Below are 235,177 nucleotides of genomic sequence, written 5' to 3' on the forward strand. Positions count from 1 at the left end.
ATTTATGTTTTGTATTTTAGGGCAACTAAAAGAAATAAAAGTACTGACTTTTCTCTGACGCAACTAAAGTGTAGGGTTTTTTTTGTCTATTTCTAGTATCAGTTAAATAAAAAAGAAAAACACAGCAATGTGTTTTTCAGCAATGTGAAATTGTTAATATTAAAGTGCTTTTCAGTAGACTTAACACGGCTGAAAAAAGATGCAGGGGCATCTCACTCTTCCAAACCTTTTATTTAATATGCATCAACTCCTAATGAGAAGTTCGTGCATATTAGATAAAGATCACGAGCTCGTCTTTTTCTTAAATCCCAACCTTTAACTGTTTTTTATGTTCCCCGAGTCAGACTGTTGCGGGTGATAGCTTTGCATTTTAAAGCAGCATTTAAAATTATTCACTGTGCAAGTAAAGTTCAAGGAGAATTAAGCAACCAAGAAATTTTGTAGTAGGATGGGGAAAAAACACTCAGTGCAGCAATATATCCTATCACATTCTCTTGTGACATGTTATATACAAACTGTTTGTTTTTGTATATACATCACCAAAATGACCAACTGACTGTAAAGAAGAAACTCAAATAACATGGGAAAACATTTCACTAAGCTAATTAAGCTGGCACATTATTGGAATTATACTTATTATTATTATTATTGGAATAACATTGATAATCCATATACACACTGATGGAATGTAATGAATAAATCCACAAGTTTTGCTTTTTTGGCCTTTGTAGTGTTGTGCTTATTTCTTGTATTGTACAAGTATCATGATGTAACCAAAATCAATCAAAAATTGAGGCTTGAAAATACATCATGAGATTTGGAGAATATTTGGTCACTTTGTTACAAATACCTTGTCAGTACCGAATTTGACCCTTTTACCTTTTGCATAGTTTCAACAAGGTGCTGGAAACATTCCTCAGAGATTTCGGCCCATATTGACATATTGGCATCACACAGTTGCACATCCATGATATAAATCCCCTGTTTCATCACATCAAAAAATGGGTACACTGTCATAAAGGGATGGGCATATTCAGCCACAATAAGCCTGTTTGGCTCTGGTATTTAAACAATCCAGCCTCAGTTTCCTGCTGTTAGCTGACTGGAGAGGTCTTCTGCTGTCTGTTGACCATCTGCTTCGTGAATGGATGTGTTGTATATATTTAGAGATGTTCTTCTGCACACGGTCTCGCTATTTTCCTGTGATCTCTCACATCAACCAGGCATTTTCTGTTGCTCACTAGATGTTTTCTCCTTTTCAGACCATTCTCTGTAAACATTTGAGATGGCTATGTGGGAAAATTCTGGTAGATCTAAACTTTCTGAAACACTCAGACTAGCACCAACCAACAGCCATGCCATGTTCAAAGTCACGTAAACCCAATTTCTTTCCTGTTCTGATGCTCAGTTTGAACTTCAGCAGGTTGTGCCTAAAAGCATCGAGCTGCAGTCATATGACTGGCTGATTAGACGTTTGCCTTGAGGAGGAGTTGAATGTGTGCGCCTCACAAACTGGCCAGTGAGTGTATCGTGATAGTATCGTATCTTGTGCTCCCTTAATTCAAACATCTATCAAACAGACATGATTGTGTGGACTGGTGGGGTATAAGCGGACCTAGATTGCCTAAAAAGCACCCTTTTGTAGCTCACTTAAGTGACACATACGTCTTTCCCGTCACTACTGACAACCCAGTGAGCCTGCAAACATGTTCAGCTCTCTTCAGATGCCAAGGCAAAAGTGAGCTGCTGCTGATGGCTGTAAAGACTTGTCTTTTTACAAGTCATCTCCTTTTTTTCCCCTAAATCGTCAGAGCATCTTACACTGCGACATGTGACAAATAGGCCTCTTGCATGCATTCAGCAATGTACTCACATAATATCACACAATGTTTGTCCCACAGAGCTTCTTTTTTGTGCTTTACCAGATTTTAAAATGTGTAATGCTTAGTGTGTGTTAGTGGGGGGAAAGGCAGCCATGTATCCATAAGAAAAATGTCATTAACACATTACTGCCAAACATTTTGCTCTTACAAAGACACCAAGAGTCTGCTATCTCTCAGTGAATTACTAAAGCTAATTGCCCCTAATTAGAAAGCCTTGATTAAGGTGCAGCTTTTGATTCAGGAGGAAGCCAGCAGTGATGATCCCCTGAGTTTCTCGCCATTCTAATTTTTCATTTTAGTATTCGTCATTTCTTCCTGCAAAAATAAAGGGGCTTTATGCATGAAGGCAAGTCATTTGTCCATGATTACAATTTTTCTGGATGGCTGTGTGGATTGCAACTCAGCGACCTCTCACATGAATTGTCTCTATCTTTATTCGTTTTCTAGAAAAATCCTCCAAGATGGCATTTTTGTAAGATTTTTTTAAGGGTTTCCATCCTTTTGTTAAACATGAGAGCAGCAGACCTTTAAAATCCAAATGTGAGAGGACACAGCGTATGGGTTTTTACTGTTGGGTGTCAGGTTTGCTCACTGTCCACACCTTAATGTTCATAAATAAGACACCACAGCCGTTTCTGTGTTATCCTTATGGCAGTGATACATTGTTTTAATTTACAGAGCGGTGACAAGATTTGAAAAATGCTTTTAATTTTCCGCCACAATTATGACATTCTTTAGTTCTCCTTTCAGACGTACAGCAGCGTTCAGCCAGAAGCACGTCAGACTCAACTTTTCATTCCCCTCAAAACACCATAAAGTATTAAACATCGACTATTTTAGAGCAGCCTGCTATGGATATGCTATAATTAGATTCCTATGCTTGAAAGGCCTGCAGGGTGTTGATCATTGTTATTTTATGAGGCATGTTTTTCTCGCCAGTTTTAAAATTACCATTTTCTGCTAGCAGCCAAACAGGGACCCACAAAATTTTTTATAAGCATAAAAATGCCTTTATTTGAGCACCAATCACCCGAGGACTATATTACTACTATATTACTCTTTTATTGTTTAATTACAGTAAGGAGAAAGGAAAATCATTTTCTTTCTGTTTTTCATGCTGAAGCATCATTTTGTAAAATTCACACATGCTTTTATACATGTTCCCTTTATGATGACCTAGAAATCAGGGTATTTTTTATAAAGAGAAGATTGACATGGAAGAATCAAAAAGCAACTGTCTCTTTACAAAAACTGGGTGATTGCACCCTCTGGTGGTAACCATACATATATATATGTAACGCCTAAAATTATTGCTTAGATTAGACAGATTAGACAGACAGACAAACGGGCGCATGCCAAGGTCAGATTCCACTGAGCATAAGATTCAGCTAAAACCTTTAACGCTGCTGTCATTCAGCACAAGAATGAATTCGGCACACTTACAACTTTGTACATGGTGGCTTTGGTGTGGTAGACAAACAAAAGATTAAACTGCATTAACCTGTGATGAAATTGTCAGTCTTTCCCAGTTGGACTTTCAGCTCAGTGAATATTAAGAGCTTTTAAAACTTGCTCATGTAGAAAACTGACTATTACTCAAAGGATTACCAGAACAAGCTATAAACACGTCAAAATATATTCACACTTAAAGCCAATCACCAAAGAAACACACAGCTGGAGAGAATTTTAAAAAATTATTTATAATATGATACAAGGATATTTTGTGCAAGAGGTTGTTGGTGCTGTAAAACCTGTACATTATGAACAAAAGCATTTAAAATTTAAGAGAAACCTGAAAGCAGAGCATGGCTGCTGGGCCACGATTGTGTCAAATGGCTAACTGTCAAGAGACGAGCTGTATTATACAAACAGTTTCCCCCTGCATACAATGGCTGTATAGGATTAGATTACATATTTATATAAAGTGCAGAAGAAATAAACACTTACAGTGAAAGCCTGAAGTGCTTTATGACTGAGTATAAACCCACCACCGCATGCGGAAAGCCCTGTCATCATGTGACCGGGTGGTCGGGCAAAAACGACCTAAAGACTTGCAGGGCAGTAATCACAAACTGTTCGCCATAGTTCAGCGGCAGAATATGCTGTATACTGTAATACAAAATGTTTTAATAGATTATCTATCTGTGCAATATACTGAATATTAAAAATATCACTATGAACAGTTTGAAAAAGTTATCTGAAATTCCCCCTTTTGTCTTTTTTTTTTTTGACTGAAGCATAGCACCACAGGCTCTCATGTTTTCCCACCACTAGATATGAAATAACCTGAAATTCATTCTTATTTCAGAGGAATAAGACCATTTTTGACATTAAAGATATAAGAAAATATATGCACTGTTAGTGACTAGATTAAATGCTTTGTATATATATCTCATAACTCTGTTTTGTCACTATAATGTTTCATGGTTATAAAAAGCAAGTGAATTCAGCATCACAGTCGAGTCTCAAGAATACAGGAGAGCAAAGAGGCATCAAGCGGTCCATCAGACTCTGTCCAGCACCTCTCCATGCCAAAACAACAGCAGCCAGGGACGTGGGTAGATTATCTAGGTCTGCTGGGAACCCTGTGCAAAGACAACAGGAGTTGTAGATACACAGCAGACTGGAACCATGTTTAAAACCATAAAAATGCAATGTCAGTGTGCAATGTGGAATCGATTGTGAAATAGAAATCGGTGCGTGATATCTGATTTTGGTCCTTACCGAGTTGGTTCTTTTACGTTTCCAACAGTCTGGATTGAGCCTTTTCTGCTCTTCGGCCAGGGCCTTGGCCTCCATGGTGTACATCCTCCTCTCCTCGTTCTTCATCTTCTTCCACTTGTCACCCAGAATGACACTAATGGCTCTGGAGCGAAAGGTTAGAGACAAATCGAGATTCAGTTTTTCAGATTTTTGACATGCCAGAATGTGTCTTTGTTTTCCTTTTAACACCGTCCCGTTTGCTCCTTTTGTCCAGGATATAGAAAAGCGGCCCGCATGCGTTTGATTAAGAAGTGAAACTAAATGTCTTTAGAAAAAAAATGTAATTTAATTTAATCTAAACACTGTCAGCTGTCAGTGTTAAATCTGTGACAGAGTTTTAGAGTGGAACCCCAAGGTGTAGATTAGCCTCATCTACATCTAATGTTTCATGTCCACTCTAACTTTTGACCTAAGAAAATAAAAACAGCTACACTTGGTTTTACTATTGCTTTTTTAACAATTAAAGCTGGTAAGCCATCTGTGGGTGGAGAATAAAGCCTTAATTATAATGTGCTGGGAGACGTGTGTCTTCATACAGGGGTTGGGTTCCTAAATGAGAATAGAGTTTTAGTCCTTCTGGTTTACTACGACTTGTTTACAGCTTGTCTACATATCAGAAATTCTAACCCACCACTGAATGAACAGCTTCTCTATCAGAAGCATGACCCACAGTGGCTCTGCTGTTTTGTTTTGTTTAGTTTTTTTGTTTGTTTGTTTTGGGGGGAAAGTTTGGGTTTCTTGGAGTGTTATTTTATCCTTGCTGTCAGGGCTACAGTGGCCAATAAGGAATTATCTTTGTGTTCAACTACAAGGCTTCATTCACTAGATCATGGACTTTTCATGCGTTGCTTTGGGCTTGTCAGCTCTAGCTTGAAGCATTTAGCAACCTCTAACACAAAAATAATAGTTTTCATATTAAGTCAATTCACACTTTTCTAGCTCTGCAGTCATTCTCTATCAGCAAATTAGCAGTTTTCTATTCTGAAAAACATATTAAAGTGGGACAAACAGTCAAGTATCATCAAGAACAATGAGCTGAAAGATCAGGAACCAGAGGAAGTTGGCGTGGGAAGGGAGACACAAAGCGACCATAAAGCTGTGGGCATTTTGAATCATGTGAAACTGTTCCACATGTTCCTCCGTTGACCTGGGGTTACAATAACCCATTTGGCAAACAGGCCAAAGGGATACATTTTGATCCAAGGTCACAGAAAAATTCAAACTAAAGGTCTGATAAAAATTAAATAATTAAAAAAATCTAACCAAAGAACATCTAACCATGACAGGGGGTTGGTTTATCAAGTCACTTAATGCTCACCTATGACTCATTCAAGCATTTAAAAAAAAAAAAAAAAAAAAAAAAAGGAAACACCTTACTCCAGGGGTGAATCAGTGTCATGTCGACATACAGACAACTTAGCATAGAACCAATTTTAAATTGGTAATAGCAACCTCAAAAAACTTGTAAACTGGAGAAGCGGAAGACAAAAAATTGTCATGAATAAAAAAAAAATTTAAAAAAATCCATCTTGAGCAAATGAAGAATATCTGAAAGTCATGTCCCTGAAAAAAGTGCATCAAAGCTCTGGCTGTTAAGTTAATCCATCTATTGCTCAATGAAACCTCATCAGAAGTTATCTCAATTGCGCTCAAGAGTCCATTATTAAGGAAGGGAAACAAGGAGGAAAGGCTGAGGTATGCCAAATCAGAAGTAGAAGTAAAGTGAAAATCAGTGAGAACAGGTCTGATGGATCCAAATGTAAAAGTTCAGGTTCAAATCATCGTCAATATGCACAGAGGAGGTAAAACGTAGAGTGTCTACAGCCACCTTTAAAGTATGGTGGAGGCTCTGTCATGGTTTGGTGCTGCATTTTAGCCATTGCTATTGGAGAGCCTGTCAAAACTGATAAAATTATGAAAGGTAATGACAGATTTTGATCACAATAGAACACGAACAGTCATGGTTTGGGCTCCCCAGAGCTCTGACCTCAACATTGTTGAAGCAGTGTGTGATCATCTTGAAAGAAAACAAAACAAAAAAAAACATGCAACATCCAAAAAAAGAGCCTTGAATGTCCTTCAAGAAGCCTGGAGAACTATTCTTAAAGAAATGACCAAAAAAAAAAAAAAAAAGAGTTCAGTCTGTATTGAAAAATAAAGATGTTGATACCAAATATTGGCTTTCAGCCTTGTTAGAATTGTACAGACTGAGTCTTTGCCTTACATAATCTATAGATTTCCAACTATGTTTGCACGTTTCATTAAATTATTGCACTTTTTTCATATTTTCCTAGCAAAATATAGAAAAATTTGTGGTGGCACAAGACTTATACACAGTGCTGTAACTGGGAATATCTGTAAGTATATTGTATTTCAGTGACATTTGCACACCTGTTGTCCTTTCCAGGATACATCTGTGTGTACTCCACCCTGTACTTCTTGGCAAAGAGCATGAAGGCATTCATTGGCCGCTTGCATTTCGTAGGTGTGGCACCACTGGCTATCCCTGAGTTGTGGCTCCTGTTCGATTTGCTACTGGAGGAGTGAGGGGAGCTGGAGCGCTCGAGTTTATCACAGTCTGGACTGACAGCACCCCCACTGGACAAGGAGGCCCTCCGTTGACGAGCCATGCTGCTCAGAACATACACCGCTGAGGAATCTAGTGGGGTAAAGTCATAGCTGCAGGAGACAGAAAGGAAGGATTCAATTAACCAATCAATAACCTGAACCTTCTTCTGGTGTGTGGCACAAACAGTATTTCTAAACAGCCAGGTTTCATGTGAAAATATTTACAACTACTTTGACTTATCATGTATCCAAGTGAATGTGAAACGACTGCAAAAAAATTAGATGACCATCTAAAGAGCATACCTTCTGAAAGTGTCAAAGACGACTGAGTCATCACAGTTAATGGCATCTGGGTGGTTTGGCGGCAGGCACACATCACCCAGCTGCATCTCATAGCAAGGGATCCCATGGTGCACCACAGTAAGGCTTGGATAAAAGGAAGACCACCCTGAAACAGGATATTATATATTAGTTTGATCCTAAAGGTGTTTACTGAAATGCAAAAACTAAATAGATTGGATTCAGCAAATTGTTTAAGTGGAAGATTCTAACAGCAAAGATCAATCTAAAAGGAAAGAACATGTGTTTTTGTACCTTTGTTTTTGACAAAAAAGGGGTGATCCAATCGGCATTCAGCTGTTAGCAGGCCTTCATCTTGTGAGCCCGGGTCAAAGGTCAATTTCAGAACTGCCTGCCCAAAGGATAATGTCTCCTCGTGGTTCACCAGTTTAAGCCCATCAGAGCCATATCTCTGTAAAGGAAACATAAATGCAGATAAGAAATGTTTCTATTAACTGGAAAAACGTGCATGACAAATTCACTACCAGAGAAGAATTAGTGCAGATACAAATCAGTGTCCAACTGCTTAAAGACTCAGTACGCGAGACACCTACAGTGCTTAATGTAATAGACCACCTGTGATTAATTTTTTTTTTTTAATTAAAAAAAAATTTAAAAACCAAATATTTTTAGAAAATCTGTCAAAAACTAAAAATAACTGAATTCATGTTTTTATACCCAAACTTCAGCCACCACTGGAGAATTTAGAAATTACTCAAGCGTAATATTTGACCACTAAAGCTCATTTTTCTGTTCGGGAATGCAGTTAAATTTATTTTAATTAACAAATAATAATTTGCTTTAATATTATTTTCCCTTTTGCAAAACCGGAAATTTGAAAATTTGTGGATTAAAGACACTAAATTGATTAAAAAGTTTGTACACACTGGTGGATCAACCATTACAGAAACATAAAAGATCATTTTAGTTATTACCAATACTGTTAATTTAGGACAGCTGTGGCATAAACCTTACTTGGGTGATAGTCTAATAAATTAGTTAATTACTTTACACCAACACACACATATATATATAAAAACGACCATTGCTGAAAATCATTTGAGACTCATTTGTGCACACAGTTACTCAAATTTACTGTCAGTCACTTTCTATAAAGTACAAAGTAAACTACATATTATAAAGTACCTTATACAAGTGTCCACAATGATTTACTCATCTAGTCAGATTATCAGAATTTTTAAGACATACTAAAGGCACCATACGTTGCCATACCTTGAAAGAGGATGAGGATGGAGGCATGCTTTCATCATCTGAGTCATCATCCGAATCCCCGAGTTCATCAGCTTCCTGCCACTCCACATTTGGACCTCGATGGAAGCGCAGACGAGTCCCTGAATAGCAACAGAACAATGAAGCATGACAAATTAGCATAAGTGTGCTGATGTTGCAGAGAGGATGCTAGAAACTGGATGCAATGCTGCTGTTTGGACACCAGAGGTAAGAACTGGTCTTCTTTGCAATTTGTGCTAATCCTAGTGGAAGAAAATGTTAACAAAATCATCCTGAATGAATCTCTAGTTGTCCTCAGCACATTTTGAAGGATTTTCCTGCCTTCATCAAGTGATGACATTTGAAAAAAAAAAAGTGAATTTTGCATTCATGTTTAAATATCAAGCAAACACTATGAGGAATTTTCAAGAGAATTGTTTCAAGTACTTCAAACATTCACCATTAACTCCAACATGTGTGACTGAATTGACTTCTAGGTGTGTGTGTGTGTGTGTATGCACTGATGGATGCATATGGTCATGTATTCTTATTTATGCACCTTTTAGGAAACAATGCCAGGCTGTGGAGGGCCAAGAGTGAGACCATGCCATGTCTTCATCATCAGAAAACGATGATGACATTGAGAAAACCCCAGACTCTGATTCACTGCTGGCCTGTTTTTGATAATTAAGAAAGAAAAATTACAATCATATCAGCATTGAGACAGGTTGAAAATCCATGCTGAGTCTGTCAGAATGAATGATTATCAGGTTTTTGAGGGAAAATGTTAGACATGAAAGGTTACCCTGACACGCCTGCGCTCCCTGAGGTGGCCTCTGGACGGGTTGGGTGCACTACTGGCTAACGGGGGCCGGGCATAGGAATGTAAACTATTGCTGTTGCCAAAGATGTGAACTGGAGATGATCTGAAAAACAGTGATAATGTCACAAACATCAGTAGTTAGTTTGTTATGCAAGTAGATATATTTGTCACACACTCAAATGCACTTATATGCAGCTTTATGTGATTCTTTTGTAATTAAAACAGATTTTGCTCAGTCTTGGTCGTAATGTTGCATGCCCCAACTGCAGTTAAAAATCTGCACATTTTAGGGGCTATTTTTGCTGTTGTTCAGCTAAACTGCTACTCTTAATCTTGTGAAATTACCCCCAGGTGTACTGGGGTGTACTGTTACTACATGTGTAAAGGCGTCTCTGTGTTTACATCACACATGCAGGCATTCCTTAAACATCTACAAACCTTTTGTGTAGGGCGTCCTTCAGTAGAGGGCTCTGAGGACTGGTGGCTATGTTGGCCAACTCGGCAAGCCAGTTGGTGCTAGGAGAGCAGCTGAGCTCCTGGTGAGACACTGCTCCAACTTGAAATAACCTCGGAGACCTCTGGTCCTCCTCCACCTCCTGCAGCTCTGGCATGTCGTCTAAGGAGATAATTCAGTACTTTTCATACGCATATCTGAAGGGTTCGGTTTGCTTAACTGCAGACTGCACATTCTTTTTGGCTAGTTTTACCATACTCCATGTGGCACCCAGGAGAGGAAGGCAGGTCCTCATTACACTTGAGCGGATCGAACGACTCGTCCATTTTCAAGATGTTCGGTTTCCTCTTTTTCAAAATAAAAAACGGGCTACTGTCCAGCTTACTCAGCATCCATCGTCATACTCTGACACATCATCTGGTTTTGGGCAAAACCAAAAGACAAAGTTAGAGCTAAAATGGAGCTACTGCTGACATCTGAATCAGGGCTGTGCAATAACCAGTTGCACTTGAAGCCCTTGAGGCAACTGTTGTTGTAATTTTGCACTATATATAAATATATAAATAAAATTGAGCTCCGTTGAATTGAAATGAACTAAATCAAAATAAAGTCTTTGCAGTTATAAAGTTGTATGTATGTCTGCGTTTGTTTGTTTTTTATTGTAATATGGTTTGAAAGAATAATCAACTGAAAGAAAAACATGACTATAACACCCATGAGCTATCAAAGATCATCACCACAGCAAAACAAAAACACCACAGTTAGTACTGAATCATTGCATATCACGTATGACATCAATATTACGGAAAAGGCACAAAGCCTTTGGGGACTCCTTTGTCTCTGAATCGACACAGCAAACCTCTGTGAATAGTCATGTGACTCCCTGCGTGGAGGCCTTGTTTATAAACTTAAAAGGGTTTGACGCATGCGTACCAGAGCTCATTCATTCATAACTGCGCAGCGAAAGCGAAAAATACCAGAAATTCGTCTTAAAAAGTGTCTTACCGACGGTGGAAAACATCGATTTTGAAAACAAAAGTATGTGAGTGTCAATGACAAAGTAAAATATATCATTCTTATTGGGAATTTATATTGTGTTAATCGACAAACAATGTATGGAAAATCGTTAAAATATAAAGGTGACCGTGACTTCCTGAATTTAACACATTTAAATGAAAAACTGACGAACACTAACGGTCTGCCAACCGATCAAAGGCCGCAGGTTCGGAGACACCGTTGTTTCGACTTCGTAAGCAAGGATACACGAACAACATAATGCCGTTCAGAAAACGCTTCAACAGTCTTATATTGTCGAAAAAGACGGTTGGAGACTCGGCCTGCTCTTTCTCCAACATTTAAATGCAGCAGTACTTTCCTTCGCTCAAACCTCGAAGCTCTGGGGTCTAACACTGTAAACAAAAGAATGTCAACAAGTTGAGGCATGACGCAACATCTTTGCCCCGTTCAAAATGAATGACACGAAAACCTATAGAAGCCTTTTGACGGCATTTTCACACTATTCAAAGCATATTCTACTAATTTGAAGACTTGTTTTAATACAAACAACTGCTGTCGGATGGGTTTCTTGCAACAAAAACAACGAGCGTCACAACGGAGAAAAAAAAGCCCCACTGTCGATCTCAATCTTCCAGTCGACGTCAAATTAACGCGTGACAACCTCGCTTAAACATTATACAATAATTGCAAAGACACGAGTCTCACGTGGACCGAGTTAAAAATTACTTTCAACCGTTTATTTCTTCGAAAAAACTCACCAACTTCCCACTTACCAGAGCTGTCGACATCAAGTAACTCTGTGGCATTCACTCGAGGGGAGGGATTGAATGGCTCCAGAGGAAGCTCCCCATTGGTGCGCAACAACGTCAACAAGAGGAATTCGGATATTCTATTGGTTGATATGTTTGAGAAAAATAGGAGAGGTGTCCCCTAGTTTGTTGTTTATCCTCTCATTGGATAAAAGTACACGCCTGTTACTAGCCAGTAACAGCTGATTGGCAATAACAGGAACAATACATGACTATTTTTTTATCTGCAGTGTTGCAGTTACAGCAAGAATCACATGGACACATCGTTTTAAAGATTCAATTCTCTTTTTCGTAACGAAATAATCTCGTAGAAGATATGGGGACTGCCATGAAGAATGAGTGGGTCAGTAAGAAACTGACTCTTTCATTCTTTTAACAAATACTAACCGGAAGCACAAATACAAAAAAAAAATTCTTTATTGACATGAAAAGTGAAACATACAGTACTTTTAGCCAGTATTGTGGTTATGCCTTCAAAAATGACCAGTCCTACGAGGAAGGGTGGGGGATAAAATCTGCATGTTTAACCAGTTAAACCATGTAAGCTGCAGACAAAATACAGAAGACCTCAGTTACTTTAAAAAGAGAGAAGTAGTAAGAGAGAGGACCCACTTTAGATTCCTGTTGAGCGTAAAACTGTAGAAGTTGTTGGCAGAGGTAGACAGCAAATATGGATGTCATAATAATGTATGTTTCACCTATGCAAAAACAGTATTACCTAAATTTTACATTGAAACACAGAAAAATGAGTTGCCTTAAGATGTTGCCTGTAATGACTACTGTCTTGTTGGGCAACTTATGAAGTTTAAAGTGGGCCTATTATAATAACAGTAAATACTCAGTTTTAAAATTATACAGCAATGTGTTGTGTGTTGTTACAAAACTATCAGCTATCTCTCTGAACTTTGCTTTTTTGAAAAAAGAAAGAGCATAGTACTCGGCTAACGGCCACAAACACTTAGCAACAGTGATACGTGGTTTATGAGCATGTATTCCAGGGACTCCATCTTATGCTAAACAGGAATGTATTTTTGTAGAAATTTTAGGATACTGCCAAGTTTTTTTGTTTTTTCATAATCAAAATGTCAAAGATTTTATCCTTTACAAACCGTTTACCCTTTCTCAGGTTTGGGCCCTTTTGTACATGTGACGTTTGCTCGCACTTATCCAGTAAGAAATCAGCTTTGGCTTTTGACTTTGACACGCAATGTTTAGAAATTTACAAACGATATATATAATATTGTACGTGTGGCTATAACACTGTGGAGAAAATGTGAAAGTTAAAAAAAAAAATGCTCAAATTACAAACAAGTAATGCACCCGACACCGACAAGTAAAATGCACACTTACATTTTTTTTTTTTTTTTTGTAAGGTGAGTGTTGTGGAAAATGTAATTTAAACAAGCTTTAAGCAACTCTGCTTTGGCTTTACTTTTCGGCCATAACCTTCCGACAACGTGTGTTTTATATATCTGACGCTCAAATGGTTTATGTAGGTGGATATTCACATTTCTTGTAAGAAAATCTGTTTAAGTGGTTACAAGCCTTTTTCCATCCACCCATTTACAGTCCACTGCAGTCGCTTCATGCAGTCTGTTGCTCAATTTCAGGGCTACTTCCAAACAGGGTCACCAGCTGCTCCTCATAGTTAGCAATGTTTCTCTTCATGATGTCCATGCATGGGCCTAGCAATCTCTCAAAGGCTTGAACATCCATGACTGATAAAGAAGAAAACAGATACAGTCAGGACTTGGAGGTGAATTTGAAAAGGATGGTACAAAATAATATGTGTTTTACTGGGAGATGTGCATCTGTGGCGCGATATATTAACGAACGAGCACAAAACTGCACAAAATTTACCCAAGCATTTGACACTCCCCACAGCATAGGCAGATGCAGCTCTGGGTTTGTTTGTGACGAGAGCAAGCTCCCCAAAATACTGGCCCCTGGAGCATGTAGCGATGTCCACCTCCTCTTCTTCTTGGTCTGTTTTTGTCTAGCAGAGAAAAAGAAATGCGTACTCTAAGTTTCCAGAGATTTTTTTTTTAAATCAGAGGCTTGTCTAAAGGGTGGCGGTGCAAACTTACCCGACTTCTCTTCATAGTGATTCTAACCTGGCCAGATTCGACAATGTAGAAGCAATCCGCTAAATCACCCTATGACAAAAAGCAACACAGCAATTGCAAAGGAGCACAAAAACATGTAGAATTTTTTTTTTTTTTAAATGTCCAATAAAAGCAGATTGTACGAAGACATTATTCACCTGAGCAATGATCTGCTGCGAGTCGCTGTACACCCTGGTGGATAGCACGTCAACTACCTTCATTCTCTCTGACATCTGTGCATGAAACATATTTGGTTTGCAAATGTTTTACTGTAAATATGTAGTACACTGTGTAAATGCTGGAGGACAATGTTAATCTTGACCTCTAAAGATGTAAGCAGGGGTAGAGTTTCAATGAATGCCTCATACAGCTTCCTCTTCTTGGCATTGTTTTTCACTATGATCCTCCTGAATGTCAGACGATCCTGAAACAGATTTAAAATAAGGCTTCATTAAACACAATTTCTGATGACACTGACCCTGGGGTTAGACAAAAATTAACAATTCACACATTATAAAATATTATTCATAATAGTGCTATACAGTAATAAAAATAATAATAAACATAATGATGAAAAATCCCCAACCAAGAAGTCCAGACTGATCTCATGTTGTGTTGTGTGCAGTGCTGACGTGGGACAGTTTCCAAATTCGTTATACTATTGCACCTGGTATGACTGTGCAATGACAATAAAGAGTTATCTTATCTATCTTTTGTTTGTTCATCAAATAGCTCACATAAAACAATAGTGTGCACTTATAGTTTGAATTTAAGAAAAGAAACAGCATCATCCATGTGTCATTATGTGAATGAAATGAATGAAAGGACACCAAGCCTGAACACAAAGAAAGGAAAAATATCACAGACAGCATGGTCAACAAAGCTTGCAGTAACATACTGTGCTGCAGGAAACATATGTGACTGCAGAGGGCGCCCTATAGCTGACAAACCTTTTTCCCCTCACCCAAAGGCGCAAGCAAGGCTGGAACCTCATGGTTTAAAGGTTGCTAAAGTTGGACCCACTTCAAGTTCATATCCTATCGCTTGTTTACAAAATGAACAAGGGCCATAAATAAAGGTTCGACTGTTTGACTGGATGCATTTTTTGGCAGCACTCTTCCTCCTTGACCTAAACCAATTGGTGGTCAAAAGGAGCTTCCTGTTTGAGATTAGAGACTCAAATAAAAACAACCTACAAGTCCTCAGGTCAGCACAGGACATGGCAGAAACCTACCCAGCTGCACTGAGAGGACTTAACTGAGACGTTACCCGCAGTTCAGCGATGGCTCTCATAGTCACTAATAAACAGCAGCTTCTCAGAAACAAGTCAGACTGCGACTGGATACTTAACTGGATGTTTTGCCAGTTTTCCTTAAGTAAAATAGCATCCATGCTGAAATGTAACAATAAAACGAACAGAGCCTGGAGGTAAAACAGCTGCTTTCGCCTTAATTTGTGTTCACCTAATGATGGTTTCCACACCGTCGCAGATAAACTCCCCGTTTACTTAAATCATGACAGCTGACAGCACAGCATGCTAGAAAAACCCGATTAAGGATCCAACTGTGCCATTGCAGGGGGGTGCGGTGTAATGGTTTACTCACTAGGCACCAAAGGGCTCCAGGTGAAGTGGCGATTATTGTGGCCGCCCTGGGGGTGTTGTACATCAGCGCCAGTTCTCCAAAGCTGCCTCGGTTGTCATAGCAGCCCACCAACTTTTCCGTGCCATCAACCTTCACGAAAATGTTAAACGTGCCACTGAATGGAAAGACAGCGGGGAAAAAATATCTTCAGTTAGCACAAAACAATGATTTCAGCAATTATTTAGCAACTGTGTTCACTTTTTCAAGTTAAATAACCAACTATGATGCGATTTGAAATTCACGAGTAAGTTAAACCCACTTTTCGATAACGTAGAAGTTGTCCCCATCATCATCTTGATCAATGATATGTTCCCCTTCCGTGCAGAACTTCTCGAACATGGCATCCAGCACCTGAGACATCTCTTCCTGTCATGGGGGTGGGGACAGCAGTCAGACAGTGAAAGAATCGTGCAGAATGCACTCAGAGTTTGTTTTCGAGCTTCCAAAACAAATAAATAAATAACTATCTCTAAAAAAAATTAGGCACGGTGTACTGGGCATGCAGCAAAAAAAAAAAAAGAAGAAATTTACTGGCCTTGGGCCATGTTTCCCTTTGTTTAATTTAGGATATGGCAGGGCACAAACCAGAGAAGAGCTTATGGAATAATCCACTCACTGGATCCAAATTCTTGAACAGAAGAATGTCCCTACATGCTTCCTGTAGTCTCTGTCTCTGCTCGTCAGTTTTGGGGTGAGTGACCTAAAACATAAATCACGAATCACACTTATAACCTCTGAACAGTTAAACCAGTTGTGTAAAAACAATAATCACTGGATGGATGCAGTTTACCCTTGGCTCTTTATCCTCATCATCTTCATCAGGATTGAATGCTTCAGCACACACTACATGACACAAACACACGAATCACATTTACATTTCTCTTATTGATGAGCAGCAGTTATTTTGTCCATATAGTGTTTTCGACTCTGGGGCAGTTTTCTTGTTATTAGCGACAGTAGATGTCAAAGGTGTTTGTAAATAGAATTGTTAATTGATCCCTTATTAATTGCTTGTTTCTTCCCGTCCGCGAATTATAATGCTGAAGTATACCAGCGTCTCTAGGGTCTCTGAGAGCTCACTTCCAGTGGAACTGTCTACCAGGTCTTTATTTGAAAAAGCTTCACTTTTTCTTTAAATGAACTTTTAGATGAATAACGACACCTTACATAACATCTGAAAAACAAATGTTCATCTTCAGGTGGCCCACGGCACAGACTTCATCCCAGTCAAACAAAAAAGGCAAATTCCAGGGATGATTCAGGACCAGTTCAGGCAATAAATCTTTCAATAAAAACAACTTTTCTCATCTTGAGTACAGGAATATGCGGTGATGGATGACAGCACTCTTACCACATTTCCTTCCTATATGTTAACAGAAAGATGGGGTAGTGGTATAAAAAACTTTCAACTTGACACAGGCTAACGTGGAATATGGTAAGTGACCAGCTTAATGTTAACTTAATTGAATCTGTTTTCATTTCATGTGCAAGATTTACGGTTTGCTAAGTAAAAGATGTTCGTTCCCCGTCTGAAGTGATAAGAGGTAAGGTAAATACCCAAGTTATTAATAAATAATTCTTTCCATTCAGAAAGGCAAACCAAGCAGCTATCCAAACACAACTAAGTTATGTGAAGCCACAACTTTACTATTGCTACATTACTCACTGACGGGTTCGAGACAAAGTGGCTTCACAAGCTGTAACAAATCAACACTATTACAATAAGTGGAAGACGGTAACAAAAGACAGATGGAAAAATACTTAAGTATCACTTGTACTGAAACCAATCTGACGCAGCCTCGCTAGTCATGTGTCACAGAAGGCTTTATTTAATGTTTTCAGCTCAGACACTGTCCAGAGTTTCCCTCCTTGACACAACAGGAAGATGGTAACTCACCTGATGCTCTTCGGATGAATCTGTTTATCACAGGGGCTGGAGAAAAGAAAAAGAAAGATATATATCTGGTTTTTTGTTTTTTTTTTTAAAAAAGCATGTTAGATTTCACCATAAAAGATATCCATCCATCACAAACTGTTATTGCTAGGAAGGTTTGAGGCCGTTGTATTTCGACATCTACAGCACAAGTGGAGCATTCTCATTAGGGTCTATATTCATCTGAGTAAAAGCTGAATGGGGGACAGCTGCTTTGAAGTGGATTTTAGCCTTTGAATCAAATTTAAATGAGAAAAACAGTGCCAAGCTACTACACAATAGGTCAGTATGAAATATACATTAGATAGGTCTCGTCCATTAATGGCCTGCCAGCCAGTGATGACCGGGGAATCTCATTGAAATATGGGAGGCATTAATGGTGGTTGGTTGGTTGGGGGGAGAACAACAATGACCCAAAACACAGACATTTAACAACTGCATGCGAGGCATTTCTCCTTATGTAACCATTGCAGCCAGTCTTGCAGAAGCCACCACTCATTGGGATGCTGTGTCAGAGCTCTGGGTTGCTTCTGGCTGCACCTCATTACACTCTGGCAGCAGTCACTGTGTTAAATACTTCAGGAAATGTAGGCCTGTCGACAGCACATTGTGTACTGCCTGCATCTATATAACAGCTGAAGCTATAGGCCTTTATATTTTACAAGCTTTGTCTTTTTTTTTTTGGGTACATATGAAGGGGAGGCCCACCGGGCCTGCACCTGAGACAGAAAACATTTAAACGGTCCAGATGTTTTTATGACTATCATAATTATTTATAAAGCAAAAGAAGCCGCAGTCTGCAGGTGCTATTCTCTGAGCAGAAACGTGAAGAGCATAACACGTTCGTGAACCAGCATTGAGCCTCGGTGACCATATATGGCAAATGACAGAGCCGTTGTAAATGTATGGCGGCAGCATCAGCGCGCTCGATGTGGATTTTCATTCTCTCCCACGGCCATCCATCCATCCATACATGCTCACAATTCAAAGCAAAGCATCTCGAGTCAAGTTCAGCATCCCCCCATGACAGAAACACGCACGGTGAATGTGTTAGCCCACCTATGAATTCCTCGTCATCGTCGTCGTCCTCCTCTCCGTTTTCCGAATCGATCTGCATGGCTTCGTCAATGAAATTGACCGCTTTCCCAAGTCTCGGGGCCGAATTTTGGTCATTGCCAAATGAGGCCTCTTTGGTCTCGTTCTCCTTAAGCTGGGTGAAATACTGTAGCGCAAACTCGAGCAAGTCCCTGGGCTGATTCCTCAACACTTCCACGGTAAAGCTCTGTAACAGCTCCGTCAGTCCTTCAGGAATTTCTATACTCATTCCTGTTATCAGTCTATGGATGTGGACAAAACCGGTTTGCTGCGAATTTCAGTGATTCAAAAGCACCCAGATCAGGTTTTCTTCCCGTCGTGTTTTTTGGTTGGCTTTTTTTTAAAAGATGCCGAAATCAGCAGACGGGTGTGTAGTCAGACCACCCGCTCAGCAAGCCCTCCACAGCGGATCCTCTCTTTTTCTTGAATGAAAATGGCTCTGGATTTTTGGTCCGAACATCTTCTGCTGCTTCTGGCTAGGAAACCCACGCATGTGACCCAGGAATCCATGGCAACCACCTATCCAGAGATTGCGTATGAGCAGCAGCGGCGCAGAAACTGCAGTCAGTCGCAAAATACAAATGATGGGAAAGAGAAGCCCTGGGGAAGGCTCTTTCAGTCATAGATCGATTTTTCACTAACAGAGATTAGATCAAATATCCTGCGGTCTGGCATGTATGTTTGCCGTGGTTGTTCGCTCATACTTACCCTAAACGATTAAAAATATGATTAAATAAGAAGGGCAACATCGCATATTATTTAAAAAGAAAAAAAAAAACAACAACAGCAGACATAGCAAGGCTAAAGACAAAAAAATACTGCCATGCAATGATAAACACTGAATCTGAGGGAAATGTACTATTTTTTGTTTATTTGTTTGTTTTGCCCCGTGATATCACGGACTTGTGTAGCTGAACATTTAGTACATTAGAAAAACGGCTCAGACAAAGAAAAAATAAGTCTAGGTCTCAAACTAAAGGCCATTAATCATAGACTTCATATGGGCATCTATCAAGAGATGAACTAATGATGCTCTTCTGTGGGTCACAATATGACTGAGCCACAAAAATGTATATCCATAATATGAGTTCAAATTTGGTTGACACTTTCTCATACCAGAAACATTTGTAGGAGTGACATGAGTTCACAAGCCTGCAAAACTACATTCTGTCAAACAGCTAATCCAAAGAGATTAGCAGAACAAGGGGAAGTAGAGCAAAACAAGGGGATAAGGGTTAAACTGGAATGCAGAGCAAGTGGGAAGTCTGCCCACTTGCTGAGGTTGGGTGACCTCAGGTGAGTAGTCATGGCATGTGGTGGCACTACTACTACAGTGTGAGAAATCCCCCCCAAAAAATCCCTTCTCATATTGTGTTGGAATTTCAAGGCTTCCAGCAGAGAGAAGGTTAGTTTGAGGGAACCACTTGAGGAAACAGATAATAATTGTGCTAAAGGAGCACAGCTATTATCTGCCATGGTTATCATTCCACTGTGGCTCCACTATGACACCCCTCCCCCTGCTGTGGCCCATATCTGTCACCCTTTATTAAGAAAGGCGCAGCATTTTCTCACTCCAGCGAATGGGAGCATGTCGATGGAGTGACCTGTAATGCTCCACTGCTGCAGTTTAGCTGTTAGCTTTCAAACTCACTATTTCAGACCACTGTGAACTATAAGACCCCCCCCCCCCCCACACACACACACACACACACACCTGAATACAGCACAACGCCATCATTTCATACTGTAAGAGTCAGCTGCACAAACACACACACTGTGCGTCAGCCCTGTTCACTGAACCATAGATCCTGAAGACTGTTTCTACTTTAAGCTTCACAACAGACCAGTGGAGCTTGCATTGGTGTAATTGTTAACTACACTTAAACAGCGAATATATATATATATATAAAGAAGAGAAAAGAACACATAACTTCTAGATACTCTTCATCAGACGTAGATTGTCTTTTTTAGGCCTGCAATTTTTTCTTTTGTTCTTCACTGGCATTCTTGCACGTGTATTTAAACTGAAGAAATGGGGGGAAACATGTGTTTTTGCAATACTTAAATAATACTTGCCAAGTGAAGTGGGGCGATATCAGCTTCGAAAGGGCTCCGTGTTTTTATTCTTTGGCTTTAACTCAAAAATGTAAAGCTGAAACCTCTTAAGTCAATTTAATGACGTAATGATTGAGTACGTCCTTCTTTAATTCATTGGCTGCTAGAACCCATTTTGAATGTATTAGTGCCACCTACTGGACATCCCACTACATTACAATGTATTGTTAAACTAGAATACAGTTGATGTTGCTTCCTGTTTCAAGTGCCATTAAGTTGCCGTCTTTCCTGAGTGTGTTGGAACAAATGTATTCCTTGGGTATTACTAAGGGTAAAATAAGCTTACTGTGTAAAATTAGATAATTAATTCAGTGGTGAAGCTGTTCCACATCCTTGTGGGTTTCATTGGTGCTTTCCTGTAAACCTTGACAAGCCTGTGGTCTGCATGTTTAGGTCATTGTAACAGATTCTGAGATAAACCCACACAAGTAGATTTTATTAGATTTAGCATTTAGTGTACAATATTAATATAGTCAAAATCACTATATCCAACGATTAAGGCTAGGCACCTAGTTCTGCTCACTTTCAGTAAATTAAGAAAGAAAGAAAGAAAGAAAGAAAGAAGGCATGGCTCAATGAAGACATCCTGTACCAGATGCATCAGTCTTCATGACATCTTACCAGTAAGCCATCTCCCTGGGGTTGCTGTAGAGAAACCACAGGGGTGTCACCCTCAGTGCACTTTTTTTTTTTTTAAATGCATCCTTCCTCATTAAATTTGCATAAATGTGTAACCGAAAAGAACAGTAAAGTATCCTAAATGTAGAACAGCTCATGTCACCATGACTCTTTAATAAGAATAATAATAAGAATCACTTTATTTATCCCGAGGGAAATTCTTTTGTCATGTACATGCTCAAAGCAGCAGGAGAGACAGAGGAACAGATGAATAAGATATAAAATATATACAATAAGAATAGTAGTATACAGTAATATACCGGTACAGTAGGATAGTGCAAGACATAGTATCAAATAACTCTAACGAAGTAATATATATAACTATAACCTGGAGAATAAATAACAACTATCAGTGCAGGCGATTCTAGAAAGTGGCAGTATTGTGCAATAGAATAAAGGGAGTAGCAGCGTATGATGGAGGGATGAAACAAATATTCAATAAGGTACTGTTGGATAATATTGCATGGTCTGAAAGGTAACACAATAACGCTGGTAATAGTCTCAGGAAAATCACCTACAGAATGAGGAAGAGTTATACAGTCTTATTGCCACCGGCAGAGATGGGTAAAGTAATCCCATTACTTTTTTCAAGTAACAAGTAAAGTAAGGGATTACTATTGCAAAAACGGTAATTAGATTACCGTTACTTTCCCGTAGGAACACTGCGTTACTAAAACCGTGATTTTTTTTGCGAGAACGTCTCACGACATTGGTGACAACAGCTGTGTGCAGATCAACAATGGATAATATATAGAGCTCGGGAGAGAGTATGAGCATGCCGTGTTTAAAGCATGGAAGTACTGACCTTACTTTGAGTTTGATTCCATAAAAAGTGACAAAAACATTAGTGTCCATTGTGCGTGGGAAGAAAACTTCTTTTTACACCGAAGAAAAACCCCTAAACTTCTGAGCAAGCACCGAGTGTGCTATGACATAATGGGAAACTCACAGAGAAACTAGCGGATTCTTCCACTGACCGCTGCGGCACACCGGCACCAGGGTAAACCTCCGCCTACACCACTCCTGATTTACAGGTGAAAATAGAGCAAAAGGACCGCTAGTCTTTGATGTTATTTATTTTCTGCTGTGTTTTACTTGCATCTATTTGAAAGAGTGAGTGTAAACACAAAACATATTTTATTTTATGTGCTGGAATGTGTAGAAAATAGGTTTAAATATTAAACAAATTTCTTCCAGTCAGAGAATGTTGCATATAATTAAATTTTTGCTTGATGCATAAAGTTAAAAGATTAAAACTAATAAAACAAGTTTTAAAAGGGGACCTTTCCATTTGATTACATTTTGTATGATGGATTATGTAGAAAAAGTAGAATTGGGCTGAAAGATCTATCACTTTATCACCTATTCAGGTTGTAAATCGTGTTTTTAAAAAGTAACTAAGTAACTAAGTAATTAATTACTTTTGAAAATAAGTAATCAGTAAAGTAACGGGATTACTTTTTTGGGGAAGTAATCAGTAATTAGTTACTGATTACTTTTTTTTTTTTCTTCTTTTCAGCTTCTTATCACCCTTTGCAATGCAAACCCAGTTATTTGCTACCAGCCTCCCTTCATTTGTGTCTCTTTTTGGGTTTATCAGTACAGCATATGAAGAGGGACGTTTTTAGTTGTTTTAGCCATTTTAACTCTGTTTAACTCCTTTAAAAAAAAAAAAATGAAATCAACCACATTTACCCTTTTATGTATTTCTCTTTTCTTTTTTTTTTTATTGATTGATTGATAATACTTTATTTATCCAGAGGGAAATTGTTTTAAAGGCTGCCAGATTGTTTCCTCTGTACTGCCAGCAGGTGATGGTAAAACACGCTCAAACACTACAGGTCTGTTAGTAAAAACTCATTTTCTTTGAGACGTGATGCTTTGCTCCTCGGCATCGTTTGGTTCAGTTGAATTGAATATATTGTGCATTTAGTTTTTTCATACCTCTTTGACCCGTCTTTCCAATGTTATGTTTGTGTATTCTATGTATGGTCAGAAGGGGTGCTCATGATGGCGCCAGATCATCTGGCAGCCTTTAAAACTGATTACTTTTTTCAAGTAACTTGACCAACACTGGCCACCGGTACAAAGGATTTACTGTGGCGGTCAGTTCTGCATTTCGGGGCAATGAGTCTTTTGCTGCGTTTGCTCTGATGGTCCATCATGGGGGCGTGCATGGGGTGACAGGGGTTGTCCATGATAGAAAGCTTTTTTTTTTTTTTTTTTTAAGCATTCTCCTCTCAGACACATCCAGGTTCTCAAGTCTGACACCCAGGACAGAGCCAGCTTTTTTTAATCAGTTTGTTCAGCCTGTTGGCATCAGCTGTCTTCACCCCACTTCCCCAGCACACTGCTGCAAAGAACATGACGCTTTCCAACACCGAGTGATAGAACATGGTCAGCATTTTCCTACCAACATTGAAGGACCCGAGTCGCCTCAGTAGAAAAAGCCGACTCTGCCCTTTTTTGAAGATAGCATTGGCGTGCTTGGTGCAGTCCAGTTTACAGGCCAAGTGTACCCCCAGGTACCGGTAGTCCTCAATGATCTCCACATCAGCCCCTCTGATGGTGACAGGGTTAGGAGCCTGCTTCCTAAAGTCCATAATCAGTTCTTTTTTCTTTGTGATGTTAAGTTGTAGGTGGTTTAGCTCACACCACTCGACAAAGCTCTCCACCACACTCTTGTACTCCTCCTGTCCATCCCTGATTCAGCCCACAATGGCAGAGTCATCTGAGAATTTCTGCAGATGACATGACTGAGACTTGTACCTGAAGTCAGATGTGTAGAGGGTGAAGAGGAAGGGTGATAGGACAGTCCCCTGCGGAGCCCCTGTGCTGTTCAGGATGTTATCTGAGCGGCAGCTCTTTAGTCAGACATGCTGTGGTCGACTTGTTAAATAGTCCGTAACCCAACCTACCAGTGGGGCGTCCACCTGCATTTCCATGAGCTTATTTACATAGTTTCAGTCTGAAAACAAACTGTAAAAAGTGTCATGGCACCCTATGCATGAGTAGATGTATTACACTGTAAGCTACAGCCAGACTGTACTTTTGATATGTTGGGATTAAGATGACTTAAAAAAAAAAAAAAAAAAAAAGAAAAAGAAAATAGCAGCCAAGACCTGTCTGAAAGCAACTCTTTCAGTTTTGAATAAAACACCAGAAACGATGCAAGTATTTTTCCACGAAACATTTATTTGATCAATAGACAGGATCACATCTTTCCATAAACAGGTCAGTTAAATATTAACAAATTTACAGTCATGAGGAATGTAATACAAAAGAAACAAAAACAAATATTCGCTTTAAAAAACCCCAACCCAGGGACCCCACCCAAAATAATGTGACCACGGTGGCACTGAAACAGAGACTTAAGTCCATTTTCCAGCTCCACTGTTACACGCTCTTCCCTTCAGTGCTTCACAGTTCATCCTTGTCTTTTGTCTGCAAGCATTATTAGAGAAAGGTCAGAAGAGTAAACCACTTCAACATCTAGATTCTTAATTTTACATTGTCCTCAAGCAAGAGTGTGTGAAGTCTTCTTACCGTTTCTTCGTCATCATCCTCATCCACAGTCTCCTCTTTATCTTCAGAGTCATCTTCTGCTGGTTCTTCAGGCTCCTCCTCAGGTTCTTCTTCAATCTATAAAAGAGCCATGATTATTAAACATATCCTACAGTCTTAAAAATCACTGCACAAATACTTAACATTTTACAAAGAAGATTTAAAAAGCAGAGACAAGACTAAACTCAAAAAGGCTCACTGCTGGAAGAGGAATCATTAGTTCAGACACCAAGACATCTGCTATGCAAATTAGTATACCATACAAGAGCTGCAGTGACTTGCCTGTTCATCTAGTGGTACATTCAAGCTGAGTCGGAGCATGCGCTCTATTCTGTCTCCATAAGCTTTTGTATCAGCGAGCTGGTATCCTGAGCGCAGTGTGGCTGTCTCAAACAGAACCACAGCCAGATCTGATGCAGTCTGGTCCTCAGCATCAGTCTGGGGGGTGTGAGGAAAAGAAACTGTTCAACTAAGTGCTCTGATTGGTCCATTTTAAGTTTATTCATGTAATGAACTACATTTACTAAGTAATTTGATGGTAATCTTAGTAAAGGACCATTACTATAGTACAGATAGACAAAAATGACAGTGGTTAAACTCACATTGACTCTATTAAGCAACTGCTTGACAAGAGGATGTTTGGGGTTGAGTTCTAGTGTTTTCTTCTGGCTGGCGTAATAACTGGAAAGATTAAATGGAAATACAGATTTAGAACAAAGCAATAGCAGTGGGAGTAATAAATGCAAAGATGAGCCCAGGATTAACACTCACTTTGTGGAAATGTCCTTTCCTGTCTGGTAGGCCTGTGCCTTCATGATCCTCTCCATGTTCCCTGACCAGCCGTACTGGCTGGCAACCAAGGCGCAGGGTGAGTTGGTTAGCCTCTGAGAGAGAACAGCCTTCTCAATCTGTTGGGGAATAAAAAGCAATGCATTAAATGTTGCAGACATAAATGAGCAGGTAGAGCCAAAATTAACTGCTTCTACAGCTGGCGCTCATGCCCCATTCTTTTAATGTCACAGAATTACCTTGTCCTTTAGAGCTTTGTCCTTCAGCCAAGTTGTGAGAGGTTCGAACTCCTTCTCCAGGGCCTCCCTCTTCTCCTTGGTCTTTTCACTCTCGTCAAATTTGACACCTTCCTTGGCCACGTTCTGGAAGCGTTTTCCATCAAACTCTGGCAGTGCCTGGATGCAGTACTCATCCACAGGCTCTGTCAGGTAGATGACCTCATAGCCCTTCTTCAGCAGCTTCTCAACAAAGGGAGAAGACTCAGCCTGTAGTGGATGGAAGAACAAGAGACATGAGAATTTCAGCTTGTGTAGGATAGTTTACACTTCTTTCTCCTGACCAAAAAACCCACAGTCACTCACCTCTTTCCTGCTGGTGCCAGCCATGAAATAGATCTTATCCTGCTTCTCTTTCATGCGCTCCACATACTGTTCCAGGCTGGCCAGGTCTGTTTCACTGTTGGAGGTCTGGAAGCGCAGCAGCTTAGCGAGACGGGTCCTGTTGGAGTGATCCTCGATCACACCCAGCTTGATGTTGGTGCCAAACTCCTTCCAGAACTTATCGTTGTACTGTTCCTCTGCAATCTTCTTAATCATGTCCAGAGTCTTACGGACCAACTTCTTGCGGATAACCTGAAAAAGACAAAGTAGGTAATGACCATTTCATACTGCATTAAATCTAGCGTTAGTTATTCAGAATCTTTAATTTATGGTTTCATTTAACCATGTTCTAGTGGCCCCCTGTTATTCCTGAAAGCACTTTATGATTTGCACTACATAAAAATTGCTTTGTTGCTTCATTATCCATTTTAATCAAAGGCTTCATTGGTTAATGATGACTAAATGATGGAATGGGAAGCGAACAGGGCTGCATGTTGAGCTCACCTTGAGCAGTTTGTGCTGCTGCAGAGTTTCTCTGGACACATTCAGAGGAAGGTCGTCAGAGTCGACCTAACAAAATAAAGTTTCCCTTAATCACAGTGCAGGTGATAATGTAGAGACCAAGCACATAACATTAGCATGAGACCAAATAAGAGTTAAAAATAACTCACCACTCCCTTGACGAAGTTCAGGTACTTGGGCATCATGTCATTGAAGTCGTCTGTGATGAAAACTCTCCTGACAAACAGCTGCGAATGGAAGGCATTTACTTTGAAACTCAGTTTTTGGGGAATTGCTGAAAAAGTTGAATAAATCTGATACTAAATATTGCTTAGAGTACACACCTTGATGTAATCGTTCTTCTTGGAGCCATACTCGTCAAACAGCCCACGGGGAGCTGAAGTGGGCACAAACAGGATGGACTTAAAAGTGACCTCACCCTCAGCTGTGAAGTGGATGTGAGCCATAGGGTCATCATTGTCCTGTTGGAAGATGGGTAAAGTTTATAAAAATCAGACATTAGTATACCAGCCTATAGAGCCGGTTTGATAAAGTATGTGTGCCTACCTTTGAGAAGGTCTTGTAGAAAGCCTTGTACTCATCTTCCTCAACCTCCTTAGCAGGCCTCTGCCAGATGGGCTTGATATCATTCATCAGTTCCCAGTCCCACACAGTCTTCTCAACCTACACATCACACAATTATATAACTTTTGAAAAATATACATTTTAGATCAGACATTTTCACAGACTTCTTTCTGAGTAAAATAGTCCATAAATCTTAATGACTCAATGGGACTTTAACCCACCATAAAAACTGTTAATGATCACACTCACACAGTCTCAACCACCATTTCTTCATTAACATACCTTCTTTGTTTTTGGTTTGTCTTTGTCTTCTTCTTCCTCCTCTACTTCAGCCTCATCTTCAGAAGCCTCTTTCTCTGGTTCCTCTGCTGCCTCAGCATCTTCATCAATGGGCTCTTCAACCGTCTCAGTCTTGAATGTTAAAAGAAATTATGCAACCGTTTGTTCATTTCCATATTTGTCTGTTTCAGTCTGGAATTAAGTCTGACTCAGTGTTGAAGGAAATGACAAAGTAGTCACCTTGCTGGCCCACACATAGATGGGGAAGTTGATGAACTGAGAGTATTTCTTGACAAGGTTCTTGATGGTCTCCAGCTCCAGGTAGTCTGAGGCCTCCTCCTTTAGGACAAGTCTGCAATTAGACAAAGACGAGATTAAATGTAAAATTCCAGGCTTTAACATTTCAGACTCATGTAGCAGCATGAAAATACTCTGCAGTTCTTCTTCAATAGAGGCTGTACATTAACAACACAGACATTAACTACGATTTCATAAGCTTTGACAAATAAAATGAGCCACGCATTGAAATTAATTTCACAAGAGCTGTTTAAAAAGATCAAGAAACCAAAGTCTGGTGTGGGCAAATGTTAGCACATAAATAACATACGTGATGGTGGTTCCTCTACCCAGTGTGTCCCCACGGGGGTCCTCAATGACAGAGAACTGATTTGAGTCAGACTCCCAGATGTGCTGTGTGTCATTGTTGTGCTTGGATGTCACAATGACCTTGTCAGCAACAAGGAAGGCAGAGTAGAAACCGACACCAAACTGTCCGATCAGCTCTGAGGTAGACTGTTCCTCTTCCTGCATCTCTGTCATCTTGTTAAGGAATTCGCTGGTGCCTGACTTGGCAATGGTTCCCAAGTTCTTTACTAGCTCCTCCTTGGTCATTCCAATACCAGTGTCAGTGATGTGCAGCATGTTCTTCTCCTTATCAGACTGGGGATAGAAATAATGAAATTCAATCAGTGGATGCACAGATTTTCCATTAAAGGTGTCAGCATTCAGTAAGTTAATGCATACCTTTATTTTGATGGTCAGCTCTTCATTTGTGGCCATTGCATCCTCGTTGGTTAGGGACAACAAGCGGATCTTATCCAGAGCATCCGATGCATTGGAAATCAGCTCCCTAAGGAAGATCTGCAGCACAAAACAAAGTGATGAACTCTGTGAGAAATGCCTTAAATAAAAATATGTAGACACAGGGTTGAGTAAAGATTATTCCTGCCAACCTCCTTGTTCTTGTAGAGAGAGTTGATGATCAGCTTCATCATACGGTTAACTTCAGCCTGAAAGGCATGTTTTTCAGACTTTTCCCTGAGTTCCTTAATCTGAGCTGCATTCAAACCATCCAGCTGGATTGCCTCCTCCTCTCTGAAGGCAGACAGATGCAAATACAAACAGGGTAAGAGAGGAGAACGACAGCAAATCTTTGCTGCCAAACAAATCTGTTGTCCTTTCAGATAACTAAGATTGAAGATGGAAGCAAGATAAATACAACTTCCTATTATTACAGGCAACTTTACAGTAAAACTTGCACACCTCTGCCTCCACTGTAACGCCAAAGTGGCCCTGAGCACCTGTACACAAGCTTTATCTTCTTGACCTTGTCCTGCTAAGATTTAGTGGACTTTTCCCTGATACAGTAACTGCAGTTTTCTAGAAAGGTATATGGACTTACGGAAAGTAACACCTACCTCTGCACCACTTCATCGTCTGTTCTGGAGCCATCCCTGCTTTTACCCAAGTCCTCCTCTACTGTCCCGTCAACGTCAAATTCATCATCTGCCTTTACAGCAGCTGTCAAGGGACGAAGTTGCTCGATTAAAATTCATTATCAATTACCGGGAACATGTGGTAATTTTAGACTCATTAAGTTTTTAAAGCACTGTGCAAACACATGCTCACATTCACCAAATTAATTAAGACGTAACGTCTGACCGTGTCAGCCTTTTAATCATTATTTAAACGTGCATGTATGCAACAGTGGAGGTTAGCTAACATGAGACAGCTTCAACACAGGTGGTGTTTCTGCTAGAAAGTTCTGGAAAGGCAAGGAGATTAACGGACACTGGCGTTACTCTAAAATAACAGGTAAATTAAATACGCTCTCCGTTGCTTTGACACCTGCAAGCCTTTTAAAGTCAAGTACAGAGAGAACGTACAAACTCCACAGTGAATGAAAAGAAAAGCAAAAACCAAGTTAGTGCTAGCATACGGGCTAAAGGTAGCTAAAATAATGAATAATTAAAAAAAAAAAAACCACTACTCACCAAATGCTAAGAGTGCAAAAATAAGCCCTATCACCCAGACTCGTTTCATTGTGAGATGCTTCCTGACTGACGACTTGAGCCTTCAGTTGCTGAGACAATAGCCGGGAGATCAGCGCATGCAGCACTGGCTTTTACAACGAGGAATGACTAGCTGTCTCTCCCACCAAAAGAGCCCACTCGCCTTACCCCGTGACTACCGACCAATGGCTGTGCACCACGCACGACCGTCGACCAATCACAATACAGTCTACGGTACATGTTGTCCAATCAGTTTCTTCAACATATGCCTAGACCCGAAAATCGTGGCTGGACACCATTGGCTAGGAATGAATAATCAGCACATCACTTCCTAAAATTTACCTTTCATTGTAGGGAAAACATCACTGACAGCACTTCCAGTTAAAGTTCCAGAGCCAAGGAACACACTTAGGATTAATAATAGAAAGACGGCGAGTGTTTGGTTTATGGCTCCAAGGCCGTTTCAGTCTCTACAAAAGTAAATGATGCAATGTTTCTTGCTGTGTATATGGCGCGTTATTCTGGAATTTTGCATTCCCTTTCCTTTAAATGACTGGATGCATCGTAATGCTGTGGAAGCATAAATTATAATGAATGAGTCTATTTCAAGTTAGTCACCGAATCTAATCCACTTGGTGGCGCTATATAGTTAGCAAGCTGAAATGGCAAATGCTAATGTTTCAGGAACTAGTTCTAAGTGTTCTCCCGCAGATCAGGATATCATTATTGTGCTGCTTGCTCAGTTTGTTTTGTATCAGGGGTGTTAGCGATCGTGTCAGCAGCGATATTTAAAAGAGATACTGTGAATCTTATTTTAAAAAAATGACAACCATCGTCAATACTGAACATCTCAAATGTATTACACTTGACTGTCTGACCACAGTGTCAGCTCCTATTAAGTGTGATGTTTCTCCAAATGTGAATGGAAAAATTAACAATTTAAAGATAAATAATAAAATACTGGGCTAGTACTTTTTTGTTATAAGGTCAATAGTTTGATTTACTACATTACAGTAAATCATAGTTCTATCTTAAAAATGATTTTTCCAGTCTAATACAATTTTCATAAAGCATCTTTTAAACAACAAAGATTACCGAAGTTCTGTACATAAAAAGGTGGATTACATAATAAAATACAAGATATACACATGTGCGCACATGCCCACACACATCAACCTAAAAGGACTGCAAAAAAAAAACAAAACACAAAACAGCCTTAATGCCTTCAACTCTTATGCTGGGTCAAAGCAAAAGAAGAAAAGCTCGTTTCAAAGGTGGACTCAAACAAATGTTGCGCTTATGGCTGAGATAGCTTGATTCAAACATACAATGCAACATCAAAAATCAATTGTAAAATACACAGGAACCAGTGAAGGGAGGTCAGGACAGGGGGAATATGCTCCATTTTATGGGTTCTATTAAGAAGGTGAGGAGCTGCATTTTCTTTTTTTTAAGCAGAATTAATTTGTTTACCCAATTTAAGTCATAATCCTTCTGCTTACCCAATCCAAGATCATAATCCACAATTCAATGTGAACCTACACAGGAAAAACATGCAAACTCCACACAGAAAAGGTCTCAGCTGGCTGGTGGATTCAAACTCTGGACCTTTCTGTGTGGAGTTTGCATGTTTTTCCTGTGTAGGTTCACATTGAATTGTGGATTATGATCTTGGATTGGGTAAACAGAAGGATTATGACTTAAATTGGGTAAACAAATTAATTCTGCTTAAAAAAAGAAAATGCAGCTCCTCACCTTAGCCTAATAGCTATATTGTGAGCTATCTGGAGGTGAAATAATGACTTTTGGTGTTGCACTGATCAAAAGTCTTGAGCCTTCTCTCCACCTCTGCATATGAGGTGAAAGTTTTAGTAGCGTTTGCATGCATATGTGCACGTCATACTTTCAGTCTGTAAACACGATAGTGCCAAAGGTTTTGAATGAATTATGATAAAACTTTGTTGGGGTGCATGTTCACAATCCATTAAAATGTAGCTCAGATCCACCAAGGTCTTCAAGGTCAGCTTAAGAATTAATTTATCAAAAATCATCGTGTCATGTCACATTTTACCTCTGACCTCTCCCTCAAGATCAGTAGATTATTCCGGAGGTCAAATTGATATAGAGCTACTGCAGTTGGTAGTTGGTTAGATATATATGGGGCAGCAAGGCGGCATGGTGGTGGCACTGTTGCCTCGCAGCAAGCCTGAGTTCATTTCCACCATCAGGCCGGGGCCTTTCTGTGTGGAGTTTGCTTATTCTCCACGTGTTTGCGTGGGTTCTCTCCGGGTACTGCAACACACGTACACACCTGCTAAGTAGTGTTGACGGTGCGCTTCATCTTGACAATGCTGTACAAGCATACAGCGAATGAGTGTACCGCTGATCTTTATCCACTAAGCGGCACTATTTAGCTACTGACTTAAAATATACACCTTATAGTAAACACAAATGATAGAAAAAACACTGGTGCAAGCTTCTTCACGAATGTGCATATTATTCTACTGCTTGCTCATTCTGTTTACATGTTTATGTGGGCAGCGGAACAAGCAGAAGCTAAAAGACAGTCAAAGGAGCTTGCAAAGAAAAGCGTCTGGACTTCTTTAGGTTACTTGAAGACGTTTCACCTCTCATCCGAGAAGCTTCTTCAGTTCTAAGGTCAAACTCACGGGTCAACTCACCCGAAACTCTGGCTGATTGGGACCCACACCCACTTTCACACCTTGGCTCAGGCGATTAGAGGATCATCAGGGGGTCCTCTTGTCCCTCTGTGGGGGGATACTCCCACTAGGTTTATATCTGGGACTCTCCACCATTTGACCTTAGAACTGAAGAAGCTTCTCGGATGAGAGGTGAAACGTCTTCAAGTAACCTAAAGAAGTCCAGACGCTTTTCTTTGCAAGCTCCTTTGACTACGATGACCTGGATGACTGAGAACCTTCACAGACACAAGCTAAAAGACACACAACTCTTTCTAATAATCCTCGTCCCAAAAGGATAGATAGATAGATAGATAGATAGATAGATAGATAGATAGATAGATAGATAGATAGATAGATAGATAGATAGATAGATTTGATTCAGCATTCAGTCTTTTATTGCTCTCATATTTTATTGGATTTCTACTCTCTAATAACACATTTACTACGTGTTGGCTACCTGTGATCCCAAATGATGGAAGGGCAGTAAGGAGCGAGCATAAAGTATTAGAAATATGCATCTTATATGCATTTATAAATATATTCAGGCTATGGGAGGCACTGAACGTCAAACGCACGAGCTCCTGATTGGCTGGCTGGTCGTGACCTTACCAAACAGGGAAGTGACGTAAGAGCAACTACACAGCGACAGTTTCTGTTTTTGCCGAGGGAGCCCGTTGCCGCATGCAGTCGGCTGGGGAGTACGCCGCAACCTCCGCACGGTCCGCCACGCTCTGAACAAAGCTATGGCGCCCTGGTCTTTGCCGCTCTCGTCTCTTCTGAAACACACGGACTGTCTGCAGAGGGCCAATATTTTCTGTAATGTCGTACAGGGGTTACACCACCACTACCATCCGGTAAGGTCTCGGTTATGGAAACGGAATTTCAGAGCGGTGTCCCAGGGAGTTGGTCAGCTACTCTCCCACGAGCCCAGAGCCGGAAAGTGCGCAGCATCTGTTTGTAGCAGCTCCTTAGACGGTCAGAACACGACAGAAAGGCTGTGGTCTGTTTACGATGAGACCAAAAGACAAACTGGAGGTAAGGTCACTGTTCACAGTGAGGCGGCTCCTCATTAATAATTACAGCCCTGCCCTAAATACAAAGCTGCTGTTTCTTTATAACTCTGTCATGGCTTGTGTTTCCTGCTGACTAACTACATCTCGCCATTCCTCTATATTAATAGCTTCTCAGACAGCAGACTCTAAATGTGGAAAATAGGTTGTACCTGTAACTTGATTTATTTGTGTCTCACTGATGCTAACAAATCCCCAATGTCTACATTTCGGAACCTTAAAACCTGCATGTTTTTATTTATTGCATTACTGATTAATGATCTTTTTTAAAGGTCAGAATTTGTTGGGAAGTTGACATTGAAGGGTTAAATTAACACTGTGCTGATGTTTGACTGAGGTGTTCTTTTACACACCTTTTGTCCACTCCTGAATGAGAGTAACCTTGGGAGTTGGTGTGATTAGCACTGTTGCCTCACAGCAAGAAGCTTCCCGGTTTCCTCCACATGTTTTAGCTTCCTTCCACATTCCAAAGACATTCATGTCAGGTGAGTTGGTGACTCTAAACTGGCCATGGATGTGAGATAGATAAAATATTTTAGGTGCATAGAATCAAGAGCTGTATGAATGCCCCCCCCCCCCCCCCCCTTTTCTAATGTATTAGTTTTTACATGTTTGTCACAATTACATATTTTCAGATCCTCAAAAACTTATATTCACTTCTTCCGATTACTATAAATGATTTTAATAATGCTATAAATAAAATAGACGTGACAGTCAATGTAGGCAATATATAATTTATTATAAATATTTTTTAAAAACAGATGGTAATAATTGCTGTACATGTGTCTGTGCAAAGTTTTGCTGAGATTGGCCCACTTGTTAAGAAAGAGGTAGGATATATACAGATACATTCTTCATCTGTATTATTGTATATATTTCTGAATTCAAATAAGCTGAAGAAATCTCTTGCGTTTTTATTTTTCTTCTCAGATCTGATCTCCGTTATAACTGCCAACTCTGTCGACCCAGACACTATTTTTGCCAACAATGAGATGAGCCTGCGAGACATAGAGATCTACGGGTTCGACTACGACTACACTCTGGCATTCTACTCCAGCCATCTCCACACTCTCATCTTCAACATAGCACGGGACATCCTCGTCACTAACCACCGGGTGTGTGTTGTGAATGATTCTACAACCTGACACTACTGATTAAGTCACCCCTCCGCTCAACCACAACCGGTTGCCCACACATGGCCACCCATCCCTGGGCCCGGTTCTGTCAGGCTTCTTCCTTTGAAAAGGGAGTTTTTTTTCTTCCCACTGTCACCAAATGCTTCCTCGTACGGGTCATCTGATTGTTTGGGTTTAGGGTCTTTACCAAACAATCCAAAGCGTCTTGAGGCGGTGGTTGTTGTGCATTGGCTAAAAACAAAGTTAATTTATGTAACAGATTCTTAAAGGTTGTCAGTGTGCTAAGATTTAAATGAAGCTACAACCCTGTTTAAGCTCCATGTGCAAAAGTACATTTACCTTTGTGGGTAATTTACAGTGGGGCAAAAAAAGTATTTAGTCAGCCACCGATTGTGCAAGTTCCCCCACCTAAAATGATGACAGAGGTCAGTAATTTGCACCAGAGGTACACTTCAACTGTGAGAGACAGAATGTGAAAAAAAAATCCATGAATCCACATGGTAGGATTTGTAAAGAATTTATTCGTAAATCAGGGTGGAAAATAAGTATTTGGTCAATAACAAAAATACAACTCAATACTTTGTAACATAACCTTTGTTGGCAATAACAGAGGTCAAACGTTTACTATAGGTCTTTACCAGGTTTGCACACACAGTAGCTGGTATTTTGGCCCATTCCTCCATGCAGATCTTCTCGAGAGCAGTGATGTTTTGGGGCTGTCGCCGAGCAACACGGACTTTCAACTCCCGCCACAGATTTTCTATGGGGTTGAGGTCTGGAGACTGGCTAGGCCACTCCAGGACTTTCAAATGCTTCTTACGGAGCCACTCCTTTGTTGCCCGGGCGGTGTGTTTTGGATCATTGTCATGTTGGAAGACCCAGCCTCGTTTCATCTTCAAAGTTCTCACTGATGGAAGGAGGTTTTGGCTCAAAATCTCACGATACATGGCCCCATTCATTCTGTCCTTAACACGGATCAGTCGTCCTGTCCCCTTGGCAGAAAAACAGCCCCATAGCATGATGTTTCCACCCCCATGCTTCACAGTAGGTATGGTGTTCTTGGGATGCAACTCAGTATTCTTCTTCCTCCAAACACGACGAGTTGAGTTTATACCAAAAAGTTCTACTTTGGTTTCATCTGACCACATGACATTCTCCCAATCCTCTGCTGTATCATCCATGTGCTCTCTGGCAAACTTCAGACGGGCCTGGACATGCACTGGCTTCAGCAGCGGAACACGTCTGGCACTGCGGGATTTGATTCCCTGCCGTTGTAGTGTGTTACTGATGGTGACCTTTGTTACTTTGGTCCCAGCTCTCTGCAGGTCATTCACCAGGTCCCCCCGTGTGGTTCTGGGATCTTTGCTCACCGTTCTCATGATCATTTTGACCCCACGGGATGAGATCTTGCGTGGAGCCCCAGATCGAGGGAGATTATCAGTGGTCTTGTATGTCTTCCATTTTCTGATGATTGCTCTCACAGTTGATTTTTTTCACACCAAGCTGCTTGCCTATTGTAGATTCACTCTTCCCAGTCTGGTGCAAGTCTACAATACTTTTCCTGGTGTCCTTCGAAAGCTCTTTGGTCTTGGCCATGGCGGAGTTTGGAGTCTGACTGTTTGAGGCTGTGGACAGGTGTCTTTTATACAGATGATGAGTTCAAACAGGTGCCATTCATACAGGTAACGAGTGGGGGACAGAAAAGCTTCTTACAGAAGACGTTACAGGTCTGTGAGAGCCAGAGATTTTCCTTGTTTGAGGTGACCAAATACTTATTTTCCACCCTAATTTACGAATAAATTCTTTACAAATCCTACCATGTGAATTCATGGATGTTTTTTTTCACATTCTGTCTCTCACAGTTGAAGTGTACCTCTGGTGCAAATTACTGACCTCTGTCATCATTTTAAGTGGGGGAACTTGCACAATCGGTGGCTGACTAAATACTTTTTTGCCCCACTGTATGTTGCTCATTGGTTTTAAGTAAACCTAATGCTTTTCTTGTCACTAAATGTAAACCTTTGTTTGTTTTTTTAAAGTATCCAGAGGGCCTGCGAAAGTACGAATACATTCCAAATTTTGCTGTAAGAGGACTTCACTATGACGTCCAAAAGGTGAGAGTGGAGCTTCCATTGTCTTAAACTGTTTAGACAATCTAAGATCGATGTGAGGACCATCGGTATGATGATTATATTTAATCATTTTTAGGCATTACTGATGAAGATAGATGCTTTTCACTATATCCAGTTGGGAACTGTATACAGGTATGTGTGCACTTTGTTAATTCCATGTCTGAGTAGTGACCATTTATATGACGATACAAATGACATGCTGTTTAGGAATTTACATTGTTTAATGTTTTTGATTCAGAGGTCTTCATCCAGTTCCTGACGAAGAAGTAATTGCCATGTATGAAGGCTGCCATGTTCCTCTGGAGATCATGAGTGACTTCTATGGCAAGGTGATCAGCACTTCCACACTGTCATGTCTCCACACAGATACTGTAACAAACATAATAATTATGATAATGACTTCCCTGCAGAGTTCACATGGCCATACGATGAAACAGTTCATGGACATATTCTCCCTGCCTGAGATGACCCTTCTGTCGTGTGTCAACGACTTCTTCATGAGGCACAACATCGACTATGAGCCAGTCCATCTCTACAAAGATGTAAAGGTCAGCTGTCTTGTTATCGCTGTACCTTGTTTTAATGCAATGATTTAACAGCACTCTCTTTTTCCTGATTGGATCTCGAAAAAGGCCAGTGTGTGTGTGATGAGAATAAATCCAGCCACATGTTCATGACTGTAACTGTATTTACATGTTTCCAGGGAGCGCTGTGGTACTCCAGCCATTCGGTTCCATCTTATATTTAGATCTGAAAAGCAATGTCTAATTTTAGTCAAGCACGCTCGCTTGCAGCCATGTGCGTCTGTTCTCTGGTGGCTCCACGACTTCACAGGGAGACCGGCGAAAAATCAGATCTGCGTTCTCCCTTTGAGGCCAACTGTCATGGTGGGCCTCTCAGTTCTGTGTCACACTGTAGGGTATTTGTCAGATCGCTGTCTTTAAAAAGTCCTCACACTGACTCTCTGTTCCGCTAATGCTTCTCATGTTTGCTCAAGGACACCCCCTTCCTCCATTTTTTAATTACTTTCAAGCCCATTTTATTATTTTTTACTTCTTTTGTGCATCAAACAATCTTTGTATATGTTAAACATCCTAAGTTTTCCCTGAGGGGATCAGGATTTCAGGGGAAAGTTTACTCGCACACTCATTGATTCAAACACTTTCTCAGTGTGTCACCAAAGAAACTAAACTCTGGGGCTTTCTTTCTTGATATTCATTTGTATTCACAGATGCACTTGCTTTGTGCTTCTAAGTCAACTGTTTATATTCACAGCAAAGTTGCTATTGGACCTGAATGTTAACATAGCGTCGCTGAAGTTATAACTTGTGGCTAAGGGCTGTTTACTTTTCTTCACAGGAAGCTATTAGGGATGTTCATGTCAAGGGCATAATGTACCGAGCTGTGGAGGCGGATATTGGTAATTTTACTTTGATTTATATTACTTAGTTTGAACTAATGAAAGAAACTATATGGCCACATCTGAATAGTTGCCAAGAAATAAAAACACAATTTAGGCTTAATGAAGCTGTGATTTACAATTAAAAGCATAGGGTTTCTTTTCCCCCTCTCTCTTTTCAGAGAAGTACATTTGCTATGGTGAGCAAAGCCACGCTGTGCTGAAGAAGCTGTCAGCGCAAGGAAAAAAGATGTTCCTCATTACCAATAGCCCTTTTGACTTTGTGTAAGTGAGAGCAAACAGAGTGCAAGTGTTTGTTGACGTGATTAATTAAAAATGTCGTGTATTGGCGTACTAATGTTTAATTGGTGCCGCTTTATAATGCCCCAAGTTTTATGGATGGGCAAACACACATCAGCAGGCTGGTGTTTGTAATTCTTTGTAAATCATTCACTGTGAAGCCTTTTGAAGTGTCTTTTTTTCCAGAAATATAACAAGCTTGTGCGTATCCAACCTCGAAAGGTTGAAAAATCACTGAAATTATGTCTTTGATATAATATTTTGTTACACTGAGTTATCAGGATGGGCCTGATGTGTGCTACAATGTGCAAGATCTCGTGTTTTTATTAATGTCGTAATTGGAAGAATGGGCTTCATAACTGTGTTAGTAAATGTGTAAATGTTAAAATGAGATATTGAGATGTTGATATTTTAATTAACAGGCAATCCAAGTTGTGCCCAGCTGGGTTTGGATTTGACTGTCCTCCATTTTTATGAATTAACAGGTGGACCAATTTGCAAGTTTAACTGAGTTTACGCTAGCCTAGTGCTGCATTGACATGCTAATCCTGGTGTAAAGCTATGCCCTAAGCTTAGTGTTATTGCACCCTCATAACGAGCTCTAAGGCGTTGCTGACAAAGTAAAAAGCGGAATCTTTGTTTGCTGCAGGGATCGAGGAATGAACTACATCGTAGGAAAAGACTGGAGGGACTTGTTTGATGTTGTCATTGTTCAAGCTGATAAACCTAGTTTCTTTAATGACAGGAGGAAGTAAGTAATATGCTTCTCATACTATCTTCATGTTATGTTTTAGGGCACTTAAATAACACATGCCAGTGTGGCTACACTGTGTTGATCGTTGTATAAAAATGTGCATCGCTTTACTAAATATCCAATTTGCCGTTTTGTTTTAGACCTTTCAGGCGAGTGACAGACAAAGGTGTGCTGCTGTGGGACAGAATTCACAGGCTGGAAAAAGGGCAGATCTATAAACAGGTACTGTGCCCATTTAACAATTCTAATAAATCCCACTGGATACACTGCATGATGAAACAAATGGTTAATCTTTCTTTTTGTATGACTTTGGTATTCAGGGAAACCTTTATGAATTCCTCAGGCTGACCGGCTGGAGAGGATCCAAAGTACTCTACTTTGGAGATCACATCTACAGCGACTTGGCAGTAAGTTGCATATTTATAACAAAGCATTAAAACTACACCAAGGCCTGTAGTGTTAAAATTATTGTACTATGAATACAAACAAAGAGTGGAACCCCGCTTTGACCATGCAGTGCTCTGATAATGCTCCGTTTAGTGTGTTTTCCCAGAACTCAAAGGTCTCAGGCTGGATTATTCTTTACAACAATCTAAGTCTTACCTGTTCTGGAAGAAGACAACAGGGTGTGAATTATACAACTAAATGCACTGAAGCCTAGTTACTTAGACGCTGCATTGGGTTTGGCTGATAAATTAAAGGAAGACTTTTTAATAAGAGCACAGCATCAGGTCAGTTAAACTTCGGGGTATTGATCTGGTCAGTTAAGTAGCAGAGGGGGTTGTTAATAGGTTTTAGTTGCTTTCATGTTAATTACATTAACAACAGGTGCACTAGTGGAGCAACAATGAATCTACCCCCAAAACAGGAATGGTATTACAGGTGGAGGCCACAGAGATTTTTTTCCCTCCTCATATTTTCTGGCTGTTTTTCACTAGTTTTGCAGTAGTCCCACTCCTCCTCCTCCTCCTCCTCCTCCTCCTCCTCCTCCTCCTCCAAGTCCTCCAGTCATACATGCAATTTCCATAAGGTTTACTGTGTCTCCCAGCACAGTCTCAAGAGCATGGAGGAGATTCCAGGAGACAGGCAGTTACTCTAAGAGGGCCAGACAGGGCTGTAGATCTGTTTTTGCACAAAAGAGCAGATACAGAGGAACAGGATGAGAATGCCAGAGCTGCAAAATGACCTCCAGCAGGCCATTGGTGTGAATCTGACCAGACAAGTAGAAACAGACTCCATGAGAGTGGCTTGAGGGCTCAATTGGCATTTGCCATAGAATACCAGAACAGCACCCTGTGCTTTTCACAGGTGAGGTTCACCCTGAGCACCTGACAGACATAAAAGGGTCTGGTTTGGGCTTTATAATTGTGGAGAACGTTATGCTGCCTCTAATATTGTTCGGCATGACTGGTTTGGTGGTGGGTCAGTGAGGTCTGGGGAGGTATATCCATGGAAGCAGGGACAGACCTCTACAGGCTAGCCGACGGCACCATGATTCCCATTAGCTATCAGAATGAAATCCCTGGACCCATTGTGAGAACCTACTCTGATGCAGTGGGTCCTGGGTTCCTCCTGGTACATGACAATGCCTCATGTGTGAGAGTATGCAGGCATTTCCTGGAGCATTACATAATTGATACCACTGACTGACCTCAATGTTCGGCTGATCTGAATCCAGCAGAACACCTCTGGGACATTATGTTTTAGTCCATCCAACGCAGCCAGATTGAACGTTAACTGTCCAGGAGTTCAGTAATGCCCTTGTTCAGATCTGGGAGATTCCCCAACCGTTGTCTCATTAGAAGCATGGCCCAACGTTGTCAGGCATGCATGTAACCACGTGGGCACCATACAAACTACTGAGTGTAGATTGATCATTTTGATTTTCATCAAATGATCCGGCTTCCTTTCATTCCTAACACATTACACAGTAGGTATCAGTACAGATATCCAGTAGGATTTTTCCCCCATTGACATTTGATGTGTTTTTAAAGTGATCACTTAAGTTTGTATGACACACCTGCTGTAAAGATAGATAGATAGAACTTTATTAATCCCTCGGGTAGGTTCCTCCGGGAAATTCATTCATGAGTAGCACAGCACATCACCACCTCTTATCTTTTCATGCCTGTAACTCAGGAACTGGCAACAGCTTGGACAAAGCAGGTTACATATATGTATAAACTTGATTAGCAGTAAAAGCTGATAATGAGAGGTAGATTTTATATCGTTGGCATGATGCCTTGCAGGTGGCAGGCAGCCAGGAGTCAGTTATGTCGTCTTGCTTGTTTAGAGAGATGGAAGCTGGCATTTTGTAGTTTACACTAGTCACAGCTTACACTCAGGCTGTCTGGCTGTGGAATGACCTCATTGCTGCAAGTGGGCACAGAGTAGAAACATTTCTGAGTTTCCTCTTTTTAATTACTCAAGTCCAAAACATGTTCCCGCTTTGGATGTGTTGCAGATGGCATTTTCAGAGGTCTGTGTCATGTTCCTCTTAACTAGCAGATGAAATTGTTATAGTTTAGTTCTGGTTATCTGTCTTTACTTAGACGTACTACCGTAAGTACTGAAACACTGTGTGTTCTGTGTTTATTATTGTTTAATCAGAATCAGAATCGTGTTTATTGGCCAAGTATATGTGCAGACACATACAGGGAATTTGGTTCCGGTAGATGGTGGCTCTCAAGCACAGCAATGTGACACACACACACACACACACACACACACACACACACACACACACACACACACACACACACACACACACACACACACACAAAGCTGTGTAAATCAACTATAAATAACTAATCTAAACTTATATGCATAAAATACAGAAATGAAATGAGGTGGAATGAATACTACAGAATGTACATAAGGTGCAGTTGCAGTCTGGCAGTGGGAGCAGTGTGACAGGTCAACTGTTAAGAAGGGAGATGGCGAGGGGAAAGAAACTGTTCCTATGCCGGGTGGTCCTGGTCTGCAGGCTTCTGTACCGTCTGCCAGAGGGCAGCAGATCAAAAAGTCTGTGTCCATGGTGTGAGTGGTCTGTGATGATTTTCCCTGCCCGTTTCCTGGTTCTTGAGAGGTACAGATCCTGGATGGAGGGCAGGGAAGCGTCGATGATCCTTTCTGCTGCCCGTACAGTCCACTGCAGTCTGCTCCTGTCCTGTTTAGTGGCTGCACCATACCAGACAGTGATGGAGGAGCACAGGACAGACTCAAATGATTTATTTCCTCCATACCCTGTGCTAAAGATTCACGGCTCAAGCCCCAGACTGAAGGAGTATATTTCTAAATTATTGGCCTATCATGATCATGAAGATGGATCTACTGATCTTTTGTTCAACAGGATCTAACACTGAAACATGGCTGGAGGACGGGTGCCATCATTCCTGAGCTGAGGAAGGAGATTAAGATCATGAATACACCAGAGTACGTCCACATGATGACCTGGTTACAGTCACTGACTGGACTTATTGAACAGATGCAGGTCAGAAACCTAGTATATCATCCCTCCTCTTAGTCTTTTATTTGTATTATTATTGTTATTGTACTTTATAAACTTTAATTTCATTCTTAAAGTTTTTTTGGTTCACATTTATGCACTGCTCTCTAACAGGTGCACAGGGATCCAACGTCTCGAGCTGTGGTCGAGGAGTGGATCAAAGAAAGAGAAGCCATGAAGTAATAACAAAATGTTTTATTTATCTAAAACCATTTTGGATAATTTTTAGAGATATTGTGGAATCGATCTAACCATATCTCGATGATTGTGTTTTCATATATTACAGGCCTCAGACCAAGGACATCTTCAATGCTCAGTTTGGAAGTCTCTTTCGAACATACCACAACCCCACTTACTTCTCACGCCGACTCTCGCGCTTCGCTGACATCTACATGGCCTCCATCAGCTGCCTGCTCAACTACGACTTCCAGCACACCTTTTTCCCTCGCCGTACTCCTCTGCAGCACGAAGCCCCCTACTGGCCTGAGCACGGTTCTGCCGATTTAGGTGCCTCCTCTCCAGCTCCACAGGACCAAAGCAGAGTGTGATTAGCAACAGAAAACCACCGTAAAAAGCAAAACGCAGAGGCTGAATGATCTCAATCATTCGTTCGTTTATTTAATTTTATTTTCTTCAGCATGCCACATTTTGAAGTGAGCTCCAATGGTGACAGTTGATGTAAACTGTTTATGAAATTTGCGCTTTAAATTAGTAATTTATGTCCTTGTAAAACAACAAGTCTTAAGATGAGTAGTTTGTGTTTGACAGAATTGTTTAATTAAACAAATAGATGATTTTATGCAGTATAAACAACAGGGGGCAGTCACGCACCATTTTTGTTTTCTCCTATTTCGAGCTGTGAATTGCACACAAATCATCTATGCCTTTTATGTCCTTTGCATCTGTGGGTGTAATGGATATTTACAGTTACATTACAGACTGCGTTGCCTTAATCCCTTTGTTTACGTTACTGCAGTATTTTTTTTTTGCAACACCCTGATATAACTTTGTTGCAATTAGTTTTTTCAGAAAAACATTTGCCAGCCACAATCTCCGTTGATGTCATTATTTGCTGCACATTGTCAAGCAAACTGCACTTTGATGTTCTGAGACGTTTAATAGTTTTAGGAGTTCTCACACAGCACAGCCTGTATGTCTCATTTTAGCACGTGAGAAATGTTCAATTTTCTCAGGAGAAAAAAAAAATAGAACATCATCGCTATATTTAGCATGAATGTTGCTTTTTGATGTGTGAAGGAAGCTGCGTTTTGGGTTTGTTAGGTTTCACACTTTTGTAGGAGATGAGTAAAATGTTTTGTGCTGTAACCGTGGCTATATTTTATATATATATATATATATATGCTGGAGTTTTTAAAAAAGGAATATCAAAGGGAAAATTACAGTGGCCACAACGATGACCTCATAGTCTGGGTCTGTAGTTTAAATGATGTGTTTATGAAGTGTTTACTTACGGTCTATTTCATTATTTATTAAACTGGAAATGGCCTGATCCTAACCCAGTGATTTTGTCGTCATTTAAAAGGGCATGATCTGATCTGCCGACTTAATTAGCACGTATGTGTTCACTGAATGAGTAATCCATTCATTCTTTGCTTATGTTATTGGTATTATTACCTATACAAACAACAAAAGGTTTCATAGTTGAAATTTAATTTTCAGGACTAATTGCACCGGTGTTAATAACCACTCGAGTTTCTAATTACAGTTATAGCAGAGGGTTTATTGGGATTAATCCCCCACCCAAATCGTGTTACTGACTAATTTACCGTATTGCATCTGGGGCTTTAACTGTCAGGCAGGTGCAGGCTCTGGGATCTTAGAAAGAAAAAAAAAAAAGCCTAGTGCTTTGACAGGGATCAAAAATGATCAAACCAATGATATTGGCTCCTGAGCTGAGGAGAGAGTATCTGGGGGTTCAGTCCCTGACCTCATAGATGCTTCATTAAGGCTGGATAGTTTGGGCACCATGGACACCAACAGCACACCTCTGAGCTCCAGCTCTCCATTCCCTTCCATCCAAACTGAGGTGGTGACCGTACCACCAACCATCTTCCCTCATGTGGGCTACAGCATCCTTTCTTTCCTCATGTTCATCAACACGGTGCTATCAGTGTTTAACAACAGTCTGGTCATAGCCGTGATGCTGAGGAATTCGGCTCTCCTACAGCCAATGAACGTTTTGATCCTCAGCCTCGCCGTGTCTGACCTCATGATAGGCCTTTGTGGCTCCCTGGTGGTCACCATCACAAACTACCAAGGCTCCTATTTTATTGGACACACAGCCTGTGTGCTCCAGGGATTTTCAGTCAATTACTTTGGTAAGTTTAGTTGTTATATGCGGTGTTTTTGTGTATGTGTGTTTCTGGAGTTCAAACTTTCTGTCTGTCTTACTGTCTTTGGTCCATAAAATCACATTATATTCTACCATTCTTATGCAGGTGACACTCAGTTGTATCTATCATTTTACTCTGATGATCTAAATTCTGTTCTCAAACTAATGAGCTGCATTGATTGCCGTATGCCTTGAAACTTTTTACAACTGGACAGGGACAAGACAGAAATACTTGTAGTTTCTTATTTATTATCCCTGTCTCTGAAACACAGTGAGCAGTGAGCCGAGTCAGGGACCTTGGCATTATTTTGGACAGTGATCTCAGTTTTGATAATTATTCATTTAACCAGAACTGCTTTCTATCACTCAAAAATATATTAAAAGTTGGAAAATTCTTATCTCAAACTGACTTTGAGAAACTGGTTCATGCTGTCATATCAAGGATGTTCGGATATTATAACGCTGTGTTTTCAGGACACTCCAAATCATCAGTAGAATTACTTCAACTCATTAAAAACGCAGCAACCAGAATTCTTAAAGGTATGAAGGACAATGATACCCCACTATTGAAGGCACTGCACTGGCTCCCAGTACAGCATGGAATTACCTTTTAAATATTTTTATTAGGTCACAAAGCTCTTAATGGTTTGAACACCCCCAGAACATCTCTGACTCGCTCACTGTTTATGACCGAGTCAGACCTCTCTGGTGATCAGGTGTAGATCTTGACGTTCCTAGAATCACATCCAAATATGCTGATGGTGCTTCTTTTAGATACTGTTGTCCTGCTCTTTGGAACAAGCTGCCTGCTGACCTGAGATCAGTTACATCTGTGGCAACATTCAAAAATAGACTCAAAACCTTTTTTTGTTCAAACAGACTTACACACAGAGGTTTATATGTTTGTTTCTTCTGTTAAGCACATTGAGTTTACACATAATAAAATGTAGTGTATGAATCCAGTTGCCACTGTCATTCTGTCACAGTGAGACATACTAATTAAAATTACTAATGCTTTAGATTTCTAGAAAATTAAGTTTTATTAATACAGTGGCAAATCACAACAACAGTTGCCCAGGGAGCTTCATATTGTAAGGTAAAGACCCTACAATAATCGAGAGAAAATTATCCTTGTAAACAAGCATTTAACAGTGGAAAGGAAAAACTCAATTTTAACAGGAAGAAACCTCCAGAAGAACCAGACTTAGGGAGGAGCCTGAAAGCTGAAGGCTCTGCTTCCCATTCTGCTTTTAAATATCCTGGGAACCAAGAAACATTAGAAAATCTTACATTTTTGGAGCATCTTTTTTAGCATTTCAAGAAATGACTTTTGTTTCTTTTGTGTTTTATGAATGTTTTCTTTGTATGTAGAGTTTAGTCACATGTCAGATTTATCAGATATCTTCTTCATGACACCCGAGCATACTCAAAAATCATTGGAGTTGATGACTCTATAAAAGAAAAGAAATCCAAGTATGCCTTGAACTGTCTAAATGTCAGTTATGTTTTCTTGTTGTTGTCTTGTCTAGGTTTGGTGTCTCTCTGCACTCTTACTCTTCTTGCCTATGAGCGATACAATGTGGTATGCAAGCCAAAAGCTGGTTTAAAGCTGAGGATGCGGAGAAGCATCTTTGGCTTGCTGTTTGTCTGGATCTTCTGCTTGTTTTGGGCTGTGGCGCCATTATTTGGCTGGAGCTCCTACGGACCTGAGGGGGTCCAGACATCCTGCTCACTGGCCTGGGAAGAGAGATCATGGAGCAACTACAGCTATCTCATTTTCTACACACTCCTCTGCTTCATTATTCCAGTTGCAATCATCATCTACTGCTACTTTAAACTGCTGAAATCCATGAATAAGGTGGGTGTGTAATAGCTTTTGCTTATTCATTATGCCATTTAAGCAACATTTAAAATTCATGCATCTATCTATGTTTGCTTGCAGTCTACCGCATGCATAGTAAAACAAGTAATTAGCTTTTAATGTGGCCCAACGTTGCTCTCTTCTAGCTGAACAGGAGTGTGGAGCTACAAGGTGGGCGTTCCAGCCAGAAAGAGAATGATCATGCCATCAGTATGGTGTTGGCTATGGTAGTAGCATTTTTTGCCTGCTGGCTGCCCTACACAGCATTGTCATTGGTGGTAGTTATAGATCCAGAGCTGCACATTCCTCCTCTAGTTGCCACCATGCCAATGTACTTTGCCAAGACGAGTCCAATCTACAACCCCATCATCTACTTCCTTTCCAACAAACAGGTAAAAGCACACAGGTACTGTAGAACTGAGTTAAAATCTTGATTGTGAACAAAGATTGAAGAAACACTGTTTGTGAAATTATTGCTTATATATTTCCTGACAGTTCTTGTTCTTGGTTGTTTTTTTTCCTATCAGTTCCGTGATTGTGCTCTGGAGGTGCTGTCTTGCGGCCGTTACATTCCTCATGGGTCCACCAGTGTCAGCATCCGCATGCACTCTGTGAACAAGGGGAGCTGGCTGTCCTCCTTTGGCAGAAGCGTCAACACACACAGCAAGGTGTTGCCTCTGTGACAAAAAAAAGCTGTCATGGTTGTCAGCGTTCACTGGCGCCTCATCAAGAAGACAGACCAGGACACCTACAGACTCGAGTCTGTCACAGAGGTACCAACGTTGTTAGAGAACAGAATCAGCTCAGAGGCTGACAGGGATATTCAGAAGGTTGGACAAAAAACAGGAAACTTCATAATAAAATGCTGTAATGCAACCCAATACCATGTAAATGTTGTGTTATTTTTTTGTTTTAAATGTATTTTCCTGACTAGAATATTATATTGTGTGGTTATTTTGTAGTCTCTTCTTTTGATCTGTAACATTTTACTAACAAAACCAGTAATGATTTTTACTTATGAATTAAAGGAGATATATAACAAACAGAAATACACTACATAAAAAATGTATGTGGTTTTCAATTTCTTTCCATTTTTAAACACACTAGGATGGTTAAACACACCCAGACTGCAGAGAAAGACTGCGGGAAACTGAAATCCTAGACTTTTTTCTTCTTCTTCTTTTTGCATAAATTTAATGCAGTGGATCTTTTTCTACTCATTTTACTCATATAAGACGTCATTTCCTATTTTTCTTCCTAATATTGTTGAACTGTTAGGTAATGAATTGTTAATTCATGCATATAGTAGACTGTGTGACCCTTTTTACATTAGGAGGACTGTTCTGGGAATAGGTGATCTGTTTTTATGGAAGCTATACAGCACACCATCCTCCTGTGTGATAGGATTATGCAACAAAAAAAATGAATTAAAGTCAACAGTAGCCAGCTCCGTGGTCTAATCAATACTGACAGCTTGGTCAAATAATTTTATTTGTTTTTGGATTATGCAATAAGTCCTTCCTTTTCCCAACTCTCACACTTTCCAAACGTCTGCTGCACAAAAACATTGCTCCAGTGTATATAGGCATTATTTCTTTGTCGAGCGCCTTTGTGAATACACAATGTACTCGGTAAATTTATTATTTTTTATTCTAGGGAAATAGCAAAGAAAAAATAATATGCTTAAATCAGTTTTTCTCTACCCACAAAATCGCATTAGGAAAACATGAGAAATTTCGGTGCACTTGTTAAGCAAGCTTGCTGCACAGCTCACCTTGTGCATGTTTTAACAATGAGTAGTCAGTCAGGCAGTAAAAGACTTTCATTTTACTTGGTTAGCCTGCTCTGTGGTCTGGCAACTTTTCATTTGTATTATTTTGTGCTTTTTCATCTGTGTAGACAGTTCAAAGGGGCATTAGGCGGTTCAGAGAAGGGTAACATAATAACATCTCTGGATCTGATTCAAAGGCAGGACATCGTGTCCCACGTGACACGTTCCTGAAGCAACGATGAGTCACGAAGAGAAAAACGCATTGCTGATTAACGATGGAGTAAACGCACCCAGTTGAAGAGAATTTTTTTTCACTCTTGAGTTGGCGCTAACAAACAGGATAATTAATTTAAATCAATCACTGTAACAATCCATCATTAGTTTTACTCATAAAATTACTATGTGACAAGTCAAACTTCAGCTTTGAGCAGCTGGACCGTTCCATCTGTGAGCAGCAGATCAGTTTCTCAGTGGTCCTAATCAATGAAATCCAGCCACTCAGTCTCAGGCTTCAGGAACAGCCACAAGCACGGAGAAAGAGCTAGTTTCCCCTTTGGCGCACTGTAGTTATAAAACTGTAGCAGTATTTTTAAATTAAATCTACACGTCACATTACATCACATTACACTGTGCACAGCTGAGTGATATCTTTCAGGTAATTGTTTAGTGCTCTGCTACAATATTTTACATTGTCTTTTTTTTTTTTTTGTCTGTATGTAAGCTTTGTTATATTAGTGTGAATCTGTTTCACTCTCTTGCTCACATTGTTCCCACCCACCTGTTTGGTGCGCTGTAAATATTGCAGATGGGCATCTGCTTCGGAATAAAGTGTTTTTGATCTTTTATCTTGTGGTTATAAGCTGCACATTGTCTTTGGCGTCCAGATATTGTCAGATGTGCGATAACTGATTTTGTTCTTTTCCAGAACTTCTGATTTGATTCCATATGTTACTGGAAGATATTTGATCAGCCTAATATGTTAGATGATCAAAAGCAAAATGCATTATATATTAATCTAATCCCAGATTTGGTGTAGTCCATAGCTTGCATATTTGAAGCAAAGAGCATTTCACACTTTATCTCCAAACAGGATTACACAGTGTCGTGCAATAATCCTGCAGCATTGCTCGCTTTATATCCTGAGCCAATTCAAGAACTCCCAAGTCATCCATCTGGCATGCTTAATGCAAAGCTTTTAACCTTTGTGGTGCACTGTATTAATATGACACGGACAGCTGTTCAGTTCGCACATATGCGCACAGTATCCTGTGCATTACAGTGCCATGCCGTCATCATCGCCGCATTATAGATTTGAACCCCTGCCTGGCTTTTTTTTTTTTTTTTTTTTTTGCAGTTATATCAGGATTGAGACAATGGTGACGTAATTGCTATTTAATTAACAGCCATCGTTTCCCCCCAGTTGTCTCTGCTGTGAATACACTGCAGAGCTTTTAATGAATGTGAACACTGAGGACTCCCAGGTGACCCGCCGGTGCTGTCGAGTGATAATGAAAAGGGCGGATTCTTTGGCGCAAATTGTCTGAGCTACAGGTTTACCAGTTAATATTATTCATTCAGTGGTGATAAGGGACGCAGGCTTGACGTGCGTTTGGTCAGCGTGGAAAGAGTGATGATAAAGAACTAAATATGTTGGCTCTTTGAATCCAGAGATGAGAGGCGAGCCCACACCTGCACTAGACTCTGGGAACAATACAGCCTTGAAGGAATACGTTGAAATCGCATTTGTGCTGGCGAACAGCTTTATTCTCTCCAGCACTTCTGTTGTGGGGGCTGCGGCAAATGTTTTTGTCATACTAGCGGTGTATCGGCAAAAGTCCCTGCAAACTTCCAATAACGCGCTGGTGGTCAGTCTGGCTGTTATAGACTTTCTGAGATGTGTAATCGATTGCCCGGTTCTCTTAACCATCGTTGTGAGTGTGTATCGAAACAGAAAAGTGGACAGTTTCATCTGTGATATACAAATGGCCTCTTTTTCATTCAGCTGCTGTATCCAGTTGTTAACACTGGCGTGCATAAGTGCAGAGAGATACCAGGCCATTGCACAGCCCTTCAAAGCCAATCAAAGGAAAAGGCGAATTAAGGCGCTGATTCCTCTCACATGGACCTTCGCTATTCTGGTGTCTGCTTTTTGTGTGATATTTTTGAGGGACTCACCTTTGCATATGAAATGCCAACGACAACAGAGAGAAACGTTATTCTCTTTTGACAAATTTGGGCTTTACATGCTATTCCCACTGTGGGCAGCGTGTTTTGGTGTCATCATTGGATTCTACGCTCGCATATTTGCCCTGGTGAGATCACACAGCCGTAAAATATTTGACAAAGGTACTTTTACTCTTGCTACAAAAGACAAAAATGAAGAGAAGCCGGAGAAAGAAAAAGCCGCAGTGGTGGAAAATGAATGTGGAAGATTTGAGCAAAACCCCACTTTGAGCTTAGGCAATGCTCAGACACAAGCTGAATCAAATTCACCCAAAGAAAAATCAGTACAATCTGTCTCCATCAATTCAGAGGATAGGAAAGAATTTAAAGATACAGTGAAGATGAGCAATGCAGAAACAAAACAAGCTCGGTCCCTTCCAGTACAGGCTACAGTGCTTACTGAGAAAAAACCTTTGAAAACAGAGCAGTCAAACCCCCATGTCACGAAGGTTGAAGTGAATCTGTCAAATGGAGATGCTGATTCAAATGTTAAGAGCTTAACCACAAAGCAGGCGTCAGTCAGTTTCAACACACAGGAACAGTCCAAAGACAGACTGAAGTCTGAAGAAGAATCCAAAGAAAACAGCCTCCTGCAGCCCCCATCATTGCCTGCACCAAATGTAAATTCTCAGTCTACTACTATCTTACTGACAGAGCCTGACCAAGCCCTAAACAACAATGAAGGAGAAACACTGACTGTTGCCTCACAGGCTCAGGTGACCGCTTCACCTCCAGTCTCAAGCAACGTCCCCGAAACAGAAGCAATGCAACTCCCTGCAGCGGTAGAAGGGGCTGTTTGCATGATGCCTTCAAAAGCAAGTAAAGAGAGAGCAAACAAAAGGAAAGAGGGCAAAATGGCTAAACGTGCTGGCTATATAATTCTAACCTTCCTCTTATTCTGGTTACCACTGATCACAACGATCCTGGTGAATTACTTGGTTCACAAAAACACAAACTCACAGGTAAGTGCCAGCAGCAATAGGCTTGTGATTTCTCTCTATTATTGCAGGGTCGTTACCTTACAATACAAAACACGTCGGGGGGGCTGTTGCTGTGATTTAGTGCTATGTAAATGAAATGGGATTCACATGAAAATCTCTGTTGTGTTATACAAAGTTAATCTAAAGATCTCTTAATTCTTAAAGTTGCCTATTGTTTTTCAGATAATTATCATTGAAGACATGGAGGTCCTGTCAATGTCTGTTGCCTGCATCACGTCACTAAGTGACCCAATCATATACGCTGCAGTAAACCCTCAGTTTTCTTCAGAATTTTATCGGCTGAAAAACAGGATGAAGTCCATATTTCATAAGAAAATATAGACTTTCCACTCCTATAAACATCTTTTAAGTGGCTCTAGACCCAATGACTGTATTCATATTCGCTGTGCAAGTGAATATAGAATTTAATAACGTTTGTCTAGTCATTGTCCAAATATTAATTTAATTAAATCCCAGTTGTCAAAGTGGGATTTTTCTTTTTTTATTTGGGTATAAGAAGCTTATTATTTTATATGCCGCTGCGTTATCTTAGATTTTATGCAGGCTGACTTCTCAGCAGTTACTAAACACTGCAGAGCAGAGGCAGTGCATGCTGTGAGAAGCTGCCTGGACTAACGCAATCAGCTCTGCAGGGGGGGTCGGTGCTGCGCTCTCTGTCAAACAATCACAGAGGCCTGCAGTCTGCCTCCAGAGACCCTGCAACCGCGACCCACCGCTGGGCCAGTCAGGTCTTCACATGTCCTCCAGCAGCACCTAATTATTATGCCATCCTGTTATAAAAGATGCTCTTTGAGTAGTCGTGAAAAAACATTACCAGATCTACCTAATTATTTTCTTTCTTTTTTTGTAATAAAAGAAAAGACATGGGTCATTTAATGGATGTTTCCATAGAGCTACAGTATTTATTCTATCCACTGCACCAAATGCACAATGTGTGTGATCATTTGTCCCCTTTTCCCTTGCCGCTTACATATGTGGTCCGTGACAAGACGTGTGTTTCATTAAAAGCAGAATTTACATCATGACATACCAGGCTCACTTGTTTCCTTCCCACCAATCTCGTTTTTACTGACAAACCAACAAGAAGCAGAGACATACTTTAATAAAACAGAATTCGGCAATGAGAGCATGCAAATCCTTAATTCAACCAGTTAACAGACAGAAAGAGAATGCCAACAAGTGTCAACTAAATCTAGAAATAAGAGAGGAGCCAGCTTCAAATGCGGTTGAGAAAGTCCTAACTGAGATATTTACAACATGAAAAGTGTACAAAATGGCCCTTTGACACAGTAAACTCCACCGAGGCTTGCTTTTGAATATCATAAGAATTGGTAAGTCATTGGAATTGATGCTCAAAACGCTCTCATATAGTTTTCAGTCCAAATACCACGTGTCCACATTAGGGTTAGTATTAGTTAAGTGCCGCCGAGAACATTGACTTATGTTTCTACCTTGTGACCTAACTAATATATACCCTGTATAGTTCTCAGTATCAATTATTAACTAACGACAGCGGCTGTCACACAGATCCATATCAGGATGTCAAATATGTAAGCTAACACAGAATTCGTCATTTGACTTTCACTTTGCACATTTCACAAACATGGTCAGGATGCGTAGTATATTTTACTCGTCATCAAGCGATGTTTTTCAACTAGTTGAATGAGTCAGTTAATGAATATTCACAACAGTTATCCATTCTGGTGGATGTACGATTTTTGGAATTTACAACAGTGAGGGGAGCGTTAGAAAACATTTCATTGAAGGGGGTTGGGGTTCAAAACAATCGATGTAACAAGCAGTGAGTGAAACGAATGTCCCGCGATGTGTAAAGGAGACTGATTTAATATTCACAAAGATCGCCTTCAGGCAATGAATATGTGTGCTTTGTCATCAGAGGCCATCGAGAATGACCTTTAAACATCCGCATTTCCTCCTTAAATCATAGACAACAAATATGACTACATTACATAATCAAAAATAAAGTTGTTTTTCTTTTTTCCCTCAGTATTTTTAGGCAACGACGATGACCACGCGTTCCTCGCCCTCTTCCTTGCTCTTGCTGTGCTTGATGGAGCAAGATCTGCTGGTTCACTTCCAAGGCAGCTGTCCACATCATATTAATACCATGCAGAGTTTGACATCAGATGAGATAACAACTTCAAAAAAACCCTCGACCTCTGTTAATCTTATAATCCTTCTTAGATTATGGCAGGTTGATGCTCGGTGGTCCCTCTCCTCAGCATCTGGTGCTTCTTGAGACCAGTTAGCCGATCAGATAGGCGTGACATCTACAAGGCAGATACTCGGACAATGTTGCTCTGAGAGTATGCTGTGGTGGTGGAGCCGTCCCCGTCTGATGAAGTCACCACCGGGGCAGATAAGCTGACCATGGAGGGAGTGATGTAAGGTTCATCACATTTCAAGGGCACGGTCTCGTCGAGTTTAGCGTTCAGGCTGGCGCGACTGTGAAAGAAAACAAGGGATTAAAAGAGGCTGAAAGGTCTGAGCTTGCAAATGTACACGGCACAAACCTGTTATTTAATATGTTCTTGTACAACGTATACATGAGTGAGGATTGTATACATGCATGAATACACCCCCTCTTTATGAAGTGGTTCATCCTGTGATGCATATGCTGTAAAAATCCTACATTTTTAATTTGCTGTCCGAGAACAGTCCTTTATTGTAAATGCTGAAATGATGTTCCACACACGGTAGACGTTTTCAGAGCAATAGCACCAGACTACTCCACCCAGTTTGGAATCGCAGATTCTTTTTTTTTTTTTGACCTTCTGAAGTAACAAGAACTGCAGATCATTTATATTGTACTTGCCTATGGGAATGGGTTTGCTCAGGGGAATCTGCTGCCACCCGTTATAATGAAGAGGAAGGGTATTTAATTTGTGGTACTCACAGGGGGGGAGAAAAAAAGACCTGTTACTCTGCATAATCCACTGAATGTGCTTTCAACAGTTTTCATGAGAGCAATTAGGCAGGAAGCAGTTGCAGTGAAAAACAGTGAGGATTATTCCGAGATAACAGGAACACTGTGCTGGGATAACAGCATTAACTACAGCACGTTAGTGCGTTTATGTCAATACAACCTACATACTGTATATGCCAGCTGTACTGTCGATCTTTTTTATCTTTCCTTGTGCTTGTAGCTGCTTGTTCATTTGTTGCTCTTTGCTGTTGCTGCATATCTCCACATTTATTGAGGAGGGAAGAGGTGACATCACTTGTAGATGTAATGATCAAATCAAAAAACACACAAGTCATTAATTTAATTTCTCAGCATCCCAAAAAGCACTGTGAAGTCAGAGAGACTACATACCTGTTAGCCACTGGCCTCTCTCTTATCTGTATGGTGCTGAGCTCCTGGTTATTTGTGCTGGGCAGGCTGAAGCTGCTCTTCTTTCTATGGCGTCGAGAGCAGCATGAGCCCAGGCCGTGCGGAGACGAGGACACGGAGGAGGTCCGGGAGCCGGATTTGTTCATTACGGAGACCTCCATGGAGTTTGCCTGAAAGGTCTGCTCGTCCACAAACTCATGATTCTGGAGAAGGAAAAAAAAATTGGATTCAGTGTTGCTTATGAATCACTCTATTACATCGATGATTGGCTCTGCTCAATGATGAGTAAAGATGTTTCACAGTAAAGCCTAAACAGACTGAACAGAATCCACTGCAAAATTGTTTAATAATTGGAAAATGAATCATCAAGGGAATAGAAATATATTGGCCCAGATGTCCATATTAAGTGCCATCTGTGAGAACATTCACAACTGTTATCGCTGTGAAAAACGAGCAGAACTTGAAGGTCAGGCTTCAAGTGTGTTTCGGGCCCCGCCAGCAGGTGGCAGACAGAGGCTGTGCAAGATCTGATGCCGTGCCTTGAATCTTATAACTCACCTCTGTCACTCTTGGTCTGCTCTCTGTCTGTTATCTATAATGCACACTGTAAAAGACCTGATGTAAACCTTTTCATCGCCACGGGAATAGTGAGAAACCATTTTTTGGAGCTTTTCCCAGATGAGAGGCAAGCCGGTTAATAGGAGAGGGATCATCTCATGACAAGAAAAACTGATTCACTCCCTGGATACGTCTGTTTGCAGAGTTTAGATCTGCACGAGTGTAAACCTCATGTCAGAGCAAAGAATAAAAGAGGCCCCTGCATCTCTAAATTATTGATACAGTAAAATGAAGTACGCCGGTTTGTTTAGATGAAATAATCCTTGTGGATGGCAGAGCCACGGTATCTTTAGCATGTCGCTGGCTCGGGGACTCAACATTTCCCAGCCCCATTTAAAGCTATTTTTAACTTATGCTGAACAGGAAATAGATTGTACAGTCTGAGCATAGATGAAAAAAAAAGTCACTTTGTTTCTATTTGCAACTCACTGTAACAGGTTGGAACTACTGATGATACAGCGCAGACTGTAGGAGTAATGCAATGAAAGGAGCTTTTTTCCCCCCCCACAGAGAGCTATTTTAAACCGTGTGAAGTCTGTTACCAAGATAGTAAAAAATGAAAAATACCAAAGCTTTCATCTTCCAATCGACATGGCTTTAAGGTCTTCTAAGATTTTTTTTGGTCTGTTTTTTTTACCGTGGTCTTTTCCAGGCAGTGCAGCAGATGATGATGCTGGCTCTCGAAAGGAGGGCTGGGGGCCTTCCCCACCAGGGCTTGTCCTGCCTCCTTGGAAGCCTTGATAGAGTTAAAAGAGAAAAACAAAACAAAACAAAGAGAAAACCACAGCAGTGTAGATGAGCAGGGTTACATTCTGCTAGTAGACAGTCAACAGCAAGTAGCTCGGCGATGTAATGGCGAGGACGCAAAAGCACCGAGAGTTGAAATGCTGATCTGTAGCATGGCAGCCAGTCCACTGAACCTAGTGAGACGGCGACGTTTTAGGGGTGGGTGCACAGAAACTGCGACTAATCGCAGCGTGTTTACGCTGAGAACACTGGTTTTCTTATTCTTTCACAAATTTGATGATAAGAAGCAGGAAAAGTCCAATTCGAGGTGAAATCGCTTTCAATGCGGCAGCAGTGGCACACCTAGACACAGATCAAACACAGCGTACCAAACACAGCAACAGCATTCTGCACCATAATGTCACCACACATATGAGACACACTTTATGAAGCTTTGCGCGGCTCTGGGATGGACGGTATGCTGTATTAGTCTGCACTACAACCTGGGATGCTCTAGAAAATATGCACAAAACACACAGCAGATCCAAAAAAAAACAACCCCCCCCCCCTCCCCCTTCAAAAAAAACCTCCCCAAAACAAACAGCAACAAAAAACAAACCAAAACAGAGTTTAGAGGAGATGTGGGCTGAGCGGACAGCCTCCACAGGTGACATACTGTCTTGTAAGCCTTTGTCTCCCTCCTTCCCCTCCAAACCCTGTTGGACAGACATGCAGAGCTTGGTTAATGAGTAAGTGTGAGTGTAATGGCTGAGGCTCCACCAGAAGGCAAGTATGCCTGCCTGGTCCTCCTGCTGCATGGACAGAGAGAGGGAGTGTTGACAAGGAATGTCAATGCTGCAGCTGAGAGGGTTGATGTAAGAGAGGACGATCACACTGAAGCACTGGAATGACAGCAGCCCCTGTGTTACAGCATGAAAAGCTTCCCCGTGTGTGTGTGTGTGTGTATGGTGTGTGGTGGCATGCCCCCCCCCCCCCGACCACCCTACCCACACCCCTGAGCAGAGTGACATGCAAGCATCAGCGAGGCCCCGGTCAGTCAGCCCCCACCCCCCACCCTCAAGCCGCTGCTTGGCCCCCAATCCGGTTTACCTCCTCCAGTGAGTCGATCAGGAGCCCATTTTGTTTGTAGCGCATATAGGCATTAGTGCCTCGAATCTTCGCAGCACGGATTCTAGCGAGGCGAGTTTTCTGTTTGAACAAACAGACCTCTGTTTTAGCCTCTGACAGTTTGTCCGTCACACTAATTGGCTACGTCTTCCTCCACCACCCCTCCTCCCCACCCCGCCCTCTCCACCCGCCCCGGCAGCCGCAGTATTTAGTGGAGAAAGGTTATGCCCAAATCTACGATTAGGAAGTTCTGCCTTAGCAAACACTTTTAGAAAGAAATGCACATATTGCTATCGAAAAAGCTGCTGACACAATACTCTGAAGATCATTTGTTCAGTCATTGTCATTCGCTCTTTTATTTCCCTCGTTCCCCCCCCCCCCGAAATATACTTAAGCAAGTCAATACACACATACGCTCAATAGACACACAATACGCAGAAGCACAATAAAAGATTAATATTCTGGAAGATAGCGTTTGCCCTGTCATTCTGTTACATGCGGATAAGACAGGGACAGAGAAGAGGGGGAGAAAAAAGAGGGCAGATAGAAGCAAAATAAAGACAGATAGGGTGAAAAGGAAGACAGTGGCAAAGGAAGGGGGAAGGCGGGGAGCCAATACCCTCTGTGCTCGTCGTTTCTCTGCCCGCTGGCTTTGGTGGTAGATACGGCTGAAGTTTGACACTATGACAGGGACAGGCAAGGCAATGACCAGCACCCCACTCAGAGAGCATATGGACCCAAACACCTTCCCTACGATTGTTTTTGGCACCATGTCACCGTACCTGAAACACACACAAAACAGATAAGAGTGAGCACACTGGGTAGGAACACAAACAGGGAAAATCTTCCACTCAGGAGGTTTATTTAGCATGTCAAGTTGTTGCGTGTGCCTAATGGTATTTTTAATAGTCTTGAAGATAGTTACGGTGACCTTGGGATATTTCACAACTTCAAATAAAAAGTCACACATTTGAAGTGGGCGAAGAATAAATAGGACTCCCTCTGATGTCACCTCTCCCCGGCCTAGTTTCTACACGCCATTGCGATGTTCCTCTTTTAAAACACTGTTTCATATATAATTACACACCTGCTGGCATCGGCTAATGCTTTCACGTCGTGACCAAATGCGCTACATATCCTCTGTGACCTCTGTTAGCCAAACAGCTTGTGAAAGATACAGCGAGTAGTATCACGTTGAGTAAAAGCAAAAAGGGGAAGGGAGCAGTGTGATGCCGAACCCCGGAGAGATCGATTAAGTCTGTGGTCCTCGGCGACAGCCACCGGTGTGTTTTGTTCTTATTCCCACATTAAAATGGAATATGGAGACGAAAAGGGAACCCAAAAATTCAACACAAGGAGAAAAGAGCTTTTCTGGCACACATGCATGACACTGATGAGGAATGTTTCATGGTATACCTGAGCACAAATAAAGCATGTCATTTTTCAATGGTGAACAGGCTGCATTCAACAGATTAAAGGCTGCGCTTCTGTCAGGTTGGACTGACTCATCCCCAGTCCCATCAAATTAACGTGCCTGTCTTCTGCTAGAAAGCCAAATCCGTCTCTGTTCAAGGCAAACCTGAAATCAAACTGTTTTCGTCACCTCGTTTTCTTTACTTTAGCAGACACCCTCAGCACCACTTACTAAGCAATAAAACCAAGGATACCAAACTGAAGAAGAGAGACACTTCCTGACTTTCCCTGAAACTTCGTTGTCTTTTCACCTGTTTTATAAAAGACATAGCTTTGGAGATACTAGGCCATTACATGCTCCTATTTTGATGACAAAATTTGATTTAATGCCAACATGTGCAACAAAGGTAATTCAGGTCATTCATAAACACTGTTATAAAATGATATCGCAAAATGTAAAAAATATGCAATACAATCCCAGGCATGTCTGAAAGCAAGAGACATGCCTGAGGCTAATATGTTCACGAGCTTTTGAAAAACTGCGAAGTGAAGGTTTTAAAAACCTCAGTTTCTATTTTTAACATGTGGTCGAATAAAACGTGGATTTTGTCTCACAATGTTAAAGGTGTGCAGCTTTATTTCCTTTTTTGATGTTGGACTGTGCGCCGTGTTGAGCCTGGGTTATGCTTGATTGCGGACACGGACACGGATAGCTGGACGGCCGAGTTGTAGTTCTTATTATACTTCTTTAAAGTCCATTGCCTGGGCGCGTGCATAGTTGGTGCACTGTTATCTAAATTATCTGCGCTGTCACAAAAATTGCACAACCTCGTACTCAATGTTTGATGATGACATTTATGTTATGGGGCCCAAGCAGAAATCGTGTGCACGGAAAGTAGAAATCTCGCTTTATTGTTTGTGGACTTTTAATTGGCCAACATTTCTTTACGGTTAAGGTTATATTACCACTTGTTCTTTTGGTATGCATGAGATAATTTTTTGCATGTGGACGGCGACTTTTTTCATAACGAATGCCTGAAGCCTAAAATGGGAGCTACTTTAACAACCTCTAACAAATCACAGTGCTTTGTAAAACACGCAAGAAAACTGTCTCCACTAAATGTGGAAACGATAAATTCAATTCACCTCATGAGGCACAAACACGCCGTCTATTACAACCAGGCTACAAGGAGGAGATGCTAGCAGCTGGTGATGTGCAAAACACATGTAAACAAATGACTCCACCGAGCTTCGGGAGAGGACTTGCTAGTTTCACTCCATGTGACAGGAAGAGCAAATGGTGGACGGAAATTACTGATGCGATTACAGGTGGAAAACCAGGGTGGTTAAAAAGCTGGATCTAAGATACAACATCCCAGGTAGGAAACATCTTTCAGTTTTATTAGGCGACAATATTGTGCAGCTACTGAGAAGTTATTTATACTTGAATTTTCCTGGGAAAATGCTACCTTTGCATTTGACTTGCAATAGATTCACGCTTCAAACTAGGTAATGTGTCATCAGTGAAAATGTGTCCTCATTGTAAAGTTTCTTCAAACATTGTGATATAAGGTTGAGGCTATAATGCCTGCCCCTAGCACTCAGGAGGAAATGCTGGAAAAAGATGGAGGTATTCCTTCTCAAAAAAGGCCAAATCAGATCATTTTTGTGTTTGCTGGGTGGTTAAACAAGCTGTAGCCCCTGCTACTATATACACATTTCAATATGGATTTTTGTATGGACGATGGATTTTATGTAAATAACATTTTTTCTAGTGCTTTACCAGCTCACTGCTAGTTTATTACAAATGCATCCAATGTAGTATATTATATATGTATTTATGGTTTTTTTCCTCATTCATTTATGACATGTGTGGGTTGCATAGACTACCGTGTGCACTCCAGATAGTCCCCCCTGGGACAATAAAGACAATTCAATCCAATTCAAACATTTAGCTGCAAACACAGTAACATCCTGTAGCCACATGCACATCTGATTACTTTTCAAGATTATTACTTTATCAAATAGAAAATCCCGATGTCTCCAAGGCAATTAACAGATCCAGGCAAAAAAAATCTGCAAATTCATTCGTATGAGCATAATCTGCATATTCACATGCGGCTCTGTGCTGACATGCTAGGCCACCAGCAGCACTGGGACTTAAAATAAATGATTCAGGGCACGTATGTTTTCCGTGTCATCTAAACATCTCTCCGTGTGCTGCAGAGGACCGGCAATTCACACGTTCGCAGGTGGGTGAGATGAATGAGTGAGACCCTAATGCGCAAATGACCTGAGTAGACCATTACCTCCCGAGAGTAAGATGAATGCAGGTAGGAAGGAACATCAGCATTGCTCAGTGGCTGTGACAGTAGTCCGTCTCTCAAGTGAGGCAGGGTAATGTGAATGTATCGCTACACGGGAGGTTGACTATTTCATAAATGAAGTTGTCTAATGCCCACAGACGTCTGCTTGAGTCATTAGCTTCAGGTTTCCATCATGTTGGGCCCAACAGTCTGGGCTTTTACAGAGCTCGGGCGGAAAGATGTAAAAGTGGACATTTTAATATCACGCTTGATGGGACTTCATGTACAACAGTTTGCTTTCAAGTTGACTAATCTCGCACAGATGTCGTTAGTTTTGCAGTTCATTACAGGTCAAGTCATTTTCCTATCTAATGGCAGACAATGACTGAAAGCAGGTGTCAATTATAGGTTCTGGATGTGCTGCTGAAAGCCTATTAAGAGATCCATAAAAAAATGGAAGACAGCATTCCCTCGCATGTACTTTACTGCGGCGAGTGGAGTGGTGAGATGCAGGCACGTCTGTTGTGGAATACAGTGTGTTGCAGTGACTGTCTTCTTTTGGAAGGAAAGCCTAGCAGCGAGCAGATGAGAAAGGAAAGCAGCAAGCGCACTCTGGAGAGAAACAGTAACAGTGATGGATTGTTCATAAGGGAAAGCTGAGATACACAAAGCCTCGTGGATGATGGCAGAGGTAGGAATTAACAACAGCTGCAGATTAAAGTAATGTTCCTACTTTGTTCTTGTTGTCTCTAAGTACCAGGTACTCACATTTGCTACCCCTGCTACCCTAAGCTGACACGGGTGAGACACAAAGACGGATGACCGGATTCTTATCCTCACTGCAGAGGATGAAGAGGAATGTCGAGATGACTGAATATCAATTCCCCACTTCCACCCACCTAAAACCATACCGTGCTCGCGCTGGCGCCGGCCTTTAAAAACAACGCATTCTGTAGAATTGTCCGACAGCGAAATGACAGCATTGCAGATGAAGCTCGGCGCGCCGAGAGAGAGTGAAACCGCGGGGTTGCCTCAGACTGTAGGAGAAATGTCAGACTCAAAGGAATATTTGAATTCTAGAAACGGGGGGATGAATGTCCTCACCTGGCTTTGGATAATAGACCAATCAAACATTCACGAGTCCCTGTATCAACCTGCGTGGCAGAGTTTGTGCAGTTGACCTTAAAAGCAGTGCGGTATTCCATCAGGGCTGCTCTGAGACATTTCTGTACATGACCTCACCGCCTCACAGCTAGCGCCAACACCTAAAAACAGGGACACGCTTGGACACACAGGAACTGACACACAGTCAAAACAGACGCTTGTTTGTGTGTATATGTGTGTGCGTAGGGCCTTTAATTTGACATATAGTTAAACCAATCCTCCTTCCTAAAAAAGCAATCTTGTTCCTTGATTGTCTTCCAGAACCCTGTGTCTGAAATCTGACTGCCATCTGGTTAGTGGGAAGTGAAAAAAAAAAGATATCTGGATGACTTTGCAGACACGTCATTTGTTTATTTCTCTTTTCAGAGACAGGGCAGGTTCGTTTTTTCCCCCTAAAGATTAAACTAAATGAAATGAACCTTTTCAGGTAATAAACTATGCCTGAATGGCCTTTTCTGGTCATTTGTACCACTCTGTCTGCTGCACACAAATAGTGTTTGGTGGCTGATAGAAATTACAAATCCCTACTTTAAGCGAGCATAAGCTCAGGTTTCTGAAATAAGCACAGAGGCCTGAAGTAATCACACTGCTGTCCCAACAACTCACATTCCAGTTGTGATTACTGCCAACAGCTTACCAGTGCTGACAATTAGGATCCAAGGAGGGCTGCGGCAGATCTTTCAGAGGCTTCGTCAACAGCATCGAAGACCAGTCGCCCAGTGGCGCCTCTGTCGCGGTCTTCCTACCCTCCTTTTTGTGGATTTTAGTACGAAACTAGCTCACACACTGCACAAGTGACTATAGTAAAGTGCATTATTAATCAAAGCAAAGTGAATATCTAACGTTCAAAAAGCCTCACAGTGTTCGCCTGTGCCGATAAGCGATCAAGGTCAAGGTGTTCAAAGGAAGAAGAATCCTATGATTAAGATAGTGAAACTGCTGGACTGTGAGGTGACATCCTATTAAATCCTTCATGGTAAAGACATTAAATCTCACTTTCATCAAACCACACTTTGATCTACTCCAATTTGATATTTCAGTGAGAAGCAGTGGAATGAAACTAATTTAATTATTAACCGTTTTGATTCATCAGCTGATTAGAAAAAAGATGAGTTAAGCACACTGTTCTTATCTTGTGCGCCATCTATGCATGTTGTTTTATAGCAATAATTACTAAGGGACCTGCAATCTGAAAATCTGAATCTCAAATTAATTTCGGTCTCATTTTCTTCCCTGAGACTGATTTAACTTCACATCCCACTCAGCATTTGTCTTTTATGCTCGGAAAGTCACAATGAGCTTACTGTGCTAAAACAAGGCTTTCATATATTATAAAAAAAGGACTTTTATCAAGCAATTATGTGCAGGTGAGCCACTTTTACTCTACATTTTCTTAGACTGGTAAACTCCCACCGTGCATTGTGAGTCAAGTCTCCTCAACACGTCTTTGATCATTCTGGGAATGCACAATTTTCTGTTTGACCTTCACCGAACATCTCATGGCGCACCGACTCCCCATCATGCTTCCAGAGGTAATTCACTGGCTCCGTTTCACAGTTCAGTGGTTTCTACAGTGCAGACAAGCCCTCCAAACCTGTGAGACCAAATCCTGTCAATTATAGTGAAACTCTGATACTGTCACCGACTGTACCAATCAGAAGCTGATAATGACGGCGAGAGGCAATAAAACTGTGCGGGGACAACGGGACAGTGGCAAGGTCAGGAAGTATTAGGCGCTCTTGAAGTGAAGACATCTCTTGTGGGCAGTGCTGTGAAATGTACCACAGAGATTAAACTGTCAGAGTGGACGCAACGTTAAAATCTTCTCTAAGGACTTAACACAGACTGTTCCAGATATTAGCCTGACCAGTTGAAACAGTCTCCATTTCTTTTACAAGTCATGACAAGGAGCAAATGGAGCAATGCTGCACAACAATACTGCTCTCTGTACCTTCTCCATGAGGCTGAAAGAGCACAATATTCATCCGTGCTGACAGTTAAATAATAGATGTTACCCACCCACCCACCCCCCACAACAAAAAGAAAAAAGTAATTTTCCTCCAGAACTCTATCATACTATGAACTACGAATCGAGAATTTGAGGAAAATAGATTACACTGCCTGGATGTCATACAAGGCATATGAACATGAGTGACAAGAGGATATAGATTCTCTGACATTGTATTTGTGAAGACTGCAAGATTCATGGGTTACTGAGAGGTTGTAAGGGTGCTTATGTCATATTAAGAGCCTTCATAAAATGTTTGTTTCTAAAAACACAAATGAGCTGACCAGTCGGCCATTCTTTTATGTGCCAGTAGGTAGTAAATCTGACCATGTAGTAAGAAAATCGAAGCTGGATATACATTCTTGTATGTACAGATATACAAGGGCAAGTGAAGGTAGCAGAATGAAAGAAAACTCCCTCTCTCTCGCGCTCATAAATTTATATTATTGATGCACCAAATGTGCATCTGTTTCGTGTTTAAAATAAATTAAAAATATTAAGGACATTTTGTATTTATCTATTTCCACCACGAACAGACTGCAAAACAGTACAAATTAAATCTTTGTAATTGCCAGATAGACTGGCACAATCTTTGGAGGCTCGCACTCAATACACGCTAGCACACCTACAGTATGTACCACTGCAATGCTGGGAGACACACCACAAGGGTTCAACAGTCTGACACACAATAAATGAACATGATCTCCAGCATGATCCCTGAACACAACATATCATTCCTGATGTTCTGCACCGCATCTCTGGCAAGAGGCCGGGAGCACAACATTCAAAATGCTCCCTCTCCTGGGTTTGGACACCAAAGACTGATGGGATTAAGAGTGTGTGGGCTGATAGGACTCTGCTCTGATGCTATCCCTCAGATATACATCATTATAGAGAGGGGAATCCCACAGGCACTGGGATTAGCCCGCTAGATTTTCACTGCAGGTGATAAGGGAATGAAGGAGAGGCTGGCAGAACTACACAACATAATGGGGAGAAGGAAGCACAGATAGGGGAGGACCAGAGGACCGCACTGCCTGGTGTTATGCATGCGGTAGGAAAAACAGGGTGCTCAGGTATGAGTAACTGCAAACAATAGCTACAGGGAAGGACAACTTTGTGATAGGTGCCTGTCGCAGTCTCTGTAGGCAGTAATGCAAAGGCTGCATTGTTCTGGCTGTTTGCTGAAATGCAGGGAAAAAAAATCAAATTTAAAAAAAAGAAGTGTGGAGCAGATGCGCGAGATCATTTTTTATGATTTTCACAACCCAGCTGAGATCCGGTCTCTGCAGATTTGTGAAAGCTGACGAGTGGAGCCAAAGGTTGGGATGTGAAGTTTGTGGGAGCAAGAATGTGTGGCTGCGTGCCAGTCAGTGTTAACGCATAGTAAATGAAAGCTTTTGTGGTGCTGCAGTGTCTATATAACTTTGATCCTCCAGCTGAATGTTCACCTCAGAGTCTCAGGAACCACACAGACCTAATAAAGAGTGGCAAAATTCCTCTCTTCCAACCACGAAGACACAGATAAACCATATAAAATAATCCCTCACGTATGGCTCTGGCAAAGGCACCTCAGCTCTCTCTCTCGCTCACATATCAAACATGTATTCCCTCAGCCCTGCAAATCCCAGCTTAACCCTCACCCTGCAAAACCAGGCAGCTAGTTATCACCGCGGCTTTGACATTAGCATGCACGCCCTCTCTCATTTGGGAGATCTTCTTAAGAGTCAGGGATGATAAAAAGCTTTCCTCTTTACCGCTCTTCCGCTCCTGACTTTGACTCACCCTTCCTCTGCCTGGACCTGCCTGCCTCTAACTATGAGTTGGAGATGAAACGCTTCATTCACTTTCTTTTTCTCCTCCTTTTCTATTATCATGCAGTGCTAGCACAGCCCTGCTTGACATTTTTCTTTTCTTCTGCTCCTCTCCAGTCTCCAGTCTCCACCTGCTGACACTTGAGAAACAAGCGCAGTACTATGCAAAAAAGCGCCCTTTTCCCCCCATTACTGTATATGCCGAGTCACCTCTAGGCCCACTTGAGCTCCTTATGGTCATAATTACAACCATTTCCTTGTGCCAATCGCTTTTGATAACTAAATGAAAGGCTGTTTTGTATTATTAAAAGTTTTAAGAGGGTTGAGTGTTGACCTGGACCAAGAAAAATAGCATGCCACCGTGTAAATATGAGAATTATGATTTGTGGCTATTAAAGCGAGGCCTGAGAGATGCTTTAATCAGTCTGGACATGATGAAACCAAGGTAAGCCAACTCAAACATTGCTCAGAATCTTAATTTGTCATTGCATGTTTATATTTCTGCCCATCCACCTTACATCATTCCAGAAAGCCAAGGGCTAAAAATATATTCCACAACGTCGGTATAATACTTTGATAATGCAATTACACTCCTTCGTGACTGAATGGGGAGGGCAAAGGAACATGAAAGACTGGGCTGAAAGCACGAAGGGGCGACAGAGCTATGGATTATAAGGGAACGTGATAATAAAAATGAAATCATCAGACACTCAAGCGATTATGCTAATGAACTCGTTCTGTATTCATCGTAGGTTAATCTGAATGCTGGCAAAAGAGCAGTGGCATTTTCTTGAACGCCGAAAGCTTTCATTGAACTGGCACCAAGTTACCTCACCTCTGGAATCTAAATGCCGGAGGCAGGGTTAAAGGTGAAAACTGAATTTCTTAAGATGATCAATTAAGGAAAAACTAGCAGTAATGACAGCGGTTGCTGTGTTCATGGCATTCGCCGCATTAATACTTGTGTTTTTTCCAGTCTAAAGTAGAAAAAAAAAGTACACTTCAAAGTAAGATGTGGCTCTTAAAGGCAAAATGCACCAAAACCAGCTTTTCTTAAACTGAAACACAATAAACACCAAAACCAGTGGCGATGCTCAGCTAGTATTGACCAGACGAGATTTCAAAGGGAACCTTGTGACCTTTGTTGTCTGGTCAGGTGATGAAGCGGAGAAAAAAAACGTGAAAGGTCTTGTGGATTAGTGCCTCTGTGTTGGAAAGGGGAACTGGTCCAGGAGCCTCATCACGCTGACAGCAGATTAGTGCTCCGCGGCGCCGCCAGAGCAGACGGCACAAGATTAACTTTGATGTGCGATTCCACGCAGAGCAGCCGCTGGATATCAGCTTCCTCCACCAAATGGCCCCTTTTGCCCTGACTTTGCAGAGTGTGCATTCATAAGCTACGTTATCTAAAAAAATCTGCTCATTTAACAGGAGAGTACAGCGTCACCAGGCAGATGTAAAGATGTATAGCTCTTTTTTGGGCTATTTGTCCCTTTAGGTCTGCATTTACAAGTTTCATTATGTATCAATTCATCACTTAAAAGGGTAGGGGGGGTGTTTTTGGGGGTTTTAGATGACATAAGGGTACTCCATCAATTTTCCAGATAAAGATCAGTTTTATAAGGAGGAGAGCTACTTGTAAAAACAGCTGTGTAATTTTTTCTGTGGATCTCAAAGGAGGTTTATCTGGTGTATATATAACCCCTGACTATGTCACAGCAGTGTCATCAGTGTTATCTGTACTATAAGATAAAGCCAGAGTAGAATGGGGTTTGAAAGGTTTTATGAAACAGTCGCCCGTCGAATGCCTCACAACTGCACATGTAATACAAAAATGAGTAGGCCATTAATTCAGCAGCTGTTTAAACTATTGAATTAAAAAAACAAATTGGAAATGCCCGTCACAATATAGCAGAGCTGAAGGTGATGTCGCGATCCACCATTTCAAACTCAAAGGTTATTCGATTTCCAATTACAGAAGACAAATAAAAGCTGCCCATTTGAGAAGCTGACATCCAAAGTAGTCAGCTGACGTGTCAATTGATTCATCGTTATGACAAATGATGAAAATTGTGGCGTTAAAAGCTCCAGATAAGCTAACCAATGGACTGGCTTAAAGGGTTACTCATGAATCAAGTCGAAAAATGAATTTTGGTCTTTAGCTGCGGGCATGTTAACGTCATAACAAATGGTTAAAAGAAAAAGACTGAAGGTAGGCAAAATAAATAAATAACATGAAAAAAGTTGCAGGATAATACGTGTCGAGGAAGAGAATCAATTGTCCTCAGGCTTTTAAAAAAAGTTCTGTATTCTGTTTGAGCTGCAACTTTAAATTGTCTGTATCAGCTTTTTGCACCAAACAGCTGCAGCCTCTCATATATCGGTTCACTTCCTGTATACACAAGACTATACATACATTCAGGATGCTTTGTAAGTAGTTACAGTACTCAGGGCGTAAATGGCCTGTGCCAATGGAGCATTGTCTTTGAAATAAATATCAAGGTAGAAAAATACAGCTGTTAAAAATTATATATGTATATATAAATATAGGAGCAGTCGCCAGTTCAAAGGGACACTTCAAAATCTCACAGTAAAAGTGAGAGGAATAGCCGAGGCTGGAATGAGACGGAAAGAGTGGCGAAGCGTAAAAATGTACTGAGCGCGCTCTCTCCCAGAGAGTGTGGACGGCAGCCAGACCAGCGACAGCAGCGAGCCCAGATAACAGCGAGTACCAAGGAAGCAGCGAGAACCTGCAGGGAAGAATTGGGAAGAGCTGCAGCTCTCCTAACAGCTGCAGACTGGCCCCCGGGCAGAGCAGAGCTACTAGCTGCGGCCCTATCTACCATCGCCCCACCTGCACCACGCTACATCACGCACATGGGGACATCATTACTTTTTCCATTTCACTCCTCGAGACTTCTCCTGTCAAATCAAAAAATGACATGAAAAGTAATAACTCGAGGGCCGTGGCGACAACAACAACACAAGCAAAAGGTCATTTTGCCAGCGAAAATTGGTCTTGCATCCACACAATCTATCAGTCATCAACAGGTTTATTGGGATGTCTGCATTCACAGCAGGGGTGGCTAAAAGCCTGAATTAAACCGACCTAGGCCCAACGCGTGCTTGATGACACAACTCCCATTATTTATAACTTCGGCATCTTTGCCAGCGCTGAGGACGAGCTTCCTGGTGAATAATGATGTTCAAACTTGGAGGACAAGGCAGATAAAGGCACAGCTTTGGCCCCTACCACAGACAGCACATTCAAATGTACCGTTAACAAACGTGACTGAATGAAGGTTATTCGTTTTAATCACACCACCGCACGCCCTTCCTTCTACTATCCCAGGGGGGGTTGCTATATTTAAGCACTTTTTCATTCTTTCTCCTTTTTTTGGTCTTGGCTAATGGCAAGGCAATTGCTATGTGAGATGTTTGCCCTTGAAGAATCAGACAACATAAGGAGACATTTATACATATTGTAGATGTGGCGCGAGCAAACTGTATCATATTCGGTGGCTTCTTTTTCGACTGTGTCATGTTAAGAAATCAAATCCCAGCCTTGTTATCCTTTATTTCTCTTTTTTTTTGTGATGTTTTCCCTCCGACACGTGTTGGTTTTAATACCTGTGCTGAAAGAAAAGCTGTCTGTCCCGGGAGAGAAAGAGCAGGGACATTCATCTCTCATTTTTCCCACTTTCTAATTGGACTTCTCCATCTGTTGAGGTCTACAAATTGTCTTCTGGGGATGCTTTAGCTAAACCATCCTATCAAACACGCAAATACAGGAGGGACGCTCTTCTTGGAGCTCTGCCATAGCAGGCACTGAAAGAGTAGTGTGTGTGTGTGTATAAACCTGTATGATGTATGATCAGTCCAGCAGCATACTGCCTGGAGATAAGTAGATCTACAGGATGCGCTGAACTCTGATTGGAAGCTGGCAGAGTTGGCTTCTTGGGAAATTAATCTATCTAGCACGCAGCAGATCTGTCAGTAACAAGTGACATACTTTAATAAGAATTATTTCACCACATGACAATGTGGATGGGTGCCTGAAAAACAGCGTCAGTGGTATTGACTGTTTGTCACATATGCATCTAATAAATGTTTCTCCTCTGCAGTCCCAGAAGAGGTTGAGCAAACGGAATCTAAATCTGAAGAATAGGCAAAACTTTTTTGGGGGCGGTGGGTGGATTCTTTTCCAATTCTCACTCGGAGCCGTTAATGATATGGGAAATTGTGTTCCTCTTGCTTGTCACTCTTTACATCCCATTGACTGGGAGTTGAATACTCAGGAGCGAGCAGTGGAACGTGTGACAGTGTATTTGTGGTGATGATTACAGCCCATTAACTTTGATGGATGCCATTTCATAGAAAAGACGATGGGAGTTGAAACAACAGCAGCGCAGCTTGTTTTCTGTCTCTGACATATGTGCGCAAAAATCTCGGGGAAAGAAACTGCAGTTAAATCCATGTAAAATTGAATTTTTGGATTCAAAATGAGACAGTGTTTCCTTTGGAGGTTACTGAATGTCACATCTGACACTTTGATGCTGGATCAGTTTACGTGAAAGCTCTTGTATGATTGTCCTGCGACCTCCAGAGGACAGTCTAACTGTACCGCAGATTTCACCATATAATACATTGCCAGTGAAAATACTGTGAGACGCATATGTGTGCAATTAAATAAGGCTGAGCTGGTTCTGAAATTGACTGCAGTGTCTGCCTTTATTAAGGTTAACTATCTGGGCAGCTTTTTTTTCCTCTGCACAACTCACTTTGCCTTTTGGCCTCAGTCAAAATGAGATACTTTCCATTTGTCTGTGTTGGTTGTGTAAAGATAAGAGAGTGTATGCCAGAAATCTAACTCTTAAGCTCCTTCGTGGGATTACAGACAATTGGCTAAGAGGAAAATACAAATAATCATCAACTGTTTACGATTTCCCACTAATACCTTTGAAAAAGGAAAAAAAAAAAGATGAAAATCCCCCACATGGAAATGCAGTCCTTAACTGAGATACTCCTGTGTAGGACACCTGCAACAAGATTCACAGGCAGGAAATCCTCTAGATGGGAGCTGGACCCACACTGCAGTAACACCCAGACAAGCAGAACAATCTACAGTAGCTACCGTCTATCCCTTTTCAAATAGCGCTTTCGAGTATTGTTGTTTTTACATCCAAGAAATCCAACCAGCAAAACATCAGAAGGCACTGATAGGCAAGATAGGATTGGAATTTCTCTCCCTCTCTCTTTTTGGACCTTTAATATGTCTGCCTTGTTTGACCTTATTAGTTTTCTGCCTAGCGTCCCCTGTGAGGCATGTAATCACTAAAATAGGGGCTTAAACTGTGGGCTAAGAATCAAGCTTTTTCCCCCCCCCAATGATTAAGAAGTACTCTGTTCTTCTACACAGAAATACTTTGTTTGAACTACATGTTCAGAGGATAACACAAAGTCGTCCTTTTCAAAAGATCTGTATAATTCTATCTATTATATGGATAACATAATGCACCCAGTTAAGCAAAAAGTGTCAGCCTAAGCCGCTGTGCTCACGCACCTCTAACCGACAGTGTTTTCTCTGACTCACTGCCCAAAAATCATTCATTAGACACATCCAAGTGATAGATGGGTATGCATCTGTGGACTTGATATTAACTGGGCAATAATCAGTTTTTTGGGCAGACAACGATCAACGATCACTTTCACCGCCGATTTCTTTCTCCAGAAGTCGATGAATTCGCCCCAAGTTGTTCTGTGCTGTAGCAGGTGACACATTATCAGGGGAACACAGACATCCCGCATGGGTGCTTTAAGTAATGCTCAGCACAGTGATTCAGTAAAATGTGAATTAATCAAGGAGATAGCCAGAGAAAATACAGCTGAATACATTTCTCTAACAAGATATCCTGTAACACTGATGTCAAAGCAATCAGACGTGAAACTCCTTCAGTGTGATATTTGAGAAAATTAAGGGGTCTTAGTATTGAATAGTTATAGAGTTATATATTTTAACAAAACAAAGTAACAGGGTGTAATTGAATTACAAAAATTGGAATACTTCTACAGCAACACAAGCACTGTGAGGCTGTAGTCAAACATATGGTTGCTTTGAACAGACTACGTGCTCAAACCTGCAGTACCAACATGCTGGTGTTAAGTAATGTCACCGTTTTACAGTAGCATGTCAGGACGCTCATATCTGGACATTGCAGCTATTTTTCTTTTCATTTCATCATAAAACTTTATTGATCCTGAAGGAAATGCATCAGTGTTGGTCAGCGGTTCACACACACAATAAAATAAAGTGTTTGCTCTATAAAAAAGACGAGAATAAATCAAATAATAAGTCAAAAATATCTTAATTAAAAATACACTCGCTCATCCTTAAGGTCCATTAGGTCCACAAGGTGCTCCTGCACTTTTCTAATCCTTCCCCCTGGTAAAGTAATGGGAAAGTCCATTTTTGAAACAGTTCATGGATTTCTGTATTAGATTTCAAATCCCTCCATACATGTGCTAGAAAATAAATGTAGGGATGAGCTTGCAACACACAATTCCAATGTCATTTCCTTTTTTTGGAACACCTTTCAAAAGTAATTTCTTGCAGAAATACAGTGGTGCACGAGAGTTTTATTTTTGTTGGGGTGGTACAAATGTTGTTTTTCATGCACTTTGCTACTAAAGTTTTATATTTTTTTGTTATTTCTCTGATATAGTGAGGAGCAATCATAAGAGTTTTTATAAGTTTCAACAAAATCTTTTAGTGGCAAACAAAAGAAAGATTTTGATTGTGGCAGTGGTGCCTCTGCCAAAGCTTTTGGCCACGATGCACTTCCTTTCACTGCAATTCTTCATTGTGTTCATTAAACAGTTTGTGTGTCATTAGTTCAGTTGGACTGTGTTTTTTGTGTTGTGAAAAAAAATGATCAGAATTCACAGCAAAAGCAGATTAATTTTAAAGCCAATTCCCAAACTTTTACTCGCAACTGTAGATGTGACTAAAGTGGCGCGCTGACTTACAGATCAGCTTTGCCATTCATGAAGCTATGCCAGTAAATTGGCTTAAACAACTTCTGCTTCTAGCTGTTTATACAGAAACCTGGAAGGAAAATACTATGCTTTATCACAGTGGGACAGTAAATTACGCTCAATACACACAAGAGACTGACACTGATATGTGCTGCTTTCCGCCGGTCGTGTAGCTGCTCTGAGTTTACGGTGGGTGGGCACAATGAACCAGCATCGCCGGTTCCCTCTGTGAAGATTTAATGCTCGGTTCTCGAGAATGTGACAGCAAAGAGTTGATTTAACACTCTTTCTGCAGACCGTAGTTTGTGGTAATTTAATTGTGTCGCAGCATTGTGTGTGTGACTGAAATGTTAATGAGCTAAAACAACACCTTTCTGAGACATTAAAAAAATAATAATCACACAATGAAACACTATAATAGTCACAAGCTGATCCTTATTGCAGGCCTATTGTGCCGGGATCGTTCAGACTGCCTTTATTTACTGCGTCAGGATTTTATCTCTACAATATCTCATCAAAATGTTAAAATTATAGAAGAATACTAATGAAACCTGTACACAATTGTTCTTTAAAGATTTTTGAGCGTGCATTCGCTCAGCTGAAGCTCCAAACCTGACGTAAAGTGATGGCGCTGCAAAATCGCAACCTAATATGTCATCAATCCACGTTGGACAGGAAGGAGATAGTCACAGAAGGATAAAACGGTGAAGATTTGGTGACACCACCGTGCATGAGAAATTCGTTTGAGGTGAAAGGGAAACATATAGACCCAGAGCTCATGCCCTGTTTAGTTTCTGTTTGACCAAATGGCCTACATTAGGTGATATATTTAGCTATTTATAGTAGCTGGGGCAGGCAGGAAACAGCTGCCATGTGTCAGGGTGACAGGCTGACATCCCTCATCTCAGCAGGACCTCCCTGCCAGGCAGACAGGAGGAAGCTCTTTATACCTAAACTGAAATGGGACATAGCCTCTTATCATTCATGCTGCATACAGAAACTAATAATCTATGGAGCCTGTGGCAAAGACTCAACAATGAAACTGGGTTAACAGTGGCTAGCATGGGCAGCTCGATTCAAAGCCAAACTCGTGAGCTTTGCACAGCTCTGTTTTCTTTCTTTTTTTCTTACAGAGAACACTGTGGATTTCATTCAAGCCGGATCAGTATTGATCACGAGGAGCTTTTATTGTGGCATCTTGGCGGCGTAAACTGGCACAAGATTCCTCAGTTCTGATGAAATAACGTGTTGATTCACAAGCGCTGAAAGAAACGTTCAGGCTGACAAACGGGCAGAATCAATATTCACGACTTCGCCCGAATCTGCAGGCGTTCAGGTATTACGGATGGCTGTAAACAAAGTTTCCATTAATGTGCTAGCGTCAAAGTCTTGTTGTTTTCTCGAAAAACTCATGAAAACCCTGCCTTACGTTTGTTTGGGGAACATGAAAGTCCATATTGATTTCAGCTTTTTTGCAAAACGCATGGCATTAAATGGCGTTAACATAACATACTGCTGTACAATAAAAGTCTGACACAGCCAAATGACTATATGCCGTGTAGCTTTTAAAAGTAGATACTTTAAAAACTGGGGTAGGTGTCAAGGTAATGTGCTTCTCTCATTTCAGCCTAGTTAATGTTTTGCTGAGAGGCTTTAAAACCAGAACCGCTTTCTTTTTAAAACCTTATCTACAGTGAAATCCTATCGCTCTTCAAATGAAGTGTCAGAAAAAGCACGCGCGACTTTGAATCCTTTTTTTGTTTCTGTTTCATTCACGCAACAGACTGATTGTTGCTGTTAGCTATAATCTCCGAATCTCTGCTGACCACAGATGTAGGCTCGTTAGCTGAGGGGTATTTCTGATAAAGAGACAAATGTCAGGGGGAGGGAGATTCGCACTCTGGCATTACAAAAGCTGGCACCATTTCAAGATATTATGTTTGCTGCGCTGTCCCCAACGCTCGAGAGAAATAGTGGGTGCAAAGAGCAACACATTTCTCCCAAGCTCCTCACAGAGACGGGCGAGCCTATCGTTGCCATCGTCTGCGAAACTCTTCCGCCCCACGCCCGTGCTGCGACGTCGGATTTTGAGGTCAAGAAGGGTGCGAGGGCTGGTTCGGTCTTGAAAAAGCAATTTGATGATTGCTAGTTCCACATTTATTGTAGTGACGGTGGCATCTAAAAATTTAAGAAATAAAAAAAGGTGACATTTTCTCCCTCAAACTACTCCATGTTGCATGCCAATATGGGCGCTGTGCAGTGTTCACATAGGAACAGTGGGCATTAAAAATGTTGCAGCTCACCATGAAAACAAACACAGCTTGTACTTTGTATGCTGATTAGTTTGAGAGCTACACAAAGGTAATAAGTGCAAGGGCATTGGCTTGCATATGTAAAACTCAACAGTTTATTATCAGTGACTTTTTTTTCCCCTCCGCAATGTTAATGTGACCATGTGGCTCATACCAATTAATTCCTTTGTTGTTTCAACACCATATTGAGCTGATAATGAGTTTGTTGACCTCATGGTGAAACCCACACCATGAAATTTTAAACAAGTAAGTGGTACTCGCTGTTTTTCTCCAGGGAAACTTTTTAGTTGCTGTTCTTGTAGCTATAAAAAGGGGTCTGTGCAATGTGTGAACAGTTTTGGTGTAGCAAGCAACGACGCTACACTTAAAGCATGGTTTGGTTGATTGGCAAGAATCACTTGATTAGCTCTGAATCATGATTATGTTAAATAAGCACTCAGCTCAGGTAAAAATAACTATTTTGGTAAGGTACCTAAATGATTGCAGTAAAAAACACAAAACAAAAAAAAAAACGTTCTCTCACTTTTTTAGTGCTACTTGCTGAAATTATCGATGCTGTCACTGTTATTCGGAGGACAGTGTCAAATAAGAAAACTGCTTCCACTCAGTAGTTGTTTGCTGTAACCAGCTCCTGTCAAGGTTGCTCATTAAGAACATATATGGGTCATATCTTTCTTCAAACACAAGCAAACGATGCTGCAAAGAAACACAACAGAATATGACAACACACACACAAAAAGTAAAACTACCTCGTCTAGTGTATCAATACATCATCATCAGCAGGATCAATAACGCACAGGCCGGCTGTTCCTTTATTGCTGTGCTTGCACATGGCAGTCGCTTTGCTGGTTCATAAAAGTCGCGCAATATTATTTTCTTGTTTATCATTAAAATTGTCTCGCACTTTAGCGCACGTGTAGTTATTTTATTAATAAAGAACTGAAAAAAATAAATGAGCAACGTCGGAGATGGTGAAGATATCCTCAGAAAATATATTAGCCTCATAAATCATGACAAGTGGTCCTCTGCTACATATATTACCTCCGTGAATATTACCACCTTTATAATGAAAGGCCTCTAATTGATATGGGTGATTCTGGGATTATGGCAATAATAATGCATTGCACACCCTCTGTGTGTTGTGCTGAATACATTTTTATTGATCTTGATATGATAACTGAATTGATCTAATGCTAAGCTCTTTGTAAAATATATGATTAAACCTAAGAATCTATTTAGAGTACGTTGTACGTTTCAACAAAGTGATGAGGAGGCATTATGTGCGTCTGCATGGCAGACAAGCCATTTTCATCTGTATGTAAATGCTGAGTATGTAAATAAGCCATGCAGCACCACAGAGGGAAATAGCTGTTGGGCTTGGATTTATCATTTGCAAACTGTTTGATCCTCTGATCTTGTGGCACATATACACATCCGATGTCTTTTTACAACATATCAAATTTCAAGATCATACACAATCACATAACAGGCGATATTTCCTCGTTTCATTCATTCACTCAGGCTGGATCGGGGTTACTTGGCTGTTAAGATCGGGTGGGAGTGGAATAAGGCATAACAAATGCTTTCTAGCAACAATGGAATCTAGGTGATGTTTTTTTTTTCTCACATATCTCCTTATTTCCTAATGCAATGATGCCGCATTCATACGGTGCAACTTTAATCTTGTTCTGAAAAATTCCATTAATCTCGTACGTTGCTCACAATACAAAAGAAGAAATGCTGAGGAGTGGCAAAAAGGAAAGAAAAAAAAAAGACACTGGTGCCATATTTTACATCCTCGCACTGCCTTACCAAGGCCCAAGTGCAGAACATGCTAGTCGATTTCCCTGCTTAACGCAGCACATTGAAAGTGAATTAATGAAAATCCCCCCTCGTGGAATGAGTGTTATTGGGGCTGCCTCGAAGATGGGCTGTCAAAGAAATCGAATCAAATGGGGGGGGACAGCCATTTTGTCCTTGCCATATAGATTATTTATCAATCTGACCATCCGCAGTGACGCATGCCTGCTTTTAGAGTCAGTTCACATACACAGTAACCTGACATCAACCTACCAGCTGGCCATAATCTGTTTTTCAGTTCAGGGTTGACTGACCGCAAATGCATTTTCTTTCTGACGCTGGATTTTTTTTTTCAGTGAAATATATATAATTGAAAACTCATTTAACACCCAAATAACCAAATAGAAACATCTACCTTTCAAAGCACAGGAGTATGATGTAATAAATATGCAATATGTGAATGGCCTTAAGATTTTAATCAATCATTCCACTTCAAACCTTCAAAGCACCCTTTTAAATCTCTAACTGCCAGAGTGAAACTGTTTGAGCAAACAAAGAGGAGAAAGAAAATGCAGGGGCTTGCGTGTTTTCAATTTAGCACTTTTTTTTATGGATTCCTTCTTTCACAATGATCTTAATCTCCTCTGAAGAAAGCTGCCTGGTACCCTCCCCTCGCTTCCACTCCTCCATTTCGCAGTCATTTGCATGGGCAGAAAGGAGCTCGCACAGAACACATTTCAGTGCCAGGTTCCTCTCATTAAGTCACCTGTCACTTCAGGACTATTATACCAGCCTCGTATTAGCGTCACCTCTCCTCCCCAATAAAGCACCTGGAGGACAGCCGTGAGCCCACAGGCTGACGGCGGCCTACACATTTCACATTAGCCACTTCTGTTTTACACGGCGCCACATCACGTCGCTCAAAATGGATTGCTGATTTTCATAATGTGCATAACATACACAATGGCAAGTGGTGTAATTTATTCTACTGAACACAAAAATTACACCAATTGCGCTACATAATCAAACGCACCAAATGTTCTCGCTGACTGCCGAGCTCAGAAGGGGAAAAAAAAAAAAGAATTAGAGGAAAAAAGAAGAGTGAAAATTCTCTGCATTGGCTGCCAGGGGCACGGCAACTTATCCAACCGCATGAGGACTATATCATCAAGAATGCGTTTGTTATCTCTTGGGTACAGATACAGTAAAAGGCCCTCCAGATTGTTCCTGCACGTTTCAATTACATTTGACATGCGGTGAAGGGTTTCGACTTCAAAAAGCTTCGCTCTCTGCACCACGCTAAACCGTGAAGCTGATGCTTTGCGTTGTAGTTTTCGATCGCCAGGGGGCTGAGGTGTCAGAACTGGCAAGCATGATAATGGTTATACTTCTGCTGGTTTATGGGCCCTACAGTGACCCTCGTGTCTGTTAACCTTGCTTTCTCTGTCTTATAAATCCTATCCTGAGAGGTTTATAGGGCTCACTTGTCAAGCCGTTCCGGTTGTATTTGGTGGGTGGAGCTGCAGCACAGACAAACGGCATGGTGATAAATTCTGCATCTGTTGAGTGACTACAGCGTACACGCGTATTTGTTACACCGCAGGACAATTTACATAGTAAATGTCACAACAAATCAGTAATTATAATGACCATTCCTCCTAGGCATCTTGGCGGGCAACGAGTACATTTCAATATATGGAAACTGTGTGTGGGCTTGCGTGTTTGAGTCAGAAGCTCGAGCCTATCGTGTCTATCAAAGGTAATGTTTGCCAGTGTCCAGAGGAACGTGTCTAGGTTTAGCCTACGCCAGACTAAGCCCTGTCCTCCCCACTCCTCTTCCCCTGTGGGTTGCGCTTGGCTTCCACCGTTTTCACAGCTGCTCTCAGCAGTGCACTCCATTACACCTTAAATCACTTAAAAGATCTGAAGCACCAAAAACTCCCTCTGCAGCTAATTCACCCTGACCATGTGGATCATCCAGAGAAAATAAGAGCAGGAAAACACTGCAATGTCTGATTCCAGCCTAATAAAGTGCAATACCAGCTTAAATGAACAATATTAAATCAAGACACTAAATTATACCCTCAGACTCGCGTGCCGTTATCAAAGATACCGCAAAGCTGCAGATAAAAATCTCATATTTTACACCCAGTTCTTGAAGTTCACGGCAGAAGCAGATTCCTCTTTGTTGGATATCCGAAAGCAGCCACAGAGATTAGGCTCAATAAAGAAGGAGGGATAAGTGGGTCTTGTCCTGTGTTTGGTGGCACAGAGGAGTAGACACACAGAGGCATGACACGCAGCTGCACAGTGCTATTGATTCTCCGCTGGTCTCCAGGCACCCTTCCCTTTCATTCAGGCTGCCTGCCAAGTGCCTCTGAACAGGAGCCCCTGCTCTCCCAATGTCTGCACGTCTGCTTAAGCACAATCAATGGGCCATCAGCAGGGGAGAGAACGCACACCACAGTCTTTACTTCCACGGGGTGCAAGTGAGGGGAAATTGAAAATATATGTAGTGGAAAGGCATCATGATACCATGCAGGCATAAAGCATCATTGACTAACAGAATGAAATCAAATGCTTTCAAAGGCTTCAAATGGAGGTTCCAGCCAGTAGTGCACCCGCTAGTCTCTAAATAGCTTATTTTCCAGCGAATGAAAAGACAACCCCATTCATATGGGTCTAAATACCTATTTGTCAGACGTGGATCAATTTTTCTCCATGCTGAGCTCTGATACAAACCATCAGAATACCTCATTTCCCCTGATCAGATAAGCATCTGAAGGTGATTGGAGAAGAATATAGCAGATGCTTTTCTTCCATCGCTGTATCAGTAGACATGACTCTGGTTTGTAGGCTTGTATGAGATGTGTTTTTTCAGAAGCACGCCTTTAAAGACAAGGATGGATCGTGAGAAGGGGCTGACTTTGTCTTACACTGATGAGTATTCAGCCTCTCCAGCAGTGGTCCACTATGCAGCATTCTGCAGCACTGTAAGGCTTCGGTTCAGGTTGCGAATCTGTCAGCCGGGCTGTCACGGATCACAATGGAGTGACAAAGATGTCCCCATTACCAAGGACATTTCAGTTTTGTTCTCTCGCGGCAAAAAACATCTTTTTCAAATCCATCTTGAGCAACACAAAGACTCCGAGCTGAATGCAGCAATATCTTTGTTTCTCCCCAAAGATAAATAATGAACCCTCTTACACAAGTCATCCTTCACCCGCGCTTTGAATCGAAATGGAAAGCACGGCCGATGCAGCATTGTGTACGAGGTGGCCCGCTTCAATCACCAGATCGTGCCCATTACTAATTATGCTCTCATTGGTCATTTCGAGGGTGAGCGGTAGTTCGACTGATATTGAGTGAGCACAGAGGGAAGAGTTGTATGCCATTAAGAAGACAGAAAATCCACTAACTCAGTGTCACCCGCAGCATGAGCGCAGATAGAGGGAAATGTCACCGTTTAATTATATAACAATTACAATAATGATAATAATAACAAAATATGCTGCCTGCAGAGCTGAGGGGTACTCAGGTGCTGAGTGGCTGCATCAATGCAGATGTGAAGGAAGACAAAAACAAGAGGGATTATTTACCCCCCCCAAAATCAGGTTGTGCGCAATGTGAAGATCCCTGTGTCAGTTCAAACCAACAGTAATAATGATAGTAATACAAGAAGGAACGCATTTTGAACTTAATGTTCTCAGGACTGTGCCTTACATAGCTCCAGCTTATACACTGCTGCAGACACACACACACGCACACACACACAAGTACACACTGCCAGAGGCAATTTGTTTTTGCAGTGTTTGCTTTGCGATGTTGTGACTTTGAAATTAAAACCCGGGCCCTAATTTCTGTGTCATCAGCGAAGAGGAGAACTAACACTGGCTGAACGGCTGTGCTCAACCTCATACGAGCAGCAGCAGCGAGTGCTGAAGCAACCGGTATACGTTGTTGTGTTTTTCCTTTAGTGTGATTGCGATTCCCCCGTTGCTTAAACTCCGCATTACCTTTTTTGTTGATTTTTTTTCCTTTTGTTTTGTTATGCGAGCAGGCATCAGGTCAAACATAACGACGGTGACAAAAGTTTGCAACACACAGAGGTGGTGCGAAAGCGCATCACCAAAGAAGACTGGGAATAATGCTCATAACAACAACAACAATAATAATAATAACAGCAAGCCACACAGTGCAGCTGAGCGCGCTCATCAATACAAATTAATTTGATGTAATCGTCCAACCCGAGTTTAATTATTCTATGCTACATCAGCACGTGGTTGCGACCGGCGGTGTTCGCGAGCATGAAATTGGCATTCAAATATTTACTGCACCTTGTTGAAACGGAGAGAGGGTGAATGAGAGGCGGAGAGGAGGCGGTGCAGGGAGAGGAGAGGTGTGTGTGTGTCCCCTATACGTTGCTTTGCCTTTAATTTGGCCTGTTAATGCGGTATGTGGGAGCGTGGTCAGTGAGCTGTAGTTTGTTTGCTCCTATAGCGCGACAATAAAAGCGCCTTTTTTAAAGACATTGCGGTAACCTTTGGAAAGGCATTCGGTAACGACCCTCAGAAACCGGCAGGGACGGTAGCTTACCCTCAGAATGATAAGAGGTGCTTGTGAGGGGCAGGCTCGCTGATTGGGGAGCGAATCGACCACGGAAGCTTCTATAAAGCACACTGCTCCTGCTCTCTGATTGGCTGAGCATTAATACGTTCAATGACCCACACCTGTGGCCCAGCTACAATTTTCTAAAATATTTTTATGCAAATTAAGATCTACTAGCTAATTGTAAGTGCTCGTTGAGAACACTACTACATAATAATTGTTTAATTGTTGGTATTATTGCAGTAATATTAATTTTGAATTTTTTCATTGTTGTATGTTATGTGTGTTTATCGACACAGTAACAAAGCCGAGCTGGTGAGTTGTGGTGTGTCTCGAGCGCTTGAAGGGTTTTTTTTTTTTTTTGTTTCTTTTGTTTTTTAATGGACTTTTGCAGCCACCTACCCCAGTGTTGTCATGGTGACAATGGTGTACCAAAAGGCTGCGGGGATACTGGTGAACTTGCTGGCCGTGGAGCCTTTCTCCGCATAAAACATAACCGTGGCAAAGATAATGATGGCCATGGTGAGCGAAAAGAGGAGGAAGCCCAGCTCGGAGGCGCAGCTCTTCAAGGTGTAGCCCAAGATGCGCAGCCCAGCGGAGTGCCGGGAGAACTTGAAAATCCGAAAAACCCGGAAGACTCTGAGGGTGACGAAAGCACCGCTCACCTGGTCGTTGTCGGTCATCACCAGGCCGATGTAGTAAGGCATGATGGCGACCACGTCGATGACGCTCATCACACTTTTCATGAACTTGTACCGGCTGGGCGCCGCGATTAATCGGAGGAGGTACTCGACCGTGAAGATCATGACGCACGCGGTGTCCAAACAAAAAAAGGCTAGAGCGTAACGGTCTCCACAGGAAATCTCCTTTGACCTGTTGGGCAAAGACCCACAGGGAACCGTCTCCACCACGTTGGCCATCACTGATATGGCAATGAAGAACCCCGTGACATAGTAGAAGACCAGAGCCAAGGTGCTGGTGTGGGGGTTTTCAAAAGCCCGCCACAGGTACTCCCGGAACGTCAGGTTGACTGGCGTGACGTCATTGTTCATGTCCATCTCCTCGTCATCCTGAAGCCTCTCCGCGTTTTCGCGCCTTCGGTCTTTGTACTCCTCGTAGCAGCAGTCCCCGATGATCTCGGGAATAATACCAAAGAACGCGAGCTCCTCGTCGTACGCGGATATGCATTCTTGGCGCGGATAGTGTAGTTTCCCCGTGCGGTAGAAATTGAGGATGTGTCTGAAGATGTCAGGGTCGCGGTCGAAAAAGTATTCGTTCGTCTCCTCGTGGAAAAAGAAGTCTCTCTCCGTGCTCCCCAGCAAAGTGTCCGGGTACCTCTCCAAAGTGGTTCGCCACGTTTGAAACTTGGTCCCACTCACGTTGAGGATAATAAGTCCGTCCTGGGCTTTCCTCTTGTCTTGAGGAGGCATGGGCATCGGGGTGCTCGCCACGGGCATCCATCCTATGGCCGCTGCTCGGGCGAAGGGAAGCCATGCCGCTACACCTGCTGCCATGCTGACCTGTAGTTTCTTTTTTAAAACGACCCTGCTCCGGTTATCACAGTGCTACGGCTCGGAGATGAATTGCATCTGCAGGAAGAACAGATAGGGACAGTGACGGTTATAGGCTTGTGGAGCAGAATGTGATAAGAAAACGCATGAGCCCATTTACTTTTACTGATACTCTATGGTGTTATGCGCAGTATCACTCTCCACAGCCTTATCAACAGTGTAACTGTTCAGTTATGGAAGCCCACTTTGCGGCAGAATATGAATTAGATTTCGATCATCATCCATCAATAAAAGCAGGCGTGTTTCTTCTTCTTTTACCCCCGGTCTCAGCAAAAAAAAAAAGGAAAAAAAAGAGTAAGAGAAAAGGGGAAAAAACACCCACCTTAAAGAAGGTTTCTCTTTAAACTGCATCCACGGCGAGTTCAATAAATACCTATCATAGGAAGAGAATACTTGCGATTCCGCCACCCATCTATGTGTCACTGCACCCAGACGAGAAGGGGGGGAAACAGTAGAAAAACGTTGCATCAACAAGTTAAACAATTCAAGCGCCAGTGTTTCAACAGAGCGGTCATCTGTCCAGGCGCGAGCCTTTCTTTTTTTCTCTTCTTGACATCCGCAAGGCTCATGTGCACAGGCTTTTCCTCCCGTTGCAGCTACTCCTCAATAAACTCCTGTTCCTTTCGTCGACTGCAAGACCATCCTCCCCCTTCCTCACCAACAAGCCCCGACTGTGGAGAGAGGAGAGAAAATCGTATGCAGAGAGAGGAGTGGTCCTATATCTGCACCCAGAAATTCCTCTGCTGCTTCACTGTGGGGGGAACTAATCAATGCGTAATGGTGGTCTCAGTAGGCGGCATCGCCAAAACCTCAAGTTAACGCTTTTGTTTGTGTGTTTTTCCTCTCGTTGCACACCAGGGACTTACTCCCAGCCGTATATTACTCCGCTCTAATATTATGCATATTGTATAATGTCGCCAATATAATGACATGTCTTAGATAGAGTGGTTTGTTTTCTATGGAGGTCGTAATGAACATCGGCTTTATGTCGACGCATTAACGCACATATAGTTCCTCAAGGCGCATTTTTTAAATGTACTCGTGTATTTTTTTTTTTTTTTACCAATTTAGAGGGAAAAAAGTAAACCTGACACCACTCTAGCTTAAAGGAACACGTGAGTGCGCGCATACCCGAAATTTTCTGACTGTAATCTTCAGCCTGAGTTTGTTTAATTTTTTTCTACATAAAAACAAACATCCGATCTCAGATCTGCAACAAATCCTGATCAATACGGTTTCCTGGACTTGTACTGTTGTGTAATGCTGTTGAACAGAGTTACACAGCTTAAAAGGTCAACATCATTGGGCTACACCGCTCTACTGACATTTTCCAAAATAACCATAATCAATTATATGTCTCGCGTGCTCTATAACGTAACAACACTGGCTTTCCAAGGGAATCGAGACAGCTGTGTCCACTGTGTAACACGTGTTTAGACTCAGGCCATGTTTGGCTGTGAAAACAGCAATTTGGGACATAAAGAGCACGTTCCCAGTAAGGATTTAGCTCCCGTTTTAGCCAGTTTTGTTTTTCAGCACCGCGGACAGCACCCGGGCTTTCAGCTCTGCTGCTCAAGCCGGTGTTGTCCGGCTTCTCGTGCAGATGCCTGCGTGCAGGTTACAGATTACAGGCGTGTTTTGCCCTGCAGTCACATAATTGTAGAGCTTCTCCAGCTTCAGCCAAACGGTCATGCTTAAGTAAACGCGGCTCCTTGGAAATGGACGGTCAGTGCAGATATGTGGATTCACTCACTTTGGCAAATTTACTGCAGCTGTTGCTCTTATGTAAAGTACTGTAATTTGTAGCAAATGAATAGGAAGGGGCTCCCTTTCTTGCCAAAGGACAGTTTGGCACTATAAATGGCTCCTGATGGACACATTAGATGTTGCACCAGTTTGACCTGTGGCCTTTTACTTTCCAGATCTTCAGCCAGTGCACTACATTCACACCCAGCCTCTGTTCCCCTCTGGCACCATGCCGGGTTTTTGTAGGATGAATGCACAAGACTGTCAGAAGTCCCATTAGTGTATGCTGAGCATGTCAGAACACACTCGGTGTTCAGTGTGAGCCATCGGGCCCAGGGGCTATGTATTCATCAGGGCATTTAAATATTCCAGCGGTTGCCAAATGGCACCAAACACAGGCTGAGGTGGTTGCCAGACTAGCTGCAAGCTTGTCACATCACACATAGCATCAGTGTTTTAGTTTAAAAGGAGGTAAATGTGGTTGTTTAGTATCTACATATGGTATAATTTAGACTGCACACGGCATTTATCAGAATTTCTGCTATTTAATAGTTGCTTTATGAAATGAATACACGATGAAGCAAATTAACAGCTTGGGTTTTCCTTTTTTTGCCTTTTGTTCTTTATATTTCTGCTTGCATTCAGTTTGTAAAATCAGTCATCCCAAGATATTCCAACAAGTGAATCCACCATTCAACCATATGTTCTTTTCGAAAGAACAGTACGAACCTGTCATTTTGCACAGTTTCAGTCTGTGACGTGATAGGAGGGTCAGAACGACATCATCCAAAGTGCCAACGTGCAGCACTGTATGAGCACACTAATTTTCAAGAAGCTCCAAGGTCATTTCAGATGGCTGGTGTTGACACAGAGCTGTGCAGATTATTTAATTACAATGTCTGTGTGTTTATGGATTTAGTCTTTGAATCATGTAATTAGCATTTGTCCTTAACAAGGTTGAAAACATCATCCTGGTGTTTTTGTGGTATTTTGTTTGGATGTCGGGTCACAAATGGAAATCTTTGATGTGGACTTGAAATGAATGCATGTATATTTTTACAACAGTCTGTAGTATTAATAATAATAGTAATAATAATAATGATGATGATGCATATAATTACACTCTTGTTCTGACTATCTAGATTGTGCTTCCTGACATTTTGATGTTGTACTACTGAAGTGACTCGGAGGCTTTAAGGATTAGGTTGTGTAACGGAATAAATTCTGTAAACGGTTCCTTAAGTGTCGTAACCCAAAGGCACGAACCCAAAACAAACACACACTGTCTGATAAACCCTTAGACATTCATGTGGGCTTACACACACACGCACAAACATACACAGCTATATTTCTTTGGATTTGATCCATTGACAGTAGCAGTCTGCCCGCTGTAGTACACTAATGCTGCCCACACTGCAGCCTGTTTTCTGTATTCCATATTTAGTTGGGTCCAGCTCAGTGATTGAGATGATTAAACAGATGAGTCCCCTTCACTGGATATGCGCCAGGACTTGTTAAGGAAAAAGCCAAGAGGGCAGCCACCATTTGATTCGGGTCATCAATAGAGAAACTCCAAATATTTGAAACTATTGAGGCAGTCTCAGAAGTTTAGGCCAGAAATAACTAGTGAGCACGATGAATCATCTGCAGTACAAATACTCACAGCAATGCCTACACCGCCTTTAAGGAGAACCCCATAGGCGAACACTCTCCAAAGGCTTTGATGGAAGGACAGTGGGCTAGTTTTACCTGATAATAAACTTTACATTTATAGACTTCTTCAATGAGATGCGGGTCCATGACAAGCAGTATAAAAGTAATAAATAAAAAACAAAAGGATGAGCTGTAAAAAAAAAAAATCCCAGTTAGAGAGAAAATGTCAGAGGAGAATTAAACAGGCAAACTGCACGTGTAGTACCCCATTTCGGGCTTGGCGATGCCCGGGCACGTTTTATGAAATGCTGCTAAATGAAGTCATAATTCGTCATCATGACCTCTGAGCACAATGACACGCTGATATCCTCAGGTGAACAGCCCACAGTCACACCGCCCATCTCCCACCACGTCATCTCCCTCAGCTGCCTCTGCCTTTTCCTTGGCTCTAATGAGTTATTGACCCCCTGCGGATGTGTAAAATAGAACAGGTCTTTTTGTCTTTTTATTGCAAATGCCAGCTGGTGTGTTAATATCTGCATCCGTGCGTGTGCGCATGCGTGTAAGCGCACATTCATGTGTGAAGCTATTTATATGCGTGTTCATGTGCTCCAGTATGTACTGCAAGGAAGGGAGTTGCCCAGAGTGGGAGGCTGATGCTTGAGGACTTTATGACTAGTTTCATCCCTGTCAGGATTGTTGGGATAATCTGTAATTTAACAACTGTTGGTTGTCAAGAAGCTGCAAATAGGACATACAGGGTATGTGCGCTTCAAAGTACCTGTATTGTGTCATTACAAGCATATCATTATTTTTATTTTATTTATTTTCTTGACTTCACACTGCTGACATAACTAAAACAATGAAACTAACAGCCGGGAAAAAACATACATTTGCTGTTTACAAATCTACTCATTAATTCAATTTATCATTTCTATTCAGGACTTTCTGCTCGGGAATCAACGAGAAGGGGACAAGCGTTTCGCCCACTGGCGCATTTTTAATTGTTTTCACCCAACTCTTTCTCACTGCGTCTACAGGGAAAGTGGCTCTTGTCATCTGGTGAAGAGGTGTAGAAGGCATTGCAAGGGGAACGGAGGTGTCTGTCACTGTGAGTGCTTGTGCCTATAGCTAAAACAATATGCTGCAGCATGTCTGGGGCTCTGAGAAGTGGAGTACATCACTGCACCATCAGCTGTGTGAGTCCCTTAACTACTAATGCACAAGGGCACATCAGCTGGAAAATGTAAAGCGTGGCCGTGAGACTGAACTGAACCGTACTTTCCCTTACCTTGGCTTGTCTGTTCAACCTTTTTAGAATCTCTTTTGGCCTTGCAACGGCACAGAGGAATGCATTATGTGTATATCTCTCAGTGTGTAATTAAAAACCAAAGCCAGCATGGTGCCCAACTGGCAAACCCTTGTCGAAACAGTAATTCTTTGCAAGGGCATTGAGTTGTTTACCCGCCTCATCTGTTGATTGCGTTCCCCATTGCAGAGGTGCTGAGCAGATGCTCTGTGTGGATCTAAACACAAGGCTTTTAACAGGTTCTCACCGTCTGTGTGTGCAGACGCAGCCTCCAAACGAAAAAGAGCTCTTTTCAAATGTGGCAAGTGTTAAAACCTTTATGTTCCAGCTGCTTCTCTGCAATGAAGTGATGGTGAAGAAAGGACTTGAATTAAGAAGCTTAGAATCAGATCACACATTCATCAGCACACTGTTCCTCACGTGTGTGCTCGAACTGGAGCACAGGGGATAGCAGTTGGAAAAAAGGGGAAAAAAGATCGACTCTCCTTCAGTATCCGGTTGTTCAGTGATGACGCGACGAATCTTACTTCCGGGTCTAAAGTAGTCTGCGTTTAATATGGCCTTTGTGTTGTTAACATGGTTTAAGTTTATGTATTTTTCTTCTATTTGACTCTAAAAAGCTCCTAAGTGAGATGTGATCCCTGTTGACCTCCCTCGGCTTTTATTTACCGCTAATCATTTATTTAAGCTCAGTTTTTAAACCTTAGGATTTGTACTACAGCCCAGCCCATGCCAGCAGTATATGAATGACTAACCTCATATTGTGGATGGATTATCTCAGTTGTTCTCCTGGCTGAGTTTGGTCCTTTTAAAGCATTCCTGCCATGCGATTACATTTGTTCCTGACCACCAAGAACACTCACGGTAACTTTTATCCAGTGGAAAAAAAGTTAGCTTGTTTATATTATGCTAACATAGCTGTGTTGCTAGCGGTCACGTAGCACATTTCATATATACCAGCTAGCAATTCAGTAACCCTTACAAAGGTCACTGCTGTCTTAGTTTTCTGTCTTCATTTATGCTGGAAGTGATAGCAGAGCTGTACGTTTAATTTGTTTCCCAAAACCCCGCAGTTCAGGAATTGCTATATTGTATTTAGATAGAAGCTAGCGAGCGTAACTCCCTGCTAACTTTCTAACTCCGTTAAATGTCACTAACCTTCCATTTTCATGGATGCCTGGATGTTAAACTCAGTTGTTACACCTGGTAGAGCAGAACGCTGATCATTTTATAAGATGAAAGACTTTAGACAGATTTTCAACTCTCAGTAATGCCATAGTGATCGTTTGATATATGGACCTGCAGCGGAGTTTAGACCCAGACACGGCTAGTGACGTCAGACTGAACAACCGGATAGAAGTCATATTTGTTTGGCAGATGTGAGGTACCATTTCTCTGGATCATGATTGCATTGCCATTTCACTTGATTGATACGTAAATGTCACTGGCTTTAATAGTTCTGCCTCAGACAAAGGTATTCTTTTTTTATTCTCCTTTCCTTTCTTCTGTCTTTCTTTTAGATTATCCGGCTGACCATCCTCCCTTTAAGTCATAGGATGCATTTCTTTCCCTTGATTTTAAGGATTCAGCTCAAATCCAGAGTGACTCGAGTTCGAGTATCATGCTAGGAAAAGATTTAATTCCTAGATTACCATCGCCATCATTACAAGGAACCGACAGTGCGACAAAGGGTCAGGAGGGGATCAGACTCTGTGGAAGGGTTGTTTATTTAGGCAGTGGCAGTGTGGGCTTCTCCTGACGTCATTTGTCGGGACTTGGCATTGGTTGGCCTGACCAGTGACATTTGCTTTCCCACCATGTGGCCCCTGTACTTTGAGGCCAGATGGCAGATGATGCCTCCGAAGCAGACGACACACAAACACCCAAGCGAGCGTATCCACACACACACACACATGCACGCACATGCGCATGCACACACACATGTGCACAGACAGACATGCATTTACATAAGCAAGCACAAACCACACATGCACATAGACTGCTCACAATCAAGTCTCCCTTCTCTCAGCAGAGGGGGGGGGGAGCAACAGATCGATTTGTCACCCAAAATAATTTATAAAGTCCTGATAGAATGCCAGAAAGTAAACTTGGGGAAAAGTGGATGTATTATGATTGGAGCCGGGTAGATCGATGCTTTCCTCTCTCTGTGAGGCTCAGCTTGTTTGTTCAGGGTGAAATATCATCATGAAGGCACAGCTCACAGCTCTTACACCTCCCCCTTTATGTGCACTGCAAAATTTGTTCTTCGTTCGCTCTCTGTCTCATGTCCCCTTCTTTTTTTTTCTGCTTTTATCCGTACCTTTGTCCCACATGAAGAAACGGTCAGTCATCTGTGAACAGCATACAGTGGAACCACCGAACAGGGATTTGTCATTGAACCAGGTATCTGGTGATTTTGTCCGGGGAGACAAATGTTGATAGGCACGCTGTACTTGAGCGTTGTTGTTGAGCGCACATAAGCGTGGCCTATTAACCCGCAGACAGGAGGCAAATCAATTTACTAGCTCTGAAAGTTTTATCAATCATAAGCATCACAGCTCGGAGGAAGACGGAATGAAGAAGGGCTTTCTCTAAGTACATCATATCAGTAAACTGCGATAAGCATCAGCACTTTAATCTGAAGCTTCTTTGAGCCGCTTTTGTAAAATGATTTCTGCCTTACTAGAAACCGCACAAACCACAGTCGCAGAAAATTATATGGACGGAGGGATGATGACAAGGAGCGCGCATGGTGATTAATCCTCAAGAAAAGCCAATTGTGAGCTGCTTTTCTTAGCTTCTTTAATTATTTCTAATTTGTCTTCCTGCCGCATGTTGTGTAACTTCCGAGGCTATAAATGAACAATTCTTTTTCAGCGAGAAATTGATTCCGAGTTCACAATTTGTGGAAGTTTATTTTTAACCTATAAAGCACAGTGTGAACTGGTAGCATCATTATGAGGTCACAGAGGAGGGTATTGGTAAGGTAACAAATCAAGCAGAGGAATGGAGCTGCACACTGGAGGGGAAAACAATTCATTGCTTTCCACTAACTTTGTATTGCATATAGGTTCCTTCTTGTCAATTCTTTCTGCTAGCATAAGAAAACCTAAAAAAAAAAAGGCCTTTAAGTCTCAGCCTGATGGGATGCACTTGCAGCAGTGTAAAGAACCCCAGCTAAGCAGGTGAACTGAAAAACCGAGCGTTTCAGGAGACAATAGTGGATAGCAGCAATGAGATGTGAGGCATCAGCAGGAAAAATGGGAAAACTGTGGGATCTGAATGCTCAGTATGTCTACGTGTGCTGCAAGCAATTTGTCAGTGAAATGTCCTGGCATCATGCAAGTTGTATGAAAGTGGAATTTAAATCATTTAGAAAGGTATGAGTAACATAATTTGTGCCCTAGAAAACTACAGTAGTTTCCTGTAACACTTAGCTACATTATTTTTTTACCTCTAGCCAGTTAAAGGGTTTTTGTTGGTGTTTCAGACCTCAGTTGCACATTATAGTGGTGCCTGTTTTACACTCCAGTGGGTGTGGTTTGGTGGCAGGAAGCACTCTGTCTTTATAAGAGCTGAACTGTAATGTCAGTAGATGACCTGGGTGCAATTTGTTGGGGGTGGGCAGCTATGAATCAGCTCATCTCACTTTTGTTTCATAAAATTATGTATTTATTTAGTTATTCATTTTAAGCTTCAACCTCTCAGATTCTCACCTTTTTTTCAGGGATGATGGTGATGATGCCTAGCAACAAGAGATTACAGGTTCTGGCTATGATTTTCAAACAACAAGGTGAAAACTCCAACAATGAGAGCACCATTCAGTCATCCACCCATTCACACACTGGTGATGGCAAGCTACATTGTAGCCACAGCCGCCCTGACAGAGGCGAGGCTGCCGGACACTGGCGCCACCGGGCCCTCTGACCACCACCAGTAGGCAACGGGTGAAGTGTCTTGCCCAAGGACACAACGACCGAGACTGTCCGAGCCGGGGCTCGAACCGGCAACCTTCCAATTACAAGACGAACTGCCAACTCTTGAGCCATGATCGCTCATATTATATATATTCTTGAATGCCAGGCAATTTGATGAATACAGTGAGTACATGTATCAGTTGATAAATAGGTGAAGGATGTTCTTAATCTGTGCTAACAATTGTTCATTGATCTAAAGTCCTGAGCCACTCAATTCTTTACATTTTGTAAGAAAATGGGAAATAGGTGGAGTGATTTATTAAACCTACAGAGAAATAGTCTGCAAGGCAGATTCTAATGGTCTTGAAAGTCAATGTTTGTATAACCACCTATATTATTTAACATAGCCTGAACTCTTAGGCCTCCCTTCTATAAGTAGTCTTCAGGAATCCTTCTCCATGGCTTCAAAGCTCTTCTTTGGCTGCCCTTCTGTTCTGATCCCACTCTGCTTCAGCATGTCATACTAGGGGTTAGCATTGGTGCACGAAGCAGGCTCTGATGAGAGTTAACATGCTTAAAGTCTTTATTTACAGTCAAGTAATAAAGCACAGATAAAGTGGTGGGGGTAGTGGGATTGGACTGGCATTAAGGTTGCACACACAGGAGCTCTGCAGGAAAGAAGACACAAAGTTGCTTAAATGGAGATTGTGTCTTTTTTGTCTTACTTGTAGGAGAGGTGAGCTTGAGCCCCAGGTGCAGCTCTTGAGCGGTGGGTCTCCAACAGAAGTGGAAAAAGTACAGATATTCTATACTTAAGTAGAAGTACTGATACTAGTGTTAAAAAAATACTCCAGTAAAAGTCAAAGTACTGATGAAACTTATTTACTCAAGTAAAAGTAAACAAGTAATGGCTCTTAAATGTACGCAAAAGTTTAAAAAAACAAGTAGCTCTTTGGTTTATACCTGCTGTTTTTGTGAAAAGCTCACTGAACCGTGTGCTATAGTAATGTAATAATAATATAATATTAGTAGATGGGAATACAAACTTTGTTTTAGTCTAAATTTTAATAGATGTACTCAACTTCAGTCAGTTAGTAGGAGCATGAACAGGAAAAAAGAAGGAAAATGTAGACGGGGGGCTTTGCTCTAAACAGGAAAATGAGTATTAACAGGGTCAAAGTGGTTAAAGTTAGGCACATGGGGAAGCCCTGCAATCAGTTGTAGTGGCTCAGCATGGGGAAAAGAATTACAACAGAATCATTTATATTGAGAGCTCTAGTGAATTTTTTTAATGTACAGACTGCGATTAGCTGATTTGGGTTACTGCTGCTCTGAGGTTTACTGCTCTTTGTGGATTTACACAAACTAACCCTTTTATCCTGCATTAAACTGCAGAGTATTTTGTCACATGCATAATGTCACATGTACAGACCCAATATCTGATTTAAAAACATGAGGCGTTACTTGTAAGAGTTAAATTTTCAGTTTATCAGATACCACTGAGGAGTCCTTTTAACATCTTTCTTATCTTTCTCCATCTCTGAGTGAAGTTAGCATCTTTCTTTTCTCTCCCTGTCAAAAACAGCAGCTGGACCTTTAGCTAGCAACACAAACTGCAAACAAACACTTTGTGTGTTTGCTGATGTTTCTTTAAACTGATAGAAATGCTGCATTTGAATTTAGCTGCCACTTTAAAAATGTTACTCCCTTTATGCTCATCTTCTGTAGGGCTAGCTAGAGGCTGAAGTACCTCAGCAACTTATGGACATCTGGACTCGTTCCAGTGTTGTGCCAAAATAAATAAATAAATAAATATGTCCCACTTTAACCCCAGACTATGGGACACGGTGCCTCTTCCATCCGTTTTTATGCAACATCCGCTGATAATATATGAACAGGACTGTCTTTCATGTGTTACTGTTTAGGCTCAAATCAGTTTGATGTTTGAAGGCGTGCAGTGACATGAAATAATAACTCTCCTCAACTCCTCAATAATAACTCTCCTTACTCTTTTTTCAGTAATAAGAGAACAAGACAATTAATTGAAAGGAACAGAGAGGCTAAGAGTTAGCTGTTGAAAAATACTTGTTACGGGATCAGAGTCGGTGGTGAGGAACCAAGGCAGCCTTCTGCTTCAAGATAACCTCCACACGATGAGCTGATCTGGAGCAGGTGCAGAAAGGACTGGAAACTCCACCCAAGGACGACTAATATCAGTGAAATTAAACTTAGTGTCAAAACCTCACCTTGCAGCACCACGACACAGCAAAGTTAACCTTCGGGCTACAGGGAGGCCAATCTCTGACTAATAGTCTTCCATTTTTGTGTTTTTCTGTCCAGCTGGGTTTTTTCTGTATTGGCAGTGTGTTTGGTATCATTGTCATGTTTTAAAAAAAATCACACACAAATTGTGTACCAGAGGCTCCGATGACTGCAACAAAGCCAGACTGCAAGCCAGAAGCCCGTATGTCTGATTTATGTATAGAGTGGATGTATATCACCAAATTATTTAAAATGTGGGGTTGTGGATGCAACCATTACTATCACTTAGGGGGCTAATGGTACACTTGATATGATAAAGACACTACAATATCTATATATATATATATATAAACAATCAGATGATCCCTTTTAACAGGAAGACACAGAACCAGGCTCAGAGGTAGCCATCTCCCACAACTGGTTGAGGGTGAGGGGAAAGATAAGAGAGAAATGGGAGGCAGGACAAAAGACCCACTACTGAAGGGAGAGCCAGAGTTTAATAATTACTAATGATTAATGCAATAGTGGTGTATATCCCTGTAGGGAGTGAAAAGATGTGATGTGAAGAAACGCTCAGTGCATCATCAGAAGCCCCCCAGCAGCCTCAGTCTACTGCAGCATACTCAAGGGATGGTTCAGGGTCATCTGATCCAACCCTAATTATAAATTTTAAGCCTAATATTTAAAATAAAGAGGGTGTCAGTCTCCTGAATCCAAACTGGGAGCTGGATCCACAGAAGAGGGGCCCAGAAGCTGAAAGCTCTGCCTCCCATTCTACTTTTAGGAGCTCTAGGAACTACACGTAAGCCTGGAGTGTGAGAGGAAAGTGCTTTGCTGGGATAATAAGGTAGTATGAGTTTTTTAAAGATATGATGGGGCCTGAAATTAAATTAAATTTTGGATTTAACAAGAAGCTAGTGAAGAGAAGCTAATGTGGTAAAAATATAGTCTGTCTTACTGGTCCTTGTTAGTACTCTCTCTCCAGTGTTTTGGATTAAGTGGAGGCTTTTCAAGGAGCTTTTAGAGTAGCCTGATAATAATGAATTAAAATAGTTAAGCCTAGAAGTAATAAATGCATGAACTAGTTTTTCAGTATCACTCTGAGACAGGACGCTTCTAATTTTACAGATGGAAAAAGCAGCCCTACATATTTACTTATGCACGTTGAAGGATATATCCTGATCAACAATGACTCCCACATTCCTCATGGTGTTATTGGAGGCCAAGGTAATGCCATCCAAAGTATCTGTTTAGAAAACACGCTTTTAAGATTTTTAAGGCAGGGTATATGACCCCAGTTTTATCTAAATTAAAAAGTAGAACACTAGAGGTGATCTAGACCAGCAGTCCCCAACCCCCGGACCATGAACCAGTACTTGAGGCTTGGGCGTGAAATTTATGGTTTTCAGGGTTTTTATTGGTTTTCATCATTTTTTTTAATCGCTTTTCTCGTTAACTCGGTTTCCCTAGTTCTTTTGCCGTGTGTTATGAATAAATCTGTCTTTTTTTGGTACTGGTACTGGTTTTATTTTGTTGTATTTATCCGCGACACCTTAAAGACCGGTCCGTGAAAATATTGTCGGATATAAACTGGTCCGTGGCACAAAAAAGGTTGGGGACCGCTGATCTAGACCTTATGCCTGTAGTTTAATTAATTAGCATCATGTGGCTTCTTGGATACTTATCATCTACGAAGCAATGACAATATATACAGAGTTTTTTAATAATATTATCTAAAGAGAGTATGTATAATGTGAAAAGTATTGGTCCCGATACAGAACCTTGTGGAACTCCATGAATAATTTTTCTGGGCGACAAAGGCTTAAATTATATTAGGTTTATATGCACAAATCAAAATCTGTCAGATATACTCTGTAGTAAAATTTTGTGATTAATTGAACATTGTACTGAGGTCTAACAGGACAGAGATGAGTTCATTGTCAAAAGCTATAAGAAGATCATTCATAACCAGGGGTGCACATAAGTGGTCCGCAGGTGCGCACGCGCTGTCAAAATAAAAGACGTGCACCCGATAAGAAGTTGTAACACGTGTTTGCGTACATATAAAAGGCACTGTTTTTGTCCACTAGAGTGGGATTTTTACGGCATATTCTGCACCACATCTCTGTGTGTTCATTATTTGTTTGAAGCCAGCTCACCTCCTGCAACCACTTCTCTGAGAATACGCACTTCTTCTTCTTTTCTTTGGAGGTGGAGGAACACCAAAGTAATTGCTTAAAGGAGCTTGGTTCTTTGACATCTTTAAGAGTTCTAAACAAATGTCTGTCCTCCTCTAGAAAATCTTATGTACGCAAACGCGCGTTGCTGCTTCTTATCTGGTGCGCGTCTTTTCTTTGACAGCGCATGCGCACCTGCGGACCACTTATGTGCACCCCTGGTCGTAACCTTCACTTGTGCTGTTTTTCTGCTGCTATAATGGATTCAGATCCTGACTGAAACCCTTCAAATAAACCATGCCTCAACTGATTATCCAGCAGTTTCACAACTACCCTTTCAAGGAATTCAGCATTTTGAAAAGAGATAATGAAAAATTAATTAAAAGATTGATAGCACTCATATCTCATTTTTTAATAGAATGATACAGCCTGCAGCAGGTTTGCATACCTTAGCATAAATACTAGCTAGACCGTCATTGTTCAGACATCACAAAGTCTGCCTAGAATTTTACACCATATTTGTTTATCTGTCCAAAAAGGACAAAATTTAAGAAGAGACTGTTTGTCATACCATGTAGAGGTATGTACCACTTTCTTTCCTGTTTTCACTCTCGGTGCAGAACTAAGTTAGCCAAATGTGGGATGGGTAGATATGACAGCCATGGTAATCTTCTCATCTTACTCTCAGCAAGAAAGTAGGCAAGTGTGTTCCCACAAATGTTTATTTATTTATTTATTTATTCATGTGAAGCATCAGAGTTAGATATAGTTATATACCACTGAGCGAACCTTCTAATCGCCATCTTTAGCAAACAGTGTGTATAGAGTAACAGGGAAAAGACCAGTATGGGTATATGTCATAAACTCAATAAAACTCAATTGAAATTCCATTGAAGACACGATTGTCTTACCCTTTAAAGAAAATCTGTACATGGAACAGCTTGATACAAAGATAATGATGTATTTCAGTCTTACAGAAAGAGCAATATAACAAACTGAATGGGTGAGCTGCAATGAATAACGAGATAACCTGCCTATTAAAGATAAAGCGGAGGTGTTGAGGTCGTCAGCTCCTGAGCAGCTGCTATTGGATGGCAGTTCAATTTAAGAGGGGGTGGACCGTCCTTTGAGAGTTTTGTAATTAATCAAAGTCCCCCTTTAAACTCAACTATTTCACATTCAATTTTATCTGTTCGTCTCCCACGTGCAAAGCCCTTGTGTGATGTGAGCCCATATCTTAATTACTCTCAGATCACTGATACCCCCCCACACACACTCACAGTATCTCTTGAAGAGACAGAAAATCATTTTACAGCTGAGCAGATAAGTCCCCGTGCTCCCTTTAACAGTCGTCGTGTCCCCCCCGCTTCCCTCACCACCACCCCTCGCCAAAGCACATCTGACAGTGTTTTAATGACAGACAGACAGCGAAGGGCCTTGTTCTGATAATTCCTCAGCTACATATTCAGAATACCCCCAACCCCTCCTTGCATTTGTGATGGATTTCAAATGGAGCCCTTGCAAAAATATTATAATTTCAAAGCAGACATACATCTTTAACATGTTATTAATGGCAGAGGCTGGTAGAAGTTGGCTGCTACTGTACAAGTTTTTCAAGTTGAGTGAAAGATCATTATGGAATGTGTGTTTGAGCATGGAGCATGGATTTGTGAGCGTTTACTGAAGATGTGTCCGGCGTTATTATTGACCTACTCCAGGGCCACAAATCACTGAGTAGAATTCGGTGTCATGTTCTGCTTAATGCACCATTTTATCATGTTTTGTAAGGGGGGGGGGGACATTTTATGTTTTATGCTGAGCCGCCACCTCTAGGTCAGCATCAGTTCTAGCTTAGTCACCCAAAGAATTAAAACTTAGGCGTGGTTGGATGGTTGGATGTTTCTTCTTCTTCCATTTTTTTGTGGTGATGCCTTTAACTTTCATATCATGATCATAGGAACCCTGTCATAACTTCATCACTGAGTGCTTTCATTTATCTTTCACAGGGAATCAAATATTTGGACACATCCATGAGCTACTGCTGTAGAAAGTAATTGCAGAGGGATGTTTCTGTTCATGAATATCTAAATGGAACAACGTTTGGACAGAGAGCATTACTGAAATCACATGAAAACACTGCCAGAGTTGGACTCTTGCTCACAGTGCACACAGTGAAGTGCCTGGAGCTGCTTGTCAGATGTTACGATGGCAAGGAGCACATACAGACTTTAGAATGACACAGAGCGTGCCTTTTGATGCTGAAATAATTCTAAAACCTTCATTCTATAAATAAAGCTGCCACATTAAGGCGCAACATTTTGATACGCTAAGACATCGGTATCTTTTTTTTTTCCTACAGAAGGGAAAAAAGTGCCCGAGGGCAACGCTGAGGCTTTGAGAGCAGCTCAGGGGCTACGCTACAACACAAGCATGTGGTTAAATTAAACAAGAGGCTGAAACAAACACAAGGTGAGCGACACAAACTGAACTGCTGATATTAAATATATTTCCACTTTCTGATCTGCCTGAGCGGCGCCATAAAAGCACTTCCATTTCAGCCTGCCTCGGTGTGCCTCGCGTCTAAATTAGAGTGGTAAAAACCCCATTTTATTACAATTTAACTTTCTCATTATGGTTGAGTTCACCACCAGGAGTATAAACATCATTAGATCAACTTTTGCTGCATAAAGCAACACAAATATTCACCTGCAGCGGCTTGGTTTTTTTCCCCCACTGGCGGATGAATCAGCATGCCGTTGTCTAATCACCTCCTTTCGCTCTTCCAGCTTGTTACTGGCTAATCATGCTCATTTAAATAGCTCACATGTGTAATTACTGCTGTCAAGCAGTCCCAGACCTAACAGGTCAGCTTGCTCAGAGGGCCAAGCCCATTATGGAGACGTTAAGTTATGATCATAGCTATAGGCCAGCTGTAGTAATACAGCCCAGGGGAACAAATGCCAGCGTCTCTCACTGGGAAAATAAAGTGTTTGTTTAACATAAAACAAGGCACTTGTATGGTGTGTGTGTGTGTGTTGCTTTGATTAGCATAAATGACCATAACTCATTTATGGCTCATCAGTGGTTGCTGTTTTCTAATCAGACCATTTAGGTAAAAATCACCAGGCTCTAGTAATGAAAGCGGTGACTTTGTGCTTCTGTTTTTCTTCCAACAGCAAATACAGTTCAGTTTTGTTGGTCAGAACAAAAGACGATGATGATGAAGAGTTGATTGGTTTTATTTTTCCAAGGTTGTGTGAGGTGGGCTAGAGCCTAGTCACGTCTTGGGAAGTGTCTGCACATACCGTACGAAAGGATGTTCTTATTTAGAATGCGGAGAGTGACACTCTGAGGATTAGCCGCAGCTTTTTCCGTATGGCAAAAGCACTCTCAGGACACCTTCAAGTTTTTCTCACTTTTCTTTTACTCTCTTGCCACACTCCCAGGAGGTGAAAAAAATAAGCCCTGAACTGCTGCAGGAAAGGAAGAATGGGAAGTGAGAACATGGTGAACACAAATTCACAAGGTGTTTCACTGAGATGTGTGTGTGTGTGTTAGCTGCATGTATGGGAATACACAGGCAGACATCTGGGGATCTACTGGTTCCTGCAGGCGATAAAATAATGTTAAAAAGCAGTGCAGATCTGCAGCTGACTGAACCAGTGTTATGGCTGCTTTATGAGCTGTGAACATCCAATCAGAGCTCTAATTAAGCAAGAACAGTGGTGGTGGAAATGGCGAGGATGTATTGTTTACCAGAGCCTCAAGACTGCACTGTGTGAACGCTGCAGCACCATGTTGACACGGCCGTTTTATTATGAGCAAATAGCTCCGATTTTTTTTGCCTTTCTTTTTTTTTTTCCTAGCGTCTTCTCTGCTTTAAAGACTCTTGGTGAGGCACACCCAGGAGGCTGTACATTCTATTTCATTTCCATTTGAAAAACAGCGCAGTGGAAATGACAAATGCGTGAGGCCTATCGAGAAGCCTTCAGGGCAGTAATGTAAATAACAGAAATTAATCATCTTCTCCAAAGAGAGAGAAACACGCCTCACAGTCACAACAAAGGTCACAAATCTGGCCTACACCTTCACATCTTCCAAACAAGAAATGACAGACTTCTGACACACCGCTAATGCTTGAACGTGTGGTCCGTTTGTGTGTGTGTTTCCACAGCGTGTGTTTTCATGCGTGCGTGCAATCGTCTTCCCGTGCGTGCCTTATTTTTGATTGCGCGTGCGCATTTTCGAGCTCGCCTTTGAATTTGTTTCGTTTATTTGTGTGCGAGTGTCAGGTTGTGCACGTGCATCTGCGTCCGCACACACCTCTGTTGTCTGCACGAGCGAGTGTTTGGTCGCACATTCTCAGAATACCTTTTTCTCCGAGGCTGAACCATCTACTTTTAGCTGACAGCAAATAGTTGAGCAGAACCAATTTAATCTTGTTTTTCAGTCCAGGATGACATACAGGGGAATAAAGCAGTGAAGCTTGTCCTAACTCTCCTGGTGGAGGCAGCCACTACAGGCAGACATTCACTGAGGAATAGATGGTAATTGCAATGTGTTGATTTGAACTTTATAGGCATCATGGGAAGCTATGGCAACGCAGTGTGGTATTACTTTATACTGGGCAGAGACACTCTTCAGCCCTCTTATACTTAGTGTAACAGCTGCTGGGGAAACTAATTTGCAGCTCGGGAAAATACTACCTGACAGATCGATTCACCAGTTGTGCCCACAATTAATGGACGACTCACTCTCGTGGAAAAAAGAAAGAAAGAAAATAAATTCCTCCGGGTAGCTTTGGCACAGGGGAAAGGTGGCATAAATGCTGCTCTCCTACAACTCATAAATGTCACAATTAAAACAAACCACAAGCTCTGTGTGCATTACAAAGCCTCTCAAGGGACAACTTGACATTTGGACAATCAAGTCAAGCTTCTCATCGCGAAGAAAGTCGGCTTTTTATGTACCCTGGCGAGAGCTTGTGCGTCGCAGCGTTACTGCACTCGTTTGGAGAAAAGGAGGCAATTGCGTCGGAAATAAAGCGCAGGAGAATGTTGCACATATATTCATAGCACCAAGAGCAAACCGAAATAGGCTTTTTCAATGACAGCGATCTATACATAGAGCTGGTCTGTGCTGAAGTGTTGGCGGTGAAGAGCACACACCAGCTGTCAGTGTGAGGAAAGAGAAGAAAATAGCTTTCATCGCAGAGGGGAGAGGACTGTCGGGCCACTCGGAGGCAGAAAGTGAATCAGTCATACATTTTCAAATAAATTCACATGGGAAGAAGAAGGGAATGTGCAGGAATTCAGAGTGCTACGTAACGCAACCTGATCTGCTGATCCCCGGGGGGAATCTGCAGATGAACCGAGTGGAGCCACAAACAACAAATCCTTTGAACTCCTGGAGTCCAAACCAGATTAACAGTGGCTGTGCACCAAAAACAGTCAATGAAATTTTAAAAGCAAAGCCTCCCTGATTGTTTTACATAACACCGGGGTAGCTGCGTTTGTGTGTCGACTCCGTCTTGACTTCCTCCGTTCGCAATGGCTGAAGCTGCAGCTTATTCTTGCCCTGTTGCTTCTGTTTTTGTTGATGGACAAAATTATGGGATTTGACTAAGAGGATTAAAATGACAGCAGTTAATGAGACACAGCTGGGACTGGATCACAACACACAAACTGTATCGCACCCCCTCACACTAACCCCCCCAGCTCCACCATAAATATAGACAAACACACACACACACATAATTTGGGCATGTACATCAGCGCGCGCACACATATTTGAGCTCCCTCTTATTTTCTTCACCTAAAGACCCAACGACAAGCTGCCAATCACTTTCACATAATGCTTATTACACAGGGTTTATTATCCCTGTCAAATGAACCAGATTAATTATGTCTTTTCTGATGGATTTGAAGTGTTTAGCCTAACAGGGCACACTGGGAATAATAGCGTAATTGTAAGCTCTCCCTAACCCCCTCCCCTGTCATGTTAAAAAAAAAAAAAACCCACAACAAACAAACAAAAATGCTCCATTAAATGTTCGTTACAGAGAAAGGGGCAATATATGCACATGACAATGAGACTTCGGATGTTGCAAATGAAATTCAAGGTTGAGCCACATCTCATTACCCACTTGATCCATGTTATTATGTCTTATAAAGTCTTCCACCATGACAGGATAAAAAGGAGAGGCTGGCATCGGCAAGACAACATTTTATTGCTTTGTTGTGATGTAGAATTAATGCCCGCCCGGCAGAATTGATAGTGACATATTATAATCTTGTAAAGTTGATACGTGCTAGCAAACAGCTGTCTGTTTGCACATAAAGCAGAGCTCAAGCAACACTGGGGTTATGTTTCAGTTCGCACTACAAGTGCAGTTGGTGTTTCCTCGGCACGCAGCCAGCAGCAGTAAATTCGGGAGCTGTAAAACTAAAGCAGTGAGCTGAAAGACGTCAAAAGGGTCCGGCGCTCTGAATGGAAACAACAGAATCAGATGATAATTTTCTGTGGGCTTCTTTGTCTTTAAGAGTGGCTCATTTCACACTTCATAAAGTCATCCAACCCACTGTTAATTATTAAGGGTTTAAAAGCAAATGATCCACATAATCCAGAAGTATTTTTTTAAATGAAGACAACGAGGTTGTGACAGGCATTGCCTGCTTATTTAATAAATAGTTGATACTCATACCCAAATAAGATGTCTGTCTTTACTCGTGGAGTTAGCAGTCAGGGGAAAGCCTACATGTTTAAAGTAACTGTGTGTAAAATCTCACCACTAGATGTCAGTAGATTGCACATTTTAAGTGCGTAATTCTTTCGAGGCTTCCAGGTTTAAACCTAGACCGTTAGTGAATAAACTCTGGTACATTGTGAGAATGTAATCAAGCTGTTTATCAGAGTTAGCTGACATAATGTTAGCTTAAAACCAGCCGGGTTGTTGTCAGCTCTTCAGAGGTATTGGGGTCACATGTCTGATCTGCTGGCAATAAATATTTATGCACGTTTTAATGTCCTAGAGCAGCGGTCCCCAACCCCCGGTCCGTGAGTCGTTTGGTACCGAGAGTTGAGGCTCAGGTGTGAAATGTGTGGTTTTCAGGGTTTTTATCGGTTTTCAGCATTACTTTGTTATCGTTTTTTATCGTTAACTCGGTTTTCCTGGGTGTTTTCACGTGTGTTATGAATAAATCTTCTTTTTTTCGGTACCGGTACTAGTTTTATTTTGTTGTATTTATCCGCGACACCTTAAAGGCCGGTCCGTGAAAATATTGTCGGGCATAAACCGGTCCGTGGCGCAAAAAAGGTTGGGGACCGCTGTCCTAGAGTACTGACTTCCGTACATGACATGAGGCTTGAAGTGAGGAGGAAGTTCACGTTGTTTCTTTCACATCTGTGGTGAAGGGAAACCCATCTCTGACGATTAAACAAGCTCTTTCATAGCTTGAATCTGAAGCTAAAACATACATAAAAATTTGCACATGAACACTTACGAGTTCTCTTGTCCTCTGCCTTTGGCGTACTAAATGTGTGACTGGTCTCTCTCGGCCCCTGTATTCAAGATGGTGGGACAACATGGCAGCTTCCACAAACTGGCGCTCGCTCCTGTGTATAATGGTTTAATTGCACGTTTATGAGAACGTGCGAGTTCGTTAGAATACATAATCACCCACTAATTAATGTGTATTCATGAGTACAACATTGTTTTTTCTATTAAGTAAACTCAAAATAACAACTGAGGGTGCCTTTAAGGGTTTATGTTTACTCATCTTTAATTGAATTTAAACACTTTATTTTGTTAAATCACCACTTCTGCTGTACATGAATAAATATCTGTAATCTGCATGGTTGCACTCTCTGCCTGTAGGCACAACAATGTCTCGTGTGGTATGTAAATGTCACCATGTGATATTCAGTGCAGCAATTATAATATCCTATATATGGAATAGCTTTCGTGACAATATTAAGGATTGATTTTCTGTGATGATCATTGTCATGATTACATCTGCCCCCAGATTTCCAGAAAGTCAATATTTTCATTCTTCTGCCTTCATCAGTCCACTGTAGAGTAGTGAGAAATCTACTGAATCGTTCTGATGAAGATGGGGGAAGGGCACGAAATGTATTCCGCTACGTGACGTCTTTATGAGCAGCCCGTAGCATACTAAAGACAACACGCTTAATTAAATTCATGGGGGACTTTGATGGGCATACATGACATTAATGTGGCCTGGACCATCTCGATAATGTAATATGCATGTTAATAAAGAGGCCTCTAGTTTAAAGTTTTAAAATAATGTAAGCAACACGCTATTAAACATGGCCCGGAGCATGTCAGCGAGAAGCTGCACTGCATGCTTTTTGGTGGCTGCCCTATGCTTTTGTGTGTGTGGGTGTGTGGGTGGGTGTTTTAATCTATGTGACTTTGATGCATTATATTGCATTTTCTCTTACAGCAGTCAAAAAAGACATTACCTGTGCGAGTTTGCTGCGGCATGTTATTTCAGATCCCTCTTATCTTTCAGTCTTACAGAAAGCCCACCATGAGGTTCAGGCTGTTTTGTGGTACAGTGAAAAAAGGGGTGACTGTAGAATAATGAAACTTTGATATAACTAGTTGTGGTTCATGTTTTGAAGCGATGCTGCGCTGGTCAGTCGCATACAAAAGATAAAATGAAAAGTAGGGCTTTAAATCAGAGGGAGCTCACAGCGTTAAGGCTGTGGCCGCGAATTCTGGTTACATGGTGTGATGTGGGACCAGGATTGAGCCAGCCAGATCAGAGGGATAACCCATTGCTTCGCAGCTTTCCTGTGGTCAAGCCTGCATGACGGGCATGACATCTCACCATGCAGTGCTGTCTGCTTGTATTAGCATTCAGCAATTAATTTGAGCACTTGTTTAGACTGTACACAGTGAATCTGCTTCAAATATTTGAAATCATGTCGCCCCTTGAAAGCTCAAGGGCCGCGGTATTATTTAGCTTGGCCCGATGCTGTGATGAATAAGTGAATTTCTGCAAGTGTGTTCAGAATGCTATTATGCTAATATTAACAGACAAGCCATCTGCAAGGAGCGTCGAGTAGGATATGCTTCTTCTGTTTTTTCCCTTCAGAACTATTTCTGCTTATTGGAACATAGATTTAACCACCTGTGCGCATATTTTAATACAGCATTTTCAAAAAAATCTGCGCCTGTGACCGAACAAAGTGTTCCGTAATAGGAATTGGGATACTCACTGAAATGCAAAAGACAGCACAGGTGGTGCCCAATGACCCACAGGCCCCTATCATCTCCAGGTTTAAAGCTGATTGAGACCAATGACTTTGACTCTTACAGTAAGAGGGAACAAAAAGTTATGCTTCCATTTGGAATCAGCCTGAGTTTCAGCCCACACACAGGGCACGCTTCAGTGGTCTGAGAAATTACAGGATACCACCCCTTCCAATTTCACCATCACTGGACCGGGCTGTTGCAGGCTTCTGAAACAATTACCCCAAGGGGACCAGAGCAACCTTGTTTATACCTCATTGAGCAGCCACAGTTCCAATTTAGCACAGGTAATTACAACATCGTTATCTTCTCCTAAATCTTCACCAACGGTGCTATCACAGAAAGCTACCTTTGGCTCAGCTCGCCATTTGGACAGTGATCGAAACAAACACAGCATCAGTATGCCCAGGCATTTCTTGGACGGGCTTATGTTCGTTCTCCAGGTGTCGGTGACCCAGCGCAGCCTGCTCACCCAAAACACATCAGTCACACTAACACACATCTGTCGTACCGGTCCAACCCACTCCATCACAGCACACGGCTGGTCTCTCTCCTTGAATGTCCCACCCCGCTTGGAGAGGACAAACAAATCTTCTGATTTGCCTCTAATCTGCAGTCTACCCTCAGCAAGGGCTGCCGTCAAATCGCACATCAAGGACAAGCCCTCCGCAGGGGGGCTATCCATTAGCACAGCATCCTGCATTCACCATAGTGCGATGGGGACAGGGCAGAGGGATACGCTCCAATTAGAGATGGAGACATGGGGACTTTGCCCCTGACATGTCCCTGCTGCTCCACAAAAGAAGTGTGAACACACCTTTCTCAGAGGAAAAAGGACGCTTTCTCTCCCTGTCATTTCTCCTGCCTTGGGCTGTTGCTGTTCATACACCTCATGAAGCTAAACCATTTCACATCACGCTGTTTCTTTTCGTGTGCGTGGTGCTGCCTGCCTGTTCGAGTCTGCTCTGTTCGAGCATGAATGACTAGCCAAGCTTATATGTATGTGTGTATATGGCAGAAATGTGTGCCTCTTGCTTTGTGTGAAAATGCTTTCTTAGGGTGGGAGGTCTTTGGTATGCATCTCTCGTTGGAGGCTTCCATCAACAGAAATCCATCCCTCTCTATAGTGCAGCAACTATTCAGCAACTGGTTTGAGGGCTTGGACCAGCTTCATGCTTTACGCATTTGCATGCTGCATGAACACAATCTGCTGACGCCCATTGGGAACTCCGTCCATCCATTTGCATTGTTTTTACACCCCTACATGAAGCTAACCAATTTGCGGCCGTAGTCCGTCTTGATTTTTAATCGGCTTACGTGTAAGAGACACAGACAAAAGCAGAGCGACAACAGGCTAATGAATATTTCATCTATATGAATAAAACACATTGCGGTCCTGATTCAACTACAGGAAAGCATACCTTTCACTGGTCCCGCGTGTGCCTGTGTGTTTGAAAGGAGAACGTTGAGCGCTCAGATATGAATGAGTTTTTGCATTAAAAGCAACTCCAAATCCTAACTTTCCAGTGGCCCTCAAAGTCCAGATCTACACAAACAGAGAAAATCCAGCGTATTTGGTTGATTATGCAGTGTATCAACTATGCATGAAGCAATTACACAGCAGAATCTTCAGGCTTGGATGGAAACTGAATGGATGCATTGCTACAACAATCCCTCTCTCTCTCTCCCTACATGTTCATTCATTAACCCGGCCGGGCAACCATTTGTTTGTGCAAACACTCGTTTAGCTGTTTGTTTGCTGGTTCATTTCCCCTTTTTTTTTTTTTCATTATTTGCTCCGAGAGATGTCAATGTCTTGTGACCCAATCTTCCGGGATTTCCATCTGAGTTGAGGAGACAGCCGGCATTGACAGATAGAGGTCAAAGGTAGAAGATGCAGGCCTGGGGACAAGGCTCTCGGTGACAGAGGAAGGAAGATGAGAAATAAACTGCAGAAGCTTAGATTGATAGGAGTTTAAGGAGCGGGAGGAAAAATTAAACTCGGGGGAGGCGGGGAGGGGAAGGAAGAAAGGGAGGGTGGGAAAGGCTGGATCAGAGTAGATGGAAAAGAGAGAAGAGAACAGGAGTCAGCATGATAGGGGCACGCTGGAGAATGAGTTTTTTGCCCCGAGAGCACCATCTTCAAAAGCTTTTGGGGGCATGCCTTTACACAATTTTACTTTTAACATAATCCAGACTTTTGTGTTTGTCGGTAAGTGTGTGTGTGTGTGTGTGTGAGAGAGAGAGGGAGAAGCATCTCCATGCAGAAACACCCCCCCTCATCTTCCAATAGTCGAACACCAGTGCTATCTTTGACGGTAAAGTTATGCACTGCATTAGCATGCTCTCAATGACCTAGAACAGCGATTTGATTGCTTCATCTGCAGTCAGTTTTTTTAGGTTGTCTTTAATGTACTTTTGTTTGTCTGCTTCTCTGTTTTTGTGTCTTTGTGTGTTTGTGTATGTGTGTGTGTGTGTCTGTGGGCCTGTCTTCCTTTCTTCCATCTGGATTCTTTTAATCCCATTCTCTTCCTCTAATCCATCTTTCTCAGCCTCTTCCTCCCACACTCTCTTCCCCTCTCTTTGCCCTCTCCTCTTCCTCCCCCCTATGCTTGTACCCCCCGCCCCCCTTCCTTTTTTTTTTTCTATGCTGCTGGATCGCTGCACCCGATTCACTTGGCATCCACTCGAGATAAACATGTTGTGGTGGACAGACGCCTGGGTCCCGGTCCGGAGGAGCAGTACGGGGAGGACAGACTGACGTGGGAGGGCCCTGCCCGGTCCCAGCGTCAGCAGAGACAGCAGCGGGCAGCGTCAGCCACTCGGCCAGATGGTCTCGAGTCGAGTTCTCGCCACTGTTCATCAGATGCACCCACGCGCTCTGTCTTGCCTCGCCATGGCCCCCAGCATCATGTCACAGTGGAACCAGAGAAAATTAGCACCTAATTATAGGCTCCTCTCTGTGAAGAATGGTATTGGTTCAGGTGAACTGTGTCACCGTGTGGAGGCTGCTTGGCTGACTCACTGTCGTACCGAGGCCCACAGACCACACACAATTCATGGAGAGGCACACACACACACACATACACACAAGCGAAAGGGTAGACCTCCCTCCTTGCTGGTTGGTTTGCGCCCCACCATGAGGACGCCACAACAGAATCCACTTGTGTTCCATCTCTGATCCAACAGGATTAATTACACAAACAACAGAAGCCGTTTCCCCCTGCTTTCTACGCTCCGCGGGCTTCCTCGTGTTGAGCATGGTGTAGTCAATCTTTACTGGGAACAATGGAGATTGCATTATGGTGTATTTTCTGGAGATATGAATACAGATGTGAGCTTGCCTATGCTGCCATCTTGTGATTGCATCTGGACAAGTACAGGATGCAAACAAGGTGAACTCGAAGAGAAACCCTTTATTATTTATTTGACGCAACACTGTATCGTGATATCAAGTTAAAGGTAAATGAAGACCTTTAGGAGAGTCGATTTTAAATGTTGGTTGCACAGTCTGAAGTTTGCCGGGAAGAAAGTTTTCAGCTCTCAAATATCTAAAGGGCAGCTACTCAGCTGAGAGCTGCTGTGATCGAAAAGAAAAATCCTGACAGCTGCTCAGACAGAGGAACCAGCAGTGGTCAGAAAATAGCTGCATGATGAAACTATGGAAATGTAAAACGTAAGAGATGCCTCTCGCAGAGCCCGCGAAGCATCTGCCAGCACAGCGTGAAATCAAATAAACCAAATCATTTTCATCTGGAAAGTTAGCAATTAAATCTTTATTAGGTCTGCAAAGACTTACCAAAAAAAAAAGGTTAATATAACAAAAAAAAGTCAATTTTGTCATTCTTAAATCATACAAAACCATACTGTATCACACTCTAAACACTGTTACTCTAGCATCTGTTTAACATTCGTGTACTTGTGCCATTTGGGGGTCGCTCAAGGACTTCTGAATCACAGTGCTGCCCCCACACCTGTCTGAATGTGGATGCATACCTGGAGTGTACACACACACATCATCTGAAGTTTAAACAATAATTTGGCACAACAGCTTCTCTGCCATCAGTAATTCTGTAAGCAAATGTCCTTGCAGGTTTTCTTGCATGTTTAGTAGATTGTGATCCTTGCTGAAGAGCAAACAGCGGTGCCGGAAATGAAGTACTGAATGATGCATGCACATGAGGAGGAAAGCGTGGAGGGTCAGAAGGGATGGAGTCTTTTTGTCACTGTTGCTGTTGTTTTTATGGTACAGCCACTTTGTACGGGCTTCCTGGCACGTTATCGTCGCCCCATTTAACAATGACGGTGTAACTGCCCTTGTCCTTCACGGTATAGGTGACGTTATAGAGCTTGTTGCCCATGTGCTTGACGTAGACCTCCTCACAGGGAGCATGGGGTCCGTGCACGCCCACCATCAGCATGTTGGTACCTGGATGGAGCGGCAAGAGGGAGATTTAATGATAGTGGTCTACAAAAGCTGGTGGTTGTGCAAGTTTAAATATTCTTTTATTCAGCCAATGAAAAGAAAATGTATGATGTCAGAGAGGTTTCCTAAAATGACAAAGTAACAGAGAAATATTCCTCGTTTCTGCAGTTCATCATGACCTCTGTGATGACATTGTCTTGTGTTTTTTATACATTTCTTTGGTTCTGCAGCTCTTTTCAGGAAAGTAGACTTTGTTTCTTGCGTAGCATTAAATATTAGAATATTACACTAAGTTTGCAGCTGTCTGCTGAAAGAAAATGAGCAATTTAACATTTACCAGGCATCTATGATGATGATGTTTACAAATTATTTGGTTGAGCCCGAAATAAGTGAGGGAGGTAGTGTAAAAAAATATAGAGAGCTTTGATTGTATCAAAATTTTAGGTTTTTATGATGATTTATTAATGTATTAATCCCTGACTCTCTTCCACAGTTTGTCTTTTGTCTTTTCTTCCTCCCTTCACTAACAACCGGTCACAGCATATGGATGCCCCTCCCTGAGCCTGGTTCTGCCGAAGGTTTCTTCCTGTTAAAAGGCAGTTTTTCCTTCCCACTGTCACCAAGTGCTTGCTCATAGGCGGGTGACCTGATTGTTGGGTTTTCACCTTAAAATATAAAACACCTTGAGGCAACTGTTTTGGGGAATTGAAACTAAATTTGGACTTTTATATTGTGAAATATGTAAATCCAGATCCCACTCATTCACTGCATAAAAAACCTGAGATTATTGAGGTCATAGCAGCTTAAAACTACCTGTTAACATACGGTTACAGTGTGAATCATTTAATAAACCTCACTTTGGTGTCTGTATATACCAGTGCTCAAATCCTGCTTTTTTTCTGTATTCACGCAAAATATGTTTGATCTCTATCGCCTCACCTGCTGTGCTGCAGTCGACAGTAAAATTGTTTTTCTGCCCAACCAAAGCCTTGGACAGCCCTGTTCCACGACAAACCACCTTGCTAGCATCTGACGTCATTTTGGATGAGGTGGTAGAAGAGGAGGAGCTGTAAGCACCACCCACTTTGGATGTTTTGGTAACCGTTTCGACCAAGACGGAGGAGGTCTCGTGGAGGCTGTGTCCCCCAGAAAGCCTCGGGCCTGCGGGAGAGAGAAAAAGAGAAAGAGAAAAAAAAAAGTTATCTCCAGTCATCATGGCTTAATCCAGACATTACATAACACACTGGGTATTGACAAAGATATGAGGGAGGAAAAGCTGCTGTTTATAGGGTGAGTTTTTCCTCAACAGAAACATTCAAGGAAGCCCAAATTGGAAAAGATTTTATACCACTTTCAAATAAAGTGAACTTTCAGGGACTCTTGGGAGTTGTTTTCAAACTTGAAAGCATTTTTATGTAACACTAATAAAAAAAATGGGAATGTTTTTTTTCCGTCAGCCAGTGACAGGAATATATTGCTGCAGTGCAAGAGAAAAACAGCTTTTATCTAAGATGAACACGGAGAAGCACACACGTGGAAGACGTGACATTTTCATTACTTCTGCACTTTTCAGAGATGCACTTATCTCTCAATCGAAGACCTATCATGCAGATATATACTGTCAAGCACACCTGTGATTTTGGCTTTGAAAGGGCTGCCCACTATGTGCTGTGGCCCGCCGTATTTGATGGTGATGAGATAGTTGCCGGGTGCCATGGGTGTATAGGTGATCTTATAGCCTTCAGGACACTCCCGACAGTCCATCTTGACCTTGGACGGCCCATCGATGTTGACCGACAGAGTGCCGGAGCCTGCGTTACAGGTTTTGACCACAAACTCTGAGGGTACACCTGTAAGAAGAAAGATGCAGATGTTTGAAGGGCTTCCCCCTTGTTGCAATTGTGCAAGAATATTAACAATAGCAGGAGCACATGGTGGTGAATGGCAGTGAAATGCACCTGTGGTTCCCCCTTGCAGTCCAGGGCCATGTGCAGTCACCATGCCAGGGTCTCCAATAAGCCCTGGATCTCCCACTCGCACTTTGAATGGGCTCCCAGGAATGTGGCATCCATTGAACTTGACATCTATGGAGTGAACTCCGTTCTCTCGTGGAATGAAGCGGATTGCACTCTTGTCTAAAAACACAAGAGGAGACATTTCTGCTCTTATGCTCACAGATGACGCGTTGAAATTAAAAAACCTGAGTTATCTCTGTTGTGCAGCCTACTTAATGCTAAAAGCTGAGGGTGGTGCATACCGCTGTCAAGCTCGGTGACATAGCATTCTTCAGAAGAGCCAGAGGGGGTGTGGACCTTGGCATCAACCACACCTCGGGCGCTGTTGCGCTGCACCATGAAAGATGCCTCTTGGTTCACCTTCAAGTCTTTCTCCTGCAAAAGACAGGTAATAATAGGATCACAAAATGTGTGTGTGTGTGCGTGCGGCCCACACATTTAGGGACACAATGTGTGTGACTCATCATGCCTGAACGAGAATAGATAGAGCATTTGCGTGTGAGAGGCAGAAAAGGTCAAAGATTACAGCGAGGCGTTTAGCGTTTTTTGCCCCACAGATGGACAAGAGGTCCTAGCAGACAGAGATAGCGTGACATTTTAAATGCTGCCGTTGCACTTTACCTGCCTTTTTCATTTTCTAGTGCGAGAAAAAGTGCTCTGAAGTGGCATTTCAGTTAACTAAAAATACATGGTTTTAGCATCGTTGGCAGCCGTTACGGAGACTATGAAAGCAAATAAAACAACATCTGTCTGCCACTGACACCAATATCGTGAGCTGTCAGAGGTATCTTTATCTTCAGCTCACAATTTGCTTTCTTGCTTTCGCTCAGACGGAAACACAATCACAGCAGAGCAACTGAGTGCTCACATAGCACAGCTTGTGATGCCCCACATTACAGAGGGACAGTTAATCCAGCCCTTCATCACTGGCCAGCATCACAGTATTATATTCATGGGTACTGCTCCAGCGCTGGCATTCAATTACACTTCAAGGGCAAAGTGCTTTTAGAAAGATCTGCAACCAATCGCACATTATGTCACATGCCATCTGCTATTCTACCTTGATATTCTGTGATTGCGTATCTATTTTGTCTGTGATAGCTGCTGAGACAAATAATTAATGTGACTATTGACAGCTGCGTATGTGTGTGTGGAAGTGTGCATATGTGTGCGAGAGCTAACCTGAAGGCTTGTGACAGTCAGCCTGCGGGCCTCGTCTGACAGTGTAGCAATCGGAACGATGAAGGGGCTGTCAGGGATGTGCTCGTTGTTGAACTTGATTGACACCTCGTAGTCACCTGGGGAGGCAGACAGGTTATTTACTTCCACCATCAAATGAAGTGGAGAAGGCTCACAGGAATTACTGAAAAGCTTAGCAGCTCAGAAACAAACACACACACACACACACACACACGAGTCGCACTGCTAAAACATGCATGAGGAAAATACCACGGCTGTGTGTGATAGAAGTTCTACCTGGTTCTTTCACTATATAGGAGACACCGCAGGAACCATCTTTTCTGTCCTCAAATGAGATTTCAGCCTTGCTGGGCCCCTCCACGGCAATGGACAGGCCACCAGCACCTGCCTCTCTGGTCCAGATACTAAATTCAGCTAAAGAAGATAAAGTAAAGGAGAATGTTAATCTTAAGGAAGAAGAATGTCAAAACACAGTCATTCCCGTTAACAGCATGGCTGTTTACAAACAGGAAACTCACAAGGCGCTCCAGCAACGCCTCTCTCCAGCCCGGGACCACCTGCGCGGACCTTGTGTGCTCCACCCTCCCCCATGGGACCCACGGTGAACTGGAAGGGGCTACCGGGGACGTGCTGGCCTCTGTACTTGACATTGACTGTGTGGGGTCCGATTTCCTGAGGGATGAAGCGCACACTGTAGGTGCTGCTGCCTCCATCCACGATGTCGGCGTCCACTGTTTTCCCACTGGGGCTGGTCACCTGAGCTGTCATGGCCTGGGAACCACTCTCCACTGGTATGGCAGAGCAAAACGTCAGATCAGAAACAATCCAGGATACATAATAGGCATAGAGTACATCGGTGATTTAGCAGGCAGCTAAAGCTGGATTCAGAGTTAGACTCACCCTCAGGTCTGGCAGTGATGCCAGCGAAGCTGCTGAGACTCTCTCTGCCTAGAAAGTCTCCAAAAACATCTCTGAATGGGCTTCCTCTTCCTCCCACCTGAGTGCTCTCCTCCACTCGTACTTCCCTCTTGGTCTCTCCACCGCGGATTTTGCTGATCTCTGTGCGTTCGGTGCGGGTGTAAGTGTGGCTGCTGCGAGTGAATGTCCTCGTTAGCCTCTCCTGAGCTGAAACCATCTGGAACCAGTTTCCTAGAGCAAGGAAGAAGCAGTGAGAGTATAAATGTAAGAATACCGTAGCTTCATTTATTTAAAATCGCTCCCCGTTGTTCCTCTGCTCTCTAACCATTTCTAACTGGCTTCTGTGCTCACCTGGGATCTTAAGGTTAAGACCACATGTGCTTCCCACTGACGCAATGGATGAGGCCTGTCTCTTCCTAGTAATACTCTCCTTGATCCTTCCCTCTCCGGTCACCTTCACTGTGAAAGGACTTCCTGGAAAGAACACGCACACACACATATGCAGATTTAATTCATTTTAAGATGGTGTTTTTTTAAAAGATTTATTATTCTTAAAGCAAAATATCCTCTTTTTTTCCCAAAGTAAAAGATTCTAACCTGGGATGTGCTTTTCTGCAAACTTGATGTTAACAGTGTAACTTCCAGGCTCTGTTGGGCAGTAGGTCACCCTGCAAGTCCCATCCTCCACATCTTCACAGTTGATGTCCACTTTGCTCGGACCCTCGATTGACAGTGCCAGACCTCCGTAACCTAGGCAACAGATTTGACTGTTTATTTGCTTCTTTTTTGTAAAACTATGTCTGTGTGTCATGTACCACTTAAAAAAAGCATACCTGCATTCCTAGTATCCACAAAGAATTCAGCCATTTCAAAAGTGTGTGCCTCCACCAGGCCTTTACCGAAAGCCTTCACCCTGCTGGCCTCACCAATCTCTGACTGGCCAACCATGATTTTGAAAGGACTGTTGGCCACATGCATGCCATTCTTCCTAACGCTCACTTCATGCTCACCAACCTCCTTAGGAGTGAAAGAGATGCCTGTGGGCATAAAAAGAAGGGTCAGAGGAAAGAAATTCAATGCGACCAACCTGGGAAAAAAAGCCTAAATCCGTCAGGTGAATCTTATCAATCTTCTACTCTTCTTAGTCTTTGTGTAACAGGAAAATTAATATCCCACCGAGGTGTCTGTTGGGCAGTCTCTTAAGTAGGCACGGCTCTTCGTTGCCAGATGGGGCTCTGATACTGGCAGTCAGAGAGCTCAGATCAGTTTCTGCGATCTTTAGGGACACATCGGCCGCTGTGCCGACATTCAGCTGGGATGTTCTGGTTATGGAGTCATCCCCTTAATTAAAAAAAGAGATGATTTAGATCTTTGTCGAGCCATAAATGCAAGTGATAGTTTAAAGATTCAATATATACATCTATGTGTATAGTGTATACATATTATAATGTACTTCCTTACCAGTGATCTTGGCAGTAAAGGGACTGCCAGGAATGTGCTTGTTGTCAAATTTGACAATGATATTGTAGTCTCCGGGTGCTGTGGGCAGGTAGGACACAGTGCAGGTGCCGTCTTTGTTGTCCTTGCAGGTGATCTCAGCCTTGGAGGGGCCCTCCACTGCTAGCGACAGACCACCTGAAAGGGACACAAAAAAAACTTCCGCTATGTAATTTCTCTTTTCAGTTGTCTCATAAATATCACTAAAAAAGGCCTATGTTCTGCTACCTTCTCCTGCATTCTTCGTGACCACTGTGAAAGTGGCAGCCTTGTTGACCATGCCATAACTCAGACCTGGGCCATAAGCAGTCACCACTCCACTGTTCACTGCATCCACAAAGAACTGCAGAGGGCTTCCTAAAGAGGGCATAATCATCAGCAACCAGTGATTAATACTGCATTTTATATTTTTAAATCTGGAGCAAAATTAATCAATAGCACTAAATTCCGATCCATCCATCCAACATGGTGTGCTGCTGACCTGGTATGTGGTTTCCATCATATTTGATGTCCATTTCGTGCAGGCCTTTCTCCGTGGGCTGGTACTTAATAGTGATTGTGCCATCCTTATTGTCAGTGATGTGTGGGCGAGCAGTCTTGCCAGAAGGCATCCGCACTTCACCTGCAGAGGTAAGACGGTTAAATGTCAGTGACCTAAAAAATAAGATATTTTGTGTGCATGTGTGCGCAGACTTTTTGTGTGTGTTTGTCACACCTGTGATTTCGCCTTGCTGTGGTGTGAAGGGGACGAGAAAGTTAACGGGACGGAAGAGAGGATCCACAGTATCCCGGGGAACGACTGGCTCATTTGTGGCCTGTCAAGGAGCAAGAAAAAATAAACTGTTGGTTTCATTGAATGTCAGTTTAAAAGCACACAGAACTGTGGCAGCTAGCGAATAATCCTTTACTCACCATCACATGGAAGGGGCTTTTAGGGATGTTTTGTCCCCCAAAGCGGATGGTAATTACATATTTCCCAGGTTCAGGTGCTGTATAGTAAATGTCAAAGGTGCCATCGTGGTTTTCCACCACATCCATGTCCACCTCCATCCCCTGTGGGGTCAGAACCTTGCAGGTCACCTTGCCTTTCCCAGCAGCCTTGGCATCCACTGTTATAACTGTATCCTCAGAGGTCTGCAGCTTTTGCAGACTTGCTGTTAAGGACAGAGAGGAAAGAAGGATAAGTGGTAAAATGTGCTGCATTGATTCCTGTAAAGTCTTCCAGCAGTGCAGTGCAGATATAAAAGCAAAGCTTTGGATACTCACACACGCCGTGTCCTCCAATAGAAACTGCGGAAATAAAAAAAGAGCATGATGGTTAAAAAAACATGAACATTAAATTAAAATTGCTGATAATATTGTTATTTATCATAAGTATTTTCCTACCTGTGACACGACATTTGCTGGCATCTCCTGTGGGCAGAGACTGGATACGGTATGGGGAGTAAGGAATCTCATCTCCTCCATATTTAATGGTGATAGTGTAGGGGCCAGTAGAGTCAGGCACATAGGAGACAGTGTATGTGCCATCTCTGTTGTCCTGGATGGTTGCATTCTTTGGCTTTCCCTCTGGGTCCTGTGACCAGACATTTCATGTTATTTTACATAGTGTCTTATTGTTTAGAAAACACTGTGTAAAAGGAAGGAAAACCTACCAGAATCTGCACAGTGAGCAGTCCCTCTCCAGCGTCACGAGCATCAATGGTGAACTCAACAGGCAAGCTAGCGGGCACACCTTTGGTATCGAGACCAGGGCCACTGGCACGTACTTTACTGGCGTCGTGCCCAGGCTGAGACATTACCTTGAATGGACTGTTGGCGAGGCCAGTAGCAAATATAATTACATATTCAGTGTGACAAAAAGGTAGAAATGGGACACAAAAATGTGTTTAGCGCTTCTAAATCCAGACACAAAGAGCAGAGATTTAAACAAGACATCAAAACAAATTGCCTGGATTACTCTTATACTCAGACTCTACCTGTGTGGGACTTCCTGGTCAGCATATTTGACTGCTACAGTGTACGGGCCATCCTGGGCTGGAGTGTAGTGAACTGTGTGGGTTCCATCACTGTTATTCTTCACACCAACAGGCTCCACGGTCCCTAGAAATAAAGACATGCCACATAATTACTGCTATTTGTCACTCACTTGGTGCATTAATGACAGTTTTTCTTATTAATAGAGCCCATTCACACCTGTTGGGCCATAGAGTTTGACATCCAGTGGGGCCTGTCCAGCCTTGGTGCAATCCACAGTGAAAGTCTGAGGAACATGGGCTCTCACTCCAGCGCCCAGACCTGGACCTGAGCACTTTACTTTGCTGGGATCCACGGGATCCTTAACTGGCACACGGAACGGACTGCCGGGGATCGGGTGACCTCCGTAGTTAATATTCACATCGTAGTCTCCAGGAGTGAAGGGCACATACTCCACACTGCAGCTGCCATCTTTGTTGTCCTTGCAGGATATTTTTGCCTCTGAGGCTCCTTCGATGGTCAGACCCAAGCCTCCTGTACCAGCACCCCTGTGACAGAAGCCGACAATTTAAAAAATGTTCACACTGGGGTTCTAATATACTCTCACTCTCTGTTTTATCCACAAAATACAGAAAAAGAAAAACATTTTAAAGAACATGCAAATATTCTTTATATTCTTTTGTCTTATATGTGGTTCAGCAGTACCTGGTCTCCACGGTGAAACAGTTTGGTTTGTTGGTTATTCCTCCCTCCAGACCCGGTCCAAAGGCACGGACCCGGGTTGGATCACATCCCTCCACCACAGACACTCTGAAGGGACTCTTAGGCACCGGCGCGTCATTATACAGCACTTCAATCAGATGCATCCCTACACACAAACGAATACATCACTTACAGGTCTGACGCCAAACCTCTGTGTCTGCTTGTTTTTAACGCAAGAATATATATATATATATATATATATTCTGTTACTGCTTCTTAAATTATGGGCCAGACAAATTCCCTTTTAGGTAGGTAAACATCTGTTTATTTATAAAAGACACTATCAAAAGCGCAGACGCTCGGGTGAATGTACAAGGCGTTACATCTGTTCCCTATTCATTATTCTGTTACAACATTTTTCTGACAGAGCCCTCTCAGTAGGCCTATACACCAGATTCCCAGCCACACTGCTGTGATATTAGAGCATGTCTGGTGGTAGAGAAGTGCTCTGTGATATCTTTGCTTTGTGCTATAGGTCTCTATTAATATCCCCTGTCATTCCCCTGCTGTACTGCTGTGTGCAGGCAGTCTTCAGCACACATACATACCTGGTTAAGAGCTTCTGTGCGCACTATTTATAAAACAGAGCCTGTCTGACTCTCTGCTTCCCTGCTCTCTGCCCCTCACATCATTGCACCACTGCATCATTCTGTATTTATACCCCCCTCTCTCTCTCACTCGCTCTTTCTTTTCCATCTCTTTAGCTTTATTCCCAAATGGCGCCCAATGCAAGCACTTGTTAGCGATTTTTTTCTGTCTGTATGAACTCTTTCACATGCCCTGTCCATGTAAAATCCTCCATTTATCTGCATCGGGTCAAATCTGGACATTTTTCACCACAGTTCTTAGTTTATGTATGATCTAACATAATGACTGCTCCTACCGTCCTCGAACGCCGTATATTCCACTCTGTAGGTGCCGTCTCCCTTGTCAGTAATGTAGGTGTCTGTATTGGTGCCAGAGGGGTTGATAATGTGAACCTTCACGTGATTTCCTCCAACCTTGTTGAGGGCGCGCGCATCCACAATGAAGTGGGTTGTGACTTCTCTGAGAACACCTAGAGAAGAAAATAGGCCTTCAGGTGCTGAGATATTAAATATCTTTACTAATACTTATTTCTGAGCAGTTGGCATGTATATTAAGGCGGTAACGACCAATAAAACAAATCTAACCTTTATGTCTATAATGTAATGCAGTGATTTATTTTGAGGTGATTTTGTCATGTGTACCTCTGGGCTCCACTCCAGGCCCGTAGACGTGAACACCCGTGGTGTCAACAGAGGGCTCGACCTGCAGGACCTTTGGAAAGTGGGGAATCACGTGGCCGCCGTACTTGATCGTGATGGTGTGTGTGCCATGGAAGGGTGGGATGTATGTGACAGAAAAGGTGCCTTCAGCCGTTTTCTGGATGTGCACTTCCGCCTTAACCCCAGTCTCTGACACAATCTCGATAGTGAGCTCGCCGTCGCCTGCTCTGGTACAGTCCACAGTAAAGGTCGCTGGTTCACCCGCCTTGGCCTTCTCTAGACCGGGCCCACTAGCCGTCACCTTGCTGGGGTCAAAGGCTGGGCGGACTGCAGCTTTGAAGGGAGAGCCTGGAATGTGCTGCTCTGCAAACAGGATGTTGATGGCGTACTCGCCGGGCTCAGTGGGCAGGTAGGCGACTGAGCATGTGCCGTCACCGTTGTCTTGGCACTCAATTTTTGCCTCGCAGGGACCTTCCACCGTGAGGCCGAGCCCACCTGCACCAGCTCCCTTTGTGTCAATAGTGAATGGAGCTGGTTTACCCACAACCCCTCCCTTCAGACCTGGGCCGAAGGCTCGCACCTGTGATGCAACGGTCAAGTTAGTTTGCGGGAGATGGTAGAGAAACATGTCTTCATACATAGTGCAGAAATCTATACAATTTTCATGATCTTTTACCTTTGATGGATCAGCAGGCATTACTGCTTCAACCCCAAAAGGGCTTCCCATCACAGGGTTCCCATCATAGCTGACATCAACCTTGTACTGCCCCTCTTCTGGGGGAATATACTTCACACTGTGAACACCTTTGGCTTTGTCTGATTCCAGCTTGCACGGGATTGGTCGGCCAGAGGGCGAGGTCATCTTCACACCTACGTTGCCCTGCCCACCAGCGTCCTTTGTGTTAACTGTGAACTCCTGATCCTTTCCAACCTCCACTTCTGCATGAAAGAGCACAATAAATTTACATAAAACATGTAATTATACAGTTAACTGGACTATAGATGTGTGATGGGTTATAACTTACTGGTATCTAATCCCTCCACTTTCACTTTTCCAATATCCATAGCTGGCGACACTGTGATGTGGAAAGGGCTCTTGGGAATGGGATCTCCTCCGTGAGTCACGGATATTGTCATGTTGCCCTAAAAAATAAATAAAAAAATATAAAAAACACCAGAAGAAGAATGAGTATTTAATAATGCATGGCACTATTGTGAATAATTCCTTTTCTAATCTAACTGGACATCGAGCAGAGGTTCGCTGTACCTGTTGAAGAGCCGTGTACTTGACAGTGTAGGAGTAATCGTGGTTATCGATGATCTCAAAGTCACGAACTGCCTCTCCTGGGCCTGACGCAGCAAAATGCACCTCAGGCTTGGCCTTGCCAGCTCCCTTTGTGTAGATATTGAAGTGGGTTGGAGTGCCCACCTCCACACCTGCAACACACGTGCGTCTTGTCAAATTGTTCTATTACTTTGTATCAAAGCTAGAGCATTAAAGCAATGTAACGGAAGTGGTTGCGAATGTAAATACCTATACGGTATAGATGTCACGAAAGCTCACCTGTCTTGTTGAGGCCAGGCCCTTCTGCTCTCACCTTTCCAGCATCGTGGGAAGGATCCACTTTCACTTTGAACGGACTTACTGGAATTTCCTGAGGAATACAATTACCAAGTAATGAAAATGAAAACTACTGATAATTTTACGGCCCGGCCCCCTCAGCTCAGGCAAAAACTGTTTTCTTACCTGATCTGCAAACAGCACCATGATGGTATATCGGCCTGGACCGGGTGGAGTGTACTTGACAGTGAAGGTGTCATTGTCATTCTTGATGATGTCAAAGTCGATGTCAGCCTCGGCAGGCCCAACCACCCCCGGGGCGCATTTTATTCCAATGCTGATGTCCCCTAACGGTGCATAACAATGAGCACAGTTCACAAAGGTTATTTAAAAGTTGAGCGTGTGAATATATTGAAGCAGTCACTCAACTCCTCTGGCTTTATTTATAAAATACTGTCATCCATTTCAAATAAATTCAGCTTCACAGATTCACTTATTCTTCTCTTTCTGTGCTGTACATTTTTTTTTACATTTGCATGGTGCAGCACTAGTTTCTTTAGGGTCGACTAAACTTAGGAGTGTTTTTGTAACCACCCACATCATCTCCTTGTTCAGGCTCACCTTGCCCAGCCTCACTGCAGTCCACAGTGAAATATGTTGGCTCGTTAGCCTTGAGCCCCGTCTTCTCTACTCCGGGCCCATAGACCTTGACTCTGTCTGGATGAGACCCCTCTCCAACCAGCACCTAATGAATTCACAGTGTACTTGAAGCAGATGCAATTGATTGAAGTACAACCACTGCAGTCCTCTTATTTTGTCTATATCTGGTGAAGTATCATCCTATTAAATAGACTTAATTTCGAGAGCGGTATAAAGTCATGTGTGCGCGTGTGTGTGTGTGTGTACATCTACAAGTCTCTTACCCTGAAGGGGCTGCTGGGCACATTGACCTCGCCCCAGGTGATGATGATGGTGTGTTTAATGGGCTTGACAGGAGTGTATACACAGTGAAATGTGCCATCTCCCCTGTCAGTGATCTTGATGTCTATGGTGGAGCCTTCAGCATCCTTAGTGGATACAAAATCTTGTCAGGTCTGGCGTGTACACCCCACATGAATATAAGTGACCCACTCCTATGAATGCAAAACAAGGATTCCAGGCCATACCTGTGCGTAGATCTTGAGTTGACCCTTCCCAGCCATGCGGGCGTCAACAGTGAATTCGGCCGGTTTGTTCACAATGACGCCAGTCGGCTTCAGGCCTGGACCATAAGCTTTCACCTTGAAATACATTATTTGGGATGCAGTTGAAGATCTCGGCGATGTGATTTGTACTTTCTCAGTTTATAAGTGATATCAGCTAGAATTACCTTTTCAGGGAAAACATCATCGGCTGCGGGCAGAATGTGAGCCATGAAGGGGCTGTCCTTGATGTCTTCATCGTCACAAATGACATGGACAGCATAGTCACCGGGCTCGGTGGGCCAGTAGCGTACGTCACAGGAGCCATCGCCCTTATCATCACACTCAATTTTAGCTTGTGATGGGCCTTCAATCGAGAAGCCTGAGAAAAATGAAGCATTCACACGTATAAAGCTCAGATTTAAAAGCACTGAAGAATGGTATTACTTTTCTTTCATAAGAGCTTGCATAACCTGCACACATCTTACCCAGAGTTCCAACTTCAGTGCCAATGGCCTCTACCACAAAGTCAGCAGATTTTCCCACCATGCCAGTCTTCAGACCAGGACCCCAGGCCCTCACCTTCTGAAAACCTGCCTCCGCACCCACCTGAACTTCGAAAGGGCTGCGGCACACAAGAAGAAAAAGAAGTATACACAATATTACCTGGCACAAATGTGATCGCGCATTATTAATGAATCGCCGAAGGCAACAATAGGACCCTACCTGCGTGGGATGGGCTGGCCTCCCCAGGTGATGGTGACTGTGTATTTACCAGGTTTAAGGGGGTAATATTCACACTCATACACGCCGTTTCCCACATCTCGCACTTTCACTTGCTCCTCTGCTCCAGCTGAAAAGGAATAATATCAGCTCAGACGCATTTTATGCATTTCGTTTTGTTGTTTAGTGCCGTATCATACGCGTATGTGAATGCAGACAAAGGGCCCAAACAAAGGAAATCATTCTAAAAATGCACGAGGAGGAGTGATGCAGAGAACAGAGCTGTCTGACTCACTTGGTCCTTTGACTGAGACGCTCAGTGCACCGCTGCCGGCTCCCTTGGTGAAAACTTTGAAGTCTGCAACCTCCTTTACTCTCACACCTGTAGGCTGAAGCCCTCTGCCAGTAGCTCTGCAAGCGTTTGGGTTTATGGCTGAAAGGAATAACAACAAGTGTGAGAAAAATATTCAGCAGCAAAAAAAAGCAGAGTAGCCAAGAGCTGATTGCAGCAATGTTAGTAGCAAATTCCAATTGAAGTGGGATTCCACAAATGTTGACAGACTGAACCTGTAAATGATAATGATGCTTTCTGCAGCACAAATTTCACTGCAGTGCTGCACAAAATATTGACACATTACGGGGCATCAAGGAAGCATCCGGCAACATTTCAGTCAGTCACTCTGAAATGTTGAGGGCGGGCTTTGAATGGAATATTGGCTGAGGCAAATGCAGCCATGATGAAAACAAACATGTCGACAGCACAAGCACAGATATTTTAAGAGAGAGGAGCAAAGACAGGCAGGAAGTGGCTGAAATTCTAACTGGGAAAAACTGCAAACTATGTGTACAACACTGCATTTCCTCTCTCTCTCTCTCTCTTTCTCTCTGAACATGACTAAACCACCAAGCTTCAGGACACGGGACGATAGAGCAGGCGACCAAGCATGGCATAAAGCCACGGCACCAAAAACTCAGAGGAAAGCACAGAGGGGCATCTGCAGGGCCTGGCGCACAGGATTGCACTGTGTCAATCTGGCTAGGCAAGAGGCACAAGCTCCTCCAATGAGACAATACTAACTTGGACGGCCAGGTTTTGGGGGAGGAGCCCCCGTCGCACCCTTCGCTCCAGGAGGGGTGCGCACTGACTGAGGAGTTATCGGCAGTGGCGCTCCCTTGGGAGGAGCAACAGTTGGAGCTAGAAATGACAAATAGGAAGGATTATGGACTTTACAGGGTGGCTGTTTCCAGGATAAATAAAGTTGACTGCAGACTGTGATGGATTGATCACCGCGACACTTACAGCACGGTAAGAAATCAGATTTGTGTGACACTAATTTACAACACAGACAGATGGCTCACCCTCTGCGATGTTGACAGTAAAAGGGCTCTTGGGGATCTCCTGGCCTGCGAAGAGCACATGAATCTTGTGAGGGCCCTCCAGAACAGGACGATAGGTGCAACGGAAAACACTGTCCCCTTTGTTTTCCAGGATGAGCTCCACCGTGTCCTTTTTGCCTTGAGGATCGACGATGACCACACTGACATCGCCATTACCAGCACCTACGTTTGCCAGAAAACCATTGATTATTGGAGGACTGTTGTTTTCTATATGATTTCACTAAGCAGTGGGTGTTTTTTTCATGCTTACCAGCTGTGTAGATGTCAAAGTATGTGGGTTTGTTTGCCACATTGCCTGTGGGCTCCAGACCTGGTCCCCTGGCCTGGACTTTGCTCGGGTCCCCTAAAGCTTTTGCCACATTCACTGTGTACGGGCTCTTGTCAATGTCCTGGCCTGCAAACAACACTTTCACCTAATGTTGAAGGAAAAAACAAGACAAATTTAATACAGAGTCCGTTTTATCCTGTCGTGACCGGTTAAAACACAAAATAAATATTGCCAGTGGGCTCTCACCTTGTGAACTCCCTCAACTTTAGGAACATAGGTGACAGTGTAGGTTCTGTTTTTGTCATTGTTGGGTTTTACTTTTGCCTGAAGAACAAAAAAGTCAAAGTGAGAGACATTTAGTCAAAGATGAGCAAATCTTTTTGTGTTGTTGCAATGGTCACAATGTAATATTCATAAACTGTATATAAAAGCTGACCATATCTTCAATTTCTGAAAAGTGACACCAATGTGTCTGCCTTCAACCAGCGCTCTTTCTGATTACTAGAGGTGGGAATACCCAGACAACCCACGGTACTCAGCATATTGCAGTTATTAGTATTTTGCAATGGATGATTAGGATAACGGTTAAAGCTAAGTGTGTCCAGTGTTTGTTGTGTGCATTCGAGCTGATTCAATGTAAGTTTACTCAGCTCGCATCATCTCAGGATGGTGGTGTATGAGATGAGCCCTCTTGCTCACTGTATTTCCAGTGAACTTAAATGTATTTGATAAAATATCGAGTTTTTGATCAACACAAAGTTGCCAGACAAAATATTTTTTCCCTGCCCCTACGACCTACTGTTCTGTCTGCTATGAGTCCATATTCAATTCAGTTCAATTTTATATACACCACAACAGTTTCCTTAAGGTGCTTTATATTGTAAGGTGGAAACCTCAACATTCAGACAACCCTCTATGAGCAAGCCCTTAGCGACACTGGCTGGAGTGAGGGAAGGGAGACGGGACAAGGACAGGACAGGATATGAGTGATGTCACTGTGGCTACACCCATCTTTTATATACAGTCTATAGTCAGATTAGGCATCTACACAGTTAGAAAATCTTGCCTTTCCAGAACTGAGAGGCATGACAGGCTTTACACTTCTCCTTGATTAATCACGCTTACTGCCTGCTGCTAATGCTTGTTAGTGATTTCCACGTACGTGTGTATAATACTGGCTGTCGTGTGTTATTCCATTTGACAGTTTCACCTAACTACACCAGGAACATTGTTCCTAATTTGCTTTGGCATGTTGACAGTTGTATACAGACAAGCAGTAGAAAAAAACTCACAGAAGTGACAGAACTTCCACAGAAAACTAAAAATATTTCCCATCTATGTTTTTCTGCTGGGATGCAGCTTTTGTTTTGGTCCATTATGATGAGACACAGCAGTAGTCATACACAACACCCTTTTTTTTTGGTTTCAAACCAATGCCCCAGTGTCACCTGGATTAGGTCATTGCTGGGCTGACAAAGTGAGGTCTAAATTTAGCATTAGGGTTAATAATTCAATAATGTGACTGATAATGGCACTAAAGAAAATGTAAACCTACAGTTTGGTACCCTGTACCTTTTTCCTGAGGGCATCATCTCATACTCGTTATGAAGGATGTGATTTTTGTCCTTAGTAATTTTCAGACCCTGCTTTATCACTGACTCTTCAAATACCTCCTGGAGGGATGATGAAGGGGGCATGCCAACTATCTTTCCAGCCCTTTAATCAAATTTTGAATTTGGGGCTCTGAGCTTGACGAAAGATTGCCAAACAACCCTTGGGTATCATGTATGACTCGCCTCCTCTTTGTGTCCCTCTGGATCCTCCACGTAGACCAGGACTTCACCACTGCCAGCTTCCAGAGTTTCCACAGTGAACACAGCTGGTTGCAGTACCTTGTTTCCATGAGGCTCAATGCCTGTGATATAAATATAGAAACACGAGGCATGTTTTTTCTTTCTCATCAGAGCAAACAAATAGGCCCCTCTAGATTACAATTATCCAATTAATATACAGCATTGAGCTTAGATTGCTGTGCAAGGCAGGCAAATGCAGTGAGAGTACAGAAAATAAATTTTTTAATGCAATCGGATAAAATATGAGTTTCTTTCACAAAAGCTTGGGGCAATGCAACATTTACAGACAACCAAATGCAACAAAGTGATGCACCACCAAAAAAGAAGTATTAAAAGGTTTCCCTGAGGGAACACACTTGTGTTACTGCTAAATTATCTATACAGTAACAGTACCTAGCATCACTGTTTTCAAGACTGAGAAGGTGAACATTCATTATTCATGTCATAGTACTTGTACGAACTGTTGTGAGCTGTTCATTCATTCATGTTGGGATGCCCACCTGGTCCATAGGCTTTGGCCTTGTTTGGAAAAAGCTGTCTGGGCTTGAGAGGAGCTCCAGGCTTCAGTTTTGCCTTGGGGAACTGAGACAGGTAGGTCATCACCGAGTGCTCGTCCACATCTGGGTCGACAATTTCCTCGGGGGCAATCACCTGAAGCGTAGAAATCGGCCAGCATTAAAGCGGTTAGTCACACAAACTGGCTGACCTTTTCTGTGGGAAAAATTTGGTGTTCATTAAAAAACTGTTTTCAATTACAGACGACACGGTTTCGCTTTTAAGCAAAGACCACGATGACAGCTGTGACCATAAAAAGACAGCACGGCTTTATTTATGTCTTAATTAAACATACTGTCTTTTTTGCAACAAGGGTTTTGGGTTACTCTTTCTACAAATTTGCCTTATTAAGTATAGTGCAGTGGGATTTAATGAGGATTAAAACTTATTTATTCCCTCCACCCCTGCTCCTCTTCACCCCTTTAGCACTTGTTTGCCTGTCTATCACACACTGGCACAAAGCCCTGCACCACACTGGTTATATTTAACCTCAGGACAGCAGGGTTAAGGATTGTTGCCCTCAATAAGCCAGCAAGGGGGGGATTTATTCTGAGCCAGACCTCTCCCACATCTCCTTAACAACACCACAATGGAATCCATCCCCCAGCCCTGCAACGCCATGACATACAGCCCCTGGCTATCTCACCAATGCTAAGCCTCATGGAGAGTAACTAACCCTGTGCCTTAGACAAACAAGTAAACAACACGCACGGTGCACATTTCAATACGGAGACTGGGTCTTACAGACGGGACTGAAAATATCGCACACTTCACATTGTTATTCTGATGAACGCAGGCATATTTACACCTCAGTTTCAGAGGCTGGCTCGGAAGGTGTTAAGAAATCTCACACCTCCACAAATTCACAAAATGAAACTCCTACACACTCACTTACTAAGAGCTACAATAAACTAAATGGAAATATTAGACCTGAGCTGGGTAATAAATATTTCATGGCATCCTCCAGCATAATCTCCCTGGAAAAAACGTTGGTCTCTTTATAGTTCTGTTGTTTTTTCCCCCCACTTCAGTGTTGCCTTCCATGTGTATGAGATCTGTTTGCATTTGCAAATTAGGCTTCGGTTTAATCTGCCAGTAGTTGGTTTGTTCTCTCTGAACCTATGTCCCATGAGTATAGCTAAGTTGCCAATCAGAAAACTGAAGAAACACTCTTGCTTTTCATGTTGCATTGTTTCATGAGATCAGCCCCACCCAGCTGAGCTGCAGTACACTCAAAGGCAGTTTGTTACTGGCGTCTATCATGCATCTTACCTGTGGCACACCCAGCCAATCATCAGCCTGTTGCATGGCTTCTCTGGCATTCTGCACAGGCTTGTTTGGGTCCCAGTCTGCCCAATCCGGACACAAACCTGACAGGATGCAAAAAGGCAATTTAGCTCTGGAATGACTGACGTAGGCGGTGTTAAACTGCACATGGTATAATAGGGCCATTTGGGTTGTCACTACTATCTCTCCAACACCTCTAACTACAACAGCGACTGACCTTACCCGCACTTCTGCTCTACAATCTCTCAGGACTGTTCAAAAGAAACAGCTTCGACAGACGCAGTGGCTAGCCTGCTCTGTGCCGCTAATGCCTAAATTGGATTAGTGTTGGCAATGGAGTGGCCACTCACTCAAAAGGCCCACGCAGGCACACCACAGAATACCATTATCCAATTAGTATGGACAAAGAACTATTGTATTAACAGGGTTGAGTTTACATGTGTCTAAAAGCAAGTTTTTTTTCAGCACAACACAAAATAAACCTGCCACCATGCTACGCTTGATGCTTTGAAGGCATGCCATAAAGGCCATTTTAACACCAAAGGAGAAAAGAGCAGCTATGCTTTAGTTGTATGAAAACTGGACAGTAACAGAAACTGTAGCTAACTGCATGTCAAACAGGATATCCTTTTGTTCAAGGTCAAGGTCAAGGTGACTAATGAACCAGCTCCTTGTACTTTGGGACGTGAAGTGGAAGCAGAGCCTCTGTGTTTTGGTTTTTCAGAACAGAGCTAGTTTCATCAGCTACCCTGCTGTATTTCGCTGACAGGACCTTGTATGGTCAGTGTTGCAGCACAGTGTTTGAAAGATGCGTCTCCCCAGATCAATGGCTCATGTAAACACAGTTAAACATGGTGTTGTACACTTCTCTTGCTACTCCTCCACCTTTCGCTCTGTAAAGCACAGCTAGAAGTGGGTTCTCTAGTGTTCATTGCTGGACACAGAAGCCTTAACTGGCAGAGATTCACATTGCGGCCTTGTGGTCTTTGGATCTGTGGCTTAGGCACCTCCCTGTGACAGATTATTCTGCATTTTGATGCAGGGCCAAGCATCCCCCTTGACAGAAGAGGAGGAATGATGCCCAAATTTGGGGGTGTTGTGTAGCAGCAAAGCTATAAACACTAAAGCTGGGCCTGGGCCTCAGGGCCTGATACAGTGAGGTTGAAGGCTTCAGTGACTGTGGGACAGCTGGCGGGGACATCCTCCGGTCATCAGCAACCTCTCTGCAACCCCATGACACTACCTGTTCTCCAGAGACAGATTACGCTGGCTGACGTCTGAATCTGAAACGAGATGCGTGTTTGTGTGTGTGTGTGTGAGTGTGAGACAGAGAAAGAGTAAGAGAAACCAGGCCCCGATTTCTAAATGAGGAGACGAATTCTCCTGAGGAAGTGATAGCGTTTCAAATGGGCACATGCCCGACCTCAAATTCCACTAAGAAAAACTGCCACGCAACAAGCCTGTCAACAGACGCTGTGCATATTCTGACTCAGCGCTTGCACGACCTGACCTGTAGAGTCAGTCGATGCCACTACAAGCTTCTTACCAGGGGCACAGTTGTCAACCAGAGCTCCCAGGGCTTTGCCATCCCGCCAGTCACGGTTGAAATTGTTGATTGGCAGCTGAGGCACCTTGTTCTGTATCCAGCCCAACAAGCGCTGCTTCGGGGTCAGCTTTTTGGCCTCCTCGTCGTCCTCGTCATCCCACATGGGCATGGAGATGGAGTAGTGGAGGATGAGAGTCCAGATAAGACCCAGGATCAGCTTTAGATTCCCATCCACAATGGCTTTGCTATCTGTAGTTGGACAACAGTGACAGCGGAGTTCATGAGGATTTAGAACTTGCTAAAAAAAATCAACACGATAAACTTTCAATCTCTGTTTTCATGCTTATGGGCCATCCTGATAAGATACTAGATAGATTTTAGGATAGTAAGATGTAAGCATAAGTGTAATCTATCAAATAGTGCTCCCCTGGCATTCTGCAGAGTTGACCAGGCTATTCTGGGTAAAAATATAAACAATGATGATTGACTGCTGAGAAGACAAGAATCTAATGCTCTTCCCTGTCCCCCACCACTCACCCCACCCCCCAAGTCCCTTTCTCTCAGACAGCTGTCTGGCTGAGGACCCCTGACAATCTGTCATCCAGTCACAATGGTAGTCTGAAGATAGTGACAGCTGAGGATATGTGGAAACGGATCCCTCTCTGCATAAATACCACTTGGATTTCAATTACCTCCTGAACTTGTTGCGCGAGAGTGCGATAAATCAAATAGATGGAGATTAGATTCATTGACAGTTAGCGTGCGGCTCATTTCCTGAAGTTCATGACGGGAAAGTTTGTCAAATAGCTCCCGATAACATCCACTCTAATTTTCGAACTTCAGCCATTTAAGCCAAATAACCTCCGACGAGAGGCAGGACTTTAATGTGTAATCGACTAATCTCATTTGATACACCCCACTTAATTCACCGAGGCTTTAATAACGAGGCGCCTTTGATGCCAGTTGTTTATCACAAGAGCGTTTTATTGAGACTCTTCTAACTTTTCATAGATCTGCACCCACCCCCCTCTCCCCACCCCCTGTCAGAAGGCAGTGTTTGATGTGTCGCTGTCTGACTGACAGAAGCAGGTGGCACAATGTGGCACAGTGTGGTTTTGATCCCGCTGTGTCCGGCACCAGCGTGGTCAAAGAGACAGCCATCAAATGGCATCTAGTTACACATGGTGACACATGAGCATCTAAGCCCGAGGTGATTTGTTTTTTTATGTTATTTTATATTTTTCTTTGTGTCTCTGGGTCACTGTAATGAGGCTGAGACATTATCTCGAGACGGCTACAGTAACCCCATAGCGCTGCATGAAAGGAGATGGTGCTAGGAAGCAAAATGCCAGGGCTTTTATTATCACGCCCTGTTTCTGTCAAAGCAGTCTGACCTAAAGTGTGTCTGTACAGCTGCGACAACTGTGCCAGACACACACCACCATATTAACTCCTAGACACAATATCCAGGACATGTACTCTGCTAGACTTTGAGGTAATGCCTGTGATTGTGGCCTGTTCTTCCCTGTGATGAACAGAACTCCTGTGATTTGAGAGATGAGTGTTTTCCCCCGGTGTCATCGCGCACACCGGCAGTGCTCTTTCATTTGGACACGCTGTGGCCTTCACAGTCCAACGGCCAAAGCTTCAGATATGCCAGGAATTTCACTCAAGTGTGTGGCAAGGATCATTAGACACCAGAGCACAGAAATGTAATAAATACTCTCATTTATAAAACGCAGGGTTGTCTACAGTCAGTATGGTGAAGCCATATGTCATCTTACTTTTCATTTAGACCTAAAATTCTCCTCCCTGTTTGTTAAATATCTTTAAGAGGTGGCTTTCTGTTCACTCTGCTGGAGAAAAGTCTTTCTATTATGACCCTGTCGACGTGACAAAAACATCCACAAATCCACAACAATTTATTGTACCTTCAGCTCTCTGCAGCACTGTCTGATCCTCAAATCCCACCACAGTTAATCCTCACCTCACATACGTTGCTGATGGCTCTGGATAGAAATTGGCTATCAGTAGAGAGCCTCGGTGAGTTCTTTCTGAACCTTGACCTGACGGAGACAGCTGCCTGTGTGTCCGTGTGTGTAGCTGCTGTCCGCATGTATAAAGTGTGTCATTCTCATTAGCGCAGTCCTACTGAATTTCCAGCCCGTAATTTACCACACTGCTGCAGTGCGAGTAAGCAAAAGTAACAGTGTGGAGGTGCCGGGTTTTGGCCCTGGTACAAGTTAATGACCTCAGTGGCACCTCCACAATAATTTTCCAGTGAGCTGGTGACCTCTCTCAGCACTGCCTTCAAGGGGCCTGCAAAAGCCATGTTATTGCTGACTGACACCTGGCCTGATAACATACCAAAATAGAGTGTGTTTGCCATGGTCCTCTGTATGTTTTAGGATCTAGGCGACATAAATTTCTCTTTTTCATAACTTGTTCCTAAGTAATAGTGGCCTGTTAAGGTTTTAGGACAACAGTGAACTTTCCAAACAGCTAATAGAGCCCGAGGCTGGCTTACCTATTGAGACCAGTTTGATATGCTCTCTGTCCAGGAACTCTAGTGCCACAGAAACATTCTCCAGTTTCATCTGACGGAAGTTGGGTCTGTTGTGGTGCTTTCTGTACATTTTCTTCTGGCTCAAAACTTCCAAGAGCGAAATGAGCTTCAGCCCATCACTAAAATCCTTCTGCAAGTCGGTGACGGTCTTGTTAACGCACTTGAGGTGCTCGTTGCACCACCTGGTGAAGGTGTTCTGCTGGATCTTCTTCCACGGCGCGTCCTCGGCCAAGTCCTTCTCCGTGGCGGGCATCTCGTCGTCCTCCTCTTCCCCGAAATCAGTGGCCTGGTAGTACTGCGGGGGCAGCTGGTCGTCGCCGTAGTTGGTGCTCATCATGATGGCTTTTTCCGCGTCCACTTTTATACCTCGGTGACACTTGTGTGTTGAATTGTGCGCAAAAAAAGAAAAAAACTTTAGCGGCTCGGTGGCAAGCGCGCTCTCGCGGAGGAAAGTTCAAACTCGGATGAGTTACAAAAAAAAAAAGCAGCTTAGAGATTTTTCGGATGTACTTGCGAAGAAGCCTCTGGTGTCAGTGATGGATTAAATGATCCGAATCACAACGTGCAAGACAGCTGGTCGTCTGTTTTGTTTTTTAATTGGCACCCTCCTGATAAGTCGTCCCTTTTAATATGGCCCACGGGGGGAAAGAATGTCGCTTTTTCAAGTTTCGTGGCAGGTGAGCTGGAACAGCACCGTTAAGAGTTCCCTCTGTTTTAACTTGAAAGTCGGGTGAGGAGAGAGATGGGTTTATAAAGGACCCCCCGGGCCACGTCACCCAGCGTCTGTGATCATAGTCTATTTGCTAATCCACGCGGATAACGGGAGTCGGTTTACGGGGAAGATGGGCCAGTGATTGGTCAGACATTAGGCAGCGCAACAGTTGTGGCATGCTGCTTATTTTTAGGCGCTCCTATTTGGGCTGTTGAGGGGGGGGGCTGGGGCTTGCCGATTGTTGTGAATGTGTTATGCAGCTCGGGGTCCAAGTGGCTGAACCACTGAACTAAGAAAAGAAAATGAAACGTGCCCTGAGTGTCTCAATGGCTCTTTTTTTTCTAACGATACAGAAAAGTAGGACTTTACATCCTGAAAGTCCCTCATTGTGGCCTGGGATAAAACATCTTAAAGGATGGGGTCACAGAGGTGAAGATGAAGTCGCTGCATTACGTGGGGTTGACTGCTATCTGCCACCACTGAGTGAAATACATCTGTGTGCAGGCAAGCAAAGCTCAGAAAAGCTCGTGAGATGATGGTTTTGAGTTATTGTCTCTCTCAGCTTTCAAAATTCAAATTTTAAAAGCCAACCCCTTTGTGGGTCAAGGTTATCCAGGCTACATGAGTTTCATCTCCAGCTCTGATCAGTGACAGCACGATATCAGCACCTGATGAACAGTGTGTTTGTGAGAGAGAGAGTGGGAGTGTGTGTGTGTGGACAGCTTCAGCTCACTGAAAAATTGATTATCTGTATTCTAAATGAGTTGGTCAGAATAAACACCAGCCTTGCAGCGGCTTCAAGGATTGTGGTGGTGCTGTGACTCAGCACTGACATGGCAGTGACACCAGATGCCAGCACCAGCCTTGATGAAGTAGTGGGAGGTAAGTATAACTGTGACACATGCAGATGGCATTTACAAGATACTCAGTATGGACACAGCAAAGGGGTGCCCATGGTGATCTCCCACCTGCTAGTAAGATACCTTTTAACACTGTTGTTCCACTCAACAACGACGTGTTCCAGCGCTTCATATAAATGACATATTTTGTGAAGTTACTGTAAATTTGACATTTTCCTGCAGCTGAAAGAGTCAGAGCCTGTCAGGACCTCTCAGGGCTGACCACGAAGCACACCAAAGTGAGTTTGTTTCTTTCTGAACAGAGGATTTCTCTCCTTTATGATGGAAGCAAGGTGTCCCTGAGACACTGGAGTGTTACTTTACTCTGCTAAATCTATGGTGGACCATAGCACTGCAGGAGAAATGAACATTCTTTTAAGCTTCATCCAGAATATTGTCCAGAAAAGTTGTGTCAGTGGGTTTTACACAGGCACAGTGAACTGATAGTTCAACTACAATCTTTTTTTTTAAAAAAAACAAACATATATATATATATATATTCGCACAAATTACAACATCACTGAATATTTACACAGAATTAAATCATAATATAATAATTTTTTAAAATACAATTAAATAATGAATCAGAATTTACAGAAAAAACAGAGCACTATTCTACATTTTAATCACTAAAAACATTGCAAATATTCAAATTCTACAATGGTATTTCTTTAATTTGTTGGTATAAAGTGTCTTATTTTTGTTCAACTCCAGCTCCCATCTTTATAAGGAACTACAAAGAATGGTGAATAACTAAACTCAAGCAAGAACCGTAACACGGAGCAAGATCTGTTGACCTGGACTCTGTTGAGTTGGCATTATATCTCCACCAGATTGCCCATGGCTGCTATCACAGTCAGCGGTCTACCTTTTTTAATTAGCTTTTCCCTGTTAGTCTGTCAGGTGAATATATTAAATATTTAATAAGGGATTTGGGGTGAATTTGCAGGACAGATAGGCCTGAGGCCAAAGGCCAGCTGATTAGATTTTGCTGGATCTGACACTTCTTTAGCCCTAACTCTGAGCCAGAGCAAAATAGAAACCTGGTTCACAATCCAAAGTGAAATATTTTGAAACTTGGAAAAGTAATTTCATGTGAACCAAACGTGAAAGACAGCCGTGCAGTGAAGGGTTTTACCGGCACTAGTTTTCTATAGAGCTGAACATGTAGGCTACTTTTAGATAATTGGATGCACTCAAACTCAGTAAACCATGAGCTGTGGCAGTGGAGTCATGAGTGTAACCTCTGTGCCATCTGTAAGGAAGCCATGTCTGTCAGCTTATGTCACGCCGTTGGAAGGAAGTTTATTAATATCCATACAACCCATGTAATGTGACGCCACCAGGGAGACTGCTCTTACTCAGGCTGGACTTATGTTTTCATGAATGGGATTCCGTAAGACCTTTAAACCTTGTGACTGATGCCGGGTGAGGCCACCACCCAGGAAAAAATAAAGCTCTCAGACATCATGTGGGTCGGGTATATTTATTTTCTCAAGTCGTGTACAGTGCAAAATAGACCTCCGTGTAACAAAATAGCCACAACTATATTGAAAACAACAATGCTATCCAAATGTAAAGCAGTAAGCCGAGAAACACTGCAGTTACAGAAGCTCGTGAAACTATGAAAAAATTCAGTATTCATGAAGGAAACTCAGAGTGAGTGACACATGAATCAAATCAGACAGTATTCTATACTAATGCAAGTAATGGGAATTCCATTTCTATTGTACGATTGATCCAACAGACACTGACAACATTTGCAGTCCAGCGGCACATTTTCTGTTTTCTTGTGCATATGCAGAAATAAAAATTGTCAGGCATTGCTAATGAAGGTTGAGGCTTCAGAAAAAACTTCCAATACGTTTCAGAAACTCAACAGGTTTTAAGAAACAGGAGTTGCACTTTCTGGCACCTACGGTCAACTGCAATCTAAACGCATGCAATGGCTACACCACCTCTAGACACGGAGGTACTGAAAATGGTAAGCGATGCTATCAATCCTCCTGAATGACATCACCATAAATAATGAACATTAAAATGACATATATTTCGGCTATCAAATATACGATGCTCTTTCAAAATAGAGTAGACTTTCTACAAAGCTAGTACAAATGGATTTAAGAAATATCTCTCCCATAGTACTATATGTCACATCTATATACATGAAATACAAAGAATCCACATAAACAACATAAATTATATATTTGTGCTTCTATGTTTTTCTAGCATGCCGTTTTCAGTTCTAAAAGATTTTTCACCAAGAAAATAACATATATCACAAATGTAAACAGAGTCCTGCCATAGATACATAAGTTTTTCCTAACTGATGCTTAGCCTAACTCGTTCTGACACTTTCTTATTTACATATTTTGGACCCATAACTGCGTCTGTAATGCCTTCGGAAATAGCTGTGCTCGCTCATTTCACTGCATCAGTGTTATAATCTGTCAATATCTGGATATCAACTGGTAGTAATCAGACCTGCAGGGGTTTTTCCCCCCATAAAGCATGTAGTAGGTAAAGTTGAAGGTCGACATTCTCACACTGTGTACCTTGAACAATCTGCAGTCGTCTAAAAAAATCACTAACAAAACACTCAAAAGCCAGTTTAAAGCCTTACAGAGGAAAACGAACATGAATTCCTTCACAATGACATTAGCATTAGCTTAAAGTATACGAAACAATGACTACATAGACCCTCCCCACCAGGATTTGCTCCTAACGCTGCTTCATTATGTTGGTACATAACAAGAAATCATATTGTTGGGGTATTTCAAAGTGAAGTGGCTCTGCATTAACCTCCTGGTGTGTTGGTTCATTGATAAATTAAGGAGAATGTGAAGAGGGGCTGACCACAATCAGCCTTCTCGTGCTTGCAGACCACAGGGCTTTGTAATGCAGGCTGTCTAATATCTAATTTAAGGGCAAAATAACACAATAATAGATATGATAGACTGCTAATTCATGAAGACTTGTTAACTTTTGTTCATGCATATATTGCATTGTTTTTTTGGCGGGTGGGTGGGGCATCAGTAATTGATTGTTAACAATTCTTTCTGCTATGTACACTTTTGGGGGTTTCAGCGCATTACTCCAAATCAAACGCTTGTCCTTATGATCAGAGACACCTATTAACAACAGTTTAAATAGCAAATAAATAAATAATGGTTAAATAAACTAAAACCAATTTAGTACATCCTACTGAAAAACATAATTTGTCACATAGTTAAAAGAGAAAGAAAAATCATATTCACTGACACAGAAGAGGAATGACACAGCACTAGCATACATTTAAAGGACAGTCCTTGTGCGCACTGTCTGCAGGTCAGCTCATTGTCGTCTTCAGCCTTGAGTGATGCCGGGCGCATCTTTCTCAGCCTGTGCGTGCATGTAGTACCGTCTCGTTAGAGATAAAGGTTTCCCCGTAGGTGTTTCTACTACAAAGTTGTCACTTCTATCACATTTAGATCATTCCGGGTGACTCGATATAGACATGGCAGGAGACGTGAGGGCTGGTCTGAAGCAGACGTCCGTCCCGTGCGGTTGTTACCCATCCAGTCAGAATCGGACGAGAGCTCTCAATAAGCTAGTCATCACTAGAAGCACAGCTGTGGCTGCAGTGATAGTCACAATGGAGCTCCAACCTACCTCACTCCCCTGAGGGAAGACACGAAAAGAAGAGTGTCAGGAGTCAGCAGAGGTTACCTGTCACCAATAGATACAAACTAGATGTCTTATAGAAAGAACAGTTCCACGTTTTGGGAAATGGGCACAATTGCTTCTCTCAGAGATTGAGATGAGAAGATTGTTGCTGATTTAATGTCAGTGCAAACAAATCAGGGGGTAATTGGTTAGGGAAACACCAACTCACACCTCCAAAGCTCACTTTTTACAAACCACATTTTAAAATAAATACTAATTTAAGCTAAATATCATTTGGCTGTAGTTTCACATTTGACACAAATAAATGGTAACAATCTTCTCATTTAAATCTTGGCAAGAAAGCGGTAAATCATATTTCCCAATAAAATGGTTGAGCTTTTTCTTTACATTATTCATTCAGTGAAGCTCAAAGATTTCTTGTTTTTCAGTTTTGCCAAACTGCCCACCCGTCCCATGTTGACCTTTCATAAATGGTGCACAGACGGCAGTGGTTCATATTATCTGTTTTTCAGTGTGTTTCAGATTTTAAAGGCCGTATTTGGAATTTCTTCAGTTTATATTCTCCCATAACAACTAAACACAAAGATTCCTGACAAATAAAGGATTAGTTCACCAAAATAACAGAAAAACATATTTACTTCTGACTGTATGGACTAAAAGCACTAGGCTATCAACACTTTACATCTACAGGAGCTGCTCGGCCATGGAAACCCATCCCATGAAGCTCCTGGTGCAGTTTATGTGCTGACATTAATGCCAGAGGAGGTTTGGAGCTCTGCAGTTATTGAGTCAGCAGAGTGTTGTTGACCCTGCTCTGTAACTTTACATATCTAACAGTAGACGCTCTTTAGATTGGCCCATTTTTTCACAAATGTTTGTAAAGCCAGACTGCATTGCTCGATTTGCTTTGCAATGGAACTGAAAACACCTGATTCCCAACATAACGAGGTGTGGACATGCTTGTATTCTTTGAATTTCATCTTTGATACCTCCAAAGATCATTCGTCAGCTGTGTGGTTTATTAGCCATGCACTATCATTCCGTGGACTGTTGTTATATTACACAATTTATGAATAAAGGAGAGTAGTTTTAAGTAGTTTTTCGAGCCCTGCCATCTTTAGTACAGTGGCTAAGACGGACAGCGCCATTTCACCTAATCACTTTTTATGTAGTACTCCTTGCAAGTTCGTTTTAATTTCAAGATCCCAAATATCCAAATATATATATTTACACATGACCATTTAACATTTGTACATGTTTATTTTTATCACCTCATTTTCATTATGTCTTTTTCCTCCTCCACCATTGCACTTTCTCCTCCCTTATTTCCACATCTTGCTCTTCCTCTTCCTTCTCTCAGCTGAAGTCAGGACTCTAACACATAAAAACCTGCTTATTTATTATTGACCCAATTACGTATTGTCAGCAAATTAGACATGCAACCCTCCCATCTCCAGACAGCTCACAGCGAGCCAGCTAAACACTTTGAAACTCCAGGATTTCAAAGCTGACCTTGAAAGAAATTTCATGAAACTATAATGAGTAAGATATCATATGAAAGGGCATGGAGAGAGCTGTACAACATGTTTCATTTTTTCAATGACGGCTTAATGTTTTGCAAATGACACGCCGCAAGAATATATCTTAAAAAAAGTTTTTACAGCTTAAAAGCCAAAGATTTCAGCCAGTTCTGCTCCAGTCATCTGGGTAAAGATGATAAAATGCACAATTTTAATATGTAATGCTTCCTTGTCTGAGGTCAAACATCAGAGTTGTTGTTATAAAAGCAGGCTGATGTCAGCATGTTGTAATAAGACATCATAAAACCTTAAAGTTTTAGTATAGCCCTTGCATTCTGGGGGAGGGGGGATTACGCTCTTGTTTTTCTTTCGTTTAGCATATTATTGAATTTTTTTTTTGTTGTGTAATTTAGGTGAACTAATCCATAGCATATTTTGCGAGAACCATAAGTAGCATTACGCTTCAGACAGATATAAGCTCCTCCCATACCTTGCTCTCTGGGACGCCAGCTCCGACAACCAGCACCAGACCACAGCCACAATTACAATCATTCCTATGAAGGGGATGGAGAGAACAGCGTGCTCAGACGGATGGATGAATCTCTGAGGAGGGAACAGAAACAAACACAAGGACCATGGCAATGAAGGGGATGAATGAATGATGGAGCGAGGTAGCCAAATAATAAAACAAACAGATAAGGATGTGTGACAACGGCACAAATGGACCACCACTACACTACACAAATCACTCAATTCTAAGTGTGAAATGGCCTGTGGCTGTGATATACGGGGGGAAGGACTGTGATGGAGTGATATTTCCTATTAAACAAACAATGCATAACTTTACGGTGACATAAACATCAACTCAGTGTGAGTATGCGTGAGCAGTCCCGTGTGGCATTTCCTGGCTGCGTGTGATATCATGCTAGCAAAAGAAAAGAAAAAGAAGGAAAGGCACGCAGGATGGACTTAGCATATGAAGGTGTATTAGTCTCTCTATCCTCATTTTGAAGTTAATTTGTTCGTAAGTCGTAAGAAATTTGTCGTCAAACAGGCTGAGAGGTCATGGACATTCAGAGAACAAGGACAGCATCAGAGACAGGCACGGGTAGACAGTTTGACACGATGTGGAGACATCTCATCATGGCTGTTGCAGACAAAACACAGTTCTGTTTTCACTGGATGATTTCAACCATCGCAAGAATATGATCCAAATTCTGAGGTTTTGTTTAGATTTTTCACTGAGTTTTTATGCGCTCTTTTTAAAACTTGATAATACTCGACTTTCAGAGTAGCGACTGTCTTTGCATGGCAATGCAGGTGAAAGCACAGACTGTTCTACCGTCAGTGCATTCTAATTCCTCGGGAGCTTTGCAATGGAAATCACAACCTATGCTTTCATTCAGTGGCACCTGGAAGGCTGAGAGGTCATGAAAAATACATTGAACTGAGAAGTTATAACTCATAGTTCAATGTACAAACCATGCTGGATGCTTTCAAGTACTTATTATGGAAGAATAGTTGCGCTTTAAATGAATATGGCATGAATTGTGTTCACTTTCATTTCATTTCATTTAGATTTTTCATATGTAACTTTATTAGAAGGAAGAGAAACCAGTCTGGTATTAAATAAAAAGTCTAAACAAGAAAAAAAAAGCAGTTTAATTACATTTACTGTTTTAAAAAGATCTCAAGTCTGCTTATATGCTTCAGTGGTATAAAGTGCATTAGCTCCAAGGCGCCTGAATGCGTTTTATTAGAGATTTTGTGTTTTTGTCAAACAACAGTATTTAAGCATTGCTCTAACTGAGCAGTCAGGACACAGACACAGTGGGGGGAACGTTCCCCAGCCCAAAGCACACAGTAAATACTGATATGGGCTGACAGGCCAGGTCAGCTCATATCAACACATGTATCGCTGCAGTATGGGACACATAAAAAAGTGGGCTCAACAGACACAGGATACAGTGAGGACCAATGTGAGGTTCGTTATGTGTTAGTAGATAGTGTGACTGCAAACAACAACAACAAAAACAACTTTACATTTTCTTCATTGTGTAACTGGAATATTGCTTTTAGAATAAATTCATATCATTTAAAAACAAGTTCAGAAAGCGATGATAAATATCTACTAAATATATTATCAGTAATCGCAGAAAGCTGTACAGCTTTTCAATCAGTTGCTCTGCTGATGCCGGCGCTATACTTTTATTATAGTTTGTCCCGTGATGGGCTTGAGCTCTGCGGTTCCTCACCTGCGTCCCCCCCGACAGCTTCTCCAGCTCTGCCTTGCAGCGCTGCAGCTCCTCCTCCATCTCTGCCCTCTCCCTCTGACTGCTGTCATACAGTACCTGCAACTCCTGCAGCTCCATCTTCAGACCCTCACACTGGAGGACACAGAGGCCAAAAGAATCAGAAGAATAACGTGTACCAAATCTGTGCCACTTTCTAGCAAAGCAGGGCACTGTACCTCTCTCTGAACTTGTGAGGCCTTCTCCTCAGCCTGTTTCAGCTGGTCTCTCAGCGAGAAGATCTCCCCGATCCCTCCGGTCCAGCTCGTCGGCGTCATCGGCTTCCCATCGAATGAGATGTTCTTCTGGATGGAGGCGTCCACCAGACGACAGTTCTCAGACTGGGCCATGGTCATGTAGCTCTCTGTCATGACCTCATCTGAGCCGGTCTCCATCTCCTTTCCCTCTGTGCCCTCCCCCGCGTCTTCCTCTTTCAGCGACAGGTAGACACTAGAGCTGCGAGATCAAAAAGCGGCTCCAAATTAACCGGCTTCTACCATTTTTTTTATTTCTTATTGTAAAAACGGGAGGATGGGAAGATGTGTTAACCCTTAGAAGAAATGTTGATATCAAATGGTGACACTGTTTTGTCAACCTGCTTTTCAGCTACACATACATTTAAACCTGAAGTTAAAATATTTACACCCTATAGCACAGTAACAACTATTCTTTTCAATTTCCCAGTAAATGGCCAGACAATATTGGCAAATGCTCATCACATAGAACAACCTTACCATTCAAAGGCATTCTTAATTCTTAATTGCTTATGTGTAATCCCTCATATCATGCTACAATTTTACTGAAGTGCTTAAACAGGTGGTCGGTGCTGTGATGGGAGCTAGTGATACTAGAGGGTATCCCCTCCAGCTGATCCAGTGAGCACAGCTGACGAGCGAGCAGTCGTTGACCTCTCACCATGTCCTCTGTCTTTGCAGCAGCTGCAGCCTCTCGGAGAGCCGTCTGTTGTCCTCCTTCAGGGTCTGACACTCCTCCTTCAACATACGGCACTCCTCCTTTAGCAGGTCGACGTCACCTGTCGGAGCAAGAAGGCCACAGATGAGGATGTTTAAAACGACATTGTATACTCCTACACATCTTTATAGTACAGACAGTGTAAAACGTAAATTTTAGTCATCCGCTCTCTTGTCAGAGCACGAGAAGCTTTGGAACAATCTCATATCTGTCTGCTGAAGATGAAGCGACAGCCAGCAGCTGGTTAGCTTAGCCTGAATTGGCAGCAGGATGACACATCCATGCCAGCTCTGTCTCACTGGTATCAAAATCCGACTGGCAGTTCCTTTAAGGCTTACAAATGTTTTAGTAAGTGCAAGAACTGAAGCAGAAAAGCCATTTCCACCAATAATGTTTGTGCATTTTGGGTGATGTTCCCCCCACCCTCGGTCCCACCCAGCTCCAGACCCCAGCGGTGACATCATGCGCTGGAAGTGTGGGTCCCTCCCTGTCGTGACCTCATGTCCCTGGTATTCTGAATATACACACACATGTCACTCCCTTTTCAACTCCCAGCAATCCTATTTTGTAGCATTTACTGAACCCGCCAATGACAGATGTTCTTGACTGCAGTTTACTAACATGCTGTGAGGGAACGAGACCATCCTCGTGCAAAGACTGATCACAGGCTTTTTGTGCTAAACTTAAAAGCTTGAAGAAAGAAGAAAACTTTATTTTTAAGCTTGTGAAGATGTTTTCACCTCTAATCCAAGAGGCTTCAGTAAGAGTCCCAGGTATTTAACCCCTACTGGGGGTTGTTCCTGTGAGAGGTGGTCATTGACCTTCTCATGTCCTACGTCACATGAGTTAAGATGGAGAAAAAAGGTGGATTTAATGCCTAGTAGGGTTAAATTCACAAACTTAAAGATGACCAGTCGCCTTTTTTTCTCAAGTTTGTAAGACTACAATGACTTGGGTAACTAAGAACCTAATAAGACCACACGTGATGCAACGTCACTTCTTCTCTGACTGCATCTGCCCCTCCCCCTTCCTCATCCCTCACCCTCTCTCCTCTCGGCCTCCCTGCGCTGGCTCTTCATGCTGATTTCGGCCCTGAGCGTGGTTATCTCCAGCTCGTACTCCTGGGTTTCTTCACTTAGGCGCTGGAGCTCGGCCCGCCGGCGACACAGCTCTTCCTGCAGTGAGGCGATGTCGTTCTCCCTCTCCGCCGCTGCCTCCTCCGCGGCCTGCTGGAGCAGGAGCACCTCCTCCTGAGCCGTGCGCAGCTCCTCCTGGGCCTCGGCCAGCTCGCTCTCCTTCTCCTCCTCCAGGCTGTACATCTCCTCCTGCACAGAGCGCAGCTGGGCTGTGGCAAGCGGGGGAAGAGGAAGAGGAGGAGGAGGAGAACGTTAGGTTTTCTTTATGGCAGATGTGTGGGTGAGACTGCAGCGTCAGTATGGGTGTATATGTATGATCTCACCTGAGGCTTTGCAGTAGTGGGCCTGTGTGTGTTTGTGTGTGTAGGTGGTTGGTGTGCACTTGCATACGCCTGTGTGTGTGTGTCTGTGCGGGTGCTGTTTGAAAGAGGAGCTGATGTAACTGATGGTAACTGGCATGCTTTTTATTCAGGGTCAGGTTGGGATTATTAGTTTAGTCATTTCAGGAATGGAGAGTTCTCTCCACCTCGCAACTTTAAAAAAAAAATTTTCCCTTCTGATTTTCTTTGTCTGTCTTTGAGAACAAAACTTCTGAATAAGTGGTAGCATGAAACAGAAGTCAAGCTAATAAATTAGCAGCTTAAAGATCAAAATCTGCAGAGACCTTAAGCACTGAGGGATGTAAAACTTTTGATTTTTTTAATCCAAGGGGAAAAAATGACACAAAATGTTATTTTAGAGATCTTTAGGCATATTGTGTTGATACCTTGCAGATTCTGGATCTGCCGTGTGAATGCCTCAGCCTGATGGGCACTTGCCAGACGCTCATCCTCCAACAGACCTGGAGAGGAGAGACGGGGAGTCAGGAGTGGGTAGTGAGATAAGAGGGAAAAAGTGCAGCAGGCCAAAAGAAGAAAGATGACAACTTGATAAGCTGTTCAACCTTGAGGCATGACTGGATGACACAAGCAGCTTTGTATGTCTGCTTCTGTTAAAAGCAATGAACAGTACGTGAGCAGACCATCAATATTACTTAGCAGGATTTTTCTTTCTGGTATGCGAGTTCCTAATGATCCTTTTCATTGGAAAAGTCTCTTCTAAACTTAACAGATAGCAGTAGAAAAATAACACAGAGTGTTTTGGCTGCCAGTTTCACAGCTTTTGGTTTGCTGCTATTTTTGAATTTCTGTTTATTTTTGGTCCCTATCAGTATGTCTCATGCCAAATGTTTTCTGCCACATACTTCAGGCAGATTCACTGATGGCTTTTATATAGCAGCAAGAGGAGCTAGAAGGATAGCGAGAGCGTATTCTTAAATCAAATCATATGTCCATTCAATTCAGTTTTATTTACATGGCACCAAACCACAACAATTGGCTCAAGGTGCTTTAAATTCTAAGGTCAAGGCCCTAAAATAATAGAGATAAAACTCCAAAAATCAGACGACCCCCTATGAGCAAGCACATGGTGACAGTGGGGATGAAAAACTCCCTTTTAACAGGAAGAAACCTCCCTTATGTTAATTGGGTTAATTACCCATGGGGTAATGTAAGCTGAATGGTGAGATGTCTCTATGTGTTAGGCCTGCGACAGACTGGCGATCTGTCCAGGGTGTACCCGGCCTCTCGCCCTATGGTAGCTGGGATAGGCTCCATCCAATCCACAATAAAGATAATGGAAGATAATGGATCGATGGCTAAATTATAAACACTTAGAGTGACTTAAGATACTTGTAAAAAAACATGCACACACACAAAGTACTTTCACAAGTACAATTTAATTGTAAAAAATGTTTTTTTTTATCAGTATTTGGTGCGCCTTTCATTAGTACAACTTCTTCTATACATTTTTGGAAACAAGTGGGTTGCTCCAAGTGTTTTGGAAAAGTTGCCACATTCCTTAATTGCTTGTGTCTCTTTGTGTAATCCCAGGGTGACTCCATGTTGCTAAGATCAGGGTCTCTGTGGGGGCTGTACCATCTGCTGGAGGACGCCTTAGCCTTCTTGTGGCTTGTGTACTTAATGGCAGTGAGTTATCTACAGATCAAATTTCAGATCAAATGCCTCCTTCGTTGTGTTGTGTCCTGCATAAGAACCTAAACATGTAAAGTGCCTGTTATGCCCACTGACTTCAGGCTGCTGCTTGGAAGAGTGTTTCAGGTCTATCTGCGGCACCCCTCCAGGCGCCTGATCACCAACACCTGCGGTCTGTAATATGAAGCAAGATCAACAGACCCGGGGTATATTTTCATACCCCAACGTTTGGGTTCCTGCTATGCAGTCACGCAAAAGGTGGCTATCAACCCTGAGTTTTCCAATCTATTCACATAAAAAGGCATTGGCAGAAGGTGACCGGTCTGCTGGCAGCACGCAGGAATATTTTACAAAATAAGAGCAAACTATAAAATTAGAAAACTCATCATACACACCAAATGCACAGTTGCTGCAGCCAAAGGAGAGGTGTGTGAGTGTGTGTGATAGGAAAAGTGCTGTACTAGCATGTGTATGCGCTTTAAGTGATTTGGTGGTCAGCAAGACTGGAAAAGCGTGAGACGGCCTGAATAAAATCTATTTAAAGCCGGGAGGAAAGTTGGAAAAAATGTGCACGTAAGATCTGACTAAAAATACGTCTGAATTCACGCGCTGCCTAAATGTGAGTAGCTGCTTCTTTTCTGTATAAGCCAGTTTTAGCCTTACTATTTAAGCAGCAACCCGGTTGCATTAAATGGTGTGAGAGTAAATATAAACACATAATTCAACCTGGTAAGTAGGCTTGCTTGCAAATTTTATATAAGGTCAACGAGTACAAGTTTGAAAATAGGGTAGGTAGGTATAGCGTAAGTTGCCTGGCAATATACTTCATTATGAATGATCCTTGTAATACAGAAAACTCAGTTAAACCCTGAAATTATTTACTGACTCTTATTCCTGCCTGATAGTGCTGGTCTCTGAAGTCCATGTGATTATCACTGGGGCTGGATAACTGTCATTTGTCACTGGAGATTTTGAGACATTGTCTGTCTGTTTTTTGATCACCTGCTGCTTCACTGTTTCGCTTTCCTTATGTCCTGTTCAGTGACTGAAAGAAGTCTTTGATTCAATTTAGCTTTAACAATATAACATGTTTTGTGTTTAAACAGGGAGCTTAGCATTGTGACATTTTGTTCGGTTAAACTATCATACCAAATGGAAAAGACTGTGATAAGCCAACTTTAAGCTTGAAATGAGGAGCAAGCCAGTCACTGGCTAAAGCTAAGATAAGGGCTGGCCTCTTCTTAGAGGGTTGGGGTCACTTAGGTCTCATCTATCTGCACTGGGCCTCTCTCAGCGGAGGGTGACTTCTTAAAAAAGACAGATAACCACTGACTACACAGGAAGCCCTCCATAACAGGCCATTGTGCCATTTCACCAAACTCACCAGTCGCTTCCCAGAATGTTCTTACCAAGCTCATGAAATTCATAAACAATCTACTTGCTAAACATCAGCTGTTCAGTATCACCTCACAGTGCCACTTCCATGGCTGTAGAATCTCACTTTTTTATTTTCATAATGTTTAAGCTACAGTTAGTAGATTGTTATCAATATTATTTATAACTTTTTCCATTTTAAATTTGGTTTTTAACGCCCTCAGATTAATCCATTCATCAAGCTACATCATTACTGGTGTGGGGGTAGAAACTCGAAACCGAGACAACCGCATCTGCATGCATCAGCTGCCAACGCACCGAACAGCTGACTGTTCCCAGAGGGTCTCGACCAATACTGAATTCTGGTTGAGGTCTAGGACACTCCGTCTAGAAACTTCCCGCAGTGTGAGCGCAGTTGTCTGAGGAATGGTTCCCCCCGCTGCCAGACAAACTGCTGAGCTCACCATGCTATGTCTCTAAGAATGACACACTGTTAAATGCACACACTCATAAACGCACACACACACTGAGCTCAGTGTAACCTCATACCCAAGGCCTTAGTCACTGCTAGTGTCTCTGAGCATTATGCTCATCATTTCTAAGGTATGAGCTTATGCTCTTTTTAATGACTATGAGCAACAGACTGTCTGTAACCACATATAAACAGTTCGCCTTCTATATATGTATCTAACAAAATTTCACAAGGATGCCTCAGGTACAAAGTTAAGAGAGGGTTTTTTCTACTGATCAGTGTAGAAATAGGGGAAAAAATAGTGCAAACATTTATGTAAAAGTACTCTGAAGAAAATTCAGGCTGAGATTGTAACAGGAATTTTATAATCATGTGTCTTACAGCACAAATGGAGTTTTTTTCACAGCGAGGGAAAGGCCAAAAACAAGGTTAGTAAAAAATGTTAGGTAGCGTTTTTAGCTCACAGAAAATTTAGCCGCAATTAAATGAAAGGGTTTTTTTCTTTTTCAACTTTGCTTGTTGGTCTTAGCTATTTCCATTATTTTTCTTTTCCACTCACTGAATATGCATGTGTTGGAAATGTAACGAATGAAAGCCCAGGGTTATTGCTTTTGTAAATGCGATTTAGGAGCGGCGCTGGCAAACAATTTGCAGATTTGAAAAATGATGGTTAATTGCAAAATGTAGATTCATTTCTAAGCAAAGCGCTTGGTGTAGCATTGCTTTTTGCAAAGCTGTCCCAGAATTAAAAGAAGGAAAAATTATATTATGAAGAGAAATCGGCGAAAGAGGCCCAGCTATTTGTGTTTTATTACCTACGTGTGTTCAAATGTGACGTGCTTTTTATTCAGCTTTTGTTACCGATTCCAGTTGTGACTGAACATGACAGATAGAAATGTTAGAACGGGGACTAGCATGGCAGTCAGCATATTCTATAAATGCCAGAAAAAAATGTTACAGAATTAATGCATGTTGATGGATGATTAGTGCATTTGCATTAATTTTTATGGGAGATGATTTAATGTTAATGTTAATAAATTAATAGTTAAAGGTATTAAATAATGAACATACATATTACAGTTAAGGGATACAGTCCTAGAGGTATTCAAGGCTAGAGTTCTCACCTTGCAGCTCGTGGAAGCTCTCCTGATGTTTGTTGGAGGTCTCTCTGGCCTCCTCCAGCTCCAGCAGCAGCTGCAGCACCTGCGCCCTGAGCTCCTCCAGCTCCTGCTCCTCAGTCAGCGACTCTTGCTCCTTCTTTCTCTTCTCCTCCCCTTCACCTTCCTCCTCTTTCAGTTTCTTTTCTTCCCCCTCTTCCTCCTGAGATCTCTCCTGGTCCATCTCCTCTTTCTCGTTGTTCTCCTCCAGGACTCCTCGCTCCTTGGCGGTTATCTCGTTGTCCATGTTGGGGCTGCTCTCGGCTTTCAGATCACAGGGGTCATCTGGTAGAGAGATGGCAGACATTACGAGAAGGAAAAGGGATGGAGAGCCTTACAGGTGACAAACCCATCTGTCATCGCCTAAAAACTCAGTCACGCTTGGCTGCAGAGCAAATGGTCTCTTCTCCCCCGAATCAACAGCACCATCTTGTGATTAAAGTGGCACTGACTTCTTTGTACATCACATCCTGTTCACTCTGATTTAAGCGTAGCTGTTCAATCCCACAATATAACTGAAAAATCCTCTTTTGTGATTAACTCTAAGACACAATCCTTTTTCTTGAGTGATTCCACCGATTAAAGGAAGAAAATCACACGTGCCTTAAAATGTCAGAATTTTGTAATAAGCAGATGTTAATGTAGCAGCATTCACACGCAACATATTTCTCTTTATTCGCTGCATTTCAAGCTTTGTGTGTTTATGGCACACGCATCCTTGTATCCGCACTGTGGATTTAAATGTTTGGCCAGCAGGTGGAGCAGGTTAGCTGACACAATGCGGAAACAGAAGTGGGGAGGTGAAGCAATCGCTATGACTCACCACTCAGCAATGCACCTCAAAGTCCACAACAACAGAGCTACCACTCATAGTAAGAGAGATGTGACACACAGCTCTTTCACGTGATCTTGTGTCACATTTTTACCTTCTTCTTAAAAGATTTCGCTCAGTAATAAGCTCAGGCCCAATCAGAAGCTCTAAAACCAAAAATGAGACATTATATATGAGGCAGACCAATAAGAGTGAACTTGATTTTGCATTACAGCTCTTTGTCTCGCTGCAGCTACTGAGACAAAGTCAGAGCAGTTCAGAAGAGAAGTCATCCCCTTCAGCAGTTTTTCTTGCATTACACACACACAAACACACACTGACCTAATATCCTTTCACTCTCACTTCTCAACAGCATGCCCTCCTGGGTCAAGTCCTTCTCAGAAATAAATCAATATGTAGTACTGCGCATTCATGTCTGAGTGGTCTCCAAGTGGCCAAAAATTGCTGTTTGTACTCAGAAAGCAATGTGAGGATGGGAGAGGGGGAATGGTGTTCACTGAGGGACAGAAGATGGAGAGACGTGATGAGAAAAAAGAAGAAGGCTGCAGCAGGGGACGGAATAAAGCATTAACTAAAGATCTACCCTAATTAAGAGCGATGCTCACCGGTGTAATCTCGGCTCTGGGGATGCTTCCGGTTCTTGTGCTAATTATTTTTTCTTTCTTTTTCTCTGCTCGCTAGATGTAACCGTGTACATCACAGCATATTTTATCATGCATCTGTGACAGCCTTATTCCTTCCTGTCTCATAATGATGTTAATTTAAACAATGCGGCCCCTGAGAGGCATGCGAGAGGTTTCATGAGCGCAGGGCTATTTTGTCATTAAACTTTGATGCTGGTGTAACGAGTTAGTCATAAAGAAAGAGAGAGACGGAGCTCTGTGGCGGGGAGTTTTAGCCGGAGCTGCTTGTATAGCCAGGGGCGGCTAAAGGCCATCAAGAGACAAAAGGCTTCCCACTGAATATCACTCACATCCAAATCTCTTACAGGATATGTTGAGCTCATGGTGGGCAACTCCAAAAGGCTTTGGATCAAGTGTTTTCTTTTGTAAATGTCTATTCTGTATAGACGGTCATTATTGTCCTCACTTTAAAAAAAACACTTTTTAGGTATATTTAGGAGAAAGAGTCTGGCTTTGCATGATGCATCGTGTGCAAACCTTTACCACCACCTTTCACCTTTCTACTCATCGTATCGCTCTTAAAAGAAGCTTAATCTTCTCACCTTGTGGGTGAATATCGAGCACATTGTGCAGCCAAATCAGCTGCAGTGACACCTGTGCTCACTCCACTGTGCTTGATTTTTTCTTTTAGTCATGCTGGGATTGCATTAGACATGGACGCCGCGCGCATACAAGAGCAGGCGACGGACAGCGGTGTCATCTCAGGAGCAGTGCAACAGCCCCGGGGAGAGGACGCCTTTTATCTATGCACAACACATTCTTTCATAATCACACTGCAGCACAGCACTCTGAGTATGTTGGTATACACACTGTGCCACTTTAGAAGAGAGGCAACAGGCAGAGCCAAGTAGTCTTTGTCAGCATCTCAGAAAGGCTGCCTGAGATTTAATTCAAACATTTAATGTGTCAACACCAGCCTTTTTGTTTTGCTTCTGATTTGGCGTTCTGCGATGGAGCGTGGAGCATAATGAAAATTGCACTTTGCAAAATTGAAGAGCAGAGCGGGGATTTTTAGCCAGCAGAGGGGTGGGTGAGGGACGGGCTCGCAGAGAACAGCGCTTCCATCGAGCAGTGAAATTTGAAGCTCAGCTTCGCAGACTAATTAAGTAGACAGGAATTTACTGGGAAAAACAGCATTTATGCGCTCACTTTTTTTGTTACAGTCTTTATCTTTAATGATACCGCTTCATGCAATCAGGTGTAATATAATAGGAAATGTGGAGCAAAGTGCTTTCGAGAGAATAGTCTCTCCCTATTGCTGCTAGTTAAATGAATTGACTGCTAGTTAGGTAGTTAGGAACATCTGGAGTCAAATCAGCCAATAAAAGAAACGACTGCTCGCTGAAAGGCGGCGCTGGAGGAGGCTGTCTACGGGTGTCGTGTCCTGGGTGTGTTGTGACTGAGCAAACAGGTGTGTGCTGCGGTGTCAGTGGTTCATTTGTGCATATGCCCCAAGAGTTTGCATTTGCATATGAATACACGCCAAGAGTGACCACTTCTCTTTGGTTTTGCATGTGTGTAAATACATAGAATATGAGCACGCATACATGTGTAGTGAGATCCCCACTTCTGATGAGTCTATATACACAACATACTGTATTTATGATCATATATGTCTGTGATCTGCTCTGTGTGTGTGTGTGTGTGTGTGTGTGTGTGTGTGTGTGTGTGTGTGTGTGTGTGTGTGTGTGTGTGTGTGTGTGTGACGGATGTACGTGTAGGAGGCCATGCATAATGCACAACACCCCCTCCTACCCCAGCTTTGAAATCAGCCCTGCTCTGATGTTGTAGCTTTTTCCCTGCACTGGCACACTTCCTCAGCAACACATAATACAGAGGAGGGAGGGGGAGCTGAAATAACAAGGAGCCACCGTAGGAGCATATGTGAAAGGGAGACAGGGGAAAAAACAATTAGAGACACACAAGGAAGGAGAAAGATTTACGACGTTAACCCCACGCATCTCCACATCCACCATGCACCCTTGGTCAGCACACCAACAACCCAGAGCTTCAACATATAGAGAATCACCATGGTGATAAAGCTGTATTTTGGTCCACTGCTTTGCTTTCCATAGAAACCTTTCCTTTACCCCCCCAGAGAAGAGTCTGTGCAACTGTATCAGGTGCACTGTCACGAAGCCCACACGGTGAGGTCACCATCATATGAGATGCACTGCTTTCAAGCTGCGTGGAGACTCACCGGCTCCAGATGAGCACCAAGCGACAGAGGTGGAGGTCTCGTGAGGTTAAAGTGAGTTTATCTCTTTCCCTCGCTCTCTCTCTGTACTGCACTTCAGAGGCTGAAAAGTCCAGGGAGAGTGAGGAACAACAGCAGCAGGAGAAGAAAAGAAAGTTGAAGCGACTTAATCGGCCGTTCTGTTATTTAAATGGAAAATTCGTATTTGCGCTTTCAAAGGGGAATAAGGGAAAGTGGGTCAATGGAATAGAAAAGCATCGCAGGATGTGCTATAATTTGGCCTCATTAGATGAGCACGCACAAAATCTGTGTCAGTGTGTGCACGCTGTAGGTGATTTATTCAGGGAATGTGTGTTATTTGGGGGGGTTTTCAATACGAATCTGTGGTGGTGCAGTGTGTGCGTAAGCTTGTTGCATAGCTATTCCATTAAGGGATATGAATAGCATCAGAAGAAGAACGCAGGAAAACAAGTCATGCAGTTATAACCCATTTCATCACAAATTAACCCTCCCCCCAAACCACCACCCCCAGCAAAGCAATCACTATGGAAAGCTTTTTTTTTATCACTTAGGTCTTATTTTAAAAAATAGGGGATACCACAGCTCACTGTGTAGCTGCCAAAATTCAAAAAAGATAAATCCAGAGCGCGAGGAAGGGTGCGCTAATGATAGGTTGACAATGCCAAGCATTTCTGCGAGGGAAACAAAAAGTTAAAGCCATGGGGGCGGGAGGGGGGCTGAAGGAAGGAGCTGCGGGAGTTCGTGAACCTTCTCCATTCACTTGAAAGTTTTAAGAATTTTTCCATTATATAGCCGAGTAAGAATAAAGAACACATGGCACACTCGGTTTAGCCAGGGACCTGCAGAGTGCCTTAAGAGCCCTTTTTTCCCCCTATTTTTTTAAATGAAGCACTTAAGTCTGGTGGGAGAGACCAGAGAAGTGGGTGGGGGGAACATGTGACAGTGAGAAACAGGGATCAGGGATGCTTGAGGACAGAAAAGCATGCGAGATTTGTTTTCGTTTGTTGTTCTTGGCTTTTTGGTTTTTTGGTTTTCTCAAAGGTCTAAGCAGCTCCCACATCTACAAAGTTTGTCCAAGGCAGCAACTTTGCTGTTTATTAGTTCCGGAGAGCTGAGAGAAATTCTGTTTGTGTACCTTTGGGGAGTATCACTGCTGATGTGAATTTTTGCAGCATGAGGGCACAACACTGGAGAGAAGATGAGGGAATGGAGGGAAAGAACAGGAGAGAAATGCTGCGTGGGCTGACGCGCTGGCAGGTGCAAAAGGTTTGTGTGTCTGTGCGTGCGTGCGTGTGTGTGTGTGTGTGTGTGTGTGTGTGTGTGTGTGTGTGTGTGTGTGTGTGTGTGTGTGTGTGTGTGTGTGTTGGAGGGTGTGTGGGCGCTGAAGAGAGCAAAGGATTCCATCTGAAAGAGGGGGACGAGATACTGAGTGGGAAAAGCTGAGAGAAGGATGGAGAGAGAAGTGTTCGGCAGCTCGTGCAAGTGGGAGGGAGGGAGGAACAATATGGTGGCCAGTGGCGGCATCGTATGCAGACACCTTGTAAATGTCAGATGTGCCTGTGATCTTGCTCGGCGGCAGCATGTGTTTGCACAGGAGCATCTGCAATCTCTGTTAGTAGATGTGGCAAGGCAGCGTAGAATTAATCCTCAGCAAAAGTGCAAAAACCAGAGAAATGCTGCTGATTTTTAATAAAATTGCTTTTTTGAAGAACCCAGACTTATGCTGAGAGTTAGGGCTGACCTCAGCCAGGGCACAATAAATGCACTTAAATCCCTTTAGATCCCCCAAAGGTACATAATTCAAAACTATATCACTTATCAACTCAGCTCAATCCACTTTCTAGTTCTTTTTATGCTCCAGAAGTCAGCCCTGACACCACCATAAGCTCAATGTTGGCCATCACGAGCACTGAATTCCCAGCTTTAAAAACATGCCTCAGGTTGTGATGAAAGGAAAACAATAAAAGAGTCCCTGGAGTTAAGAGGCTAGATAACAGGAACAAGCTTGTTAGGTAAGGAAGGATTTCTCCTGAGACAGCATCCGCGTTACGGCGATCAGGCTTCAGCACAACAAATGTAATAAACAAAACTGCTCACAAATGCAAGTGGTTCGATAAGTCTACGGGCATCTATGGCGAGCATATTAAAAGAAATGAGCCACCCAGTCCTTGCTCCTGAAAGTTCACTTTTAGGACATTAACAGAGGAAAAGGAAACATGACTCTGAGCAAACTGCTGACCTGTGTATGTGTCTGTTTCTCCGAGCCCCTCCACACCAATAAACATCCTCCTTCCAGCGTCCACACACACACACAGGGCCACTCTATCTGCAAAACACATACTCCTTCCTCATTGTGAATCATGGAAAGAGAGAGAGAAATACCACACATTTTCTCTGCATAGTTGAACAGTACTAATTCTATCTGAGGCGAAAACATAAAATAAAGATGCATTGTGTTCGCTGTCATGCAGCAACTTTCAGTGGAATGAAGTTACCAAGCAAGCCTAAGTGAAGCTGCTCATCTGCTCCAAGCCACTATGTGCACTAAAACGACGTCTCATTCCTCCGCAGATGATAATCTGTGTAAAACATGAGAGAGATTCAATCTTTAACAAAAATAACACCCAGCTCTGCATGACTCCAGATTCCATCAGTTCTCCATCGGGATAACATATGCAACAAATTCAACAGTGCTAAACGCTAGGCCTAAATTATTTCCTGCCTTTGGCTGCCAGCAAATCGTTACCTGGCAGCGTGTCGCCTCCATCAAACGTCCACAGATGCCGTATCTTACCGTGCTGTCCACTCACTCACTCACTCACTCAGTCTGTCAGCTCGACTGCAGCTCTTTAGAAACACGCTCCCACAGTAAACACCTCGACACCAGACCACCCTTCTCCCGTTCCACATCCTGCCCACTTTACATCACTCACTTTTAGAGAGCATGCTCTTTCTTTGAAAAAAAGAAAAGAGAGAGAGAGATAAACATTAACCATCTACCTTTTCCCCGGCTGATCGCTGTCTATATAATCTGTAGTGCAAAACACAGCCACACGGCTGTATCCAGCTACGCGGAGTCGCAGATGAACACACACTGACAACACAGCAGCACACAGACCTGTGGAGTCCAAAGCCTCCTCTATGAGTGGAGGTAAACGCAGTCCATCCATAGCCCCCCTGTCGCTGCTGCGAAGAGGGAGAGACGGAGGAAGAGTGGGCGAGAGAGGGTCAGAGGGTCCGCACGCCCACCTCAGCTGCCGCTGCTGCTGCGCGGAGAGGAGAGGAGGGAGACAAACACACGGAAAGTACTGATCGCGTGTCAAGTACTCGTACAGCACGCGCGCGCGCGCAGGCTTCGAATCTCACAAACTTGGCACACGCAAACACACGCGCGCATGCACACACAAACCGCCCGTACCTCGGGAGAGTTTGGGAAAAATCCGGGGAGCTGAAGGCTGGGCTCTGGAGCGTGGGAGAGATGCCGAGAGGGAAGAAGAGGGGAGGAGCGGAGCGCAGGGAAAGATGCTGTTTTCCAGATGGCAAGCTCCGTCTCCCTGCCCTCTCTCTCTCTCTCTCTGTCTTTCACATGCTCTCTCTCCCTTCAGGCTCTGTTTACTATGTTTGCACTCCTTTTTTTTCTGCACCATCCTTCTCACCAATGCCTCCACTTGTGCCCCTTTTGCATTTGCTGACTTTTTACATTTGTTTACGGATTCACGATCATCGAGGCTGGGACGCAGATCTACGCACAAACGCGGACAACAATGATCACCAAGGCCCCCTTTTTTCAAAAGTCTTTTCACAGGTCCAAACGTGTGTGGTGATGCTTTAGACTAGCTTGCTAAATGTTAGCTTTAGTTGGAATCTTGGTGATTCGTTTTTAGAAGCCCTAATAACAGGTAGTGTGAAAGGCATCACTGGCAATGCATTAAAAGTAGTTCAGACAATCACAGAACCAAGATATATGCAAATCCTACTTATAATAAAACACCGACCCGTGCTTCCCTTTTTTGTGCACACATTTACACTCACATACACTCTCTCTGTCTCTCTCAATTACTTGAGCATATTTTGGCCGTGGCCCCAAAGCCAAATGAATTTACCTATAATGAGATCCAGAATCCAGACAGGCTGTTGCAGTGGAGGCTGACAGCTAGCGTCGCAGATTACTGATCATTTCCCCTCCATTGTTCATTTCCTCCCCTCCCCTTGCTGACTCTCTCGCTCGCTGCTAATGAACAGTGTCACTTATGCTATAAATATATACATCATCTCAACCATAACACCACTCGCTCAATTTTCATCACAACTTTCACACACACAGCTTTTTTTGTCTCTCCGTCTGTCTTTCAGCCCCCCACCACCACCCATACACACAGTTTCTCTCTCTCTCTCACACACACACACACACGCGCGCGCGCGCGCGCGCGCGCACTTTCTCACACTCAGTTTCAGCTGCCATCACATCTGGCAACTTCTGTGCAGTAAGGAGCCAGAGATTTGAGGTGTGGCGTGAAAGCCTGAAAATATGTCAGCAGACAGAGAGAGAGAGAAAAAGAAGAGGAAAGGAATGGGGGGGCAGGCTTAACCGTTCGCTGGCCCAGGAGGGGGATATTTCTAACACTGCACTGTCAGGAACCAGGAAGTGCTTTGCAGACAGAAGATGCACACACAATGTTTGACACATGCACTCTCATGTGCAATCTGGCAGCATCTGAAAGAGGAAATGTGTTTAAAAAAGGCACAAAAAACTGTAGCGGAACGGAAATAGAAGGAAGCAGAAAACCCGTGTCTGAGTAGCAGCATGTTCCTGTTGTTTGTATCTGTAATGAACAGCAAGTGATTTCTGAGAGGTCGACAACACAAAACAAGGGATAGGAAGAAAAAAACAAAAACTGGAAAAGACCGATGTCTCCTTGTAAGCACTTCCTTTACTTCCTTTTGCAGCTTTTCTCGGGCAGCCTTAATCCTCAGACAAGGAGCCTGAGCAGGGAGACATCTTTCAGCTCTTAAGTCATCCCACAGTCTCCTCACCACACACAATAACACCCCCCACACAGACACACACACATACACAGGAAGGGAGAGCTGTGGAAAGCGCAGGCTGACAACACATGACAGGGTGTTGATAATGAGCTGACAATGTCTGGCTTCAATCCACGAATGTCACTCTAGTGTGGCAGAAGCAGCCGGGCTGCAAAGTAGAAGTGCCAAAGAGGAAATGCAGATACTGTCAAACCTTGGTCAAAATATTTTTAGTAGAAAGTTGAACCAGATCGATGTCATGTACCTGCCTCTCCACAGGCCCCACAGACTCAGCCATGAAGCTGCAGTGAGGATAGCGCTGACTGCTGCACTGTTAGAGGCTTAAAAATCACTCAGAAATGTTGGTTTGTGGGAAATCGCGAGCATTTTATTGCAGCAAATGTCTCTACAAGTGCCTGTTGATCAAGATCTGGTCGTCCTGCAGTGAAACTGTTAGAGATGAGTTGTTTGTTCTGCTGCAGAGAGCAGTCCCACAGAGTGTGAGGTCACATGAAGGGAATCTGTCCAATCTGCTCAGACTGTGGTCTTTGTCTTGTCCAGATTCAACAAGTTACTGTGCCCACAGCCACAGTGCAGACGTCAGGAATGCGAGCCTATATTTGGCATGAAGTAAAAGAACAGATACGCACAAACATGCACACACACACGTCCAGAAGCCCCTTATTTCTTACTATTCCTCATATGTGGCATCACATTAAGCATCTTGCATTAGCGTAGCGACTGAATACGAGCGTTGACAAAGGATTTGCATAAAAACGTGCATAACAACATGAAGAATTCATGCAATGACTGAGAGTATGTCTAACTACCAACTCATTTGATTTGCTGCAAAATTTCCATAAACATACGTACACAGCTGTGGTCCCCAGAGAAAAAAATCCTACTGTTTTCAGCGATTAACATTTGTGATTTGTAATGACGTGTGTCTGTAACCTTTGTACCCCCCTCCACACAACCGTGAGGCTGTAGCATAAAAGAGGTCCTTAACTGGTGGACATTTCTTAATAGATTACGCACTAAGTACTGCCCTGTTTAACAGTCACTAATTTTATTTGTCAGCTGGGTGCTGCAAAATACAGAGAGGTGATTAGTGGTGAAGCTAGAAAATAAAGACAAACCACACGTTATTGAAAATCTGCTAATGCTTCCATTGGATACTTCTGTACCTTTAAAACCAGCTTTAGAGGTGGCCTGGTAAATAACATTAAACTCTGGGTAGATCTGGGGCATGTAGATGTTTTTCACCAGCGCTGTAAGCTGAAACACTGTGTACCGCAATGCACCGAGCACTAGAGGACTACACTGTAAAATTTAATGAGCTGGCTGTACTTTAAAAAAAGGAAAATGCAAAATTGATGACTCAAAGAAAAAGTAACCTCAACTTAAGAGAAGTAAGTTATACTTACTTGACAGGGTACCAAAGATAGTAGAGAGCCACAATTTGAAGCTAAAACTGTATTTTAAAAAGTCTATAGAGTTGTATTTTTTATAACTTTAGTGAATATTTTGGCAATAAATTCAGAAAATGTCACTATAAATGGCTATTATATTTATTAGTCAAGTCAAGAGTACTCGTGCACAATATTTACATTAAGTGTTATAAGATGTGGATGCAATTCCGTGTTACACGCATAAGCCTCATACGCTACACAGTCATAGGATTGCTGATTTTATTAGTATGCATAAGAGCCTTTCACTCCATCCAGTGCATCACTCCAGAAATCTCAGACATGGTGGTCCGTTGCCAGCGAAGCCTTTACACTGTTCTTGCCCACACAAACGCTTGGCACCACATCACACATCTGGTGAAATAATCATCACAATGTCAACAATAACAGTCTGATGAGTCTAGACTTGCAGAAGTATTAAAAACAAATCAAGCACACATTATAAAATGAATTACGTATGCACAAATACTCTTCAGCATTTGGGCAAGAAGTGCAAATAAGAAATTTCAGTTAAAATTCACTCATTTATTTAAAGTAAAGACATTGTTTGGAGTTACAGGGTGGGAGTCAAAATGGGTCCAAAGCAGTTAAATCACAAACCAAAATAAACCTAACACAGACGCAGCTGCGCCGAGAAGAGCTATCACAAGTGTCATGCCGACCTTAAAAGGAACTTTGCAAGCATCCATCCATCCATTCACTTCCGCTTATCCTTTTCAGGGTCGCGGGGGGTGCTGGAGCCTATCCCAGCGGTCATAGGGCGAGAGGCGGGGTACACCCTGGACAGGTCGCCAGTCTGTCGCAGGGCCAACGCACAGGGACAGACAACCATTCACACTCACGTTCACTCGCACATTCGCACCTAGTGGCAATTTGGATTATCCAATTAACCTGTCCCCACAAGCTGCAAGCATTGATGGCAAATTAAACACACTATCAAAAAACCACTTTCTTGTTGTTTTCACAGATCTAGCAACTGCCCAACAGCTTGTTAAATTTCTCAAAAATGATCATAATGACCAACTGCTGGTCCTGCGGCACTGGTCAACCAGCAGAAACCTCACTACAGCCATTGAGCTGGCATAAATTGCTTGCAGATACACCAGAGGGATCAACAGGACGTATAATTACTCTGCAGTGACAGTGTATCATTGTCATTGTCTGCAGGCCGTGTAATGGAACCTCAGAGCCATAAAAGACAGTGATTCACCCCCACAATCGACTTTACACCACTGGGCTGCCAGCCTTTAACTCCAAGCATCACTGTGGCGCTCTATGGTTGCTTAGCAACTAAAGGAAATTGGAGGTGCCTTTGAATTAGGGCATTTTAAGAGGAGATTTATATGAAGACCTTGATGATAAATGCCTCCATAAATCTGGAACTTTCTATTTCTATGAATTAATCGCTGGAGGTTCTAATTCTGGTTTTAGACACTGCAGCGTCACGGGGGCTGCAGATCTCACGCTGGCTCTATTATGAGACTGTGGCTCGTTTCCAGATGCAGGCTACATTTTCATGTTATAGTGCAAAAGCAGAGGAAGGGAACATGGCCTGTTTCCATGACACCATAAACAGGAAATAGGAAGGGCCCAGTGCTGCCAGAGCAGTCTACGTAAATCACCGAAGAAGTTAGCAGAGAGGTCAGAACTTTCCCATAATTTCAGTCAATGCACGAACGACACCAGAGGATTTCTGAAGAGTAGCGCCTCCACCCTTGGCTTCAAATGGAGGTCCGATGGGCCTGTAGCCCAAAAAGTGTTGCATTTGGGGATTTTTGTTTTCAGCATTTATTTTCAATGAAATGAGCTGGAGCATGGGATTTCTAGCTCTAGCCACCTGATAGTGGTTTACATATGCTCCCAACTTTAGGTGTAGTTTGGAAATGAGTGCAATCAAGAAAGTATGTTCCATCCTAAATCCCTGACAGACCAATCACCACAGACATACATTTGATGGGTGCTCTTTTTATGTGTAAAACAGGCTATACTAAGGACCCTTAAAATAATGTTTTTCTTTTGATTTGAACCAGATTTACACAATCACTTAAGCCTTCAGCTCTCTTCACTCAAATTAATTGAGGCATACGTCGGCAGTGCCCTCTATAAACTCCAGCCTATATTTTTATTTATGGGATTATTTGGAAGTGAACGGACTCTACGCACTCAACCCACATTTTTATAAAACGCACGTAAACAAAAAGACAGCGGTACTTATAGCTAATTCTATCTACACACTTCCCACTCTGTTTTCCCGCAAGTGAAAAAAAGTGTCCCTCTCACTCCTCCTCCTCACTAGAGGAGAAAGCAGGAGTGAAGCTGCGGCAGTCCTTTTTGGCGGCCTCCTCCAGGTCCTGTCCCCTGCAGTCACCATGCCAACCTATGTGAGGAGGAGTCTTAGCTGCGGGCCCAAAGAGACTTGATGAGGTCCTGTGATAATTAGCACCTCATTATGGAGCCCAGTGAATAGGCCAGCGGGCTCCGGGAGCCACAAGGGACAGAACAATGGAAAAAAAAACACACACACACAAGACAGAGGCTCACATCAAAGGGAAGCGCCCACTTTTTAGACCACGTAATAAAGAGGAGAAGGAAGATTGGGGAGGAAAATATTGCTCTCCATTCATATCTAAAAATATAGCTCATAATCCCAGTTTTTAAGCTTCCGCGTGTGGGTGGTTGGGTGTACGTGTGTGTGTGCTTGTGTGTTAGGATCTCTGCGTCACTCCAATCTGAATTTCCCCCCCTCCGGAGGCCTTAGTTGCTCCTCAAATGCATGAAACATAGTCAGTCCTCCCACTCTCTCTCACACACACACTCAGAGACAGAGAGAGACTTATGCATAAGCAAGTCACCATTTCAGTGTTGAACTTCAGTGAGAACCAGAGCCAGAGGGACCCCGGTTAAGCAACGTGTCCATCATCAGCATTCCTGTTCCTGTGTCTCACCATGTGTCTGTATCTCTGCTTGGCAGGCAGGCGCTAATCACACAGACATTACCATGCACATGCTGAGCCAGGTGAACCGTATTGCACTGCATCTGAGTTTAACCACGCACTGGGGTTCATTTCAGGTGTATTGTGTCAAACACTGAACATCCTTTAAATACTAATACATTGCTACTGTTTCACAAACTTAAACTTAAAAAACAAACAAACAGTAGTCTTGGCATATTGGAAAAGCAAAGCCCGTAAAGTAAGCACTAAATCTGTTCTTCCCTCTTAACTGTGCAGTGTTTCCTGTACCTCTGACTGCCACACAAACCCCCAAAAGCAGAATATTTTCACACCTATGATTAACAGTTGTCAAGCTGTTCTTTTCATCAGGCGCTTTTCCCGTTTCACTCAAACACACCTTTCGTGATTGTGCCCAGCGAGCTTAATGTTAACTTCATCAGTCCACTCCACTTCTTTTTCTAAATGAGTCTGGCTTAATCAGCTGTTGCTTTGCAGACGTCAGATTGTTGACGAGGTCGCAGGGATTGTTGATGATTCATCCATATATAGAATGTGTTTGTCCTATAAAGTTGCAATGTTTAACAGAGCACCACTCAACACTTCCTGGAGACTTTTTTCAGTGATATGTGGGGGCACGGGGGGGGTCCTTTCAAATGCCTTTTTCCTCCTTCCTTGTCCATGACATCTCAGGAAGAGGACATTGCGAGCTACATTTTATTTGCTTAGCCTAATTTTCAGCTGCTCGGTGAGTTGTCATGGTAAGTAAGTGTTATCACAAGGTTTTAATTTACACTTTACCATTAGGTCCAGAAATGTTTGGACAGTGAGAAAATTGCGATTTTGTCTCTCTGTTCCAGCACAGTAGCATTTAAACGAATCAGTCAAGTGCACTTTCATCTTTAATTTGAGGTGCTGAAAAAAAGAATGTGTCATTGACTACTGAAGAAATCATTTGTATTTTTATTAAACAGGTTGAATTAAAAAAAACAAAAAGGTCCCAAGGAGAGCAGGAACATTAGAAGTAGCCTAATTAACAGTTTTTGGTTCTGGGAAAAAAAAACAGAAAATGCATTGGTTGGTTTGACAGGATTAAAAGCCCCGTCTGCTGAACAATGGTGGATAATCACAGATTTCTTTCTGTAGCAAAGAAAATCTCTCTCAGACCATCCAGCCAAGCAAAGAGCACTTACACTTTCACAAAAACATAAGAGTCACATTAGACTTTATCAAAAAAAAAAAAAATACTTTGATGATCACTCACTGTGATGATGTGGCAGGAGACAAAATCATCTGGATGACTTCCACAGAGCTTCATGTTCATTCAAAGTTAAGTGAATAAACAAAATCTGGTTGGAAAGAATATTTCAGAGGCATTGTAGCTTTACAGTGATGTGATTTTCTATCGGGCCTGATTGATATCGCTGTAATGTGCTCATTCATTAAACTGAAGGCATCTATGATCATCAGCCCCATGGGTGCTAAAATCCACACGGATGGGAGTCACACCGCTCATTTATGGAGAAGCATCTCACTGTACTCAAATGGCCTCCACAGTCAGCAGATCCCAATCCAATAGACCATCATTGGGATGTGGTGGAACAGGAGATTTGGATGCAGGAATAACTGCATCAGTTGTGTGATGCTGTGATTACAATATGAACCACAATCTCTGAGGAATGTTTCCAAAGAATTAACCCAAAAGAAGGGACAACCTGGCGCTAGCCCAGTGTACCTAATAAAGTGTGATTGTACAGGGTAAACTGTAAATTTCAGAACAGGGCACTACTTCTCCACACTGGTTTGAATATTACTGTTTCAATGAATCTTTGTAGTTTATATATTTGTTTGAAGTGATGGCTTTTTTCTTTCTTTTTCTTTTTGACTGAATCTATCATTTAGATTAAAGAAAAAAGAATAAACGTGTATAGTACTGCCATGCAGACTGTGTAATGCTCTGCCCCGTTCTTGCCTACGTTCATGTCAAAAGTGCAGCACTACCACCCCCTAGTGGTGATGAAGGAGATAGTGTTTAGTAGAAGAGCCATGCAAATACTTGGACTGCTTGAATTAGGTTTATTTATCCCATAAGAAAATAAGATAATGAGAAATAAAAATCAGTATTATTAACAAGGACTACACTGATACTTTTCCGCTGATATAAATATCTTACTCAGATGGCGTTTTACCGAACTTTGTTGTTTTATAACAGCAGTCCACATTTACAGAATGACACCAAATACAACAAAAATATCACAGTCACTCAACACCAATTCCATCAACAAGTTGATTTAAAAAGGTTTAATTTAACAGAAATGGTTAGACGAAGGCACATGATGCATAAAAATACAACTGATTGATCAGATAGTGCACCAGAGATGAAAACAGCATGTAAACCAGATTTTAGTTCTGCTTGTAAAACTTCCTTTAAACATGTCAAAACGGGAACAAACAAATAAACAAAACAAAACAAAAAATCATACAGTCAATAAAACAGAAAGATGACGACAAATATAAACGCAAAGCTGATTATTGTGGCAGACAGACATTAAAAGTGGTCCACGGCTTCATGTGGAATTCTTGTAGGCAACGTTTACAAGACAAAATGAAATAACACAACTGTAAGTCCAAGAGAAAAAAATATATAGGCTTGTAGTTTTTCACTGAGAGCTTTTCGCCTGCATCCTCTCTGCTGCGAGTAGTGAAGGCTTTTTTTTTTCTTTTTTTTTTTGCTCTTTTAAGAAGGGAATTGCATTTTTCCTCAGAAAAAGGCATTGTATCACAGTATACCCCATCATCTCTCTGTCACATTATTAGTAAAAGTCCAACATGAAAGTGGAAGTAGGGAAAACAAAAAGCCTAAGACATTATTTACTGTATATACAGTGAACCAAGTGAGCGACTGTGCTGTGTATCTATGCTAGAGAGCTGGTGTGTGCTGATATTACACTACTAGCACGCGCTAATGCAGATGGATTGATTTTTTTTTGGCCCTTGAGAGAAGAGACAGCTGGTCTTGTCAGAGCTCAGCAGTGACTTCCGTGGTTATGGATCTCTCGTGCTAACATTAGTGTTGTTTTCCTTCCTTCCAGCTCCCTGTCACTGATGTAAAAACGCCCACTCCTAAAAGAATAATTGTTAAAAACAAACTGTGCTCTTGGAAATCAAATATATTGCACTTTAGAACAAGGCCAGACAACGTTTTTAAAAAAAAGTAAGAAGAAAGAGAATGCATAAAAATAGGATGTCCAGTGTCGCTAATTTTTGTCTGCAGATTCTCCAGTGAAACAATTACTTTCACAATTAGAAAAATATGGTCATTCATTCTCATGCAACCTGTTAATGTACCTTAAAACTAAGCCTGAGGACACTGAGGAACAGCTTTGCAAAGTCTACCTACCAGCAGCAAAACCTCTTAAAAACCATATAACAGTTTATGTTTTGTGTAAACGAAATGTCTGCTAGCACATATTTAGCAATCAGAATATCAAATAAATGCAAATATTCCTAAATATGGAAGCGTTCCTCTTCAGTGGAAATAGAAATTCATAGGCGTGGACAACAAGACACGACAACCGAGGTCTTGTTTGAGTTTTTGAGTGTAGTTTGATTTATGTTAAAGTCAAGCTGAAGACAAACGAGAAAGAATAATTGCACATCTTTATCTTATTTATGGATTATTTACCTAAAACAGTAACTCAATAATAAAACATCACTTTTCCTCCCCCCTCTTGACTATTGACTAGCAGAGTTTGCTGTTATGTAAATATAATTTGAATGTTATATGAAATAGTTAGTAACACACATTCAAGTTCTAGAGGAGAAAAAAATCAAAAGAGTTTTATTTCAGTCTGACTAAAAAAAGAGAGATCTGTGTAATTGCATGGCGACTACGTCTTCTGACGATTGTACAACCAATCCTCTCAGACCGTCCTCTCCTGACAACTTACAGCATCTGTGTTAATGATATTTTCAGTGTGTTTTCTTTCCTACTAAGCAGGCATCAATAACCCGTCTAAGGCATACTGTAAACGGTCCCAGTTCTTCCAAAATACAGTCAAAAAACAAATCCCCAGGCAGGTAGCTACCACATGATACCGGCTCCTCATCAGTGGAGCGGCAAACTTGGCAGCAGTGGAGACGCACACCAGGATGACGGTGATGATGGCCACCATGACGTTGATGCTCTTCCCCAGCAGGACTCGGGCGTCGTGGCTCTCGAGTTGGACCGTCTGCTGCTGCTGCTGCTGCTGGAGCTCCAGCTTGGACACGCGAGTCTGACACGACTCCAGGGCTTCCTGAGAAAGATGGGGAGAGGGTTTTTTATGGGTCAGACCGTCTCTCAACTTGCTAAAGGGCATTTCGCTGACCTTTAAACACTCAATTACCCAAATTCCTCTAAAAGAATTCTTCTGCATCAGCAGAGAGAGGCCGCTTGGACAGATGACAATGGCCATGTGCTGAGATATTACACACTTACAGGCATGGTGTATTTTTGCGATCCATCTTACGTGCTGCTTATGTGTGAAGCATCGCAACATAAGTAGATTCACCACTATTTACCTGTATGTCCCTGGCCCTTTCGTGAGCCTGGTAGGCCACCCTCTCCTCAATGCTGGCCAGCTCCTGCTTCAGATTTGCCATCTCATTCTGGTGAAGTTCTGTCAGGTCGTTCAGCTGGTCTTCCAAACGCTCATACCTGCCAGTCAACACAAGGGGATGGTTAATATTCATATCACTGCGGATTTTAAAGTAGTTAATGACACGTGGTATTAAGCTTATTGTTATCTCAAATTCTCTTAGAGTTATGCTTGTTTATTTTAGATGAACATTTTATATTGGTATGTCTGTTCTTATTATTGTTATTTAACAATAATGAAATGCCAAGTTCTGTAATCGTACCTGTATCTCTCATCCTGCAGTGATTGGCTGATAATGCCATACTCTCTCTCGAACTGTGCCTTTAACTCCTCTATATCCTCCTCCAGCTGATTCTGGGCATCTTTAATCTCCCTCACCTCCTCCAGGGTCAGGGCAAGTCTGCCCTGGTTGTCTTCCCCTGTTTGGTCCCCCTTAGCTTGGCTCGGACATGGCCCTGCAGACGCTCCTGCCCCTGCTGGGTTTCCATTATTGTCTGAAACAGAAGCGCTGCCTGAGGAGCACTCGTCATCACTGGGATACTTGGGTTTGCCCACTATAGAGGTGCTGTTACTCAGTCCCTTCACTTCAGTGTCAGTGGACAGTGGAGAAGAAGAGTCCAGAGTGGTTTTGAGGTGGGCAATGTTATCAGCGCTGCCAAACTTGTTCCTGATGAGGTTGGCGAACTCTCTGGGCTTGCTGAAGAAGAAAGGAGGAGACAGCGAAACACCTGGTCCAATGGTTTTAATCTTGTCCATGGTCGGGTGTCGGCCACTGCTTGTCATGTCCCTCAGCTGTCTGGGTGACTCCCGGGGTATGGTGCTGTGTTTAACAGAGGAAGAGCGAGCGGGAGGGCTTTGATAGTTTTCACTGTCTTTCATCTTTCGATGGTACTGTTCCAGCTTCTTTTGCATCTGGGCAATGTTCTGAGCTGACTTCTGGTTCTTTTTCTCAAACACCTGCTTGATGCGCCCCACCTGCTGCTTGTCCGCACTATCCATGAGCTTCAGATACTCAGCTAAATTCTCATCTCGTGTTGTTTGCTCGATCTTTATCTGTTCTGTGACTTTCAGTATCTTTTGCTGGAGGCTGTCCAAGCACGAGCGACTACGCTGGACCTCAAAGCCGAGAGCAGCATAGGGACTTCCATCACTGAGCTCCAGATCCAAATTATTCTCTGAAGAACCCCGGCGCATTGACAGCGGGAGGCCTATAAAACTGCTCTCTCTACTCCGGTCCTACAAAAGAAGAAAATCAAAAATTAAGCAAAAATATATGAAATTTGGTAGTCAAGTATCAGTCAATACCACAGCGCTGCTATTAAAAACAAGCTACTGGTCATCTCACAGTAGAATAAAGGATTTTTCCTTTCTCAGTTAAGAGACACTGGACTTGTACTCATTTTGCACCACCTCCAAAATATATACACACATACATGCTTGTCACTAAAAGCAACCATCCAAAATTCAAAAAAGAAAAGTAAAACGCACATCGTACCACACACACAAGGCACATAATCTACGGACACTCATCGCACAAATCCACTGTTTTCAATTGCGGTAGGTATCCTATAACTGTTTCATGCTTTTAAATGTAGATGACAGCATTTTACTGTAATTTACAAGAGATATATTTTTCAGTGTAAATAATGTATTAAACTGGTGCATTTACAGGAAGGACCTTTTACTACAGAATTCTACTTAATAAAAAAAAAACCCACAGCATTCTGGGAAAGTAAATATTTTATCAAGACTTCCAACTAAAAAAGTCTGAATTCAAAAAGTAAGGTTTTTATTTTACCCTTTTTTAAGATCAGGGCCTGTTTTCTAGTTTTGGCCCCAATTTTAAATTTGATCATATTATTTTATTCGACAATAAAATTACATGTACACTTCCTGGGTACGAGTCTTTAATACAGAGGGTCTTTATCATTATCACAGAGACACAGCTATGCTAAACAACCTAAAAGTAGGTCAGCATTTTTAACTAAGCATTACAATCTACAGCTGCAGCTGTAAAGTAAAAGCACATGTGACCAACTGCTCATACTATGAATCCGATAATGTTTTCAGGTGCTCATTTGCTTCAAATTACTAGCTTAAATAATTGGGGTAAACATCATTATTTTCTTAGATACATACAAGAAAATACAATATTTCCACATAGTAAGCTCTGGCTCAAGCACTATTCAGCATTTCACACTGTGAGGCCATCTGGGTGTGTCTATAATGCTCTTATTTGGAAAATCTGTTACATTTTAAGAGCCAGAATTTAATCCTGTTTGTTTATAATATAGAGAAAAAAAACAGTTGACAAAATTCATACAACTACTCTTAGTATGTGTGAAAGAAGTGGAGCATGTACATCTAATGTAGGTCAGTGATAATGTCACACAAAGGCGCAAGGCAGCAGAAAATCCCTATTCCAGACAATGTACCCTAGTTTTACAGTTAATAACCGTTTTTTGTGATTAAAGCTGAACGTTATGCTCACTTTTTGTACTCTGTTGCAGGTTTGAGGAAGTAAGCATAATATATACAGGCTGAGTAAGCAAGATTGCATTTAGTAGGGAACTAGAAGACATCCCGTTATGAGGAAACTGTAGGAAAGCACGAAGCAAAAATGTAATCATGCTTCTGAGCTGCACTTTAAAGAGCAGAAGTGTCGCTTAAAGTGTAAAAAAAAACTGCAGCCCATCGGTGGCTCAACAAACCATTTCGTCTTGCAAGCTGATCACAGTGCAACACCCCTGTAGTGAAAGAGGGTGTAAGCTATTAAAGCCTTACACTAAGTGTTGTACAATAAGCACTATAGGCGGCACAAAACTGCACTAATCCTTAACAAATGTAACACCGCTAGTTAGTAAATAAACAGCTAACTCAAGCAGGCTCAATCTTGCTAAGCATTTCAGCATCGCCACGTAATGATCACTTATTGCAAGCTAAGTATCTTGACATCAGCAAATGCACCCACAGTTAACCACATAATGAAACTTCTCAACACATGACTCCCACGTGAACCTTGAGAGAAGGTTTACAGGATGATGTATGAGTACATGCCTGGTGCACACACTGAAAAACACTGCTCAGACTAAAACAAAAACACAGTCAGCAGGACCATCTCTCTGAATTCAGCTTAATTCAAGGTATCCAATTACACAGGTGAATAGGATTTACCTGCTGTTGGCTCTATGATGTCACACCAAACTAGCCACACTTGCTTAATAATGTGAAGGCAAGAATCTAATGACATGATTATTACTGCAACACACTGTGTTTGTACCACAGTGAACAAGCACAAACAGCTTCACGTATATTTGTAGCCATGCTTGTGGTCACGTTGATGCAGACTGTAATCAGTCTGCAGCCACTGAATGACATGCTGCATGATTTAGCACACATAACTATGACTCCAGGAATATATATCTACTGGTGTTGTAATGCCATCATCAGGCAACAAGGCAATTTTCCCCAATATTTAACCTAACTATCAACGCAACTAATAGCATGTTCAGTCCCTTGTTCTTAAAGGGAACTTCTGGCAGCAACTTTAGAAGTCCAAAAATAAAAATTATTTCCACACCAGGAAAAAAGACTTTTAATCAACTATCAGTTAATTAATCAAGCATTTATAATATGCAATCAAACATACAAAGTGAGGTTACGCTGCTGTTTTATTCATTGCTATTCATTCAAGGTATCCTATTACACAAGTAAATTCAGTTTACTTCCTGTAAACAAGTATGAGGTCAGGTAAAGGAGGTAAATTCCATTTACCTGCTGCTGGCACTATGACTTCACGCTCAACTAGTCAAACTTGTTTGATAGCCTGATAAGTTAGGGAAGAACTGATTATTACTAGAAGAAGCTGGTGGTTACGTTGGTGCAGACTGCAATCCTCAGCAGCCACTGGATGAACTGTGACATAATTTATATATACATATCTGTGATCCCAGGAATATGTATAATATGTATCGTGACTTTGTAATGCCATCATCGGATCAAAAAGTCAACAATGCCACTAATGGCATGGTTAGTGACATGTTCCTCAAACGTGTTCTGTTCGGTCTCTGCTTTCAAAGTCCAAAAAGTTACTTCCAACCCAGAAACAAGTATACTTTAATCAACAATCAGCGAACTAATCATGTTTTAATAATACACAAACAAAAACTTAAAACTTAAAAGATAAAGTTAAACTGTTGTTTTATTTATTATAATATAAGATTCAAGCTAGCCATGTTAGTATCAGACCATTTCACCCATCCTGGATGCTCCCCTTGAACTGAGCCCTCTAAGAAGGACACCACTGGGATAACATGATCAGCTCAAAAAAAAAAAAAAAAACATGGTGGCAAACTGTGATGGCTGAGCCGACAGATCCATTACTTCCTCTAGGAATGAAGAGGACAAACTAACTCCACAGCATCCATCTATTAGAGAATCACTGATTTAGTGCAAATCAGCAAATGTTGGAATGCTAACAGGCTCAGCTAAGATTGTGAAAACAGTAAAAATTACACTTGTTAAACATCATTATGAGCCTGTTGCAAAGGCAAAATCAGCATTAAGCTGCCATCATGGATTTAAACTAATCTCATTTATACACACACACACATATATATATTTGTCTGTAATTACACAGTATATTCTTCATTATGTGTAGTGTGTAACTGGAGAACAGCACGCTTATTTCTACAAGCAAGCCAGGGTTTTTTTCAGCCTCTGTCCTCATCCTACTCTCACACTCTCTCTGGCATCTGTCCTTATTGAACACAGAAGTCTTTCTCTGCAGAGAAAAAAGCTTACTTTGTCATGTTCTACCTCTGCCCTGTCCAGGACTGAGCCACTGCATATGGAATCACTGGCCTGACGTAAAGCCAGACGAACCCTGCATCCAGTTGTGGTCTTGCCCCATCGGCTGTGAAGGCTCTAATTCTCCACCAAACAATAGGTTTCACATATAAACCGACCTTTTAGTCAAACCTGATTTCCATACAAAACAATGAGAAACTTAATGTTGCCTCGCTAAAGAGGAAGTGTAAAGTAAGCTGCTGTATTGCTCACTCAAATTACCAAATCTTTTCAGAGTTCATATGACAGTCACAAAGAACTGCCTGTTCCACCAGACAGCTTAGACTGCATGCTATTTCTGCAGTGCTTGAACAAAGCTAGCTCCTCAGGCGCTCTCCCACCACTAGCATTTACTTTGGAAATGTTCAATATTGTCCTCTGCACCATTAGGGGCTAAACACTGAGCACAGGGGTCTTACTCTGTTGCTTCAATGTGCTGAGATAACATAAATATGGAACAAGTGCAAAATAGATCAGATGGAAACCTGGCAACCACTGGTGAATCACTGCCGAGGCCTGCAGTAAGATTTATGTAAAGGGTATTGATAAAACTTCTACACTTGTACTGCACCTGAATTTCAAGCTTAAAAATGATAAAACAAGGAACTTTGTGATATAAACACAAGTGTCTTTTAACTGGATGAGGCCATAATCGTGAGAGCGACCTAAATAACATAACCCAGACATTTTTTACATTCTGGAAACCATCTGCAAGTATGACAGCTGGCAATTTCCTCACACGAGATTGATGAAATTGTATCATTTCAATTTAATAAGCACATCTGCACCACCACTGCTGCTGCTACTTAAAATTTCGAACCACTCTGAATAACCGCAGGAGCAATCTGAAGGTCTCTGCGGATGAGTGGTCCTGCTAAATGAAGTAGGCTCACGCTGATGAAAATGTCCTCCCGAAATCTGCTGAGGAGCTGCCCTACTTTTCACTCACTTTCTCCAAAAACATTTGCGCAGCCAGAGACCGGTGAGATCCCGGTTACATTTTTGATCCCCTCTAATCGTGCCTTTAAAATATGTTTTATCACTACAAATGAGGTGTGTTCTCACCCTAAATAAAGTCTTCGAGATGCTGTCTTTTGAATTAGCAAGCCAGGCAATACGCCCACTGGTGTTTTGACTCACAAATAGATTTTAGTGTGTCAGTAGAGCAGAAGAAGAAGAAAACAGAGAGCGGGAGACAAGGCAGAGAGAGAGAGAACTGAAACAGATATAAAAAGGACAGGAACAGAGGTTGCCCCCAAACAGAGCTCAGCAGCACACATCATCCCAATCATCATCATCATCTCCAACAGCAGGATCAGCAGGAGTCCTCCGTGCCCTCAGGGTGCCTCCTTCACAACTCAACCCTGCATGAGCCCCCTGTTCCCCCTCCCACGCTGTCCTACATAGCACACAGAGTCTGTCCAGCACCATGACCCATTTAATAAGCCCTGACCTCGCTTGACAGCATAACATAAAGATCCATCTGCATTAGCCTCAATCTTAACCCAACAAGGAAACGCTGTGTGTTGTTAGGCCTGAGAAAACCCACTCAAAACTTAGCTACAGTTCGAGGGCAAAGTCGCTGCAGATGCTGCTTATCTTGCACTGAAGTGTACTCTCTCTTGGATCAATGATCTAGTTAGTGATTCAATTTTTCATGCAAAGGCAGGCCTCGCACTCATCTGCCCACTGCACCACCACGAGAAACAGACTGAGCAGCAATTCAGCATTTAAGTTCTGAGGAAGAGCAAGGGTGAGAGCTCACAAATTATTTAGAACTGGGTGGATATGCAGGGGATGTTTACTAAATTCTGAGTAGTATGGCTAAAATAAATATTGGTTTAGATTGATTGAACGTGCAGCTGATTTCTTTTCATCTTGCTGAACCCACTGCCCCTTTCAGTTTGAGTGAACATTAATATAACCACAGACATTTTCTTATGCAAACAGGAACACATTGTCCCCAATACCAGGAAGCAATGTTTGCTAGTACTCACAATCCCTTTTGCAATCTAGAGAAACCATCAGTTCACAGGGCCTGGTCATGCAAGTGCACAAGCACATTCAAATACAAGCACAGGTGTTTGCACCAGTTTGAAGTAACTGGATCCAAATGACAAAACATTTGGTGTTTGGTGTGCTGTCACTGGCTCTTGGCACACCCAAGTAAACACGCACAAACAAGGCAACGGAGCTGGCACACTTGAAGAGATGGAACAAAACCGTCCCTTCAGCCGAGAACAGAATCACAGAGGGGAAGAAGCCCTCGATGCTTATTGGTATTCCCTCCAGCTGATCCTCATGGATACAGACGCTCTCCCACTCAGGGCTCACACAGGGAAACAGGAAGAAAACCAGCGATATGGAGCGTGAGAGGGACAAGGAGCACATCTTTCATTTTAAAGAAACCTGACCCGGCGTCTCCCCCCTCCGCCCTCTCCTCTCATCTGCATCCCACAGCTGCGTATGTGGTCAAACTTTGATTGCTTTCTTTACTGAGGGGCCAAACTGTGCACCTTATTGGACTAAAAGGAATGGGGAAACTTGCAACAGAGTCTAAAGTCTTAAATTCCCTGAATGAATGATCCCCAGGGGGTCAGGGGAATTAATTGCTTAAGACATATTCACTATTATCTTAGAAGACAAGCTGCTCCAGGACTAAATCAATAGTCCATTAACACTTACTAGTGCCTGCTTGCCTCCAGTGACTGAGAGAGTATTGAGCGGGATTCAATTAAGATAAATACGCAACTATATTCAAGTGACCAAAACCGTTGATGTAACGAGGCTGGCGAGGACTCGAACACTTCAAAAGATACTTTTGATTATTCGCGAGGTGTCACGGCAGGTAGCTCTGCATGTTTGGTTTGGCAGATTAATTTTTTTATAACACTGGTGCTCTTCCTGAAACAACACTAAAAGGATTCGTGTCTCCTCCCGGCATCGAACAGGAGATCTTTCATTAAAGCACTACATCACAGAGCCACTGAGGACTGAAGCACTTCTTTAGCCTTAAAAAAAACACACAGGACCTACTTTAAAAACTTTTATTTAAGGACTCTGGCATATAATGCACAACATGTAAATATTATGCCGACGTGAAGGTCAATGTGCACCTTTTGCACGATAACACACATGCGAGAATAGCATTACAGGTAAAGGGCACAGTTCACATATGGAGAGCTGGGTCACGGAGAAATGCCACAATCTCAGCAGAGCCACCACTCAGTAAGGGTTAAAGGAAGTCTCTGGAAGCCAGCCACGAAAAGCCAAGTTGCATCATTTTTGGCCTCCAACCCACTATATCTGCTGCACAATGGCTTTTTGAGAAACAAAACTGGAATGCCATTTACGGGCAACAAAATGAGGAAAAGCAAAACTACACAGCACAGCATTAATAAACCAGCTAACAGTCAGATGAGCTGATCCACTTTACTGTGTTAGCGATTATAACAAAACTGGTCTGACTGCTTATATAAGAATCCGGCTATAAAGTTATTCCGCATGATTCTTTCAAGCTGTACTCCAGGGGAGAAGTGATCAATTTCAATTACTTATACTCTTAATTCAGTTTAAATTCAGTCTATTAACAGGAACCTAAAAAAAAATTGGGAAAAAACCCGTAATAGCACTTTTTAGTGACTGGGTGTCAGATGTAAAGGTTCATACTGAAAATGAGAAACAGTTTGCTGCTTCATGCCACTTTACTGAAGCAGCGAGAGAATCACGCGTTTTATGTGTTAAAGTTTCTGGCTTTTAACAGATAACAGATCTGCCCCAGCCATTAGGGGACTTCTGACTCCTCGTGTGGTTTTCCCCCTAACCACCCAGTTTTAGTTAGCTACTTTTGTCAAGTTTCTTTCAGCTAAAAGACTTGTCATGGGACTTGAGTTAAGTGCCATTCTGATACTGTGTACTCTTAAGATTTTGAGGATATAAGCATATAAATAAAAACTTTCTTTTTTCCTTACTTTCATGAAATTGTAATATGAGTCATCAGGAGATTTTGTGATATAATCCTCCTTACACTTCATCTACATCTGAAATCCTAACTTATGTGGTCGCTGACCACAAAGAAAACTCAACTGTGCTATCAAAAGAATATATTATGGTATAGTTTCCTTTAAATATCTGCTGTTATCGCTTTAATATAGATGAGCTGGGATCCTCATATGGTTGTGAAATAGTAAATAAATCCATTCAGAATAGGTGGCTCTGAACAAGCAAATATTTGATACAGTGTTTGCGTGATTAAGGTTTGTATTTGAACAACATCATAGCTGTTTTTACAAAGACCGATTCGGCAAAAATATTCCCTGGTGGAAAAAGTCAGTAAGCAAGCCGTTCGCCTGAGAAACTTGTATTGTCCCCTGTAGAGGAACCGACTTCTTGTAGGTACTTTGCATAGTTTCTTATCAGTCTTTGACACCAGCTTCCTGGGAAAATTAGCAGTGAGTGCGCATATTACATGTTAAATATTCAGTAGTTACTTTAGATTTTTTCTTTAAAGTGAACATCTTTCCAAGAAAGAATTGATGATCTTTCAAATTTACGAGCAATCATCATGACAGACTTGCAAAGGGAACAGCAGGCACTGATTCTAATTGATTTGAAAGTCGAATAAATGCGGGGAGCGTATTTACCTTTTCTGTGTGACTGACCTGCTTTTTATTTGCTTAAATTGGGAGAAATCACTTGAAAATATTGATTTTATGTATCACTTGATTGAGTATATCTCTTTGATTGTTTAAAAGACAATAAGCTGTTTACGTGTCCAAATATGTTTGTTTTTTGTTTTTAAGTTAACCCTTTCCGTGGGTTCTACTTACTACTTTTTCACAGCTGTGCATGTCAGTAAGGTGGGGATGGATGAGAGTTTATGTTTTTTTACCCTTTAAAAACTAGGTTATGAACTGAGTCACTGAGCACAAACACAGAAGCACCTGTAAGACTCAGCGCAGTACAGTAGCTTATAACAAACACACTACCTAAGCTATTAAGTTTCCGCTCAGACTATTAGTTCTGCTGATAGCAAAACTGATAATCCAGCCAATATTCTTGGAAACAATGGGGGAAAATGGTCAGCTCATAATTTACTTTCCAACAATACGTTTCATAAACTTGTTCGCAACTTAAAGCTGGTCCTCATACCAGCTGGCCTTACTGAACATTTACCCAATATTGGCCTAGGCTGACTCACATATCGGGCAGACTCCACACCTGTGAGCAACCCAGCAGGATCACAAACCATAGCCTCGAAAATGAACAAATGCATGGAATATGTATTAAGGAGTCACGTGTTTGTTTGGTTTAATATGTTTGCGTGCTTCCACTAAACTTACCACCCTTGTGTTTAGAAACCATATTTAGGAGTGGTGGGCGTGTGTCTCTAAGAATCAATAAAACTTTTCAGATTATTATTAAACCATAGGATCAACCGCTTTCGGTAGCCCGGAGTTCACAGCCTCGGAGTCCCTTCACATCCCCATGAAGACATGCCCTTTTCTACAGTATCTGTATGAGAGCGGCTCACTGAAAGCTCTTTGTTCGGGGAAACACGCAGCTTTAAAAGCGGCGCAGCTGTCGGTTTCACATGACGTGGAGCTCGAGAGGCAACAATGCATCGCTGGTACAGTACGGGTCCTGCCGTTCATCACACAACAATGCTGCAAAAACAGTCATTCACACACTCACCATCCGGCTGCTGCTGGTGCTGCTGCTGAGGTATTTCTCGACTTCGGACAAACTTCGCACGGACACGTTTGCGCTGGGCATAATAACCTCCAGTTAGTGGCCAGTTAGGAGCTGGTGGGTCGTCACTTCGGTGTCAGGACTAGTTTACAACTGTCGCCTAAACTCGTATCCATGTTTAGCCCCCCTTTTTTGCTCTCTCTCTCACTCCCTTACTCACTCACTCACCCGTGCACTGGCTGCTCCCTTCAACAAAACTGCGCGTGAACCTAAACCCCGCCCACTCGTCTCTCTGAAGGGTGGCTCAGCTGAAAGAGGAGGGGTTAACTCTTTAAACACACGTACCTGCCTGCTGAAGATAACACAGCCTTGAAACTCTTTTTCTCTCTTTCTCTCTATTACCACAACAATTTAAGGTACTGTAGTTAGAAATATGCGCATTAAATACGGTTTTAGATATATTATAAATGGAGGAATCTCGTTTCGGAAAGTAAAAGTAGATAATACCTTATGAATATTTAAACCACTTAGCCTACATGTGTTATTAAAGGGGAAAAAATGCATTATAAGCAGGCAATCTAGTGATCATCGATTGAACTCTTGAGAGCATTTGCTAGAGTAAAAGCTGAAGGACTGTGGTTTAAAATTACTGTTGCAAATATCAGTTTAAAAGCTCATTTGTTGCTCTTGAAGTATCAAAGTGCACATCCTGAATTGGGTTCTACTTACCCTACAGAGCATTGCCTAAGTCATTCAGTCAGCTGAATAATGCATACATTTTCTGAAGGGCTGAGTTTTTAAATTTAGTAAAGTGTGAAAGGGAAGGTTTACGAGATGTGTGGTTTGGAGGTGGAAGCACTGACTGAAAGATAGAAGGATGAGTTGGAGACTGTGGTTTGGAGACGAAGTTAAAGAGGCACACTTGGCTGACTTGTTCAGACGTGTGCAGAGGAGGGAGAGTGACTATATTGGACAAAGGATGTCCAATATAGTATATGGAGGGAGAAAGGACAACAGAGGAGGGTGAAGAAGTCACTTGGATGAGTGATGAAAATGTTCCTACCACCAAAAGTGAACAGAGTTTTGTGGGATTTCCTTAGCTGGATGATTGAGCATGGATCAACACACATCAAAGAATCTCATGGATGTCATGAAGGAAGACATGTAGAGAAGGGTGCGGATGATCTGCAGTAGGGGCCACTGAAGGGAGCAGTTAAAAAAAGAAGTAGTACTGAAACTGGGTTACTAGTACCCAGCTGTTAATGTGGTGTTTTTGTGGTGTGAAAAAGAAAAAAAGTGGGTTTTTTTCCTCTGAGCTATGAAGTTTTGACAATTTAAGTATCACAAAGTGCATGAGGATTCACTCAGATATTACTTACTGTGTCGTTGTAAAAATACACCGATGAACATGTATTCAAAACCAATCTATATAAACTATTAAAGTAATTACTTGTGGGGAACAAACCCTTTGTTTCTTACTGTAGGGTTAATTCCATTGAACGATGCGGTCATTTTTAAAACTGTGCAAAAATAAATACAAGAAATGAAAGTGCAAAAGTGCAAAAAAAAAAAGTGATGACCGTTATTACGTAATAATATTTCAGCTTAAGTGGTGAAAAACAGGGTGGCAGTCAAAATGCGGAAGAAAACTAAGCAGTACACGCTGCAAAGTGAAAAATGTTGTAAAATAGGGTGATGATTGCATGTATCTATAACCAGACAATCAGCAGGCCTAACAGGAAGGAAGGAGGTTTGGCCTGATGATACTCACAGCAAGTTTGATCATTTTAGATAAACCGACAGCATAACTGACATATCGTGCTGATGTTTCCCTCCAAGAAGTATTTCAATTTGATGTAAAAGAATCTGGCTTACATATAACCGGTTCTGTCACCTTGTTTTTCAACACTACCCCCCCCCCCCCCCCTCCTCCTCCTCACCCCTCCCAGCTGCACAGACACCCCAGAGGCCATGAGAACAACCCAACTGGTTCTTTCATTCAGATTCAGCTCAGAATGAGCTAATCCACCATAAACACTCAGGCTCGTGTTGCATCACAAATCCCCGAACCTTAACAGTTACCGTGTTGTTTCCCATTTCTTAACTGGTTTGCATCACACATTGATATGCAGGAGCTTATGCAGTTCAAAGGTGGTGAATAAAGCGATGAACTAGTTTGACAGGACTAAGGAGAACCACACAAAGAAGCTTCTGGGATACACTGGACAATGGACTTCCAAAAAATAGCAGCAGACAACATCATTCATTTGTTCATCAAGTTTTAATGCTCCTATCTGTGCTTTTAATTAGCTGGACACACCCATGGTGTAACTACCACAAAGCCTGCAGACACTGTCCTCCGTTCAGTTACGTATATGCGCTGAGCTCTGATTAAACATTGATGAGCTTATAACACAAGCTGTAAGCACAGCGCCCTGCAACATCTTCCACCGTCATGTCATTTGACACAAAACACAACAATAAGTCGGTTGGGCAGGATGCAGATTTTGTATTACTAATTCAGAAGGGAGATGTAAACAATCTGGTGTGTTTATAGAAGTGGTTCAGCTTCCAAGAATTAGCATTTAGACTGAGTGAAACCAAAGTCCTGCTAGAAACAGGTCTTGCAACTCAGGAGACATCCTGAGATTCTTATTTTGAAGCATTACTTAAATGTACTTGTATAGAGAAAAGTTTTCTGACAAAATACATTTATTCCCCCCTGGAAGTTATACTTTTACCACCATCGTCATCATCATTGTTTACAACAGGCTGAACTGCAGGACCAACACAAAGAGCTGTGTACAGAAAGGGGAGTAGTAAGTTTGATTTCCCAGGTAAGATGATATCTCTCAGTGTGTGCCACAAAATGATGGGAGATTTTCTACCACTAAGCTGTGGCAAGCACTGTGTACTCTGCTGGGGGACAGCATCAGAGCTGGTGACACTGAACAGACTGAATAAACTGATTAGGAAGGCTGGCTCTGGGATTGGCTGCAAACCGGATGCTTTCAGCGCTGTGGCGGAGAGGAAGCCACTGAAAATATAAATGTGACAAATATCACCTGATCAGCCCTCTGCACTTATGAGTACATAGCTAGGGTTAGCGTTATTTCTCTGTGAAGTTCTGAATAGATCTCAGTTAAATGGCCTTTTGGAAGTGGGCTTTTCTGCTTTGCATGAGACAGTGGGTTTACAAACCCCTTGTGGTCAACCACTTTGAGCCAGTTTCGTTCTGAGAATGATTTAGTTCATGAGAAAGGTGTTTAAAATGGTGTTTGAGCTTTGTCTCTGCATGCTCAAGAACATTTGTCTCATTTACTTCTAGAAAGCTACTTTCAGATGCTGCCTTATTCATACAGGGTCACCATAGCAGGCAACTCTGCATGATTTTGTGCACTGGATGCAACCCCAAAGGGATTTATGTCTCCTCCTGCAAATGAATCTGGGAACTTTTGCTTGTTAGGTAAATATGTAAACAACTACACTATTAAATTCTTATTGAAGTATGAATGTTCATCCATCTGCAGATTATCACAGTTCACAAGCTGTTGTCTTTCTCCAGTGAGGCTGTATTTTTAAAGCACTTTTGCAGTCATGACTGAAATATTTTCACCTAAAACTGAATGATAATGAAAACAAAACCTGTTTATGTGCAGTTTTCTTAACATGACTGGTAATGGTGCAAAACACGTGTTATATTTGTGTGCGCTATATAAAAGTATCATTCATTCAAAATAATCAGTGCCGTCAACTCCTGCTGACAATCATGTTTGAAAGATGTTTTTATTTTCAAATGATATGACCATCATTTTCTGTTCGTGTGAATTTGTCCAAAAAAAGATGAAACCCACGAACTACCAAGTGCTGCCCGTTAGCCTTGGTCAATTCTATATACAAAGCTATATACACAAATACTTCAGATCCAGATGACGTCAGTTTTTTGAAAAGTGATGTTGCCGATCCTTTGGACTGGCAAACAAATGAAAAATAAAAGTTTTAACTTTAATTGATCTCACAATTCAGTTCACATAATGACAACTTTTTTTTTCTTAATTACTTAATAATTACCACTATAAAAAAAAGCTGTGTATGAAAACAAACCATACTGATGTCGTCAAAAGTACAAACAAGATTTGCCAACAAAAAAACAAAAAAAACCACACAAGGCCTGGAGTCTTTTAAGGATAAAATATTATGTACAATAAAAAGCACGCACCAAGCCTACCATCCAAGTTTCAAAGGGTTTGTTCCTGAACAGGCAGATACAGATAGGCTTCCTTGCAATCGGGAGTTGATTTTATTTGTCCTAATTGTGAGCTGCGCTCTACTGACAGGTTCCTAAGGGGTCAGATGAAGGACAAAGTTAAGATGTGAAAAAAAAATTCACAAGTTAAACTGGGTCATTATGTTATGACCTTTCAGTGACGTGAATAGGCGGCCACTGAATCTTCAGTCTCGTGTCGCTATAATAAATAGCTGCGCGTCAGACAGCAGAGGCGGCCTGGCTATTATAATCAGTGGACTCCATTTTGAGGATGTAAGGGATGATGCTGTCAATCTGCACGTTGCCAATGAGCCCAGCGAAAAACAGCTCCTCGGTGACAGCTGCACTTATCAGCCTGAGGGCAGGGAGACGCAGCAACAGCTTGGATAACCTGGGATTGATGAGAAACAGACATCAAATTCAACATGTAACAAGTAAATCTACGAGAACAGCACACACACACACACACCCCTCTGTCCTGCTTTTTAAGAGTTAAAAAAAACTTATGGTGCGTTTCCAGCATTGCCGGCGTTATGCAGCACAGAGGTGAAGCCTACAAACCTGTAAGAGTCTTCTGGATATGTTCTGGTTACATAGTCCTGCAGCTCCATGTAGGCTTTTTCCTGGAATCTCTCTATCTGTGGGATATTATCTATGCCCGGATGATCTGGTACAAAAAATAATGTATATGCACAGTCAGACTTGAGTACACCAAGGAATCTGCTTTTGTGCAAATCGGGGGGGGATTGTCTACGCACCAGGGCTGAAGAGTACAATAGCTTTGAGGTAGGCATATTCATACGAGTCGGGGGAAAGCTTGGACACGCTGTTACAGAACTCCTGCATCCTCCAAATGTGCTCCATCACTATTTTCACTCTCTCTGGGGACAGCTTCTCTGTGAGACCAAGGGGAAAAAAGGGCATGATGTAACAGACATGCCACAAAAGTGAATAAGACAAGATAGGGGTAGGAATTGATAAGCATTTGCTTCCTCGTCCTCCTTTTCGAACGGGAAACTGTCAACATTTTGTTTTTTCTTTGTGAATAGGATGGCTTTTAATGATTTTGTGTTTATTTGTTTTTTATATGCATTAGCACTTGTTGCTTCCATTTTCAAAATAAAAATTTGTTTGATTCATTGAACATCTTGTGTTACTGTCCCCTGAGTCTGTCTAGCTTAACAGCTTTCCTCTTTCTCAAACTGTACACAAGTATTAAACCTCTCAGGAAGACAGCAGCAGAGCTCTCCTACCTTCCTGTAAGCTGGTCTGGAGATGGTTGATAATAGCACTTAAGATGGTGCCGACATTCATTACATTTGAACACTGTGCCAGACCCAGGGCAAAAAGTTCATTCCAGCAGGCTTTCATCAGGTTAATGTCATTGTCTTGCCCGCTGTAAAACAAAATGCACATGGTTAATGTACTACAAAGGACAGTGCGTGCATATGTAACGGTGCACTTCAAAGACACGTGATTTAACAGACATTATCCACAAAGAATATTCTTGCAACAACAGGCTTACCCGAGGGTTTGAAAGGCAGGTATGGAGCGTGCCCAGTGCATAGAGAGAAAAAGTAGCCGTGAAGCCGATTCACAGATGTAGTTGACATTGAGGTACTCTGGCACAGGCAAAGGCATCATAAGCTGCAGGAATGGGGAAAGAAAACAAAAATATGCTAACAATGCAGCTCTGTTTAACACAATCAGGTGTTTTTATCAAAGGGGAGAGTCACAATCAGTGGCTGTCCTTTTACCTTGAAAGGGATATGGCTGTCAGAAAGTAGAGGTCCTTCCAGCTCCACCACAGGGCCCGACTGGTCCCCTGATATCAGCTGCATTGTAGCCTCCAAGGACTCTCCTGCTGAGCCATCACCAGGGTGCAGGACTTTGGCCAGGGTGTCAAAAGCTCTAATGATACACAACATATACACTTATTATATTTTAAAAAATGCTTGCACTGAAAAATCCTCACATTTGGATTTATAAGTTGTATATTACAGGAGATTCATCACAAAGCAATACAGCACCACTGTCACAGATGCAAAATGCTATACTTTTGATCAGCAGAGTGCCAGTCTAATTAAAGCCTTAAGATCGAATTAGAAACCACATGGCCCTGCAGGAAATTCAATTACAGCTTTATGACAAACAGAAAATAGAAGCCAGAGAGTTTCGTGAGTTTCATTCTGGTGCTTCTTTAGGCCTCGGCATCAGCATCAAAGCATCTTGATTTCTTACGACAGCTCTCACCTCGAGATATCACTTGCAGTTTGTTCATCTCCCTGGATATCGGTCATTGAGCTGTCACCGTTGCTAAGTGTTTCAGCTCCCATCAGATCATTTCCGCTGTCACTCGCTTCTCTGCTCTTGTTGAGGTGGGCAAGGGATGTTACTACATTTGCCAGTGTTCCAAGGTCACCCTGGCATGGGTCCTCCTGCTGAGGAGGGGACAGTTGTTATCGAACATTCTGGTCACTGAACTGCTCCCAGAAACAACAGGGACAAAACTGGTTCACAGCAAACTTATTAGGACACGTCTTCATCAGTGAATGTGCAATGAGTTTTGTTTGTTTGTTTAATCCTAAACACTCTAAAGTTCTCTGCTTGTATATAAGGTAGAAAACATATAAGCATAATACAGTTATACTGCATCCGTGTTACCTTTTCAGGTGAAGCTGGAATCAAGATGGTGTTTTCCAGCTTGGAGAAGGGTTGCTGGATGTTGAGCAACATGCTTGACTCAAGCAAACTTGTAGATCTGATGTTAAGAGATTTGACATCACATATTGCATTATACTTTACAAGGCCGTGTAGCAAAATAATCATTTCCAGGCAGAAATATTAATCGAGCTTCTAATTGTATATAACGTTACATAAAAGACTTCCAATGTAAGTTCAATATAACTAAGCAAAGGCATTGAAAATGTAGAAAAATAACATGCACAGCACATTTTATTTATTATGTTTTCTTACACTGTGGACAGTTAAGGGGAAGCAGAATTCAACAAAACTAATAATAACAACAACAACAACTGTCTTATCAGTATATTAGAGTTTAAGTAAGATTTACCGAGCAGTTTCCTTGTCGGATGCAAAAGTAGGTGTAGCAGCCAGAGGGCTACACAAGTTCTTGCGGATGTAGATCTTTTCAGTGGAGGCTGCACAGTTGACGGATTTTTCTCTTGCAGTGACTTCAACAGGCTTTCTCTCACACTGAACAGCTAAGAGACCAAAGTCATAGTCACGTCAGTCTTTAATCATGCAGGTTCTTAATAACTTAATATAGTATTACAGTTTCTTACAGTCCTGCTTCATGCCCAGAGCTATACAGCGCTGCAGTCGACAGTACTGGCAGCGATTTCGGTGTAGCTTGTTAATAGCACATTCTCCGGAGCCCCTGCATGTGTACACCAGGTTCTTCCTTATGCTGCGTTTGAAGAAGCCTTTACAGCCTTCACAGCTAACGGCTCCATAATGACGTCCTGAAAGATGAAAGGGAAATGTAATCAGGTGTGCTTATGTGTCATTTCAATACCAACATTATAAAAAAAAAAAATCTATTTCTCTCTATACACATATATATATATACCTAATGCATACCTGAGGCCTTATCCCCACAGACAACGCAGTACTCCACAACAGGCTTCACAATAGACTGGTCTGAGCTTTCAGTCACAAACTGCCAAACAACCCCAGAAATTGAATAATTTAATACAGTAAACACTGCAAGCAGGCTGACTAAACATATTCATGCCCCAGTCATTAGACTTTTCAGCTTGTTTATCAAAACTGGAAGGAGTCAATAACATCTTCAGGCAATACCTGAATCTGCTGCCCAGTGAGTTCAGGGGAGGCAAACAGCAGCTGATTAACCCCAGAACCATCTGGAGTAGTGAGGATGACCTTGTTGGGAGAGCCTTCCTGCTTGGCCAAAATTACTTTCCCCCCAGAAGAATAATCAGCATTTGCTAGGATAAACTGCTGCTTTCCAGGGGAAGATGGCTCAAGTGCTGTGACGATCTGGATCTTCTGTCCAGTCTGCTGATCAGTTACAATCTGTTAAAAAAAAAAAAAAAAAAAAAAAAAAAAAAAAAAAAAATAATATATATATATATATATATATATATATATATATATATATATATATATATATATATATATATATATATATATATATATAAATAAATAAATAAATAAATAAATAAACAAACATGAGCAGGTGTTTACTGCATGTGCTGAAATGATAAGTGGAATTGACACATTTTACAAGCAAATTGCGCATCTTTATTTATTCACACAAATTCAGTCTCTGGGGGAGAACGGGCCATATCGTCACCTGGATTCTGTGTCCTAACGCCATGTTGTTGTCTGCAGACACAAGCTGAATCCTTTGAGCCTGTCCATCCATTCTGATATTGCACACACCTTCCTCCACCACCGTTCACATCAGTGCCCCATGAAACAGGCACACCTGTACAATTAAACATCTGTATTACTCTGTTGGGATCAGAGAATATCCTTTAAAAACAAAACAATTACTTCACAAAGTTCTTACAGTAAACAAATCCCCGAATCACTTATCATCACTTCTGATTTATCATCCTTTCCCCCACGATAAAAATATGTTTTTTCTAATGCTGAGGCTTTTTCTAAAAATATGCATGACTGGTTGTTTTGCACAAAAATTCAACAGAAAAGCAAAGTCAGCAGTGGCTTCACAGTAAATTGCCAAATAGTTCTTAAAAAAAAACTGCCAGTCATTTCATTTTTCAACACACTGATTGACTGGCTAAATAAAGTCAGTCTCAGCTGATATACAGAAATGCTTTCCTATCTAAAAATAAACATTAAAGTCAACCTCAATAATACTCTATAGGTTGAGATCTAGCAAATACATTTTAAGACCATTTTTAGCAGATGCCAGGGATTTCCCAGGAATATAGAACTGTGATATAAAAATTAAAAAAAAAAAAAAAAGTAACACATTTTTCAAAGTAGTTTTCTTTACTAATTGTAAAATATGTTTGTGTTCATCAAATGGCATCAAATAACAAGAAAAGGCACAGACTTGTCTTAAGTAAGCAGTAATTTGCCAACCAAAGAGGGTTTGGCCTTCTACTACAGTGAAATCACGAGAACTTGATGAAAGTATTTTTTCAACAATTTTTTTTCGATAATTGGAGTTTGATCTTAATATGGCCAAAAAAATGCATAGTCCTCTGTTAATTAAGGCCACATTGCCCTTTGACTTAACTATATGCAGTTCAGTCGACACCACCACAGGTCAGTTTGAGTCAGGAAAATCCCTCAGTTCACAGTTCACACTTGTTGAAACACAGTTTAGCTTCTAAGTGTTTTACAAAGAACAGTGCAAATAATGCAGGAAGAGGTCACCCTGGAGTTACATTTCCTCTGTTATCATTATCATTAATATTATTATTGTTAATGTTATAATTATTATTGTTGTTGGCTCGATCTCATATTTCTGGACAATAGCCCTAGTCTATAAATAGGAGGAACAAACACAATCAAAGTTAACTTGATTAATCAACTGATAACATGTTAATAGAAAGAGTAATGTAAAATAGCAGAAGACAATCTTTTAATCACAAAAATATTTCTTAGGTTCTACCAAAGATCTAATTAGTGTTTTTTTTAATAATCTGATGTCTGCAAAGGGAGCTGGGACAACGTGATATATTTCAACTAAGAGCAAATAAGTCTGGTAGAACTTATACTTACATAACCAATAATTATTCATACTCCAGTTTTCTCCAGTCCTTTTAGTTACAGCCCGACATCTGTTTATATTTTTAAATTATGTCAAAAGCTAATAAGTCATGCATTGCTTGAAATAACTTTTACTAAACCAATATAAAAATATAGGTATTTAATCTGTTATGTACAGTGTCAGTAACTACATGTTAATTTGTGGCCTGTGCTAACCAATCAAGCCGGTGCTAGCTCGAAAATGCACTATTGGTGGCCTTGCGATAAAAGACAGCTTAATGTCGCGGCAAAGTAACAATAAATGAGCGACAAAGACACTGTATGAAAACATACATCCTCCCGACAGCCAACTATTTAAAATCGATACGGAAGATAAAGGTATTTCTTTTCCTGTGGGTGAAAGGTCAACATTGAAGGGTTAAAGCATGCTAGGGTTCAAGGCCCATGATGCCGAATCGTACAGTGAACAGTTGCGCTCCGTTTTTCACAACTGACCAAAAATCGCAATAATTCTGGCACCGGACTTCCACGCGAGTCGGCATTTGAGAACAGCTCACGATTTAACACTTTTAAATTGCTGCTGTTATACTCACACTTACGGAAAGGATGCTGTTGCTTGCTTTACGCAGTGTGGTTTGCGACGCTAGCACAGCAGCTAACATTAGATAGCCGTAGCACGGTTAGCTAAAGCGGCTAACATAGCTAGATAGCATATATGTTGACGATATTACTGACGTTATGCGTTAACCTATGATGTTAGCTCTATAACTGTCTGTAGAGTCTCACAAACATAGCAGCATCTTTACATACTTGCCGATCTTATGTCTTATGCTCCCAGCTCCACACGACAGTGCTAGCGAGCTAAATTAGCTTTTTGCTAGTTGGTAGCTAATGGCAGCTTCCCTACTGTAGACCTACTGAACACTCCCTCCCTTCCTGTGTTACTGGCCGCTCACGGATCCTTCTTTAACCTCTCCTCTCCGCATAACTAATAAAGTCTTACCTTTCGACGAGCTGTTGGGTCAGATATTTTGCTGCCTTAAATAAATTAATATTTTTAAGTGTTTGCTGCAGGTAGTGGGAGGGTCAGAGTTCGTGACCTTTTTTTTATCAATAAATAAGACTCGCACATGCGCATTTGGGCAACATCGATTCATATTGTGTACACTAAAACCTACAGCAATTGTCATGTTTAGACGTCACAGTCCTGGTAAACCGTTCATAATGTAGTCTTCCTTTCATTATACTCATGACAAAAATCAAAACTCAAAGAAAATGAACAGGAAATTTTTCATTTGATTAATGTTTTTCTCAATGACAATATACTTTAAATTGTTAAATCTTTTTGTTGGTCATTTTTGTCACATAGTTTTAGGTTTAAGTTTAATTCTGAAATTTTAAAACAACTTCTGTCACACCAGCTATTATTCCATTGCCTACAATGTCCTAAACCATTTTCTCACAATCCCTGCACTTGAATGATTTAGCAAGAGTACACACAACTGGGCTCAAATTTGTGACATATTACATTAGTGAGGATTAGATATTGCACAACATTTTTCTTATCTGTTGGGTTACGGTGTCTTCGCAGCAAACTGATAAATTTACATTGAAGATTACGATAAAATTCAGCAAACTGTTATGAAGACATTGTAAGCCTTTTGAAATTTCATAGTCAAATGTTGAAAATATTGCACCTTTATACTAAAAAGGGGCACAGTGACAAAAAATGAACTGCCCTCTTTTAAGTGCAAATAATAATAATTCATTTTACATAACCAGTTTTTCGATACATAAAGTGCAGATAAAAAGATCACAAAGTGCTCTTTTAAAAGCACTAAAAAGATCACAAAGTGCGCTTTTTATCTAGAAAGGTGCTATATAAATACAATTTTAAATTGTCTCATTACATGTCTTTTCCAGTATATTCTTGACTGGTTACTGGTTCTATATTATTATAATTGAGAGTGAATAAAGTGACATAAATAAATAATATTTAGTTCCATATAACAGTAGCATAAAAATGAGTGATGCCATTTGCTCTGCTGTCATTACTTGAAGAATTCTAATTGTAAAGATAAATGAATAATCCTAAAACTATGCTTTGGTAACTTATGTAATGGGTGGTCTTACAATGCTGTGCATGTCATGAGCTGCCCCTATTTTGCTAGCAAAGTAGGAAATAGGTGCAATAACTTATTGACACATGTAAACATAATTAGAAATAGAGTCTATAAGGCAGAAACAGAGTGTGTACAATTTAAATATCATGTGTTTCTTCAACACAGCCTGAACTCTCGTAGCTAAACTTTCTTGTAATTTCTTAAAGAAATTTTCAGGAACAGTTCTTGAGGATTCTTGAATGACATTATTTTTAAAAAAGGATGAACCCACACTGCTTCAATAGTGTTGATCTCTGGTGAGACCAATCCATGACTGACACTGTTGCTTTGATGTTTCATGGCACATCAAAATCTGCCAGTGCTTCTTTGTATTCATTCCATCAGTTTAGATAAAATCCCCCACACCACTGACTGAATTCCAAATCCAAACCATGTTTACAGGTGACTGTAGACACTCACTGTTGTATCTCTTTCCAGGCCTCTTCTGGACACGTTAACAAAATCTGGGGTCATCACGTCATAAGACTGATTTTAAGTCCAGTTCTTGTGTACTTTGGTATATCTCATCCTTTTCTTGTTTCCATCCCTTAAGAATGGCGTTTTGCCTGCCACCCTTACACTGAGACCATTTCTGATGCGTCTTCAATGAAAAGTAGATGAATCAGTTGAAAGACCACATGCATCTCTCAGGTCCTGTGTCAGGTCTTTGCTTGTTTTTTTTCCCTATTTCTTAAGGACATAACTTTCAGATACTGTCCATCTGATGTTGAAGCATCTTGGGGTGACTGTTGTTGTGATTTGGTGCTATATAAATAAAATTGAATTGAATGTTACTAGTAGCTCTTTGAGAATCACTTTGTTGGCGCAAAACTACTATTTTTATGCCTGCCAAACGGTGTTAATCTTTTTGCAACAGGCTGCTAGTAACACAGCGTGTAAAGATAAAATTTAGGTACAAGGACTGGACTGAAAATGAATGAAAAAGCAGACATGTCCAAAGAAGACACTTTTAAAGACCTTCTGAAAGCCTGAAGAGCTATGGCTCAAGAGCAATTCTGGTAATGAAATGAGGGGTGACTCAAGATATCTGCAAAAGGTTGTATAAACCTTTAAGATCCATCATGAGGACTTATATAATATAAGTGACTAAACTGTACAGTCAATTTGCAGCATTTACACCCAAATCACTTTTACTTTAAAGTATAGCGTTAACGTTGGAAAAGAATAATTTCAGCAAACATACATACAACAACAATAAACACATGAAAATAAAGATTTATTACAATGACAGAATTTGAGCAGTAAAAATTAATTTCTTGTCAATCTAATTACAATCACTTCTATTTACATAGATATATATTTAGGGTATAATCATATGAAGCCATTTGATTGACTTAGGTGCAGAACCCATTATGGGACAGTTTGAACGGTGAATTCTCCACCAATACATCATTGAGACTTTAGATTGCAGACTCCAGTCTAAGAATATAAAGTAAACATTTCTTACCCAAGCAGGAAGTGAACATTGTTTTAACATTGCTCTGAACGTGCTCTATGGTAACTTATGAAGTGTGAAAAAAAAAAAAAAAAAAAAAAAAAGCATTCCCAAACCACAAGAAATACCCACATAATTTATTTAGGAATCTGCTGGATAGACGTGTGTTCACATGTTATGACAGCAGCCGTGTCCACAGTAACTAATGGATAATTCTCTTTTTCACCAAATCTGTGCTATGGCAATCCAAGCACGACATTAGACAATTGCATTAAAAGCATAACCCAAAATTAAAGTCTAAAAATGGATTTCTGACATTGAAGCCGAAACTTTTTAAATGCATGTGGAAAAGATTCATGTGACTGTGCAAAAATAAAAATGGGTAAATCCCATCTCCACAAGAGAGCTCTAAAAACAATGTAAAAAGTAGTTACAGTAATTACAATAAAATCAATAAAAACAAAACGCACAAAACTGGTGACTCCAGATGCTGTTTACAGATTTCTGAGAGCACTGAGGTAAAACATTTTCAGCCAAGGCAAGCACAGCCAGCAGCTTCACACAACAGATATTAAAGCACAGCAGCCTCTTTAAAAGACGTGATCCATCTGTTAAAAAAAAGAAAAAAAGAAATATTAATATTATTACAATATTTTAATATTATTAATATTGTCACTATATTCAATAATAAATAGCATCTCTCTCTACAGTACTTTTGGGCAGTCTCTGGGCTGTCAGCTTTAAAAATGTAGTAAACTTTGTTTTTGTGGTAGAGTTTGAACTGCGACGTCTGTGAGGAATCAGCTTTTACAACAAATCCCAGCAGGGGCAGACTCTCCAAAGCTGCCACGTCCTGCATGAAGAAATGAAAAACAAACGTTGCAATAATTCTCTTTGTTCCAACTGCCATACTGAGCTTTTATTAATACAAGTAGAAGACTTTACCTCACTTGCTGCGTATTTGTACAGGACCTTGTCTTTAATGACGAACCATAACCTCTTCCCGTGCTTTTTAGCCACCTTGGACGCCTGCAGGTACCCACTCATAGAGGAGTCGTCTGTGCTGGCCGTCACCTTTACAAAATAAAAGCAATCTGATGAGTTTTCTGAACATTATATGAACCCAAGTTGGGACACTGTAAAATGTAAATATAAACAGAATGCAAATCTTCTAAATCCAAATTTTTATAACAAGAATTGAAAACATTAAATGTTTAGAAATTTTACTGTTTAATGAAAAATATTAACTCATTTTAAATTTTATGGCAGCAAAACTTCTCAAAAAGTTGGAACAGGGGGAAATAAAGGCTGGAAAGGACTTTCTATAACTAATTAACCTGGATACATAAAGTCTTCAAAAGATTCAGAGATTCTGGAGAAATACATCATGCAAAGAAGAAGCCATATGTGAACATGATCTAGAATCACTGCCATCTTCTCTGGACCAAAACTCATTTAAAATGTACTAAGGCAGGGGTGTCCAACTCCAGGCCTCAAGAGCAGGTGTCCTGCAGGTTTTAGGTGTCTTTGATCCAACACAGCTGATTCAAATGGCTAAATTACCTCCTCAACATGTCTTGAAGTTCTCCAGAGGCCTGGTAATGAACTAATCTTTTGATTCAGGTGTGTTGACCTAGGGTGATATCTAAAACCTGCAGGACATCGGCCCTTGAGGCCTGGAGTTGGGCACCCCTGCAATAAGGGGTCTTCTGGTCCTCTGGTGGTGTCCACGGAACAGTTTTCCGCTTTCCCTTAGTCCAGGGGTAGGCAACTCCAGGCCTCGAGTGCCGGTGTCCTGCAGGTTTTATGAACTTGTTGAGGAGGTAATTTTAAATCAGCTGAGTTGGATCAAGAACACATCTAAAACCTGCAGGACACCAGCCCTCGAGGCCTGGAGTTGGACACCCCTGCCTTATTAGCATTCAGTACAAAAGCCTGGATCTCTGATGGTTTGGGGGGGGGGTCGCACAAGAGCTTATGGAATTTGCAGCTTGCATATCTGAAAAGCCATTATTAATGCTGAGAGGTATTAAAAGCAATATATGGTCCCATACAGATGAAATCTTTTTCAGTGAAGACCTTGTATACTTCAGCAAGAAAATGCTAAACTGCATACATCAACAGTCCGGATCTTTAACCTACTGAAAACATTTCAAGCACCATAAAACAATAAATACGTTAAAGAAGACCCAGGACTGTTCAGCAGTTAGAATCCTATATCAGACAAAAATGGGACAACATTCCTCTCTTGAAAGTCCAGCATAAATAATAAATAAACTACTGCAGTAATAAGGTTGTAATGGAAAGTGTATACAGATGGGGGCGACATATGAACTACCTCTTTGAGGGTTGCAGGTATCAACTTCTGCTTTTTGTGGAAAGTAAACGCAGTTCTTTTTCCAAGTTGATGGGTCTGTTCGCCTTTCTGCTCCAAAAGAACTTGGAAACACTGGTCACACACTCGAGTAAACTTGTTCTTTTTATATTCGAGAGGGAATTCATTGGAGGAGCAAGATTGGCACACAACCTGTGGAAGAATAAAGCACAAGTTTTACTTTTTTTGCCCTTCCATCTCTCCCTCATTCTGGACAGTAAGAATGTTGTACAACTGATGCCTCACCTTTCCGCACGCACGGCAGTGATGTCTCCTCCACGTTTGGGTGAACTTGGAGGTGCAGACCATACACATGGAGGCCCGCTTGTCAGGGATCCATATGGGGGCTTTGGATCCCAAAGGAGCACCATCGCCAACATCAGTGCCATCCAGCTGAATATGAGTGGTACAAAAAAAATGAAGGCACACAGGAGTTTCAGTGGCTGCTCATACAATGTTAAATGTTGCTCACATATTGCAACAGCCGGAGATGTACTTTTTTTAAGTGATCTTACCACATCTCGAGGCTTGCCAGGGGTAAAGCTGCTCGTCTTCTTGGTGTGTTCACTGATCGCTGTGGAAATCGCTTCAAGCCATTCGTCCTGTTCCTCGGCCGAGCTACAGAAAGAGACAACAGAGCATATGTAAAAAAACAAAAAAAAAACAAAAAACAAAATAGATTCAAGAAAAACAAAAAAGAAGAACATACACTAATGAAATAAAATGTAATAACAACAACAACAACACACCATCTTAAATTACAAAAGGCCTCTTTCATTTCTGATCATTACCTCGCGGAGAGAATGAAAGAGCGCTCCACGCTCACGATGTTCAGCTCGTTCTGATAGGCCTCTTGACTCGGTTTGCTAACCTGTAATTATTTTCACTGTGAGCCGTGATGCCAGGATAAAGATGATCTCGTGATGTGAGAAAATGTGAAAATTGACAAACAGAATAAGAACGAGTTCTCACCTTCATTCCTCTGAGGGGCAGCGTGTTTTTGAACATGTACTGGCCTGACTGAACGGGTTTGGTGTACAGCAACATGTCGTTAAACTAAATGGAAAATGACATGAAACATTTTCATTCTGTCATGACCATCGAGTCTCAAATACACCAGTAATAAGATTAATGAGATCATAAAAATGTGGGAGAAATATCAAACAAATGTGGAAAGACATCTGAGCACCATGGAAGCTAAATCTATTAATCAGTCCAAGTTCCTTATATCAGCTCAACAGAATGTATGACCACATGTTTTACTAGGAAGGGAACCATGAGTGGAGGCACATGACAGAAACACTGCTGTTCGATTGTGATTTGGTTATGAAAGCATAAAAGGAAATATCGACTATACCAGGAAGAACATTCTGGGCTGCATAACTTTCCTGGACAGCTTCATCAAGATCCCCTCTTTAAGGTATATCTGGAAAAAAAAAAAAAAAAAAAAAAGGGGGGGGGGGGGGGGGAGAAATCACAAAAGTGTAAATTAGCAAAAGAATATCCCTCCCCATATTTTACTTTATCACTCTTCTCACTGCCTTTTCTTTATCCAGAACTTCTTCGTGCAACATGTGAAGAAAAGTACTTTGCAGAGCTTGAAGTTCATTATTTTCTCCAATTGATGGCCTAGAGAAGGTCAATATTAGCAGCCCGCCTTAATAATCACGTGGCAGCATGGTGGCTCAGTGGTTAGCAAGAACATCCTGGACTCAGGCACACTCCCGTGTGCGGTTTTCATGGTGTCCCAGTGCTTGTGTGGGAGCTTCAGTTTCGCCCATCAATAAATAACATGCTACGTTAACGCTGCCTACGTCAGCCCAGGAAACTCTTGCAAAACATATTGTTAATCTCAACTGAGGAAACATTGCGTTCCCACTTTCTCACCAAGTGGAACAACTCAGTTAAATATGCCCAAGCATGGTATGTAAAGATCAGGCTACTCAAATAAACCAGACTCTGGTGGTTACACCTGCTTGAGTACAGTATGCATCGCCTAACGGGAAACCAGTTTAGCTGCTTCAGTTTTTCCCCAGAGTCCTTCATGCTGGAAAAGCGTGATGGCTCACTGGGACATTAGAATCAGAGAGACATCATCCGTGTTAGCACAACCTTTGCTTGTCCTACACTGACATTGCCTGTGTACGTACAAAATCTTACAAAAGCTTTATGACCTCACCCGGCCAGGCTGGACAATCTCATGGTTGCCAATCAGACAGCACTGGACACGGATCAAACTCTGGAAGATATCCTGAGGAAAAAAAAACGAGTGGAATGTGTAAGTAACGTGTATTAGGGATTTACCATGTGATTGCTTATCATGAAATTTCTATTTTGCTCTCACCCCTTGTTTCATGAAGTCATTTGCATGACTGGCCACCTCTTTCACTATAGCAAGGGCAGCTGAATGGACACAAATTTGTAATTGTCACACACATGACATGAAATATTTCAGTTCCACTAACACCATCAAGAATATTTACGGATCTGCAGATTTAAAGAAATCAATAAAAATAAAGGTTATGTCGTTACCTTCTGTGTCTTTGTAGTCGTCTGCATCTTCAGGCAGGTTTTTTAGATAATCTAAAACAAAATAAAAACATTTAAGTTTTGCTATCAACAGTGTAACCACAACAAGTGATCAATAAGTACGCAAATGGGTGTTAAGGGCTCAGTCTCTATATCCAATTCCTGGAATGATTCAGAACTTAAATCCTGGATGAAAAGGTCTTCAGGTGTTTACGTAACGCAGCTATACAAGAGTGACGTGGGAAACATTCATCATATGTTGGCACTGACCGATTAACCAGACTCGTGAATCCACAAGCTCACTCTTGTTGAAGCTTATGTTATGTCACCAAATCTGATTCGGACTGCACTTCAAAAGCCTTATTATACAAGGAGTCAAGAAGGAGCACAAAAGATTTTCGTAATAAGCACCAGAGGGCAGCATGATGCCTGAGATGAGACATCAAAGGCTGCGCCAACGTGTACAGTTTAGGAGTCCAAAACTACAACAGTGAGCTGAGTTTGTACTTAAGTTAAACTCACCTTTAAGTATTAAATAAGAAACATAAAGATCTATTTCAATGACTCTTTATTTACAGGTTTACCTGTGAGTAGCAGCTGATACTGAGGAATCCTCTGTACAGGTTTTAACAGGTAATGCTTCAGAGCCAAGCTGGCGCAGCGTGGACTAGCCTTAACAAAAAAAGAGAACAAAACCAAATCGACATTTAATGGTTTTTGTTTTGTTTTTGAAAAAGGGAGCAAAGACATTTACACACAGAACAGGTTGAGCACCATTACCTCAAATTCCCGTACTACTGCGCCAAATGCTGGATTCTTCTTAGTCTGCTCATCCAGGAGAACCACATTCCTGTCAAACTCACGAATGTATGTCGAGTACATCTTCAGATAGGGCCCCTGTTTCAGGAAAATGTCTGCTACCTGGGGATTCTCGTTCCTGTAAACAAAACCGAGCGAAAAGAAAAACACTGGTCAGTTCCTCGATCCATCTAGGTGATTAGGTGGGGGGGGGGGGGGGGGCATACTTTGGTCCATACTTTTGTTTTATAGTATCTATTTTTTCTCCTATAGAGTAAATGAATAATCAAAAACATGTGAAAATATATATTCTTACCCAGAGCTTGAATACTTCCTTGTGGATCATGAACAGAAAAAATTCACCAATGTTCTGAGTTTCCTCTTTACCCGACTAACCACACTTTCAACAGGCACTAACAGCACCACATAGGTATCGTGACTTGATTTAAGACCGTGGGCATTAGTATGGAGTTAAAACATAAAAACATCCCTCTTCCTCTGAAGACTATCAGTTATTACTGCATGGTTTAGCTCCCAATCGGCAACAAGAGCACATGTAAAGCTCTCAGTAAAAAAAAATAAAAAAATAAAAAACTTTGTTATACCATTTAGCTATTCTTTGTCTCAGTTCGGAGAGGAGGTTTTGGTTGAGTTCGTAGAGCTGTGGGAGGGAGTACAGTATCTGGTTTAGAAGACGGTCCTCAATCACAGGCTTCCCACTCTGGCGAGAGGCTTTAGACACTGCATCACGGAAGTCCTGTTGATAGACAGATAAAAAGTCAGATAGACACAGCTTAAGCGCATTCTTAAAAGACAAATAAATTCTGTTTTATTTGCATAGTGCTAAATCACAACAGCTGCCTAAAGGCACTTTATGTTGCAAAGTAAAGACCCTACAATAACACAGAGAAAACCCCAAAAATAAAATGACCCCATATGAGGAAGCACTTGGTGGCAGTGGGAAAGAAAAACTCCCTTTTAACTGGAAAACTCCGGCAGAACCAGGCTCAGGGAGAGGCGGCCATCCTCTGTGACCGGTTAGGGGTTAAAGGGGCAAGACAGGACAAAAGACGCACTGTCATTCTTATAAAATAAATCAGGACCAAAGAAATAATAAATACAGAGCAGCAAACACTGAGGGTACCATTTATGGTTCGCTTTCTGGTGGTTTATAGAGACACATGGCAAATAAAACTGCCAACAGACCATGTACCCAGCAGAGAGCTCCTGTGGTTAACGTGCGATTTCCTCCTACTTTAAAAAAAACAAAAAAAACAAACAGCTGACAGTGTAGGAGGTGGCTCACATGGTGAAGGATGTAGCAGAAAAAAAAATTAAAAGCATATACGTTTCACGAGACTACGCTGCAGACAGTCAGCAGTAACAAACATGTGACGTTAGCTTTGTTGGTTTTGAGAAAAAGGCCAGTTTGGTTATCTTGTTTCCATTATAACACATGGGTTAGACAAACAAAGCAGCTAAATCAAAGTAGCTTTTATTGTCTGCATTTAGATCCCGAAAACGAGAGCGTCTAAGAATATGCATTACCAGATAAATCAGATAGAATACACATGCTGTGGTGAGTGCTGATGTCCGTTTGAGTACCTGACAGAGCTGGGTAAAATAGAAAGCCACTTCAACATTGCTTTGAATTTCATCTGATCTGTTCTTCACAACTGTGCAATCCACAGAGACTCGAGCGCTTCCCGTGTATGCTATACAGTCATAGACGGGAGTCGTCGCTTATCATTCACGGCTACTACGTCTTACGTACCAGCCCTGATCAAATTTCCTCACACTTGACACTGCAATTCCTGAATTTAATCACATCTCCTCTTCCTGAGCAGATATGATGAACTGTCAAGAAAAAGCGACTCAACAAACAAACAGAAGCAGATGTGGAGATTCTCGTAGAGATAGGGAGTGCTTTACTTCACCGATCTAAGAGTGGGTTGGCAAAGAGTTGGTTAGACTGGTTGGACGACACATAAAAAATATTGTTCTTCCCTTCTTGTCGCACAGCAAACACTGCAGGGGAAGTACAGCATAGGAATCAGATCATTTTTTTTTGGCAGCGGTTAAAACAACGCGACTGTGTATCATTCAGAGCAAGTGTAGTGTTACAATAAGAACCTTTTATTGCCAGAAGGACGGAGAAAAGTCTATTCTGCCCTTCTATGAGGATCAAATCAAACACATATGGAGAATGTGGGCTCCAACACTAGACCAGCACTGGCTCAAATATATACCCACAGCTCTTTTCATGGCAAACACAGTGGTTGCTTTTGTTTAAAAGGTGACATGTGGAAGTACTCACAACATGAAGCAGCTTCAGGACGTCAACAAACCTGGAAAAACAAAATACAGTTATAATGGTTACACAATCGCTGCCTCCATACAACAATACATCATCATGTTTTGTGAGGTTTTGACATATCTGTGTGTCTACCCATTACAATGAAGGTGAATGGAAATTGTTTTGTTTTTTTCCAGTCAGGCGCTTACACACAGATCCTGCAAGACTCTACCATCTGTTGGGTGCAAGTGGAGCAGTGTGTCAAACATATGGCCCGGGGGCCAGAATCAGCCTGACAAAGATTCCAGTCAGGCCCGCTGGAAGGCTTTGCAAAATGTGAAGGAGTTCATAGATTCTGATCATTTAACTGTACTTTCACGTTTTACAGCTTTCCCTATGGAGAAAGACCTCCCCCACTGCCATTCATACTACACCAAAGTAGTTTTTTTATTTATATAGCACATTTAATGACAACAGCAACGCTGACCAAAGTGCTGTACAGAAATACAAAATAACTAGTACCAAGTAACTTTTATTATTAGCACCAATTACCTCTCATACTGTATTAAAAGCCAGTGAATACAAATGTATTTTTAGATGAGATTTAAATTGATTGACAGTAGGAGCCTGTCTGATGTGTTGGGGTAGATTATTCCACAGTTTAGGCGCTACGACCCAAACGCTCGATCGCCTCTGTGAACCAGCCTAGACCTTGGTATGGCTAAAAGCAAAAGATCATTTGTTCTAAGACATCTAGAGGGCGCATAAGGCTGCAAGAGGTCAGACAAATACCCAGGAGCCTGTCCATTCATGGCTTTATAATCAACAATAACATTTTAAAATCAGTTCTGAAGTGAAAAGAGAGCCAGTGGAAAGAGGCAAGCACCGGGAAATACGTTCACATCTTTTAGTTCGCATCAGAAGGCGAGCTGCAGCATTCGGGACCAACTGCAGTCTTGCAAGGCAGGTCCGACTAATTCCAACACATAATATAGTTAAACAATACAAGACACACACCAGATGATCTGGATGATGAGCTACTAGAACTTTTTCTTTAATATTTCATGTAGAAAAACTGAGACGTACTGTTGAATTTGCACTTCTTAACAATTAAATGTTTAGTTAAATGGCTTTTTCTCCAGTCTTTTTCCCCCAGTGTGTAAGTTAATGTTGCAAACACCAAGAGAAACTTTTAATCTACAAACACCCACAACAAACCTGAGAGACAGACATCCCAAAATCTGGGCAAAATTATCCTAGACTATGTGCACACGTGGAATTCAAGAAATGCAAATGAGGGAAAAAAGGACACTCACACACTCTCAGAGGTCATAATTTCTTGTGCAATGTTGAATATCTTGTTTTTCTTCTTTTCAATCGCCATCTGATGAAGACAATCAATAAAAACAGTACAGTTTGAATAAAACAGTACAGTAAATGTAGCACACACACTGCTCGCAGCAGACGTACAAGATGCAATAATAATATATTAATCTATTAGAAACAGCATGAGGATGATGCTATAAATGTTTTTGTTTTGTTTTTCTTGTTAAAGGAAGGCGTGTTCTCCCCTGCAGGACTATTTTGCCAGCATCCTTGAAATTCCTACAATGAGCAAACCCTGTCAGGATCTAACAGCTTCTGCTCCTCACCGTTTTCTCCTCTGGCTGCTCAGGGTCACCTTTACTTGAGTCAGAGCTGCTGTCATTCTCGCCTTCGTCTTCTGAGGTGGTCTGGATAAAGTCATCATCAAACGGCACCTCAAGAACAATGTCTTTTTCAAAGGAGCTTCTGTAAAAAAAAAAGTCAGAAACACATGTTAGTCAAAGAGCAAAACAGGGACCGACAAACACAAACACAAACAGGGCAGGTAGTCTTGACACACAACTACCTGAAGGCATTTATTCTGCATTTGAAAGGCGCTGACACACCTTTAAAATACACATGGCACACGAGCGAGGGGAAGGGAATTTCAGAAGAATGAGGAAGATTTCTGATATAAAAAAAAAAAACTCTCCTCAGCATTTAATCCCAAGAATTTCTTATACGGGAGAATTTATTATTAAAAGTCATAGAAATGCACACAGGAAAGGGAGGACTTGACACCTTTAAATGTTAAATTTAATTATCAATACAATCACAAGCCTACTCCTACTGCATCTTTTTACATCTGCTCACAGAACTCAGAAATAAGGCACCGTCATCGTCAGCAGTTTTAACAGGACTTCACATGAACAGCTAACAGGAAATTGTGCCACAGATGCGCCGCATGTCTAAAATGCCACAATTCCCCGAGGATTCTCAGAAGGCACCTCCCTGAACAAAACTTACAAAGAAAGAAACCAGACAAAGCTAAGGGTCTGTGCCCCCTTTACAACCGCTGTAGTACTTCGCAGTGAGCGGTCTCTGCTATGAGCCAACGTGTTTCCAACATGTGAGTGTTTGAACCAAAGCGCTGCGACATGCTAAGCTGTTGGAGGCAGCGTGTACAGTTACACAAACTGTAATCCTGTTATCCAGCTGACTTCTGCAAAACTGCTCATTCAAAACCAGACATGTGAAATTCTTTGCCTACTAACAGGATTACTACAAAGATTACTTCAGGGAATATACACACAGAGAAAAATAATAATAGATTAAAAACTGCAGCCAATGAAGACGCAAACTCAGAAACATTAAAAAAAAACAAAAACAAAAAAAAACAGAAAAGAATAAAAAGGGTCAGTTCAACAAAAGTGCAAAAAAGTAAAAACGTATCTATTTAGCACTGATCTGCTTCTTATGATGAATGTATGTAGATCTGCAGAAACGGCGCAATATCTAACAGTGCAAACACAAATCTGTACATAAACGGATTTAATGCACAAATCTGTGATATTTTCTCAGCTGAATTTGTTCATAATCTGCAAACAAAGTTAGAACATGTTCAGGAACAAATAATAGAAAGCACATCTTAAAACTTTACTACAACTACCACTAATAATGTTGATGATCAAAAATATTTCACCCATCCGTTTTCCACTGATTCAATTTAGGATTGAAGGTGGAGGGGAGACGGCAATTGTTTGGACAAGTCGCCAAAATATTGCAAGAAAGCCATTTACAGTCACATTCACATCTATGGCCAGTTTAGAATCACTAAATAGCCTAAGATCATGTCTTTGGACTCTGGCAGGACGGTGGAGTACCTGGAGAGGAAATGCAAACTCCACACAGAAAGAGCGGCCAGCCCGTGGATCAAACCCAGGAGCTTCTTGTTAAGAGATGACAGTGCTGTCCAGCACAACACCGTGCCACGGCAACACTTTCATTAGCCATTATTTACAGTTTTCCAAAATGACAGAAACAAAATAAAACACTAATAGAATTAAATTAATGACAGAGGACAAAAATTAGATTAAATGTTAAGAAAATGGGAGCAAGAGTAGACAGTGACTCAACATATAGTAGTTTAACAAACCAATACAAAGACCAAACAAAACTCGTCCTTCACACATGACACATTTGGAACAAATGTTCCAGTTACTATGATTATTTAAGTATATCTTATCCTGGTCAGGTACTTCTTATCAATGAATGATAAGATGATGGTTGGCAATATCGCGCGCATGCTGGAGGATGTTTTTCGTTTTGTTTTTCCAGTAAGTGTAGTGCCTTTTTTTATTTTTTTAATCTTGGGCTGATGGATCGCACACTCCTTCCTTCATTTTGTTCTGGTCTGTTCATGCAAAGTCTTTTCTATTTTTATTGTTTGACTGATTTTTAAACCCTTGTCTCCAGGGAAATACTAATCATCAGCTCTATTATCTGAAACAGTTTTGAAAGGTGTTGCTGTTTTTGTGGCTTCCTCCTCTGACACTACTGTTTCCATTTCTTCACCCCTTATTTATTTAGTACTAACTTAATGCATCGCCATCATCACTTTCTTCATTACATCTCAGTGTTGATCATGGCATGCAGATTGCAGATTATTCTAAGTCACTACAGAACAAAACTGGCCAGTGGACACGCTTCATGAATCTGACGGGAATTTTGTGAGAAGCATAAGCACGTCGCCACCCACACATTTGTGAACAAAGGCCAGAAACTCCTTTTGTTCCCCTAATGCACACATCACTAACAGTTTTATAAACATATATACTTTTTAGCATTAGGTAGTTATAGTTGGGATTGTAGGTTTTTGGTTTGAAAACAAACAAATCCAACTATTCAGTAAAAGGAATAGATGTTGTAGACCCTAAGACCCTAAGATTTTTAATTCTATCACCTCCACTCTATTGAACTGAGCCTTTAAGAAGAGAAACAGGTGTCGTTTTAGCGTCTTCCTAACACCAGATAACCGCAGAGCTGCAAACACAAAGACACTGTGAAAGCGCTTCTTAAACCACAGAAATGTGGATTGCATTGATCTAGTATGTATTCTTCCCTTCTAGGCTAAAGATTGTCTCTGCCTGTAATAATAACAACATGTTTATACTTTAAATTTGTGTAGTTTAAGTCAGTGTGTCAAGGCTATGCAAGCACACCATACCTGTCAAACTACCCTGACAGGAATTAGAAAAACAAACAATGCGAAGGCCCTCTGCGCGCTTCCTTTTCGCCCTCAGTCATCAGAAACATATTTTGCAGATGAATGGTTGTTTAAAAGAAATTTCAGGACACAATGAAGAACATGCGGTTAAAAATAAATCAGGTTTAGAGGTAGTCGAGTACATCAGGTCTACCTGTCACAGAGTGCTGGTGTCTGTTGGTGGTCTTTCTCCATGGATATATATGGATCCTGCTCCTCATAAATGCCCTCATTATCATACACCGAGCTCTCCGAGGAGTCAGGGTGTAAGTATAAGCCCTGTGGGTCAGTGTAAACTGAGCTCTGCCATGGTTTAGGCTGTGAGTAGGGGTCCTGAGGATATGGCCCTGAATTTTCCACATTGGCGAAGTCTGATATCTCCTCATACACAGGGCTGTCCTCAAATGGGACAACTTCTCCTTCATTTTCTCCGTCCACATTTTGCTCGAACTCAGTAAATGGAGCGGAGAATTTACGTTCGGGATAGTTCTGCCATAGGTCTTCGTCATTGTCAACACTTAGTTCATTATCATCGGGAGTGTAGTCTGGGAACTGGTCTTCTTTTTCCGTCTGCCTGGGTAACCTACTCTTTGATAATTTCAAGGGCTGTTTCCGGAAAGAAATTGTCTTCTGTACTTTTTTAGAGCGAATGATGTCAGCGCCGGAGAAGGACTTGGCTTTGCTCACACTGGAGCGAGAATGCCTATTAACTTCAGCTGCTGGATGGTTACCGCTTGATTTGTCAGTGGAAGGCAGAGGCAGCTCCTTCTTTTTCCCGTGTCCTTCAAACTCCCTTGCTGCTCTCTCCTCAGAGGATCCCTTATTCTGATTCAGCAGCTTCTTTCTCTGGGGCTTCTTTGGAGGTACTTTACCCATCCCAGTTTTCTCCGCTGCGGCAACAGGCTGGCTGAGGGCTGGCTGGCTATGCAAAATGCCACAAGCTTCCTCCTCATCACCTTTTGCTTTCCTCTGAATCTTTTTATTATCCTTTTTAGCGGAGGAATCCATCTCATAAGTGCCACGGCCCCAATCGAGATGTTCCCCTTTCACGTCCTTTGGAATTGCCTGAGGAGCCGAGCTCAGTACTTTTTCGAGCTCAGACAGAAAAGGTTTTTTCTTGGGGGGAGCAGCTGGAGGGGGACAAGTTTTCACTGACGGAAAAGCTGGCAGTTTCTTTTCACTTTCAGGTGCACTGACAGACAGTGATGATGTGCCCTTCCTGTCTGGTGACACCGCCACATTTTTGGTGTTTATTTCTCTGCCATCTTGGCTTACAGACTCTTCCTTCCCCTTCTCCACCTTTTCCTTATGGTCCTGAACAGCTTGCCTGGGTTTCTGTGGTACAGGGATAGGACTGGGCTTCCTAGGGGGAGCTGGGATTAGTTTGGGTCGTGGCACACTGAGAGCATCTTCCTCTGGTACTTGTCCAGGTACACGGTCAAGAATTCCATCATTTGCCTCATCACCCCGCGTTCTGTGAGGAGAAGTCGGCCGAAAAGCCACCTTAGGACGGGAAATATTAGTATTTACAGTGACATTTTGGTAAATAGCATGTTCGTCTTGAACAGACTGATAGTGAGTATGGGTGGGAGAGGCGTTCGTTGTTCTGAAGTATTCATTCTTTATTTTCTCTCTGCTATGATTGCGGGTGCATTGAGAATTGACGCACGTGCAGTTGTCACTGCTGCACAGACAAATAGGAACAACGTAATCCCAGTCAGGCCTTTTGCTCTCGTGCGGCAGTCCATTTCGGGAAGCAAGACGACCTACAGTCTGGGGGGTATCCGACGCAGATGTCTGACGTGGGCTCGTCCAGACAGGTTGCCTCTCTTCCACGGGAGCGTTGAATTTAGAGGGGCAGGGTTTGGGGGCTAGCGCCGGTTTCACCTTCATCTGCGTGCCAGGAGATGGTTGCGAGAGGCCACCTTTTCTGGGGATCAAAGGAGATTGCCGTGGACTTTCGTAGTAAGGCAGCTTTGGTTTAGGGGCCACAGGTGGCTTATGCATGCCTGGGAATAGAGAAATGAAATATATGAAGTTGGGACTTGAGGTAAAGTTATTTCCTCTGAGGGAAAACAACATCTAAATGACTGTAATGTAAACCCCACGAAAGTTACAACACTTACTGTGTTTTCTTTCACTGCTGATCCCAACCTCGGTATACATCATAAACAACCTCTCCAAGGGTTCAAATATCACATGATTTATGTTTGCCCCTCTATGTAGCAGCACATTACTCCAACTAATAGCTCGCGTCAACACGCAAAAGTGGGGGATTAGCAGGTGGGAGATGAAGAGTGGGAGAAGCAGTAAAATGCAAGCCTGTTGACAAGCAGGGCTTTCAAGGCGTTGTTTTCAAATATTTCCCTGTTCAACAAGACACAGTTTGAACTGCTGACTGCGAACAAAATCAATACAAAACTCGAGATAATCAAATGTAACTTCATTTAGAGCTATGCTGTTTAAATGACTACCAAGCAGGCTAAACCTAAACAGGTGAGATTTATACTGTGTAGGAATAGAAAGAAAAAACATGCTGAACTACAGTATAGAAGTACATCTCTGAGAATTTACTATTTCCCGATTAGCCATTATAAGCTCACCGTGTTCACGTATAAACCAGAAAAGTCATCGAACGGGGAACTTACCTGAGTTCATCATCGCTCCACTCACTTCGCTTCTGTTTTTCTTTCTTTATTGTTTTCCGGTCCTTATATTAAAAATAAATAAATAAATCAGTGAAGACAAAAGTCCTTCATATCCGGATAAAGTTCAAATCGTCGATTCATAATGTGTCAAATAATCGACATTTTCTTTGATTTTAACCCGAGCGGCACACGTGATTCCGCCGCAAACAAGTTCTTCTCTCTGGCGCACCGGCTGTTGATGTTCTGCGATATGTAGCCAGCCAATAGCCGCGAGCTTCCTTTTTGTTTCCGAGGACGATCCACTAGAGGCCCCCCAGGAGCCACAGACGGCCAGAGTCAATCTTTGCATCCAAATCTTCCACAAATTGGCATTATTATGAGTTGTCACACTGTAAAATCTCTTCTCCACACGGAAACAATAAACACTGACTTGTAGTAAGATTTAACGCTGGCTCATGACTGCTCAGGAATTTTGCAAGGTGCCATGCAGGCATATCTTTCCTCCTACATCATCTTTTCTATTATTAATGGTATGACTAAGAAGCCAAAATTATGCCAGGAAGCCAGCAGCTCCTTTGTAACACATATTTTAAGCAGAGGAAGAAATACTTGAAAAATATATATATATTTCCCATCAGTTCCCTCCTTGTGTCAGCAGGTTGATTCTGCATTTAGTTATTTACAGGAAGTCACAAAGAAAGTCAGATGACTGACAGCTTGACTTGGTGAATAATATGAAGGATTGAATATAAATAATGGATTAGTTGTTGCTTTTTGCCATGTTTATTTGGCCAAGTCGAAACTCACTGAATCCAGGAACTTGCGGCAGATCTCTTGCCCCTGATCCATGTTTTATTTCATGGAGGAATATCGAGTGTGTGACAAGACAAGGGAAGGGAGGGCGTTTTGGTCTGTTGCTGGAATGATGCAGTGTGATTCCCGTCCCTGCAGAGGGGTTACATATCTTAAAGAAGGGAAAGTGAAGACTTAATTGATAATATAAATAAGGACTCAAGCATCATGTTATGTTTCAGTTTCATTTTTTTATTCCACAGAGAAATCAGTCCGAATTTCACGTAAATGTTGATGACAATTTTACATTGCCTTCGCCGTTTCCCTTTTCTGTGAAGGACTCGGCGTGATGTCGTCGCCTCAGGTTAGTGCTGTGTCTGCAGCCGCAGGAGTGTTCACAGAATCACTGTGTGCAAAGATTGGAAGAACACCAGTAAAGTGTTCAGCTTTAGAAAGCCAACTTCTGTTATTTGTGGTTCTGTGGTGATGTGTTCCAGTATGCAGTAACCGGTTTGATTCATTGGCTTACAGGACATCAAATCAGAGGGGATTGTGGAGTAATACCTGAACTTGTAGTCTGAAGGGAGAATCAGACCTAATCTGTAGTCTCTTCTGCTTCTGGAGATTTGCTTTTCAAGGACCCTGGCTGAGAAGCTGTGATCACTGCATATGTAGCCCGCGAACAGCAGCTTCCCTCTGATATACATCTATCACATGAGCATATAAAAAGTACTTTACACGTCTGAAAGTGGAAGAAAACGCCTCTGCAGTCCCCCACTGCAGTTATTTTTACCCTCCCCACATGTAAAAATGTTAAGCAGGGAGGGCTTTTTTTTTTTTTTTCTGCAGAGAAGTGGTTTACAAAAACGTTTCACAACAAAGGTCATACATCATGAGGTTATTTTTAAGCTTTAGATTTCAACACAGATTGGCGTTGATGCGACACCACATCCTGTTATTTGTAATGTATGTGCTTTCAGAGTTTCTGAGTAGGGCCTGCTGACCTACATTATTTAAGTGCTGACAGTGTGTCATGTGACTATAACTCAGACCTTTATGTTTGATAGTGAAGGACGTTAGCAAACGTCACTGAAGCAGTTGTCATTAGAGTTCCCTTTTGTATTTCCTACTTTTAATACTTTTAATACTTTTACAGGAATGTTTGGACATCAGGGGAAAGTAGTGGAGCGGTGCTTGTTGCTGCCACCCAGTGGGGACCATGAAGGCGTGCACTTTGCATAGCATGCAGCTTTTGGACAAGTCTGCAGTAGGTTTACTGACCAGGACCGTGCCGGGAGCAGCTCTGTGTCGCTGGCGCAGCAGGATGTTCTTGGATTCGTAGCAGGGATTCTCCATTTCTATTTCATACCTCACCACACGAAAAGAGTCCATCTGACACTGGATTTTAAGAAAAAAAAAATCAACCGGTTACTGAATCTGACTGGCTCTAAGCAACACTGTTTTTATCCTTGAAAATGTGCCTCAGTATCACTAACATAACTCTTATTTTGCCTAGATTCACACCTGAGTGCAAGGCGATGTTCTGTGTTTGTTCTTCCTCCTGTAAAGATACTCCAGCGAGTCCTGGCCAAGCGTTGCGTGCGTGTCGACAGGCTGACGTGGACAAGTCACACACACAACAAGGATCTGTTGACTCTGTGGAGGCTGGCCCATAATGAGAGCATCATACTCCAGGTCTGTCACTACCGGCATTAGTTTAGTGCTGCAGCAGCAGCTCCTCCGCTGCCCTTCCCCCAGCAGTGCCGCTCTGAGTAGATCCGGGCACACTGTGAGGGGGACAGAGGGGGGGAACGGTGCCACTGCAGGAAGGAGGGTGACGGCGGACATCTGCAATTCGGGATTATTTGGAAGAAAAACTGACCTGGGAGACAGGGAATCTGATGTTTTATAGGGCTACTAAAACATGTAGCAATTGACTTTTTTCATCAAACTAGAGCGTCTGGTCTTACTCTGGTTTGATGCTCCCGTAAATCCGAAGGGGTCCTAGCTGCGTGAATCCACGTTCCTTCTTTTCAGGCTTTTTAGGTGTCCTGACAACAAACAGGTCAAAAAAAGTTAAACTGTTCTTTAGTGTGCCTTTCAATAATGCAGCAAAGATCTAGTGCAAGTGTAGCACAAGTGAAGCACTGAAACTGCTCCGCAATGTGTTTCTGTTACTGCAGCTCAAGAATAACTAAAGCAGGTGACGTTATAACTCGCTGGTTGAGCAGGTAATCCATACACTGTAAAGCAGTTTTTGTCCCCGCTGGCCTCTCGGCTAAGTCCATCATGAAAAATACATATTTTAAAATCTCAATGAGACTTTTACCTGGATAAATAAATAATATATATAAATTCTCTTTAGTGTGTTTACTTGGTTAAGTTATCCAGAGTAGGAACATCCAGATACCGCTGTATGTCACATCATTTTCACACATCCACTGGAGCACTGAGCCCTTCTAAATGTCGCCCAGTGGAGCTGTATGTCAGGAGGAAAATGTCCAACTCATTAAATGTTTTTCAAACTGCTACATCTTCAGGGTGAAGACTGTGTAATGTTTAATTTCATCTCTGTGAGAGTAGCGAAGGTATTTGCCCAGTGAATTTACAGAGCACCATCGGGTGCCATGTGTCCTGTTTCTAGCAGTTTTGGAAATCGACTGAAGAGCAAAATCTCCTGAAAATGTCAGAAAATGTCCTGACCTGATCCTCCTAACATAACATTGTTCGGAGTTTGTGTGTGGAAATGGCTTTAGCGTGCACCTAGGCAGGACAACGGGAAAGTCCGGCGCTCTTTCGGCTGATTGCGACAGGTGTCCGTGAAGCTCCCGAAACTCATCTCTGCTATCCTCCAGCTGGACAGGGTTAGCATTTACTCGTTCAGGTAGCTTCACAGAGGGCAGAGCAGCTGACTGTGCCTCTTTTCTCGGCCTGGTCCTCGGTGGGGCATCTGGCATCCGCTTTGAGCCAGGACACTTGATACCTGAAGGAGAGGAAGAGGTCACTCAGAAATGCACACAGATACAGAGTTGCACAGATGACCGTGAACAAGATCCTCATGGAACTATTCAATAATGTCGAGTTTGCAGGATAAAGTGATCCTGTAACTTTTTGCTTCATTGAACTATTCCAAGCAGCTCCGACCAGGTCAGGTTTTCTTGATGTTACAACCAGCTGTTGCAGTTTTATCACATGTGGGGAGAACAGGGTGAATGTCAGAGAAGCTAGAGAGGCTATGTTTGGAAGCTGTGAGCGTGTAAGTACCGACAGCCACACGATAACAGTCCAACCAATCTTCCACGGTTTTGTGTACTCTTTGCTGAAGCCTGATCAGTGTCCCGCTAGGATGACCTCCTCTTTTCCAGTGTGCTGACGACTCCTCCTGCCTCTTCCCTTCTCTCACCATCTGGAGAGCATCCCGAGAGCACACCGACTTCTGCCACACAACATTATATGCGCATGGTAGATTATGTTATGTAAAGCATTTAGCTAGCTGCTCTATACACAGTAACCACCAGCTATTTGTGCACAAACGCACTGGTGGCTATTAAGCTAACTGCTCCTCTTTATCTAATCAGCTGTTTGATTCACTCAGTGTCACTTTTCCACTCAGACACAATCATCTGATCATTAAAAGTGTCTTACATGTGTCAGTGGGGGATACAGGAGGTCTTGAGCAGCATCAGAGATAAACGTTTCCCGAGTCTTCAAATAAGACTGCAAATGCAGAACTGATATTACAGAGAAATATTTTAGCTTCCTCAATATCAAGGTGAAAAACAATGTAATCTTACTGTTTCCTTTGGCTGATTAAGGTGAGACCGAGCAGAAAGCGGAAGCTGGGCAGTTTCATTTTCACACCTGAAGGTGAGCACTGCAGACGTACCGCTGGACAGACTCACAGACACGTGATCAGAAATCTGCAGGAGACAAGCAAACACTTTTATCGGTTATTAGAAAATGAAAACCCTAAAGAACAGCAAAGTGGCATAAAGAGTTAGCAAGTTCTCCTGTCTGCGTCGCCTGAAACGATCCAATCTAAAGCAAAAAAAAACCCCTGCAGACAATAAAATATGAATCTCTGCGTCCTGTCAGAGACAGTTAGTGTTGCTGGGATTTATGCTTGAGTAGGAAATCTACACCGTAGCTACATCGTAACCGCAAACCCCACTGAAACCCTACAAAGTGAGCTGATGTGCATGAGAGTGGATTATATATCCCGAACCCTAAAGTATAACATTGACAACAAAACTCCCCCATCATATTTTTATGATTTTTTTCCAAGTCTCTTGTGGTTATAGTACCATAACATATGATTTAGCATATGTAATTCCAAAGGTAAAAACCACAGGGACCAAAAATCATTTAGATAGTTTGCTAAAAAAAATGTAATATTCATATTTATTTTCAACTTAGTAATTTTTTAAAGGTTTTTCAGATGTAAAAGCATTCTTGCCTAACAAAATGAGGAGTGTTGCATAAAATGTTTTTTATTATTTCATTGAAATTCAATAAAAAAAAAAAGATCAATCAGCTGCCTCCCCAGAAATATAAGTACACACTGTACTGCCAGTTCCTCCTGTGTGTCTCTGGCTACTTTTGCTAGTTTGCTAGTTTATTGATGAGAGAATAGCAACAACAACATCGAGAGGAGATTAATTCGTAGACCCCACCTGTATTGCAATCTTTTCCCTGTGATATGTCTTCCAACTCCACTCCTTAGTTTTGTTTCCGTAAATATCGCACATGAATCCACCGTTCTGGTCCCACAGTGCTGTGACGGCCGAGCTGCATTAACAGTTACAAACGATTTAAAACAAACAGGCGAAGCATGTGCAACAGAATTTTGTTAGACGTGTATTTTTACATGTTACTTCATATTTTTCAGTAAGAAAAAAAAATATGAAAAGAATGGAAGCCACCTGGCATGCACTCACCTGAGAGGATGCGTGACGGCCCCGCGCCCAAATGCTGTAATAGTCGCGAGGATGGTGGGAAAGTTGCTGTCAGTGAACACATTGGTATAGAAGCCTCCGCAGGGCAGGCCTGAGTGACTCTGGCACACTGCCATGCAACCAGATGGGTAACTGAGGGGCCACAATTACAGGTCATAAGGTCAGCAGCAGTGACACATTTTCCATATGCCCAAATCTGCCTTTAATTCTGGACACTCATTAAAATTGAAATCTTTATGAATAAACATGATGAGAAAAATATGATACTGTATGAATGAGGAGCCATCGTTGATCCTGTAGTGCAGTTTTTGCCGGGCAGGATCCTGCTGTTTCATTTCTGGTATCTGTGGCATCCCGTTGACTAAAGAGGAAGGATGGTCCTTTCTTCTCCTGCGTGTCACGTTAGCCTTCGTATCCCCATAGTGACGGAGGATAAGCTGTTCGTTCGGATCCAGCTCAGTTGTTGGCAGTTTTCTACGTTAAAAAAAATACGGTTAAGTGTAAACGTTTTTGGACAAATGTGACTTTTGTCGTTTTCGTGTGAGTGTTCTTGGCTGGGTTAGATGTTGTGAAGGGTTTTTTTTGAACCATGGAAATAAGCCGTCATCTTTTCATGTTGTTATATTTGTTGATTTTGCTACTCCTAAAGTTTTTGCTCTGTCTCTGATAGGTTTGTTTTTTCCCCATCTTCTGATGGCCTTCGCTTTTACTGACCTTTCTTTGGACCTCATATTGAGAATTTAAATGAAAAACTATCAAATGCAATTGCATAATTTGAAATCAACACCAGATCTTTTATCTGCCCAATTAGTCATGAGATAAAGAGGGAATCGACCTCATTTGACCATCAAACTATTGCCAGTCAATTGTCTAATTACCTTTGAGCGTCTGACAATGGTAGACTGTATAAAAATGTCCATTGTTTCCAAACAGTTTATGTGAAACCTTTGTCAAACCCTTTGAAATAAAACTAAAAGTCAGCACTTCAACCACATATTGACTGTTTGATTTCAGATCCCCTGTGTTGTGTACAGAGGCAAAATTACAAATAAATGTGTCACTGTCCAAAAGCCTATGGACCTTAACGTATATTAAACAATGCATGTGAAAGTACTGGGTTATATTGCTTTAACCAGATAAGGATTTCAGTAACTGATGACCAAATGTAAAATAGCCTGAAATTCAATCAAAATGGATTCATCAGATCAGCCGACCAACAGGATCTGATCATTTGGAAATGCAAGTGTTATTAATGCAGAATCAGACGCTGACAACTCACTCTGGATCTTTTGCTCCCTGCAGTCTCTCCACCACCCACTGATACAAACTGATCCTGTTCAGCACATCACTGGAGGCCTGATTAGGCTGAGCGATCAAACCTGCACACAGCAGAGGCAGCAGAGGCAGTGACAGAGTCATCTACGCAGTGCTGCAGCTGCATGTCATACCTGCATGTTTACACTTACTGGATGAGATGGAGGGAGTGGCTGCTGTGGAGCTGCGAGCTGTTTAAGAGCAAGAATGTGAAACTTAGTCTTAGAAGGATTATAATTACAATTTCCAAACAATTTCTACGTAAATGCACTCCAAACTCAGAGTGTGCAATGCTCTGAGAAACTGCAAAAAGAAAAGAAAACAAACAAACAAACAAAACAAGAGCTACATCTCAGTTTCTACATGCCTCACAAAAGAAGAAGAGGTATGGGCTGTTGGAAAGGTCCAATTTGGGGGGGGGGATTAGATGGATACCTTCCTGGTATGTTATCTTCCCTTGTAGTGTTTTTATGGCCACAGAAATTTGCCTGAAATCATTTCTTTTACCTCTACTGCATCTTGGCTCGCTCTTTTTCACATGTGGGTTTAGTTTGGCTCGCGACTTTCTCCCTGTGAAACCAGCACTTCCTGCTGCGCACGGGTTCTCCTCTGTCGTTTCCTCCCGGCCGCTGGCTGACACCTGGCGGGGAGGTTGCTGCAGCTTCGGGGAGCCCACAGACTTCGGTAGCTTGTCAGTCAGTTTGGGACTTGAACGCAGCGCCCCTGCAGTCAGATCGTGCCAGGAGCAGTTCAGAATATTTACAACCCCGTGAGGAAGACGCCTCTCATCAGCCCACCTATGCTGCCAAAGCAGGCGAGCCAATTCATTTAATAACTGAGGCGCTGCTTGCTTGTATGCCTCGATCGAACCGTTCAGGGTTAAAGCAGACGCTGTGCCAGGTTTATCGCCTTCTTCCTCCCTTCCCTCGTTCTCCTCCAGATTACTATGAGAAAATAAGACAGTTTATTTACAGTAAACCACGTTTCCTTCTCCTCCTTTTTTCGAATGCTCCCACAGCAGATCATCTCTGTCAGAATGTGCAAGCCTCTAATTACCTTCGTATCCTGCCCTCGAATTGTGCTCCTCCATTTATCACACTCAAATGTAAAATGTTTCCTCGCTCTCCTTTAACTCGATTTCGTCCTGCTGGCTGCAGAGAGGCAAGTGGACGGTAAAAGTTGTGCTCTTTCTTTTAAACTACACAGTCAGCAAAACGCATCCTCACCTCACCTGATCAAAGAAATAAAAGGGCCCCCGTCTGCCTTCTGTCCCACCAGAATAACTCATTTCCCGTTACAAAGGGAGAAATCCCCCCACACTGTATCTCTTTGCAGCAAAGCAAAAGCAACCTAGCTGAGAAAAAGTGCTTCAAGATCAACATTTCACTCCAGCAAATACCCCCCTCTCCGTTCATGTTCTCGCCTTGTTGCTTGGATACGCACTTCTCGCGTTACGCACGTTAATGATCGACTCTGGGCATCAAATTGAATCTGTGACAGTGCAAACAACAATACGTTACTCTCAATAACAGATAAGGTGTCGAGCGTTTGGCAATGTGGACACACAAAGAGAAAGAAAGGGCGCGCAGGTTTATACTGAGGAGCTGCAGCAGTCAGGTGTGCGCTGGGCTGCCAGGTAACCTGAAACTCAGCCGCTGGACGGTCGGAGAAAGTGATGAGTCCAGCACAGTGCAGCTTTTAAAGGCCACACTGTCACATACATCTGAGCATCAAAGGAACTGTGAGTCCAAACAATGTAACTCTAAAAATCTGATGACGATTGAAACTTTTTTCTTTTCTTTTCTTTCTTTTTTTTGCTGCTTGGCGCACAGGAGGATCGTCTTCTTCTGTTCTGGTTAAGTTGTTGCATAGAGATCGTCTAATAGCTCGTTATTGGCTGAAGCTCCCTCCAGCACACTTTTCTGCTTTGACCACTGGAGGCTCCCAGCAGCTTATGCGTCACTTCGTCTCTTAGCCGCTGATCATGGCGGAGCTACAGTTCCAGGCTGAAGTGGAGCCTCAACTTCTCAATGGGGATGACTTGAACGAGGAAAGAGAAGAAGCGGACGCCTCGGAATCGGTAAAGAAAAAAAGAAGAAAGAAGAAGAGGAGCAGAACCACAGCGCCAGGTAAGGAGCGCATTTTGCGGTTAGAGAATCCTTTTAAAGAAAATAGCGCAAAAAAAAAAAATGTTCCCCTTACTGCTCGGTGTTGTGCAGAGCATTAAGTGTACTGGACATGAGACTTTTTCAACCTGTCAGAGGGTATTCCTGTCCAGATGTCCCAACTCTCAGCGGCTGCTGCTGAAGCTGAGGGCGCTCATCTGGAAACGGGACAGACTCCGAAAATGAAATGTAACGTCAAAAATGGATTGGAAGCTGTCACTTGAAGATATGAGGGGAATAAATGTAACTTGCCCAGATTAAATATGTTTGATCCTATAATTCTCCACATAATCTGCGTGAAATTATGTAATAGACCCACAGTTGTAGTGCAATAAGATGACATGTTGCCAGTTGCAGCATTACTGCTTCATCAGCAGTAAAATCCCAAAAGGTTAAGTTGCTGAAGCTGCCCTAAGTCAAGCGTGGTCCTCACAGCTCTGTCTATGAAGGGCTAAATGTCATAATGCTGCAAGCTGCATATGCCCTTGAGGATACTGACTTCTCAAGGCAAGAAATTATTCACACATCCTGCCAAGTTCAGATCATGGTAGATGCACTTTCTTGAATGGACTCTGAACCACAGATAATTTACTCCCTCTGTGTATGTGTGTGTGCGTGCATGCACGTGCATGTTCACCTGCACATGCATGCACGGCATTGTGTGACTTTGCAGCAGGGACAAGCGAGGCTGAGGGGGATGGAGATGCCGGAGGTGTTGGTGATGTGACAAAACAGTTGGAACAGCAAACGCTGGAGGACAAAGAAAGGGCCGAGGAGGGAGAAGAAGGTATCTTCTTATTGCAGCCGCCCACTATCAGCATCATTGTCTGCAGCGGTCATGCTGCTGGACTTCAAGTCCCAGAAAGTGCACTGTGAAATTCAGCTGATCATATCTGCAATGTGATATTTGATTTTCAGTAGCACTCCGGGAATTGTGCCCAAACGCCTGTCGATATTTCTCACTTTGCAAACTGTATTGAAACTAATGATGCTTTCAACAGATGGGGACGAGGGAGAGAACTCAGCTGGAAAAAAGAAGAGGAAGAAGAAGAAGAAGAAAGGATGTAAGCTATTTTTTTTCCCGTAGCGCACCAAAATGCACCAAAGAATTTAAATTCTTCACTCAGCAAGAGGATTTTTCTTATTGTTTGTTCATTTAAAAAGCAAACACACGCACACTTAAGATATTAAGCAGATATGTAGCATATGTTGATAGCATTGAAAGATCGTTCAGTAAAAGCTTTGCGGTTGTGTTTGAGCATCGGCGTGTATTCGAAAACAGACGCCACTGTGTTGAAAGCGCTTTGGAACACCAGATGATTGCAAACAGAGCACAACAGCAGTTTGTCTTTTTTTAAATCCATGTCATTAGTCGTCAGTATTGCACAATGCACGAGTGATCCTGCACGTGTCGGACAAAACTGCATGTTGTTCAGACAGGACGATATGAATGACTTCCCCAGCACTGTAATTCTCTTGCTGTACCAGAATGCCAGGCATTGTTCTCTTAAAGTCAAAATATCAATGTCATGAGCACAAGGGCTCATAACTTGTTAACGTGTTTTATTTCCCCTCTCCTGCTGCTTTTTCCTCTGCTCCGCCTTTTCTGTATCTGGGCCACAGTGAAGGGACAGACTGACCCTCCCTCAGTCCCTATTTGTGAGCTGTATCCCAACGGAGACTTTCCAAAGGGAGAGGAGTGTGAATATCCCCCATCAAAAGACGGGTGTGTGTGACCTCTAAGTTGTTCCTTCCGTCTTCCGTTATGTGGCATTCCTACATTTAATTTAGGTCCCACTTTCCGCCTATCCATACAGGCTATAATATACTGATTGATCGTGTTTCCAGTAAAGATGTAAATCCATTCTCTTTTTTTTAGTATATTTTGCTGCAGTTAAAAATATCAGCACTGTTTTCACCTGTGCAGTGTTTTTTTTTTCAGGGAGCATGTGTCATAGCCTCATTACAAACATTTGTATAATGAGAAAATAATGAGTGCCTCCTCTCCGTGGTGCTCCCCTGCACCCACCCCCAGGCGCAGCGCAGCGTGGCGGACCACCAGCGAGGAGAAGCGGGCCCTGGACAGGGCTAACGAGGAAATGTGGAATGATTTCAGGCAGGCGGCCGAGGCACACCGGCAGGTCCGTGCGTATGTCATGAGCTGGATCAAACCAGGGATGACCATGATAGAGATCTGGTGAGAAACATGCTGATTTGTCTTTGAGAATTATTGATATGGTCTGAGAAGATGAGAATGTGATTAAGACCTTGAAAGAAAGGGAGGATCTGCTCCCACCTTTTCTCCTCTGAATGTTTTACCTGGCTTCTCTCTAACATCTGCTGCCTCTTTGTGTTTCTTTCTGCTTCTGTCAGTGAGAAGCTGGAAGACTGCTCCAGGCGGCTCATCAAAGAAGATGGGCTAAAGGCGGGCCTGGCTTTCCCCACAGGCTGCTCCATCAACCACTGCGCAGCCCACTACACCCCAAACGCCGGAGACCCGACTGTGCTGCGCTACGACGACGTCTGCAAAATTGACTTTGGAACGCACATCAACGGTGAGAGCTCGCTAATAACTTTTTAAGTGCTTTTTCAAGTTACGGTCTCCCATTCCCCATTTGGCACGGTGGAATGATGATTGCCTTATGATTCTGGCCGCCTGGAATAAACTGTTCTCATAAGTTAATTAACGTCCTCTTTTTCTGGATGAATACATGCTGAATGTTTCTGCAAAAAAAAAAAAAGTGTAAAAAAAAGAAAATAATTAGCCGCTGCCGGCACTAACCAAACTGTTTGGTATTTCCAGGTCGAATAATAGACTGTGCCTTCACCGTCACTTTCAATCCAAAGTACGACCGGCTGCTGGAGGCTGTGAGAGACGCAACCAACACTGGCATCAGGGTAATGGGGCCCGTCCTCCCATGCACCGTGCTTACACAAAGACTTGTGAAAAAAAACGAGAATCATCAAACCAGATCACAGTTTAGGTTATAATTCATATCTAGTCTGAAATGCAACTGTGATAACGGGTGACGATAACTCTGAAATAACGGCACAAATCATAACGTACAGTGGCGTGTAATAATTCAGGGTGACATAAAATGTGCACGCTGTTGAATTCCTGCCAACTGCAGGGGACACACGGTTAAAATCTGATGTAATCTTATAGTGAGAAAGCATAAAAGCAATCAAGTGTAAAATAGAAATGCATGGATATACAGCAACTGAACAGCGCATAATGCAAAAAAACAATCATTTATATTTTTTTATTAAACATGTGGCTGGAAAAAGATGATATCTCACTTAAATGTGACTACTTTGGTACCTGATGTTACCTGATGTTGCTCAGACTGGATATATTAAGGCTGTCAGTATACGATTCACTTATTCAGAGTTAGTTCCCCCTCAAAAATCAGAAAAAAAAGAAGTGGGATATGATTCTTACTCTCCAGACCTTCAGTGTGCGATGGATGGCGTGTTATTTACTGACGTGTGTGTGCAAACTCTGATCTGTCCCAGTTCGCCGGAATTGATGTGCGCCTGTGCGATGTTGGCGAGACCATTCAGGAGGTGATGGAGTCTTACGAAGTGGAGATAGATGGGAAAACATATCAAGGTAAAATAAAAATGATGCCATGCTTCATCCTTTTTAATCACGAACAAGGCTTAGAGCTGCTTCCTGTTTATGAAACCCTCTGTGTGCCGCTCTCTTGACAGTGAAGCCGGTAAGGAATCTCAACGGCCACTCTATTGGACAATACAGGATACACTCAGGGAAGACGGTCCCTATCGTAAAAGGTGGAGAAGCCACAAGGATGGAGGTTTGTACACCATTTACCACAGATTACATGTGGATTAGACTGTGGGGCCCAAATTAAAAAACCGCAGAACTCTTTTTTTTTTTTTTTTTTATACTAAAGCGTTTGAAATTAAACCTTTTCCACCTGACTGACTTTGCGTGAATGCAAATGGACCCTTTTTAATTCTTAATTGCAACTGGACGAACATGTGGCTGGTTAGGGTTACGACGGGGTCTGGAGAAATGTTCCAATTCGCCGCTTTAACAGCTTCTCGGTCACCCTCCTAAGCACCTTAATTACACTTTTTAATGGAATTAGCGGCCCCATCGAGTAGCAACACGTGTTAGAACACCAGCCACTCGTTTCAATCGTGGGCATCAAGAGTTCATTAACGGGGCCAAGGAGAAAGGACGGCTTCGCATTATGCAGGGAACTAAAGTGAGCCTGTGCCTGGCTGCACAGCTGTGGTGCACGGCTGGGGGTTTTTCTTGGACAGAAGTGGGCATTTTAATTGGGAAGTTGCTGCGTCAAGCCTTTCACCTGATGGTTCCAGGAGAGTTGAGGAGGGGTTGATGCTGATGTGGCAGCTTTGTGCATTGTATTTTTAGCTAAAGTGTGTTGGTGTAAAAGGGCAATTACCCTCTTTGTGATCAGAGAGTGGCAGCTGGGTGTGCCACGGGGACTGCTAGCACTTTGACTGATTATCGGTGCGGCGAGAAAGGGCGCCTCAGTGCTATCAGCTCGTACCACGGGGGACTCCGACAGCAGTCACGTGCTGATAGAGACGCAAAGTGCCAGTGAGATCCGACCAATCAACAGCTGAAAAGAGCACTACCGCCCTTTAATAGACTCCACACGAATATGTCATCGGCTGACAACTTGAGGTTTTTGTTAAATTTGCTCTCAGCCTCCCCTCCTCCCTCTAAAGTGCTTTTGTCCTATGAGTGCTCAATGACACCTGCCCTGCTCTAACAGTCTTTCATTTCTGCACTTTAAAGTCCTCGTCTCCTTTTGCTTTTTTTGCTACTTCTCAGGAAGGTGAAGCTTATGCCATCGAGACATTTGGCAGCACTGGAAGAGGCGCCGTCCACGATGACATGGAGTGCTCGCATTACATGAAAAACTTCAACGTGGGACACGTGCCAATAAGGTTTCTGTTTTCACCTCATCGCCTCGTGCTTTATGTTTTTATACGGTGGCTTTCTTCGATCTCCAGTTTGTCACGTTTCTCTCACCTCTCTTTCCGTGTCGCCACCAACACCGCAGACTTCCGAGGGCTAAACATCTGCTGAACGTGATCAATGAGAATTTTGGCACTCTGGCATTCTGCCGCCGCTGGCTGGACCGCCTGGGAGAGAGCAAGTACCTCATGGCGTTGAAGAATCTGTGCGACCTTGGCATCATAGACCCGTACCCACCTCTCTGCGACATCAAGGGCAGCTACACCGCCCAGTATGAGCACACCATCCTACTCAGGCCCACATGCAAAGAGGTGGTGAGCCGGGGCGACGACTACTAAGCATGCGCCACAATCCACAACGAACCAGGAGACGACAGACTTCTTCAGACTGACAGCAAATATGCAATATTTCTCTGACCTAAATTTCCAGTGCTTGAATACCTTTAGATAATTGTTTTAGCAAAAAAAAAAAAAAAAAGACTCTCATGAAGTTAGCTTAGATAGTTTTGTTTCATTTTTTTCTCTCTCTCCAAAGGATCAAGCCAATAGTAAAAAGGGCATATCTTTAACTGATTCAGCGTTGTCATTTTAGCTTTTTTTTTGATGTGCTGCTTTTAGGTAATATGCAAAAGAGATTTATGCAAAAGAATCATGCAAAAAAAAAGGAGGTTTAGGTGCTCGCACCTTGCCTGAACATGCTGTGCTTTATTGCCTTGTTAAGCTCATGTGAGGAAAACGGAACCGCTATCAAATATTTATACTTCTACATTTCTTTGCTTTATTTTAATTTGAGGCAGTTTTATAAGAAATAAATTGTTATAAATCGTGCATCCAATGCTGCATTCAAGTTCATGGAGCTCTCTGGCAGCTCTAGAGACATCACCGATACACAGCAGTTTTACAGTTTATTAGGAAGACTACTCCAAAACCTAATGCAGGCTGTGCTGCAGTGCTGAAACCTGAGGAAAAACCTCCGTCTTAAGAAAGAATTTGACCAAAAATAAACATTACAACAGTGAATGTTTATTGTTTCCACTTATATTGCTCCCTCTTTTCTTAGCTAGTAAGCAAAAATGTCAAATGATGTCAAACTTTAACCACGTACATGTGTATTTCTCTCTTTTAACCAACGGAGGGCGGTACTCAAACATGGGTTAAATATCAGTCAGCCACCGCTGCTGGTGAAGATGATGCAGTAAGGCACATCAGGCTGTTTATTCATAGCCTGGTGCTTCTGCATAATGTGACCGAGGAATGAAACCGATTTTTCCCAGAAGCATTAAGAATTAGCACACTGATGTTTAGTTTATGCAGTTTAGATGAAACAGAATGGACAGGACACAGAAACAGCGTTGCAAGCATCACGATGACAACAGAGCACATTTATTCACCCTAAAAAATAAAAAAAAATCACCACCTTGTCCTCTAAAAGAAAATTTCCAGCCCATTTCTCTTATTTTGGCAAAGTCTTTCAGACAAGGGCATGGGTGGTGATGCTATGGCTGAGGAATGCATCATGTCCCCTCATACAGTTTGTCCTTTCTCCTTGGAGACAGCAGACCAGGCCTATTCTTAACCGGGGGCTGGCTCTAAAGTGGCTTGTGGACTCCGGATCTGATACACTGTGATGTCCATTAATACCCCGGCTTTTAATACATATTTATTTTGAGGCAGCAGGAGTCACAGGCCAAAAAGAGAAGCATATGTTCAGAGAGCATTTGCAACACCCAAACACGCACCGCCTCCTGCAGGGCTGACTTAAGGGAGGTCTTGTCAAGCGAATCCTCCTCATGTGGAAGCAGGTCTTCCAAAGAAGGTGAAATCCTTTCGTAGCGAGCTGGCTATAAGAGCAAACAAATCCCAAGTGTTTTAGCCTGTTGTATGCAGAGAGGGTTTTGTTCTCATCAGTCAGCAGGGGGGCGAGTGGCCCAGAGTAAAGTGGAGCTGCTCAGATTTAAGCCGTCTGATTCCTTTAAAGTTTTTTCATCCTCTCCCTTCATCCCGGAGTTACTTGTTCTGACCTGCACAGTCCCAGACTCACCACCAAGGACATCTAGCATATGTACTCTTCCACACACGCTGCCTGATGTTTACTCGTTCATGATTTATCGGCAATATCTGTGTGACGACACGGATCATTCAGTCTGTGCCTTTGCGAAATTTCAAAGTAAACAGTCTTCCATAAAGTGGATACAGCAGGACGCGACTGTTTTTTGGCTCGTGAGCTCCGACAGCGAGGAAATTGAACCAGGAAATGAAGTATAATTGAGTATTTAATATGCACTTCTTGCTGCTTTATAAATAATCTTGAAAGTTTTATGAGCTGAGGCACAGCATAACAGGAATACAATTCAGACAGCTTTGTGCGGATGAAGGTTTTTATGGTCTGCTTTGTTCTCTTTGATCCTACAGTGACTGTAGTCTGGAAGGTATCTGCTCTCACATGCTTATTTTTATCACAGGTTCACAACCTCAGTCCTATAGCTTTTCCCCCCTTTTGTTCTGAGACCATGGACCGTGGAAAAAAAACAAAAGAAATAGGCAGTGGTTTCACTTTCATGTCCAAGTGAGGCCTAATTCAGACAGTCCTGCTGCCAGCTGCGTCCACTGCACTTCTCAGCGGCTCCCTACCAGTGGCCGCAGTGTTTTCTGAGGATGTGGAGGAGTTTGCGTCCGAGGCTTGCCTTCCAAGGTTTAACAAAGCTCTTGGTGTTAACAATAAGTCGGCCTTTCTTCCAGTCTTCATGACCAGCCACCACATACTCAGATCCTATATTGTAGAAGGACGTAAAAAAAAGCAATAATGTATTTCAGATCTGCTGAGAATGCCACTACAGCAGGGTGAAGAAAAAAGAGAAAAAAAATGGCTATGGAAATGTACAACATTTAGCTATAACAAGTTAAATACTGCGCTTCCCTGGCTAGCTTAGCAGAAGCGATTATTGTGGAGTGTTAGACGTGAAATAGTCTCATAACAGAGAAGTGTGTCTAATCTTTTAGTTGTAAATGTCCAATTTAAATGAGTAATGCTTGGATGTTGGCACTCACTCAAAGCCTCTGTGAGAGGCGACAGGGATCTTTCACTCTGCACAAAGCCGGCACTCTTGTGCACTCAAGAGTCGACTAATTATACACTTCTGCATCGTGAGCAATAAAGTTTCTCATTGGAGCCGGCTGCAGCTGACCTGGGTTGAGGATGGGGCAGGTACAGCCATGGGTGGTCCAGGACTCTGGGTAAAGGGTAACACTTCCCCTCTGGATCTTCATCTGAGGGTTCTGATACAACACCTTCTTGACCTTGACCTTCACCTCTGCGTGAGAGCCTTTGTCGTGGGCTGACATCACCTTTGCCACCAGTACTGCCGAGGCAAGAAAACAGCGATTTAGACCAAAAGAAGTAAACAAATAATAACCATGTGAGAAACATTCTAATCGTTTAGAATATAAGTGTTGACTAATAGTAGTACTAATAAGGCTCTAATTAGAATTTTCTAATGTGTTTTTTGGCTCTGAAGGAACATTTCCTCACATTTATGAAAATATGTTCTTTTTAAGGCATGTAATTTAAGATATGGGGTGGTACCTGTGGTCAGTCAGATGTGACATAATCATGAAATGTTTAACCTGCTAGCTCCGTAGACAAAGTCAGCACGATGTCCAATTTTACTGATTTGCATGGTGTCTTGCGTCAAAGGTGAAGGTAATTATCTAGTGAATTCCCCCCTGAGCCATCGGGTGTCATATGTCCTGCCTTCTGCACATTCTTTCCAGGTAGCAGCCTCACCTAACCCAAACTGAGCACTTCAAGTCAGGAGAGCACGTCTGAAGCGGATTTTGTCCTGTTGTGTGCTCCCTGTGAGACAGGACCTGATTATCTTGACACTGTCCACAGGTCATGTGCAAAAATGATTTAAAATATGAGACCCTAACCCTATCCTGGCCTCAAGACATCAAGCATTTCATTATAAATCATTCAGATTGTTAAGATTGACTCTCACAGGTTTACAATAAATGTAAACATTTTTTTACCATAGTCAAACTCTGCAGCACAGAAGAGTTTAGGGTTGCCAAGGGTTACCTCTATGCATTCACATTTCTCTGGAAAATGAAAGTCAAACAGATAACAAGATTAATACACATAATTTCACCGTGAAGTATAGATTGTTAGACGAAAGCAGCCTTATTTGCATCTATGTGGGCCGATGAGCATGCAGAGTGTTTGGCGTGATGTGACCTGTGACTCACCGGAGTGGTGCAGTGCAGAGAAAAGCTCCTCTACCCTAAAGAGTGCCGTCTCACTATATTTGCTGCTGTGTCCCATGTGGCCACTGGCTGTATAGAAGACCTCCACATCTGAGCTGTGCCGCAGAGGTAAAACCAGTCAGAGCCAGTTAATAACCCAGTATGCTCTCAAACTCCCCAGCATAAATCACCTGATTTATTTCCATTAATACATATGGTTGAGTCTTGGCTCTTACCCAGAAATGCAGTCACCAGTGTAGGGGTCACAGTCCCCCGTGCAGTCACACGGACGGCAGCCGTATTCATTAAGCCCCCAGTATCCCATCATGCAGCTGTCACAGTAGGAGCCTCCGACACCGGGCTTACAAGTGCACTCCCCGGTGTTAGGGTTGCAGAGAGTGCTGCCACCTGAGTGGACTGAGCCGACAGGGTGGCAAGAACAGGCTGTGCAGGAGAGAGTGACAGAACAAGAGAACTGCGTGTTAACATCTCTGTAGCAAACACTTCTGAACTTCCACATCAGCTGAAAGGCAAATGTATTTTATCATTGCACTCGTTACAAGCGACAAGTCGGAAGTATGTTATGTAGTCAGTGTGCTTTGAGCAGATGCAGCAAAAACAAACAGTGAAGGACTCCCTCGGCTCGCTGTCTGAAGGCTCGTTGACATGACAGATTGATTTTTTTTTTTCATTTCTAGTTTGTGTAAGAAAGAATGTTGCAGAATGCTTGGAAGGATGGAAGGGCAACAATGGGGAAAAACGTGGAGACATTCCTCCACTGTTTGCAATTACAGCCACACTCTGAAACCTCGAATGCAACTTAAGCAAGAATTACAGAGACTCCTGTTAAGGAGCGGGCTGGAAGTCTGCTTTGTGTCTCATCAGTGACTTAGGAAGGTGCTGCAGCAAAATCCCCTTATCAAGGAGATCAATGTGCTTTAATCCAGAGAAAAAAAAAAGAAAAATCAAAACCCTCCAAATAGCAAATTCTGCAACTCTTAGTTGGACTTTTCAGCTGGCGTTGCTCCAAATAGAGTTTAAAGTTTTGGTTTAAGGCCAAAAAACAAAGACACACTGTGGGGTCTTACCTTTGCAGGAGTCAGGTGCCATTTTTGGTCGGCTGGGATCTCTGTAAAAGCCCTTCTTACAGCTCTGGCAGTGACGGCCCTCCGTGTTGTGGCGGCAGTCGTCGCACACCCCGCCACGCCGTCGCCCCGTTGCGAGCCACAGCCCTCGACTGAAGTGACAGCTCCTGGCGTGGCTGTTACACTTGCACTCTTTGTTCAGACGAGCGTGGGAAAAGAAAAGAAACATTCAAGTGTGACGCTTTAATCAGCTCACCTCTCAACTTTGAACCCCAGTGACACTCTTTAAGCGGTGCATCAGCATCTAAAAGGTGTGCGTGTGATTTATGACGCTAAATTAATTTTCCTGATAAGCCAACGAACCGCGTGTCCTACGATGCATCTCACTCTCTTGCCCCATCACTCACTCTGACACTCGTGCGCCGTCCCCGTGATGCCGTTGGCGGCCTGCCAGGGTTGATCGTTGTAGAGAGGTGCGCAGCGCTCGCAGTGGTCGCCGGCCGTGTTATGTCTGCAGGCACACTTGCCGTGGACCTGCCGGACAAACGCACCAGACAGAGAGAATTTAACAGTTATTGAGCGTTTTATTGTATCTGCATGCACTAAAGGAACATCGCTTAGAGATCAGTTATGACTTCATGTGTCATGTGACCAATTTGAAATTGTTAATTTAGCTGTTTATAGTTAATTATACACAATAATAGCCATTTTAAATAAATGTGTATTTTGGAGTCATTGTTGATCCATTTTCTAAAATTGATGCTGCACATAAACAACCATGCACATTGTAATAAGCACCTAATGTACTTATAACCAACCTCCTTCTTAAGTATTGCAACATAGTGGTATCTAAATGCACGCTGACAGTGTTTACACACTGTGCAATATGTCTACACCTCTTAGGCTGTGTTGGAAATAAACTATTGTTTCTATTCTCCACTTACAGTTAAGAGAATAACATGACTGAGACTATGGGCTGTTAAAGTATTAGGCCGAATACCATAATTAAGGTTTCCACCCCCTTAAATCCCTGTAATGGTAGGTAAAGCTGTGGCTTAATATTCAGTCTTCACTGCAGCCCTCCACTTCAGCAGCACATACCAGCACACAGCTGGGTAACGAGGGAGTGGTGGGAACAAAACCCCAAACCCAAACCACATCACAAACCTCGAGACAAACTGGGGGCATCAGCAGATTTCAACGTGACACAACATTTGAGTACATTCTCACAACGGGGCATTTTTGTTAGTGGGTTGTCATGTACCTGCAAACCGTTTCACAAACTCAAGCTCAATGAGTGCTCACCATGTTGCTGATGTTCTGTGTGCCGGAAAGGTGGGCACGGGCCGGTTCGCAGTGGTCGGCGTGTCCATTGCAAAGGCAGCTGCCTTTGACTATAAAATCATAGATGGCGTAATGATCCGTGGGGAGGGCAGAGGCACCAGGATGCTTGGCCTGGCAGGGGCACAGCTGATTCTGCAGCAGACGGACTCTCAGGTTGGTGACCATGAGCTGGTCCTGAGCAGCCGGGCCATAGGGATCCACTGAGTGCCAGGGCGACAAGGCTCGGTAGATCACCTGGAGGATGAAGGGCAGCACATGTGAAAACCTCCAAAAACCTCTCTAACAAGTATTAAAAAAAACAATCTTAGATGCACTGACGGATCACGACAAAACATAAATTAAGTTTCTAAAAGCAGGCACCAGCCTGGATTTCCTCACACGCTTGTGCTACAGCCGCTGTTACAGCAATACACGAGTAGCTTAAATGTGAACATCAGTGTATGGTTCTTCTTCTCCCTCATTACATTTTGTTAAATGTTGATTGTTTAGACGAATAATCTCAGCCCGCCTCTGAATTCTAAGAACAGGGATGAAAACTGTGAGTCACACAGAGGAGAAGGAAGTTATCACAGGCTCAAAACATTCACTTTTAATATCTATGGACTAAGTCTGTGTATAAAATACACTATATACTACAATATCCTCTCCAAATGGCCTTTCCTTTCCAGCCCATATAGATTATTTTTAAACATGTTGAGCCAACTGGAAGTGAATTATATATTTTTCTGGAAGCATACTTGAATTTTGTCACTTTTCCTTCAAAACCCACACAGTCACCTGCTGTTTAAACCATCTGTTTGCAAGGGGCACGCTTGCAGAAACCATTTGAGGGAGTGGAACTAAAGGACAGCAAACAAACTGAGGGCTCGTACCGAGGCCCAGCATGAGACAACGAGAACTCTAGAGAACCTCAAGAATAGAAATATGAAGCTGAAAATGAGGGAGTGATTACTTTGATAAGGTTTGTACAAATCATGAGCATGAGAGAGACTTGTTGCTGTGTCAGAATGGTTGTGCAACACTGTGGCACCACGCACTTGGTAAATATACAGAATCTGATGTGCAATCTGAAAAGGCTGATTTATAAGGAGCACGTTTTACTTCATCTCTTTACCGAAAACAAACAACAACAAAAAACAAGGTTGACTCTAAATATTCATTTCAACAATTAACATTTCAGGGCTTCTTTGAGTGTTAGCAGAAGAAGGGACGCTAATTATAAAGGATGAGAAGCAGAGCTCACATACTGGCAACACACACACTTCAGGCAAATGCACTGCAATTATGAGATCAGCCATATATTCATTGTGTTATCCAACCAGAACCTCCCAACATGTTCTTAGGCAAATTTAGAGCAAAACAAATCTTTACTCTGTCCAGCGAGAGTCGATCTGTGAATGAAACATAGCTGGTGGTAAGGCAGCATATGGCTTGTGTGTGTAAAAAAAAAAAAAGTGTCAAAATGAACTCTGATATTGTAGCTGTGCATATCACAGCAGCTTGAGGCCTTGAAGGCACGGCCCATGAGAGGGAGATTAGTTTACAAAGCTTGGTCAACTGTTTGGTTGGTAGTTTGTGTGATAGCAGCTAATAAAGTGCCAATAAATAAACCACAAAGGTGAAGCAGTTGCTGTGAAGTGCTGGGATGTCTGGCAGCACTGATGTGATCACTGTCATATCTCAGAAATGACACTCCAGATCTGCCCTCCAGATCTCTGTCTGAGCTACAGTACATCACTCTTCTCCCCTTTTCAAGGCTTATTTCAAAATGATTCGACTTCAGATGACTTGTTTGATTAGATATGTAAATCCGAAAAGTGCCATAACTCCATAAGCACATAACTCAGATTTCAGGACAACACTCACCTCTCCTCTGCTACAAGGATAAGCTCCTGAATACTTGGAGGTGCAAGTTGCCCCACCCTCGCCAACTGGTGACCCCTCCACCAGGCCAAACGTCTCGTCGCAGTTTCTGGCAAAATATCTGAGGGTCTTCCATGTGCGTCCACGGTCCTGGGAGCGCTCCAGCACCATGGCAGCAGGGCGTGGGGAGCGGAACACAAGGATCAAATGGGTGAAGAGGAACTCGGTCTCCAGATCCAGCTGGAGCGTCTCCTCCTTTACCCCCTCCGCAGATTGCCACCAGGTGTCAGGGTGGCGGAAAGAGGAGTCGCTCATGGCAGATGGAGGGTGCTCCTGGCTGGGGATGGCAGAGTTACACCGGCTGCACGTTGCCGCCGAGCAAGACCCCCTGCTGCTGCGGGGGGCGGAGGTCTGTCTGTAGAAGCAGAAGGGCTCCGAGGAGTTGAAGCCGCACACCGACCGAGTGCTCAGCACTCTACCCAGGGCCAAGTTGCCCATGCGGGGGTTGCAGGCTCGTCCAGAGCAGCGGTGATCCCTGGCTTTAGACGTTCCTGGGGAGAGAAAGTGTGTGTTTACTTTTGGGATATTAGTAATTGGAGATCCAGCTAGCATTTTCCTCCAGTTAAACGACTTTCTTAAATGACACTGAAAAGAAACACCAAGCAGGTTCATACTCACCGGCTAACAGAGGAGAGGATGCGCTCACCGGGAAAATGAGCAGCAGAGTCCACAGCCTCATCCTGACTGCGCTGTAAGTCTGCATAAGGTAAAACAAGGCAAGAAGGCGCATTCAAGTGCTTCATCTAAGGATGCCCATTTGCTAATAATGTTCTCTTTCCCTGTTATAAAACTGCTACAACAGACATTTAGAAATGCTGAGTTTAATTCCGTCTTTTGTCGTGTTTAAATCCTCTGCAGGTTTAGCTTGGACTAGTTCATCCCAATCCTCGGCACGCATTATTCTTCAATTATTTCCACTCCACCCCTCAGGATTCAACTTTGCTGTGGAGAGTTTTCATTGACATTTGGGAATATGAAGAGATTAGCACCGCCCTCTTCTGGTCTTTTCCAGACCACTCCCACTCCCACTAAAATCTGAAAACACCAAAAGTATTCCGGGAAGACCTTATGACGTAAACGCTTTAAAGATGATAGTTTTGGAAAAAATGATGAAGCGAGGTGATTATACTGAAATATACAGACTTCTATTTTTACTTCTAATAATCATCCAACACAGTTCTAATAAGGTTTTCTTTTTTTATTTGTGTGCTCTATTTGTTTTCATTTTTAATTTTATAATATGAAGTTGGTTGTAATGATCCTCAGTGCAAACACATTAGCTTATCCTATAAAGAGAATACACCGCAAGTAAAATGAGACAGAGGGCACCATGGCTGTAGCTAAAGGGAAGGGTATGAGGTGGCACTATAAACTGTAAATCAAAGAAGGGAGTAGCCATCATGACATCACTGACTGGTCAGTGTAGTCCAGTGTTGGGATAGTTAGCCCCCCCAAAAAGCAATGCATTACACATTCCTTTATTATGCCCTGGAGGAAATAAACTGTTACACTACTCGTCATTTTACTTCTCCGTGTCCCTGTCATGTCCTGAAATGCCTCATCAGTTCACAATATAAAACTTAGGTTAAAGTCCCTATCGTCATGAGCACATATCAACACACACACACACACACACACACACACACACACACACACACACACACACACACACACACACACACACACACACACACACACACATAATGCTTCTTTTTAGAGTTGAAAGGTGACAATATAAATCTAAAAAGACACTTTGAAGTGGCCGACTGTGATTCTGCTGTAGAAACACGTACAGGTGGAAACTGAGGTTTCAGTGCTGCAAGTCTGATTGTTCGTCACTTCCTTTGTTACCCATTGAAGATCAGGGTCTGGCTGCTGGTCTGGTATTGGCAGACACTCAATTTAATGTCAGTCTGGGTTCTTTGCTAGCTTTGCGTTAACATGTCGTGTCTGTATAACACAATTGTTTCTGCAGTTTGCACTTTATCAATAGACTTTTGTCCTTTCATGCAATACAAAGAAAAGTAATTTTCGTATCTGCTTTCCTCATAACTTGTAGCCGGAAACCATTTTTTGGTTCTTTTTATTTCTAATTAACAAATAAAGAATCATCCGCTCAACACAAGATCCATGAATGTGCCTTCCTCCCTAAAGCAGGATTTAGAATTCCATTCAAAATCCACACAGGTGTTACATTCCTGCTACATATCAGCACTTATTTCTAACTGCAGCTCATTAACCACACTTTATCTGTCTGAAGTTGTCAGACAGGCAACAGCCCCAGACCTGAGGGGGTCACGCAACCCTTGACCCAAATAATTATCCGGTTGCATGCCTTTTTTTTCTTTAGCTTTTGTTGTTACTTGACCCCGAGAGTCAAAAGAGTCATTTCAAAGAAGAAGGAAAAAAAATGTGACAAGCAGGCAGCAGATTTATCGAGCTCATTTGATACTGTGGAAAAGGTTTAAAGTGCAGATAGATAAAAGAAAATAAGAGTAAAAATGCCAGAGACATAGTGATGAGTGATGAAAGGAGGAACATGCTGTCAGGACTAATGTTTTCTCACAGTAAAATAAAATAAAATAAATGCCTATCGTATGACTCATCCTCTTACACATGTGCTTGTATATGTTAAAGGAGAGCAAGTGGAGCGGTTATGAGCAATCTCAGTCTCTTCCCTAAGGCATCCCGGCCCCGATGGATCAGGACATTCCTGGAATACTGTGACTCTCGTCACAGTGACAGCGTCTTTAAAGGGGACAGAGTTCATGTCTGTGTGTTTTTAGATTTACCACGGCTTATTTTAGGTTTCTCCACATGATCCACTGGAGCACAGGGTGATGCACCTTGAGCCTCTTTGCGCATTGCTTGCATGTTTTTCGATCTTAAAATCCCAGGAGTCACCGTGAAAAATGCTGCAGGAAGGATGTCTAATCTTGGCCAGTCTGCGCTGTATTCCCCTGGCAGGATGAAAGCGAGGCACGTTGCAAGAGAATTCCTCTGCTCGCTTTAACTCCAGCTGTTTGTTGTTTTTCTTTGTTACACAACTTCCACTCGGCCATATTTGATACTTTGACATTGTTGGAAAATCACCTTATTGAGCTTTTTAGATCAAAAAGGCAAACACCATCTTCAAAATTTGATCTGGTTAGCAGTCAGAGAAAAATGTTGAGTAAAAGCTGCCCAAAGCACATGATTAATTACGTAGCTTGTTGGTGTGGCAGACTGCTTTTCATGCGGTCATGTGTAGGAGTCCTTTTCCACCCAAAGGTTGCTCCCACAACCTTCTGAGATGCCGGGAAGTCCACTGAAGAAATAGCTGTGCACAAAAACTTCTGTAAAAAAAACACAACTTGAACTTTTGTGACATATAACATGTTACTAAAGGAGCTTTAGAGCGTCTGGCAGTCTTTATGCTGGCTGCTTCATAGCTACAAGTCTGTGACAGTTTTTCTTAACCAGGAATTATATTTGATTTCTCGCATATATACATAAATGACCAATGTTTAAGTGTATGTCAAAGGCAAAGACGACTGTCTGATTTGTTGTTTGGTGCAGATAAATGCAGTTATAGATGTAAAAGGCCAGTCTGGGGAAGTTCAGTAACACATGAAATAATGCTTCCCATGTTAAATTACCTCCCTGTCTGCTGCAGTCTGGCGCTGGACCTCCAACAGCCAGCGCTGCTGTGATCCTGTCATCTATGGCCCAATAAGAAGACAGACACAGGGCTGCTGGCCAGCTTTATTTCCAGACTGTAAAAGGATATGGTTCCCTCCCCTCCCGTGCTTCCGTGTCACCTAGTACCTTCAGCCCACTGAACCATCTCAACCTTTGCAAGTAATCTGTCTACTCTCCTGTAAAAGCCAGACAAAAAGCCAGACATGCTCCAGGCAAGCAAAGAAGGTGCCCTGCCTGCAGGGTAAGCATTAAACAGATGGCTCTGAACACCCGCTGTCACTGCTTTTCCTGCCGTTGCATTTTTATGACGTTTATCACTACTATCTGTCTGCTCGATCCTAGCCATAACATCGCTCCCACCCACATTTCATCAGGCAGTGTAATCTGCAGTGCCAGCTCTAAAATGCAACTCTTCTTGTGATGTAACTCATTTGGAATTTAATGCTGTTATTAATTCATATCATATACTAACAATAGCAACAGCCCAACACATATTATTTTCTGCTCAAACACTTCTAGGAATTTATATTGTGTACCAATGAGCTTATGACACATTAGGAAAGAATTAGCAGATAGCTGAGTGCAAGCTCGATGTAAAGACAAGAGTGGACACAGAAATAGGGAAGCTGTGGAACTTTCACCTTCATGTAAGCCGAGCAGCCGGATGTGTCCCATTTTTTATTTTAAGTGTTGTGAGAGGGGAAGAGTCCCACAGAGAGATAAAGTGTACTGATGTCATGTCATCCGCTCCATGACATGAACAGTGGTAAGAATAAAAACGGAAAAAAGAAACTACAGCAGGAGGGAAGCTGTAAAACGCTTTAACTTTGCAGAAATAGCAGGTGTGAGTTCCTCGTTTTGTCTTGTTGAAACGAGATAGCCGAGGAAGGAAATGTTAGAGAGAAAAGACTTTGCAGATGATGTGATTAGTTGGGTGTATAAGCGGGATGTTTCGGGTGAACGGACCTGTCACAGTCTCATGATTCAAAATTTTAAAGGTTTTCGAAGGGAACAATAACAGTATGAAGCAACCAAGTATAAAGCGCAGCTTCATTTTAACTTTCACTCAAATTGTTTGTTGCCATCACGTGCATGCTCACTGATTCTGCTGATGAGCAGTGCTTGCATGCTTTAGTATAAAACTAATTGTGTATTTACATTTCATTGACTTTTTTTAGGTCTCAAATTGTTTTTGCAAGACAGAAAAAGTTGTTTTGGTTTTTTTTGCTAAAATATCTGTTTTCACTTTTCCTTTTATAATATGAATATGACACTGGTTGCAGTGATCTTCAGTACAAACACTTATACTCTACATTAACTTATTGCAAACTAATATCAAAGAGAGTGCATAGTAAGTGAAGTAAGAGAGAGGGCACCATGGCTGTGGCTAAAGGTAGGGGCATGGGGAGCACCAAAAACTGTATATAAAAGATGGATGTAGCCATTGTGAAATCACTCATTTGACAGTGAACAATGTTGGGCTAGTTAGTCAAAAAAAGGAATGCATTACACATTCCTTTATTACTCCCCGGAGGAAGTAAACTGTTAAACTACTCATCACTTAACTTTTCTCTTATTCTGTAACATCCTGAAATGCATCATCATCAGTTAGCAATATAAACTAAGGCTAAAGTTCCACATAATGACACAAATCCCTATTGTAACAGGCAAATACATACGATGCTTCTTTTAGAGTTTGAACGCAAAGCTGAAAACCAGGTCAAAGAGACTTTGAAGCGGTCGCCACTTCCACTTAAACTCTGCTATAGAAACGCGCAGGTACAAATTAAGGTCACAATGCTAAAAACCCGATTGTTCATTA

At 42.2% G+C, this 235,177-nt stretch overlaps 13 protein-coding genes across 21 annotated transcripts; 3 read left to right on the forward strand and 10 right to left on the reverse strand.

The window, feature by feature from the left end:
- Positions 1-3,567: 3,567 nt before the first annotated feature.
- Positions 3,568-11,818, reverse strand: hbp1 (HMG-box transcription factor 1). The gene is made up of 10 exons (XM_040026043.1): positions 10,314-11,818; positions 10,045-10,222; positions 9,589-9,709; positions 9,343-9,457; positions 8,787-8,905; positions 7,809-7,965; positions 7,518-7,662; positions 7,038-7,325; positions 4,608-4,749; positions 3,568-4,468 (listed from the first exon to the last, which is right to left on the reverse strand). Exons 1-10 carry the CDS (start codon positions 10,450-10,452, stop codon positions 4,451-4,453), a joined length of 1,422 nt encoding a protein of 473 aa, XP_039881977.1. The 5' UTR covers positions 10,453-11,818; the 3' UTR covers positions 3,568-4,450.
- Positions 10,415-30,204, reverse strand: hsp90b1 (heat shock protein 90, beta (grp94), member 1). 2 transcript variants are annotated; one of them, XM_040026044.1, is made up of 28 exons: positions 30,046-30,204; positions 29,470-29,572; positions 29,005-29,146; positions 28,796-28,912; positions 28,380-28,711; positions 28,013-28,124; positions 27,776-27,904; positions 27,476-27,592; positions 27,253-27,390; positions 27,079-27,156; positions 26,912-26,977; positions 26,390-26,659; positions 26,048-26,293; positions 25,791-25,927; positions 25,622-25,700; positions 25,298-25,457; positions 25,002-25,066; positions 18,627-18,930; positions 17,532-17,567; positions 16,425-16,477; positions 16,251-16,334; positions 15,894-16,000; positions 15,596-15,749; positions 14,314-14,415; positions 14,150-14,224; positions 13,974-14,042; positions 13,747-13,882; positions 12,384-13,604 (listed from the first exon to the last, which is right to left on the reverse strand). In XM_040026044.1, exons 1-28 carry the CDS (start codon positions 30,092-30,094, stop codon positions 13,471-13,473), a joined length of 3,594 nt encoding a protein of 1,197 aa, XP_039881978.1. In that variant the 5' UTR covers positions 30,095-30,204; the 3' UTR covers positions 12,384-13,470. The 2 variants fall into 2 exon arrangements, 1 of the variants encoding a protein (XP_039881978.1); XR_005695033.1 differs by lacking the exons at positions 25,002-25,066; positions 25,298-25,457; positions 25,622-25,700; ... (12 more) ...; positions 29,470-29,572; positions 30,046-30,204 and adding an exon at positions 10,415-10,477 and having other exon boundaries at positions 11,851-13,604; positions 18,627-19,203.
- Positions 30,205-33,405: 3,201 nt separating this feature from the next.
- Positions 33,406-44,580, forward strand: nt5dc3 (5'-nucleotidase domain containing 3). The gene is made up of 14 exons (XM_040026042.1): positions 33,406-33,800; positions 34,766-34,950; positions 37,011-37,085; positions 37,180-37,235; positions 37,342-37,432; positions 37,514-37,651; positions 38,463-38,523; positions 38,685-38,787; positions 39,452-39,553; positions 39,697-39,778; positions 39,877-39,963; positions 42,909-43,049; positions 43,179-43,243; positions 43,351-44,580. The coding sequence occupies exons 1-14, from the start codon at positions 33,509-33,511 to the stop codon at positions 43,610-43,612; spliced, it is 1,740 nt and encodes a 579-aa protein (XP_039881976.1). The 5' UTR covers positions 33,406-33,508; the 3' UTR covers positions 43,613-44,580.
- A 471-nt stretch (positions 44,581-45,051) lies between these two features.
- On the forward strand, positions 45,052-47,993 carry parietopsin. The gene is made up of 4 exons (XM_040026885.1): positions 45,052-45,403; positions 46,947-47,275; positions 47,425-47,670; positions 47,806-47,993. Exons 1-4 carry the CDS (start codon positions 45,052-45,054, stop codon positions 47,959-47,961), a joined length of 1,083 nt encoding a protein of 360 aa, XP_039882819.1. The 3' UTR covers positions 47,962-47,993.
- Positions 47,994-54,275: 6,282 nt separating this feature from the next.
- On the reverse strand, positions 54,276-84,861 carry kcnd2 (potassium voltage-gated channel, Shal-related subfamily, member 2). Of its 2 annotated transcripts, XM_040026040.1 has the most exons (7): positions 84,454-84,861; positions 82,963-84,149; positions 58,720-58,882; positions 58,083-58,181; positions 56,884-56,982; positions 55,611-55,831; positions 54,276-54,739 (listed from the first exon to the last, which is right to left on the reverse strand). In XM_040026040.1, the coding sequence occupies exons 2-7, from the start codon at positions 84,072-84,074 to the stop codon at positions 54,565-54,567; spliced, it is 1,869 nt and encodes a 622-aa protein (XP_039881974.1). In that variant the 5' UTR covers positions 84,075-84,149; positions 84,454-84,861; the 3' UTR covers positions 54,276-54,564. The 2 variants fall into 2 exon arrangements, with proteins under 2 accessions (XP_039881974.1, XP_039881975.1); XM_040026041.1 differs by lacking the exon at positions 58,083-58,181.
- Positions 84,862-110,221: 25,360 nt separating this feature from the next.
- LOC120729991 (filamin-C-like) lies at positions 110,222-134,193 on the reverse strand. 2 transcript variants are annotated; one of them, XM_040026045.1, is made up of 47 exons: positions 133,417-134,193; positions 130,890-131,138; positions 129,329-129,426; positions 128,002-128,152; positions 127,445-127,563; positions 125,895-125,972; positions 125,631-125,793; positions 125,342-125,542; positions 125,061-125,177; positions 124,278-124,415; positions 123,986-124,112; positions 123,748-123,884; positions 123,448-123,641; positions 123,245-123,358; positions 123,002-123,145; positions 122,700-122,823; positions 122,265-122,425; positions 122,082-122,172; positions 121,785-121,954; positions 121,543-121,660; positions 121,194-121,456; positions 120,500-121,097; positions 120,154-120,327; positions 119,214-119,376; positions 118,728-119,056; positions 118,511-118,634; positions 118,187-118,343; positions 117,918-118,107; positions 117,798-117,821; positions 117,444-117,685; positions 117,247-117,346; positions 117,013-117,153; positions 116,760-116,888; positions 116,496-116,669; positions 116,211-116,375; positions 115,868-116,071; positions 115,632-115,784; positions 115,386-115,508; positions 115,017-115,265; positions 114,635-114,904; positions 114,393-114,530; positions 114,099-114,214; positions 113,159-113,291; positions 112,860-113,036; positions 112,533-112,751; positions 111,841-112,062; positions 110,222-110,904 (listed from the first exon to the last, which is right to left on the reverse strand). In XM_040026045.1, exons 1-47 carry the CDS (start codon positions 133,790-133,792, stop codon positions 110,717-110,719), a joined length of 8,235 nt encoding a protein of 2,744 aa, XP_039881979.1. In that variant the 5' UTR covers positions 133,793-134,193; the 3' UTR covers positions 110,222-110,716. The 2 variants fall into 2 exon arrangements, with proteins under 2 accessions (XP_039881979.1, XP_039881980.1); XM_040026046.1 differs by lacking the exon at positions 125,061-125,177 and having other exon boundaries at positions 133,417-134,192.
- Positions 134,194-136,536: 2,343 nt separating this feature from the next.
- On the reverse strand, positions 136,537-156,948 carry LOC120729992 (coiled-coil domain-containing protein 136-like). Its single transcript, XM_040026047.1, has 10 exons — positions 156,839-156,948; positions 156,539-156,686; positions 149,655-149,972; positions 145,418-145,492; positions 144,558-144,860; positions 143,459-143,576; positions 142,723-142,999; positions 142,508-142,639; positions 140,743-140,855; positions 136,537-138,726 (listed from the first exon to the last, which is right to left on the reverse strand). Exons 2-10 carry the CDS (start codon positions 156,588-156,590, stop codon positions 138,714-138,716), a joined length of 1,401 nt encoding a protein of 466 aa, XP_039881981.1. The 5' UTR covers positions 156,591-156,686; positions 156,839-156,948; the 3' UTR covers positions 136,537-138,713.
- Positions 156,949-164,926: 7,978 nt separating this feature from the next.
- Positions 164,927-178,307, reverse strand: LOC120729997 (transmembrane and coiled-coil domain protein 3-like). The gene is made up of 4 exons (XM_040026057.1): positions 178,048-178,307; positions 167,768-168,741; positions 167,429-167,564; positions 164,927-167,163 (listed from the first exon to the last, which is right to left on the reverse strand). Exons 1-4 carry the CDS (start codon positions 178,126-178,128, stop codon positions 166,858-166,860), a joined length of 1,497 nt encoding a protein of 498 aa, XP_039881991.1. The 5' UTR covers positions 178,129-178,307; the 3' UTR covers positions 164,927-166,857.
- A 3,504-nt stretch (positions 178,308-181,811) lies between these two features.
- On the reverse strand, positions 181,812-189,157 carry nr2c1 (nuclear receptor subfamily 2, group C, member 1). 4 transcript variants are annotated; one of them, XM_040026056.1, is made up of 14 exons: positions 189,048-189,157; positions 186,651-186,785; positions 186,137-186,370; positions 185,915-185,993; positions 185,617-185,796; positions 185,385-185,535; positions 184,976-185,072; positions 184,565-184,749; positions 184,069-184,222; positions 183,837-183,958; positions 183,565-183,707; positions 183,070-183,207; positions 182,873-182,978; positions 181,812-182,702 (listed from the first exon to the last, which is right to left on the reverse strand). In XM_040026056.1, the coding sequence occupies exons 2-14, from the start codon at positions 186,720-186,722 to the stop codon at positions 182,531-182,533; spliced, it is 1,833 nt and encodes a 610-aa protein (XP_039881990.1). In that variant the 5' UTR covers positions 186,723-186,785; positions 189,048-189,157; the 3' UTR covers positions 181,812-182,530. The 4 variants fall into 4 exon arrangements, with proteins under 4 accessions (XP_039881990.1, XP_039881987.1, XP_039881988.1 ...); XM_040026053.1 differs by having other exon boundaries at positions 184,565-184,752; XM_040026054.1 differs by lacking the exon at positions 189,048-189,157 and adding an exon at positions 188,855-189,021 and having other exon boundaries at positions 184,565-184,752.
- A 2,269-nt stretch (positions 189,158-191,426) lies between these two features.
- LOC120729993 (FYVE, RhoGEF and PH domain-containing protein 6-like) lies at positions 191,427-207,087 on the reverse strand. Its single transcript, XM_040026048.1, has 20 exons — positions 206,878-207,087; positions 204,384-206,238; positions 201,312-201,450; positions 200,976-201,043; positions 199,681-199,711; positions 197,969-198,120; positions 197,346-197,502; positions 197,150-197,237; positions 196,569-196,619; positions 196,381-196,439; positions 196,216-196,287; positions 195,394-195,462; positions 195,009-195,092; positions 194,828-194,907; positions 194,552-194,654; positions 194,283-194,429; positions 194,001-194,189; positions 192,608-192,736; positions 192,376-192,515; positions 191,427-192,270 (listed from the first exon to the last, which is right to left on the reverse strand). The coding sequence occupies exons 1-20, from the start codon at positions 206,888-206,890 to the stop codon at positions 192,234-192,236; spliced, it is 3,663 nt and encodes a 1,220-aa protein (XP_039881982.1). The 5' UTR covers positions 206,891-207,087; the 3' UTR covers positions 191,427-192,233.
- Positions 207,088-207,461: 374 nt separating this feature from the next.
- Positions 207,462-215,477, reverse strand: LOC120729994 (uncharacterized protein C3orf20-like). 3 transcript variants are annotated; one of them, XM_040026049.1, is made up of 17 exons: positions 215,170-215,469; positions 214,995-215,089; positions 214,446-214,882; positions 214,091-214,129; positions 213,904-214,003; positions 212,892-213,098; positions 212,607-212,756; positions 212,343-212,457; positions 211,464-211,589; positions 211,315-211,386; positions 210,934-211,105; positions 210,433-210,652; positions 209,640-209,720; positions 209,194-209,551; positions 208,951-209,067; positions 208,234-208,376; positions 207,462-208,075 (listed from the first exon to the last, which is right to left on the reverse strand). In XM_040026049.1, exons 1-17 carry the CDS (start codon positions 215,224-215,226, stop codon positions 208,030-208,032), a joined length of 2,535 nt encoding a protein of 844 aa, XP_039881983.1. In that variant the 5' UTR covers positions 215,227-215,469; the 3' UTR covers positions 207,462-208,029. The 3 variants fall into 3 exon arrangements, with proteins under 3 accessions (XP_039881983.1, XP_039881984.1, XP_039881985.1); XM_040026050.1 differs by lacking the exon at positions 211,315-211,386; XM_040026051.1 differs by lacking the exons at positions 207,462-208,075; positions 208,234-208,376; positions 208,951-209,067 and having other exon boundaries at positions 209,266-209,517; positions 215,170-215,477.
- A 320-nt stretch (positions 215,478-215,797) lies between these two features.
- Positions 215,798-222,100, forward strand: LOC120729998 (methionine aminopeptidase 2-like). The gene is made up of 11 exons (XM_040026058.1): positions 215,798-216,067; positions 216,777-216,890; positions 217,105-217,167; positions 217,727-217,829; positions 218,139-218,300; positions 218,477-218,658; positions 218,907-219,001; positions 219,620-219,716; positions 219,818-219,921; positions 220,935-221,050; positions 221,167-222,100. Exons 1-11 carry the CDS (start codon positions 215,923-215,925, stop codon positions 221,417-221,419), a joined length of 1,434 nt encoding a protein of 477 aa, XP_039881992.1. The 5' UTR covers positions 215,798-215,922; the 3' UTR covers positions 221,420-222,100.
- On the reverse strand, positions 222,084-230,649 carry LOC120729995 (netrin-4-like). The gene is made up of 10 exons (XM_040026052.1): positions 230,293-230,649; positions 229,618-230,165; positions 227,713-227,985; positions 226,815-226,941; positions 226,411-226,599; positions 225,559-225,766; positions 225,326-225,438; positions 225,110-225,178; positions 224,266-224,439; positions 222,084-223,850 (listed from the first exon to the last, which is right to left on the reverse strand). Exons 1-10 carry the CDS (start codon positions 230,402-230,404, stop codon positions 223,708-223,710), a joined length of 1,956 nt encoding a protein of 651 aa, XP_039881986.1. The 5' UTR covers positions 230,405-230,649; the 3' UTR covers positions 222,084-223,707.
- Positions 230,650-235,177: the final 4,528 nt, after the last annotated feature.

Source organism: Simochromis diagramma, unplaced genomic scaffold (assembly GCF_900408965.1).
Source record: "Simochromis diagramma unplaced genomic scaffold, fSimDia1.1 OVJJ01000293.1, whole genome shotgun sequence".
Lineage (NCBI taxonomy): Eukaryota > Metazoa > Chordata > Actinopteri > Cichliformes > Cichlidae > Simochromis > Simochromis diagramma.

Coding starts and splice junctions, on each gene's coding strand:
- hbp1 (XM_040026043.1), bottom strand. CDS start 10,452: ATGCTGAGTAAGCTGGACAGTAGCCCGTTTTTTATTTTGAAAAAGAGG. Junction 7,326..7,517: donor GTCTTTGACACTTTCAGAAG/GTATGCTCTTTA, acceptor TGTCTCCTGCAG/CTATGACTTTACCCCACTAG. Junction 4,750..7,037: donor TATCCTGGAAAGGACAACAG/GTGTGCAAATGT, acceptor CTTTCGCTCCAG/AGCCATTAGTGTCATTCTGG.
- hsp90b1 (XM_040026044.1), bottom strand. CDS start 30,094: ATGAAACGAGTCTGGGTGATAGGGCTTATTTTTGCACTCTTAGCATTT. Junction 27,157..27,252: donor AGAAGAACGATTACATCAAG/GTGTGTACTCTA, acceptor TTCCATTCGCAG/CTGTTTGTCAGGAGAGTTTT. Junction 16,478..17,531: donor ATTCATCCGAAGAGCATCAG/GTGAGTTACCAT, acceptor TGTGTCATGTAG/TGTGTGCTGAAGCATTCAAT.
- nt5dc3 (XM_040026042.1), top strand. CDS start 33,509: ATGGCGCCCTGGTCTTTGCCGCTCTCGTCTCTTCTGAAACACACGGAC. Junction 43,050..43,178: donor GACTTATTGAACAGATGCAG/GTCAGAAACCTA, acceptor GCTCTCTAACAG/GTGCACAGGGATCCAACGTC. Junction 43,244..43,350: donor AAAGAAAGAGAAGCCATGAA/GTAATAACAAAA, acceptor CATATATTACAG/GCCTCAGACCAAGGACATCT.
- parietopsin (XM_040026885.1), top strand. CDS start 45,052: ATGGACACCAACAGCACACCTCTGAGCTCCAGCTCTCCATTCCCTTCC. Junction 45,404..46,946: donor ATTTTCAGTCAATTACTTTG/GTAAGTTTAGTT, acceptor TGTCTTGTCTAG/GTTTGGTGTCTCTCTGCACT. Junction 47,276..47,424: donor TGCTGAAATCCATGAATAAG/GTGGGTGTGTAA, acceptor GCTCTCTTCTAG/CTGAACAGGAGTGTGGAGCT.
- kcnd2 (XM_040026040.1), bottom strand. CDS start 84,074: ATGGCAGCAGGTGTAGCGGCATGGCTTCCCTTCGCCCGAGCAGCGGCC. Junction 55,832..56,883: donor ACTGCCTGGAAAAGACCACG/GTAAAAAAAACA, acceptor TTCCTTCTCCAG/AATCATGAGTTTGTGGACGA. Junction 54,740..55,610: donor GAGAGGCCAGTGGCTAACAG/GTATGTAGTCTC, acceptor TTTCTTTCACAG/TCGCGCCAGCCTGAACGCTA.
- LOC120729991 (XM_040026045.1), bottom strand. CDS start 133,792: ATGATGAGCACCAACTACGGCGACGACCAGCTGCCCCCGCAGTACTAC. Junction 125,543..125,630: donor CTTTGACATCTACACAGCTG/GTAAGCATGAAA, acceptor TGGCAAACGTAG/GTGCTGGTAATGGCGATGTC. Junction 122,824..123,001: donor TGCCCAGCAGCCCCTTCAGG/GTAAGAGACTTG, acceptor TGAATTCATTAG/GTGCTGGTTGGAGAGGGGTC.
- LOC120729992 (XM_040026047.1), bottom strand. CDS start 156,590: ATGGATGGACTGCGTTTACCTCCACTCATAGAGGAGGCTTTGGACTCC. Junction 144,861..145,417: donor GCAGATCCAGAATCTGCAAG/GTATCAACACAA, acceptor CGCTTGCCACAG/CCCAGCTGCGCTCTGTGCAG. Junction 140,856..142,507: donor AGCTGTCGGGGGGGACGCAG/GTGAGGAACCGC, acceptor TTCCCTCCTCAG/AGATTCATCCATCCGTCTGA.
- LOC120729997 (XM_040026057.1), bottom strand. CDS start 178,128: ATGCCCAGCGCAAACGTGTCCGTGCGAAGTTTGTCCGAAGTCGAGAAA. Junction 167,565..167,767: donor CTGCAGGATGAGAGATACAG/GTACGATTACAG, acceptor GTTGACTGGCAG/GTATGAGCGTTTGGAAGACC. Junction 167,164..167,428: donor AAAGGGCCAGGGACATACAG/GTAAATAGTGGT, acceptor CATCTTTCTCAG/GAAGCCCTGGAGTCGTGTCA.
- nr2c1 (XM_040026053.1), bottom strand. CDS start 186,722: ATGGATGGACAGGCTCAAAGGATTCAGCTTGTGTCTGCAGACAACAAC. Junction 185,797..185,914: donor CTGTGGGGATAAGGCCTCAG/GTATGCATTAGG, acceptor TTCATCTTTCAG/GACGTCATTATGGAGCCGTT. Junction 185,073..185,384: donor TCCGACAAGGAAACTGCTCG/GTAAATCTTACT, acceptor TCTTAACATCAG/ATCTACAAGTTTGCTTGAGT.
- LOC120729993 (XM_040026048.1), bottom strand. Junction 196,288..196,380: donor ATGACTTCATGAAACAAGGG/GTGAGAGCAAAA, acceptor TTTTTTCCTCAG/GATATCTTCCAGAGTTTGAT. Junction 192,271..192,375: donor AGCCCAGAGACTGCCCAAAA/GTACTGTAGAGA, acceptor TTTTTTTAACAG/ATGGATCACGTCTTTTAAAG.
- LOC120729994 (XM_040026049.1), bottom strand. CDS start 215,226: ATGAGTTATTCTGGTGGGACAGAAGGCAGACGGGGGCCCTTTTATTTC. Junction 213,099..213,903: donor CAGGGAGCAAAAGATCCAGA/GTGAGTTGTCAG, acceptor TTTTTAACGTAG/AAAACTGCCAACAACTGAGC. Junction 209,721..210,432: donor TTTCCCGTTGTCCTGCCTAG/GTGCACGCTAAA, acceptor GTTTGTTGTCAG/GACACCTAAAAAGCCTGAAA.
- LOC120729998 (XM_040026058.1), top strand. CDS start 215,923: ATGGCGGAGCTACAGTTCCAGGCTGAAGTGGAGCCTCAACTTCTCAAT. Junction 216,068..216,776: donor GAGCAGAACCACAGCGCCAG/GTAAGGAGCGCA, acceptor GTGACTTTGCAG/CAGGGACAAGCGAGGCTGAG. Junction 221,051..221,166: donor GTGGGACACGTGCCAATAAG/GTTTCTGTTTTC, acceptor CCAACACCGCAG/ACTTCCGAGGGCTAAACATC.
- LOC120729995 (XM_040026052.1), bottom strand. CDS start 230,404: ATGCGCCTTCTTGCCTTGTTTTACCTTATGCAGACTTACAGCGCAGTC. Junction 224,440..225,109: donor TGCTGCAGAGTTTGACTATG/GTAAAAAAATGT, acceptor TTGCCTCGGCAG/TACTGGTGGCAAAGGTGATG. Junction 223,851..224,265: donor CTGCCCCATCCTCAACCCAG/GTCAGCTGCAGC, acceptor TCTACAATATAG/GATCTGAGTATGTGGTGGCT.